Genomic DNA, 288,358 nt, shown 5'->3' with positions numbered 1-288,358 from the left:
CACCTGTTCGCACTGTTCTGGCCTCAACAGTGCTCTACCACGAGTCCCAGTAACTTCAGACATGAACCTAGGGAGTGTAGCTCTGCGGCGTTCCCCTGCTCCCTCATAAGCAGGTGGTGTCTCACCCCGCCCAGGACCACGGCCTCTGACTCCTGCAGTAGTTGGACGCCCACGTCCCCGCCCTCGTCCCCGCCCTCTACCCCTAGCCCTCGGGTTAAACATTTTGAAAATGAGAGTTATAACTTGAATTTTTTTTTTTTTTTTTTTATTTTTTTTTTTTTGTGTTTTTTAGTTTTTAAAACCAAACGATGCTATCCTATTGCTATGGCTATTTTATAGCCAAGTATGAAAGCACACTGCTATGCCAGATGAGATGACGCTGAGTTATGAAAAAAATAAACGTAAAATAAAAAAGGAAATGGCAGACTGTGCCTAATTGAAATACAACCCCGGGCCCTAATAAATTTTCCCACTTCGGTCTTTGCGATGGATATGTGCGTCACTAAGCGCAAAACACAGTGGTCGCAAGTCTGACTCCAAATTGCTCACAATTTGCTAGTAGATGCACTGCAACAACTACAGCCACCAGCAGATCAACCAGAAATCAAATATATATAACGCTACTGTAGGCGTAATTAAGCCGTTTGTATTCTCCTATGGCTATTTTCTAGCCAAGTATTACAGCACACTACTATGCCAGATGAGATGACGCTGAGTTATGAAAAAAATAAACGTAAAATAAAAAAGGAAATGGCAGACTGTGCCTAATTGAAATACAACCCCGGGCCCTAATAAATTTTCCCACTTCGGTCTTTGCGATGGATATGTGCGTCACTAAGCGCAAAACACAGTGGTCGCAAGTCTGACTCCAAATTGCTCACAATTTGCTAGTAGATGCACTGCAACAACTACAGCCACCAGCAGATCAACCAGAAATCAAATATATATAACGCTACTGTAGGCGTAATTAAGCCGTTTGTATTCTCCTATGGCTATTTTCTAGCCAAGTATTACAGCACACTACTATGCCAGATGAGATGACGCTGAGTTATGAAAAAAATAAACGTAAAATAAAAAAGGAAATGGCAGACTGTGCCTAATTGAAATACAACCCCGGGCCCTAATAAATTTTCCCACTTCGGTCTTTGCGATGGATATGTGCGTCACTAAAACACAGTGGTCGCAAGTCTGACTCCAAATTGCTCACAATTTGCTAGTAGATGCACTGCAACAACTACAGCCACCAGCAGATCAACCAGAAATCAAATATATATAACGCTACTGTAGGCGTAATTAAGCCGTTTGTATTCTCCTATGGCTATTTTCTAGCCAAGTATTACAGCACACTACTATGCCAGATGAGATGACGCTGAGTTATGAAAAAAATAAACGTAAAATAAAAAAGGAAATGGCAGACTGTGCCTAATTGAAATACAACCCCGGGCCCTAATAAATTTTCCCACTTCGGTCTTTGCGATGGATATGTGCGTCACTAAAACACAGTGGTCGCAAGTCTGACTCCAAATTGCTCACAATTTGCTAGTAGATGCACTGCAACAACTACAGCCACCAGCAGATCAACCAGAAATCAAATATATATAACGCTACTGTAGGCGTAATTAAGCCGTTTGTATTCTCCTATGGCTATTTTCTAGCCAAGTATTACAGCACACTACTATGCCAGATGAGATGACGCTGAGTTATGAAAAAAATAAACGTAAAATAAAAAAGGAAATGGCAGACTGTGCCTAATTGAAATACAACCCCGGGCCCTAATAAATTTTCCCACTTCGGTCTTTGCGATGGATATGTGCGTCACTAAAACACAGTGGTCGCAAGTCTGACTCCAAATTGCTCACAATTTACTAGTAGATGCACTGCAACAACTACAGCCACCAGCAGATCAACCAGAAATCAAATATATATAACGCTACTGTAGGCGTAATTAAGCCGTTTGTATTCTCCTATGGCTATTTTCTAGCCAAGTATTACAGCACACTACTATGCCAGATGAGATGACGCTGAGTTATGAAAAAAATAAACGTAAAATAAAAAAGAAAATGGCAGACTGTGCCTAATTGAAATACAACCCCGGGCCCTAATAAATTTTCCCACTTCGGTCTTTGCGATGGATATGTGCGTCACTAAAGCACAGTGGTCGCAAGTCTGACTCCAAATTGCTCACAATTTACTAGTAGATGCACTGCAACAACTACAGCCACCAGCAGATCAACCAGAAATCAAATATATATAACGCTACTGTAGGCGTAATTAAGCCGTTTGTATTCTCCTATGGCTATTTTCTAGCCAAGTATTACAGCACACTACTATGCCAGATGAGATGACGCTGAGTTATGAAAAAAATAAACGTAAAATAAAAAAGGAAATGGCAGACTGTGCCTAATTGAAATACAACCCCGGGCCCTAATAAATTTTCCCACTTCGGTCTTTGCGATGGATATGTGCGTCACTAAGCGCAAAACACAGTGGTCGCAAGTCTGACTCCAAATTGCTCACAATTTGCTAGTAGATGCACTGCAACAACTACAGCCACCAGCAGATCAACCAGAAATCAAATATATATAACGCTACTGTAGGCGTAATTAAGCCGTTTGTATTCTCCTATGGCTATTTTCTAGCCAAGTATTACAGCACACTACTATGCCAGATGAGATGACACTGAGTTATTAAAACAATAAACGTAAAATAAAAAGAAACTGGCAGACTGTGCCTAATTCTACTCAAACCCCTAATAAATTTTCCCACTTTGGTGTTTGAGGTGGATATGTGTGTCACTAAGAGCTAAACACAACGGTAGCAAGTCCCCCTGCAAATTCCTCACAATATGGTACTAGCTGCAAATAAAAAAAAAAAAAAAATTATAACGTTATTGTAGCCCTAAGAAGGGCTGTTGGGTTCTTTTAGAATCACTCCTGCCTAACAGTAAGCTAATAGAACACCCTAACGCTTTCCCTGACCAGCAGCAGCTCTCTCCCTAGCGGCATCCAGACAGAGAATGATCCGAGCAGCGCGGGCAGCGGCTAGTCTATCCCAGGGTCACCTGATCTGGCCAGCCAACCACTGCTATCTACGTGTAAGGGTACCACGTCATGCTGGGTGGAGTGCAGAGTCTCCTGGCTTGTGATTGGCTCTGTTTCTGGCCGCCAAAAAGCAAAACGGCGGGAGCTGCCATTTTCTCGAGCGGGCGAAATACTCGTCCGAGCAACGAGCAGTTACGAGTACGCTAATGCTCGATCGAGCATCAAGCTCGGACGAGTATGTTCGCTCATCTCTACTCACCATCAAATATGCTCAGATAGCCTCAAAAAGGTATCGCCTGATTTCTTCACTCTTCTTCTGAGACTTCTGGAGGAGTGTAGAACATTCCAGGAATACAAACTTCCAGAGGTCAATGTTACACACATGATTATATTACAAATACACATAAAACACACTACAAAACACTAATTAGTGATACATATCATGAACATGTCACAGTGTACCATGACAGTTAGGTGAACCTATTAACTTTTAAATAAAAAAACTAATGGCTTAATATCTGTTTTATTCTGTTCTGTTAAGGGGTTAATACATTTTTATCATGCTATTTTTACCCTAAAAATTAAGCCATTTGAAAATCAAAAAATTATGTCTTCTAAAGTTTTTTGATGGAAAACCCCCAAAAAGTGCTCTTTCCTGAAGGTCAAAATAGGGCATACCCTTAAGTGTTCCTATGTGTAAGCTCATTCCTATTAAGATCTCTACTCTGTAGCTTATTATTAACTAAACTGAGAACTGCTAAAGAACGGAGTAGAAAAGGTCAATGTGCCGCGCTTTTGTATATATAAATTAACGTGGTTCCTTTGTAAATTGTGCAACAGGGAAATCTAATCTGTTTTGGTTGCTGTAATAATAAGCGTCCCTGCCTTGTATTTTGTGCATGAACTACCGTATATACTCGTGTATAAGCCGAGTTTTTCAGTACAAAAAATGTGCTGAAAAACCTCACTTCGGCTTATACACGAGTCAAGAAAAAAAATAAAAAATATAACACTCACCCTCCGGTGTCCCGATCTTCACCGCGCGTCCAGATCTTCAGTGCGAGGCTCCCGATCCTCGGCGCGGTACCAGGCGGCGTCAGCTCCTCTTCTCTCTTCTGTAGCAGGCAGATCGCGTCCATGCAATCTGCCGGCAGGCGCACAGTAAGATGCAGCGGTGTCGCGGCTGATGACGTCATCAGCCGCAACACCGCGGTATCATAGTGCGCGCCCGCCGGCAGATCGCATGGACGCGATCTGCCTGCTACAGAAGAGAGAAGAGGAGCTGACGCCGCCTGGTACCGCACGAGGATCAGGAGCCTCGCGCTGAAGATCAGGACCCGTGCCAACGATTCGGACACCGGATTAAGTATTACGTTTTTTATTTTTTTATATGCTTGACAGGGGGCAGGCTGTATACTTTATAGGGGCAGGCTGTATACTTTATGGTGGCAGGCCGTATACCTTATGGGGGCAGGCTGTATACCTTATTGGGCAGGCTGTATACTTTATGGGGGCAGGCTGTATACTTTATGGGGGCAGGCTGTATACTTTATGGGGGCTGGCTGTATACCTCATGGGGGCTGGCTGTATACCTCATGGGGGCTGGCTGTATACCTCATGGGGGCTGGCTGTATACAACATGGGGGCTGGCTGTATACAACATGAGGGCTTGCTGTATACTATATTGGGACTGGCTGTATACTACATTGGGACTGGCTGTATACTACATAGGGACTGGCTGTATACTACACCCTCGGCTTATACTCGAGTCAATAGGTTTTCCCAGTTTTTGGTGGTAAAATGAGGGGTCTCACTTTGGTGATTATGAAATTTCTAAATATAAATGTCACTGTATGGAGTTTCTCATCCTGTGGATTTCAGTGCAGTTTTGTCTTTTCGGAAGTCTTTATTACTATTTTTTTGTTGATGATGTCTTCACTCTAATGAAGAGAAGAGGTGCGTAGCTAACATGCTAGAATCAGCCATTCCTCTGTCTTCAAACAATGTCTCCTGACTCTTTCCCTTTGAAATCAGACAGCTTGTACCAGAGACATTAATACGACTGCTTATTTTGTTTACTGAAGATCGGTTTTAGATGATAAAAGCGCATTGCAGTTGGATCCTCCAGAGAACTGCAGCCGCCTCAAATCAGACCACAACCAAAGCAAAATAATTAGTTGGAAAGCACAAAAACAAAGAGGGTTGAGATAGGGAGGTTATTGAAACTTGGTTTGTTACAATTCAGCATCTAAGGGTTGGATTAAAGTCTACACAAATCCAGCCAGGGTGTGTTGTTATTAATATCTCCCGTAGGACCTCAAGATGCTTTTACCATTCCCAGGCTCTTAAGGATATAAAGCTTTATGAAATATCTTTAGAACACCCAGCTTGGAGATAAGCTATACACCAGGGGACTCTTTAGACACATGCAATTTAAAGACTGCATTTTCATCACATTATATGGGAGATTTTGGTTTATTTTGCTCATGATCTCATTTTTGTTTTAGTAGTGTAAAGCAGAAGGTTGTGAAAAAGGAATTTTGAAAATAGAGGGGAGGAATCTAGTTGAGTTCCCATACCATCTGTGCCTGGCCTTCTGCTAGTCTGCACGTTACATAAATGTTCTCCGAGCAAGAATAACTGCAAAATTGCTCAGCTTCGCCTCTGGTAAAGAACTCTAGAATGTCCTCGATAAAACTGTGCAGTGTCGCCCTTTGCAAGACTGCCGCATTTCATGGAAGACAACGAGTTGATGTGATTGTAAAGTGTGGTTTCATGGTTGGCCGTATATATTACACGCTTTTGTAACCTAATGCAAGACTAGAATGTCAGGGTTGGAATATTGTTTTATATGCTAAAGGTGAAACTAAAAATCCAGTCTTGACAAAAGCATTTTGGGCAAGTCACAAAATGCCCATTATTTTTCCACATTTGCATTTTGGTAGCAAAAATGTGGAGTCTTTACACAGGTTATGGGGCAGATAATGACCTTAAAGCTAATCAACCAGTTAAAAAAACAAAAAACAGAGCTAAAGATATTCCCTCCCGCTCCTTTTCATCTTGATCCTGGTATTATCCTTCACTAAGTTTGATACCCCAAGATCACCTAGAAAAGAAACTTATAATTGGCAGCATGGAGTGCGGGAACAAGATGTCCCGTGCTCCGGGTGCTGGAAGCATGGAAGAGGGAGGTAACATGAAGCAAGAGGCGTGAATTCATGGGGGCGTGCATATTTAGCAGCCTAAAGTGCCGGCCATCTTGTCCCTGTGCTCCATGAGGTAGAAGAGATCTGTTAACGTTTCTGCTAACCGTTGCTCTGATTCACTCTTGACTAGACTACTGTAACTCCCTACTAATCGGTCTTCCACTCACTAAACTCTCTCCTCTACAATCTATACTTAATGCAGCAGCCAGGCTTGTCTTTCTGAGCAAACGCTACACGGATGCCCCCAGCCCCCAACCAGAGCTCTTCGATCTGCCGGGGATTAATTAGATTAATCTTTACCTTATTTTGAACCTCTCAGTCTCCAGGACTTCTCCCAAGGCACAATTCTCTGGAATACCCTTCCCTGGTCTATGAGACTAATACCCACGCTCCAAAGTTTCAAACGTGCTCTTAAAACCCATCTTTTTAGGCAAGCCTGTCACACTCACTAACTGCATAAAATGTCAACTCTCTCTTTGCTAATCTATCTTATTTCCTCCTCCCGTTGCTTATCCGGCAAACACCAGATATATACCAAATTCTAGTCTTTTTTGCAGTCCCTTTCACCTTGGATCCTCTACAAAAAATTGTGGCTTATGGCTGGTTCAAGCAGCAGAATTTTTATTTATTAAATTATTTTATACTGTGCCCTAATAAAGAATGGCGGGACCATTATAAAAGCTCTATTACCTCTTGTGTCATCCCGTTCATCCTTATAGACCATAAGCTGCTGCGAGCAGGACCCTCACTCCTATTGTTCCATATGACTGCTTGTACTCTGTAATGTAATATTATATGTGTATATGTCCCCTATATTTTGTAAAGTGCTACAGAGTTTTATGGCACTATATAAATAATAATTATTATTTCACAGATCTAAATCCAACCTCTCTCTATTAGTCCTGTTGTTTACAATTTTGGTTGCCCCTGGATCCGACCATGAATCTTTTCAGTATGGTTGGACTCTTCTCATGAATAGCTTTCACTTTTCTGCACACTGCAGTGCTCTCTGCCTCCTGCCCCCCCCCCACATTACTCTGCTAGCTATAGAGCGATAAGGTCCAGGAGGGAGGCATATAGCAGGACTGACTGTGTGTGCTATAGCTGAGATAGCAGAGCTGAGAGTGTCATTGTGTTTTATATCCATCTTATGGATCTCATCATCTCTGTTGCTACATGTCAGAGACTAGTAGAATGTCCAGAAGCTAAATAAAAGTGTATATAAACCTGTACCCTGATAATCCAAGCACGCAGCATCTCACAGAATTAGCAAAATTATGAAGTGTCTGCTTATCTTTATTGTATAGCCATCACTAGGGGCTAAAAAATTTGAGGACTTTCTTTCATGGGCAAATCTCTTTAAGGTGCCAGGTGGCCACTCTAACTTACATGACCTCAAGCTGGAAGGCCTATTTATTTATTCTTTTCCATGATGATCAGTAATTTGCATTAGTACCATTCATGGGTATTTGTGAATCTTTAATCATTTTTATTCTACATTATTTATCAGTTGTTTTTACCATTTTTAGGGGAGGACTAGAAGGTGCAATATGATTACACTTACCACACAGTTCAATACTATGTATTATGTATTAGGCAAAACCTCATATAGGGTTAACATTAGCAGTCCTGGGCGCTTTCACCCATGGAAATGCATCAGCGCCCCTCAATTGGGCTCTTATCACATTTATTGGGTTAAAGTGTCAATGTGGCAGCAGCCTGGCTATCAGTATGTGTCTTGATTCAGACTGCCTCAGCCCATACAGGCTTCAAACTCTACATCATGGTATACAAAGGGGGATATTTAGGATTAGTAAAGCATGACTAAGCCCCCCAAAACAGAGAATCCTTTTTACATGTTTGTTACATTGAGGTGAACACACAATCTGAGGGAAGCTGGGTCATGGTGTACGTAGAAGCAGCCATTTTATTTTTAATGTTCTCTTCAATGTATTTGGCTGCCCCTGGTTACAGTAGGAACAATTATTATTCAGTTCAGTTTCCCCTACCTTACCTAACCCTAAAAATGCATAGAATTTGTATAACCAATAGAAAACTATTCCACCATTGTCTTCAGAAAACAGAAGATTGTGTCCTATAGTTTCTTTTCAAAATCAAGGTTACAGGGAACCTAACTGAATGATTAAAAAAGACAGAATCAAAATTTAACAAAATAAGCAAAGGGGAAAAAGGTAATTATGTCAACTCATGTGGAAATTACTGATATGTAAAAGGAGTCTAATCTTTGCAAAACCAAATGGAAATTAAGAAGCTCAAAAGACATCTACAAATCACCAGAATGACGACAGTCTGTTAAGACACAGTTAATGCCTAGCACTGCCTGCTGCACACACTTCATGTTGGCATCGGAGCCATAGCAGATACGTTTGCCCCTCCACATTATCAGTCCTTTGCGCAATTCTGATTGGTTGCCAGAAGTGACTATACAAAACTTTTAATAATATTTATTTGTTAATGTTTTGACTTCTTCTGCTTCTTTCCGGTAGCAGAAATGTTATTAGGCTGCAAGGAGAAAATCAGCTGACTGTGTTTATTTCTTTTTTGCTTTTCTACGACAGAGTCTTGTCTTGAGAATTCGTTCTGTCACCAGGGTAAATATTGCTTTTAATGAACTCTCTTGTTGATATGCGACTTTGAAGGATAGGAGCTTGATCTTGGCTGCACAACTCCTGCAGTGTTTGCAGAATAGTAAATAAGGTCTTCAGACAAATTCCCTTATGAGTGAGTAGGAGAACCTGGTTTAACAACTAGAAAACCAGAGAACTGTATTCTTTTAAAGGGAAAGTAAATCCATAAATGTGCATTCTGGTGGATTTTGCCAAAAGGGAACTATGCCCCCAGTAGCCAAAAGTAACTGTGCCCCCAGCCCCTCTTTGGCAATCTGCACTATCTATCCATAACTTCCTGACACAGGACTAGCAGTGTGCCACAGACACGGAGTTTGTACAGGGACTACAATTTGATCCAGTGGAGAAGACAGAGGGTGATGCAAGGAACCTAGGGGATCTTCCATTTTTAAGACGAGAGAAGGTGGTGAGATTATTCATTGATGTTCAACACTGTCCTAGGGAGTAGAGCACTGACATTTGTCTGACTTTTGTGATTTTTTGGTAATTATGGGAGTATGCCAAGTCAGTAGCTCCTCCAGATTTTAACTCCTCATTTGCCGGTCATCGAACTGTTGCAGAAGTAATAGTGCCCCTAGTAGCCAGAACAAAGACCCTGTAGCCAGAGCCGTGCCTCCTAGTAACCACAACAGTGTCACAGTAACAAGAACACTACCATCAGTAGGCTTTAATAATAGAGCCCCCAGATTAGCCAGAAAAAAAAGATAGTAGTCACCTCTCCGCTGCTGTCTCCTCCATTGCTACTTCTGCTGCAATGACATCATTGCATGCCCCTGCGCCAGGACAGACCCATCACAGGTCAAAGCCTATTCAGGTCTATGGCCTATGAAGCAGGAATTCAGGAAGGAAGTCGCCAACAGTTTCTCAACTTACAGGCTGACTGCAGCCTGTGAGTTTGGAAGGGAGTAAGGACGATACCTGTGCTCTGCGGACAACTAGGGGATGATTCTCCTTTGCAAGTATAATGTACTTTGCTGATCTATATTGGGGAGAAACCATCAAAGGGAGAGATAGAGAAACAGGCTGGAGAAGATCATTTGAGGAGCCCAGTGCGTAGTAGGGGAACCGCTGCATCCGTTTGAGAAAGTGTGGAAGAACAGATGTCTGGCCAAATTTGACACCATACTACGATGTGACGCACACAGTACGATGCGCTATGCACCTTAATCCTCCAATAGCAAAGCCCCATATGTATACGCTTTCAAAAAATCTTCTACTAAACGCTGTTTCCATGAGTCCTTTATCCCAAAAACAAACCCTACAAAAAACTTGTAGCCATTAAGAAGCGCACATCTAGCCCCCCCCCCAACTCTTCCTCAACCTTGAATCAAACGTTTTGTGAAAGTATCGCTGCGTTGGAAAATTTGTGTATACTGTTATTCGAAAATGATTCTTCTGTGAAGGTTTCTGTATTGTACAAAATTATTGTCCTGCCAGGATAAATAAAGTTCTATTCTATTCATATTTTGCATATGCACAGTGTTACCCACTTTTGACTTGGTCACTCCCTTTTCCCCGATAAACCAAACTTCCTTTTTGTACTAGTCGTAATACCTTTATTTGAAAATATAGCACAAAGCATGTTGGACAGTTATTACATAAGATTTCTGGTGTATTTTTTTAGGTTTATCTCCTTTACCATTAGTAAATCGGCTTCTTGGAGTCTATGATCAGAAGCAAACACAGTGAGAATATGCTATGAAATACATATATAATCATCCTTATCTTCTGAGCTCTGTGCACAGTAAATCTATGCCATAGTTATCTCTCTACACAGTCTAACTGTCCATCTTCCTCCATGCCGGCAATTCTACAGGGCTAACACATTCTTCATCCTCAGCCCAATTAAATCCTCCTTGTCCGATGCTGTAAATATTTATATCCCCCAGTGCGGGTTAGATAAATCCTCTCTGTACCCGTATTCACAGAAAATACTAATTTTGCATTCCAAACTTCCAAGACTTAGAAACTTTTTTCAAGTGAAGGACAATACCAGGGAATTAACAGCCGGGTTGTGAGCAAGTGTTTGACAGAGTGGTAATAACCTGTAGATAACAGGGGGAACCTGCCTCCCAGTCTGTCTTCAGAGCCAGCACATTGCAGCGCATGGAGGCTGCTGGAATTAATCAGTTCCTGAGAAACAATTTCACAGGAGACTAAACAGAGAAAAGATAAAAGCAAAAAACACCCAGATTTTTGCAGGACATATTGTAATTGTTATGCTTTTTTAATGTCTCCTAGAGAAGGAATGAAAATTCTATGAAAGGGACAAGATACTTTAAGGTTCGGTTTACCAGTTATCGCCTCCATATTATACCCAGCACTTTATCTAATGTTATCGACAGCAGGAGGAAACTGATTCATCAAGGCAGGAACATCCATGAACAGGTTATATCCTGGCACACAAAGCTGTGCAAAGTGCTAGTAATAAACTCTGCAAGGCCATGGAATCAAAATCCAAATGTCCTTGCTTTCCTTCCCAAAGCTTTAGTGTTACATGGTAAAAGTTTTTATTAGACCACCTGTCACTGCATACATATTCATATTGCTAGAGAACTAATGGACACTGCAGGCTCTTCCTCGTGGCACATACAAGCTTTTCTTTTCAAGTTTTTCTCGTCGAATTTCATATCATGAAAATAATACTCCCCATTGTCAGAAGTTAAGGGCTAGAACATAATTGGAATCATGTATTAAAAAGTAACTTAATCTTTCTGAAAGCCTTCACCAGTCAATAGATAAGGAAAGTAAGCTACCGATTAACTCTTTTCATACCTAGAGAATATTTTACTTGACAAATCTAGAAAATCTAACATCCAAATCTATCATGATAAACCAAGGACACTTACTCAAAGATTGTTATCTATGGCCTCCTTTCTTCCAAATATATCTTTAAAATCATGAGCTGGAAGGGATATCTTTTTACTGGTTGATACAATGAAATGACAGGAAGGAATAGGACCTGCTCTATAATTTGCGGTGCGGATGGTTGACACATTCATCGTGCAGTGAGGCACGGTACATGCACCCCCCTGGTGAACTTGCCTAATAGGCGGCTATGGGCAGGTGAGCGTTGTCGTTTGCATGAGGCCTAAGTTTTATGGTCTGCCTCAGCAACATCCACAAATGCCATACTCTTCCAGTGAGATTCAGTAGATTAATATGAGGCTTTGTCTGAGGCCATTACTTTAGAGAGATCTAATGGCATCAAATGTCCATGAACAAATGAACTGCCCATTCCACAAAGGAAAGGAAGAAGTGAATGTTAGGTGACAAATGAGGGGAAAATATACAACCAGAATCTGGGTTATTACAGGTGCAGCTTTCAGCAAAATTTGAGGAATGACCTAGTGCTGGCCTTATGTACTAGATAAGAATTGCATGACGGGTGATGGATGTGAAGCTGCAATGTTATTGTTTTTACAAGGAAGAAGTTTATAAAAATGAAGCATGGCTTATAATAACAGCCTATTTGCCATTTTGACATGTCAGTGCTAGCTGCAGAGGAATGAAGGCTCTACCCAGAATTCCACTAGTGAAATCTATCTATATGTTTATCAATCGGGTAGTTAGTGTTAGTCCTATTTCATACTTTTATTTGGACTGCTGTCAGGTCCTGATATGAAGTCTAGAAGTGATAGGTCCATCCTTTGTAGCTTCATTTGTCCTCTCCATTAAAGGTACTCTCCGGTCATAGCAAGTATCCTGTGTAGAGGGCCTATCTTGGTGATCGGTGGGGGTCCCACTGTTGGGACCCTTACAGATCACAAGAACAGGGATTCCTTGTACCTCCATTGCAACCGAGATGACCAGAACAGCCAGTCATGCATTAGCTCCATTAGCTCCATAGAGATGAATGGAGCAGTCAGTGCATGCATGACTGGTCATCTCAGGTGCAAAAGGGGTACAACAGACCCCGTTCTTCTGATCCGTGTAGGTCTCATCACTAAGACCCCCACCAATCACCAAGTTAGGCTCTATCCTATCCTTGCTATGACTGGAGACCAACCTTTCCCACTAACAACAATTGTTTCCTAACTACAAGAGAGGAGATTATCTGATTACTGGTGTTTCCATCTTTTGAACTGTGTATAAGGCAGCCTGTTTGCTTACATTTGGGAATAAAGAGAAATGCATGTGCACCGCTGCTCAATAAGATTGGGGTGCTTGATATTATTCAGTTTACTGGTATTTGGGATTGGGCTGGTATGATACAGAGATGATTGCTATGTGACCCCCTCACCTGCCTTCTACTGAATGATACTGTTTTATTCTCCTCTGCCACCATCTGTGTTTAAGGGAGACCTTGTCATGTACAGATCAGGTCATTACGGTATCAGTGTCTGAGAGAGTCTCCTGCCCTTTCTGGGTCAGGGTCTTGTGCAGCACGGATTTATCAGACGTGTGCGAATTGTTACTTGTGCTGCATTCATTGACCTGCCTGATAGGAGTCCATGTTTGATGTCAGTGTGAGATGGAGGAGCTCAGTTTATGAAGAGACAGCTCGACTGTAATCTTGGTCCCCTGCTGCCAATAAGTGCTAATCTGCTATAAACAAATAATCTGATTACTGAATATAGGGTCCGTGTAACTTCATTTTGATATCCAGATTATTCATAAGATATTTTGCTATTTAATTTGGCAATATATATACTGGGCAGTCATGCTCACTGACTCAAATATGAATGTTATTCCAAAAGGAGAAGGTTAGCTGCTGCAAGACACATGTATTCCAGGGAATTCATCAGGCTAGTTTTACACTGCTGTATGCTCGTATGGCCATAGCCTGGGCGAACAAACGGCTTCACGTTGGAGAGGAGGAGGGGTTAGCACTGCTCACTTGTAAAACAGGAAATGAATCCAGCATTTGACCCAGGTAAGTAGTTAAAACTTCTTCTTTTATTGAAATAATGCTTGTAGCAATACAGCTTAAAATGCACGAACCGCCTGTACCTTAAGTCATCAGCGAGCTATGGCAGATGGTGGTAACCTGGCTTCGCCTACGCGTTTCTAGTGTCCGCAGACACTCTTATTCATGGCAGTTTTACACTGCTGTATGCTCGTATGGCCATAGCCTGGGCGAACAAACGGCTTTACGTTGGAGAGGAGGAGGGGTTAGCACTGCTCACCCCTCCCCGCTCCATAGCGATGCATGACACCTGGCCATAAACAAGGTGAGAGATAGAACATGCTGTATTGTTTCCCCATGCAAGGTACGATACAGTGCCACTCCTGATTGGGGGTGTCAAGGGTTAAGCACAAGGTGTGTTGCGCTCCTATGTTGTCCCCCCTCCCCCCCTCTGCTGCTCACCTCTACCCCTATCTTTTATAAAGCTGAGCACAGGGTGAGGCACTTCCTCTTGCCCTGCGCCATTGTTAAGCAGTCTCGCCCCCCTCCCTATTGTTTGTTTTGTGTTTTTTGATATTTCTGTTTTCTAGAAAAAAAGTGCAGTCACAGCTGGCGGTAAAAAAAGGAGAATGGGTGGAGATTGATGGTGATTTAATGGAGGCTTGGAGATTTGCCCAGAAGACCCAGTGCTGGTTGGGAGTCCGGCCGAGCAAACCGCTTCAGGCAGCTGCGGTTTTGCACCATAGAGAAAAAAGATCCAACAGTGGTGTTTAATTGTTTGGAGAAATTGTTAAACTAATCTTAATAAATAGCTGTGACCTTTTCTGCCCAACAGGAAGCCTCGTGTCATTTGTTCATTAGAGTTATTAGAGTTTATAACGGGTGTTTTGTGTGTTACCTAAAGTGCCATATAGGTGGGGTTAGGTATGTTGTGTTTACTACCTCCCAGTCTGTGTGCGCACCGTACTGCCGCTGGTTGCCATAGCCATCTATGGGGATATATATCCGGCCGCAAACATGCATACGGATATACGTCCCCACAACAAATGTGTGAAAGGGGCCTCATATGGATAAAAATACTTGACCTTGATGCCAGCACGGCATTTTCTAGCTACTTTCATGTTGAGGGTGGGTCTTACAAAAGCGCCCCCCTCCAGAGGCCACTGAAATATAAACATCTCATCACACCAAATAAAAAATATTATAGACATGCATTCATGTATGGATCATAGGGTATGCAGCACTATCCCAATAAATTAGCTTAAACATTGCTTCCCTAAACTAATTCTAACATATACAGTGATCCCTCTTTATTTAAAATATGTAGTGTCTTTCAAATTATAATATTGTGTACAGCACCAGCATGGAACTCATTACATAAATACAGTACTAGAACAGAACTTTGTACAGAAACACAGCACCAGGACTAGTGTCCCTATATACTCATATACAGCATCCCATATGAATTTACATGTACAGAGCCCTATAATTCACATATATACAGTACCCTCATAATGAATTAATACATCTAGTTCCTTGTTTAAATTCATACTGTGCATCCCATTATAAATGGAAGTACCGGAAGTATTCAGACCCCTTTATCATTTTTGCTCTTTTCTTTGTTTTTTCATTGCAGCCAATTGATAAGATCAAATAAGTTCTTTTTTGCTCAATAATGTACACTCGGCATCCCTTCTTGTAAGAAAAAAGCAGGAATGTAGGAATGTGTATTCAGACCCTCTGTTCAGTATTGAGAGCTAGATCCTCTACAGTTCCCTCAGGTTGGATGGTTACAAAGATGCTCAATTGGGTTAAGGTCAGGGCTCTGGCTGGGCCAGTCAAGAATGGTCACATAGTTGTTCTGAAGCCACTGCTTTTGTTATTTTAGCTGTGTGCTAAGTGTCATTGTCTTGTTGAAAGGTGAGCCATTGCCCCAGTCTGAGGTCCAGAGCACTCTGGAAAAGGTTTTCATCCTGGATATCTCTGCACTTGGCTGCATTCATACGACACATATGCTTCACTATTTCGATTGTATTTGGCAGGTGATGAGTAGTGCCAGGTTTTCTCCACACATACCCCTTAGAATTAACACCAAAAAGTTTGATCTTGTATGCAGGGTTTCATATGTCTTGCACTGAGGAGAGGCTTCTGTCTGCACACTCTGCCATAAAGCAGGTGAAGGGCTGCAGTGTAACTTTCTCCCATCTCACTACTCCATCTCTGGGGCTCAGCCACGGTGATCTTGGGGTTCTTTTTTACCACTCTTACCAAGGCTCTTCTCCCACTATTGCTTGGTTTGGCTGGATGGCTGGGTCAAGGAAGAGTATTGGTCATCCAAAACTTCTTCCATTTAAGGATTATGGAAGCCACTGTGTTCTTAGGAATCATGGGTGCTGCATAAATTATTTTGTAGCCTTGACCAGATCTGTGTCTTGCCACAATTCTGTCTGTGAGCTTCTTGGGCAGTTCTTTAGACCTCATGATTCTCATATGCTCTGACATGCACTGTGAGCTGTTAGGTCTTATATAAACAGGTGTTTGTCTTTCCTAATCAAGTTAATTAAATACAGCTGGACTCCAATGAAGGAGTAGAACCATCTATAGGAGGATCAGAAGGAAATTAACAGCATGTGAGTGACGCAGCAAAGGGTCTAATTGTTATGATCAGGTAATATTTGGATTATTCTTGTTTAAATCAGCAAAAATATCTGCATTTCCATTTTATTTTTTGCTCAAGATGGGATTCAGAGTGTACAATAATGGGCAAACGAAATTTTTTGACCGTACCAATTGGCTGCAATGAAACAGAGTGAAAAATTTAAAGGGGTCTGAATACTTTCTGTACCCATTGTAGATATATTATCTATAACATTTATACTGTCTTTGGGGTAAACCAAGCATTTTTGCTGCCTGAGGCGAAAAAGAACAGATAGGGATTCTATGATGCAGGGAGTCGCATCCTTTCGCTGTGTTTGGTCCTGGCACCAGTCATGAACCAAGCACTAAACACTAAAACACTGAACACTAATATGCAGGGCCATGCACCAAAAATGATGTAACTGCAACAGTACATTTTCCCCACTGTGTCTAAAAGATTGTCGTCAATCTTATACACTAAAATCTGCTGCTGATTTGTGGCATTTTTGCATATTACATTGTGTGAACGCAGCCTCATGTAATCTTGTGTATCTCTCTGTAGAAAAATATGTTTTCAAACCTGTGCAGGAGAAAACTCCAGCGAAAGGACAAGCTGTGTCCAGTGCAGCACCCCTCCCCCTCCCTACTTGTCCTGATCATGAGCTGTACCTAATTACAGCACAGAAGCGAAGCAGGAGCTGTTCCACATCAGAGGCTGGGGGAAACACAGGAGCAGGAGAGCACTGGACATGAAAGGGTTAGGGCAAGAGGGAGCACAGAAAATAGGAAAATAGGTGTCCGCTGATGGTACACATGAGGGGGCGGAGAGCAGCACAGGGGAGACCTCACTGACTGGAGGACGCTCTAAGGCTAGTTGGGCTGTTAAGAGTAGTTCTTCCAGGCTCCCAAAATCTTTAGGAAAACTCCCCTTGTTCCCTGATTGCAATTCAATGCTTTTTTGCAGCTGCATAACTCCTCAACTTTAGATCTACACCTACATAGAGACGGGAGGGTTAGGCTATCTCCAAAGGGTAGGTATTAGAAGTTGGCAAATCATTCTTCCTTGGAGAGGAGGACCTAGGGGTCATAGGGAACATTGGTAGAACAGACTGCATTAATCTCTTCAGATGAGCATCTCCAGCATGCATTGGGTAAGCAAGGTTCAAGATGATGTAGGAGGGAGGGAGTCTTATACCACTTAGTGAGTAATTTGAATGACTTTTCTTGTACCCTGATGTACTTGAAGAAACTCATAGCATTACACAAAATCTGGGTAGATTCTTCGTCCAATAGTGAAGGTCCTCTTCCCAACGAATGAGGTAAAATGGTTTAGTAAGGGATGTGCCAAAGCTAAGTGTGTGATTTGGATCATAGCGGATCAGGCTTTTTCAATACAGCGCTTGTTAAGAGAAAGGAAGCAGGCAGAAGAGGGGGCCAAAGTGTTGGGGCAAACCAAACAGGTCTACAGCATTGTTTGGCGGTATGAGTCCCAAAAGGGTTCGGTGGAGATCGGAGTGAAATTAATACCTTTTTTACATGTGTGTAGCACCAAAGTGAGATTATTCCTGTTTTTTTTTAGAGGAGTGAGACTCGTGTTACCCCACAGTGCCAAGTTCTCATCCAACGTAAGCAGGACTCTCTCTAGGGGAAGATACAAATCATCTTGCGGTGGAGCCAGCAGGGTCACACCTCTGTTGAGGAGCTTGGATTGATAGTATCTCTGAAGCTCTGGCAACCCAATTGCATACTCATGCTTAGGCCTAATCAAGATTTTGTGGCTCTGAGCTTCAACTTGTCCAAAAGGAGGGATGAAAAGGGAAGCTGCAGCGAGGTGAAGAAGGATTTAAAGGAAACCTACCACTTGAAGTGGCAGGTTTCCGATGGCAATACCGAGCACCAGCTCAGGGTGAACTCGTGTCCTGGAGCTTATTTTAGTTAGTGTTTTAAACCGCGGTATCGCGGTTTAAAACACTTTTTAAACTTTATAGCCGGCGCAGGCAGGTACGCGCTCGGCGCTTACCATGCGCGCGGCTCTCATTCACTTCCTATGTAGCCGCGTGCACGGTAAGCACTGAGCGCGTACCTGCCTGCGCCGGCTATAAAGTTTAAAAAGTGTTTTAAACCGCGATACCGCGGTTTAAAACACTAACTAAAATAAGCTCCAGCACCAGCTCACCCTGAGCTGGTGCTCGGTATTGCCATCGGAAACCTGCCACTTCAAGTGGTAGGTTTCCTTTAAGGACCTGAATGGCACTGTTTGAAAGGCTTGTATCAAGTTTTTCCTGCTGAACCAAGAAAGAATGGGGTTTTGAGCTGGGACAGTTGTTTCTCAATATCAAGGAACAGAGGTTTATAGTTCAGGTCAAAGAGTTGGGTGGGATTTTGGCTAGCTTAATACTTAAGTATTTTAGTGATTCTTTGGGCCATTGCAGGGGGGAGCATTGCTGTACCTACCTTAGCGGATGGAAGGACTTTTCTAGGTTAGCCTTAAAGTAGGCAAGTTCCCCGAATTGAGAAAAAAATGCTAGTAATAAAAGTGAGGGACTTTTGGGAGGGCAAAATCATCAAATCATTGGTCACTCCCTGGATATCTTTGTCTAGTTGGATGCGTTGAAGCAGTCCGATAGGGTGCTGTTCACTTTAATCATAGCACTAGAAGCCGTTCTTTAAATATCCTGAATAAAGTGGTCTTATATTCCCATATTCTTTACAGCACCCTATATACAGTACAACTTTAATAGCACCCATTGATTTATGATAAGTCTGTGAATTGCACTCATTACCCTGATAAAAATGCAAGAAACAAACTAAAAAAAATTTCATTCCAGACTGTGAGATCGAAAGAGATTAATGGCAGCCATCCCACAAACAGAGAGTGACAGCAGTGAAGACTAAAGCGGTCGTCGCATAAAGAGTCCTATCCAGCTCTAGTTTGTATTGTCACTACCTTTTTATTAAGCAAAGCACTGGTGTTAAATTGAGATTTGCTTTCCATTTACATACATTAATCTTTAGCAATCTCCCATTAGCCATCTATCACTATTGATTTATGAAAGGGTGGCAGAGCAGTATGAATAGGCTGTGGTTAGCAGCAGTGGTGAGCACGCTGTCCCTGGGCCTCCGCTGGCTGAATTTCTCCCACCACTAAAAGCTTTTATCATTGACATTGTATTGTCATATGTCATCACATTTTATAACAGCAATCACTGGAAAATGTACCATGCATTACAAAAAATAAATTGTTCTACATTTCACAGTCCACTGCATTATTACAACAGCTGCGGGAACACACATCCATTAAGACCAAGTTCACAATCCACAATGGTGACATGCCCCAAAAAATGATGCAATAAAACCGAATGTTTTCTTTGGTTACAAAGGATGTCCATAAGAGACTGTATATGCAGAACACACAGGAGGGTTTTTACTGGATAGAGATGGGGTGAATGCTGGAACTGGAAATCCTATCCATAGGGCTGCAATAGTACTTGCTCTATATTTTGATGTGGATAGACACGTTGTGCACAAGAGACCTTAATGGCGGCTGTAATCTAGTTGCTGTTTTTGTGGCTAGCTCATGGTCTTTGTTAGGATCAGTGGATCCTCTGGACCACCGCGGGAGATGTAACTAGCCAACACCCGGAACCGGAGCCCAGCGGCACCTGGTATTCACCAGAGCCCGCCGCAAAGCGGGTTGGACTTGCTGCGGAAGGATACCACTAGGTCGTTCCCAGGTGTGACTAGCCCACGGTGGCAGCCGAGGTCGAGGTACCTTAGCGGATGACAATCTCGTAGACAGGTCCAGGCACAGGGTCAGGGCAGGCGGCAGAGATGCAACGTCAGGTCCAAGTCCGGGGTCAGCAACAGGAGGTCCAGGCCGATGAGAACGGGAACACAGGCACACGGAACACAGCAACACGGAGGAACTCAGGTAACACGGCAACACAGGACTCAGGAGCGGGAACACACAGGAATACACAGGAATACACAGGAATACACAGGAACGCAGGAATACACAGGAACGCAGGAATACTCGCTTGGAAGCTTTCTCTAAGGCTATGAGGCACAAAGATCCGGCAGGGGACACAGGAAGAGGCAGGATTGTTAAAGGTGAGGTTCAGCCAGTGCACCAATTAGCGGTACGCTGGCCCTTTAAATTTTCGGCAGGAGCTTTTTACAGGAGTTTTTACTGTGAAAATAGTAATTGCTAAAACATTGAAGATGCCTGCTATATTTTATGGCTATTGATGAAGAAAGACTATTTTGCAAGGATGGATGGACTATCTTCAGATAATTGCATAAAATAAATCTACCCCTGGATTCCTTTTCTTAAAACTTGTTGCCATACAAAAACTTCCCTTGTCCTCAATTCCATTTCTCTTGCTTTATAAAAGTAGCAGTTCTGGTTTTGTGTCTCAGTAAATCATCTGATCCTGATCAGGACTGAGAGATGAAAATAACAAGACATGTTAAACTATCTAATGTATTCAATAAATGGGCAGCACATAGAGGGCATTATGGGAATCAGTACTTCTATGCAGTACACTTGTTTGGAAAAAGTTACCTGAGCACCTCTGCAGAAACACTTGTGATTTTAATCTAGTCAATTGATCTTGAAAGGTGATTTAAGGACTCAAGAATCTTATTACTATCTGATACTCCTTAGTCAGCATTATATTTTCAACCTTCATCCAGCCCCTGCATGTCCTGGTCCCACTGGTTCATGTACTTGTGACCTGCCTAGATTGGTGGCTTTTCTCCATTTTCTTTGATCTAACCATGGCATGACCTAGTCATTACTCTAAGGTCAGCATTACTTTTCCTTGGTCTCGAAAGGATACTCCAAGATTCTCTGCTCTCCAAGGAGACATTTTTATGACCTTTTTAGGCAACTCAACCAACCATAATGAAAGTGCTATCGATCTCCCCACTTTATATCAATGTGGTATTGGAATAAAATTTATGAAAATTTAAAATTTTGGACAATTGTTAAATTGTTTATCCCAAAAAGTGTCTCATTGTTTCCTAAACTCTCAATCACAATATTATAAATTGTGTAAATTTTGGATGTAAACCTATGTACAGTGTTTTAATGTATGTATGTGTTTTTGTATCCCTGTTTACATATAAGTTATGCAGTACTCCCCCTCCCAAACATTGCAGTGGAGGAAGTTTATAGATGTTATAAATGTGACAAGATGCAGCCCAATACTGCTCTTTTACCTCATAGATCATACATAGCTTATAGTTTCTTGTTTAGCCTGTTCCAGATTTTCTGATTTCTCGTTACACTTCTTGCCTACCTAAGACAATGACACAATCCCATCCAGAGTCGGAGTAACAGACCTCCCCTAGTCACTGTGTTACCATGGTAACATGAAGGGGAACTGTACTTTATGACAAGATTTTCACCACTTTGATTAAAAAGATTTCTACATGTCAATGCATGGAGCAAGATATTGTAAATAAAGAATTTACTGTATTATGCCACAATGACTTATCATTCCAGGACATTTCCTTAAAAAGGACCTGTCAGGACAATTTGGAACATTAAACCACCAACAGAAAATGGTGGATCTTCATTTGGGTACAATTAATAGGGTGGACCTAGCACAACCCACAAGGATAAGAAATATGTCAACACACAATATTAAGCTCAAATACACAATAGAAAAAAAGTGTCACATGGCATTTCAGTAAGCAAAATACAATAATTCTTTATTAAAGTCAGACAAATACAAAAATATCACCCAACAAAGGATGGTAGACATGATAAAGCTAATTAAAAGTGTACAGAGTACACAAGATATATACAACTAGTCAGGACAACCATGTAAGGTTGGCCGACTAAACACCTCCTTTAAATGGTATATGTTTATCTGAATACCTATCGCATATACAAAATATATCCAAAAGGTAAATGTCTTAATGCAAGGCTCACAGTAGCAAAGTAAATCAATACACAGATCTAGAGACAATAAGGCTAAAATACCAAGCCACAATAATTGTGCATCCAAGAACCTTCATACATTACAATTCCAAATAGTCGGTCACAAGTCCATATGTAAATGTCATGAGCAGTGCATTATGGAGGTAGTTCAGAAGTCAGGTGGAGGGCTCCCCACGCGTTCCGTCTCCTATTGGAGACTTCCTCAGGGGTAGAAGTGCCCCACTGAATGACAGGCTCCCATAAATACCCCTCCATCGTACCTATCAGTGGATGTCTGTCCAATCCACGAGGCTTGGATCTTCATATAGGTGTCATGAGCGGCGCCCAGGGCCCTCAGGTTCCAAGGGGCCCACATCCATCCAAACCGGGGCCCTAAATTAAGGCCCCCATTGGTCTGAGACCAGCCAAATACTTTCAAGTAAGAAAAAAAATATATACTCACCTCTGACTTATTCTCTCTGGCCCCATGGCTCCATCCTTTTCTCTTACTGCCATACACTATGACGTCACACTGTGAGCAGAAAGAAGAGAAGACAAGCCGCGGGGCCGAGGAGAAGAAGCCAGTGTTGACTGTAGATTTTTTTTTCAAAGGGGGCTTGGCTGTGGACATTTCATTAAAGTGGGGGGGTGGATGGGGGGGATTTCTGGTATGGACACTTCTGTAAAGGGGGGGTTGCTGTGGACTTTTTATTAAAGGGGGCCTTGCTTTTGAGATTTCTGTAAAGGGGGGCATACTGTGGACATTTTGTTATAGGGGGGCTTTGCTGTGGACATTTCATTAAAGGGGGCTCTGTGATGGACATTTTGTTAATGGGGGCTATGCTGTAGACATTTCTTTAAAAGGGGCTCTGCTGTGGACATTTGTGTAAAGTGGGCTCTGCTGTGGACATTTAATTAAAAGGGGGTTCTTCTGTGGACATTTCATTAATTTCATTAATTAATGAGGTGCTGCTGCAGTTGGAGATTTCCTTAGACATTATGGACTATATTATATGAGCCATTGCTTAAACATAAGTATTTAGTGTATGCAATATTTTTCCTCTAAGTGAAGGGCCATAGACCAGGGGACATTATATGTGAGTGTGGGCTATAGAAAAGGGGTAGTATAGTGTCCCCTTTTCAATAGCCCCCTTCTTATATAGACAGACAACAGAAAAAGCAGCAATATCAGGAAGGGCTAAAGAAAAAGGGGCATTATGGGCTGGAGCCTGCTGGAAATGGCACATTATATTGGTTGGCGTTAGATATAGGGCAGTGATGGCGAACCTTTTAGAGACAGAGTGCCCAAGCTGCAAACCAAATTCCACTTAATTACCATGAAGTGCCAACATGGCATTTTAAGCTGCAACCTATTGCTACCAGTTCTTCCACATCATTCAATCGTATCGGTCCCTGAGGCCACCAATACAGTTGAATGAAGGAGAACAAATTAAAATTTTATCTTCTCTCCAGGGTCTCTCTGTGCAGGAAGAATGGTGGGTCCAGCAGGATGACTTCCAAAGATAATGCAGTTATGTCAACATCTGGGGGGATGGCTTGAGTGCCCACAGAAAGGGCTCCGAGTGCCGCCTCTGGCACCCGTGCCATAGGTTTGCCACCACTGATATAGGGTATTTGTAATTTTTTTCCAAGAGAGAGTAAAAAAAAAAATCAGCATGGGCTGCAGTGGTGTTGTCAGGTGGAGGAGATAAAGCCTTGTGGCACAATTCCTGGGGTGGAGGGGGTTTTAGCTGCAGAGCGCACAGAGGCAGGGCCAGCCGGTTACAGCAGTCCAGATTTCCTGCACTGTCTGGGAGATCTGGTCTGGTCGGTAGTCGTGGTAGATGGTTTCATGCAGTTAGGGAATGTGATTGGTATTCCTAAATAGAATGCCAATCAGTACAGGATTAAGTCCTAACATCAGGGCACATGTTGGTTTGGAGGCTGGGGGGCCCTACACTTCTTGTCTTGTGCCGTAGCATCTTCTGCTGTAACATTCCATAATGCTGTTCTTACATCCAGGTAATTCATTGCTCATGTAAGTAGCTTGGATGGTTGTCTTGTGTCATCTGTGATAGAGAGCAGCCTTCTGGTAACAAATATCCATCTTATGGTGACTTGATGCTTCCAACTGTGTATTCTGGATGTTTACAGCAAGTCTGATGCATTTGCCCCAATTTACATCTGACATTGTTAGTGTTCCTGTCCATCACTGCCAGCTACATGACTGGTAATGAGTGGCAGCCAGTCATTATGGGACGTTTCCAATAAACCACTGTTTAGATGATTGTATTGAGTGCTACATCCTATTAAATAACCATTTAGCAGGTATTGCTATAGTTGAACCAGGCTGTATCAGTGAGCCTTAATACAAATGGAGCTTAAAGGGACACTCCACCCAAAGTTCACTTCATGCTCAATTATGTAATTTCACGTGTCTGTCTCACCAGTTATTTTTCTTGTTGTTTCCATCTCTCATATGTTTATAAATGAAACTAGAATAGCTGCTTAGTAGCATTGTTAATCTTTCTATATTTCATTGCATGTGCTATTCATCACATAAAGAGAAATCAATCACAGGCATCAGATCTTTGCTGGCCCAAAAAAGCCAAGTCATGTCAAGTGTGGAAAGTTGTATTTTACTGTTTTGTTTAAAGAATATCTTAACTTTCACCTTAGGCCCAATTCACACAACCAGCTAATCACGCCCCCCCTAAAGGGTCTATTAAACAGTGTGACACACCGACTGTGACCCAGCAGGTCCTATTTATGGCCTGATTTGTGGCATGGCCACTCAGTTTCTATGTAGAGAGGAGGGGGGGGGAGTGCTCCCCCCTTCTCCGCCTGGCCATGTGCTTTGCCCCAGTTCTAGTCTGTGTGAAGCACATGTTTGTGTGCATGAGGCCGTACTGTTCCGAGTAAGCTGTATATATGTGTTAACAATTTCTGCCCATTCTATAACTTCTATATTTTTACCAGTTTCCCCACCTTTAGGCTTTATCTGTTAATCTTGGTTACTTCTGACCATGATTACCTCTGTCGTCTGATTCTTGGTTACGTTCTCTATAGAAAGCATATGAGAAAACATAGTTTCCCTTAAGTGTAAATGTAAACGATTAGAATTTTGAGAAATTTGTGGCATTTCAATTTATTGCTGTGAATGTGGATTCACTTAATGGCTTTATATTTGTTAAGAATACCACAAATGTTCAAATCAAATTCTGTCTTAATGGAAATCTACCATTAAAATCCAGCTTGATAAACCAGGGACACTTACTCATAGCTCCAGGCACCGTGACTGTGGTAATCTTCTCATATTTGTTATCCATGGCATCCTTCCTTCTAATATCAACTTTTTAACATTATTCTTATGAACCAGAAGGGCACTGAGTTTGCACTCCCCTCCGTTGGTCTCTTGACACTTTCTATAATCTAAACTTAACAACTAACATTTACCTAAAGTCTTCTTTTTGTTTGCATCATTTTTTAAGCATCTTCTATTTTTTGGAGGAAGATTAGAGGCTTATAACTATAAAAGTGATTTTTCAGATTTGAGAGACCAGATAAGTTTCATGTGATTGTGAGAGGCCTATATAAGAGATAAAACCCCCTTTAATGAACCCATTTTAGAAACTGTACCGCCCAAACTTTAACTCCCAACAGGAGTTAAAACTAAATCTGCTGCAATTTTGAAATGTACTTGTTAGAAAGTACCAAAGTGGATAAAGTACCAAAAAACTCTACAAGGTTTGATACCTGATCCCTCCCGAGTATAACAATACTAGTAGTAACCTGCTGTATTGTCATAGGCCCGGGCATTGAAGGGAAGGTGCGCCATTGAGACCAGATTTGCATTGTCACTTTTTAAAGGCTATACAAGCATTCTTTTTTTTGGCAATTTGGACTTATAAGGGCTTATTTTCTGCGAGATTAGGTGTACTTTGCAAATACTTAATTTTAGTCTGTGTTTAGCTTATTCATGAGATCTTATTATGTCTTGAATGTATGCAAGAAAAGAAAATAATCTATTCTGGTTTTATATTTTTTGTATGTCTTTGGAGGCCATTTACCGTAGCATAAAAATAATATGTTAACATTATTCTAACGATCACTATGATTACGGTAATACCTAATTTATATAGTTTTTTAAATATATTTTTACAGTTTTACTGAAGAAAAACTAATAAAGAAAATCTCATATGTTTTAGTACTGGCTTATTTTTGGAGGCATAACTTGAGTATTTGAGCTGGTTGAGGGCTTAATTTTTGTGTGATCAGTTGTTCTTTTCAGTGGTACCATTTTGGAATCCATAACTTTTTTGATCACTTTATAGATAAAATTAAACATTTTTAGTAAGTTTTTCACCGACTCCACTGGTGGGTGCCAGAAGCTGGAAGGAATTGTATGTCACGGGTCGGCAAATCACTGTCGTGCGTGACGTACTATTACATATAATGTTGGGAAGGGGTTAATAAGCAGAAGAAAACATTACAAGTAGCTGCAGCATCCTGTCCCTTTTCGATGCCTTTCTTCCAAAATCTAAGCAGTTTGTGTTATTCAGCTTTCTATCCTGTACTCCACTGTACTCCAGCTAGAGATAAAGAAGCCTGATTAAAATGTTTAATGATTTAACTAAGTCCATGGATAGTCTAATTACCATATTTTTGCGGACTATAAGATGATTCTTACTATAGGACGCCCCCCAGATTTTGGAAAAATATATTTTACACCAATTAAAATATCCATGTTGGTCGCACTAAAGCACAGCACAAACAGCTCTGCATCATCCATACTGTTACACACACAGCACTGCTACATCTATACATTTGCACACACAGCACTGCTACATCTATACATTTACACACACACAGCTCTGCTACATCCATACATTTACACACACAGCACTGCTACATCTATACATTTACACACACAGCTCTGCTACATCCATACATTTACACACACAGCACTGCTACATCTATACATTTACACACACAGCTCTGCATTATGCATACAGATACACAAACAGCTCTGCATTATCCATACAGATACACACACTGCTCTGCTACATCTATACATTTACACACACAGCACTGCTACATCTATACATTTACACACACAGCTCTGCTACATCTATACGTTTACACACACAGCTGTGCATTATACATACAGATACACACACAGCTCAGCATCATTCATACAGGTACACACACAGCTCAGCATCATTCATACAGATACATACACAGCTCAGCATCATTCATACAGATACACACACAGCACTGCTTCATCCATACAGTTACACACACAGCTGTGCTTCATCCATAAAGTTACACAAACAGCTCTGCATTATCCATACAGATACACACACAGCTCTGCTACATCTATACATTTACACACACAGCACTGCTACATCTATACATTTACACACACAGCTTTGCTACATCTATACATTTACACACACAGCTGTGCATTATACATACAGATACACACACAGCTCAGCATCATTCATACAGGTACACACACAGCTCAGCATCATTCATACAGATACATACATAGCTCAGCATCATTCATACAGATACACACACAGCACTGCTTCATCCATACAGTTACACACACAGCTGTGCTTCATCCATAAAGTTACACAAACAGCTCTGCATTATCCATACAGATACACACACAGCTTTGCTACATCTATACATTTACACACTCATCACTGCTACATCTATACATTTACACACACAGCTCTGCTACATCCATACATTTACACACACAGCTCTGCTACATCTATACATTTACACACACAGCTCTGCATTATGCATACAGATACACACACAGCTCAGCATCATTCATACAGATACACACACAGCACAGCTACACACACAGACCCCCCCCCCCCACACACACACATTTCCCCTTCTTCTTATCCTGTCCCAGACCAGAATGTCCCCATTCTCCCAGTATCAGATCCTGTGGTGATGTAAGAATCAGTGGTGATCAGTCACATTATTCTGACATCACTGCAGGTCCTGTACCTGTAGGCAGAAGGAAGAGAACAGCACATAGCCTCCCCTCTTTGGGAGATCGGGTGCAGCTCTATATCAGCGCATCACCTGATCTCCATCATAGTGGTCAGGAGGGTCTGGCAGTGCTGGATCCTCCTGACCTTCGTTCTGTAAGATGCAGGCAGTTTTTAGCAAGATTTTATCTTGCTAAAAAGTGTGTCTTATAGTCCAAAAAATATGGTACCTCGTAGAACTGAATAACCAAGAGGAATGTTCTCTAGGTCTTCTTATCTGTCTGAAGTGAATGGAGTTTTTAGATGCACTTCTGACTACAGGAGAAAGAGCAGAAACAAGGCACAGAGAAGCTGCTTTATTTCATGATTTATATTATAATATTTACTTTTATCACCTGCTCTATTCATTTGTGAAATAATATGTTTCAAAGATTTAGTTACACTTTAAGTTTGTAGCTGTAAGTTTTAAAAATTAGTTTATGTTTAAGGGGTATGAATACTTTTGAAACTGACATCAAATATAGACTCAGCAGACAGTATCCCAGATAATATTGAAATCCAAAAGACTGATCATCATCTTCCTAATCATTCTCCTCTGGGGTAGGGTATTAGTGAAACAAGTATAGCCACAATTGGCATTCAGTAACATTCTGTTGTTATGTAACATTGGGGGTCATTTACTAAGGGCCCGATTCGCGGTTTCCCGAAGTGTTACCCGAATATTTCCGATTTGCGCCGATTTCCCCTGAATTGCCCCAGTATTTTGGCACACACGACCGGATTGTGGCGCATCGGCACTGCCATGCACGCGATGGAAATCGGGGGGGGCGTGGCCGAACGAAAACCTGGCGGATTCAGAAAAACCGCCGCATTTAAAACAAAAAATGTGTTGCGAAGCTTGCACTTACCTTCTCTCAGCCCGGCTTGGTGTATTCCAGTGCGTTCCAGGGAACTTCAGCGCAGCAGCGCCACCTCGTGGACGTCGGAGGAACTGCCTTAATAAATCCCGGCCGGACCTGAATCCAGCGCAGAGAACGCGCCGCTGGATCGCGAATGGGACTTCCCACATGTAGATGGGAAGTAATATTCAATATCTACATGTTTCATATGACCTCTGACAAACAGCCATTGAATGTCTTAATCATTTTATATCTACAGGATAGAGTGGTGGTGTGTACGAGGCTACAGCAGCAGTCTGTGTAGCTAATAAGGAGGGTTTGTTCTCACCTCACTCCTCTCCCCTGGTGTTTTTACCTCCTTTTGAGAAATAAACCTCATTTGTCACTTAAAGACTTTTTAAAGGTCAACTATTTTTGTTGTGTCCTTGTTATAGTGACATACAGTGCAGCTAATACTTGATATTTCCTAGGTGCAGGGATGAAATCATCTTTCCACACAAATGTCAGGAGTCAACATAAAACCAAAAAAACAGCAATGTCAGGTTATTATAAATAGCCAGAGAATTATTTACAGCATTTCATGGACTAGTGTCCTGTATGATAAAAGCCAGAAAGACTAAAGAATATTATGTGTATTTTTAAAGAACTTACTCATGCACTTACTATGAATTACTTATTATGTTTTAGCAGTGCTTCAAGTTAAATCTTCACTACAGCATAGAATGTCTGCTGCAGAAATGCCCACTCATAGTATTCTCAAAGGGCCACTGCATAGGTTGAAATCTACAAAAAAATCCATGCAGTCTAATTATATTATGCAAAATTTGGATTGAGCATTGTTTAAATACAATCCACGATGCTACTTTATATCACTACTCATTGGATTTGAACTCATGGATTTGAACTAAAGTAAACATTTTCTTACCAAAATTTTCAGCACACACATTTTGGGAGTCTACTGACCTTTGGTACTGCTGGAAAAGACAGGTTAATAAGGGTAAGTATTTGTGTACTTTAACAGGGTAAGTATTAGACCCTAATAGTGTCACCCATATTATTTACAATGTTAAAGATAGTTTTTTGCTGCCAGGAGCTGTGGTCACGTGGTTCAGAACGTCCTGTTGTCAGGCTACGGGATGTGGATCCTCTGGATCACTGCAGACGATGACTCAAGCCACTACCTGGGACCGGAGTCTAAGTGGTACGCGGTTTTTACCAAAGCCTGCCGCAAGCCGGGTTAGACATGCTACGGCGTGGTACCACCAGGTTGTTCCTCAAGCGTGACTTGATGCAGTGGAGACACTGGAACGCAGGCAATTCGCAACAGAGCTTTCTCTAAGGCTGTGAGGCACAAAGATCCGGGACGTGCTGGCCCTTTAAATGTTCTAAAGCTGCCGCGCACGCCCTAAGGCACGGGGCCTGCGGGGAGCGAGAGGTACGGGTGAACACACGACCCGCGATGTGGGTAGCGGGTCCACCCGTGACAGTACCCTCCCCCTTCGGCCTCCCTCTCTTCTTGGGCTGGAGAAATCTCTGCAGAAGATCACGGTCCAGGATATTGTCCTCCGGCTCCCAAGACCTCTCTTCCAGACCGAACCCCTTCCAGTTGACTAAGAAGAACTGCTTCCCCCTTATTGTCTTCATATCAAGGACCCAAGAATCGATGACCGAGCTTGTATCCGGGTCTCTTCAGCCGGATGTACCTGGAAGATAACCAGACCCTGTCCCCGGGAGAGAAGACGGGAGGAGGTCTGCGTCTCTTGTCGGCCTGGATTTTAGTGCGAGCAGACGCCCGAAGTAGAGATAAACGAGTCTGTCTCCAGACAGAACTGAGGTCCTGCACCAATTCTTCTACCGCAGGAACATCCGAGTGAACTGAGAGAGGGAGTGGTGGGCGTGGAATTCTTCCATAGACAATAAAGAATGGAGCTGCATCGGCAGATTCTGAATCCAGAGAGTTGTAGGAGAACCCTGCCCAGGCCAACAAAGTGGACCAGTCGTCCTGACAGGCAGAGACAAAATGACGAAGGTAGCAGCCCAGACTCTGGTTTACCCTCTCCACTTGATCATTGGACTGAGGGTGGTAAGCTTAAGAAAAGTCCAACTTCAGAGATGATGTGCAGAGGGAGACCATGTAGATGGAATATATGTTGGAAGAAGAGGCTGGCAAGACGTGGAGCAGACGGTAGACCTGGAAGAGGGACCAAATGAGACATCTTCGAAAACCGGTCTGTCACCACCCAGATGACGGTATTGCCCGAGGAAGATGGAAGATCCGTGACAAAGTCCATAGCCACGTATGACCACGGGTGACTGGGTATCGGCATCGGAAGCAAGAGACCAGCCAGTTTTAGACGAGAAGGCTTATTTCGAGCACAGGAGGTGCAGGATCCCACAAAGTCCAGAACATCTTTGATCAAGTCAGGTCACCAGTAGTAGCGGGAAATGATGGCCACGGAGCGTTGCACCCCAGGGTGCCCAGCTAGGTGGGTAGAATGTCCCCACAACAGAATTCTCTTCCGCAGAGCAGGTCGGACTTACGTCTTGCCAGGGGGAAGCTGCCGAAGATCCACAGGAGCGGCTGCAACCAACTGTTCTGGAGAGATGATATACTGAGGAACCGGCTCTTCTCCAACAACATCTGAGGCACGGGAAAGGGCATCAGCCTTGATATTCTTCTCTGCTGGTCGGAAGTGGATAATCCAGTTGAATCGGGAGAAGAATAGTGACCAACGGGCTTGGCTGGGATCAAGACGTTGGGCTGTCTGGAGGTACGAAAGGTTCTTATGATCTGTGTAAACACAGATTGGAAAACGAGCACCCTCCAAAAGATATCGCCATTCTTCCAGGGCAAGTTTGATAGCCAAAAGTTCCTTGTCACCAATAGAGTAGTTCTTCTCCTCAGGAGAAAAAGTTTTAGAAAAGAAGCTACACGTAAGCGTTGGGCCCCTGGGTCCCTTCTGGGTCGGAGCCCCTGCACCGACAGAAGATGTGTCCACCTCCAGGATAAAAGGCTTCTCCGTATCGGGTCTAGAGAGGACCGGAGCTTTGGCAAAGGCGGACTTTAACTTTGTAAAGGCCTCTTCAGTTGTTGGAGGCCAAAGGCGTGGATTTAGCGCCCTTCCTGGTGAGTGCCACGATGGGAGCAACTAGAGTAGAAAAATGTGGAATGAACTGTCGGTGGTAGTTTGCGAAGCCCAGGAACCTCTGAATGGCGCGAAGACCCTCTGGGCGTGGCCACTGCAGAACGGCAGACAATTTGGTAGGATCCATCTGGAGACCCCTGTCGGAGATGATGTAGCCAAGAAAAGGTAGACTCCGTTGATGGAAGAGACATTTCTCGAGCTTGGCGTAGAGACAATTGGCTCGAGGGCGGCCAAGGACTTGCTGTACGTGAGATTGGTGAGTCTTGAGTTCTGGAGAGAACACCAAGATGTCATCTAGGTAGACCACTACACACATATACAGAAGGTCTCTGAAGATGTCATTGACAAACTCTTGGAAGACAGCTGGAGCATTGCATAATCCAAATGGCATCACAAGGTACTCAAAATGACCATCTTGGGTGTTAAATGCTGTCTTCCATTCGTCTCCCTTGCGGATACGAATAAGATTGTAGGCCCCGCAAAGATCCAACTTAGAGAAAATCTTGGAACCGTGCAGGTGGTCAAACAGTTCTGTGGTCAGTGGCAGAGGGTAGCAGTTTTTAACCGTGATCTTATTAAGTCCACGATAATCAATACAAGGACGCAAGGAGCCGTCCTTCTTGGTAACAAAGAAGAATCCTGCACCTGCAGGAGAGGAGGATTTCTGTATGAAACCTCTTTGAAAGTTCTCCTGGATATACTCCGACATGGCAGTGGTCTCAGGAACAGAGAGTGGATACACCCGGCCTCTGGGAGGAGAAATACCCAGCAATAACTCAATAGGACAATCATAGGGTCGATGCGGTGGCAAAGTCTCAGCCTGCTTTTTAGAGAAGACGTCCGAGAAGTCCTGGTAGCACGTGGGTAATCCCTCCAAAGCCTTCGTAGACACGAAGAAGGCCAATACAGGTACAAGCAGAGAGGCCCCCATACAGCGGGACCGGCACTCTGGACCCCAATGAAGGATCTCCCCTGTCATCCAATTGAGAACAGGTGCATGCAGCTGCCGCCACAGAAGACCCAACAGCATAGGGGACATGGACCGAGGTAGCACGTAAAAGGACAGTCTCTCCTTGTGCAACACTCTGACCTGCAAGAATAGAGGCTTGGTGCGATACAGGACCGGGTCAGAGAGGATTTGGCCACTTACAGAGGCGATGACCAATGGCTTCTCGAGGCGAACCACTGGGATGTGATGCCGGGAGACCAGAGCGGCATCCACGAAATTCCCTGCAGAACCGGAGTCCAAGAAAGCGGAGACTTGGATCTGGGGGCTGGCACCAATGCTGAGAAGCACCGGAATCATCAGATGTGGAGAAGCTTCGAAGACACCTAGGGACGCTTCTCCCAAGAACCCTAGGTGCTGACGTTTCCCGGACGCTGAGGACGGATAGGACAGGACCCGATGAAGTGCTCCGAACTAGCACAATAATGGCAAAGGTTGCCCTGGTGTCTTCTGAGGCGTTCCCGAGAAGAGAGTCTAGATCTATCCACCTCCATAGGCTCCTCTGCAGAAGGTACGACCAGAGGCTGGAGTGGCCTTTGGGAGGCCGGGGCCATGCGAGGCAGATTTCGAGGACGAACTTGAGGTTGCTCGCGGCGTGACTCCTCAGCACGCTCCCTAAATTGTACGTCTATCCTGGTGGCCAAGGTGATGAGACCACTCAGAGTTGACGGCAGATCACGAGCGACCAGAGCGTCCTTCACATGAGAGGCGAGACCTTTTTTGAAAGCTGCAGACAGGGCTGCGTCATTCCAGGAAAATTCCGAGGCCAGAGTGCGGAACTGGACTACATACTCCCCCACGGAGGAATTCCCCTGACGTAAATTCTTACTGTCAGGCTACGAGATGTGGATCCTCTGGACCACTGCAGATGATGACTCATGCCTCTACCTGGGACCGGAGTCTAAGTGGCTCCCGGTATTCACCAGAGCCCGCCGCAAGGCGGGTTAGACAAGCTGCAGCATGGTACCACCAGGCTGTTCCTCAGGCTTGACTTGTCTGCAGTGGCGGCCAAGGTTGAGGTACAGAAACAGCAGTCAAACTTGAGGTTACAGTCCAAGCACAAGGTCAGGGCAGGTGGCAGAGATGCAACGTCCAAACCGGGGTCAGCAACAGGAGGTCCAAGCAGAGGGGTGCGGGAACACAGCACACAGGACAGCAACACGGAGGAACACTGGTACACGGCGCACACGGAGTGAGGCCGGGACTCGGGAGCGGGGAGAGGTGAGACGCACTGGTGCGGTGCCTGTGGGGAGCGAGAGGCACGGGTGAGCCAATCCTTATAAGTAATGAATTACCAATGGACTGCCTATATGACCCTAGTATTTTGTGGTCATATTACGGGGTTAACATTGGAAATTAATGGTACTAAGGTGTTGTAAATGGGAATACAAAAAGGAAGCCAGTATAATATAAATTGCAGGTTAACCCAAAGATGGGTGGGGGTCCACCCATCAACAGGGATGTGGAATGTATGGGAAAAGAAGGAAAGAACAGAAGGGGCACGACAACCTGAGTAGAGAGGCAGGGATAATGCCTTACAGAATAATACTAAGATAGTCCGAGACATCATTATAGGTGTGGTATCACAACCGTATGGTGGGTAAGGTGTTAAAAAAATCTATATAATTAACCATGACTGCAAGGTTATAACAAACAAATCACATATTAGCAGGTCATTATTTTGGTGAGCCTGGCTTTGATTTGGGAGACTTATAGGTTAGGGGCTTTTCCAATTAGCTGCAACATCTATACGAGCAGACATACAAATATATTGAATCAGTTTGTTGACCTGATTATTCAGTTTTGGTGTTTTTTGGGGGGTTGATTCAAAATTGATTTGATGGTACCTATGAGTCTGCGGGACATGACATTACCCGTTGGAACAATCTCAAACATAGTAGAGTAAGAGATTGTGTTCCCTAGGAGGATGGACCTAGACAAGTGTAAGATCTGAAGTAAGGGGAGTCTTTCACTGTCAGGTAGAATCTATTCATTTATTAATGGATTAAGTTGTGTGGTGAGTTTATTTCCATCTGTGAATCCCTGTGAGTCCCTTAGCTCTCCACAGATCGAAAGGATTGAGGAGGAAAGCTAGGGGGAAACCTGGGTGAGGCAGCAATAGTAGGTGGCAGGAAGGAGAATCAGCCAGTATGTAGTTGCTTTAGAGTTTGCTCCAGAGGATAAGGGAGTAGTATGTTGAAGGAGATCTCTACTAAAGACCTACCTGAGGGTAGCTTTTACTCAGTTCAGAAGAAAGCAGGTAGATCCAGCTGGGTTGAATAATGAGACCCAATAGCAAGTTGGGTTGGTTACTGACATATCTCCTAGATTTTAGTGGAGGTACATAGAAGAGGCTTTAGTTCTGGGTCATAATCCTGTCGATATGAACCGAGAGATCACTTTTTAGAAAGCATGTTGGCTATGAGCCAAAATGGTACAAGGGGCATCTAAATAGATTCTGAACAGAGTCTTGACAAAATATTCATCTTAACCTCCTTTATGCTGCTACCAGGAAAAGGGTTGGCTGGTCCCACCATTCCAGGTCTGATGTGAGTTATTTAATGAGAGTAGAGTAGAGTAAAATGTATGAGTTATCTTAACGGACGAAATGATAGAAAGTCTAAATGTGGCTTAAAGCCTGCCTGTTGCCTCTAGCAATAGGGATAGAGCAAAGTACAGTGGTAAGAAGTTTCAGAGTAGCAGAGAGGGTGGAGTCTAACTGTGGAACTGCCATTAAATAAGGTCTTTCGATGCTATTGGAGATTGTCAAAGAGGAAAACTCATGACAGCCTGTTGTTGGCTGGCCTGTTCCAAGAGCGCAAGGCTGCTTTTCAAATTCAATTGCTTCCCGGCATTCGCCTTTTTGATACCCATGACAGCCTGTCAAAGGCCTTCACTATATCTTAAACTTGATTTATTGTGGGATCTTGGAATAGTTTAGGTGATGGATAAGATCTACTACTTTCTTGATATTATCCAGAGGAATCAGAGATGGGAAGAAGCCTTATAGTATAAGGCATTAGCCCATCTTCGCCTGGTGATTTTCGTAAAATAACAAAATGTATTTCTTCAGTGGTTATGGGGCAGGATGCTTGTGAAGGAATTAATCCAGGGCATGGGTGATTAGGTGAAGAGCCAGTTATAAAATTTGTTTTAATAGTCAGCAAAGAAATTGTGGATGGCAGTAGGATTAGACGTAGTCAAAAAGGTAGAAGACCATAGTGGATAAAATAAATTTATTGTTTCTTTTTTGAAGCGCTTGTGGGCCTGACAAATCTAACTTGTTCACTGACTTAGAATAAGCGGCTTGCGTTCATTGCATGGATTCTGCGTGACCAGTCCAGTCCAGGTCCAGTTAAACTTTAATATCTGTAATAGGTTTAGTGATCGCTATTGTTGGTTGGCCCATTCCAATACAGTGACCCTGCTTTTTCAAATTCAAATGCTGCTCCGTGAGAACAGTTTAATAAAGTGACCCTTTACATAGGATTTGTGGGCTAGCCATACGTAGAGGATGTCAGACGAGGGTGTTGCTTTATGAGAAAAGTAGGTAGTAATGAGGTCCACAATTTGAGGTTGTAAGGTCAGGTCTTTCAGAAGGGCCTCATAAAGTTTAAATGTATATTGGGGTATTTTGGGGTGGGGAGGAACTGTGCTAAGATATCACTGTAGTCCGACCAGGAACAAGGAACATGCCTAACCTGGATCAGGTCAAGAAATTGAAAGGCAGAGGTTAAAAGAAGGTCAATAATAGAATAAGACCTATGTGCTGCAGAAAAGAAAGTGTATCGTCTCTGTAGGCCAGGTATCTACCAAAAAGAATTGCCATATATATAAAGAAATTGTAGCCCAATTGTAAGAGGTAAAGTAGTCAAGGCCAAGAAAAGAGCAATCAAGAGATGGGGACAGAACCAGATAACAGTCGCTCATTCAGTATATCGTGATGGTACCTAATTTCACCAAGTGCTTAACTACAATTTGGAATGTTGGAATTGGATTCTCTGGTGTGGCATGTCTCTTTCCAAGATAATGAAGCGGACATGGGGGTTCAAAATGGTTGACCTAAACTCAAAAGATAAAGAACTGTAAAGCAAAATAACAATTCCACAATGCTTCTTTGGGGTAGAGGATATGTAGAATCTACTGTATTGTGTATGGGAGTGGAGTAGTAGAAAAGTGTGATTCCTGGAGGCAAATAACCTCAAGCTTGTGTTTAAGGTATTGCAAGAGAGGCATTACCCTGTTTAAACAGAGTGTTAAAGTCCCTCTTGTTCTGATAGATAATACTAAATCTAGTGGATGTACCTCTTATTCAATTAAATAGCATAAAGGGGGGGTCTTCTGCCCAAGAGGGTAGGGAGGCATTGGACAGTGGGGTTCAACACCTATAACAATTGGTGCGGTAAGTGCGGTTAGATTACAATAGACCAACCAGGTGTGGGGGGATGAAAACAGCCTCCATATTTTCCTGGAAGGGGAGACAACAATGTAGCTAGAGCAGGAACTGAAGGGTGCTGGGTCGCGAGATGACCCTTGAGGTAAGGGAGCTGGGTCTTCCACTGGGATTTGCTCATCATTCAGTAGGTGGCGGCCTCCATCTAGTGTGTGGATGAAATGTCGATAGCCGTTGAGCTGGAATTGTAAGAAACGCTTGGAATCCAGAGGTGTAGCTGGTCCTTTAAATAGACTGGGGCTGTCTGCAGGAAATTAGCAGGTAAAGCAGACGTGCAGCTCAACTGGGAAGCATATTAGGGATTACAGCTACATTTCAGGGAGAGCCCAGAGAGACCATCGCAGGCAGGAACTAGCACTGACTGGATAGCTCACCAGACGATGGGGAGGGTCTTTGCTCCCTTTCTGAATCGTAGTGAGTGACTGGAGAAAGATATCACTGTCCATGCACCTATACCTGTGAAAAGCATTTACGTATACTATATCTTTACCTATACTATAAGCCTCTAGCATATAGAAACAAGGATAGATGAGAGGAAACTAAACAGAGCTCTATCAGAAGAACATCAGGCTTTGTAAATCTTCCCTATCCAGCTGCAGACAGATAAATTAGCCACCTGAAAAAAAATTATTGAAACCTGATCATTAATCCATGACATAATAAAATTTGGGTACAGGCAAAAAGCAGTCACAAGAAGTGAAAGGGTATGGTAGCAGTGTATTCCATGTTGTGGTGTCCATGGGGTGGGGCTTAGTCCAATAGCACTGTGTTGCCATGGAAACACATGTGATTGGTAACCAGCTCCCTGTTGTTACATTGAAGGCACTGGGTGCTCTTTGCCAATTGTAGGCATTTCAAGCATATGCGATCAGACCAAGCCCCACTTGAGTGTTTGCATTGCATATGTAGACACAATACAAATACCATGTGTAACCCTACCCTTATTTCCCTTAACTATTTGGTTGTATACATGTGGAAGTAGTCAAAAGAGAAGTTATAACAGATTCATTTGGATTTGAAGGCCAAGATAACTCAGGGTGTGTTCACACGTTCAGATGCAGTTTTCAAGCCAAAAGCAGGTGTGCATACCTCCCAACATTTGTGAAAGGGAAAGAGGGACAACCTGCAGTGTCTCAACCCACTGAGCTATAACCTCTGTGATTATCTAGGGGGAGAATTTTGGTAACTAAGAACTATGACTACTGTTACACTGTGACACAGATTTACTGCCTTGGTATATAGGGAGGGATCTTCTCAGAGATTATTATTGTAATTATTGAGACTATTATTATTATTATGGAGATTATTATTATTATTATTATATTCTGTACTGTGAGTTCAGACTTTCAAAGTATTTACTATGCGGACACAGCGCCGGGACACAGCGGGACCTGGGCGGAGAATCCGTGACAATCTCATAGCTGCCCGTGACGCGGGGCAGAGGTACGAAAAACGGGAAAGTCCCGTCAAAATCGGGACGGTTGGGAGCTATGGGTGTGGATCATAATGGGTGGGAAGATTGACAGCTGGTATTCCTGCTCATTTTGTAACTTCACTCCTGGATTGGACATCAAAAACTGCATCTGAAAAACTGGACGTATGGACCCACTCTTATAGATCACATAACACTACACAGTAATGTATGGATCACACAGGGCATAGCACCAGCGCTTTATGGGCCACATAGTATGTAATATGTACATTAAATTTCAGTAATTCAGGTGTGTTCAGGAGTGCAGGGAGAATTAAGAATGGTTACCTCTACTCTAAGAAGTTCTGTGCCTCTTTAAAACCATCAACTTAAGAACAAAACTACTGAACCTATCTTGTAAGTAACCCAGGGACTGCCTGTGCTCCCACGGTAGTGCACATCTGTACTGAGGTGCAGGGCCTCTGCCCTGTTTACAGCCCAGTATTACATGGATAGCTATAGAACTACAGAGAAAAAACATAAAAGCAGATGCCTGAGACTGAAGCTGTACACTACTAAGAAAGAAAAATGCTGGGATCTTGTGATGTGATCAACCTTATATGGACGAGTGCATTACATAATTGATTACTGCTTGTTAACTTGTCTCTTCCAATAGTCTCAGAGAGCAGTATATTCCCAATGGTGTCACAGGAACATGAAGTCGGAACAGGGTTAGTACTATTTACTTTTTTATCTTGATCCTGACTTGGCTAACTTAGAGGTCGAAAGAAATTTGTCACCAGATTTTACCACATTACACTACTACCCCCCCAAAGTAGGGTATGAAATATCCTTTTTAGAATCTACTCATATACCCGAGGGTGCTAGTAGTTTAATGAAAGTGAGTTAAATCTGGTAACAGGTTCTCTTTAAATGGGATAAACTGAAAACCTCTACTTTTTTATCCATCCTCATGCCATGCTTTCTTCCAATATATCCAATATTCTAGCAACGGACTTAAATTCTGGAAATAAGACTCTAGAGAGGCAGGAACTCATTTCACATGTGTCCAGGTGAAATGTCCGCTGGGCACTAGATGTCTGTAAGAAAAACAGTGTGAATAGTAAACAAGAAGAGGAAGAAGATAAGATTTCATAATTAAAGCAGCCAAGAGAAAAGTTAATTACAAACCGAGAACAGTGAGGGGTTCAGATCTCATCCTGAACCTTAACCCGTGTCTCCACCATTGTGCGCTGATGGAAGGATCCACAAAGCGTCTCTGACAGCAGCTCTGAGGGGTTTGGGAAGCGTAATTAATTAGTGATATCAATTCTGGCACTGTATACAGTCATTTAGGCGATCATTGTGCAGCCAGTGACATTAGCAATTAACGTCAGACGTCCTGTTTCCGTAATCCGCATGTTACAGGTGTGTATTACTGTGGTAAATGAGACTGACTGTTCACTGTGCAGGAGCTTAACGTGTTGTATTAGCATCTCTAGAAATGTAGGCTTATATTTAGACAGGTAAACTGTACACATACAGATAAAACAAGATAGAGGTTGTCATTGTCGAACCACAGAATTAGCTATTTCACGACTTGTTGTGAAATTATGATATGTTATTGGAATTTTCATATGACAAGATCACAACACACAGAAACTACTGCTTTCTCAATTGTTTTCATAATTCTCAAAGACCTGAATGCATTATATAGCAAACAGACATTTTTAGATATTTGCAAAGCTGCTAGCAGTTGCGTACCAAACGCCCACTGGGCCCAGGGCAAAATTGCTTATGGAGGCCCCCCTAAGTCTTAACTTGCTAGGTTCACCCCTCTGCTGATGTCCTAAATTTGACAGATTCTGGTGGCACCTTGTTGTTGTACTGTATGTTACTCACTGCATCCTACTACATTCAGTTTATATAAGGCTCTAAGCATCATGTGACCCATAACTGTGGGATATACAAAATCGGATATAAAAAATCGAAATCCGGATGTAGTAGCCATCCGACTACCAGCCTACCCCTACTCCATAGTAAGCAGACCCAATACAGACTTTAGAAAGATCAAGCTGGCTAAGCCAACATGAACAATCAGTCTACTATTGCTTATGTCTGCTTCATCCCTTAGGTTACTGCATGCAAATCCAGGTCTTGAGCAAACACCCTGAGGCCCCTTCCACACTTGCGTTTTCACGTGCGTTTTCTGCGCGTGCTTTTGACGTGCAGAACTTGCATTGCACTCTGACCCATTGTAACCAATGGGTCTTTTCAGACTTGCATATTTTTTCACTCACACATGCACGTTTTTTTAACGCGCGTTTAAATCTCGACATGCTCTACTTTTGCAAATCACGCGCGTGAAAAGCGCACCATACAAGTCTATGGAGATGCATCAAAAACGCGTTGCACTCTGAGACACTTGCAAGTGAGACGCAAGTGCAATGCGTTTTTCACGCATCAATTGCCATAGAAAAGATAGAGCTCAGTCCTGAGTCCAAAACGCATTGAAATTGCATTGAAATTGCATTGAAAACGCGCATGAAAAACTGAGACACTGAACAAACTCTGACTGAAAACTGATTGCACTCTGATGCAAAATGTGCGTTTTTCACTGACCAAACCCTGATCGCACCCTGATCAAACTCTGACGTGATCTGCAACGCAAGTGTGGAAGGGGCCTCAAGTCAGATCACTGTTCTCCCAAACTTTCTTACTACAACAGCAATGTTGCAACTACTGGTAACTGGAGCCATCTTCAAACAAGTCGACAGTGCCAACAGGGTGATTGTGTCTAACAGGGCACGATGGCCAATGGTTGGTATTGATTGGGTGGCTTCTTGTAGGATTGGCATCCTTAAGGCCCGTTCCACACTTGCGAGTGTGATGCGATTAACTCGCATCACACTTGCAACGCTTGCAGCCCTGATCTCCCGGCCCGAACGCTCCAAACCAGAACTGAACTGACAAACTGAGTTCAGATCCGGTTTGTAGTGTTCAGACCGGGAGATCCACAAGTGTGGAACGGGCCTAAGGCCCCTTTCACACTTGCGTTTTTCATGTGCGTTTTCTGCGTGTGCTTTTGACGCACAGAACTTGCATTGCACTCTGACCTAGGCCCCTTCCACACTTGCGTTGCAGATCACGTCAGAGTTTGATCAGGGTGCGATCAGTGTTTGGTCAGTGAAAAACGTGCATTTTGCATCAGAGTGCAATCAGTTTTCAGTCAGAGTTTGTTCAGTGTCTCAGTTTTTCACGCGCGTTTTCAATGCAATTTCAATGCATTTTTCACGCGCGTTTTCTGCGTGTGAAAGGACTCAGGACTGAGCTTTATCTTTTCTATGGCAATTATTGTGTGAAAAACGCATTGCACTTGCATTGCACTTGCAAGTGTCTCAGAGTGCAATGCATTTTTGATGCATCTTCATAGACTTGTATGGTGCGTGTTTCATGCGCGTGACTTGCAAAAGTAGAGCATGTCAAGATTTAAACGCGCGTGTGCAGGAAAAAAATTGCAGGTCTGAAAAGACCCATTGATTACAATGGGTCAGAATGCAATGCAAGTTCTGCGCATCAAAAGCACGCGCAGAAAACGCGCGTCAAAAACGCAAGTGTGAAAGGGGCCCTACACTTGTTGTTATGCGTGGGGCTTGCTGTGGGATTATTTGAACAAATCACAAATGTGTTTTATATAATATTGTTGGCACTTGCACTTTATCTGATGGTCTATAAGCCAGGGTCCATTTACATTGTTTGTTACAATACTTGCACTGTCTTGATACACGGGCATGGGCATATTATATTATATAAATAAATTTACATAGCCCATATATTGAAACATCTTTGTACAATGTACAGTGTTATGTCACACTGTCCAGAGTTGTTGTATGTTTTAATATCATGTTTTAATATGAGTATTTTTATGCTATTGGCTATTTGAATTGGCTATTTGAATTTAATAATAAAAATTATTATTTTTTATTATATTGGTATTCAGTGAAAGTTTCACGGGTCGCAGGCACACCGTGCCCCTCTCCGTGGCGTTGGCACCTCCCCGGCCCTCATTTACCTCTCCGTTATCCTGCTTCTCCCAGCTAAGCCAAGCGCATGTCCCTGCTCTCTAGGGCGCGCGCGCCAGCACTCGTGGATTTAAAGGGCTAGCGCACCGCTGATTTGCGCTGGCCACCTCCGGGTTTCTATTTTATCTTTGAGCCTATGCAACTGAGAAAGCTCCACTGTCTTATCCCTAAGTATTCCGGCATTCCTGGTTATGCCTGTTCCTACGTTCCTGTGTGTTCCCGCTCCAGTATTCCTGTGTTCCTGCTCCAGTTTTCCCACTCCAGTGTTCCCCTGTTCCTGCTCCAGTTTTCCCGTGTTCCTGTCTTCTTGTGCTCCCGCCATTATTTGCTGTGGAGAGAGCCCACAGAGTACCAACTCGCCCCTTGCCACCAGGGGGTCCCCCAAGACCGGTATTGACCTCCATTCACCGGATTTTACGAGTGGCGAGAGACAAGCAGCAATTGAGCATTGGAAGGGGCAATGTGGCGTTATTCCGAGATTTCTCCAGTGAAGCTCAGCGAAAAAGGGCCCAGTTTCAGAATGTGAAGCTTCGGGATCTGGACTTATCATATGCCATGTTCTACCCAGCGAGGCTCCGAGTGGTGGCCATAGATACTACCGACTTCTTTGAAACACCAGCAGATGCTACAGCCTGGCTGGACATCCATGAGAGAGAGCTGAGGGGTAGACGAGCCCTATCACCATAATGGCGTGAAGCGCCTATCCTGACGGGCCTGATCTGGTTTATGGACACTGTCAGATAAGATGGTTGATGTCATGTTGTTTGATGCTGTTTTATTTGCCATTCTCTACTTGGTATTGTAGATGTTGATAAGTACAAGCTGCGGGTGATCATATGTTATGATGCAGGAGTATAGGATGGTACTGGCGAGTTTCTTTAAATTTTTCTAAAGTGTTAAGCACTGTGAATCAGTGGTATGTTTTTTACCCTAATGCTACTCAGCATACAGGTGGGTTTTTACCCGAGGGGTTTGCAAAAAGTTGGGTGGGGGAGGTGGGAGGGTTGTGTGATGTTTTGGGTGGGAACCCCCCTGATACATGGCGTAATAGGAAAATCAGTCATCTGGGCTGTTGCCAATATGGCTTCTTCTTCTAGTTGGGAACGATGTGTAGCTGATTTTACTTATTGCTCTGATGGCGAGGATACTTAATGTCCACTCGTGGAATGTACGAGGGTTAGGAGAGGCGAATAAAAGGTATGCCGTTATGAGAGCCCTGAAAGCTGTCCCTGATTCTATCATGTGCCTACAGGAGACCCACATGACCCCCGAAACGGTGCACCTCCTCAATAGGTCTTCGATTGGGATGGCGTATCATTCTTATTTTACAGCCAATTCTAGGGGGTAAGCCTGCTTATCCATAAAAGTGTACCATTTAGGTGCTCTCGAACCTTATTGACTCAGTAGGGCGCTTTGTGTGCTTAGCGGGTACAATTTATCAGACCGATATTTGTATAGCAGCAATATATGTCCCCCCTCCGTATAATGCAGGGTTTATTAAGACAGTGTTATCATTTATGATGAATGATCCAAATGTACCAATCCTTCTGATAGGGGACTATAACTGCTGGTTGCAGGCTCACCTTGATAGGTTCCATACTGGTACGATACCCGCAGACAGCCCCCCTACGGCGCTGGCACGCTTGTTTGGGGAAGTGCAATTGATGGATATTTGGAGGGTTCATAACCCTCAGGAAAAGAGATACTCATGTTTTTCGGCCTCATACATGTCCCTCTCCCGCATAGACCTAAGCTATAGGGAATGATAGGCTAATGAGACTAGTCACCCAGGTCTCATATGGCACACGGACACTATCAGATCATGCCCCAATTCAGCTTAGTCTTAATATAGGAGTTCCTGAACACCGTCAAAGGCCCATGTGGAAGTTGAACCCTTATTGGCTTCCCATTCTAAATAATGTGCCCGAGGTTGTAGCAGAAATGGAGGAATTTTATATGGATAATGCACCTGGGGACGGAATGCTAGCATTTGGGATGCAGCTAAATCGCATCTTAGAGGTCTATACTTTAAACATATTTCAAGGGTACAGAAGCGTAGCTCTAACCTCACAAATACGTTGAATAAGAGAGTAGATACCACCGAAATGGAATATCTGGAGATGCCATCGGAGGCTAATAGGGACAGTGGCTGGAGGCACAAAAACTCCTTATTGAGCACTTGCTTCAGCAGGTGGCAGATAAGCGCTTCTTTTTAAAACAACACTCTTTTATTGAGGGCGAAAGTGCGGGCCATCTGTTGGTCACAATTGTTAATGCTCAAAATGGGGTTGCACATGTTCCCTCTTTGAGATCTGATACTGGCACTCTGCTGGTAGATGCAGTGCAAATTGCAGCAGAGTTTCAGTGATTTTATGGTGACCTCTATACATCTAGACTGGCTAAGGATGGGTCACAAATAAGGATATATTTAGATAAGATTCACCTACCTACACTTACATTGGAACAAAGAGAGGCATTGGACCGGCCGATCTCAGTGGAGGAACTGGAAGAGGCACTGGACTCATTCCAGAATAATAAAGCGCCAGGGTTAGACGGCTTACCGGCGAAAGCCTTTAAAGAACTAAGAGAGTTGCTTCTCCCAAAACTTCTAGAAGTCTATTAGGCAGCATTTGAGACTCCATGAGGGAAGCAGTGATTATAGTTATACCCAAGCCAGGAAAAGATACACAACTGACAGAATCCTATAGTCCCATTTCATTGTTAACAGTTGACATTAAGATCCTGGCCAAGATTATGGCGTGACGTTTGATAGGTGTTATAGATGGGTTGATACATCAAGATCAATCCGGTTTTATGCCCAATCGCTCCACAGCGATTAATTTGCGCAGGCTTTATCTTAATATCCAGTCAAAGTTGGATAATGTGGGGGGGGGGGCAGGCGGTGCTCTCACGCTGCAAAGGCTTCCGATAGCGTCGAGTGGAAGTACCTGTGGGTGGTCCTAGAAAAAGTAGGTTTGGGCCCCAACTTTAGGAAATGGGTACAGATTTTATATACTAGTCCTAAAGCAAGAGTAAGGGCCAACGGGATACTGTCCCAGCCTTTTGATCTGACCAGGGGGACAAGGCAGGGGTGTCCACTGTCACCCTTGCTGTTTGCTCTGGCAATTGAGCCGCTGGCACAAATGCTAAGGGACAGTCAATCGATTACGGGGCTCAAGTATAACCAGCATACGGAGAAAGTAGCTCTGTATGCAGACGACCTGCTTCTCTTCCTTAGTGACACAGCAGTATCGCTATAGAGTGCTATCGCTACTATCGCTACTATAGTTTGGAGAATTTTCTGGACTTCGAATAAACTGGAATAAGTCAGTACTATTGCCTATTGATCCCATCTCAGAAGGTTCCACGGTAGCTAACACACCCATTCAGGTAGTTAACACATTCAAGTACCTTGAAGTTCACATTTCAGCTAGAGTCCAAGATTACTTACAGCTTAATTTGGCCCCTCTCATTGCGAGATTTTCTTCTAAAATCACAACATGGTGCAAGCTCCCACTCTCGGTAATTGGCAGAGTCAATTTGACTAAAATGATATTGATGCCCCAACTGTTGTATATTGTACACAACACTCCAGTATGGATTCCCCTCAGATTCTTTCATAAATTCCAGTCCATGTTTAGAGAGCTAATCTGGAAAAAAGTGGTAGCATGGATTAAATACGAGACGTTGCAGAGGTCTAAAGAGGCTGGAGGTCTGGCGGCCCCAGACCTCCAGCCCCTGGATTTATTTTTTGGCCTCCAAATTACAACATTTGAGGGGTTAGGGAGTGGAGGAGGGATGTGGGGCAGTTGCGGCATTAATTGGTGAAATGACACCCCACAGGCTTTTGTTGGCAGCCATTGAAGCTGGGTTCCAGCGACAGGGCGGAGCAAGGACTCCCACTCTGTCACTTATGATTAAGGTCTGGGGAAAAATTAAGCAATTGTTGGAAGTTGATGGTTGCACTCCTTTCACCCCTATCTGGAAGAATCCAAGATTGCCGGAGTTCTTTAGGCTGGAGGATATCACTCCCTGGGAACAGGCGAGCGTGAAATTCGTCCATCAACTGCACTCAGAGGGCACATTCAAGGCCTTCTCTGACTTGCAGGAGCAGTTTCAGTTACCACAGTTTTACTAATTTTTGCAGATACGCCATGTGTGGGATACACAAGTGACCACAACAACAGGTATATATCTCTGATTGCTGAATCATTTTTCACCCATCTACTGTGTCTTTAAATCCAGTCTCACTCTCTGCAATGGTATATATCTCTGATTGCTGAATCATTTTTCACCCATCTACTGTGTCTTTAAATCCAGTCTCAGGCCTCTTGCACACTAGCGTTGCGTTTCACGTCAGGGTGCAATGCGTGAAAAACTGACGTTTTGGCTGCGTTTTTGTTCCATTTTTGTTCGCGTTTTTTTGCGTTTTCGGTGCGTTTTTCACGCGCGTTTTTTTAAGTCAATGGGACTTTTTCAAAGGGACCAAGGTTCGGGAATAAAATGTTTTATTTAATTGAAAAATAATGTCTTCTGATAAGTTGCAAACATCTGCGATCTATTCTTCACTGTTCCGCGCGCGTATATTATCTCCCGACAAGTTAGCAGATGTGAAGAACATTGAAGAATAGAATAAAAACAGTGAACACAGTGAACACAGGATCATTTAAGAGAAAAACACAGTGCAGAACACAGTGCAGAATAGATTACAGATGTTCGGCACATCTGCTTACTTGTCGGGAGATACGCGCGGAGCGGTGCGAACAAAATAGCATGTGAAGAACAATATATATGTGTGAAGAAGACATTGCAGATGTATGGAAACATCTGCAATGTGTTCTTTACACACATATATATTGTTCTTCACATGCTATTTTGTTCGCACCGCTCCGCGCGTATCTCCCGACAAGTAAGCAGATGTGCCGAACATCTGTAATCTATTCTTCACTGTGTTCTGCACTGTGTTTTTCACTTAAATGATCCTGTGTTCACTGTGTTCACTGTTTTTATTCTATTCTTCACTGTTCTTCATTGTGTTTTTTTAATTAATTGATCGTTCGCGAGCAGGGGAAATACTGTTATACTGGTCACCTAGCAACCCTTACGTTTAAAACGCATTGCACTCGCATTGCACTTGCAATGTTTGCGAGTGCAATGCGTTTTTGATACGTCCCCATAGACTTGAATGGGGCGTGAAAAATGCGCGTGAATCGCAAAAATAGAGCATGCTGCGATTTTGACGCGCGTGCAAACGAACGCAAGCACGCGCGTGCAAAACAACGCAAATGAAGAAAGACTCATTGAATACAATGGGACAGAGTGCAATGCAAGTTCTGCGCGTCAAATGCACGCGCAGAACTCGCGCGTGAAAAACGCCAGTGTAGAAGGGGCCTCACTCTCTGCAATGGTATATATCTCTGATTGCTGAATCATTTTTCACCCATCTACTGTGTCTTTAAATCCAGTCTCACTCTCTGCAATGGTATATATCTCTGATTGCTGAATCATTTTTCACCCATCTACTGTGTCTTTAAATCCAGTCTCACTCTCTGCAATGGTATATATCTCTGATTGCTGAATCATTTTTCACCCATCTACTGTGTCTTTAAATCCAGTCTCACTCTCTGCAATGGTATATATCTGTTAATTGCCCTAGTATTGCATGTGTCTGTTTCTTTCTGTAACATTTGACCCTTTTCTGTCCTACCTGATTTAATGTTCATCTATGCCCCTCAATGAGTTTGTTTTTCTCTGTTCAGAACTTGATCCACATGTGTTAAGTGTCCTAGATTAATTGTTTTACGAGCTAAATGAGGGCCTGGTCTCTTGTCTTCTCTGGGTATAAATTTAGTGATAGTATAGGATGCTTGCATTCCAGGTTGCTTGCATTCTTTGTTTGCTTAGCATAATATTCTGCTAAGTACAATAATATTCTGAGAAGTATGAAACTGCAGTTTGACATTGCAGTTAGACAGGTAAGATGGCAGAGAAAAATGAACAATTATGTTTGTCTCAAAATGTTTTCCATTTTCTCCCTGTTTGCCATGGTCGTTTTACTTGCCTACCGTCCATCTATTCCACCAGTACCAACTATCCATATCAATGCCTCCCTTCTTCACTCACCTTTCTTTACCACTCACACACTCTATACGTTATGTAACCAGACTAACTTATCACAGTCTTCTGCCGTGAAGCAAGAAATAACTTCTTATAAATCTCTGCAGCATCTTTTGTCTTTGTTCTTTCTCCTTCTGCTTGCTGCAGGGGACATCTCTCCTAACCCAGGTCCACCTTCTGCTTATTTTAACCCTTCACACAGAAACCCTGCTAACCTTATAAAGATTAAGTGTATCCCCTCTTCTCCTCCTCCACCCGTAACCCCTTTTAAATGTGCACTATGGAACGCCCGCTCTGTGTGTAATAAACTAGAATCAGTTCATGACCTCTTTCTTTCTAAGTCTTTTGACATGCTTGCCATTACGGAAACATGGATCCAGCAGGATGACTCCGCCTCCGTTGCAGCATTGTCTTATGGCGGTTTACACTTTTCGCACTGTTCCAGACCTGAGAATAGGCAGGGAGGTGGGGTAGGCATACTCCTCTCTCCACAATGCACTTTCCAGGTCATTCCTCCTGTACCTTCCCTTACTTTCCCATCTTTTGAGGTCCACACCCTCAGACTTTTCCGCCCATTCCCTCTTCGTGTGGCTGTAGTATACGGTCCTCCTGGCTCACCCTATCAGTTTCTTGACCACTTTGCCTCTTGGCTCTCTCACTTAATATCCTGTGACATTCCAACCATCATCATGGGAGACTTCAACATCCCTGTTAACACTCCCATTTCCCCTCCTGCCTCTCAGCTCTTAGCACTAACTACTTCTCTAGGTCTTTCACAACTCTGCGATTCCCCCACTCATAGTGAGGGAAACATCCTCGATTTGGTCTTCTCTCGACCATCTTCAATATCTGATTTTACTAATTCCTCCTTTCCACTTTCAGACCATAATCTCCTTTCTTTTACTCTCAATAATCCTTCTCATTCTCAGAATCCTTCCACCCATCACTCATACCGGAACCCACGTGCAATAGATACTCATAAACTCACAGAAAACTTACAGTCTGCACTGTCCCCCATCTCCTCTTTCACCTGTCCAAACCTGGCTACTAACCACTATAATCACACTGTCAGAAGCGCCCTAGATGAGATGGCACCACTCACTATCCGAAATTTCCAACACACACGCAGGCAACCTTGGCACACTGAACAAACTCGTTTCCTTCGGCAGTGCTCCAGGATTGCTGAACGTCTGTGGAGAAAATCGCGCACATCTGCAGACTTTCTACACTTCAAATTTATGCTAAAAACTTATAACTCTGCCCTTCACCTTGCTAAACAGGTCTATTTTACTAATCTCATATCTTCTCTCTCTAACAACCCCAAAAGGCTCTTTGATACCCTTCACTCCTTACTAACACCAAAGGTGCAGCCACCTGTCACAGACCTTGGGGCTGAAGATCTGGCCGCCTATTTTAAGGATAAAATTGATTGTATCCGCCAGGAAATAATTGCTCAATCCACTCACCCCTTCAATCCCCTTCCCTCCCATACCTTATCTTGTTCACTCTCTTCCTTTGAGCCAGTCACAGAGGAAGAAATGTCCCGGCTCCTTTCCTCTGCTCGCCCCACTACCTGCATCAGTGACCCCATCCCCTCACATCTGGTACAGTCTCTCTCCCCAGCAGTCACTTCTCACCTAACTAAAATTTTCAATCTCTCTCTCTCTTCTGGTGTCGTCCCCTCTTCTTTCAAGCATGCTATTGTTACCCCTTTACTAAAGAAACCTTCACTGGACCCATCCAATGCTACTAACTACCGACCAGTTTCTAACCTCCCTTTCATCTCCAAACTCCTGGAACGCCTGGTCTATTCTCGACTAACCCGCTATCTCTCAGCTAACTCCCTCCTTGACCCCCTACAATCTGGTTTCCGCTCTATGTATTCCACTGAAACTGCTCTTTCTAAAGTCTCCAATGATCTCCTCACTGCAAAATCCAAAGGTGACTATTCTCTCCTCATTCTCCTGGATCTATCGGCAGCGTTCGATACTGTGGACCACCAGCTCCTCCTTAGGATGCTTCACTCTATTGGCCTAAAGGACAGTGCACTCTCTTGGTTTTCTTCCTATCTCTCTGACCACACTTTCAGTGTCTCCTTTTCTGGATCTTTCTCTTCTCATCTTCCTCTCAGTGTCGGGGTTCCTCAGGGATCAGTCCTAGGTCCTCTTCTCTTCTCTCTCTATACTGCCCCCATTGGACAAACCATCAGCAGATTTGGTTTCCAGTATCATCTTTATGCTGATGACACCCAGCTGTATACTTCTGCACGTAACATCACCCCTGCCTTAATCCAGAACACTAGTGACTGTCTCTCTGCTGTCTCTAACATCATGTCCTCTCTCTTCTTGAAACTTAATCTTTCTAAGACTGAACTTCTTGTCTTTCCACCATCTACTAACCTAACCACCCCTGATCTCTCCATCTCGGTCTGTGGGATCACTATAGCACCGAGGCAGCAGGCCCGCTGTCTTGGGGTTGTGCTGGACTCTGACCTCTCTTTTTCACCATATATTCAATCTATTGCTCGCTCTTGCCGGATGCATCTCAGAAACATCTCCAGAATCCGTCCGTTTCTGACATTTGAAACTTCTAAAATGCTAATTGTTGCACTTATTCACTCTCGACTAGACTACTGTAACTCCCTACTAATTGGTCTTCCACTCTCTAAACTCTCTCCTCTACAATCTATTCTTAATGCAGCAGCCAGGCTCGTCTTTCAGGCCAAACGCTACACAGATGCCTCCAGTTTGTGCCAATCACTGCACTGGCTACCTGTCTCCTTCCGTATTCACTTTAAAATAATAACCCTCATCCACAAATCTCTGAATAATGCTGCACCTCCCTATCTCTCTTCTCTCATCTCAGTCTATCGCCCTTCCCGTGCTCTTCGATCTGCCAGTGACATTAGATTAATCTCTACCTTAATTCGAACCTCCCATGCACGTCTCCAGGACTTCTCCCGAGTTGCACCAATTCTCTGGAATGCCCTTCCCCAGACTCTGAGACTAATACCCACCCTCCAAAGCTTCAAACGTGCTCTTAAAACCCATCTCTTTAGGCAAGCCTATCACACTCGCTAACTGCATGAAATGTCAACTCTCCCTTTACTAATCCATCCTATGTACTATCCTATCTGTTATCGGGCAAACAGCAGATATATACCAAGCTCCAGGCTTCTCTGCAGTCTTTTTCACCTAGGACCCTGTAAATAAGATGGCGGCTGATGGCTGGTTCAAGCAGCAACATCGTTGTTTAGTAAATTATTTATTAAATTATTTTATATTGTTCCCTTATAAAGAATGGCTGGACCATTATACAACCTCTTGTGTCACCCCCTCATCCTCATAGTCTGTAAGCTCTTGTGAGCAGGGCCCTCACTCCTATTGTTCCATATGACTGTTTGTTCTTTGTAGTGTAATATAGTTGTATATGTCCCCTATGATTTGTAAAGCGCTACGTAATTTGATGGCGCTATATAAATAAAGATTATTATTATTATTATTATAACTTACCACTGGCACTGCTCCTGTGATCACAATAACAGCCGCTAGGGGGGAGACTTCTGGCCTGATCTCTTTATTGTATAGCAATCTGCTGGAAGCTTATTTAAAGTACTTCCCTCTTAATTTAAAGCAAAAATGGGAGTTGGATTTAGGTCCCATCTCAGATGACCAATGGGAAGGAATTTTATCATCTGTACCTCAGGTGTCCACGTCTGAAGCCCTAAGAATTTCACATGTTTACCTCATTCACAGGGTGTATAGAACTCCTGCCTTCCTATGCCGCATTGGAAATAGGCAGGATGACACTTGCCCCAGATGTGCCAGGGCCCAGCTGATCACATGCATATGTTTTAGGGCTGTGCATTCCTTGGTCACTTCTGGAGTAGAGTGCTCACATACCTGGAAAACATATTCCAGTTGACTATCTTAAGAGGAAGGCTATTAAAAAATTTGAAAAGATTTGGGGAGAGTGGCCGGGAGCTATGTCGTGATATATTGGCTATACGCAAAGGAGTTATTAAAATGTGCTGTTGTATCTGAACAACGAATGGAAGATGCATATTGATAACCAGGCTTATTCCTTTCTGTAAAGGGGTCATTATGTACACTGTAGTATGCTGTGTTTTTGAGGCTATATGCTTAATCAGGGGGCAGGGGGCACTGGGGGGGGGGGGTCGGGGGTGATGTTGTTTTAATGTATAAAAATTGAAAATGTTCAATAAAAATTTATTTGATCAAAAAAAAAATCATGTGACTTTATTGAAAAGTATGTGAAAACAAATACAATAATTGTATATACATGAAACTACATGATCTGCGCTACATAATCAGATATATTCAAAACCAGGGGCATAAATGACAAGATCCAGTTCATATGAACATTTTTTTTTACAATTCAAATGTATACAAATTAATAATGTAGCTATGTCATTCAGTGCAATATAAAACTTGTGTGTAACATACCACTAATATATGTGTCGTTCACATGGGATCCAGGTTAAATCCCATATAGGAAGGCATAGATCCAAAACATCTGCGAATGCCCAAAAACTATGGAAATAATGTGCATGTCTGGAAATAAACTATAGATGTTAACAGGCTCGGACTGGCCTGCAGGGATACCAGTCAAAACCCGGTGGGCCCTTATCATAAGTCACCATCTCCTACCTGTGTCTGATAGCAGACACATTCAGCTGAGGCTGGAGGAGGGGGTTGCAGGGGGGACTATGACGTCCTGCAGGAGGGAGAGACAGGTTCTCTGCTCTTCTCACAGCAGCGCTGGGGCAGTGAGTAAGACATTTCCTCCTCCCTGCACTGAGCACCTCATCCCCTGCGTCACTGCAGGAAAACATGGCCCCTTATTCGTTGCTGCTGCCTCACTGGAGGAGCAGACAGTAAGCTGTCACTAATTACAGACCAGAGGACATGGGCCCCCTCGTTGTCACAGTGGGCCCCCTTCCTCCTGGTCATGCTGGAGTGTCCTCCCCCTGGCACAGCACAGGCTGCCCTCATGTGCAGGAGCTCAGGATGGATGAGGAGCTGCTGATGGCTTCCAGCACAAGAAAAAGGTACAAAATAAAAGTTCATCACATTTACACACACATAGTGCACCTCATTACATCCCTGCAATGTGTACATACATAGAGAATAACAGTGGACTCATGAACTACAACTCCCAGCAGTTGAATGAGATGCTGAAAGTTGTAGTACTTTGATTGACTGTATTAAGTGTTGCTGTAGAATAAGGATGTCACACGTAACGTGCAGACTCTGTTTAGAAATGGAATCAAAGCGCACGGGGGCAGGATGCGCTTCTATGCAGACGCATGTGATGGATAACCCGCACCCGGTGTCCAAATGCCAGGGCTAGAGGAAGTGTTACATGTGACCGCAGCCTCTGTATTACCAGCATACCCCGTGTTACATGTGACCGCAGCCTCTGTATTACCAGCATACCCCGTGTTACATGTGACCGCAGCCTCTGTATTACCAGCATACCCCGTGTTACATGTGACCGCAGCCTCAGTATTGCCAGCATACCCCGCGTTACATGTGACCGCAGCCTCAGTATTACCCCCCACCCGTCATGGTGTCCAAATTGCAGATTCATCACCATTTCAATGCACAAACATTTGAATAAAAAGTGATGAAAAAACTTCTACACTTCACAAACGGAAATCACTAAAAACGTCAGCTTCTCCAGCTCCGTACATCAAAGTTTCAAAAAGTAAGAGGTGTGTGAAACCGAGCCTGTAATAAAAATAATGCAACTTTTTTTGTCATTTATACCACATTTGGAATTTTTCTCCAGCTTCCTAGTACAATGCACGGAATATTAACCCATAACCATTTTCATCTTTGATTTTCCATTTTTACCTCTGTGTCTTTAATAATCCATAACTGTGTTATTTCCATGTACAGAGCTGTATGAGGCTTGTTTTCTGCATAACAAATTGTACTTCCTAGTGATGGTATTTAATATTCTATATCGTGTACTGGAAAGCGGGAAAAAAATCCCAATGATGTAAAATTGCCAAAAACCCGTACTTCTGCCATTTTCTTGTGGGCTACGTATGTACGGCTTTCACTGTGCGCCCCAAATCATATTTCCCCTTAATTCCTTGGGTAAGTGTGATCACGGGGACACCAAATTCATAAAGCTTTTTATTCAGTTTTTATATAAAAAATGAAAATCTTTGGTACAAAAAAAGTGTCTTAAAGGGGTTTTCCCACGAAGACAAGTTAGGCCCTATGCACGGGCAGATAACAAGCCTCAGGCCCCATTCACACATTGCAGTTCTTGATCTGTTTTAATTAAAAATGCAACAGGGAGGGGCTCATTCCAGAACAAAAGTGTTTCAGTAGAAAGACACATGTGTTCTGACAAAGCCCTTCCCTTTTGCAGTTTCCAATGCAGTTAAAACTCATCAAAAAACAAAAAGTGTGCATGGGGCCTGAGGCCGCGGTCACAAGTACCAGGGGGAGGACCCAGGCCCAAACGCATGTGCTTTTCCAGGGAAATGCATGCGATTGATAAGCCGATCGCATGCGTTTCTCTGTAAAACGCATGTGCGTTCGGGCTGAGGACCACCCCCTCTGCGCTAGATTCGCGTTATGAACGGACGCCTAGCAGTATGTGTGACCACGGCGTGAGGCTTGTTTTCTGCAGGATTGTTGTACACGTCCTCATTCACTTCTATGGGCTCCTGCACATGGCTTTGAATTTTACAGCCCTGTTTGTGAGCTGACTGCCTGAGCTGCAAATGACAGAGCAGGTCAACCGCTTCAGGCTATTATTATGTACTTGCACCCCGATGACAAGTAACCCAAGGGACCATTGTTTGCATACCAAGAACTGTAAAAGTGTAGTGTGCAGAAAGCCTGAGGCTGCGTTCACACATTACGTTTTTTTTGTTGCAGAAACTTAAAGTTTGTCTGCTGAATGGCAAAAAGACCTGCATTCAAATGGAAGATGAACAGATTGTCTTTCCAAAGCGTTGAATATGCAACAAAAAATGCAATGTGTGAACATGGCCACAGGCGGCATTCACACCTTGAATTTCCAGCACGTTCAGAAACGCAATGAAAATATACAAGGGGGTGGCTCGCATGTATCCATGAAGCAGCTGGTGGGCCCCCAGAAATAATTTCACTGGTGGGCCCTTGGCACCCCAGTCCGACCCTGGATGTTAACCAGCCGCAGACAAAAGATGCATGCATAGAGGATATATGTCATCTCTGCTCCGCCATGTTACTAAAGGGAAAGCTGCTATTGTGTGCAAGTGCTTACGGGAAAGGTAAGGTACTGTAACCTGGGACCACCATGTATAACACAGTGGGGCACATTTACTTACCCAGTCGCTGTGCGATTCCCCAAGGTGCGTTGTCCGACGAGGATAAAGTCTGCCGCGATTCAACAAGATCATGTGCCCGAGATCCTGCATGTGTTCGCTTCTATGCTCAGGTCCGCTGGAGTTCACCTTCTTCTTCCCGGTGTATGTGAGTGCATGTCTTGGACACAATTTGAATTTTAAATTGCGCGCTTAGTCCGAATTAGTCGGGTTGTCCGACGGCTACGCCTCCCAATTTGTGTCACATGAAAGTCGGCATTGCGTGCTCCAAAAACCCCAGTTAGGGTGCCAGTTATTGCCCCACTAAAGTTCATTAAAGGCATGGATGTGTTAAACTGATGCCACCCCAAGAGGTCTCTTTGTGGTCAAATGTTGGGAGGAAATCTGTTTGTACACAAAGTGTGAGCATTTACACCTCTGCAAGCATGTCTCCTGAGCAGAAGGGAACAAAGAAGGAGAAGGCTTGCGTGTTTCTTTCCCACCAAAACAAGACAATGCGGTATTAAATGTATCCCATAACTAGGCCACAATTCATAATTTTGAGTGCTCAGTTACAGGGGAGAGTTAAAGGTTTGACATACCACCATATTAAGAGCCTAGCTGCATGTAAACCCAGTCCAATTGCAGAAAACCCCTAGTGTTAGGCCTAGACACCCCAAGTTTGGTAAGGGGTGAGGTAGCGGGGTACCCTGATGATTGGCAATGGCAGGGTTATCCATCTTCCAGTCAAAAGATTTTAATAAAAACCAGACACAGAAAGTACCTATCTGGAGGGAGAAGGAAATGCAGACCTCACCCTCTCTCAGTGACAGCCAGGAGGTGGGGGGTCAAAAACCCACTGGATTTAAATTAGTGAAACTGTTAGAAGGCCTTGTCAGTCTTGGGGACTCTATTATCATTAGAAGGCTGCCCGAAACTCTCCAGTCTGTGTTCCCCAGCCAAGATATCTCTATCTCATAGTAAGGGTATTTTGTTTCTTTATCCCATAACTGTTTGTAAATACTGTATGTGTATTGTGTTGTAACCTTTTTTCTTTTAATCTGACAAGTTCAGGTTTTTGAGTGTATTGTAGCTTTACATATATTAAAGTGTTGACCATAATAAGCCTCTGCTTGTAGCCTTAGAGAATCTAAGTTTCCAAAAAAGATTATGTTGCAAGGTTCTTTAACATGGAATATATAGTGATTAAAAAAGAAGACAATTGCCAGCTCACCTCCCCATATGGTGTCAAGTCCGGCACGGTCCACCCCTCTGCTGGGGTATAACAGTCAAGAAAAGAGTGCACGGTCCAGCCAGGCTCCAAACACCGAAAGTTTCTTTATTTAGTACTTAGTCATGAAGTAAAAAGTCCACTCAGACAGACGGATAAAATGCCTACGTGTTTCAGACAGTCAACCTGTCCTTAGTCAATATGTAGTGATTGCCTGTGTGAATCATTAGTCTGCATTGTATGGGTGGATGAGGTGCCTACGGCCTTCTTAGTATAAGTAATTTGTGGGTGGTAGCAGTGAGTTTATCTGGGTGCTGAGTCCTTTGGAGTAAATTCGGTGTAGCAATTGCATTCAAGAGTGGGGGTTCATCACAATTATTATTTCCATTAGGTATATCATGACATTATAAATGTTCAATTAATTATGTAGTGGCATTTTAACAGTTCCATGGCATCATGGTATTTTGTGAATGTCTCAAGTCACGGGCTCACCCGTGCCTCTCCGTGTGCCCCCGCCCGGCACCACAGCTACTCCTTCTTGACCTTGACCGCGCGTGTGTGTCCCCTCTACTAGGGCTCATGTGCGTCGGCTTCAGGATATTTAAAGGGGAAGTGCACCGTTAATTGGCGCTGGCCTTACCAAGAATCCTAACCCAGCCGCTCCCCGCACACCTTGCCGAATCTTTGTGCCTTACAGCATTAGAAAAAGCTTATACTCATGACCTCTGGGATTAGTGTGATTTCCCATAGTGACCCCGCACCTGTTCCCGTTTACGCTCCTCCGCTGCCAGCCCTAACCTTCTGCTCTGCCTCTGACCCTGAACCTCTGCCACCTATTTTGACCTCCTGCCCTCTCTGATTACGATTCTGCTCAACGTCTGTGTATCTCGCCTTGGCTGCCACTGCGGACAAAGTCGCACATGTGGAACAACCTGGTGGTACCTTGCCGCAGCAAGTCCAGCTCACTTTGCGGCGGGCTTTGGTGAAAACCAGGTGCCACTTACAATCCGGTCCCAGGAGTCGGCGTACGTCATCGTCCGCGGTGGTCCACTGTGTCCACAACCCCTGGAGCCTGACAGTGAACAACAGAACTCCTGCATTTAGTTCCATTGCATTTGATGTGGTTGTCGATAGTCTGCAATCTTTAGCAATGTCGTGAGTGTTGCACTAGTCTAAGGCCTCTCCCACACTTGCGACTGTGATGTGCTGAACTCGCATCACACTCGCAGAGAGTGCTGCCTGGATCTCCCGGCCCGAACGCTCCAAACCGGAACCGAACTCAGCATGTCAGTTCAGTTCTGGTTTCACACATTTGCACGTGTGGAAGAGGCCTAAGACAGCTACAACAGCCTACTATATAATAAATGATGTACTGGAGATGAAATAAACATATGCGTTAATGGCTTTTATATTTATTGCCCTCCCCAAATTCTTACTTTCCTGCACAATTTTTACTGAGCTCCTGTGTCTGATAAGAAAACAAAACAGGCAAACTCAAGATATGACAAATATGTGCCTAATAGTTCAATATCTAGTAAGTGTCCTGACTCTTTTGATGTAGAGAACACCTGCTCTGAATGGTTCAATAATTTAGATGCACTGGGACTGATGTCCTCCAAGGATGATTTCACTGTAAAATGATCTTGTGGTTTTCTCTTTCATGTTATGGGATCCAGTTTATAACAGTTTACCTGGGGGGTTGTCACTTCATGTCATCCTATACCTAAAGACACTTAGCTGCAGCATTCTCCTCTACCGCAACCTCATTCAATACAAGTCTGTGCAGTTGTGGATACTGTTGTTTCATTAGTTTTAGTTCTGTGACAATATGCAGCTTGATGAAAAGGAAATAATTCTTCTATTTCTACTCCTTTCTCCTCTGTATGGTGAGTGTTTTTGTTATATTTTTTAAAGGTTGGAGATGAACATGCACATAGTTGGTCACGAAAAGCATTGCTTTACTTGCCATCAATCCTCTCTCTCACATCTTACGTTATGGTCTACAGCTTAAGTTTGGTTTGGTGCTTAATGTTATAGGTAAACCACATTTGTTTTTATTAATAAAATCACAATCTGCATCATAAGCAACAGCACATGCAGTTCTATACATTGCCTTTATAGGCAATGTATTGCCTTTTATACAATACAGTGCACTGTATAAAGTTTCCTCTAATGGAAACATCTGAAAGAGGACTTCCTCCAACACTGCAAACTGTACTCAGAATTTTGCTTTGACCTCACCATTCCCGAGCCATCATTGCTATTAGTTTTTTGCACCTATTATGCTAATTAGGCTTTATGGCAGGTGGATGGTCCCAGATATACGCACCTGACAGTAGAGGGTGTATTTAGATTCCACTGAAATAATGGGGACTAGAGAAAACACTCCTATCAGAATGTGCTGGAATTGGTGGAGCACCAACTAATGTCAGATGTAGAGTTAGGGCAGATTCACATTGCCGTTGCATATTGTCTGTTTTACTTCCGTTTTGTCCACAAAAAAATAAAATGAATATTTAACATTAGTTAGAAAACACTACACCTGTTTCCCCCGGCCTCATCAGTGAAAAAAGGGTCATCAGGTACTTTTTGCTGACTCAAAGACTTCTATGATCTGGTTCCATGAAAAAAATAGAACAAGTTTTAATTTTTTTTTTACCCACTGAAGCAGATCAGTAAAAAAGAAAAACAATGTGAAAATGCCCATTGAAAACACTGGCTCAGCAATGCATCCATAAAAAAAATCACAGAATTTCGAATGTGAAAGTTAATGCCAGTGTGAGAGAGTTGTTTTAGGTGGTAAAAGGTCCTCTTTAAAACCTTTCCTTATGGTTTCTGCTTTCTGCATTTTGATCTCATTTCATATTATTGTTTTATTACTTTTTATCTTCTGGAAATCAAGCCTGTCCTTGTGTTATAGCCTTGCAATTAATATGGTGATTATCTTCTAATAATAACTAATCAAAGTTAGAGGCTCCAGAATAATTACTGTGCAGTACACAACCTTCACCCAAGGTTTATGAGGAATGAGTCATCAGAAAATGACCTACTGTTTATGTTTTTTTTTATCACACATCATTTTTAAACATTTTGGGCGTTGTCTTTTTACCTTTATAGGAATAAACCTTACATGTTGCAATTTTCAAATTACTGTACACATTAATATTACAGAAAGCCTAATAATAGGCAGACAGTTCCTATTCTGTGGAGAGAAGTTTTTCTGTAGTTACTTAGTTATCACCATAGGCAGGATTACACCTCATTATATAAAGTAGTTAACATTGAATCTACCACTCATAACAGGTGCAGTGAACTTGTGGGGTAAACAGGAAAATACCATCCCATTTGAATTCCATGGTTTTATACATCAGGGCAAAATTAAAAAAATCTTCTTTAATTTAGGTAAGAATAGCCTCAGATGAAGAACAGCGAACAGATCCCCCAGTGATACTTCTTAAAAAACTTCACATGCACATATCCTTAGAGTTATATGACATATCAGATATCCCAACATTCTCTGCATGTTCCTATCATATCATATTCCCAATAGCCCTGTCTTACTGTAATATCTGTGTCAGTTTCATCCTCTGCCCATAGTATGTGACTGAGGACGTGCTGATTTTATCTCTGTGTCTCGCTTACTTTCTGTAATGTGAAAAAGAGTTTCCGTGCTGTGTTTCTGTCCTGCTGCCAAGCTTGTTCCAGCGGCAGTTAACCCTTTGTTATTAGTGTGCTGTCTGGATTTATGAGTTCTGGCCCAATCTCATTGTCTACCAGGGCTTACAGATCACATATCAGTCCTGCCCACCCTTGATTCACTTTTGGTAAAAAGGTTTCTGATTTCGTGACCTTGTTTTGTTTTCCTGACCTGTCTTCTTTCTAGTGATTTGGTACTGATTTGCCCTGTTTTGTCTGTTGAGGCCTGCCTTTGTTGACTCCTTTTATTTGTTTGCTTACTTCATTACTTTGATGTAGGGAGGGACTGAAGCTCAGTTACTGGCCACCACTTAGGGTAGATCGAGAAAGCAGGCAGGGCTTGTTTGGGGGGTTCAGTGTTAGGACTCACTGTCTTGTCTCTGTACCTGAATCTGATTCCCCCTCATCACACTTACACCACATTTTCTGGTCAGGGCTATAAATTGGAAAGGGTGGCCAACTTTGATTATTTGTAGTTAGGCCTCCCTCTAACTAAGCATTCATGCAGTAGCAAGCACAGATAATGCTTAGGTATAAGTGGATATTCCCATGCATTTACCTCTACAGTAATGTATTATGCACAGGAACTGTAGTCCATGTAGGGTACTTAAAATGTTGTCATCTTGAAGATAAGTGGAAGAAAAACTGCATACATTAATGGTTCACATCCTTAATTACAGCTTTTGGGTGACACCTATGTCATCTACAGTACCCACTTTAAGCCTTTAGGATACCTGCTACTTTTATATGCCTGGCAGCTAAAAATCTCATCCTGGTAGCATCACATAGACTGGCATAATGCAGAGTCCTGCAAAGCTAATGTTTACTGTAGTAAACAAATTCTGTTTACCTGTGCTTTTTATCAGTTTATTCCAGATTTGTCCCTTTTCCTCTCCTTGGTGACATTGACAAATGTACCTCATAACAGCCACTGATCAATGGTGCCAAACGTGACATCACAAAGGTCGGGCAATTTATTATTTTGATAGGTCATTAAGTTGGATTGGGTTTTCTGTGTCTCACTGTAGAACGTGTACAGGTTCTGTGTAATCGCTCTACAGATAAAGAGATTTCATCACTTCTCCGTATGATAATGCGTCCTCACTTTCTGCTTCCTTTCAGACTGATATTTATGATCTTAACTTTTTCTTGTTAAACTTGTCAAACCTTTTCTTCATTGATTGTGACAGATATTGTAGATCATGGATCCGTAAGCTGCTGTAAAATAAACTTTTAAGCAATTTCTGCGAAGGATATGCATACAAATAGCTGAGGTGCTTTACTATTCTATGCCCCTCTGCTTTTTCCATTCCCTTCAGACAGTTCTTGTAGCGGTGAGTTTTTTTTGAAAGGTCATTTACCTGTATATATTTTCTGGCCCTATTGTTTTTGCATATTTATTGTCAAAATTTAGTGTAACGATAGCAAAGTAGAAATCAACCATAAGAATTTGCTCTTAAAGGTATTATCTCAATATTGATAACTCCTTTAAAAATGCAGCAGCCAGGGAGATTCGCTGATTTGCCGACTCCTTGTTGAATCTGCAAAGGTCTCCATCTATGATGTCCTAATAGCTCATATACACAGGGGTTGTATGACTCCCTTTAATCCACTGAGAAAGAAAGCATTCTATTCTGAAAATAAAAAATCCATCACCTCTCTGTGTATAGAGGATCAATATGAAACCAGTATGGGTCCAACACTCCAACATTCATTGACAGTTCAGCAGCCTCTCTGAGCTGAGGGTGTCACAGTCTTATGGGAGTCTTGGAGTACTGCACTAATTGGCTTCTCCAGTGGCTTATGGTCACTCTATTTATACCTTCCAGTTTCATATATCTGTGCCTGTTATTGTCTATACTAGTTCTTGGGTATTTTCTGAGATATTCTTTTGTTACTTTTTCCTGTAGTTTGACTACTCTTTTGCTTCATGATTTTGTACCTCGCCTCCATCTTGGTTTTTATCCAGTCTGTCAGACTTTGCCTTGTTGTTATTCATGTGTGTTTCTTGTTGTTTATTTGTCATCTGTATTGTGAACTTATCTACTGTAGGGAACACCCTGAAGTTGTCGCTTTTGGTTTACTGCAAATCTAGAAAGTAGGAAAGGACACAGGATGAGGGAAGCCTAGGGCTCATATTTCTTTCCTTTCTTGATAGAAGCATTTCTCTAAAAGTGAGCTTTATTCTGTTAATGCATTAAATTCCTGTATACTTCTATTCTGAAATCTTCTAGTCACTGTTTGTGTTCTTTTCATTCATATATATACATGTATACTGGTGGAACATACATTCCCCTCCAAGTATTATATATCCTATGTAATACAGTTTTAGTAACAATATTAACTTTTTTCCTTTTAATTTTATAATACTAAATGCCAAAACTTGTTACACAGTATCTATCACAGTTTCCAGACTCTTGAAATTCTCCCTTCCACTGATGAGGGAAGGAGATATATTTCATCCATGTGTGAAATTTACTTTGGCTCCCATAGGAGGTTTGTAGAATTCCCTGAGGACGGTAATGAGTGGCACAGCCTGTGGCATGACCAATATTAAAATCCATAAATCTTCAGGAATGATGGATTTACTATAGAGAATAAAATGGAAATGAACGGTGAGGAGAGCGGGGACAATTGGAGTGAGTTTGAAGAAATGAGGTATAATGAGACAGAGAGAAATGAGGGCAGTAATGAGATTTATAGATGCTTGGACGTGACATATTCTTGCTAATATAAAGATGGAAGACTGTTCTCTTTGTTTCCGTAGGTGTTCTATGTCAATCCCCTGGGTACCAGCCCAATTGCGACTGTCATCTGGACTGCCCAGCTGGCACTTACTTCTCCGCTGGCAGCTGCTGGGAATGCCCCCCTGGATTTTAGTAAGTGGGAGCTAAAGGAAATTGGTGCTCTCTTTATACAGTTCCTTTTTTTCACTCCTTTTATTAATGTGTATATATTCTAGCTTTTCTGCTTTATAACAAAGTCTGTGCGTTCCAAATAACCTTTTCAATGCATATTCTCATTTTACTCACAATGAAAGAGTGTATGCTATATTGCTGTGCCTTGCAGTTTGCAGAGCGCTTCCTTCCATGTACTCATGAATATATTGTATCCATCAACTGTTTGAATAATATTTACTTAAATAAGGCATCAAATCTATTGCAGTTCAGGAAGAGATCACATTTATAGCAGTATTTTATATGTAACATTGTGGCACTAACTGTGCCATACATCAAGTACCATTTAGTGAGCCACCAGTTAGAGACAATTGAGATGTAGGCTGGAATAAAAGATGACAACTAAATATACATAAACAGATTAAAGAAACTGCAGACCCCACCTGAACAATGGAGCATAAACCTAGTCTACCTGAAAATAAATTTATGCTTTATCGGGCAGCAAACAAAGGACATGCCATTTTCTGCCCATGTCACCGGGATGTGCTGAAGCTCTGAAGAGAGTAGAAAAGACTTCCCAGTCATAAACATGGCAATAGGACCTTCTCTAAAATTTCCAACATAGGCAGCCCATGCACTGGTCCATGGAATAGCCAGGGGCGTTGCTAGGGCGGTAAAAGATCTGGGGCACGGGCCCCAATGCATGTGTATCGCACTTTCAGTAAAACCCCCTCCTGTACATAATCCCTTTACATGTGGTTGTGCAAATAACAAGGCTACTTCTAGTATATAAAGCTACAGAAACCACAGGAGAAATCCCTACTTTTTCCCTCCAGTGACAGCAGGTGGTGTCTCCTCCATCTTCTCCATTAGGCATCACCACATCTTATGCTCTTCATTGTCCCTATGTCCTGGTCCCCTGACAGGGTTATCCTGCTGTTGCCCCTAACAATCTCCCCCAAATACTGTGAGGCTGCGCTCACACGTTTGTCTTGCATTTGTTACCAATCACACGTGTATTACTAGAAAACATAACATAAAACAGATCAAACCAAGGCCTGTCCTAGTGCCATGTGTGAACACGCTCCAAGAAACGTTCCCCACGCATCCCCCAAGCAACATGCCCCACGCAGTTACCCCCAGTAATGTGCCCCACACAGTTGCACTCAGTAATGTGCCCTACACAGAAACCACCAGTAAGTAATGTCCTCACACAGCCCCCCAGTAAGTAATGTGCGCACACAGCCCCCCAGTAAGTAATGTGCCCCACACAGCCCCCCAGTAAGTAATGTGCCCCACACAGCCCCTCTTTAAGTAATGTGCCCCACACAGCCCCCTAGTAAGTAATGGGCCTCACACAGCCCCCCAGTAAGTAATGTGCGCACACAGCCCCCCAGTAAGTAATGTGCGCACACAGCCCCCCAGTAAGTGATGTGCCCACAGAGCCCCCAGTAAGTAATGTGCCCACACACAGCCCCCCAGTAAGTAATTAGTGTCCCCACACAGCCCCCCAGTAAGTAATGTGCCCCACACAGCCCCCCGTAAGTAATGTGCCCCACACAGCCCTCCAAAAAGTAATGTGCCCACACAGCCCACCTGTAAGTAATGTGCCCACACAGCACACCTGTAAGTAATGTGCCCACACAGCCCCCAGTAAGAAATGTGCCCACACAGCCCCCCAGTAAGTAATGTGCCCACACAGCCCCCCAGTAATGTCCTCACACAGCCCCCCAGTAAGTAATATGCCCACACAGCCCCCCAGTAAGTATTGTGCCCACACAGCCCCTCAGTAAGTAATGTTCCCACACAGCCCCCCAGTAATGTCCTCACATAGCCCCACAGTAAGTAATGTGCCCACACAGCCCCCCAGTAAGTAATGTGCCCACACAGCCCCTCAGTAAGTAATGTGCCCACACAGCTCCCCAGTAATGTCCTCACACAGCCATCCAGTAAGTAATGTACCCACACAGCCATCCAGTAAGTAATGTCCTCCACAGCCCCCAGGAAGTAATGTACCCACACAACCCCCACAGTAAGTAATGTCCTCACACAGCCCCCAGTAAGTAATGTGCCTCACACAGCACCCCAGTAACGTGCCTCACACAACCCCCCAGTAATGTACCCACACAACCCCCACAGTAAGTAATGTGCGCACACAGCCCCTCAGTAAGTAATGTCCTCATACAGCCCCACAGTAAGTAATGTGCGCACACAGCACCCCAGTAAGTAATGTCCTCACACAGCCCCCAGTAAGTAATATGCCCACACAGCTCCCCAGTAAGTAATGTGCCCACACAGCCCCCCAGTAATGTCCTCACACAGCCCCCCAGTAAGAAATGTGCCCACACAGCCTCCCAGTAACTAATGTACCCACACAGACCCCCAGAAAGTAATGTCCTCCACAGCCCCCAGGAAGTAATATACCCACACAACCCCCACAGTAAGTAATGTCCTCACAGAGCCCCCCAGTTATGTGCCCACACAACCCCCACAGTAAGTAATGTGCACACACAGCCCCTCAGTAAGTAATGTCCTCACACAGCCCCACAGTAAGTAATGTGCGCACACAGCACCCCAGTAAGTAATGTCCTCACACAGCCCCCCAGTAAGTAATGTGCCCACACAGCCCCCCCTATAATGTACCCACACAGCCCCCCAGTAAGTAATGTGCCAACACAGCCCCCCAGTAAGTAATGTCCTCACACAGCCCCCCAGTAAGTAATGTCCCCACACAGCCCCACATGTTCTCCCCCTTCCCTGGCCCCTGTCATGTCTCCCCCTCACCTCAGTGATGCAGCTCTTTGTCTGCACTGCTTTCTCCAGCAGGTCATGTGACCATGACATAATCATAGGTCCTTCAGCCTCCGGGGAAACTCCTGGAGGCTAGGTCCTCGCAGGGGAAAGCAGTGCCTGCACTCATTCTCATCATGATCTGTATCCTGGGCTGTTTGCAGTGGCTTAACTAGAGTCCTCTGGGCCCCAGGCTAAAATTCCTAACGGGACTTCCCCCATCCATTACCACCATTATTGCAACTACATGACAAAAAATACCATAATACTGATAATAAGCAAAGATCCCTTATATCAGACTAATATCACTAATAGTACTGTTATACCAGGAGCAAATATTACTTCAGTGCACCTATTTTGCACCATTCATATCGACTTTATGACAGTGCAGGATATATTTTCTAAAAAACAAACTGTATTTCCCTACCTAATCTCTCCTGATGGGCGGTGCTGTCTTCACTGCTCTTCTCATCCTGCAGTAAGGCACCCAGCATCAGTGAACTGTTATTGCCATGGCACTGCCCGTGCTGAGAGTACTTACATACAGTACCGAGCTATGCATAGGCCGAACAGGGATTGTATTTCACCCTGTTCTGCCACTTCACAAGCACACTGGGCCCCAGAGCTGAATGTCAGCTGCAGCAGTGCAGCACATGAACCTACATGAGGATGAGGGGGTGATACAGTAGGTATTTCAGGATTCGGGATCAGTTGATCCTCAGGACCACCGCGGTAGGTGGTACTAGCTGACACCTAGGACCGGAATGTAGGTGCCACCTGGTCTTCACCAGAGCCCACTGCAAAGCGGGATGGTCTTGCTGCTGCGGGGTACCACCAGGTCGTTCCACAGGTGCGAATAGCCTGTGGTGGCAGTCAAGGTCTAGGCACCTTAGCGGAAGACAGTCACATGGTCAGGTTCAGGCACAGGGTCAGGGCAGGCGGCAGAGATGCAAGGTCAAGTCCAATCCACGGTCAGCAACGGGAGGTCCAGGCAGATGGGAATGGGAACACCGGCACATGGGACACAGGAACACAGCAACACAGGAACACAGGAGCAGGAACACACAGGAACACAGGAACTCAGGAGCAGAAACACACAAGAATTCTGGAATATCGCTGAGGAGCTTTTTCTAAGACGTAGGCACAAAGATCCGGCGGATAAGGAAGGGAGGTGCCTGTCAATAAGGTGGAGGCGTTCAGCACCAATCAGCAGTGCACTGGCTCTTTACATTTCCAACAGCTGGCGCGCACACACCCCAGGAGGCGGGGATGCAAGTGCACAGCATTCTGCTGGGGAGCCGGGACAGAGTCCGGGGCTGTCGGAGTGGGGGAACATGGAGGAACACAGGTGTACCTGCAATCCGAGACAGGGATCAACGGAGCACCTGTGACAAGGTATAAGAGCTTGTATAATGGTCCAGCCATTCTTTATAAGGGAAAAATATAAAATAATTTAATAAATAATTTAATAAATAAAAATTCTGCTGCTTGAACCAGCCATCAGCCGCCATCTTATTTACAAGGTTCAAGGTGAAATTGACTGCAGAAAAGTCTTGAGCTTGGTATATGGATTAGTAAACAGTTGACATTTCTTGCCGTCAGAGAGTGTGATAGGCTTGCCTAAAGAGATGGGTTTTAAGAGCATGCTTGAAACTTCCAAGGGTGGGTTTTAGTCTGAGAGTCCAGGGAAGGGCATTCCAGAGAATTGGTGCAAATCAGGAGAAGTCCTGGAGACACGCATGAGAGGTTCGAATTAAAGTAGAGATTAATCTAATATCAGATCGAAGATCACAAATTGGTCGATAGACTGAGATGAGAGATAGGGTGCAGTGTAGCATGTAGCATGTGCAGTGTAGGCATGACAGCTTCAATGAGTTTCTGGGAAACTCATTTGCATGAAGAAAAGAGTCAGATTTTTTTTACTAAAATGACAGATAACTGAGACAAATCTGCATAAAGTGCTCCACATAATGCTGTGTTATTTTATGGTGCTATTTTTGGGTCAGTTCTTTGGGAGTTCTTATGATGCCTTAGATGAGATATAGGGAAATTCCAAGCAATTTTTGGCAAAGGATGGACACATCTGCTGTAGAAATGTAACTCCTTACTTTAATAAGATCAATCATGAGTAGCTGAGAATTGTGGGAGAATGATCCAAAATGGAATGATAGAGAAGAGGAGTAGAGATGTCTTTGGCAGGGACTATTTTTCACCTAACCACACTCCCTTTTCCAGAAACTTCATTCATTTTCCAAAGGCCACACCCCTTTGTTGGACAAGTCGAAAAAGTGGGAAAAATTATCTAAAAAGGCGGGTTTTTTTACAAATTACACCAGACGTCTGGCCAAATTGCCTTCATACATCCCCCCCATTGTATTCTTTTACATCCATTAAGATAAATCTTTTATGCTTTTTTCTATTTGTGCTTCACAATAAGACTGGAAGTTATGCTATGTGCATTTTGCATTACGATTCCTATGCCTTCCTAGACATGTGCACAGTGTGTCTGGGTAACACAAGCTTGCCTGCAGTATTAAAATGCTCTCATTCAATCATGTAACATGGAGCGAGGTGACGTGTCCTATATTATCCTCAGAGCTCTTCCCATTGATCTTGCTGTTATTTTTGTATTCAGTGTTACTTGGTTTGATAGTTGTGTTTGACTCCAGCTGCAGATGAAACATCCCCGGAGACCCCACAAACCCAACATATTTTTCTGTTCCATTATTAAAATTCCTTTGTCTAATTCATATTTTCTGGATTTCTCTATATAAATCAGGTGAAAGGTGATTGATAGGTACAATATATCTTGGAGGTCACTGAAACGAGCTGAAAAAAAAATTAATCTTGTGATATTGATTATTTGGAATAGTCTCAGAGGGAATGATTATTTTTTTCCCATTTATTCCTCATTTTATCTGTCCTACATTTTTACATGTGTATAATGGAAAGCGCCTGGGGGAATGTACTTGTGCCGAGTACAGCAGATATACATTTATCTCATATCACAATAATTATGTCTAAAGTAGCTCAGATGACAAGACATGCTAATATCTTCCAGACATTGCCAACTTCCATTACAGCAAAAAAAAAAAGACAAATCAAGGTTTAAGGAGTAAAACCATTTTTGATTACATATTGAGGGCAATAGTCTCATTTTGATTCTTCTAGTCTCTGCAAATTAATGTTATCATAGTATGAAGCTTTATTTCCATGGCCACATTATGACACTATCCATGTACTGTATTGAACTACATTGTCTGGAGGCTTATTTGACTGACTTTTTAGGATGACATATTACAAAAACTGAACACTGAGGAAATGAATACTTCCATAATATAGCACAATATAGCGCAAATTTTGATCGATCTTAATTATAAAAATAAGTTCATAATACAGTCCATGATTTTTTATAATAGAGAAAACTTCTCTCTAAGTCCCAGGAAAAATGTACTTTCTTGTAGAAAATGGGGCACATATACTTACCCGATCCCTTTGGGATCCCTGATCCGGACTGTCCGATGAGAATGCATTCATGAAGATCGTGCGTTCGATATCCTGCATGTGTTGCTTCCCCGATCAGGTGCACCAGAGTTCACCTTCTTCTTCACGGTGTATGTAAGTGCTTGGCTTGAGACAAAATTTTTAAGTTAAATCCTGCGGTTTGTCGTAATCCGTCGGGTCGTCCGACAGCCCACCCCTCGATTTGTGTCGCATGAAAGCCGGCACAATTGCGCCAAAATCTGACCGCGTGCGACAAAAACGCAGTTTAAATCCCTGTCCCAGCGGCGCAAAACGGAAATCGTTGGGATGTCCTACGAAAGTCCGGTCCACGAAGCCCTTAGTAAATGAGCCCCAATGTGTCCGATCTACTATTTAACGTTCCAGAACTTTGGTGTAATTTGCATCCTACATATGGTGCACCACATTTATTAAAAGTTTAAGACATGTGCTATGACTTGTTCAACAAGCGCCAAGCTCAAGGCTTTGAGGCCAGATCAACTTCCCTCACTTCCCATAGTACGGACCTCTCCTAACATGCATGGAGGAAGCCGGGCTCCTAACTACCAGAGTGGCTGGCAATGCGGCCTTGTGGCAAGTGATGATCATAGGGTTTGGTATTAGGAGCGAGGCCTTGTCCACAGCCTGGTAGGTCTCCAGTAGGTGGTGTGTGCAAGAAAATAGAGGGAGAGGCTGACAGAGTTGGTTTCTCCCTGAGGATGGAAGATGGGGGTGCCCATGATGGTACATACAGTATTACACATCTAGGGATCACTCAGAGGCAAGTTGGTGCAGAATAACATACAGTTCTTTATTGGAACAGCAAATGGGCAATGGCCTTAACAGCAGCAATGGTTCAGCTGGGCAGAGGTAGCTGGTTGGAGCAGGTTCTCAGGAAGGTGTGCACACAGCCTGGTATGGTAGCTTCAGCCTGGGCTGCTTATGAAGTAACAGAGTCCTGATGGTGGACCTCAGTTCTGGTCTAGTGTCCGGGCAGCTTGCCTCAGATACTTCTTCTTCCTTGTCTGACTTACTGGACTGACTTCTACAGACTGACTTTGTCTGACTCTGAGTAGGACTGGGCAAGACTGATTTCTGAGTCTGACCATGTGCTCCCACCCACAAGGGGTTTTATACACTCCCCTTGTGAGGTAGCAAGCACTTTGTCCAACCAGCTTACTCCTTCCTTACAGCAGGTACAGAGCATTTAATTGGACAGTGCAATTAGCACTGTATAAGACTTACAGCTGCATTTACCAAGTTCCTCCTGCTAGAGACCTCCTAGTGAGGTGAACAGGCTCATCGGACAGCTTCTGATATAAAGAGGGTTAAAGGAAACCTACCATTTCAAATGGTAGGTTTAAGCTGTAAACACCGAGCTCCAGCTCAGGGTGAGCTGGTGCCGGTGCTTAGTTTCGTTAGTGTTAAAACCGCGGTATCGCGGTTTTAACACTTTTTAAACTTTATAGCATAAACTGCTTCGGCGCTGCTATAAAATTTAAAAAGTGTTAAAACCGCGATACCGCGGTTTTAACACTAACGAAACTAAGCACCGGCACCAGCTCACCCTGAGCTGGTGCTTGGTGTTTACAGCTTAAACCTACCATTTGAAATGGTAGGTTTCCTTTAAGTTCTAAACACCTATTAACCATTTGAATTGGCAGGGGTGTTGAACATCAGCACAAGCAACCCAGACAATCAGGACACATGATGTCAGGCTGAAGCCTTTCCTCAGTGTTGCTGTTGTACATAGATCTTCTGGAGACCTAAGCACATAGAAAAGACACACGGCTAACATACATATCATTGGATTCCTGCACCATGCACTGAATTATCTAGTTCAATGAATAAAAAATGACTACTATACCCACTACCTGCTATGATGGATATGTCAGTCAGGCTGTTCACCACATTCCATCGCTCTTCCTTGTTCCCCATGGCAGTACAGGGGAGTACAGGAAATGATATAAGAGGAGCTGCTGACTAGTGATGGGAATTATGGTTCTTCTTAGGTAGAAGAGCCGGCTAAGAAGAGCCGGCTCTTCTGGCTCCTGAACGACTCCCTATTAAACATATAATAGGGAGTTGCAGGCCAATCAGTCACCCCACAACACTCCACTTTTAACCCGATTGTATGAGCCAGTTAGGGACGGGGCATAGTGAGCCATCGGCTCACTAAGTAGAGCCGGCTCCCATCATTCAAAAACAAGAGCCAGCTTTTAGAGCGGGCTGGTTCACGAATGACACATCCCTGCTGCTGACATGCAGGAGGGGGTTGGAGCTCACCCTGATAGAAGGGGATTATGTGCAGGGCAGGCTTATGGATGCATAATACAGATCTATCATGCCAACCAGAATGCATGGCTGAAGGGAGAGGCTGAAGTAAATGGCTGCAATAAGGTGATAAACATACCATATAGTAAAACAGCTTTCAAAAGCAACTTAAACAGTTATACTTTAAGGTAAAACATCGAACCAAAATGTTGATGCAATTCTCTGGTGAAACCTACTAGGGTAATTATTAGATATAACATTTTTAATAAATCAAACCTCTTCAAAAGACCACCTACGTGATCTACCACATGGATTGGAAGGAATGTAAACCAAGCACACTGACATACAGGTGTGTGCCTCCTCTGGCAGGATCCAACCTTCTTTCGGCTTCTTATTTCCTGGGGGGGGGGTTAACATTATGCAAATAAGCCTGAGGGACTTCATTAAAACCTATGGAGCCTGGACTAATTTCAGACTAATTTGCATAGTTTTAAAGCTATTTATTCATAAAAACAAGAACATAAGAAGCTTAAAAAAAGTGGATCCTGCCAGAGGGGGCACATACCTGCATGTAAGTGTGCTTGGTTTACAATCCCTGATCCTGGTGGTAGATGTCCTTTAAGTATTGATACAGAAGAGCTTTGAGAATTATTCTAACTTGTATCTTCCAGCTGCCCAGGTGGATCTGCTGCAGCTAGGCAATGTCCAATGGGTACAGTGAACCCAGCACCAGGGAAAGGTGACATAAACGATTGCCAGGTATGTGGACAAATTGATTAGTTGGCAGTTGTATTACACAGGTGATGTCATCTTTAATGCTATCATTGATTTTTTTTTCTCAGGTCTGCCCACCAGGTTTCATTGGTTTGGATTCTGGCCTGACCTGCAGACCGTGTCCGTCTGGTTACTCATGTGATCCTTTATCAGCTCTATTAAATCCATGTAGTCCTGGCTATTACTCTCAGGAAGGCGAACTGCATTGTATTCCATGTCCTGATGGATTTGTGTGTCCAGATGGTCGAGACTGGAAGGTTCATAATCAAATTTCCATATGTGTTTTGGGAACTAGAAAGATAACAAAATACATAGGATAATCGAAGAACTTTTTACCATAAAATTATTTAAATGTATTTATGTAAAACAATACTCTAAAGCATTCTGCAGTTTTTTCCTTTCTTTATTTCCATGCACATATCAATGGGGAACATTTACTTAAAAAAGTGCCCTTTGCCTGTGTAGTGTGCAGAGGGCGCCAGATTCATGATTTCTCAAGCCCGTTCTCCATGAACCTGGTTCTCCCTGTACTGCTCCGACAGAGTGCGCCATTTTTTTGGTACACCTTTAACATAGGGTGTGCAACACATTTCTGTCTGATTCTGCATGATATGGCGCACGGCCCAACTGTGCACCAGAATCCCCCTTTCAGTGCAGAAATTTGTATTGCATGAAGAATAGAGCAGCCGTGACACAATAGAGCAGTGGGACACATATGTGGCGCTGACACTTAAATACCTGTGCAAGAAGTTTGCAAATAAAAGATTGTGCAAAGTCCGCCAGAAAACTGGCACGAGGAACTTAGTTCATGTGCCCCAATGTAAGGTTTATAACGATTTAACTACTTACAGACCAGCATAGTGTTATACATGTTAGACTTATCTCCATATGTATCTAGCGAAATATAATCCAGGTCTGTAAGAAGTTAAAGAATAACCAAATGTGTTTATTGCAGAAATGAATAGAGCAGGTGTAATATACTTCATTAAGTAACCTGCTTATGTGGGGGAAATTGAGCTGGCGCATCTTTTGCCAGTCATAATATTCCCCACTGCCGGTGTTTACATAGTGTTAACATTGCTTTTACATAAACAGAATGCAATTCCATAAATCTCCTCAAAAGAGCCTTTGTATTGCTTTTTAAAATGCAATGTAAACCCTAAACATGAACGCACCCTAGGTATGGAAGAATGGGAAAAAGAAGGGCACAGGAAATATTTCTTTAATGAAGAATATTACATCATTTACTATTATCATCTGCAACACTTTAATTCCTCAGAAACCTTTTCTTATGCTCTCTAAGTATGGATTACTGGACAAATGCTCTCAGGTACATTGATCTCTGCTGAGAAAGAAGAAAGGAAAGCAAATACTGTTATCAACTGCACAATTGATTGATTGATTGATTAATTTAAAAAAAATGGTTTTAAAACTTGAGACTTGAAGGTCTAGCTAGTAACAGGAAATAGCCCTGGTCACCTCTGTGGTGCTTATTCCATTCCTCATATTTTTTCTTTTCCACCAGCTGTGTCCTCCAGGACAAGAGCCAGCAGAGAATCACACTCACTGTAAAGACTGTGCACCAGGATTCTTCTCTACTTGGAGTTCATCGACATGTCTGCCTTGTTTACCAGGTCTTATTTGTGTCTGCTCATTTATTGTAGCTTATATCACACGATACATATGCTGCATTTTTTCTAAGCTACGTTGTTTTTGTAGCTTTTTTTCTAAGTTATGTTGTTTTGTTTGTGACAATTAAGCCTTAAATTAGCACTACAGGATATATGACAGGTTTATCCTAACTCATATTCATAGTTGTGGGAGTCCAGACCCATCCCTGCAATAAGCTTGATTCTCGAAAGAACAGGCCTACAACCACAAATAATGGCTGTATTGGACATACATTTACTTACAAAGTCACAAGAATTCACTAAAAGTGCATGTAATATTGTATGCGGCAATTCACTAAGATCGTGCGCAGAATTCATGAATGTGTTGGTTCCCCGCACTAGTCCAACAGAGTTCACTATCTTTTTTGTGGTGCACCTTTAACATAGGGCGTGCGACACAATTTGAAAGTTAAACATGGCACTTGGTCCGAATCAATAGGACCGTCCAATGGCACTCCCCCTAATTTGTGTCGCATGAAAGCCAACTCACCTGCACCACTAAAAGGTTGCATGTGACACAACGCAGCTCAGACACTTCTTAAATACCTTTGCAAGCCGTTTTAGCCATAAAGAACTTGCACTGACCGACAAATGTGCAGCGTGCGACCCTTAGTAAATTTGCCCCATAGTTTATTCTTAAAGGGAACCTGTCATCAGGATGGTCATTTTTATGTAATGACAGATTTATCATAACTTGGCTCATTGGCAGCAGTGTGGAGTGAGTCCCGGGAGGGGTAGTTTAAATGAGAATTTCTTGTGGCAGTGAACTGAAGTAAGCAGGGGGAGGGAGATAGGTAAAGCCTCAGGGAGGGGGAAGGCAATGACAGAGGATGAGAGGAGGAGAAATTGAGTAGAAGACTACTGGTGCCATTTGCACTGCTCCCCCTGCACTCACCACATGCTGCTGGTCGGGAGCAAGGTAATTTTAAAGAAATTATTAAAATGCACTGGAATTATTCAGCTGCACAAAAAAGGTATATTTGAAATTAACATGCCAGAGGCTATTGGAACATTGTATCATGTTTAAAGGACCTGTCCTAAGTGACAGCATTTTGTAGTGACATCATACCAGTCCTCATATCATACTACTAATCATTCAGTTCTTATTCTCTGTGTCTCAAGTACTGTGTGATACATATCTAAAATGAGCACCCATAATCCTCTAGAAAGTGGTCTTGTAAGTGGGTGGTCTGCACAAGTACGACATCTCTGATGCATCACATACAGACAGGTGGAGGTTTTAGGGAAGGAGCACAATATACTTTACCACATCCATACTGTAATGTGAGTTTACTTAGAAGATATAATCCAGTTGTGAAGGCAGTGGACACACAGTAGTGACACGAGCCTTACATTTCATACCATTGCCTTCATTACCAGCAAATAATCTGATAAGGGAGGTCTGTGGTTGTTTTTTTTTGTCTCTTTCTGGAACAATATAATGAGAAAATCAAGCGATTACTGGGCTCAGCAAAGAGATAAATAAGCCGATAATTAGACCCTCTCATTAAATAATGAAGCGTACCTTCAGAGAGGCACAAACTGTCAGGAAGGGAAAAATGATGAGCAGACAAGAGACTGTTCTCATTAAAAAGAATTCCTGGCATCTGAAAAACAGCAGGAACTGTGCTCCACTTAACACCTGCCCTGCCAAAGTGACCGCTACGCTGTGCCATGGCACTTACATGATACACTCATAATGGAGAACTCCCGCTGTATGTAGCACTGACAACACAAAGGTTAGGAGGACACCTTATACCAATATGACTGAAGTCACACAGGGTAGAACTTGGCATGGGACTCATAACATGAACTGTCTAACATAGACCTATGTATTCATCCAGCCCTATGAGAGATAAGTCACGTAGAGATAATATATGGTATCCACAAGGATTAAGTATCTGTGAGACCAGTTGGGTCTGTACCATAGATTTAACAGGTTCTGAAGCAGTAAATGGCAGTTTTATGCCTTACTTTAAACAGTGTCTGCACCAGTTTTGTGTTGCGGCTGCACTATGTCCGCCACGCTACAAAATTCTGCATCTAAAGGGGCGTTTTGGTGCTGATTTGGACCGTGTGCCACATTTATTGCTACGTCTCAACAGAATTATGTTGCATGTTGTATATTAATGCAGAAAGAGGTAAAAGGACACTCACGTTCCCTGGCTGGTCCAGAAATTGAAATCCACAATAGAGGTGCTTCCACGGCGTCTTGCAAATAGAGGCAATCTGAGAGTATGCAAAGGAAGACCGGAGCACTTGAATAAAATCCAACGTAATTTTATTGCAAATCCATTCTAAAATTCAGCACAGGCATTGTGCATAGATCGGTGTAGGTACATAAGCAGACAGACCTACGCGTTTCAGCTCAACTTCGAGCCTTAATCATGGTTGTATATTAATGGTGCATCAAAAGAAAGTTGGTGCACACCTCCCAAGCGAAGTAGGGTGCGCCAAATTAATGAAGAACGTGCACCAGTATTGAATAATCTTGCCCACTCTGCACATTAGTCATATTGCACATATTACAGTTTGTACTGCTTTTGAAAAATGGGCCAAATTATACAAAAAGTTGCAGAATTTTTTGATGATTTGTAATTAAGAAGTGACTTGTTCTTTTTCAGGAAGCTATTGTCCCTTTGCTGGCAAGATTCATACAGTAATTTCACCGACCGGATTCCTGAAGGATGGGAGCGGACAGATAAGTTCTTGTATCTGTAACTGTCCTCAGACACTTGATGTAGAGAATCCTCATCAATCCAATGACTTGCCAGTCACCTGCCAACCTGGGTATTATGTGACTACAGAAGGGCAATTAGAGTGCAAGCTCTGCCCTCCAGGTATAACCCTCCAGCATGTGCTCTCCATGACCACATAATGCTTCCGTTAGTATGTTTCCATTTTAGTAATGTTTCCATAGTATAGTTCTGTTGTGAAAAACAGCATGAATATGTGTCCATTTACAGAAACAGTACGTGGGTACTGTCTTATACTTTATAGTGGTACAGTGGTCTTAGGGCATGGCATGGTGCTGAGCACTGCTTGTCACTGTTGTGTTATGTATTATGTAGACAGTGTATGGTTTTATTTTGTTGGTACTTTTGTTTGGCATTATGTAGTGCTGTTTAACCATGTAATTTGTGCACAGTATAGTAGTGTTATGTGTAATTGCTGTGTGTTTATTGGATGATTATATGACTTGGCAATGTATGTTGGTATTTATGTATAATATGGTACTGTTATGTGTACAGTACTATCCCTGAGGCTTATTGTTTCCCGTGGGCCCACGTAGTCCCAGCTAAGCGCTCAACAACACAGCTGGTGCCTTAACTATCTACAAGCAATTACATATCATTCTGCTACCTGGTCAGACAAACAGCTAAATACTGTAAGACTTGAACTTTATTTAATTATTCTTAACAACAAGTCCAACTGATATACAGTAAGCGGGCCACGACCTAGCTGTATGGACTATTATCTAAGGTAAGGCTACAATGAAACAGATTGTATAATGACCTTTGCTAAGTAAAGACCTTTGCTGCCCCTTCGTCCATCTGCCTTCTACCAGTCCTGATTGTTCAAATGAACAATGAATAATACATTAATTGATAAAAAAAAAAATATATATATATATATATATATATATATATATATATATATATATGGGAAGAGTTGCCATCAGCCGGTCTGAAATGACCGATCTAGAATTTCCTCTTTTACATGAAATCTTACCTATAACAAATCCCCACCAAAGTCAAATGATAATGAGCATATTTAAGTCATCGTTTGCCTGAGAAGTTAAGAGGTTGCTTCAGATGCTCCTGTCTATGGGTCCATAGCACCTAGAACCATGCTTTGGTGTCATATTAAGATAGAAATCTCACCTTTCATATTGCTGACAGCCTTGTGGTCCTGTTATCTACAGAACCGGAAATGGAGGCAGTTAACCAAATAGGTGGGAACTGCATTACTATCTGCTCTATCCAACTATGTTTTAACTACTTTATCTCCAATTCCCTAGCTCCCAGAGGCACAAGCCTGATGCTTGATATTATCTTTAATATAATATCAAAAGAATTTTTCTAGGTTTCTAGAACCATAGATGGGAGGGTCTAAAGCGATGCAATCTCTTCAGTCTCTTAACTTAACTCATCTCAGGCAAAATCACTCATTCTTGCTTATTTCAAAATGACATTGGACTGGATGTTATATAGGTAAAGGGGCAAGATTTTACATAAATTAGGAAATTCGAGAAAGGATATTTCATACCCTACCTGAGGGTGCCAGTAGTTTAGTGGGGTAAAATCTGGTGACATGCTCTGGAGTGCCTTTAAGAGATATTTAAGCACAAATCAACTTTCAAAATTTCTTAAATACTTATCACAGTAAATCTTGTATGTATACTTCCAATGTTTTTTTTTGCTTTACTGTGTGTCAATGAACTTCCCCTGCATAATAGACCGTCCAAAGCAGAGAGCAGCCGACACATAAGTTAGAAGGTTTCTAACTAATTAACACCTTACAGACATGGATAATATTTTACTTGATACACTACTTGATATACTATCGAGGAATAGAGGAAAGGGGATGACAAAGATAATAATTTCAAAAGTTTACTATACAGGCGGTCCCCTACTTAAGGACACCCGACTTACAGACAACCCATAGTTACAGACAGACCCCACTGACCTCTGGTGAAGCTCTCTGCATGCTTTACTATAATCCCAGGCTGCAATAATCAGCTGTAAGGTGTCTGTAATGAAGCTTTATTGATAATCCTTGGTCCCATTACAGCAAAAAATGTTTAAACTCCAAATGTCACTGGGGCCAAAATTTTTTTGGGCTGGATCTACAATTATAAAATATACAGTTTCGACTTACATACAAATTCAACTTAAGAACAAACCTCCAGACCCTATCTTGTATGTTACCCGGGGACTGCCTGTAATCTTATGCACTACTTATTTATGAAATTGTTAAATTATTTTAAAAGTGTTAACATTAATTTTATGCTGCCATTGTGTTTACATAACTGCAGCTTGAGCACTAATTAAGTGCTAGAGACATAATTGAGTTTTAGCTATACATTTAATTATAACGATAATGATATATATATTTTTATGTTTAACACCAATTTAAAGTCTACATATAAAATCAGTCTTTCCCTGATTATTTTATCTATGCAGGGAGTTTTTTCTAATGATTTACATTCTCTGACATCACTTTAGAAATATGATGCAACATCTGTTGGAGCTTCAACAACATCCACTGCACATAACGGATGGCAGAAGATGTGCTGCTGACCTCTGAACTGTGCTTTATTTCACTCCTCACTTCTTGATAGATTTTTACCAAACCTGTCTATCTCCTGTCTATCACATTTCTTCCTTGCTAATCTGAATGCCAGGGTACCAAACACTTTTTAGACTGGGACTCTTATATCCTATAAGGTTTGTTTGGTGTCTGCTACTTTTTTCTGGACTTCTGTATTTTGGATTCTTATCAACCATTGTCTGTTTTCTTACTATCCAATTGCCTCTTGATTCTGTACTGCATTGTTCTCTTGGTTTTGACCCGTATCTATAAGACTTTTCTTCTGTCTTTGTTTTGTCCTGTTTTTGTCTCAGTGTTTTCACTATGGCGCAGAAAGGAAACATCAACCAGTTATCACATACCATTTAGGGTAAGATAGGCAATTAAGTAGATACAGCTGGGGTGCCTAGCATTAGAGCTTACTGTATGTGTCTATCTGACCTTTCCATCTGTGTCTGTTTCCATACAGCAGCATAACACTGACATTTACACTAACCAAATGCTAGTTATTGCTAGTTATAACTTTGTGACTGCCCCTCACTTGAAAGAATGGAAGGCTAGCTGGTTTATCTACAAGTGGATGCAGCACTGGAGGTATAATGAATGGAAACATCAGCAGTCCATATATATATAAAAAAAAAAAAAAACTACCATGTCCTTTGTGATAAAGATTTAGATTCTGTGGCTTTGCTGTATCTTTGTGCTGGGCTCCATAAAGGCAAAAAGAAATAAGATACTGTAATGTACTGTATATACTCGAGTATAATCCGACCCAAGTATAAGCCGAGGCCCCTAATTTTACCACAAAAACCTGGTAAAACATATATTTTTTTACTCGAGTATAAGCCGAGTTTGGGTTTTCAGCACATTTTTTTTGTGCTAAAAAACTAGGCTTATACTTGAGTATATATGGTAATTACACAATTACTTCACTAGCACAATAGTGTATACAGCTCTGTAGTATAAACAACTCATGCCCCCACAGTGCTTGTTAATACAATACAAATTGTGCTTTATTTAGGATATTTCTGTTCAGATGGCTCCATCAAAACCCCCTGTCCAGCTGGGACCTTCTCAGACAAGGAAGGACTCCTTCAGCAGAGTGAATGTACCCTATGCCCTGCAGGTCAGCACTATGTTTGTTGATATTCAGATATAATGAATAAGCCAGCTCTAATGGCACTGATCTCACTTTGTATATTTACAGGCTTCTTCTGTTTGGAAGGAATGTCCCAGCCACCCGGAGAATTATGTATGTGTCCTGCAGGCTTTTACTGTCCAATAGGCACTCGAAATTCCCATGCCTACCCATGCCCAGCTGGGACATACAATGACCAAGTTGGGCAAGGACACAGAGGCACTTGCAAAATTTGCTCTGAGGGTCTGTTCTGCCAAGAAGGTAAGGGTGCTCAGATATCGCCCCATTAACATCATATCAGGGGTGTCAAACTCACTCTCAGAGGAGTAGACATCACTATTGTGGTTGCCCTAAAAGGATAGAATGTAATTTTATTACTTTATAAATGTACCTACTCAATCTGTTAAGTAGTTATTTTTAGACTACATTAGAATCAGCCATTTGTGGGCAACCACAAAGTTGAACATATTGTTAAATAACCGGAGACACCAGCATGTGCCCCTACAATAGTCACAGTGCCTCCACAGTGTAGCCATTTGTCACAGTGCCGCTGTAATGCCTCCCCTCTTTTCCAATGTATGTGCATGGGTAGATTTTTCTGTGGGAAAACATTTATTTGCCTTTCTCCACTACTGAGAAGCAACGGCAGCAGCAGTCTTCTCTTTTCCTCTGTGTGGCTTTATGCATCAGCTCTGAATCCGGATGACTTGATGTGATGACATTAACAAATATCAGAGCCATCAAGAAAAAATGCGGGGAAAGGTGTTTGAGGTACCCTAGCCCATATGACTAGCACCGGCCGGATAACATGAGGCTGTGGGCTGCTGAGCTGATATTCTACAATTCATAAAATTAATTTTTGTTCTTCAATCCATCAGTTTTATTATTGTACCTGTTTCATTAGATTTCCTGGCAACTTTTGTTGTTTCTTGTCAGTTTAGAGAAGATTTTCTTTTTATCTTTATGCAAATTAGCATTTTGTTTTCGAGTTGAATAACTATGCCTGCTGGTGCACATGTACTCTTCTCACTACACCTTCTTTCTACGAGAGATGTCAATCGTTGTAACAATGGATAGTCTAGAGAAAAGAATATGGATGCACAAGAAACCTAATTTGCTTAAATATAAAAAAACAAGCATTGTCTGGCAGTGTTCGAGTATTGAGCATACTAAAAATACAGCTAAAGGTTCCTTGGCTTCCCATGACTATACTAAGTGCATAACACATAAAAAAATATTGTGAGTAAAATACACACCCTGCACGCTCCTATCGTGCTTAAACTTAAACTGAGTTTTCCAGGTTTTTTTTTAGGTGCACTCAGTTTAAGGGTACATACAAATGCGGTATGCCTGCCGTGAGATGTGTGGCACTGTATCCCCGCCGTGCCTCTATTGTTGTCTATGGGGACGTACATGCGGCCGCAAAGGAAATCTACCATTTGCTTATATGCATTATGAACCAAACATACCGTGAGAATACTGTAGCTACACTGATGAAGAAACATATCTTGTTTGATCCCTGAATTGAGTGGTTTTGCTGAAAAGCAATTATAAAATTATGATAATGAGGTTCTGTCGCTCCTGTGGCTGCCTCAGTGCTCTCCTCTTACCCCAATTATGCACTGCTCCAGCCCTGTCCTGCCCTGCATAAGCCGAGAATACTCATCACTGTGTTGTCCCTGACAGGCAGAAGTAATTAATCACTGCACCCCCCAAGCAGCTGTGTATGAGTCATCCAGCTCTGGTTGATTAGTCCTCTCTGGACAGTTCAGGCAGCTTCTGTGTATGTGTAAGTAATATGTTTATGTACAGCAGCCAGGGCACCAAGCTTTCCCAAGATCTTGAATCTTATCATTTTTTTTTGAGCAGGGATTCAGGGATTAAACAAAATATATTTCTGCATCAGTGTAGCTATAGCATTCTCCAGGTATGTTTGGTTCACAATGCATAAAAAAAAAATTATATATCCTTTAACGGGTGAGCTATACATTTCTGTTGGACTTTCAACATAAATGTGGTGTATAGTGCAAACCAGCACCAGAACACCCCTTGAGGTGCAGAGTTTTGTGTTGCAGTAGACACAGTGCAGCCATGGCACAAAACCGGCGCAAACATATCATAAATACATGGGCAAGTAATTTGCATAAGGTTATGTTTAATTGTGGTCATAATTGTGGTCATAATTGTGGTAATTGGGGCACATTTACTGACCTGGTCCTGACACGATCCAGCAGCGCGTTCTCCGTCGAGGATTCGGGTCTTCCGGTGATTCACTAAGGTAGTGCGCCCGATGCCCACCAGGTGTCGCTGCTGCGCTGAAGTCCGCTGGAGTTCGCCGGAGTTCACTATCCTATCCTGGGTGCAGGTAAACGCATGTCAAGCGACACATTTTTTTTTTTTTTAAATACAGCGGTTTCTCTGAATCCGCCGGGTTTTCTGGTGGCCATGCCCCCCGATTTCCGTTGCATGCATGACGGCACCGATACGCCACAATCCAATCACGTGCGCCAAAAACCTGGGGCAATTCAGGGAAAGACAGCGCAAAACGGAAATATTCAGGAAACCCAACAAAAAAAGAGCGATTCGGGCCCTTAGTAAATGACCCCCATTGTCTTCTATTGTGCTCTGTGAACATGTCGGGCGATATGGCTGCAAATTATGGAGCAGATCCTATTCCTGCACTGCCAGTCATTTTTAAAGGACATAGGTGGGATGAGTGGCGCTCACCCAACCAATGTCTCATGGGCCACAAACAACACTACATGCCTGCACGGGGATTGCACTTGCATGTTCATTTCATGTGGCCTTAGAAGAAGGAATAATTCCAGGGGAGAGCTGGGCTACTTAGGTAACTCAGGTAAAATGGATCTGCCTTTATTGCACTTCTGCTGCTGATTTGCATATTCACAAGTTAAACAGCTCTGCATTGCTTTATCAGGTTGTGACTACAAAGATATATGCTAGACCCTATGGTTTGTTTGGAAGGAGTTTTGGAACTGAAAGTCACTGGGGGTCATTTACTAAGGGCCGGATTCGCATTTTCCCGTCGTGTTACCCAAATATTTCCGATTTGCGCCGATTTTCCCTGTATTGCCACGGGATTTTGGCGCACGCGATCGGACTTTGGCGCATCGGCGCCTGCATGCACGCGACGGAAATCGGGGGTGTGGCCAAACAAAAACCCGACGGATTCGGAAAAACCGCCGCATTTTAAAAAAAATGTGTTGCGAAACTTGCACTTACCTTCACCAGGTATAGGCCGGTGAATTTCAGGGCATTCCAGCGGGCCTCGGGGAACTTCAGCGCAGCAGCGACATCTGGTGGACGGCGGAGGAACTACCTTAGTGAATCGCCGGAAGACCCGAATCCACCGCAGAGAACGCGCCACTGGATCGTGAATGGACCGGGTAAGTAAATCTGCCCCTCTGTTATTTTAACCATGCAGATTGTTGTGCAGAACTCATAAGCCTTTCCTTTCTACAGGGTCTTCAGTCTCTGGGTTTCCTTGTACCAGAGGGAAGTTTTGCCCAGCTGGTGTCAGCCGTGAACAAGACTGCCCTCCCGGAACCTTCACTCTGCACAGTGGGGCTTCCAGTAAGAACAATCAGACAGAGTTTTTCTTATATGGATATGACCACAGTCGACTGATGTGCAGTTTGGTCATGGAATGCAATGTCTCATAATAAAAGTTCACTACAATATCACAACACTATTACAAAAGCCTTGACAGGTTGCTATTCACACATCTGAAGCCTAACTAACTAACAACCAACCCAGCTTACACGAATAGGATGGAAAGCATGTCATAGTGCAGTGGTGGCGAAACTATGGCACGGGTGCCGAGGTGGGCACTCGGGCTGTTGCCCCAGCACAGAATTCACCAGACAGGACTTAAGAGATCCTACTGCAGGCCCAGATAGCTCAGAGCGTGACACACTCAGCGTTATTTTAAAGTGAAGCATCTGGGTCTACCTGAGACTGCAGGAAGAGGAAGAGAAGGTGTGGACATGGGAGTTATATCATTGGCACCATTGAAGTTCTTGCTGTTAGCGCCACAATTCTTCCTGGTTAATGGATTGTAAAGGGAACTCCAATGGCAGTCTGAATTTTCCCTCCTGCTGTCAACAATATTGGTGTCCTTGGGACAGTTGAAAGCTGCAGCACGGAGCAAGAAGATTTTAATAAGTTAAATCCTAGAATTTCTGTGTGGGCACTTTGCAATAAATAAGTGGGTCTGGGTTGCAGTTTGGGCACTCGGTCTCTAAAAGGTTCACCATCACTGTCATAGTGTTTACCACTTGCTCATGTTGCATATAAAAATGAAGCCTAACATGTGTTACTGATATCTCAACACATCTAGCCAAGGACACATCTGCACAGTAATTAGTTTGGATGCCAAAGAACAAGTACATTTATTATGGAATACTGTGTGTACAGTTGAAATGTTTCCCCCATGTTCTATAGCCATCATATGTCAGGTTGTAGGATTTCTTCTTGGCCACAATCAAAGCTATGTCTGAGTACCCCAAAAGGCAAATCATGGAGTTATTCACTTCCTGCTCTGTTGTTATAATAATCTTTATTTATATAGCACCATCATACTCCATAGCACTTTACAAATCATAGGGGACATATACAAATATAATGATACATTAGAGTACAAACAGTCATATGGAACAATAGGAGTAAGGGCCCTGTCTTCAAGGCATTTTGCATTCTAAGATTGTCAATACAGTATAATGCACAAAGGATTCTGATCAGATTCTTTCTCTTTCCTGGTTTTCATACAAGCATTTTTTTAGTAACCAGTACAACCCTCCTATGTGGGGCCTCTCTGATCCCTAACAACCCAAAAAATTGTATGTGTTGAATTATGGGTAAATCTACCCCTGTGAGTGGGTGCCCCTTAGCATGAGAATGCATGGGAATCATGTTTTATAAAACTGATGGATCTTTATGTTTGACGCATACGGTATATGCCACAACCATGGTGGAGTGTCACTTTTCTTTTAAATAATATTGATAAATATGATGTATATCAATACAGTCTGCTAACTATAGCCACCTTTCCTTACCAAAAATGCAGTGAGCAAGTATAAAATACATAATTCTCTTAAGATTTTCTCAAGTAAGCTTGAACAAAAAACCATATTCTGGAGTGCAGTGTTTGTCTATGTGCATCTTTACAGACAAGCTTTAGAACATAATAGTTCAGTGTACACTTGTGTATATCTGATGCATGAGAGTTATTGTTTTGCAATTGTTTAGATGTAAAACGGAAAAAAATCTTCAATAAAAAGGTCTACTAAAAAAAATTATCTCCGAAGAGGAAGCAAATGAGAGTAGGGCAACAGTGCCATCAAGTGGTAAATTGGAGTACTATATGATGGTCAGACATCTGTTAGCAGTATCTTCAGCTATTTTGTTATGTTCAGAAATTAGCAAATTATTGAGAAGAGTCTATTAAATCTTTAAAATCGGAAATATTATTTACAATATACTTCTCATTCTGAAGTTCCTTTTTCATAGCAAAAAGTGAAATAGTGTAAAAGAGGTTTCCTGTTTAATTCTGTAAACTGGATGGAATGTAAAAAACTTCTTGTGGAAGGACCACTGCTTGCCCAGCTTCATGTGTGGTAGGTGGTACGGTCTGTATATTGGGCAGTAGAGTTTATTCATTTCTATGGGATTGTAAAAAGAAGCCAAGTATCTTGTTATTTTCATAAGCCTCACAGGATTGATTGGGTTGGTCTACAAGACCACTTCTCCATATAGAATGGGTACCAGTGACCATGGGGGTCCATAGCTTGGTGCAGCCACTCTAAAGTACAAAGCTGCAGACAGTGTTAGGCACCAGCCCTCCAGATCTCTGTGTTGTTAGAAGCAGGAAAATGCATTTAAATTTAAGATTGTAGCTTTACATATAGTACTTGGGGTGTCCTCACTCTGCTTTGGGAACTGGCGGTAACTGACTCGGTCAACAGTAGGACCGATTGCGGCAGTTAAGCAATCAGGTGCCACACTGGAACCCGACTGCAGTGCCTAAAAGGGTGCTGCCATTTTGGATAGCCGATCCTCCTTGCATTAGAGACAGACTGTAATACAGTCGCAGTGTATTCACAATATACTACAATACAATAGTAAAAGTGATAACAGTTTAAGTAGGATCTAAGTACCCTAGGGGGCCTGAAATAATATGTTTAAAAAAAATCAAAACCTAAAACTTCAAAACACACCACCCCTTCCCTAGAACACTTAGAATAAAATAAATAAATAAGTAAAATCAAGTAAGCATGTATCTCTATGTCCAATAAGTTACGGGTATCAGAATACTGCAATGCAAGGCATTTATTTAATGCAAAGTTTTAGCTTTTTTTTAAAAATCATTCATATATAACTAAACTATATAAATTTGGTATATACCCATCAGAATATGTCTCAACTGTGTTTTTTTGCTAATTCCACTTTTTTTTCCAGCTTCTCAGTACATGGACAGAATATTAACCCCATAGCGCAATAAGACGTACCCTTACGTCTTGTTGCGCATAAAGGAGTATGAAGAAGGCTCACGGGCTGAGCCCTCTTCATACTCACCGGGTACTTGTTTCACAATGAAGTAAACCCCCGTCGCTGACACCCGCGATTGGTGCTAGCATAGATCAAAGGGTGCTAGTGTTAACCCTTTGATCGCCGCCGGCAAAGCTGCTTGCATCATTAACAAGCCGGTGGTGCATGGGCGCCGCCATCTTGGCTCCGATCGTCGCTCCCTATGACTTCATCGGGGAGTGGCCATCCATTGCCATGACAGCTTCGGGTCACACAATGATCCGAAGCTATCATGTTTTAGGCTGTCTATTACAATGTGCGATTTGCACATTATAATAGATGGTGTGCAAAATCCCCATATACTGCCATACTGTCGTATGGCAGTATATGGTATGATCAATCAGACAACCTAGGGTTAAAGTTCCCTAGGGAGTCTGAAAAATAGTAAAAAAAAGTGAAAAGAAAAATATTTTTAAAAACCTAAAAATGTAAATAAACAGTAAAAATCATAAACACATTAGGTATAGCCGCGTCCGAAAAATTCCGAACTATCAAAATATAATAACGTTTTTTTACTGTGTTCAACCACGTAACGGAAAATAACACCCAAAGTCAAATAAGGAATTTTTTTGCCATTTTGAAAAATATAAAAAATTCTATAAAAAGTGATGAAAAGGCCATACAGTCCTAAAAATAGAAGCATTGAAAACGCCATCAAAAGTCACAAAAAATCACATCACCCACAGCTCGGTACACCAAAGTATGAAAAAGTTATTAGCGCCAGAAGACGGCAAAATGAAGATTTTTTTTTACAGGAATTAAATTTTTGTAAATGTATGCAAACTTTAGAAAACCTATACAAATTTGGTATCCCTGTGATTGAACTGACCCAATGAATGAAGTAGACATGTCATTTGGGGTGCACAGTGAAAGCCGTAAAATACAAGCCCACAAGAAATGGCGCAAATGTGTTTTTTCATCATTTTGACTGCATTCAGAATTTTTTTTCCGCTTCCCAGTATACGGCATAGAATATTAAATACCATCACTATGAAGTGCAATTTGTTACGCAGAAAACAAACCCATACACAGCTATTTACATGGAAAAATAAAAAGGTTATCGATTTTTGAAGGTGGGGAGTGAAAAATAAAGACGCAAAAACAAAAAAGGGCCTGGTCCTTAAGGGGTTAAATGGAGTCCAATTTGTCTCACAGATAACAAGCCCTCATATAGCTTTGTAAAGATAAAAAATTAAAAAGACACAGCTTGTAGAATGAGGGGAGTGGAAAATGGAAATGCCAAAAAAAATTGGTCTTTGAAGTTTTAAGGGAACTTGTCATCAGAAATTGACCTAATAAACCACTACCAGTATGTTGTCAAGCAGTTGAACAACTTCTAGATAATGTTTCTTTCATGGCCCAGTGTGGTGGCATCAGCCAGAAAATCAACTTTGAAGTGAGATGTAAGTTAGATGTATGAAGTCAGGGAGGTGGAGAGTTAAACACTAAAATCAAGTTCTCCCTGCCTCTGAACACCTCTTCCCATGTAAATGACATCATTCATCCGATTTCATTAGATCTGATTAATGATGTCCCTGGATACATGACCAGCAATTAAAGTAAAGGGGACGTTCTATGGCAAGGAAAGCTTGACTTTAGGGTTAAACTCTCCGCCTCTTTGACTTCAAGACTTCAAATAACATCTCACTTCAAAGTGGTTTATTAGGTCGCTGATGACAGGTTCCCTTTAAGAACTTTTCAGCCAGTAATAATATTACCTTAACAATTCTCTCTCTCTCTCATTAATCTGGCATTTGGCAAAGAATTAATTTTGGGAATCCTAATTGACCTTAAATGGGAAAGACTTATTCTGATTTCATGTCTGAGAGAATGACATCATATGTGTCTTTTTTTTAATAGTGGTTGATAACTTCTGGTTTCAACTTTATTTTTACTTTCTGATTATTGATTTATGCAACATTTGGTAAAATGTTAACCCCTAAACGCTCTGCGCCGTAGCTCTACGGCGCAGAGGTATAAGGGATGTATGAAGAGGGCTCACGGGCTGAGTCCTCTTCATACAGAGGTGGGGGTTTTTGCATTTTGCACAAAACCCCCACCGCTAATAACCGCGGTCGGTGCTTGCACCGATCGCGGCTATTAACCCTCTAAACGCCGCCCGCAAAGTTGCGGGCGGCGTTTAAAAGACGGCGGCGCTGGGCGCCGCCATCTTTTTTTCGATCGCCACGCCCCCGAACGTCATCGGGGGGCGGCGATCGGTTACCATGGTAGCCTCGGGTCTTCTCTTGACACGAGGCTACATGGTTTATGCAGGTTCGTTACAATGAGCCAGTGGCTCATTGTAATGTAAGACCTGCAAAAACGCCATATATTGCAATACTGTAGTATTGCAGTATATGGTAGGAGCGATCTGATCATCTAGGGTTAATGTACCCTAGATGGTCTAAAAAATAGTGAAAAAAAAAAGGAAAAAAAAAGTTTAAAAAATAAAAAAAATTAATAAAATATTAAAAGTTCAAATCACCCCCCTTTCCCTAGAACGGATATAAAACATAACAAACAGTAAAAATCACAGACATATTAGGTATCGCCGCGTCCCAAAATGCCCGATCTATCAAAATATAAAAACGGTTACGGCCGGCGGTGACCTCCGAGGCGGGAAATGGCGCCCAAATGTCCGAAATGCGACTTTTACACCTTTTTACATAACATAAAAAATGAAATAAAAAATGATCAAAATGTCGCACAGACCTCAAAATGGTAGCAATGAAAACGTCGCCTCATTTCGCAAAAAATGACCCCTCACACATTTCCGTGCGCCAAAGTATAAAAAAGTTATTAGCGTCAGAAGATGGCAAAAAATTTTTTTTCTTTTTTGTACACATTCGTTTAATTTTTGAAAATGTATTAAAACACAATAAAACCTATATAAATTTGGTATCACCGCGATCGCACCGAACCAAAGAATAAAGTAGGCATGTTATTTGGAGCGAAGAGTGAAAGTCGTAAAAACTGAGCCCACAAGAACGTGACGCACGTGCCGTTTTTTTTCAATTTTTCCACATTTGGAATTTTTTTTCAGCTTCGCAGTACACGGCATGTTAAAATAAATAACATTACGGGAAAGTAAAATTTGTTACGCACAAAATAAGCCCTCACACAGGTCTGTACACGTAAAAATGAAAAAGTTATGGATTTTTGAAGTTGGAGAGCGAGAAATTAGCCGAAAAACCCTCCGTCCTTAAGGGGTTAACATCCATTGAAATGAAACTGTGATGATCACTTAGCCAGTCATCCATAGAGTATACCAAGGTAAGAAGCCATGTGAAGCTACATGCTGATGAAAGACGCTGCTTCAGTGATTACTTTCCGAAGCTGTGGACATCACTCTGCGGGGGAAAAATTATTCCATTTTCTGAAACTCTTGCCTTTGTGTTGCTCTCAGTATACATTGTCAGATTTTCTGCTGCAAAATTTGAAAGTTTTAAGCACAGTTAGCCATAATGAATAATAAAATACTATTTATAAAGTATTTTATAGTATGTGAAAGACCTGCAGACCGACCAACATAAACTCTTATTGCCTCCCATGTTTTGTTCTGGTTATTGAACTATAGTATATACACTAATGTGTTGTCTTAAAGTCACACTCTTGTTTCATCTCTACCATGTAACTGACAGGTCTACCAGTGATGGACAAATTTTATTATATCACCATTATGGCCATGTGCTACAGTATGTGTTTACATTTAATAATCAATGTCCACACATCATACAAGTAAACATTGCCCTAAGGATTGGTAGCAGCCCTAGAGGTGACATCATATCCAAGCTATATGTATTTGCTTTTTATTATACATTTTTATTTCTAGGATTGTAGCTGGACTTGTGGCACTGTGATATGCTCTTTTGTTAGTACAAAATAAGGCTCTGGGGAGCAGTTTGAATGGATATATCACAGTGTTAAAAAGAAACTCCCAGTACTCCAAATCCTGCTACAATCCTGCACTTTTACAGGAAGCTAGTAACAACACAAAGGTATGATCACACAGATCTCTAGGGCCAATGCCTAATACTGTTTGCAGCTTTATATAGACAAAACCTCTGGTAGACTCCCTTTAGATGCCTCGTAATGCCGTGGTTGATTTGTTTTGACTTTCCCTCCATTTTGTTAATTGTCCTAATGCCTTCATACCTTGTGTTAAGGAATAGAAGAGTGCAGCCTGTGCCCTGCTGGGTTTTACTGCCTTGCAAACACCAGCTACCCCATTCCATGTCCTTCGGGCACCTACAACCCTTTGGAAGGACAGGATGAATCTGGAGACTGCACTCCGTGTTCAGCAGGGAGTGCTTGCACTCGTCCTGGACTAATCCAGCCGGATACAGACTGCTCACCTGGGTGTGTATGAAAACCTTGTGATATCTTCACTTTGCAGACAGCCATAGAGCAGTATTAACTACATGTCTTTTGGTGTCAGATATGTTTGCCCAGTGGGATCCAGATCTGCTACATCATCTGAAAATGCCTGCCCAGCTGGAACCTATAGTGACAGCCAAAACCTTTTCGACAAGTCCCAATGTGAAATCTGTCCCGCCAGATTTTTCTGTGCAACAGGTGAAGTGTGTTTTGCCCATAGCACACTCCCAAATATTACTGTAAGATCAGATGGTTCAAAACCGTATATTTATAATCCGGAGTTTTGCTCTATAAACACATATGTTTCTGTAGGTTCAGGAGGAAGACAGCGACCGCCAGTACCTTGTCCTCGAGGTCATTACTGTCCTCCCGGAACAAAGCATGGCTCCCAGTACAAGTGTCCTCCGGGGACATGGAGCGACAGACCCAGCTTGGCATCTGACAGAGACTGCTATTCCTGCCCTGCTGGGTGGTTCTGCTTGGCTGGTGCTGAAACTCCCTCTGGAAAGTGCAGTGCCGGTTACTTCTGTCCTGAGGGTGAGTTGAGGTTAAAATAGATGGGCAGCAAACCTTGTGCTATTCATTACACTCTGATTAAACTCCTTGGTGGAACTTGATTGACATGTATCTTTTTCCAACCACATAAACTATGTAACTATGAAAATATATTATTGCTCAGGGATAAAGCCTCATTCATTTTTGTAAAGCAATTTGCAAGATTTGGACACCCACACACACATAGCACAGCTCACAGTGTCCTTCCTGTGCTAAATACTGTGCTCCATCGCTCTTCTATATGTCCCTATTCAGAGCAAGCAGTGTATATTGCAAAAAAATACAGGTATATGTAGAAAACAGCAAACATTGCAGTATCCAATAATTAGTTAAAGGAGAAGTTTATTCAAGTTTCATTTTTTTCCACTTTATTTACATAAGTGGAAAAAAACACTTTGTGAGCTATACTGAGAGTCACCTACCATAGTTAAAACATAATCTAGATCAGACTGTACATCTATGTAACATTTACCAGAAAACAGTACAAAGTTAGTGCTGGAGCAATTTAAAATCAAATTAAGTAATGATCTAAGGACACACAATTCTATGATGAAATGTTTCAGCAATAAAGGCATGTTTTGTCTCATCTTGCACAGCATAGACATTAATCTAAGGGATACAATTCAATTTTGCATAAATCCCTAACAGTGTCACCGGCAAAGCATCCCCACACCATCACACCTCCTCCTCCATGCATCACGGTGGGAACCAGGCATGTAGAGTCCAGTCGTTCACCTTTTCTGCGGTGAACATAGACATGGTGGTTGTAACCAAAAATCGCAAATTTGGATTCATTAGACCAATGCACAGATTTCCACTGTCTAATGTCCATTCCTTGTACTTATATACGAATAAGTAGAGTGGGAATAACCCATTTAAGGCCTCAAACATGTTGCAGCATTTCAGAGTTAAGATTTGGTGAATAGTAAAGAATAGGCTTATTGCGTCACTAGACTCTTGTTTTTAATCCTAAAGGGTCACAGTCTGGTACCCAGTTTCCATGCCCAGCAGGAACATTTAATCTCAAACTGGGCAGTGTCCGAGTGGGTGAGTGCAGTGCCTGTCCTGTGGGATCGTACTGCCCAGCCGGAACATCTAAACCTGCCTTGTGCCCAATGTGAGTATGGCTGCTATGGGAAAGGGTTACAGTAAATTTGAGATATGGGAAATGGCAACAATGTAGAGAATAAAGCATACAATTGAAGAAACCTCCCCTATTTCTTCCAATCTTTGGTAGAGGAAAGCAGTGAGATCCATGGTTACAGGTATTCCTAGTATACATCCACGTCACTTATTTACGATCAATAAATTTGTAAATGTTATTATTTTTGTGCATTTTATGTTATAGGGGAACTTACCGTGCGGAGCAAGGTGCCATGAGTGTGGGTGAATGTGATATTTGTCCTGCTGGCAGCACATGCCCTAATATTGGAATGAGTTTCCCAGTGCCTTGTGGGGCTGGTAACTTCTCAGTAAGTGTCTATCTTCAACCTCTTTTTACATCATTTTCTGTTAATGTCACTTCCTGTGTAAAGTGATCACACGCTGCACAATTTAATTGAAAAGATAGAAATAATTATTTGATGCAAGTTGTAAACTCATTTCTAATAATGTTTAGTAACAGGAACCATATACAGTTATTGTGTCTTGCTGTGTTTCTACCTGTCAGCTTTTCTGTCAGTTCTGTACTTGCTAGCGATCTGTAGAAAATTTTGTGGCTCTCAGCAAAATGATATAGAGTCTACAGGAGCCCCTGGCAAATATCTGTAAAAATAAGAAATTGGAGACAGAACTGTGCGGTCAGGAACATTTCTGTATTCATAAAGATTTCCTTCTGACGAGCTTCTCTGACTTCTACTTCTATCTGCTGTATATCTTGTATTTGTTAAGTTTACAACAAGATATATTTGGTGATCCACACCAAAAGATGTCTTTACACCACAACTGCCACTTTTAATACTAGTACTGTGCTGTGTCCAGTATATACAGGATAGGATCAGTAGTTATGTACTTTATCTATATGTACAGAGTTGGAGTAGTAGTACTCTTCTGTGCCTATACATACAGTATAGGAATAGTAGTACTGTGCTTTATCAATTTATACAGGATAGGAGTAGTAGTGCTATCACCTGGCATTGGATAGAAATAGTTGTGTTGTTGTATAGCCTGGTGCAGGATTGGAGTAGTAGTACTGTGCTATAACTTTGTAGTGGGATAGGAGCAGTGCTATGCCCAAAATAGGAAAGCTGTTACCAAGAAGATATAGACAAACAGGCAAAGGCAGAAATCATAACCACAGGTAGACACAGTGACACACACAAAACACATACGTATCTCACATACGTTTCTCTTTTGTTTCCCTCCTCATGCTTCCCAGATAGGACCTTTAGAGGACTTACAGGTCATGAAAGATAAATTATAATTCATGTATTTTAGGAACTGGCAGAGCCGGATTATAGGCCAAGCTCTTGGGGCGCAAGCCCCAGGGCCCCCACCAACCTGCTCCCTAGGTGGGCCCCCACCATATGGCAATTGCACTGACCACTGACCTTCCTGAAAACTAAGCTGTGTCTCTCTCTGGAACTGGGAGCAATGTGCTGTAGCTGTGTTACTGGGGGTGAGGCGGATGTATGTAGCTGTGTTACTGGGGGTGAGGCGGCTGTATGTCGATGTGTTACTGGGGGCGAGGCGGCTGTATGTAGCTGTGTTACTGGGGGCCAGTCGGCTGTATGTAGCTGTCTTACTGAAGTCTAGGCTGCTGTGTGACTGGGGGCAAGGCGGCTGTATGTAGCCGTGTTACTGGGGGTGAGGAGGCTGTATGTAGCTGTGTTTCTGGGGGCGAGGTGGCTGTTTGTAGCTGTGTTACTGGGGATGAGGCGGATGTATGTAGCTGTGTTACTGGGGATGAGGCGGATGTATGTAGCTGTGTTACGGGGGGTGAGGCTGCTGTATGTAGCTGTGTTACTGGGGGTGAGGCGGCTATATGTAGCTGTGCTACTGGGGGAGAGGCGGCTGTATGTAGCTGTGTTACTGGGGGCAAGTTGGCTGTTTGTAGCTGTGTTACTGGGTGCGAGGCGGCTGTATGTAGCTGTGTTACTGTGGATGAGGTGGCTGTATGTTGCTGTTTTACTGGGGATGAGGCGGCTGTATGTAGCTGTGTTATTGGTGATGAGGCGGCTGTATGTAGCTGTGTTACTGGGGGTGAGGCGGCTGTATGTAGCTGTGTTACTGGGGGCGAGGTGGCTGTTTGTAGCTGTGTTACTGGGGGCGAGGTGGCTGTTTGTAGCTGTGTTACTGGGTGCGAGGCGGCTGTATGTAGCTATGTTACTGTGGATGAGGTGACTGTATGTTGCTGTGTTATTGGGGATGAGGCGGCTGTATGTAGCTGTGTTATTGGTGATAAGGCGGCTGTATGTAGCTGTGTTACTGGGGGCAAGGCGGCTGTATGTAGCTGTGTTTCTGGGGGCGAGGTGGCTGTTTGTAGCTGTGTTACTGGGGGAGAGGCAGCTGTATGTAGCTGTGTTACTGGGGATGAGGCGGATGTATGTAGCTGTGTTATGGGGTGTGAGGCTGCTGTATGTTGCAGTGTTACTGGGGGTGAGGCGGCTATATGTAGCTGTGTTTCTTGGGGTGAGGTGGCTGTATGTAGCTGTGTTACTGGGGGTGAGGCTGCTGTATGTAGCTGTGCTACGGGGGGAGAGGCAGCTGTATGTAGCTGTGTTACTGGGGGCAAGTTGGCTGTATGTAGCTCTGTTACTGGGGGTGAGGCGGCTGCATGTAGCTGTGTTACTGGGGGCAAGGTGGCTGTTTGTAGCTGTGTTACTGGGGGTGAGGCGGCTGTATGTAGCTTTGTTACTGTGGATGAGGTGGCTGTATGTAGCTGTGTTACTGGGGATGATGCGGCTGTATGTAGCTGTGTTAGTGGGGGTAATGCGGCTGTATGTAGCTGTGTTAGTGGGGGTGAGGTGGCTGTTTGTAGCTGTGTTACTGGGTGTGAGGCGGCTGTATGTAGCTGTGTTACTGTGGATGAGGCGGCTGTATGTAGCTGTGTTACTGGGGGTGAGGTGGCAGTATGTGGATGTATTGCTGCTAGGATAGTGGACAGTGAGTAGGATAATGGCTGTTATGTTGCTGTGTTACTGGGGGCAAGGTGGCTGTATGTATCGCTGTTGCTGGGGCTGTATGTAGCTGTGCTACTGGGGGAGAGGCGGTTGTATGTGGATGTATTGCTCCGAGGATTTTGCGCCCAGGGGCCCCCACCAACCTTAATCCCGCCCTGGGAACTGGCACTTACATGTAACGTTAGAAACTAGAACAGCACTAAACTAATCCCTGTATACAACTCTATCTGTTTCCTAGAGACACAAATAGAGTTGGAAGCTCCTCAGTGGGCTCTGCTACTTTGTTTCCTCCATAGTCATATTTTTATGATTTTCTGCAGATAAAATCATTACGTTCTTTGCCACTGGTAATTTTTTTTTAATCTGTTTTTAGGATAGAGGATCATCCACATGCCTAACCTGTGTAGCAGGACACTACTGTGATGAGGACAGGACCAGCAGAGAGCGAATGATGCAGTTACTGTGCCCAGCTGGGAGAGTTTGTCCTAAAGGGATGGCGGTCTTCCCAGGGGAAGATGCTAGCATCTGTCCGCAGGGATACTACTGCCCTGAAGGGAGCCGAGTAAGGAGCTTCAGATGATATTGATTGTTTGTCCCACCTTTTTTTTACCATATGTAACTAGCATTAAAACATGTTAATTTTCCAACTATGAGTTATAATCTCTATTTTAAGACAGAGCTGCATTAAAATTTCTTTGAGGGTATAGTCTAGGCACTCTCTACTTACGGTGTACATATGCACAGAGCTTGCTTTGCTTACTTTGCTTTTTGGAGAGTGTTATCTGTAAAACAGACAATGCATAGGTAGGTGAGTCATTTTCTATGAATTATATTAACTAACATAAATGCTAGTTAAGTGTATACCTTCAGGTTTATCTGTAAATTCTGTTTTAGAAACACTTATTTACCATTTAAAGGAAACCTATCACTAGAGACCTCATTTTCACAAAAGACAGTTTGCAGGAACCCATCAGACCTGCAGTGCAAATATGCCTTTCTGCTTTCTCTAATCATTTGCATTACAATATAACTGTGCGTTATAACTTACCTGGCTTCCTGACAAAATCCTCTGTTTAGTCCCAGGGGTTGGGCTTCGTTTCAGGAGCAGAGCTCAGAGCCTGGTGAGATGACATTAGTGGGGGAGGGAGGAGCTGTACAGGAGCACAAAGGTGGGAGCTAAGAGCTGAGGATTGAGCAGCACGTTAAACCAAAGCTAACCCGTGGGACTAAACAGAAGATTTTGTCAGGAAGCCATGTAAGTTAAAACACACAATTATATTGTAATGCAAATGCTTTGTTAAGGCAGATAGCAATATTTACACCCCCAGAGTGTAGTGGAACTTTACACAGTGGGGGACATTTAATTACCCGTCCAGAGGAGTTCACCGAAAATGCGTTGCCCGACGAGAATGCACTTTGCCGAAATTCACTAAGATCATGCTCCCTATATCTTGCATAGGGAGCATGATCTTAGCGCTTCCCCGCTCAGGTCTGCTGGAGTTCACCTTCTTCTTCCTGGTGCAAGGAAGTGCTTCATCTTGCAACACAATTTGAAACTTAAATCCCGTGCTCAGTCCGAATCAGTTGGATCGTCCGACAGATTCGCCCCCAATACCTGTTGCAAGAAAGCCAGCGCAGCTGCTCCAAAATCCAACCACGTGCGACACAATCCCCTGCTTAATACCCGTGAAAGCCATGCAATCCCCAAAAATGTCAGAAAATCCAACTAAAGTGCGGCCGCGTCCCTTAATAAATTAGCCCCAGTGAATTCACTAGCCCAATAGTAAGTGCAGTTCTAGAGCGTAATGCGGGCTTTATTGCAGGATAAATAATGCAATGTATTTATACAGTGAATATACCAGCAGAATAGTGATTGCAGCTGTGGAGTGAAATACAAAATAACTAATGTAACATATGTACACAGTACACTAGCATCATAGTATGTGCAGCTCTGGATTCAGGATTTATTCAAAATAAGTTATGTAATGTATGGGCAACTATTTGAAGTACGGAATATATACAGTGACACCTCTAGTGGAAAGTGAGGCTGTGGCTCCAGGTGGATGGTGCAGTAACATTTATGTAGTCTTCTTAAGAACATTTTCAACTTTAAAATGGTGCTGGTTAGATACTCATTCCCCATTTTTGTGTTGTTTGTAGGAGGCCAAACCATGTCCAAATGGCACATATGGATTCCAGCCAGGTCTTGAAAAGGTGGAGGACTGTTTGATTTGTCCAGAAGGAAACTATTGTTACCAAGAAGGACAGAGAGGAATACCAGGTCCAGTAAGTGTTCAGTGAGGAACATTCACTAGCAGCTGTTCTTGAAGTTTTCTTTTAAGTGTATCAGCTTGCATTCTTATGTTAGTCTGAGTTGTATTGTGTGAAAAAGTCTCCTGTGTATGATTCCTGCGTAAAAGTTCTGGAAAAATGCTATTCTCTGTGCACTATGAAAATGCATTCTATTTCTCTGCAGAATGGTCTGTGCCCCCCGGGGTATTTTTGCCCACCAGGGACTGGATCTCCTCTATCATATCCCTGCCAGCCGGGATCATATTGGAACATAAGCAAACTTGGGGTAGAAATATCAGTCTGCTTACAATGTCCTGCAGGGTTCTACTGTGATATGCCTTCATTACTTGCTCCTAAACTTTGTCCAGCTGTAAGTATATATATTACCTAAAATACTTCAATATAACATTGTGACCTAATGCCATTCATTTCAATATGCACACTCAAAAGACTTATTATTTAAGAAGAATCTGTCAGAATATTATCAGATTAAGGCTACCTGCATATGCTCATATTCCAAAATTGCGTCCAAAAATTCTGCTGTGGATTCTACAGTGTTTGAGTTCTACAGTGTTTCCCAGAAAATATTATTGCTACTTGTGGCAGGAAATGATGGATTCCTGACATAAAAAACAGTGAATGAAATACCTTTGCACACTTCTATGAAGGCTTTTAGACCTTCTCGCCTTTTTCCATGTTGTCCAATAAAGGCACATGATTTTGGAGAAAGGGGGCGTGGCCATGTTGAAATTAGTCTGTGTGGCAAAAAATTAAGGAGGGTGCTCCAAATTATGGTGCACTGTTTATACTGCTTCCTATTCATTATTACAGATGAATCTGGTGCAGCAGTGGACTATTGTTGTCGGAGCCTGCAACACATAAATTAATTACATGCATTGTCTTATATTAATTTTTGCTAGTAAAGAGGGACTATGTATTGTTTTCAGGGGATGTCTTATCTTTTCATGAACAAATTAAAAAATCTACATTTATTAATGTATTTATTTAGTAATGGAATCGCATACATCAGCATAACCAGCCAAACTCTGAATTCCACCAAGAATTTCTTGTGACTCAATTTCCATGTACAATAATTTATGGTACATTATCGGATCCTGGAGTTTATGAGCAAAAAGCAAGATATTTAAGACAGTCATGTAAACAATTTCTGTAACACCCTTTTAACTCTCTAAACCCTGAATTACTTTTTTAGAAAGCTTCTCGAAGCAGATTTGCAGCACAACAGTTATTTTCCCATGACACAATCTCTTGCAGTATCTAAAAGATCTACTAATGCTAATGTATGGCGCGTGGCAAGCTGTTGCAATGGCTGCCTCTAAGTCTTAGCTGCAGGGGAGGTCTTATATTTGATTGAAAAAATTGCGCTAGGTGTTAATTTTGGGGGATGTCTTATTTTCAGGGAAACTGGGTATGTGATTTCAGAGTCACTATACACATAATATGGAAACTATCCACAAAGAAATCATATTACATATTAATAGATGAACTGATTCATCTTTCTGGTTCTGTCTTGGATCCAGGGGTACTACTGTCACCAGGGCAGTTCTAATCCCCAGCCATGCCCAGAGGGCACCTACAGTCCTCACGTGGAGCGCTCTTCGCTGGCTGACTGTCATCCATGTGAAGCTGGGACATTCTGTAGCGGAGTTGGACTTTCAGCCATTAGTGGACATTGCAAGGAAGGATTCTTCTGTCCTGAAAACTCTACAAGTGCGGTAACTATGAAACCATGTTTTAAATTATGTGTTTTAATGATTAACCCATGGCTTTTATTCAATGGGGAGGTTTATCACTTGGTTTTTGGTGTGTATGTTGCTTTGTTTTGAGCAATTTAAGCACATTGGGGCACATTTACTAAGGGTCCGCACACCGCATTTCGGTCGGGTTTCCCGACTATTTCTGATTTCTGATTGCGCCACACTTAACAGGGGTTTCTGGCGCACACGATCGTTGGATTTTGGCACAATCCAACTTTCATGTGACACAAATTGGGGGGCGTGGCCATCGGACAACCCGACTGATTCGGACTAAGCGTAGGATTTAAAATTCAAATTGTATCGCAAGACATGCACTCACATACACTGGGAAGAAGAAGGTGAACTCCAGTGGACCTCAGCGGGGAAGCGACACATGCAGCATATCTTGTTGAATCGCGGTAGACTTCATCCTCGTTGGACATAGCACCTTGGGGATCGTGCAGGGACCGGGTAAGTAAATGTGTCCCATTGTGTTTTTCTACATATTATTTGTGCACGCTAAAAAGCTGCCACTTACACATATGTGTGATCTAATGCAAGAGTAAATCCACTGCAACCAGCAAATGACACAAGTGTAAATGAGATGCAATAATTTTCAGAAGAAAAGATGCAAAGAAAAAAATCACAAAGCAACAATATTGAGACCAGAAGCACTATCCAAACATTTAAAAGATACCGACAATGAATAAGGTGAGGACAGATCAGGACATTTGAAACCTAGAACAATGGACAATCATGATAACTGACCCCCCAATAGGCTTGGGACCCTATTTGACAAATGTAACATTAAAGATCATCTACATTAGTTTGTGGATCCTGTGTGGTCCCTGATGCTGAACAAAGAGCTGAAAGAACTGGATCTAAATGTGTAAATCCGTGTGAGAATATTTAGAGAATATTTGTGCTGTATTTAGTTAGAATATGCCACATTTCAATGAAACATAATGGATTTGGAACACCTACCATTAATTTGATTCCATTATTCTCTTTTTATATGGAATAGACCCCCTCTGGTGGAATATGCCCGCCTGGCACTTACTGCCCAGCTTCCTCTGGTTGGCCAATAACTTGCCCCCCAGGTACCTACAGTATTCAAATTGGACTTACAAAAGAAAGTCAGTGCTTACTTTGCCCACCTGGGTAAGTACTACATATTCTCTTGATCCACTGAATGATTCATTTACACTTCCTATGCACTACTTATATGAGCTTTCTCCGTTTTTCAGGATGTTCTGTAATGGACAAGATGGGTCCAGCCCCACTGGTAACTGTACTGCTGGTTATTACTGCTTATCAGGTTCTAGCTCCCCAGTACAGAATGAGGTGACCCAAGGCCACTTCTCCTTAGAAGGAGCTGTCCGGCCTGAGCCCTGTCCACCAGGAACTTTCCAGCCTGTAAGTATAGAACAGAATGCCTTCATTTTTTAATTCCATTGGGAAAGCATAGTGTCCATGCCATGGTCAGTAGCCACTCATACTAAGCAGTGTTTTAGTATATGTCATGAGGCTGGGTAAGTAGATAGTAGATGGACTTTTAGTAATAAAGAAATGAATTGAATATTTTATCGATACTTACCTCTCTACATTTTACAGGTGAGAAATTTGATGTTAATGTATGAATCCTTACTTTGTATTACTTTCTTTATTGTGATGTAGCTTCCAGCTCAGTCATCCTGCAGACAATGTCCTCCAGGAAGCTTCTGTAACACCAGCAGTTTATCAAATGTTTACCCCTGTCTACAAGGTCATTTCTGTCCTGCTGGAAGTATTGTCCCTACACCATGCCCCGTGGTAAGTGGTAATCCAGAGTTATGCCAAGTATCCATAATAACATTTACAAATGTAGAGGGTGTTATGTATATAAATAACATGCCAATGCATGCTAATACTGTGTGCATGTATATAGTGCTTATTGTTTTTGCTTTATGTAGCCCTAGATCAGTGGCGAACCTTTTAGACAATGAGTGCCCAGTCTACAATGAAAGCCTGCTTATTTATCGTATTTATTTATTTAAGTGCCAAAATGGTTCTTGTTATCTGTCCTGTCAATTGTATCGGCTCCCTGAGGTCACCAATACAGTGGAATGGAAGAGAAATTCACTTTAAGAATTGTGTGACCTGGAACAGGAGCTACAATGATAATACAGCTCTTTCCACACCTTCTCTCTCCTCTGTTAGTCCCAGGCAGCCAAGGATGTGATGCTTTAAATAGTACTTGGCTTGGCATGTCCTGGACTTCTTGGGATTGCAGGAGGATGCCTTGAATTCTGTTTGGTGAACTGTTCAGGTTGATGGCTTAGGTGTCCACACAGAGGGCTCTGAGAGCCACCTCTGCCACCAGTCTCATACGTTTGCCATCACTGCCCTAGATAATGCAGGAATAAAACTTCTTGTATAACTGTGGAATATATATAAGCTTAAAGAAAATCTACCTTCAAAATCGCGCATGACCAAACCAGGAAGAATTACTCATAGCCAGAGTGCATAATGGAGAAACCAGATTGTAAGGGATCAAGAAGGGAGCGATAACAGGTTATACATAGAACAGGCATCCCAGGAGTTTGGAGATGAAAGGGATGGGTCCATGAAAGTATTCCTCAGTAATAAGGTTACAACATGTTTGTCGAGTAAAAGACACAAGAAGAAAAAGAGAGTTTAAAATTTTTTTGTGAGGCGAGAAGTGACTGCTAGGGATAGGGATGGGGTCACTGATGTATGTAGTGGGGTGAGCTGAGGAAAGGAGCCTGGACACCTCTTCCTTTTTGCCTGCTCAAAGGCAGAGAGTAAACAGGGTTACAGAGTCACAGGAGGGAATGGGATCCATAGAGCTTGTGGAATGGGAAATTTTCTCTCAGGTACAATCAAACTTATCTCTAAAGTAGGTGACTAGGTCTTGAGCCCCATGGCCTGTGACAGTTGGTTGCACCTTGGGTGTTAATAAGGTGTGAAAAATATCAAAGGATCTTTCAGGATGTTTAGAGAGAGAGGAGATTAGTTTGGCCTTCATGGCAATAACTTGCCATATTATGTATAAAGAGTTATAGTGTTAAACAAAGCATTGAAGTCTTTTTGGAGGAAGACACCAAAGAAAGATTTGCCTTCAATCATCTCCAAATTTTACAGCATTCAGATTGCATACATTTTTTTAGGGAACCTTTTCAAATGCTACAGGAAACGTAGCTGTGGACCACTGTGAGTCCTGCTCTCTTGGAATGTACTGCAGTCGTCCTGGATTGACCCAGCCAGAAGGATATTGTGAGATGGGCCATTACTGTACACGGGGATCTAACACTTCAGTTCCTGTAAGTGCCTTGCAAGAATTGTCTAAATTGTTTGCACTGATCTCCATTCTATATGTCAGCAGATGGATTTATATAGTTAGTAACAAGTAAATGATAACCAAGCTGCGCATAAGTTTAAAAAGCTTTTACTTTTCAGATACAGTTTCCATATGGAGACCTTTGTCCAGCCGGTCATTTTTGTTCCAAAGGTATTAGACGCGCATGTCCTATAGGCACATGGAATGGGCAAAAGGGAGCTGATGAGAGTTCCTGGTGTTTGCCATGCCCACTAGGGACTTACTGTGACAGGCCTGGACTAGCCGAACCAGCTGGACCTTGTCACCCAGGTATGATTCTGGTTCATTTATCCTTAACTGATACTTCTTGATAATCTTGATAAAAATGTATACCCTTTTTTATTCAGGCTATTTTTGCCTTCTTGGCTCAACTAGTCCAAGACCAGAGGGAGGAATAGTTGGAGACATCTGCCCTCTAAAGCATTTCTGTCCTGAAGCTTCATTTGAGCCCATTCCCTGTCCTGAAGGCACTTACAGCAACTCAACAGGTATGGCAAAGCATAGTAAATTAACCTATATGGGAAATGCTCACATAATCTGTCACTTTGTACCATGAATCACAATTTAGATACTATGGGGATCATTTCCTAAGGGCCCTGTGGACTGCACTTTCGTCGGACATCCCGACAATTTCCTTTTACGCCGCTGGGACAGGTATTTAAAAGGGGTTTTTGGAGTGCACGATCGGATCGGGGGCGGTCCTTCAGACGATCCGACTGATTCGAAAAAACCACGGGATTTAACATTTAAATTGTGTCGCAAGCCAAGCACTTACATGCACTGGGAAGAAGAAGGTGAACTCCGGGGGACCTGACCGGGGAAGCGACAGATGCAGGATATCGGTCGCACGCTGGTTGTGAATGAGGGCAGCTGTGCATTCTTGTCGGGGAATGCACCTTGGGGATCGTGCAGGGACTGGTAAGTAAATCTGCCCCTATATGTTGTCCTGAGGTTAAAATGATTTCTCTTCAAAACATATAAATTAGACAGAGAGTATATTTAATATTGAAGTTGAAGGAGAAAATGGCGTCCATACCGTGTCATATTAATCCCAGAACAATGACAGTACTCGAGACTTGATAGTGTCCACCAAAAAATCTCACAGGTCCAGATGAGCTGCAGACAATTGTTTCTTTATTGATATATTGTAAAATCCCTAGTGACAATAAAGGCCAACGCGTTTCTTAGTCGTAGCTGACATACACAACATGTGCATACGTACATGCAAATGGAAAACACTACTACCATCTGTGATGTGAATACAACAAATTTCCGGTATGAAGGGGTGTGTTTTCCAAAACACTGAGTTAAAAAATGGGGCACATTTACTAAGGGCGACAATGTTGCACATTCTTTTTAGTGTAAACTGCTTACACAGGTATTTAAGAAGTGTGTCGCAAGTGACCCTTTTGTGGTGCAACTGTACTAGTCTTCATATTAGGGGACACAAATTAGGGGGCGTTCCTTTGCTCAGTCGGACCATGCGCCTGATTTAACATACAAAGTCCAACAGAAATGTGTCGCAAGCCCCATGTTAAAGGTGCACCAAAAAAAAAGTGCTGCAGAAAATGTGTGCCAGAAATCCTTAATCTGAGACTTTGAACTATACACAGGCACAGTGCACATGGTACACATCAATTATACAAGATGCTTGGTTTTATAGATAAAAATTGTTATGTAAAATAATGTCCATATCAAATTTTAATGGTCTGGGCGAACTTCAAAACCATATACAGACAGTCCCCTACTTAAGAACACTCGACTTACATACGACCCATAGTTACAAACGGACCACTGGATATTGGTAATTTATTGTACTTTAGTCCCAGGCTATAATAATCAGCTGTAACAGTTATCACTGGTGTCTGTAATGAAGCTTTATTGTTAATCCTGGTTCTAATGACAATCCAACATTTTTAAAATCCAATTGTCACAGAGACCAAAAAAGTTCTGGCTGGGATTACAATGATAAAATATACAGTTCCGACTTATATACAAATTCAATTTAAGAACAAACCTACAGACCCTATCTTGTATGTAACCCGGGGACTGCCTGTATATAAAAAGTATATATTATTAGATTGTTTTTCCATTGTATATGGACCCCAACAGTACTTCCTCAAGATGGTATTGCTGCTGGGAATCTAGGGAGTCCGACCGCTATGCAAAATTGTGCCATAAAGTTCATGCGAAGAAGTAGTATTTGATGCTAAAAACAAAGGTGGATTGACAATACCACATAGCTTCAAAAGGCTTCACAATTTTGTAAATAATCGCCTATTTTGACTCCCCTAACAGGTTTGTGAACTTTTTCTGTAGCATCGAAACACAAATGCTTCATACTTGCTTTATGAACATGTAAGTAGTGTTTTGATGGGACCTATGGAGCGTCAGGTTTATTAATATCATTAGGATATTGGGGCTTATTTACTAAGGGTCCGTGGATAGCATTTCCGACAGAAATGGTTTTCGGGATTTGCCGCTGCTGTGACAGGGATTTAAAAGGGGATTGTGTTGCGCGCGATCGGATTTTGGCGCAGCGGCGCCGTCTTTCATGCAACAGAAATCGGGAGGCGGGTTGATCCGACTGATTCGGACTGAGCGTGGAATTTAATATTCAAATTGTGTCGCATCCAATGCACTTACATACACTGGTGAACTCTGGCGGACCTGAGCGGAAAAGTGACAGATGCAGGATATTGGGTGTGCATTCCAGTCAGACAATGCACTTTCGGGGATCTCCAGCGGCCAGGTAAGTAAATGTCCACCAATGTGTCTACCATACACACAGGAGATGCTTCTCATTAAGTTCCAAAAATCTTTTTTTTAGTTTGCGTCTTTAGAAAGCTTAACTCCAGCATTCAACTCTTCTCCTCCTTTACTTTATACAACCAAATTACATTTCACTTCAAAGTTGATTTTCTGGGGGCGTGGCTTGGCTGCCGAGGGAGATGGCCGTGTGAGTAAGGAGCTCCGTCTCAACTACCACTGAACAACGGCAATTAACAGCAGTAGACGAACCAAAATGCCCGGAAAACATCAAGGGCCACCTCTAAGCCACAGTGCATGGAAAAGAGGAGGTAAAGACACGGTGCACAGACAAATAGGACAGTATTTCGAGAGAGAGCCGCTGACCAGCAAAGGTGGCGCCGGGAAAAACAGACATGCAGCAGCAGCCGCGCTGAGCGCAATGGAGGAAGACACCACATTCCACCGCCCGTCCTCCCGTCTACCGAGACCAAGTAAGTCTCCCTCATGCTTTGAGGTCCCAGAAAGATGGAGCACAGGCTCCAAAACTCCGGGGAGCAACCTATCACTATCCCAAGCACAAACGGAGGAAGACACAAGCATGCCTCCATTAACCCTGCAGGACACGGAGAGCTCACAAGCCTCAGGCACCTCAGCTCAAATGTACCAAGATGGCTTAAGGTCCCCCACTAGTAGCCCAGCTAAGCAAAAGGCTAAAACTGGGGACATAGAAACTGAGGAACACTCACAACAAATACAGCCTAATATACCAGGGACACCTGACGTTTTTACCAAATTTCAGACTACGAATAACACAGTCTCTGAATCGACATTAAAGGCAATGTTGGAAGCATTTAAATATTCACTGCAAAAAGACCTTGCCTCACTTATCAAACCACTGCAAACTACAGTAGATGATTTAGGAGACAGGATGTCGCACCTTGAAAACAAAATGGCAGATTTCACCTCTGCACACAATGAGTTGGTGGACTCACACAATACATTAGATGATAAAATGGATGCACTACAAGCAAAAATGGTGGATTCTGGAGATCGAGACCGCCGCAACAATCTGAAAATAAGAGGCATCCCAGAGATTGTTTTGGGTACACATCTGCGCAAATATGTCCAGCAAATGGCCAAAACACTGATCCCAGAACTTTCAGAATATGAACTGTCGATTGATAGGGTACACAGAGTACCAAAATCATCATCATTATCTGAAACCATACCCAGAGATGTACTTGCAAGGTATACTTTTTTTCAAACCAAAGAAAATCTGCTGAATCAAGTGAGGAAGCTACAGAAGCTGCCAGAGCCATATACAGATATCAAGCTATTTGTGGATTTATCAGCAGCTACTCTACAGGCGAGAAGGAGATTAATGCCAGTCACCTCCATACTCAGAAAAAATGAGATCCAATATAGATGGGGTTTCCCCACAAAGATATTGATAAAGAGACAGAAAAACATCATGTCTATCACAGGAGTGGAAGAAGGCCTAAGAACACTGGAGGCCTGGGGGATGTCTAAGGATCAAGACCCACGCACATCTCCAAATAAAAACCCATCGAAGATGGACCTTGAATGGCGCACAAAGAGGAAAACTTGAACTGTGCAGAAAACATCAAAAGGATAAGTAGGTGGTAGTATTTGAGATGGAACTGAGTCTCCAAACCCATATTTCCACTTGAGGTTACCCTGTTTAAAATCCTAAGTGTGGAACTCCACGGGTATCATAACTGTACCGGTGAACATCCATACAGACCTTTTTCTATATGTTGTTATTGTGTTATTTGGTTATGTTAAACATGGCATTAAGTGATACACTAAGCAGACTATGGATAATCCCAATTAGGTATCAGAAAGTATATAATTATCTGGTAAATTATAATTACTTCATGAGTTTTAAAAATGGGGACTAAAATCCTATCTATGAATGTGAAAGGCTTGAATAGCCCGTATAAGAGATCTCTATTATGGAGAGAAGGTAATAGACATAAAGCTGATATTGTTTGTGCCGAAGAGACACATATCAGAGCACAAAACCCTGCTAAGATTAATCACCCAGCTTTCCCCACAGTATTACTGTCCACTTATAACAAAAAAGGGGTGATGATTGCTTTTAAAAATACACTAGCGGTGACAATAAATTACCAGGAAATAGACCCAAACAGCAGATTCATCATAGTAGTATGCACACTCAACAATGTGCAATACACATTGGTAAATCTACACTCACCGGCCACTTTATTAGGTACACCTGTCCAACTGCTCGTTAACACTTAATTTCTAATCAGCCAATCACATGGCGGCAACTCAGTGCATTTAGGCATGTAGACATGGTCAAGACAATCTCCTGCAGTTCAAACCGAGCATCCGTATGGGGAAGAAAGGTGATTTGAGTGCCTTTGAACGTGGCATGGTTGTTGGTGCCAGAAGGGCTGGTCTGAGTATTTCAGAAACTGCTGATATACTGGGATTTTCACGCACAACCATCTCTAGGGTTTACAGAGAATGGTCCGAAAAAGAAAAAACATCCAGTGAGCGGCAGTTCTGTGGGCGGAAATGCCTTGTTGATGCCAGAGGTCAGAGGAGAATAGGCAGACTGGTTCGAGCTGATAGAAAGGCAACAGTGACTCAAATCCAAGGTAGGCATAAGAGCATCTCTGAACGCACATTACGTCGAACTTTGAGGCAGATGGGCTACAGCAGCAGAAGACCACACTGGGTGCCACTCCTTTCAGCTAAGAACAGGAAACTGAGGCTACAATTTGCACAAGCTCATCGAAATTGGACAGTAGAAGATTGGAAAAACATTGCCTGGTCTGATGAGTCTCGATTTCTGCTGCGACATTCGGATGGTAGGGTCAGAATTTGGCGTCAACAACATGAAAGCATGGATCCATCCTGCCTTGTATCAACGGTTCAGGCTGGTGGTGGTGGTGTCATGGTGTGGGGAATATTTTCTTGGCACTCTTTGGGCCCCTTGGTACCAATTGAGCATCGTTGCAACGCCACAGCCTACCTGAGTATTGTTGCTGACCATGTCCATCCCTTTATGACCACAATGTACCCAACATCAGCTACTTTCATCAGGATAATGCACCATGTCATAAAGCTGGAATCATCTCAGACTGGTTTCTTGAACATGGCAATGAGTTCACTGTACTCAAATGGCCTCCACAGTCACCAGCTCTCAATCCAATACAGCATCTTTGGGATGTGGTGGAACGGGAGATTCGTATCATGGATGTGCAGCCGACAAATCTGCGGCAACTGTGTGATGCCATGTCAATATGGACCAAAATCTCTGAGGAATGCTTCCAGCACCTTGTTGAATCTATGCCATGAAGAATTGAGGCAGTTCTGAAGGCAAAAGGGGGTCCAACCCGTTACTAGCATGGTGTACCTAATAAAGTGGCCGGTGAGTGTATATGCCCCTAATAGTAAACAAAGAGGATTCATACTAAAACTATGGAAAAAGATACAGAAAGTCAAATCTAGGGCATTAATTATATGTGGCGATTTCACAATAAACCGCCCCCAATTAGACACTAACTCTAAGGCAAGACACAGAGCTTTTACCCTTGACTCCTTCTTATGGCAAGAAGACCTTTATGACATTTGGAGGATTCAACACTCTTGTGAAAGAGATTATACATTTCACTCTGCTAGATATGACCCATACTCGAGAATCGACATGTTTCTGACTGATAGGAATCTCATAGAGAACGTGATCTCATCAGAAATAGGATCTATACAATGGTCCGACCACGCACCGATTATAATCACCATTAAAGATTCCTTTGCGACCCAAAACGATTATATTTGGAGAGCTAATTTATCTCTCCTATCTCAGGAAAAACATGCTATGCAGATAGAGAATGTGCTAAATGAGTTCCTTAAATATAATGATAATGGGAGCGTTAATATTTGTTCCACTTGGATAAGTCATAAATATAAAAAATTTAAGAAGATATTATCCCCATATCTCCTAAAAGTATACAAAGCAGCAAATGAGGGAGGGAGCTTTCCTAAGGAAATGCTCACTGCTCACATTGTAACTCTATCAAAACCAAGGAAATCACCTAAGGTTCCCTCCAATTTTAGACCCATATCTTTATTAAATTGCGACGTTAAACTTTATGCCTCAATAATTGCCAATAGGCTTAAGGAAGTGTTACCCGAAATAATTAAAGCAGACCAAACAGGTTTTACTCCAGGAAGACAAGCCCCTGACAATACACGTAGAGTACTGAATTTGCTACAGCATTGTGAAGCAAATAAACTCTCATCATTATTTATTACAATAGATGGCGAAAAGGCTTTCGATAGGATTAATTGGACATACGCTTTTTCAGTTTTAGAAAAATTTGGGATTACAGGAAGGATACAGCAAGCAATTAGAGCATTATATTCCACCCCAAATGCAAAAGTCTTTACAAATGCCCCTTATCCCCAATTTTTTTTATCCTGTCAATAGAGCCCCTGGCCCAAGCCATTAGATTAAAAGAAAAAATCATAGGGATCCAAATAGGAGAGGAAAAGTACAAAATCGCATTATTAACCCTATCCAACCCTGAAACATCTTTACCACCGTTAATGGAAATATTTGAAGAATTCAGTAAGATATCATACTATAAGGTTAACAATAACAAATCTCAGGTCCTACCATTAAATATGAATGAAAAGAGAATTAACTCCCTAAAACAAAAATATACTTTAGATTGGCAAACCTCCAAAATACATTATCTAGGGGTACAGATTTCGTCCCCATTCAAAGATACTTATCACAATAACTTTCCCACCTTAATAGCTACAGTAGAGAGAGAATTAAAAGAATACTCCATTCATATCCTTTCATGGTTTGGACGTATTGCCACATTTAAAATGATGGTCCTACCGAAATTTTTATATTTATTTAGGACCCTACCAATAGATATACCAAAAAATTTTTTCCAAAAATTACAGGGCGCGATTAGTAAATTTGTGTGGGCAAATAAAAAACCAAGAATATCCATAGATATATTACAAAGGCAAAAAACGGCAGGGGGCCTTGGCCTTCCAAACATGAAAGATTATTATCTAGCAGCTCAACTAGATAGCTCTTTACACTGGTGGGATTCCTCAGAAAACAAAACTTGGCATAACATAGAAAAGTACTTACAGGGTAATAAATCCTTAAGAGCACTTATAATGCAACAAATAGCGGAAAATAAAAAGATAACAACAAAATCCCCTATAATAAATACAACCCTGCAGGCTTGGTCAAGACTAATTAATCAATCAAGTAATAAGGCCAAACTCCCCTTGAAACACATTCCTTTGGACTTTCTAGAGGAAAGAATTCAAGGATTAGACCTGAGGATATGGAAAGCAAAAGGAATAACGAGTGTGCAGCATTTAATGGAGCAGGATGTAGTATACCCCTTCTCTGAAATTCAAAAAAAGTACAATATTCCCCATAGAGATTTTTACAGGTTCTTACAAATAAGAAGCCTCTTGAATGGAGGTATCTGTAACTCATTGGAAGTAGGAAAAGAAATTCTACAATACCTCACAACAACAAATAAGAAAGTCAAAGGAATTTCTTTCTTTTATAACCAACTAAACCAGAAAGTATATATGAAAAAACTTCCATATATGTGTAAGTGGGAGGAAGACCTTAATAAAGTATACACAACACAGCAATGGCAAAATGCTCTCTTATTAGCGCAGAAAGTCCTGAGATGCACATCACACCAAGAGACAATGGTGAAAACTAGAATGAGATGGTATTTTACCCCCTCAAAATTAAACCGAATTTTCCCAAATGTGACCTCAAGATGTTGGCGTAAATGCAGTAACACAGGTACTCTCCTGCATATTCTGTGGTCTTGCCCATCAATTCAACAACTATGGAAGGCTAGTGAATACATAATAGAGAAGATAATAGATAAACATTTAATTCTAAGGGCCCCCCAAGCACTACTACTAATGGAGATGGATGACATCCCTACTAAATTTAGAACGGTGGTAATTCATATTTTGATGGCCACTAAGCTTACAATAACTAGAGTATGGAAAACGCCCGATTCACCACATATACAAGAGGTCATAAATCAGGTCACTTCAAACTGTGCATATGAGAGAGCAATAGCATTGCAAAATGGTCGCCTCCCTCAATTTACAACCTATTGGAACTGTTGGATGAAGAGCCAATATTACAGATCATAACTGTAAAGCAAATAGATTTAACCATAAGCAGGAAGAAGTACTGTAAAATATACACTGATGCCATAATTCTGTGTTAAACTCATGTTAACTGGTTATATGTAGTTATGTAATAGTTATCTAAGTAAGAGTAACATAGCGTCATAATATGATTGTAATAATGCGGATTTATGATGCAAACTATAAAAGGACTATAAAAGGACATAAAATGACGGGTTCTCTTTAAATCTCAAAAAGGAGCTCATGTATTATAAACTATGAAAAGTATACAAAGATGTCTAGAGCTCATTAATGCTTGAGATATTTTGTCCCTTTATATAATAATTCATTTTCCATCACATACGTGTTATTGTCAATCCATCCTTATTTTTATCAACAAATACTAATGTTTTTACTCTGTTCACTTACTTGTAGATGCTTTGTAAGTGTTCTTGGGTGACCAGGGAGATTGGTTTCGGTTCGTTTGTTGTAGTCCAGTCCCATGATCTTCATCATATGACTTTCGGAACATATATCTAGTGATTTTTATGGCACAATTTTGAGTAGCAGTTAGGTTCCCTGGATTCCATACAGCCATCATCTTGAGAAAGTACGGTTGGAGTCCTTGTACAATGGAAAAACAATTTAATAATACTATATGAACTTTTTATATATATTGTTCTGAATTTTGCCCGGACCATTGAAATTTGATATGGATAATAAAAAAATGTTATCTATAAAACTAAGCATCTTGTGTAATGAATGTATATAAAGGTTAACAATGTGCAGTTCTATATTTATATATTGTTTTCTACGCAATGTTTCCCTATTCATATGCATAAATGTTTGCACGTCTGGAGTGTATGTCAGTCACGACAATGAACGAGTTTATAGCTTGAAACGCGGTGGCCTTAATTGTCTCTTCGGATTTTGCAACAATATTTCAATAAAGAAACAATTGTTTACGGTTCAGCTGGACCCGTGCGAATTTTTGGTGGTTGCTTCAACCGAACAGAGGGCAGGTCCGTACTTTTCTGGACATATAAGTTGGTTGAGGTGAACTGGATTACAAACTTGTGTATAGCTAGACATGATAGTGTACATTGTTCTATATGGGAGATAATAAAACTGAAGAAAGGGTCAACTGAATTATGTGCATAACTTGGGATGCAAAGGAAAATGAAAATTAATAATATAGTTAATGAGATAAAATGTGTCCACCCTTTCTGGATATGACATGGACTCATATCTTAATGGTTTCTTAAGCAACCAACTCAATAGAATACTGCAATTCACAACGCAACCACTGGATTGATACACATAGGGGGACATGTATCTTTATTTCTGCTAGTTAAATTGTCTGATTTTTGCATCTTTTGTGGTTTTTGCTACTTTTCATTACGACTTTTTGCAATGTGTGACCGCACCCTTAACATCATGTGTGACTGCAGCCTCATATGTTGTCGTCTCTCTTGGGTGTGGAGATACAGGACACAGCCTCAAATCCCAGATTTATAGTAGTGTCCACTCCTGCATATAACCTCCTCACATGTCTTGTGTCCATGAGGATTTGAGACATTTGCAACAAAAAGTCTCAAAAACAAGCCAAAAAGACATGATCATACATAAGGCGCAAAAAAGGCTGCCAAATGTATCAAAATTTCACCAAAGAAAGAAAAAACTATGATACATGTTCCCCATAGTCACATATGGAAAGAAGCTGTGATGCCATGTTTTGAAAAGCTGGTCATCCGCTGACAGATATCTGGACATTTCTAGTTAAGGAGAAAGATAAACTTGAAGACATCTGTATTCAGGTGGTAAAAAAGGTGTTAAATACTATTTATAAAAATAAATGTTATATATTATTACATATTTATATGGGGCTTTACTTTGTGTTGTTTTTCAGGTCAATCTGTGTGCTTCAACTGCCCTATTGGCCACACATGTATAAGTGGGGATATTATAGAATGTCCAGCAGGATTCTTCTGTCCAGAAGGTACAAATTCAGGTCCAGTTCCTTGTCCACCAGGAACCTTCAATCCAAAACCACATTTGATAAGCGTAGATGGATGTCTTCCTTGTCCAACAGGTAATGATGAGCTTATGTGACTGTTTCTCTATGTATCTGTTATCACATACGGTAAATCACACACCTGGCTACACCTTGCTGAATGCTGGTTCTGGCTGAATTCTAAACTTTCTCCTTTAGGGATGTTCTGCAGTGACTGGGGTTTGGGAGCAGTAAGTGGCCTTTGTGACCCTGGATTCTTCTGTACAGGGGGTAATTATTGGAATGAATATGTGATATGACTTTAGATTATCTTTATCTTGCAGGAGTTATTCTGGACTCTGCCATTTTACTGCAGGTTTTCATATTCTTAAATCTCACTTGGCAGATTTATCAAAACTGTCCATTCAGTTAGACGAGACAATCTTATATTGCACCAGGTTTATCCCACTATGACTGTATATGATGCTGATGCATTACCATTATTTTTAGTGCACAGACTTTTTTTTTATGTTAAACCACATCGACTTTACCACACCTTTTGTCATATTAGTCACAAAAGTGCCTGAAAACTTTCTAAGACCCAAGATAAGTGGCACAGACAGGTCTTTTACAGTAAGAGTAGCATATACCTCACTCTGTTTTGCTCATAGTACCACCCCATTATTATACAAATAGAAAGTAACTCGGCACTCCCAAATCATGTGTTCTGAAAGTGTTCATTTTATTTTTGTAATGGTATAGCAATCCAAAGAATTATGCAACATTTCAGTCTCCGTGTGACCTTCATCAGACACGGAGGCCCACATTTACTAGCCGCGCCATAAAACGGTTGTGTACGACACAAATGTGCAACACAGGTCCAACGAAAAACTGGCGCACGTCCCTTAGTAATGGGCCAGAATGCTTAGTGGATAGAGAGTATGTACAGAAGCGATAATAAACCATTGGAATGACAAGGAGTGAGAGTGAGGTGAGCGCCTTAGGTGAATGTTCCTCCTAAGGAAGTGCACACTCTTGCTTTTTGCCCTTCCAGCGGTTTATTATCACTTCTACACACACTTTCTCTCCACTAAGCAACCTGTGTCTGATGAAGATCCTGATGAGGACCAAAACGTTGCCAAAACGTTGCATAATAACACTACTTTGCATCATTTGGAAGAGCCAAATTACTTTCTATCTGGTGCAAGTTACTACATAATTCTGTCATTAACAAATTATACTATTATGGCTGTCTAACACCCTGATATCCCTAAATTATCTACACTAGAAAGGCACAGTTGATGGGCTGCTGTATATACACTATCACCTTGTATAGAACTATCAATTATAATGCAGGAAAGTCATCTAAACTTTATCATTTACACATTATTCCAGTTATTTAGGGTCCTACATTCTTTTATTGGTGATGGGTAACAAAAGTTAAAAGATAAAATTTCTACCCATGAATTGTCTGGCTACACTGTCTAAGATATATCATGTCTGTTCATATTCTCAGTAACATGCCCATAGCACCAGTCCCATAATGACAGCATCACATAGACGTGATGGTACCAAACCCCACAATTACAGACTACTAGTAAAATACTAAATAGTTATTCCAGCTGCCAATAGCTGTCATATTTTGCCCCCTGCTGGCAAAATAGTGGCAGATTATGCTTAGCCAATAATTTTTGGGAAAAATCATACTTTTTATCCTGTTTTACTAGGATCCCTTGTCCCAACCCCTACTGGCAACATGAATGAAAGCTTTGGCGGTCCTTGTCCTGTTGGCCATTTTTGTCCTGTGGGTACTGGTGCCCCAATACCATGCCCATCTGGAAGCTTCTCTGACAGGTGAGAATTATGTTTGCTTTATACTTTGTTCTTTTCTTTGAAAGACAGTAATTCCAGATATTATAACCAAACCCCTACCACCATGTGGTGTACTTTGAAAGTGCATGTTTGTAAAGATGTGCAACATCACCCACTGGGGCCCAGCTTTTTTGGGGGGGCCTGGAGGCAGCCTGGGCCCAGAATACTGGAGTGGCTGGCGGTTGCGGCCTAGGCACACTGTGGTCACGGTGCTTGGTATGGGGACAGGAGGGCTGTCGTACAGCCTGGCAGGTCTCCAGCAGGTGGTGTGTGCAAGAAATATGGAGGGAGAGGCTGAGGTACTGGTTCTCCCTGTGTCAACCCCTGAGTGTACGTAATATATGTCCCTGGGTAATGGATGGGGAGCCCGTGGTGGTCCAGCCTCATCAAGGGAACAGACGGAGGCAACGTTGTGCAAAATAACTCACTGCAGGGTGGGATGGAGCTGTGTCCAGTTGTGGAAGCTGCAGCTTTTATCCTGATTTTAGATGAGTATCAGCCCTGATGTGCACAGACACTGTTTCTCTCCTTTCTCTGTCAGTGTGACAAGATGTGCTCTCTAGTGAGAGCTAGGGCCAAAGAGGCCTGTGGTAAGATCATGTGCAGGCTCCTGAGAAGTAGCATGGCGTCCAAGAGACCTGTGCTCCCACTGCACAGGGGTTTTATCACTCCCCCTGGCCAGGTGGTAGCACCTCTCCAATCACACTCCAGGTTACAATACAGCCAAACTCATCCATTACCCAGGAACTCATTCTACAGACACTCAGGGGTTGCCACAGGGAGAAACCAGTACACCAGCCTCTCCCTCCATATTTCACACACCACCTGCTGGAGACCTGCCAGGCTGTAGGTCAGCCTTCCGGTCCCCATACCAAGCCCCTTGACCATAGTGTGCTCTAGGCCGCAACCTCCAGCCACTGTCTCCAGACCCCAAGAAAAAGGCTAGGCCCCGGTGGGGGATGTTGCACAAGTGAAAGTTAAGAGATTAAGAGGAGTTAAGATCTTAAAGATCCCTCACTGTTCAAGTGCTGAAGGAGCAGGCAAGGGTGATTTAGATAACAGGGAGGCTACACTATCCCCACAAGCTCATCAGCATAATTTTAAAAGTTTATTTTATAAGGAAGGTTTTTAAGGTAAATAAGAAGATTACCACAGTTGTGGTGCCTGGATCTATGAATAAGTGTCCATAGTTTATCCATGCTTAATTTTAATAGTATATTTCCTTTAATTAAATTCTTAATTATTTGAGTGACACAGAAGATAAGCGCCAATGCAAAGAAATGCAATACAAGATCCTTGTTCACATAAGCTAACAATCTAATATGTGTCTGAACAGGTCCAAGCTAAGCATGGAATCCCATTGTACACCATGTCCTCCAGGCTATTATTGCGGCTCTGTGGGTCTGAACTCGCCAACTGGACTCTGCCATGCTGGATATTATTGCTCGCTTGGAGTCTCCACTTCTGCTCCCGGGGGAGAGTGTAAGATGATGAGTACTTTCAAACATTTTCTGCCCTTGTACATGAAAACCAATCACAGAACAGCTTTTAGTTTTTATTCTGTTCTTCTCATATATTTGCCCCATTGTTTAAAATATTAAAGAATTTCACACCAATCTACACTCACCGGCCACTTTATTAGGTACACCATGCTAGTAACGGGTTGGACCCCCTTTTGCCTTCAGAACTGCCTCAATTCTTCATGGCATAGATTCAACAAGGTGCTGGAAGTATTACTCAGAGATTGTGGTCCATATTGACATGATGGCATCACACAGTTGCCGCAGATTTGTCGGCTGCACATCCATGATGAGAATCTCCCGTTCCACCACATCCCAAAGATGCTCTATTGGATTGAGATCTGGTGACTGTGGAGGCCATTTGAGTACAGTGAACTCATTGTCATGTTCAAGAAACCAGTCTGAGATGATTCCAGCTTTATGACATGGCTCATTATCCTGCTGAAAGTAGCCATCAGATGTTGGGTACATTGTGGTCATAAAGGCATGGACATGGTCAGCAACAATACTCAGGTAGGCTGTGGCGTTGCAACGATGCTCAATTGGTACCAAGGGGCCCAAAGAGTGCCAAGAAAATATTCCCCACACCATGACACCACCACCACCAGCCGGAACCGTTGATACAAGGCAGGATGGATCCATACTTTCATGTTGTTGACGCCAAATTCTGACCCTACCATCCGAATGTGGCAGCAGAAATCGAGACTCATCAGACCAGGCAACGTTTTTCCAATCTTCTACTGTCCAATTTCGATGAGCTTGTGCAAATTGTAGCCTCAGTTTCCTGTTCTTAGCTGAAAGGAGTGGCACCCAGTGTGGTCTTCTGCTGATGTAGCCCATCTGCCTCAAAGTTCGACGTACTGTGCGTTCAGAGATGCTCTTCTGCCTACCTTGGTTGTAACGGGTGGCGATTTGAGTCATTGTTGCCTTTCTATCAGCTCGAACCAGTCTGCCCATTCTCCTCTGACCTCTGGCATCAACAAGGCATTTCTGCCCACAGAACTGCCGCTCACTGGATGTTTTTTCTTTTTCGGACCATTCTCTGTAAACCCTAGAGATGGTTGTGCGTGAAAATCCCAGTAGATCAGCACTTTCTGAAATACTCAGACCAGCCCTTCTGGCACCAACAACCATGCCACGTTCAAAGGCACTCAAATCACCTTTCTTCCCCATACTGATGCTTGGTTTGAACTGCAGGAGATTGTCTTGACCATGTCTACATGCCTAAATGCACTGAGTAGCCGCCATGTGATTGGCTGATTAGAAATTAAGTGTTAACGAGCAGTTGGACAGGTGTACCTAATAAAGTGGCCGGTGAGTGTATAAAGTAGGTCAGCAATATCATCTTAGCATTTGCACAGATCAGCTGCATTCGTAGTGAATATACAAAATAGCGAGCAAATGACTGTTCTCCATTCTGTGTAGTGACCTGAATACTGTAGATCTGATCACTTTACTATACAGGAGGTTACTCTGTGTATTAACTGCTAGTCCTTGGGGGTCCAAGCTGTCAGACTTCCCCGCCACTCTGATATTGATGACCTATTGAATTGGAAACCGATATTTTAACCTGCAAGAAGCCTTTAACCTTATTTTTGCTCTATAGCCTACAATTTGCTAGCCCCTGGAAAAATTCATGGATATAACTGTTAATCTGTGATAAAAAAAAAACTTAGGTAAATGTGTACAAATATAACATTTTATGGATTGATGAATGAGGAATCTGCTTTTATATAAACATTTGTATAACAATACATTTTATTTGATATATTTCTTACTGCTCATGTAACAGCATTACACCTAGAACTGTAAGAATTCATTACTCTCTGTACTCAGGAGCTCACAATTTTCTGGGGGGCATCTACAGAAACAAAAATGGGATCTTTTTTAATTTTCAGTTTTGCGCCTGACTTTCCCACTTCCTGAAAAGGGTTTATTAAGTGCTGGGGGTGGGGGTGTGGGCATCAGGCCTACAGTTGACTCCAAATTATTACATTAACAATGGTTCCCTGATGGATACAATTGAAGCGAGCTGTATTCCGAAAATATCATGGAGCCTGAACACTACAGAGGGTTGAGGGGGCATTAAACACCTGTCCTAATTAATGCCCCCTCCCATACACAATTGGGCAGAATTTCAAGGCATGGGATGTAAACCAAAAATTACACTTATGTTCCTTTTTGTTTGCTTGAAACTAATTAATGTTGGAACTTCAAACACTTTTCATGTTGCTGTATCCCGGACAGTATTTACAGGAGTAGGAGGCATCTGCCCGCGAGGTCATTATTGCCTGGCTGGAAGTCCACATCCTCATGCTTGTCCTGCAGGAACCTATAATAACCTCACTCATCAACAAGACTGCTTACCATGCCCTGCTGGCTATTACTGTGCAGAGAATACCAGTGATTATAGTGCGTTTCCGTGCCAAGCTGGCTATTACTGCCCTGAAGGTATAAAATGAAGGGTCCATTCTACATTGGGGGTTCATGATGAAATAAGATGGCAAACTTTATATTGTAATTTTTGAATGGATTTAGCTGCAGTTTGTATGTAGAGGTATGTAAATATTACTATAGTAGTTCCAAATTGCTTTCTTCATTAGAAACATCTTTAGGAAAATCTAGAATTTAGAATTTCTTTTGTATAAATGTAAGCCACCTGCTGCAAAAACACACTGTGGTGTAATGTACATAAATTTGATTTCCCATAATTCCACCCTGGGCGGCTATGTGCAGTGATCCGCCCTGGAGCGTCTGTCTATAAACCATTATAGTGGAGAATAGATTTGGCTCCCTACAGATGTAAGCCTCTCTCCTCTCCCCATGCTGTATTCCTGAGTACAGTCGTAATTGCAAAATATTTTATTTAAATGTTCTTGAGTAATAAAAATCTATGAAAAAAAGTGTTGAACAATAAACTGGAACAACAAGCAGGGATATAAAAGCTCTAAATATTTAATATATATATTGAATACTAATGTGCAGTTTTTTAAATAAGGCAAAATATGCATAGAAAATCGTAGCAGGAGAGGGGCGCTACAAAAGCCAATGTCCCCCTGTCCCCAGTTAATGGTGTCTTATAAATAATTTTGTAGCCTACAGACCTCCAAGCAGAGGGTCATAAGAGCTTGTGACTTATGTCTTTAATGTGTTTTCTGATTTCCCCAGTCTTCATTTGTAGAGACTTGTGACTCCATCGCGGGCTCTAGTCTTACTTAGGCCATTTTATGTAACTGCATTTTATTTATTGTATACAAAAGTTCAGCAACATTTCTCTATAGCTTGTGATTTGACCTCTTCAGGACTAAGCCATTTCAGGGCTTTAGGATCAAGCCTGATTTTTTTTATAGCTGCCCTGTGTCATTATAAGAAGCTATAACATTCAAACCATTTAACATATGCAGGCTATTTTGAGACTGTTTTGTTATCGCATGTTGTACTTCAAATTTGTAGAAAAATTTGGATGATGTCTTTTGTGTTTAGTTTTTGTAAAAATGGCAATATGGCAACAATATCAAAGAAATGTAAATTTTCAAAGTTTTTTGCTTTTCAGGGATTTTTTTTTTTACCGCTTCTCCATGTGTCCTTTACAAATATATGAAAACGCCCATTACCTGGCTTAGCGACGCCCCCTGCAGTTTCCCACCCTCCTACTTCTATGTGATCTCAGGCCTATTTGAGCTGCAGACATAAAGTGGTATGGATGCAGAAGAGTGAATGTCTGTTCAGTTAACAGTGCAGAGTTCATGATTGTAATAGATAACAAAGATTATATTAGAAGGTTGCAGAGCTTTTCAACATATAATGAATTTAGCTTTCTTTTCATTGTTACAGAATAATTAAAAAAACCCTTAAAGTTTGATACCTGCTTATTTAATTAGTTTAATGATGGTTGTGAATTTATTTCAGATACCCAACATTCCCATCAGTTTCCATGTCCTCGTGGCTACTACAACCCTGATCCCAGGTCACAGAGCATTGATAGCTGTTTGCCGTGTACTCCAGGTCATTTCTGCGGAGTAGAGGGGTTGAGCACTGTATCTGGAAAGTGTGACCCTGGTGAGTAACAATGAATAGATGTGATTGTGTACCTTCTAGAGACCAAAACCTACTTATTTATCATAAAGTGCCAGCTTGGCAATCCCTAAAACAAGAAGAATCACAGGGCCCGTAGTTGAAGCTCCAAGGATAAGTTTCTCCATGCCTGCTTGCTCCTCCTGTGTCCCAGGTAGCTTAGTATGTGTTACTTTAAGATGGCGCTGAACGTGGCATATCCTAGGACTTCAGTAGGAGGCTGTGAGTTCTGTCTAGTAGACTCTGAGTTGTTGGTCTGGGGACCCATAGAAACGACTTCAGGTGCCACTTCTGGCACCCATGCTAGAGGTTCGCCACCACTGCCCAATGGAATTAACAACAGTTTCTTAATGTAATTGTGTCGTGGCTTCCTATCTCACTATAGATGTGGAAGGTCAGATACTTCCACAGGTTTCCAGCACAGGTTAGTCAAAGGCCTATTGCACATGATTGTTGTTTTTATATGGCTGCAAAAAATATTTCTATTAGGCCATTTTTGCACCATTTTATCACCATTTGGCCGCAAAGTAGGCCTGGGGTTAGTGAATCGTCCTTCCATCGGGGCCTGAACTAAAGGCTTGGGGGCAGAAGGATTCTCCTGGTAAATTAGTGGATGGCTAATGCCTATCCTCAGTCTAGGTGCAACAGGCCTCATCCATGCTGGGCAGACCTAGCAGATGGATTGCAAGAAGAGGGAGAAACCACAGTATGGTGTAAGTAGTCCTCCCTGGGGCACTCCCGGTTATTGCGCATGTAAGGAATCCCCAGGTAGATGGTAGAGGGGAGGGCAGTGACCTTAGCGGCAGCCAAGGAACACATCTCGACAAGGGATGTAAACTCAAACACAGCAAATGCAACAGGCCGAGGTGGAAGTCCAATTTGTCCAGGTCCAAGGTAGCTGGTTGGATAATGTCTAGCAACAGATGCTCACAGCCTAGTTTAGTGAACATGGGGCTGGAGAACTTGGAGCTGCTTTGGCAGCAATACTAGGCAGGCTCTTATAGGGATCAGATGATGATGATGATGATATCTGCAGGCTGTGTGTCTGGACAGCATTCACAGACACTCTAATCACTGGATCTCCACACTGCTCTGTACTGCTCTCCCACTGCTCTGGGATTTTCCAGCCACAGGAAGTCTTATTTAAACTTTACCTGGGGTGGAGTGTTCCAAGCATCCGACCAGGGACCATGTGACAGATTTGTATTGACATCCTCAAACATTACATATCATTGTTCAATATTTAAACTTTCCCCTTCTCAAGCAGATATAGTTACCCTCTACAGCCAGTAGTTGGCAAACATACTGTGGGCTTAAAGGGCACCTACCACCACAAATCTACCTATAAAGGTAGATTGGGTGGTAGGTGGATCATTGGGACGTGAGGATAGCCCTTTTAAGGGCTAATCCTCACGTCCCTGCACTTTTTTGAGAACTTTAATTTGATATTTATTCAAATGTACTTATGTGGCTACCGGGGCGTGGAGTAGCCGCTTATGAGATTACACGAGGCGGCTACTCCACGCCCCGGTAGCCACTTTACTCCTCCTACTCACCCATCTTCGGCGCGCAGCTCCGCGTAGCTGCGCGCCCTCGTCCGGCGAGCCTGCCGTCTGCGCATGCGCAGAAGAGCAGGCCCGCGCCTGCGCGGTCACAACTCCGAAACAGGCGCGGGCCTGCTCTTCTGCGCATGCGCAGACGGCAGGCTCGCCGGACGAGGGCGCGCAGCTACGCGGAGCTGCGCGCCGAAGATGGGTGAGTAGGAGGAGTAAAGTGGCTACCGGGGCGTGGAGTAGCCGCCTCGTGTAATCTCATAAGCGGCTACTCCACGCCCCGGTAGCCACATAAGTACATTTGAATAAATATCAAATTAAAGTTCTCAAAAAAGTGCAGGGACGTGAGGATTAGCCCTTAAAAGGGCTATCCTCACGTCCCAATGATCCACCTACCACCCAATCTACCTTTATAGGTAGATTTGTGGTGGTAGGTTCCCTTTAAAGGAAACCTACCACTTTGGGTAGGGCTTATAAGCTGGACATGCCGTGCACCAGCTCAGGGTGAGCTGGTGCCGGCGCTTATCTCCGTTATGTTTTTAAACAGTTTGAAAGTGTTTTAACAGTTTATATCCTTACTAGCTTCCCCGCACCGGGGTCAGCGCGCGGACCCCGGTGCAGGGAAGATAGTAAGGATATAAACATTAATAAACTGTTAAAACACTTTCATAAAAGTAAAAACATAACGGAGATAAGCGACGGGACCAGCTCACCCTGAGGTGGTGCACGGCATGTCCAGCTTATAAGCCCTACCCGAGGTGGTAGGTTTCCTTTAATACACATCCTTAAAGCCAATGGATAAGCTATTAAAGGCAACTTCTTCGAGTACCCACTTAGAATGCAGGGTTAGGTTGGCTGTACCTCACCTACATTTTAGTGACACTAGCGGTGTGTGCATAGTTCGTTTGCGGGCCATTACATTAGTCAATGTGTCATCCATTTTTGTGGTCCGTTAAAAAATGGAAGGCTGGCAAATTATATACGTAGTTCAAACCTCTTGAAGTGTCACATGATTATGCTAGCAACTGATTCGCAAATATAGACAGCATACAGATGTAACACTGGGAATTATTAATCAGGGCTTCTGCACCATAAAAGTAAAAGCCATGCAACAAACACAAATGCTGGGCGATCCGCCAGGACCTGCGACTTTCTCACCATTTACGCCAGCTTCATGCCAGACGGGGCGCGGCCGGTGGCATAGGCGCCCAAGCACAAACTGCATTGTGTGAACTTTCAAAAGTGAAGGTTTGCATGCTGCAGAATATTTCTATGCCACTTAGGATCAGGCATAGAAATAATCGCTGCACGGCCACCCACCGGGCAGAGCCGCAAACATGGCCAAGAATAGGACTTGAGCCAAGTTTTTTTTTCCCAGGGGCACTAGGCTCCGTCACCTTCCTGAGGAATCCTCAGCTGTCTTAATGGACCCATAGAAATACATGAGCTGTCGGACAGACGCAAAAAAATTGTTATTTTACTTGATGGACAACTATCATACTCAAGGAATAAACTTTGGTGGGCATGAGGGCTAAGTGCCTGCTTTATGTTATGAATATTGCTATGTCAGAGCTCAATATTCAGATAACACTTCTATTGAAAACAACATCATTGCCTCTACTACTAATAGATGAACCCCCTCTATCTGCAAAAAATGTACCTTGAAAGTCACTCAGCTCCAGACAATTTCTTGCTATGGGCACGAACTGCTGTAAAGTATATCACTAAATGTTGTTACCAGAACTAAGGCAAAATGACAGCCCCCTTAATCATGGGCAAAAAATGGAAGACATTAGAAAATTAAACAAATTAAAAATATATTTTATTAGAAATGCATATTATTATCTGTTTCCTTTTTTGTCAAAATAAAAATTGACATTCCCTTTAAGGCTACTGTTTGTGTCTCCTTTTCCGTAGGTTGGTTTTGTGTTTCGTCGGCTTGGACTCCTCAGCCCTTTGACCTGGATAATTACACCAGTGCGAACTGCTTGTGTCCCGCCACCTCCACTGGAGGGAAGTGCCTTCCTGGATTCTATTGTCCAGAGGGCACCATTGAACCAATATCTTGTCCTCCAGGGTTTTACTGTGAGAATGCAGGTAGGTATAATACTTGAAAGAGAATGAAAAGTTACTGCATGTAACAAGGGGATAAATAGATCCCTCCCGAGGCCTCAAGTCCACCAACAATATGTAGAGAAAATGAGCAACACTCAGTGGTGAAAAAGATGTGGTCCTATATTCCTTGACAGATGACAGCTACGTTTCAGCTCAGAGCCTTGTGCAAGCCAAATAACAAATAAACGAAAATACGCCAGCACAGTCCTATGGTATTTATCAAGAAAAATAATTCCTATATTGAGGTCCGTCTATACAATTAAGTGGAAAATTGAAACTCAATTAAATCAGTAATGGTGCCACTAAATTATAAAGGGATATATGGCCAAAATAGTCATACATCATGACACAGTCATCCCCTTCCAGGATGACTGCACATACTCATATGTGCACTTTCTTTTATATATTTACTTTATATGTATTTTTCACTTACTATTATTGAATATGTAACTGTGATGGATGTTTATGGTGGCATGTTCCCACTTACTTTGTATATCTGCCTTAGTAACTTGTTTTTTGGCATAAAAAAAAGGCTCTGTTGAGCCAAAATGTCACTGTCGCCTGTCTTGGAATGAAGAGGACCATATTTATATCACCATTGAATTTAAAGTGCTGCTCATTTATTTGAAATATATATAAAACTGCCTCTCCCATAAATACATAGTGGGATCCAGTTCCAGGACTTTTCGATATTTTAGAAATTTTTCTATAGAGCATTACCATCTAGCTTCTCCTACTTCTGTTTCTTCTGCCCAATCATGGATATTGATCACACCATATTAAATCTGTAGAAAGATGATGGATTACTTTGTACAGTGTGAGTATATCCATAACATCATCATCGCTTTTTCTTTTTTGTGCGGTTCTCCAGGTCTTGCGGCACCATCTGGTGAATGTGCTGCTGGCTTCTTTTGCACTGGTGGGGCTAAGACTCCCAAGCCTATTGATACTCGACAGGGAAATATCTGTCCTCCAGGGACATTCTGTCGTAAGTAAAGTCTTCTTATCTTCTAATTGTTCCCCACTTTATTATCTATCTATTTATTTTATTTTATAATTTTTTTAAGCAAATGGGTCCTATCATCCACAACTCTGCCCTGCTGGTACATATTCAGCAGATTACAGCTTAGGCAATGTCTCTGAATGTAAGCCATGTCCTCCAGGACTGTACTGCAATGGATCAGGGATGATTTCTCCTACAGGACAGTGCTCAGAAGGTACTATGCAAAGACTAAGAAAAAGGAAAATCTATGTCACCTTTCATACTTTTTCTGGAATCTATGATGGTTTCTCTTTACAGGTTATTATTGTCCTCAGGGGCAATCATTGCCTGATGTTTTGCCATGTCCATCTGGCCACCGCTGCCCAGCAGGGAGCTCGGAGCCTATACCTTGTGAATCTGGGTTTTACCAAAATGAACAAAAACAGGCTAAATGCCGGATCTGTGAAACAGGTAGGATGATTTTCTCAATATTTGAGCAGCCAGAATCAGTACGGTGCAATGCTCAGCCTAAAGGCAGAGATAAATCATCTATTTTCCTACAGAAGACGGTTGTCTTACAGCTTGGCACATTACATTGAGAAGATTGAACATGGCGTTGATTTAGGGACACAGCTATATATCATTCTGTGTCCCTACTCTAATTGTAAACTAATAAATATACTGTAAGATAAAAGAAAAGAATAGCATAAATACTGAAAATACTAGGGTAGCTTCCATTTCTTTGGATTTCTTTGTTTATTGGTTTTTCGGCTACTATCCTTCTCTACACACTTCTTTCGAAAAGTTATGAGAATCAATATAGCAGTTAGTGTTAGCAGTTTCAAATATTTTAAGAAAAGTGAGTTTTAAAAATAGAGCCTGTAGATCTTAGAACTGACAAATGGGCAAAATTACAAGTCACATAATAGCTACATAATGGGGGACATGTATCACTCCTATTGCTTTCTTTTTTCTTTTTTTGTGCAACTTTTTGTGAGACTTTTCGCAGTTTGAGACCTTTTAGGTGCAAAATGAAGCAGCGTACCAAAGTAAGCTGCCTCAAGGATTTACTGCAGTGTTGCTGGATTTATCTTTGTAGCCCAGATGTTTGATTAATGTGTGTGACTTTTGGACTTGGAATTTTCGCATTCTCGCGCCTAATAAGTCCCAAACCAGAGCATGTTAGACCAAGCCTTACTTTTGGGAGCTACTATTTGGGACTAAAATGTTGCACACCACAAAAAGTCGCAAAAGTGAGACTAAACAGGCAACTCATTACATGTATCTCAGAGGAAAAAAACCTAAGATACATTACAATGATTAAGTAGGACAACCACAGGAAACTTGAAAAAGTGGCAGATGAAAAACTCTGATACATGTGCCCTATAGTGTTATCTGTAAGTTGGATCTCCTCTACATCATGGGCTTAAAGACTATTGTTGTTTCAGATGACGGATGTTTAATGCACTTCACATTTAATGAGAATTATTATAAATAAATTAAAATCATAAATATGTTATTATTGAATATAGCTTGCAAATTCTATGGGCTGCCCACAGTAGCCCCTGCACATAATTTGCATATAATAAAAATGTAAATTTTATAGACAAAGGAGGATACACAATATAAAGTACAAGTTATGAACGACACTGCCCAAGGAACTCTATCATTGGATCTATTTTAGTAAGTAGATTCCAGACGGTAGATTTGCATTAAGTTGCTTATACTACTGTGGCTGACATCCGTTTAAATATGCCACCTACTGAGGAGGCTATTAACTCTGAAAATACCATTATCTGGAAGTAAGGTACCTACTAGTGAAGGTTCACTAGGACCACACAAGGACCTTGACGCTCAGGCACCTACCGTTGGGGGAGGGCGCCTTTTATTACCAGACACACAGTCCTTGTAATGTAACAAGGGAAGTGCGTTGACAGACAGTATGGGGTTATCCATTCCTGCTAAGACAGGTAATAATAAGAATCATAATTAGTTTATGTATATAGCGCACACAGATTACGCAGCGCTGCACAGATCTTGCCAAATTAGTCCCTTTCCCCAATATGGCTCACAATCTAATCACCCTATCAGTATATTTTGGAGTGTGGGAGGAAACTGGTGGACCTGTAGGAAACCCACGCAAACACAGAGAGAACATACAAACTGACACAGAAGCTGGCCATTATCCATTTTCATTAATATATGAAAACAATATTTACCTCAGCTTATACAGTATAAGACGTGTGCAGCTAACAATGAATAGGACAACATCAAAATTCAGACAATGTACTTCTGAAAAAGAAACTCTTTATTTCAGAAACCCTCTGGTTTAGCTTCTTATTTATATACTGTCCTCATCATTGGGCTTATACTATTATGTGACTGGTTAAAGTGAACAGAAAGAACATATACACGTCAAATACCTGGCACAGTGATCAAAACTCAAATAAATAGGGGTACAGTGGTTTATAATCGAAGATAAAAATTAATCATAGCAAATGGAAAACGGCTCCCCTGGAGGGGCGGAGAGGTGCTGAACCATTAAAACTAGACATATCCTCTCTTATGTGCGCTAATTCAGATCGAATTCCGCCCACCTGTGTATTCAACTCCATCAAGGCCCCATGCATTTTTTTTAATGCATGCCAAATTTCTTTTAATAACAAAGAGTTTTCCTCACTCCATTCCTGTACTTCTGCTGGATTGTGTATCTGGTCACAACTAGATGTATTCTCTCTGACCTCATTCTCCTCTTCCACATTCCCTGGCTCCATAACTTCTTTCCCTTTCTCAACTCCAACAGGGGATGCTCCCAACATTGTATTCAGATTTTCAGGCTAATTTTCAGTAGGCTACCAAGATGTCAACAATTTTCCCATTATTACTGATTGAATAAATAATTATTCCAAAATATCAATGCCAAGTTTCAGTATACAGTATATCAGCTCTTAGAATTCAGCACTTAAGGGGTTAATAAGGTTAACAGAGGCCAGTCCTTCTTGTACTTTATCACTTGGGAGGATGGGGGGGAGGGGGTTACAAGGTTAACAAAGATTTTACCAATGTTCCATATAGCAGAGATAAGTGTATTATCTCGAACACACAGGCGATTCGATCAATTACTACTAATTCAACAGTGTTAATTCTAATAGTATGCAGTTGTTGCAGCAATTATGATTAAGCCCTCATGGGGTTAACGTTGAGATTAATGTCTCATCTCAACCATCCAAGAAATGCTGAATTATCCAGTTTTCCAATATATAGTCTGGTAAGATAAAATCAATTATCAATCAGTTAGTAGGGATCCAGAAAGATTTAGTGTAGTTCAGTTAGTCAGCATACAGTATTACAACGGCTCTTCTTATAGTTCAGCTCTCAGAGGGTTAATAAGGATTTGCAAGGAACAGGCCTGTAGCTCCTTGCATTAGACAATAGCAGTTCCTATATATTCCACAGTGTATAATGGAACGCTCTCACCAATCCGTTTTTGGGGTTGTCTCCTTTACGCTATTATCTTGTTCTACGGATCATGTGGAGCCTCTGTCAGTAATATCAATCCTTCAATCACCAATTCTCCTGTGCTCTTTTACCAGCCATATAGCGTCCTCCATGGGCTTTCGCTATACGCTGTATTCCTCTCAGATGGGCTGCACTCTCCCTGCTATCGTTCCACACAAGGCTGCACGTGTATCACGCGCTGAGTCTAGAACAATTACCGAGCAGGAAGGCTGAGCTCCTGAAAGAAGGAAAAGCCAGTGGAGTGGGAAGCCTTAGATGTCATTTGCAGTAGGAAGCTAAGAGGGAGGAGGAAAAGATGCTGGAGCAATGCAACACACTTCCGGTCACATGAGCGCCTGCACTAAACTGATTTCTGAAATGATCATCTCTCCAAGGGAAGAGACAATGTGTGATGGAAAAATGATGAGGGAACATATAAGAGGGAATGAGGAACAAGACGATAGAAGGGAGGAAGAATAGATAGTGGGGAAGAAGGAGAACTGGAGACAGAGGAAGAATGGGTAGGAGAGCGAGGGAGGGTGAAGCCATCCTACTCACACAAAACAATTTATCTAAGCAGATTGTCTATAAGCTGATGAGGATAGAAAGAAGATCCACGGGGTGCAGACCATGCAATATTTTCTTTAGAGCCTGATAGGGATTTTTATGCAGGGCCCCAACAGCCCTCTTGACTTTTGTAAGGTGAGTCCTAATTAACCCTTTCATCAAAACTTTAACATAAAACCAAGACACGTCAATTTCTTAGTTTTAATCTCTCAAATGCATAATATCACAGACAGAAGAGTCATCAAAGGGGCGTGAATAGTATACTGTAAAATTATTGGTCATCAGCACATTCTGGAAAAAAAAACAATTAACCCCTTCCCCCCTTCGCGGGCCGAGCCCTCTCCATAGCCGGTAAGTCTTTGCTGCATATTGCAGCAAAGGCTTACCAGTAACACCCGCGATCGGTGCTAGCACCGATCGCGGGTGTTCTCACCTCGATCGCCGCCGGCGGCTTCAAAGAGATGGCGCCGCATGGGCGCCGCCATCTTGTCGTGGATCGCTGCTCCCCATGACGTCACGGGGAGCGGCGATCCGTCGCCATGGTAACCTCGGGTGTTCCGAATACCCGAGGCTACTTCGTTTTAACCCATGCATTACAATGTGCTAATTGCACATTGTAATGCATGGGGAGTAAAATCCACATATACTGTAGTATGGCAGTATATGATAGGATCGATCAGACTACCTAGGGTTAGAGTACCCTAGGGAGTCTGAAAAATAGTAAAAGTAAAAATAAAAAAAAAAAGTTAAAAAAAAAAATTATAATAAAAAAACCTAAAAATTCAAATCAACCCCTTTCCCTAGAACTGATATAAAAATAAATAAACAGTAAAAATCATAAACACATTAGGTATCGCTGCGTCCGAAAATGCCCGATCTATCAAAATATGATAATGTTTTTTCACTACATTTAACCCCGTAATGGAAAATAGCGTCCAAAGTCGAAAATGGCATTTTTTTGCCATTTTGAAAAATATTAAAAAATTAATAAAAAGTGATCACAAGGTCGCACAGTCCTGAAAATTATAGTAATGAAAATCAAAATTTGCAAAAAATGACACTATCCACAGCTCCGTACACCAAAGTATGAAAAAGTTATTGGCCCCAGAAGATGGCAAAATAAAAAAAAAATATTTTGTACAGGAGGTTTTCATTTTTTTAAATGTATGAAAACATTATAAAACCTATACAAATTTGGTATCCACATGATCGTACCAACCCAAAGAATAAAGTAGACATGTCATTTGGGACACAGAGTGAAAGCTGTAAAATCCAAGCCCACAAGAAAACGTCACAAATGTGGTTTTTCACCATTTTCACTGCATTTGGAATTTTTTTCCCGCTTCCCAGTACACGCCATCGAATATTAAATACCGTCACTACGAAGTGCAATTTGTTACACAGAAAATAAGCCATAACACAGCTCTTTAAGTGGAAAAATAAAAAAGTTATAGATTTTTGAAGTTGGTGAGTGATAAATGGAAGTGAAAAAACTAAAAAAGGCCAAGTCGTTAAGGGGTTAATTAATTGTGCTCAGGTCTCAGGAACCTTGTACACAGATATTGTTTATATTAATTTCCTGAGAAGGAGATAAGCGGACTCCAGAATCATAAACAATGCTAGGGAACAAGGAGGAACAAGTGTCAAGGAGAAATCCTTACAGGCAGACTTTAAATAAAAAAACTGAAGGTTGAATTATGAATTTAACTGGACAGTGGTCAGGGAACATGTCTGCTGTATCTAAGATCGCGGACAGTAGTCAAGATGGCGTTCGAAACCAGTGCGATCTCCTTAACAAGCCGTCCCTCATAAGCCATTATGTTCCTCCATATGTTGCAGCATACCATCCCCAGGAACCATTCTGAGATAGTGGGATAGACAGAGGATTTCCACTGGTACAAACTAATACGTTTTTTGGAGAGGCTTCATATAGTGCCTGGGGCAATGAGCAAAGCCTCAGGGTCATTCTGGATGGACAAAACAGTGATAGACTTGATCAGAAACACCATTGAGCACCAATAAAAGTTAATGGCAGGGCATTCCCACCAAATCTATAGCATTGTTCCTTGTGTCACTACACATCCAAAACACCCCTGGTATATTAAGGGAGTGGAGGACTGCAGAAAACCTTGACCAAGTTGGTCTGTGCCCCCAGAGAAATGGAGAATTTATTGCATAAAATATATTCCTTAGATGAGTCTATAGAAAGGGTATAGTCATGAAGTAGAAGACCATAAATGAGTGAGACAATGTGGGCAAAAGGGGAGGAGTTCTCTAAACAAAGGGACCCAAAGGAGGTCAGATCTCAATGCAGCTTTGTGATTCCTTGATGGAGCAGTAAAAATGGATCCTTTAAATAAATTTCCAGTTATTACCGAGGGAGGGTGTGTGTGTGTGTGTGGGGGGGGGTACTTACCTAACATTTCCTATGAAGGCTTCAGGTAGTAGAGGAGAAGGCAACAACAAAAAGAAAAGAAAATCCCTATGAGGTCTAGACAGGAAGAAGTAAGTTCACCTAGAGGGAAGCCTGGATTGGCAGATTGGGGTTAAGTCATCATCAGAGGTGTAGAAGTCCGAGCGGCAGCCTCAGGCAAATACTAATGCTAGCAATCGGGTGTGCCAGGTCCCCCTTTCCTTTTACAATGGTAAACACTTCCCCAACCACACAAATTTTTAAAAAGAAAAGAGAAAATGATGTAAAGAAGGACATTGGCACAACACCGGGGACTCTTTTTAAGGATATATAAAAGAAATTGTAGGGCATACATTTTTAAGGGATCAATACAACCCAAACAACAAACACAATTTTTTTTGTTATGATAATCAAGTTGGCATTTGATTAATCCCTTTCCAAGATTGGACGCAATAGTACCGCATGTACTTCCTGCATGTACCGCATTACGGCCTGCATTGTAATGATCACTGTGGGGCACATAGTTCACCGAAAGTGCATTGTCTGATGAAAATACACTCTCCTGCCATGTCTGCCAGGGTTCACCTTTTTCTTCCTGGTGCATGTAAGTGCATTGGTTGTGACACAATTTTAAACTTAAACCCTGCGCTCAGTCCGAATCAGTCGGACCATCCAACGGCATGCCCCCCGATTTCTGTTGCTTAATGGCAAGCGCAGCTGGGCCAAAAAACGAACACGTGCGACACAATCCGAGCTCAGACACCTGTTAAATACCTGTGAAAGCTGAGCAAATCCAGAAAACAACGGACAGTGATCTGGGGGAGATTACTGCTGTCCCTGCTGTTGCATTCTAGTATGGGACAGCGTGCAGATCAGTGTGTGATACCAGTCCAGATACCAGTTCTTTTTTGTCTGGCTAGAAATTGCTGCAGTTGGCATCTTAGGTGGCATCTGGTGGTATTCTGTATTGGTGAGTGCTCCATAGCTATTAGTTCCAGAGCTGCTGCTGTTTGTGATTTTTTGCATACTCAGTGTCCTAATCCCTGTCCTAAATCCCTGTTCCAGACCCCCCCCCCCCTCTCCCTGTGTATGTGTGGCTAATTTGAGTCTTTGTTCTTTTTCTGTTGCTTTTTTTTTCTTGTAGTTATTTTTTTTCATACGTACTTCCCTGTGTGCGTTGTGAAAATCACCATTTTTTACTGCAGTAACTTTTTCTATTAGTTTTTTACACGGGTCTTTTTTTGGTTTAAAATAAAACTACAGTGTTACTGGTTCCCATACACTTGTTGAATCACAACATACACATCCACTTGGATAAAGTCTTTACAGGTGTCAAAGCACAACATTTACATACCCCCTCCCAATAGAAAAATGGCCCATACATCCTAAAGATCCTTTTCAGCAGAGGAGGCATATGCCTTCCTTGCATCCGACTTTTATTCAGAAGGGGGGGGGGTGCCCTATTCCTCTATTTCTCATCTGCCTCCTCCTCCACATCCAGTGATAAGGGGTCCTCCAGATGGTTCCCCAGGCCAACGGTTGAGGATGTTCCCCAGCCCCCAAGTGACCCTGCATGGATTCCACCATTCATGAATTCATGGGAAGCTCAGGAATACATTTTGAGACAGAAGGCCCCACAGAAATTGACTTTTTCAAAGTCTTTTTCTCTGAGGATCTTATAAATTAAAAGGTGGCACAAACAAATTTGTATGTCCAACAGTTTTTGGCACAAAACCCAACATCATCATTAGCTAGGTGGACCCCTTGTAGATGCGATAGGAATGATGATGTTTTGGGGTGCTATGTTACATATGGACATTGTCAAGAGTTAAGACAACATCACTCCTATTTACCGCACAGTAATGACTTGCTCACGCTTCTAAAATTTTTTACACTACAGTGATGCTGACTGTCGTCACAAAGTTAGGCCAATCCTCTATCACGTTAGCACTAAGTTTGTCAAGGCCTACAACCCTGAAAAATTTATGTAGATGAGTCAATTGTACATTTTAGAGGAAAACTAAGAATGTGCCAGTATCCACCCAGCAAAAGGGCATGGTATGGCATTAAAATGTACAAGCTGTGCAAGAGTACCACAGGGTACACCCATAGGTTTAGGGTTTATGAGGGAAAGACACACAAATTAGCCCCCCAGAATGCCGCCTCTGTCCTAGGAGTTACTGGGAAGCTTGTGTGGGATCTGGTGCACCTACTGCTGGATAAGGGTTAAATGCTCTATGTGGATAACTTTTATGCCAGCATTCCACTCTTTAAGTCTCTCATTTCCAGGGGTACTGTAGAGTGTGGCACTGTACGCAGAAACCAGAGAGGCCTCCCTAAGACCCTGATAAGAGGGATCTGCCTATTTTGACCACAAATCATAAAGACACCAGCAGCCCCACCCTGTATTAGCTACCACCACCACTGCTCCCAAGCCAGACTGCATCCTGGCTTACAATAAGTACATGGGTGGGATCAGGTGCTGAAGCCATACACTGCTACAAGAAAAACCAAAGTGTGGTACAAAAAGATGGCCGTACACATTGTACATATGGCACTGTATAATTCCTATGTGCTATACAAATGTGCAGGACATGCTGTATCATTTCTTCACTTTCAAGAGGTGGTGATTAAGGTCCTCTTAATTAGTCATCAAGAAGGACAGGGCCCCAGTACCTCTGATGTCTCCTGTATTGTACCAAGGCAACATTTCCCTGGCGAGGTACCCCAAACTGGAGGACGTCTGTTACAAAATGGGGAAAAGGAAGGACATGACTTATCAATGTGACAGCTGTCCTGAAAACCTGGTCTCTGCATGAAAGATTGCTTCAGAATCAATCATTCACTTGGGTTTCCGTTATAATATATTTACCCTGATTACCACCTCCTTATACCCATCTGCCCTGATACATAACATCACTTCCTCAATTACAAGGCCTGATGTGTGTCCCTACAGAAATTTATATCCGCTTGAGTGGCATTTATGTGTTCTGGATAAATTATTGAACAATATTTGTGGTGCAATTTCTCCTTTTGCCCTTTGTGGACAACAAAAAAAAAATGGGAAAAAAGTTAATTTTTGAGGAAATTAACTTTGATAAATCTGTGAAGAATGTCGTTTCCAAAATTAGGTCTTTTTATGGAGGATTTCACTGTTTTTCAGGGGTTCTCCAAATGCATCATGGCCACTGAAAACTATTTTGGTCCAAGTTGCTTCAAAAAGCCAAACAGTACTTCTTCCCTTCCAAGTCCTGCTGTGTGTCCCTACAGAAATTTATATCCACATTTACATCCAATTTTTTGTGGTGCAATTTCTCCTTTTGCCCCTTGTGGACACCAAAAAAATGGGGGAATCATTTTTGCCACACATTAGCTTTAATTTTTTAACACCTGTGGGGTCCAAATACACCTTGATAAAATCTGTGGAGGGTTCAGTTTACAAAATGGGGTCCTTTTTAGGGGTTTCCACTGGTCAGCTAACTCAGGGGCTCTTGAAATGTATCATGGTAACAGAAAAATAATCTGCAAAAACCTGGTAGTGCTCCTTTCTTTCTATACCCTGCTGTGAGCCGGTACAGCAGTTTGCCAACACATATATGGTAATGGCATAGTCAGGAGAAATTGGATATCAAACTTTGTGGAGCATTTTGGTATTTTATCCACTGAGAACGTATACATTTTCGGAGAAAAAAATCGTTAATTTAGCCGTTAATTGAAAATTTTAAAAAATTGGACCGGATTTTATTTTAACTCCTGTGAAACAATCAAAGGGTATACAAATTTCATAAAAGTTGTTTGACATTCTTTAAGGGGTACAGTTTATAAAATGGGGTCAATAAAGTGGTTTCTATATCATATAGCCTCTCAAATTACATCAAACTTATCTAGTCAACAAATCATGCTAACTTAACCCCTTCCCGACATTTGACGTAATAGTACTGCATCGCGGGAGGTGCGTTCCCGCAAAATGCAGTACTATTACGTCAAGCTTCTGGCCCCGGCTCCTGAACGGAGCCGGGGCCAGAAGCTGCGGGTGTCGGCTATATGTTATAGCTGACACCCGCCTCTAACACCCGCGATCGGAGATTTCTCCGATCGCGGGTGTTAACCCCTAACACGCCGCGGTCGCGCTGACCGCGGCGTGTCAGGGGCATTTAAAGTTATTTAAATGCCAATCGGACCCCCCCGCGGCGCTTACCGGGGGGGTCCGCTCCTCCGATCGCAGCCCCGGGACTGCCGGTGCCCGGGGCTGCGCGATCCTCCTCTCGGTGCCGGGTCCGTGCCTCCTGGCAGGACCCGGCTGTAAGACACTGGGCATGCGCAGCATGCTCAGTGTCTTACATTACACAGTGCAATACATCTGTATTGCACTGTGTAACCTGTAAAAAAGCTTGAACAAGTGATCAGAAGATCACTTGTTCAAGCTTAGATGGCAGTATATGTAAAAAAAGGAAAAATAAATAAATAAAGGTTTTTTACAGTAAAAATAAATAATAAAAGAAAGTGAAAGTCCCCCCAAACACCACATTTCCCTTTACACAAGTAATAAAGTATAAAAAACACTAAATCACAAAAAAAACCCACTTATTTGGTATCGCCGCGTCCGTAACAATCTGTACAATAAATCCTAATCATAATTGGACCCGCTCGGTGAACGTGGTAAAAAAAAAAAAAAAAAAACTTGCCAAAAATTAAAACTTTTTATCAAATTGCTTTACAAAAAATGTTCTAAAAAGTGATCCGAAAAAGTTACAAGCACCAAAATGATACCGATAAAAAGAGCAACTTGTCACGCAAAAAATAAGCTTACAACCAGCTCCGTAAACCAAAAAATACTATAATTATGCCACTATAAAAATGGCAATACTAAAACAAATGCAATTTTTTCTATTCTAGTTTTCCTTCAATAAAATTGGAAAAATTTAAATAAAACTATATAAATGAGGTATCACCGTAATCGTAGTGATCCGTAGAATAAAGATAATATATTATTGTTATGCTACAGTGAACAACCCCCCCAAAAAATGCTAAAAATCCAAAACAAGAATTGATGATTTTATTTTCCTCCACACGTAAAAAGTTAATAAAATTTCTTCAATAAGCTAAAAACCCACTAAAATTAAGGGTTTTTTTACAGTGCATCTCGTCTCGCAAAAAATAAGCCCTTATTTGTTTAAATTGCTTAAAAAATAAATAAAGATTGTATAGCCTATTCCCAACGAGCGTTGTTATAGAACGGTGCGGCGGGTAGTGACTTTCCAACACCGGTCAGGGTAAGACGGCGGCTGTTCACTGATCGGGGTAAGACGGCGGCTGTTCCTGACAGCCATCCATCCTGCCCCATGGACCAGAAGGGTTACGTCCCCCCCCCACACCCCCAGTTCATGATCGCTGCTACTGGCTCATCAATTCAGACGAGCCGATAGCAGCGAATTTACTTATGACGTCAGTAATACCGGTCACCATGTCTATAGACACGGTGATCGGGGCAGGGTGGCGGCTGTTCCTGACAGCCACCAATTTTGCCTTGCGGTCCAGAGGGGTTTTGTTGCCCCCCTCTGTCCATGTTTGCCGCTATTTGCTGGTCGATATGGTCCAGCCAAAAGCAGCAATATTCTTCACAATGGGCATCGCTAGGGTGAATAAGAGCAACACTTGGCGATAATTTCCCTACGAAAAACCAAGATATGGTACAAAAGCGCTGGCCATGCACATTGTACAGATTACGCTGTACAACTCTTACGAGCTGTTCCAATGTGCATGTCCTGCCGTATCATTTCTCTGTTTTCAAGAGGAAGATATTAGGAAACTAATATTGGGACAAGAAGGACGGGGCCCCAGTACCTCTGGTTTAGATGTTCCTGTGTTTTGCCAGGACAGCATTTTCCCGGTGAATTCTGCTGCTTCTAATGGTAGGACTCAATAAAGAGTCTGTTCCAAAAGAGAAGTAAGGATGGACACTACATACTACTAAGAGACCTGCGACAACTCCAGAGTGACAAAAGTTTAGTTGGTCCCCTGGTATATTCTACCTCCTTATACACTAGACATTCACAATTCACGCCCAACCTATTGTGAATTAATTTCGGTAAAATGAATAATTGTAACAACTGTTATGTCCCGTTGCTCCCTATACCCCTCGATTATTTCATAAGGGGCGCCACATAACGGGCACTGAACTTTCCAGAAATAATTGCAATTTCCATCTTGGACTCCATTGCACATCATATTTGGAAACCACCTATATGTTCAAAATGCTCATTTCACCACGTGTATTACACTACACCACATATTACACCTTGCTATATTCCCCAAGGGGTGTACATTCAACAATTAGGGTCACTTTTCGGGTTTTCCTCTGTTTTGGTACCACTACGTCTCTCCAAATGTATCCTGACACATGTGAAGGATTTCTTGCAAATTTGGCCTCTAAAAGACAAACATCCCTCTTTTCCTCTACTGTGCGCCCATAAAGCATTTTATATGCACATGTAGGGTACTTCTACACTCGGGAGAAATAGTTTTACACCTTTTTTGGGGTTATTTAATATATTATCCCTTGTGGCTTACATAAATTAGGGGTAAAGTGACATTTATAGGAAAATTTTCACCTTTTTAATGATTCGGGCCCAATTGGATCATTCACCTGTAGGGGCAAATACATATATTGCACATTGCAAAATTCTCTAAGGGGTGTGCATTCAAAGATTAGGGTCACTTTTCGGATTCTTATCTGTTTTATACCACTAGGGTTCTCCAAATGCATGTCAAACATTTCTGTCAAATTTGGCTTCTAAAAGGCAAACATTCCCCTTTCCTTTTACTGTGCTCCCATACAACATTTTATATACACATGTGGGGTACTTCTACACTCGAGAGAAATAGGTTTACACATTTTGAGGGGTTATTACATTTTTTTATCCCTTGTGGCTATAAAAAATTAGGAGTAAAATGACCTTTATAAGAAAATGTTCACCTTTTATCTATTTAAGTCCTAATTAAATCAAACACCTTTATGGACAAATACACATATTACACCTTGCTAAATTCTCTAAGGGGTGTGCTTTCCAAAATGGTGATACTTGTTGGGGTTCCGCTCTGTTTTGGTACCACTACGGCTCTCTAAATGCATCCTGACATATGTAAAGGATGTCTGTCAAATTTGGCTTCTAAAAGGCCAACGCCCCTCTTTCCCTTCTGAGCTTCACTGCGTACCCATACAACATTTTATTTGCATGTGTGGGGCAATTTTATACTGGGGAGAAATGCTAGTACACATTTTTTGGGGTTGTTTCATCTTTAATGCCTTATGGGATACAAAAATTAGCCGTAAAAGTGACTTTTTTGGGAAAATGTTCACCTTTTTCCTTTTAGGGACCTAATTGAAGCAAACACCTGTAGGGGTAAATACACATATTACACCTTTCTGAATTCTCCAAAGGGTGAACTTTCCAAAATGGTGACACTTGTTGGGGTTCCCCTCTGTTTTGGTACCACTAGGGCTCTCCAAATGCATCCTGACACATGTAAAGGATGATTGTCAAATCTGGCTTCTAAAAGGCCAAAGCCCCTCTTTCCCTTCTGAGCCCTACTTTGCACCCATACAACACTTTATATGCAAAAGTGGTGCAGTTCTGTGCTTAGGAGAAATAGTTTTACACATTTATGGGGTTGTTTCATCTTTTATCCCTTGTGGCTTACAAAAATTTGGGGTAAAAGTGACTTTTTTGAGAAAATGTTCACCTTTTTTCCCTTTTGGGGCCTAATTGAATCAAACACCTGTTGGGGAAAATACACAAATTACACGTTGCTAAACTCTCCAAGGGGTGTACTTTCCAAAATGGTGTCTCATGTTGGGGCTTTCCTCTGTTTTGGTACCACTATGGCTCTCCAAATGCATCCTGACACATGTAAACTTTTTCAGCCATATTTACCCTGCAAAAACGAAACAACGCTCTTTCCATTCCAAGTGCCCCCCTGTGCCCGTACAGCAGGGTACAGTGACAAAATGGGTATTGGCATGCTCAGGAGGAATTGCCCTCAACATTGTAAAATGCATTTTCCTTTTTAACCCATTGTGAAGGTGCAAATTTTAGTGTTCAATGAATCTATAGTAAGATAAAATTACATTTCTCTAATTTCACTTTCATTTATCTTTCATGCTCATGAAACGCTCAAAGGGTCAACAAAATTCCCAAAGGTTGTTTTGAATATTTTGAGGGGTGTAGTTTCTAAAATGGTGTCATTTGTGGGGGGTTTCTGTCATGTGGGCCTTATAAAGTCACTTCTAACTAAATTGACCCTCCAAAAGTAGGTTTTGATGATTTTCGTGAAAATCTGAAAAATTGCACCTAAAGTTATAAGCCTCCTAACATCCAAAATAAAGGAAAAGATGTTTGAAAAATGATGCCAAGTTAAAGCAGACATATGGAAAATGTTAGTTATCAAGTTATTTTAGTGATATGACCAACTTTCCAAAAAGTAGAAAATTTTGAATTTGGAAAACATTGTTTTTTTCAAAAATTTTGCCAAATTTCCATTTATTTCATAAATAAATACTAAATATATTTATTAAATTTCTCAACCAGCATGAAGTACAATGTGTCACGAAAAAACAATCTCAAAATCAACTGGATATGTTAAAGCGTTCCAAAGTTATAACCACTTAAATAGACACATGTCAGATTTTAAAAAATGGTCCGTGTCAGGAAGGTGAAAAGTGGCTTCAGCGTTAAGGGGTTAAAGAAGGAAACCTTGCCTATCTTCCATCCACACCAGATATATCAAGATTCTACTAAGGGCAGCAGGGTGGCTTAGTGGTTAGCACTAAAGCCTTGCAGTGCTGGTGCCCTGGGCTATAGTTCCATCCCATCTGGAAAGAGTTTGTATGTTCTCTCCATGTTTGAATGGGTTTCCACCGGGTCCTTCAAACATTAGGGGGGATTAGGTTGTGAGCCCCATGGGGACTGGGACTGATCTAGCAAGCTCTGTGTAACACTGCATAATCTGTGTGCACTATATTAATAAAGGAATTATTATAATAATAAAATGAGAAATAAAGCTGGTGCAAAAGGAATTTCAATTATTTCAAGGCTTCTATGCCAGAAACACGGTGAGGACAGACAAGAACAGTGAGCCCCAAGGCTAAACCTTCCCAGTTATTCCTACCTAATTCCCCTAGCCTACCTTAAGTAGTAGATAACAACTGCTCGGCTTTCCCTTCCAGCATCAAAGTGACAAAAAAAAGAAAAACATCGAAGAATAGTTGACAAATTTGGGATAATGCAGTACAGAATCAATAGACCAAATGGATAGTCAGAGAACTGATAAAGGATCATGGAATCCAAAATGCAGAAGTCAAGAATAACAGAAGCCATCTCCCAGTAAGACTTGTTGCAGCAAGGTTGAAATGGCAAGATTGGGCCAGATAAGGCAGACCAACAGGGTAGAAATGTAAATGGAAGGATTCTGTCCATCTCAGCTAAATTAACTGTTAGCAACCCAGAGCAAAATCCACAGGAGGCAGATTGGCTGCTAGAGCAGCCAGAAACATAGTAAAGCTCTATGTATCCAGTCCATTCCATTCAATTTCAATACGACCTGAGGACATTGAGCAGGGAAAAAACCCTGTTAGATCTTCAAGCACCTCCACCACTACTTCCAATACAAAAAAGTATGCTAAGAGACTACCAATACAGAAATCTGCAAGTATTGGCTAGGAGTTAGTAGCTTGCCATTTTCTTTTTTTTTTATACAGCAAATTATATAGCTGCAACCTAACAATGTCCATAAATTTCTAAAACTACCAGCAGATTCCATTTATAGAGCCCTGCTATAATGAACGTTAAACATGATACAAACAGCTTTTATATCTGAAGATGTAAACCAGATTTTTTTTTCCATTCACTGTCAACAAGCAGAAACCTGGGAAATTGTGCAGGGGGAACCAAAAAAAGAAGAAACCCCGGGGAATTGTACAGGGGGAACCATAAAAAGTTGCACTCACCCTACTCTATCTCCCAGTTCAAACATTGCAGTGGTTTCCCAAAAAATAAGTAATGTCCTGTCTGGGATTCTTTAAGACCAGGAGACCATTGTGATGCTGGACAAGGAGAAGGAGCTTGGTAAGTCAACTAGAGGTGGGTAAGTAAACTTGCAAACCAAATGTTATTTCACACTCCAGAAAAACACCTTTAAGATTCTGAGAAATCCATAATTCTTTTTCACTGTGGACTTAAGGATTCTTCTGTGAGATGAGGCAGCAGCCTGTCAGCGATTACACACAGTTCATCTGTCCTAAAGGGAATTTTTGCCCCACTGGGACAAAGTTTGCCACTCAACACAGCTGTCCGGAAGGAACCTATGGACCCAGTTTTGGTGCATCCAGTATCACAAAATGTGTACTCTGTCCACCAGGAAAGTTCTGTAAAGGAGTGGGACAGACAGTTCCTACAGGTAAATATCAATGATGTGTATATGTACCTATAAGCTATGAATATTGTATACTAAGTGTTCTGACATTTTCTGTAGGAAACTGTTCTTCAGGATATTGGTGTAAAGAAGGGGCCGTAGATAAACAGCCACATGATGGGTTCTCTGGTGACATCTGCCCTCCAGGACACTACTGCCCAGAAGGTCTGCTTCATGCTACTATATATGACATTCACATTTTTTTTATCTTATTATAAAATGATTCTGTGATTTGGTTTTAGGATCGCATTTACCACAACCCTGCCCAGCTGGCACCTGGTCAGATACAGAAGGTCTAGGAAGTAGGCATGAATGTAGGCCTTGTCCAGGGGGAAACTTTTGCAATAACTCTGGTCTTACCTCTCCATCAGGTCAATGTGCACCTGGGTGAGTCTGATATTTTTACTCATTCCTTCACTTACAAAGTGGATAGAAATGTCTATAGAAATATGTGGCTTCATGTGTAAGATTTCCCTAGTATGTGTGTAAAGCTCATCAGAGACCAGGCAATCCTCCAGTGGATACAGTGATGACCTCCATAGAAAAAGATGGCTAAGGGGGACCTGATGAGTGTGCAAATAAATGGTCAATACAAAGTTTTTACTCCCAGGATTGGTACTAAGAGGAAAGAATGATTTCTATACTGATATGGATAACCATTCTGTATTGTAATTATAGGGTTATCTATCTAGGTTTTAGTAATTTGAGAGTCACTGAGCAAAATTATGTACTTGTGGATTAGTTTCTCACATTGTTTCTATTATCCGTCCTGTATTATGGAATTAAAAATGGAGTTTAATTTTTCTTAACTTTTTAGGTATTATTGTGCAGGTGGAGCTCAAACATCAACTCCAACTCATGGTCTTGGTGGGGGGCTTTGCCCACCAGGACACTTCTGCCCTCTTGGATCATCTGCTCCCATCTTGTGCCCTCCTGGCACTTACATGGCACAGAGCAGAGCCACTGAATGTAATACATGTCCTGCTGGTAAATACTGTGTGCCTGAAATTAGCCCCCAGCCTTGTCCAAAAGGTAAATACATAATCCACTTCTATTTTATTTGGCAGGGTTACACACAAACTGTTATATTACTGCCCTCCTATGTACAAGAATATAACTACTATAATGGGAGCAAAGGCATAGAAGGGCGGGAGATCCAGCATCCGAAAAAAATGTTAGTGAAGAATCGCTGTTAAGACATCGTAGACAACTTTAATTTTCTTCTTATTAAAAAATATACATAGTGAAAAACATGGAAACACGAAAAAAACAACCACAAAAAACATGAGACAAAAAATAAGCAAAGGTAACGCGTTTCGGACTACCTCATGTTTAGTCCTTAATCATACCTGCCCTGCTTGTGTCCGCTTGAGGTTTAAATGGTAAAGAGGACTCATGTTCACAAGCAGATTTCCGGCGTGGAAGTGACACGCCCGGTGGGGTGTGTGTTAACGGCTAACTCTGTTGCATACTGTGAAGAATTGAAAGTACAGGTAGATAAATTAATAAAAATAGAGTAAATCTTGTTTGTAACTGAGACAAACAAGATTTACTCTATTTTTATTTACCAGTTACAGGGACTTTCCGTGCACCCAGCCGAACTACACATCAAGAACACTGCAGAGGAGTGAGCTGTTACCAAAATATATTTTTTGCCTTGTTTTCATATAACTACTATAATACTGCCCCCTATGTACAGGAATATAACTACTATAATACTGCATAAAACATTGGTACAGCGTGCTGGATTCCATACCCTTTTCTACTATAATACTGCTCTCCATATACAATAATATAACTACCATAATACTACCTTCTACGTATAAGAATATAACTGCTGTACTACTGCTCCTTTGTACAAGAATATAACTACAGGCAGTCCCCGGGTTACGTACAAGATAGGGTCTGGAGGTTTGTTCTTAAGTTGAATTTGTATGTAAGTCGAAACTGTATACTTTATAATTGTAGATCCAGACAAAAAAAAATTTGGCTCCAGTGACAATTGGAGTTTAAACATTTTTTGATGTAATGGGACCAAGGATTATCAATAAATATTCATTACAGACACCTTACAGCTGATTATTGCAGTCTGGGACTATAGTAAAGCATTTAGAAAGCTTCACCAGAGGTCAGAGGGGTCTGTCTGTAACTATGGGTTGTCTGTAAGTCGGGTGTCCTTAAGTAGGGGACCGCCTGTACTGTAATACTGCTTCCTATGTATTAGAATATAACTAATACAATTCTGCATTCTATGATATTGCCCGAATGTACAAGAATATAACTAATATAATACAGCAGTATGTTGTATTCCCATGTGCGGCAGCTTCACAAAAAAATTTGTCTGCATGTGCAAATGTGCAAATGCTGTTCTCTATAACACAGGTAGTGTAACTTGTGTAGTGGACAATGACATGCACAGGGAGCCCTGCGATGCTCCATCTCTATCATGACTGTACCGGCATGTACAGTTGCTTATTGACGTGCCCCTGCATACAGTACATAACCTGTCTCCATTATATTCCAGAGCTATGTGTACCTGGGTCCATAGGTTACATGACATTATTTATCTTATACTGTACTGTATATACACTATAAGGTTTTCCTGCTATTTGCCTCTTGCTTGATACAAGTATTTTTTGGAGTTTGCTGGCATTACTAATGATTTCTGTAATTTCCATTCCTTGACCCTTTGGTTCTGACTACTCTTTTTATGTTTGTATTATCCAGTCTTAGTATGTGTTTGCACTTTGGCACATCTAGGGAATGTCAACCAGTTGTTACCTACCACTTAGGGTAGGCTGGGCTGTCAGGTAGGGAGATCTGGGAAGGGGGTTTAACCTTAGTACTTATTGCCCTTGTCTTTCTTTCTTGTCTATCCAAGCTGTTCCTTTCCAGCATTACACCTTGAACACAATTTGCATTTCACATCCTATAATGTTATATCCTGTAAGTAATTTAAGTCATTTAAGTAATTTAGTAATCTGTTGGTGCAGTTAGTGGGTACAATTTTTTTTATCTGGCTGTTAATCTTAGTTGTCGCCCTCTATATAGCCATGAGATGCATTCTGTAGGATTCAGAGCAAAAAAATAAAAATAACAATTCTGGAACTCCCTGTTTGGAGTCAGAAATCATAGCTTGTGTTCTTCAGAATGCAGTGATGGTTACTGTAAAGTCAACATGATAAAATAATTTGCTGTACAGCCCTGCAGCACTACAGTTCAGCATCGGTACTACATACTACCTCCATAGCAAGACCACCTTTTACAATTTAACATGGTGGTCACAGACGGACCAACCCTTAACAGGTCTATGTTCTTGTATCCATTTTAGGATTTTATTGTCCACAGGGCACCAGTCTGGACTGGAAGCCTTGCCAACCTGGAACATACAGCTCAGAATTAGGACTGGAGAATGCTGCTGGCTGCAGAGTATGTGATGGAGGCAAATATTGCATGTTCCCTAACTCTAGCAGTGTGACAGGAGACTGTGCAGAGGGATACTATTGTTTGGCTGGGTCTCAGCGGCCAGACCCAGAAGAAAATGCAGGTATAATTTATAGAGACGTCATGTTTTGTGTCTTCACTGGAGTAATTCATGATCAGTAGAACACATGATGATAAACTGAGACAAATGTAACATTTTCTCCATTTATATACCATACCATGTCTATAGAGTAGCCCAATAGTTTGTCTTTCGCTAAAGAGGGAGTTACTGGGAAGCTTTGGCAGCATAAACAGAGGAAAGCCAGCAGACATGATCACACCCCTTATGTAATTAGATATTAATTTTCATAAATATAGAAATATGATTAAATGACAGATAATTATGAAAAGGGAAAGGTCTGTTTGGAAAGCTAATAATGTGCGCCATATATTGATGTTTTACAGGTGATTAGGACAATGGTAGATAAGAGGGGACATGATTAGTTTATATAAATATATGAATGGTCCAAACAAAAAATGTGGTGGAAAATTGTTCCAGGTTAAATCGAATCAAAAGACATGGGGTTACTGTCTCCATATGGAGAAAACAATCACTGGCGGCGACAAGGCTTTTTTACTCTGAGAACTGTCAATCTGTGGAGTAGCCTGCCTCAGGTGTTGGTCACAGCAGGGACAGCAGAGAGCTTCAAGAAGGGTCAGATGCCTTTTTACATCTAAGAAACAATGACAGTTATTTTATATACTATTGTTAACCCTAAATATCTTGCAAAACTCTCCAATACCCTGCATTGGTTGAACTTGAGTGACATGTGTCTTTTTTCAATTGTATAAACTATGTAACAATGTGGAAGAACACCTTTAATGGAAAAAAGACGTTTATTTATGTCTATATCTATTCCCAGTTTTCCTAATATATGTTAATATTAATATTGCCATTTTATATGTGATTAGGATTATCTGGTCCTTGTCCACATGGGCACTACTGTCCCCGGGGCAGTGTAGTTCCCATACCCTGCCCACCTGGTACCTTCAGCTCAAAAATAAAGCTGCATTCAGAGGTAGGATGAATTGAGTTTTAAGATACTTATATTCCATGTCTTATCAAACTGATGGTTAATATTTGCCTTATTAACTGGAAAACCATACAAGGGTGGGTTTAGGCTGCCGTAGTTCCGGGCTATATGAAAATTTTGAGCCCCCTCAAGTAGTTCCCCTCCATTCTGTTCTGCGGGAATGTGAATGTGTGTCAAGAGCCGGCAAACATGTATGAGGATTTCAGGGCTGGAGGTCTCTATCTTTATTATCTCTCTAGGGCAGTATTACATTAAGTGGGTGATTTCGAGGTCTTGGACCCTGGGTGGCCACCCAAACTGCCCATATTCTAATCCACCACTGAATCCAGAAAATAAGTAAAGGATACACCACAAATTAAAAATGGTTGTTCTCATACAAGAGACAGTTTTCCGTCTTGAACTTCAATTTTTACAAAGTATTTATTAATACAATCACTGGAAAATTGAGTGAGGTTAGAACTGAGGAAGGTAAAACCTGCCAGCTATTTCATTCTGGCTGGAGAATATCAAAACTGGCACCAGTCTTAATGTATTTCACCTGTATCTGGAAAGAAACGTTCTTTGGAACCTGACTATATACGTTTTGTCCTTTGTCATAGGCTGAATGTTCTCCATGCATTGCTGGACATTACTGCGACTCTCCCGCCCTTTTGGTGCCTAATGGGCCATGTTTTAAGGGTTTCTACTGTACCTTATCTTCTGTTTCTCCTCAGCTATTCTCAGATACTATTATGGGAGGTCCATGCCCTGCAGGTAATGGCATTATTTTCATAACCTATCAAGAATTAGGATATATAAGTATTAATTGTTATTGGCTCAGTTATATTTACTGTGAACATCTTGCATTTGAGGACACTTCTGCCCTCTTGGGACCTTCGTTCCTCAACCTTGTCCTCCAGGAACATTTAATCCCTTGGAACGGCAAGGTGTTTGCCAACCTTGCAGAGAAGGGTGAGCTCCTGTGTGCTATGTACATCCCTGATGGGTCTTTTTACATTTGGATGTGTACAGGATTACTGGAGATATCTGCATAACCGATAGACTATCTATATGTTCTGCTTTTGGATGGCAGGTTCTTTTGTCGCAATAAAACTACAACTCTGGAAGGAAACGAGTGTCCACCTGGGTTCTACTGTCCTGAAGGGACATTCGCTCCTGAGCAATACCCATGTCCCAGAGGCACATACAATCCGCAGAGAGGAAGTCATGGCTTAGAGGACTGCTTGCCTTGTGACCCAGGTGACATGCTATATAAAACTATACAAGAGAACCTGCCTTGCACACAGCAAAGAATATTCAAGGATACACAAACAGAGAAAAAGTAAAACATTGTACTATTAAATTGCAATGTATTTCAAAAGAAAGTATTATGAATGAATTTGTAAGGACTATTAAATTCTATTAACCCCTTTATGTACAGCAGGTTATCCACTTTTCTCCTGGATTACCAAGTAAATGTACACAGTGGTGGATGAACAAGCTGTAACCCGACTTAAATCCTCGCTCCCCATGAAACAGTCATACAATTAAAAAGTAAAGAAGGCAATGAAAAAATGTTTGGCCGTCCACCTCCTAAAAAGTGTCATAACAAGTTTTTTAAAAGTAATATGCATCCCAAAATGGGCCCAATAGAAACAGTGGCCCGTATTTATTAAATCATTTGCGCCAGTTTTCTGTATTTACATGTATTTATAAAGTGTCTGCGCCAGTATTGGGTCACGGCTACACTATGTCCACCACACCACAAAATTCTGCATATAAAGGGGCGTCTCGGTGCCGGACCATGCACCACATCTATTACTGGGACTCAACAGAATTGTTAAAGGTGCACCAAAAAAAAGTATGTGCACACTTTCCCAACACCATGTTAAGGAACACCGTGTGCCATTTTCGATGAATCTGGCGCACTCTGCACACTCCTCAGGCAAACTGAACATCATGCAGTTTGCACTACTTTTGATAAATGTGGGCCATTAAGTCCCAATAGAAATATTAAGTCATTCAAAAGAAAAAAAAAGTAATCAAAGAGTTCAATCAGCGGCAAAATAAATCATAAAAAATATTATTAGGAAAAGAATTAAGAACATTAAAATCCCATACATAATATTCTTAATAAAAATAATCTTTAGTTATATAGCACTATCTTATTCCGTAGTACTTTACAAATCATAGGGGACATATACAAACAAAATAATACATCACAGAGTACAAACATTCATATGGAACAATAGGAGTGAGGGCCCTGCTAGCAAGAGCTTACAGTCTATGAGGATGAGGGGGGACACAAGAGGTACAAGTATAATGGTCCAGCCATTCTTTATAACAGAACGGAATAAAATAATTTAATAAATAAAAATTCTGCTGCTTGAACTAGCCTTAATCAGCTGCCATCTTATATATGAAGTCCAAAATTAGATGGGTTTTAAGAGCATGTTCAAAACTTTGGAGGTTGGGTATTAGTCTGGAAGGGCATTTCAGAGAGTTGGTACAGTTTGGAAGAAGTCCTGGAGACGTGAATGAGAGGTTCGGATAGGGTGATAGACTGAGATGAGAGAAGAAAGATAGGGAGGTGCAGCAATGTGCAGAGTTTGTGGATGAGGGTTATTATTCTAAACAGTAATTGGAAGTATATGGTATAACTAAAAACATAAAGAGCCACAGAATTATTTATCTTATGGTGGCGCTAGGTACGTTAGCGTTTTATGTAATCCCCGGCCATTTGGGTTTCCAGACATAACAGGAGGCTCCAGCCTCCTATGTCAGGCAATTCTACTTCAGGCACTGCCTGGCATAGAGTTTTGCCTTATCCGTCCACGATTCAGACTTGTAGACAGGTGCAGGATACAGCAAGTGCACAGGCCTTCAAGCCCCATGCCAGCACATTCCCCTGCCACCTGCATCTCCTTCAAACCCCTCCATGCAACCTTGGGAAGGAGGTGGTATGAAGGGGGGAAAGGGCTCAACTCTAGAAATTGTGAATATTTCAGGGCTTGTTTGGTAGAAAACTGTTGTACAAGCCCTGATAAATAACCCCTGATATGTTTCTATATAGTCCATATTGCCTGTTTATAGTAAAAAGAATCCAACCATACACTAGAATGCAGCTAATGAATTTACCCTTTCTTCTTTTATGGTTCCAGAGATACTATATATAGATATTACCAATCATAGTTTTGGAACAATTGTACTTTTTTATATTAATTCAACTCTAGTACAGAAAATAATGTGAAATACAGTGGTTATTTTATATAATTTAAAATCTCATAATAATATGGTATATAATCTCTATATTTTATAATAAAATGTGTCATTTTTTTTACAGGGCATTACTGTGACACACCTGGAAAAGCGCACGTGTCTGGGCTTTGCTCTGAAGGATATTTCTGTACACATTCTATGAAAACACCAAAGCCAAACCAGGGACTTCTGGGAGATGTGTGTCCTTCAGGTTATTATTGTCCCATTGGATCCATCCATCCTCATCCTTGCCCTGCTGGTTCATATAGTAATGGCTCGGCAAACATTGGACCTGAAGCTTGTTTGCTCTGTAAGCCAGGTAACCTCACACTAGTATTGTTTTCCAGACCAGTATAACTCTTAAAATGTTCAAGCAGTGTCATCATATTCATGTGATTTCAGGGTACTTCTGTGGTAGGCCTGGACTCGCAATGCCTAGTGGTCCCTGTGATGAAGGCTTCTACTGTACCAGAGCATCTCTGTCTTCTCATCCATCTGAGGTAAAAGGCAGAAACTAGAAATGTCATATGTAGATGTAACACTGTAGAAGACTCATGTAATATACATTTTTGTTGTAGGTGAGCAGCAGTGGTGGCCCATGTCCTGCCGGTCACTTCTGCCCACGGGGAAGCAATATACCTCAAGCTTGTCCTGCAGGGACCTTCTCACAATATGTGGGACAAGCCAACTGCTCGGAGTGTCCAGAAGGTTTCTATTGCCCTGTACAGTCTACTAACACAACCATTTGCCCTGAAGGTAGGTAAATTAGTTTTCCTCTCAATTTATTTACCCATGAAATGTAGTTGCTCTGATTTTCTACACCTTCAGTTGTACATCCCTAAGTAATTGCTCTTTGTGACATTGCCACTTTGATATGACCTAGGATATTACTGCCCAAGGAGAACAGAATTTGCAGAGCAGCACCCCTGCCCACCTGGGACATTCAGTGAAAATCTAGGAGCCACTGACATTGGCACATGTTTGCCCTGTCCACCAGGGATGTTCTGTTCAAGACTTGGATTGAGAAGACCAGAGGGATTCTGTGCACCTGGCTGGTTTTGCCCAGCAGGTTCAACCTCAGATAAACCTGTCTACTCCATAGAGATTGAAGGTAAAGGTCTACTTTTAGGTATGCAAAATATCCCTATAAAATTATAAAGGACAGACATTAATTTCAGGTTCATTTGCATAACATTAGATTATTTGCTTGGAGTTATTTTAACCCTTTCATTTTAAGGCAGTAAACTGGTGAAAAAGTAAGGTATGTAAAAGACTTTTCTTTTATCTATCTCTAATAGGAACCACGGTATCATCTAATCTTTCTAGTTACAGTCGGATGTGCCCACCAGGAACATTTTGTCCCCAAGGTTCATCTTATCCAATTCCTTGTACTCCAGGTATTACTGTCTATCTCTGTCCTGATGCTGTCACTTCTATTGTTACCTTACCTTGTTTTATGTTGTGATGCTTTCTTCTTTCGTATTCAAAATAGTCATATCACATATTAAACATGATTATACTCTTGAATAACATTCCAGGTAAATACTGTGCATCTCCAGAGCTGGATTGCGAGTCTGGTTCCTGTGATCCTGGATTTTATTGTTCAGGGGGTTCCTCTCTTCCGAATCCCAGAGGTGAGGAAATGGGTGACATCTGCCCCCCTGGACATTTCTGTGTTAAAGGAAGTCCCTCACCATCCCCGTGCCCACCAGGTAAGAGATAAATACTGCATAACAAGGAAAACTTTTGCAGTCACCACTATTAAAGCAAATAAAAAGCATGAAGTTTCTAAAATATATCACAATTTTGTTCATATATAATTTCAGACAGTTTATGAAATAACTACCTAACTACCTGCTGTAGCGTTCAGTGGGTGTAAAACCAGGTGTCACCAAACTAGTTTGATTCTGGGATACGCCACTGGTTTTTACCTATTACCACCATGCATTACTTATCCTTGACATGATTTAAATCCTGTATTTTTTATGTTATTACACTCTTAACTATATTGCTTTTGGAGTCAATCTGTACATATATTAAGATGACATAATCCAGTACTGATCCGTAGTGACATGCCAACCCATATTATATTCCAGCGCTATATTCATTATTCTAGTACCGTATATACTCGTGTATAAGCCGAGTTTTTCAGCGCAAAAAATGTGCTGAAAAACATCCCCCTGGATTATACACGAGTCTATTAAAAAAAATAAACTTGTATGCTCACCCAATGCTCCACGCGGCTCCCCGATGTTCCTGATGCCGGCGCGGGTCGTCTTCTTTCTTCCCCGCAGCTCCTCTTCTTTCTTCTGTCTTCTGTCTTCTGTCATGGACGCGGCGATGTTATCTTCCTGGCCGGCGGTGCATACTATGACGTCAGCAGCAGCCGCATCATAGTATGCGCCTGCTGGAAGAAAACATGGCCGTGTCAGAAGAAAGAAGACAGAAGAAAGAAGAGGAGCCGCGGGGAAGAAAGAAGATGGTATGCGCCGTCATCGGGGACATCGGGGAGCTGCGCCGACATTGGTGGGTGTGTATATAAGTTTGTTTTTTTTTTAAGCGCTGGGGGGGGCAGGATAATACTAGGTGGCTGGCTGTATACTACTGGGGGCTGGCAGGCTGTATACTACATGGGGGCACGCTATCTGTATACTACATGGGGCTGGCTGGCTATATACTACTGGGGGCAGGCTGGCTGTATACTACATGGGGGCTTGCTGGTTGTATACTACAGGAGGCAGGCTGGGCTGGCTGTATACTACTGGGGGCTGGCTGGCTGTATACTACATGGGGCTGGCTGGCTGTATACTACATGTAAAATTAGGGGTCTCGGCTTATAATCGGGTCAGCTTATACTCAAGTATATACGGTAATTGAGTTACTGTGTACATACACTCACCGGCCACTTTATTAGGTACACCATGCTAGTAACGGGTTGGACCCCCTTTTGCCTTCAGAACTGCCTCAATTCTTCGTGGCATAGATTCAACAAGGTGATGGAAGCATTCCTCAGAGATTTTGGTCCATATTGACATGATGGCATCACACAGTTGCCGCAGATTTGTCGGCTGAACATCCATGATGCGAATCTCCCGTTCCACCACATCCCAAAGATGCTCTATTGGATTGAGATCTGGTGACTGTGGAGGCCATTTGAGTACAGTGACCTCATTTTCATGTTCAAGAAACCAGTCTGAGATGATTCCAGCTTTATGACATGGCGCATTATCCTGGTGAAAGTAGCCATCAGATGTTGGGTACATTGTGGTCATAAAGGGATGGACATGGTCAGCAACAATACTCAGGTAAGCTGTGGCGTTGCAACGATGTTCAATTGGTACCAAGGGGCCCAAAGAGTGCCAAGAAAATATTCCCCACACCATGACACCACCACCACCAGCCTGAAGCGTTGATACAAGGCAGGATGGATCCATGCTTTCATGTTGTTGACACCAAATTCTGACCCTACCATCCAAATGTCGCAGCAGAAATCGAAACTCATCAGACCAGCCAATGTTTTTCCAATCTTCTACTGTCCAATTTGGATGAGCTTGTGCAAATTGTAGCCTCAGTTTCCTGTTCTTAGCTGAAAGGAGTGGCACCCGGTGTGGTCTTCTGCTGCTGTAGCCCATCTGCCTCAAAGTTCGACGTACTGTGCGTTCAGAGATACTCTTCTGCCTACCTTGGTTGTAACGGGTGGCGATTTGAGTCACGGTTGCCTTTCTATCAGCTCGAACCAGTCTGCCCATTCTCCTCTGACCTCTGGCATCAACAAGGCATTTCCGCCCACAGAACTGCCGCTCACTGGATGTTTTTTCTTTTTCGGACCATTCTAAACCAACACCATGCCACGTTCAAATGCACTCAAATCACCTTTCTTCCCCATACTGATGCTCGGTTTGAACTGCAGGAGATTGTCTTGACCATGTCTACATGCCTAAATGCACTGAGTTGCCGCCATGTGATTGGCTAATTTGAAATTAAGTGTTAACGAGCAGTTGGACAGGTGTACCTAATAAAGTGGCCGGTGAGTGTATATTATCATATAAAAACTTATATTTTTACAGGACCTTCTTGTACCATCATATAATATAAGGAGTCTGGAAAAGACCTAGAAATTAATTTATTGTACCCTGGGGACGCAACTTTTTTTTCTTCTCTTTTTCTTTATTTGGTTTAATTTCTTTATTTTCTAGGTTTAGACATTTTTATGTCTTGTTTATTTTTTGTTTATGTTTTACCAGTGTCTTCTTTGTGATCTCCTTTAACAATCATAGCCTTCATTGTATCCCATCTCTAATGGCCTATACACACAGGTACCTTTTTGCCTGTTCCTGGTGCTCGATCTCCTGATGACTGCTTGCTGTGCACAGCTGGATATTTCTGCTCTCACTGGGGCGGAGTAGTGCCTGATGCTGAATGCATTGCTGGTTGGTACTGTCCCCAAGGTACAATTCATCCTCATAATTCAGGTAACAATAATATCATCTGCTAAGGGATAATGTAATGTTTTCTGAAAAAAAAAGTTTGTCCCATTTTTTTCTTGTTCTGTAACTCTGCCTGCATCATGACTGTCTGTAGGCAGCTCAAATCTTCCTTGGATCATTAATTTACATATTAATAAAAAGATATGTAGACACTTTATAATTTCCATTTAGTTGATACTAGTTTTTAAAACTATGCTTCAAATACAAGATTGTTATGATGATGAATAGAACATAACCATGTCATTTGCCTTACAGAAAATATTTGTCCTATTGGTCATTACTGTCCTCCTAAAAGCTCTGAGCCCCAGCCTTGTCCCAAAGGCCAATTTATGGATAAGACAGGTCAGAGTAATTGTGAGGTCTGCCATGCAGGAAAGTAAGCACTTTTAGTATCTTCTTGAATGTGAGACGCAATGGCCTTATGCTCCTGGCCTTCTTTCTTTTTCCGCCTTTAAACTGTTCAGATGTGCCTTGAGAGATTTGCCATTTTTATACATCTGAAGTCTTTAGTGATTTCGGGACTTTTTGAAAAGTCGCAAAAAAAAATAAAAACTTTCCTCCAACAGCAAGTATGGATTTGCAACTTATTTGCAAGTTTTTTACAAAAAGTAGCAACTTTGAACTAGCATTTTGAATCAGGTGATAGCTCAGAGAACACTGCATAAAAGCAGACAGTGGCAAACTTTGGAGGGAGGATGATTTAGGCACAAAAAGAATCACAAAAGTGCACACACAACACAAAAAATTAATAGCAAAAACAAAGGTGCATGTGCGCTGGAGGGATTTCCCAGACTGAACCTTGTATCACTGTACTGAACAAAGCATGTCATTTCATTCCAGTAATACAGAGTGTTTCTTTTCTCTGAACTTGCTCATAAGCAATTGACCTAAGACTTCTGCTTGCTAAAGCACTAATAGGTGAATTTGACCCTGTTCACAGGTTTTGTGGCCCCTTAACACCAGCAGAAATAACCCAGGAGAACATTTCAGGAATCTATTATATACCCAAAGAATGTCCAGTGGGTTATTTTTGTGTTGAAGGAACCAAATATGGTCGACAGCACCCTTGTCCTACTGGAACATTCAGCAATCAAACAGGGCTAATGTCCATGGAGGAATGTTCCCCTTGCTCTGGAGGCTGGTTCTGTGCACGACCAGGTATTGTGACTGTAAATGTGTTAGAAGCCAATATCTAGGAGAGATAATCCACCACCAGATATTTATAGCATCAACATCCTCCACTTTTCATATTAAGAACACATGTATGTGCAACACCCCTGACAATGTATAGGCAAGGGGGTAGTTGTGAATAGGGGGTTTTCCCTGTCAGGAACCATCAGGTGAGCCTGCACAACTCACCCAGAGGATAATGCAGGGAGAGCTTACAGCTGTAGCCTCTGCCTGGAAAGGCAATAGTTAAATGGGTGTAAGTTGTTATGCAGTTAGTTGGCTGTATTGTAAACTGGAGTGTGATTGGAGAGGTGCTACCAGGGGGAGTATAAAACCCCTGTGCAGGGGGAGCACATGGTCTTAGCTGTCTGTCAGCAGTCTGACCTCATGATCCTTCATAGTCTGTCTTATCCTAAGGAGAGAGAGATTGTATGCAGCATACCTTCAGTGATGCCAAAGAGACCAATCCCTGGAACTGAATCCGGAGACTCTAACCCAGAGCTGCAGATTTTACAGTTTGGGCACAACTCCATCTAAATTCTCCCAGCCTACATCTACTACCAGGCTGGTGCACCATTCCTGTGGACCACTCTCCACGACCCCTACAGTACCAGAATCCAAATCTGCTGTTTGACCGTTATGGCCCGTTGCCTGCTACCTGTTTTTTAATAAAGAACCGTGAGTTGATTTGCACAACATTGCCTCCATCTGATCCCTGAATACGGCTCTCTACCACCACGGGCTCCCCATCCATTACCCAGGGACCTATCTTATAGACACTTAGGGGTTGCCCCAGGGAGAAACAACCACTTCAGCCTCCTTTTTTTTTGCACTCACCACCTACTGAAGACCTGCCAGGCTATAGGACTGCACTCTGGTCCCCATACCAAGCACCGTGACAACATCGTGCCCAAGCCCGCATCAGCCAGCCACTTTGGTATTCTGGGCCCCCGGCTGCCCCCATGCCCCAAGAAAAGGCTAGGCCCTGTTGGGGGATGTTGCACATGTTCACATATATTGCCATATAGGGGGTTCAGGAGAGAAAGATACAAGATCTAATTTTAATGGACAGCATATACATATTAAAAGATAATAAAAGAAAACTGCAGAGACCATGTTATTCCAGCATTAAGACTAGTCATGTACTAGATTAGAAGGATTCTCCACATGGCCTGGATATGGGAAAGTATCTTACAGTGGTTTGTTTTTAAAGGTCTGTCATCCCCTTCAGAAAAGTGCTTACCCGGATATTACTGCACAATGAATGCTTATCTACCAAATCCTGTGGATGGTGTCACTGGGGACCTGTGTCCTGCAGGTCACTACTGTCCTCTTGGGAGTAGAAGTCCTCTGCCTTGTCCTTCCGGCACCTTTCAACCATCCTTAGGGATGTATTCGCTTGACTCTTGTTTGCCTTGTCCTGCTGGAAAGTTCTGCAGAGGAGAAGCTTTATCAAATTTTTCAGGTTGGTGCGTTTTGTGAACCTATTAAATCGTAACAGTGTTTGGGACGAAGGTGCAATAAATTGATTCCTTTACTTATTAGGTAATTGTTCTGCTGGATATTACTGTATGCTCGGAGCTACCAATGAAGCGCCTGACGATGGTATCACAGGATCTTACTGCACCAAAGGTTTCTCCTGTCCTCCTGGAGTATCAAGTCCTTTACCCTGCATGGATGGTGCGTCTCTAATAAATTGTGAATAATATATATAGTAATTTAATTCTAATATATAGCGATCATTTGTCTTTTTATGTATAAAGGATTTTATCAAGACCTGGAGAGACAATCCAGCTGCAAAATCTGCCCTTCAGGATTTTATTGCAATGCATCAGACATTGGTGGAGTTTTCATTCCCCAGCCATGTCCTGCTGGCTACATCTGCCCAAGAGGGAGTCGGTCCGGAGCAGAACAGAGATGCCCACGTGGCACCTACGGTTCAAGCAGACAACTAGCAGTTGAAGGTTTTTACTATTATTGTATATAGATATGTACTGAAAAATATATAACTTGCACAATAAATTGTCTTTTTTAATCTACAGGAGAGTGCAGGTCTTGTCCATCAGGTTATTACTGTGCAGATGAGGGTCTTACAGAACCCTCTGGCCGTTGTCTGCCTGGTTACTGGTGCATTGGGAGGGCAGAAACTTCAAACCCAACAGATGGTGTGACGGGCACTGTATGTCCAGCAGGAAAGTTCTGCCACAATGGAGATATATCAGGTATATCTGTGTATATCTTCTAACTTTTAAATTAAATTGTAAAACATCTTAGTTGTATACAGTGTTAGAACCTGTTGGAGTTCTGTGATACATTAGTTGCAATTACATGTTCTTGTTTTGTATTTCTGCAATTGTCATATTGGCAAAACTGAAAAAAATGGATCCTTGTGATTGAGGCTTTTGAATATAGTTGTTTTCACCTGTCCCTGCTTCCGTTTACAGGTGATTGTGATGCTGGATTCATCTGTGATGTTCAGTCCACCCGTTCTGACCAGACTATATGTCCTCCCGGATACTACTGCCCAGAAGGTACCCAATCTCCTATTCCATGTGACAGTGGGACCTATGCTCCATTCCTTGGCAACAAGGCTCCTGGTGACTGCCGGCCATGTCCTTCTGGACACTTCTGCAATGGCAAGTTTCTGAAATAAACAGTATAAAATATGAACATTGTCAACTGAATGTAACATAAATAATTGAAAAGCACTACACCATCATCTGATGGAAACTATTTTACATTCTTCTATTAACATTTTCTCAGTGATAATAAGTTATCATAAAATGCCAATGCCTTACAGTAGTAGTTTTGTGTTCTAGAGTGTGGGGAGACTGGTCGCTATTAGATGTAGCCATCATTTGAGTCTTTTGTAAGGGCAATGGTTTAAGAATGTAGGGTCAGAAACCAGCCTTTAGTAGTGTTAGCAGAGAAATTGCTTATTATGTGAGCGTAAATTATTCTAATTCATCTGACATGAACGAGATGCAACATCCCCCACCGGGCCTAGCCCTTTTCGTGGCAGGAGGAAGCCGGGCCCTGAATTCCTGAGTGGCTGGCTAGCACGGCCTAGCGCTCATCGGTGGTCACAGTGCCCGGTATCAGGCAACAGAGGCCTCGTCCACAACCTCGCAGGTCTCGAGTACTTGGATGGTACAAGAAAATGGAGAGAGAAGCTGAAGGTGTAGGTTTTTCCCTGGGGCAGCCCCGATGTGTAGATAGGGATCCCTGGTGTTGGTGAGGGGGGCGCCCTTGATGTAGACAACCTGGCAGAGGGATCACTAACAGTTGGCAAAGCATATAAGTTACAGTTCTTTATTTGGGAACCGGAAATGGCCACAACTTCAGCAACTGGGTACAGATGGTTGGATCTGGTTCCTCAGGAAGATTCTCACAGCCTAGCAAGGTGGCTTCAGGCTGTTGATAGATAATCGGCTGCTTCAGCAGCAAGGTAGGGCAGACCCGTAAGGGTGGAGGTCTGCTTGGGACTTAGAGTTCTTTCAGGCCGTGTGAGGGCAGCATACCACCTGCTTTCGTCAGGGAATTCTCCAGGACTGACCTCTGTAGCAAAAAGTACCAAAGACTTCCCGAACTTTACACCAACCTGGGGTTTTATAAACTTTTGAGGTGAGAAGCTCATTATCCAACTAGCTTTCCCCTGGCATTTCAACTGTTATAGCACAGCTCACTGGTCAACAATATTAGTATTCCTTCACAGGCAGAGGATTATCCACTGCATTATCATTATCCAGCACTTGAGACCCCCAGTGAGTTGATCAGGCTCACTGAGAAACTCTATGGCATGGAGAGGGATTTAGTTCCACACCTGAGTTAACACTTGCATTGACAGGGGTGTTGTAGAAATATTAGATTAAACTGGTGGTAGGTTGCAAAGGCAAGACCAACATATTTTTATGTAGTGAAGCCACAGGGTTTTGATCTATAAATTCAAGAATCAGAATAAATAAGATTAGAAACAGACATCAGTCCATCAAGTCCAAACTATTTTTTTTATTATTATTATACTGTGTTGATCCAGAGGAAGGCAAAAAAAACCTTTGCAAGGCTGATACCAATTTTCTCACAGCTGAGAAAATTCCTTCCAGGTCCCTAATATGGCAGCCAGAATAATTTCCTGGATCAACAGACACTACTTACAGAAATTTATTCTGTAATTTATCTATTCTTATACGATATGATATTATTGCTCTCCAGAAAGGCATCCAGTCCCCTTTTGAACATATTGTACCAATTGTGACAGGTAATTGTCATTTGCTAATGGCAAAAACCTTCTGCTTTTGTAGGCCCTGCAGGTTTCTACCCCTCAGCCTATATCAGGGTTGTTAAAGTCCCCATGATAAGTACTTCACCGCTTTTTGACTTATCAGCAGTTCTTTGGGTATGTTGAGATATCTTACATTCAAGAACATGTTTATTACTTTATAGGAACTGGGAAAACAGTATGGGAAGGTCTCTGCTCGCCAGGATTTTACTGCCCTCCCGGTCAGATCTCCCCCCGGCCATCTGCTTATCGCTGTCCAAGTGGGTTTTATTGTCCAGCAGGCTCTACAGCACCAGCACCTTGTGAAAGTGGAAGCTACCAGTCACTTGAAGGAAGAGAGTCCTGCAACACCTGTCCTACAGGATTTTATTGCGGTTCTGGCAATGACAGTGAGTTTTTTGTTTCTTAATTTTTGTGATGTTCCTTGCATGTTTTATCATTGACATACTGTATTTACATAATATTAGAATATTTTATTGTGATTTGTTGTAGATGGCTCAAGGGTTAGGATGTCATGTCTGTAAAGTGCTGCAGAATGTGAATAGCACTGGATACTGAAGTTATTCACTGACCTCATAAAAATTTTGTTTTTAGGCTTAGGAGTATCAATGCCAGCTCTGTGCCCTGTTGGACATTACTGCCCTCCAGGAGCCAGTTTCATCACGGTTTATCCATGTCCTGCTGGAACGTATGGACCCAAGACAGGAGCATCAAGTATATCTGATTGTGAGACCTGCCCAGCCGGTGAGCATGTCTGATTAATGGATCTTGTATTTTAAATTTTGTTAGGGTATTCTGTAAATTGTCATGTGTGCAACAACCAAAACGGAGTGTAGTTTCCTTTGAATGCTTGATATACAAAACCTTTAAAAAGGACGTGTCACCCCCAAAAGACCCCCACCAAACATGCCCCCCATAACCCTGTCCCCATATCCATCTCCGCCCCTTTCCATATATGCAAAATTTATTTTAATTTATGTTGGGAAAGTTGTTCCTAAAAGATCTGACCTCTTACCAAATAAGAGGTTGGATCCTCGTATCCACTGCGCTGGCAGTCTGGTTTATTCATGAGGGGGCCGGCACTCCTCTGTATGGTCTGGCCGACACTCCCCCACCACATACCTCTGAGAACCCGGCAGCATCGCAAATATTGTGCAATCACTGCCGGCTCTCTGGTTCATATATCGATGCCGTGCAATGGTTTCTTCTGGACAACAGCATTTGGTTGGACAACATAGACAGTGGCAGTAGCAGTAGCAAAAATGGGGACAGCACTGGCACCAGCATATAGCAATGAAGAGCAATAGTAGTAACCCTCCCAGGACAATGAACAGCACCGTGAGCCTACGCTATATACAGTCTATAAAACATTGCTGTTGTCCAGAAGAAGTCATTGCACGGCATCAATATGTATGAAGCAGAGAGCCGGCAGTGATTGCGCCATATATGTGATGCTGCCGGCGTTCTCAGAGGGGTGTGGTGGGGGAGTGTCGGCCAAACCATACAGGGGAGTGCCGGCCCCCTCATGAATAAACCCAACTGCCAGAGCAGTGGATATGAATCCGACCTCTTATTTAGTCAGAACTTTTAGGAACTACTTTCCCAACATAAATTAAAATAAATTTAACATGTATGGAAAGGTACTAGGGAGAGGATTATGGGGGGCATGTTTGGCGGGGGTCTTTTGGGGGGTAATAGGTCCTCTCTAAAGTGAATTGATAACGTCAAAACCCTTTTTTTAGCCATGACTTTCTCCACTCATGAGAGGAATGTGCAGGTGATGTTGGTTGAAGCATAAACCCTATCCATATTATTCCTACAGGACAACATTTGGTCATCGATTTGATTAAAAAAAATTGTTGCCAAATTATATGATATGTTGTTTTCCCAGGAATGTATTGCTCATCTGAGGGTCTCAGTAGTCCCACTGGCTACTGCTACGCAGGTTATTACTGCTCTCAGGGGGCCATTAACCCTACACCTATTACACCAAGGGTAAGATAACCTTCAATGAGGTTTCTTCTTTACTGCAGAAACCTGCCATGATCTTTTACCCTTTCAAACCCTTCCTTATACCTATTAGTGGAATACATACCTTCACAAAGGTTGTTTTAAAACCCTGGTGTCCTGGTCTGTTGGGACTAATTTATTCATTTTACCAGAATAGGGCAACATGTTGGTTTTCTTCATTTTGTAGATGATGAAGCAGTTTAATCCACATTAGACAATTGGCCATTGTACAAAGCTGAGTTTAACAACTCGGTCTATGTGTCAGACAGATTTACTGACCCTAAACCAGTACAACTGGCATGTGGCATTTATATGAACTGTATTGGATACAGGACAGTAATTCTGACTGACATACAAAAATTTGTTTGTCTAAATTAAGTACAGGTCTGGCAGGGTTGCACTAAGTCCTACTGACGTCTGAAGTCAAATGCCCCCCTCGCCACCAGACACAAATATATATTTACACATTTTACCTATATACTAACAGTTGAACAGTTAAAGGTCATACTATGTTTTCTATATCTGTATGTGTATACTTTACACATACACTTAAAGTAAAGTCATTTATAGAACAAAGATAGAGATAGAACAAAGCCAAAATCTTGGTCTATGATTGTCTGACAAAATTGTGGTGCCTGTTAAACTAAATGCAGGATGCACCAGATTATTAAAGGCTGTGCCCCATAGTGATGTTTGCCTCACTATAAACAAGTGTGCCCCATTATGTCTAGTTGCCTAGATCAGGAGCTGTAGATTATAAGTAGGCAGGGCCGAGAAGGGGCATTTTGGTGGCCTAAGCCACAGGTAGAGCAGGTCTTCTGCATAAATGGCGGTTTTGTACTGTTTATACCCCACTTAGAAACTGGGCACACTGGGGTTCCCCCGCAGTGTTACAGACAGGTGTTCCTTAGCGATAATCTACAGGAGTGAAAAAAGGGGGCAACTCAGGCAAGTTCCATTCCTGATTGGGAATGGTGTGGAGGAGATCCCGTTCTAACTTGGCCTGTAGGGCCTGAGTAGAGAGCTTTAATCATTCCCGGGAACTGTAGCTCATCCCCAATTTGATCAAGAGCCCAAAGGAATGCCTAGTGCACAAGATTGAAGGCCTTTTCAGCTTCCACTGACAGCAGGAAGAGTGGCTGCGGTTTTGGCCTGGGAGATCAACATCATGGTCTTGTTAGTGTTGTCCTGGGCCTCCCTCCCTCGCAAGAATCCCACCTGGTCCCCGTGTATGACAGAGGACAGCATGACGCCCAACCAATTGGCCAGGAGTTTTGAGTATAGTGTTACATCTACATTAACTAAAGATATAGGGTGACAGTTGGCACACGCCATGTGATCTTTCCCAGGTTTGGGGTATTTTGCAATATTAAAGGAAATATATGACATGGATTTGCAAGCATACTTATGTGCTGGGATGTGGCTCCTGAAACAGCATCCAGTCTTCTTTTTGCTTCAAATAGCATAGTTTTTGAGAAAAACATTGTTTAAAATTCTGCAAATGAACCTCAGGGGCTCCGTCATCTGCTAATTATTCATGCCTCCAGAAACTCCAAATGAAGGTGTGAATAATTAGCAGACAATGGAGCCAGAAGGGGTTTATGTGACATAGACAGGAATCCCTGAGGCTCATTTGCAGAATTTTAAAATGATGTTTTACTCAAAAACTATGCTAGTAGAAGCAGAAAAAAAAGAATGGATCCTATTTAGGAGGTACACCCCAGCATGTAAGTGTTTTTAGTTTATAATCGCTGCATCCATGTGGTAGATTTTCTAGAAATTCTAAGTTTTTTTTTAAAGCATGGATAGAGAATTTTTGATTTACTATACAATAAGTTGTGAGTGCATCTTTCTCTCTTTACTACATCTATTTTTTCTGAATGTAAATGTTTTATTATAAAAGTTTACAAGTCACTGAAACCTTGTTTTAATGGTTTACAGGTGCCTTTTGATTTACATTACCCTCAGAATGATATTTGCCCGGCTGGTCATTATTGCCCCAATGGAACCCGGTCACCAGTTCCCTGTCCCCCAGGGTCATACTCAATGGCTGCCGGCCTTAGTACATTAGAAGAATGCCAACCTTGCCCAGCAGGACATTACTGTGCACAGGCCGGTCTGTCTGATCCTTCTTTGGCATTGCCATGCTCACCTGGGTTAGTGAACTATTTTCTATAATTTTTGTATATTATTAAACCTTGTGTCCTTCTGGGGGACTTAGAAATTTGATTCTAGAAATTGTTTTCTCATTTTGCATGAAAAATCGGAGTTTTCGTTATAAGCATTATTTACTTTTACTTTCTTTAACTGGTCACTAATTTTTCTACAAACTATAAACTGAAACTCTGTAATATATATTATAGAAAAGTGCTTCCTTGTCAACTGTTTTAACCAAAGTCTATTGTATTAGGCCTAAGAGCCTACCTGAAAAAGTGCTATAAGACGTAACCTTTATTTATCGCTCAAAAATATCTAGCAAAAGCACTGATCTTCTTAAAAACACAGCTCCATTCAGCTTGCTGTTCTTCTTTTCAGTTCTCTATATATCAGTGTTCTTGCTTCAGGACTATAGTGTAAATGCACATGACTAAATACTTAGCCTTTGAAACTTAGTTTTACATCAGGACGGGGTCCTATAGTGTAGCTGCACAGGACTAAATACTTCATCTTTTATACCAAGGCCCCTCTCACACAAACACATGTTTCTCCAGCCTTGTATTTCTGTGCAGTATGGATCTGTACATACTTTTGTCACTCTTTTGTCCCTGAATCTGTACTGTATCCATATTATATATTGTGGGCTGGCAACAAAAAATCCACCCCCCACTGGTTCTGGCCTCCATGGATACTGCACGTACTGTATATACAGCAGCATACAGTGCACAACCATATGCAGCACACGTGCAACTCATATTTTAAATGTTCTCATAGACTTCTATGGGGCATATGAAATGGAAATACTGGAGAACATAGGACACGCTCTATATTTTTTTTAAGTCTTGCATATTGTATGGTATGAAGGGCAATATGGACATGTAAATGGATGACCGCACTGCCCATTGAAATTAGTGTGGCCATATGCTACTGGTATAAGAATGGTACGTACTGGTTGTATGCGGTCATTTTCATACGTTTGTGTGAAAGGAGCCTTAGTTTTACCTATTTTATGCCCTTCTTTTCAAGCATTGATGTTATAACCAGCAAAAGTGTATTTTGCTTAATTTTTACATAGTAATTTGACTTTTATTGTATAAATTTTATTGTTTCTTCTTTTATTGTTCAAGTCATATATGTAGCCAACTGTAATTCACTGTATATATTCATAAATTTCTGTTCTAGCAGCTTAGATCACCAATTCTATCAGACCATCATCATTCCCTCTTCTTCTCTGTTATGTATTCAAGTATTAAAGTATTAGGATCCGCTGTCTCAACGTTTAAATTGTAGTTTACAACTTAAGACCCTTAAGAGCAGGAACAATACACAAGACCATTTATTTCTATGAAAGCTGTATTTCATAGTAAGAGCACTAGGTGGCACTGTGACACATGCTCATTATTTCACTGGTTAGTCTGGTATGAGCCCTATGTATACATTAAATCCTATGGATTTACTAGAGATGTTACTACATAAAATTAACCAGGTCATCATATGAACTCTGTAGTAATGTAATGCAAAGTGTTGTGAATTTCTATGAAACTTGTATTTCATAATAATAGCACTAGGTGGCACTGTGACACATGACAATTCTGTCACTGGTTGCTGAACACGATGCATATTTTACATGGACTTATAGAAAAGTTACCACATGAAAATAAGGGCATGCAGTAAATCAGACTGTGAGTGTCTAAGAATACAGAACATGGCTGATAAAGCATCTCCATTATATTTTATGTGGAATATTAGTCATAAAAATCGAATTATCTCTCAGACCAAAGAAAACAATGATGGCTGTAATGGAGTCTAATGGAATCATGATATTATCGTCCTGTGGCTGCAATGTTATTTATACTTAAAAGTATTGCTCTCCTGATACAAATCTTTTTTGTGATTTTAGCAGAAAACAAATGCTTTTTATGAAATCCAAATCTTCTTTTAAAATGAATTGAAAGTTGATTTAGAAATGAGGGCAGACCACCGGACATTAGAGTGGTTGTACTAAGAATTATCATTCCCTTTCCACAGTACAGGGGACAATAATCTGATGATCGTGAATGTCTGGATGCTAAGACAACCACTGATCCTGGGAACGGACCCTCACCGACCACGAGAACATGTGCCCCGTTATCCCTTTCTGAATGAGGTGGCAGGTCAAGTCATGTCCTGTTAATCTATGAAATGCTACAGAACTTTTGGAATTTTTAATAGGGGATAACAATCTGAACAGCAGTCAGACCCCCACCAGTCCAGTGTCAGGTCCAGTATGTGTCCTGCTGCTCTATTCAATTCTATAGGAGCTTCAGAAATAGAAGCTAGGTTAGGATAGAGGATAACTATCTGACTAGCTGTCAATCCTGAGAATGGTGGTCCTATCCTCACTCATTGAATGGATCGATGCTGCTCCAACAACTGTCCCTAATAATAAATAATCCCCAGTGACTCCAATTGAAGTCTGCCATAGTCCTAGTCTGATATCAGCCTCCTGCTACTTCAAGTGTTCTGGATGCTGTATATTTCCCCTCTAAACACTTCCCTGCCCAACCCTTCTAAGGGGCTCATGGCCACCCGTCACATATAACTATGAGAGCATCTGAATTCACAGAGCACAGAACATGGATATTGCTGACCCTCATAGACAATGAATGGCAGTTACAAAAATACCCAAGAGCTGTGTTCAGTAATTTCCAATACCCTGGTAGCATTGAAAAGAACATCAGTGCTCATGATGGACCTGGCTATTCACCAAATGAAGTGAGAAGGGACACATGTTCTCGTGAACAGTGGATCCCCACACATCAGGTTAATATCCCCTATTCTGTAGATAGGGGATATCAATAATACTTGGTACAACCCTTTTAATGTAGAAATGTGCATGGTTAAAAACTGTCCCAATAAACCTGCCTAGTAATAAATAACCCCAGTGACTCCAGCTTAGTCTGCCAGACTCCAACTGAAGCCTGCCATAGTCGTATTCTCAAATCAGCCTCTTCAAGTGTTCTGGGTGCTATATATTTCATTCCCAAACACTCCTCCTCCCAACCCTTCTAAGGAGCTCATGGCCACCCGCCAAATGTTATACTCAGAAAGACCGTCATCCATGAAATCCTTGTACATTTGCTCTTGCTTGCAAGACACAAGTATACAAGAGCCATTTCAGGACATATTACCGTCCTGAAATGGTAGATTAAAAGCAGGCACAAGGGATCCATTCTTCATTCCCCCACAACGCTTGATTCTAGTACCATATGTAGTAAGTGAATTCCAGACTTGTAGGGACTATAATATTCATACAGCCCAGGCTCATGGAAGTATGAATCTGCCCTTGTTAAGTGCTATTCTAAAGCATCAACCTTGGCTGCCTGGGACTGAAGGAATGGGTAGAAGGTATGGATTTGCAACACCCTCGCCGATGCAATGGCGAGTGGGTGCTTGCGAATAAGCCCCATAACGTGTCACCACATCACACAGGGGACATTGCAGTGGTTAATCCTGCCTGGCAAGGCAGAAGTTAATTTGTGATGTAATTATGTCAACCAATGTCTGTGTTACATCCTGTCTCTGTGAACTGAGAGGTAATTGGAGGAGCAGCCACCACCTGACCAAAGGGAGATAATAAAACCCCTGGCCAGGAATGTTCTAGAACACTCCGAGAGAAGTCTCTCTCAGGAGAGAGAGGAGAGCAGTCTCCCCCAGAAGGGAGAAGAGACCGGTCCTAGTCAGACCCTCTGGGTCTGCAGGACGCAAGCAGAGAGTAGTTAGCTGAGCAGTAGCTCAGAGACTCTAGCACACCGGACCAGTGCAGGAAGAGCCTAGCCCCTGCCTGAAGTGGAGTATAAGACTAGAGTTAGCGTAGTGAGGAAAGGGGTATCATCCTACCTTCAAGGGTGATACCTGAAGAGATCCAGGACCGAGCTGAAGCATCCTCTAAGGACACAGCTGCCTCCCAGCCTGCCCTATACATCCAGGCTGGTGAACTACATCCTGTGGCTCCCTCCAAATACCTCTCCAGTACTCCACCATCTTGTTAAAGGCACGTTACTGATGTTCCTGTCGGTTCCAATAAAGAACTGTAAGTGTTTCTGTTCAACCTCTGCCTCCGTCTGGTCCCTGCTACTACCCCTGCCTCCATCACCGGCACCCTGTCCATCACCCAGAGACTCACACTCGGGACATTAAGGGGTTGCCCCAGGGAGATCCGCTATAGCAGCCGCTCCCTCATCTTTTCTTGCCAACACCACCCTGCTGGAGACCTGCCAGGCTGTAGGACAGCCCTCCGGTTCCCCCGTACCAAGCACCGTGACAATAGCGTGCTTAGGCCGCAACCGCCAGCCACTCCGGTACCGCGGGCCCCGGCTGTCACCAGGCCTCACCGCGAAGGGCTAGGCCCCGGTGGGGGATGTTGCAAGTGGCGTCACGAACAGGATTGATACTTCTGTGCCTTATTACGGCATTAAAGACTTTCCTTTATTGAAAAGACTGTGCTGCCTAACCCTGCTGCCATCCGGGTTTAGGCCCAAGGACTTGTGTGTTTCTGGAATGAACTGTGTTATACTGCTGCCACGTGCTGTCGAGCGCCGCTCCCGCACTCCAGAGGTTAATCCTGGCAAGAACTGTACCAGCTCTGCTACATCCGGCGCTGCCGCGCCTGAAGATTTTTACCTCAGAAACTGTGGCGCAGCAAATAATTCAAGCCCGCCAAAACCTTCACTGGCGGGAAACCCAGATGACGCATCAAGCTCCACCCACGCGCGAATGGCGCGAACCCCGCCTCCTGTGGCGCAGGAAAAATTAGAGCCCGCCACAGTTCTTGGCGGGAAGGACTTGGACTCCTCCCACTGGCTAGAGGCGGACTTTCTGTCCCGCCTCAGAGAAGCGCCAGAACGTGAGTGGATTTTGGACAGTGAGGACAACACCATGTGGGGTCCTCCGCCCTTCCCTCCTGTGGAGCGTCCTGAATTCTATGAGGTACTAGAGACTATGGTGGTGGTCTCTGCACAGCCGGTCCGGAGACCCTCCGCTGGACATCGGTTGCACCGAGGATTGACTCGGGCCTTCGTCACCAGAACGTGTTATCAAACGGTGACGCAGTACCAGGTCCCACCCGGGCGGTTCCTCATACCTATCCCGGTTACCATCCCGGTACCGCAGGCCCACGTGGAGGCGCCACGTGGGGAGGCCCCGACTCCTGCCGAGCCAACGCCTGGGCCTACTGCGGCTGTGCCACCTGCTCCGAGGCCTACCATCCCTGCTGTTCGGCCTACCAGCCCTGCTGTGACGGTTCCTGATCCTCCGGCTGCTCCCGCTCCTGTTCCGGCACCTGCCCGATCAACACGGAGATCCGAGCCTGCACCGGAGCCACGAGCCCCAGCACCGACACCTCCGCAGCCACGTGGCCGAGGTGAGGCCGCCCGCCAGCGACTCCGGGACGCTGTCTCGGAGCAGCGACGCCGCGAGAAGGAGGCCCAACGTTACATGGCCGGCCGGTCTACAGCTGGAGCCTGGGTGGAGAAGAACCGCACCACCGGCATGGTCCGGTTCTTTGATAAGCAGCGGGGCTATGGCTTCGCCACCCAGGACTACACCGGACGGGAAGTATTTATACCCCGCCGGTCCGTCAAGAGGCCTGATCTGCCGGAGAGCCAGCACAACCTGAAGCCAGGCGAGTGCATTGAGTTCTCCCTGCAAGAGGGGCCCCGAGGACCTTGGGCGGCTGGTGTGATCCGGATCCCCGACTCCGATGAGGACCGCTACTACCCGCACGATGACTGGTATGAGGACGACGAGTGGCCGGAATCTCCGAACACCTCTTCCTCCTCGGCTGCGAGTCCCCGGGCGGTGACCCACGTGAATGCCCCATCCACGGTAATCGTGAGTACGGGTCCCATTGCCATCCATGGGCCGGGCATGATACAGGGCGCCACCCCCACCGTCTCCCCTGCCGGGAGCATTGCCAGGTCCCGCGGCTCTTCTGTGGGAGAAGACATCCCGGCTAGCGAACCTTGTCCGGAGGTTCCATCTAGGCCCACATCTCCCCTTGCCGGCTACCGATGGGGTGATGACCCGGCCCCGGAAGAACCGGAGCTGGAAGGAGCCGCGGCTCGGCCGCCGGGCTCTGTTTATTTCTTCTTGGACCGCTCCGTGGTCCCTGGCTCAGTTGAGCCCCCGGCTGGAACAGCCGACATCCCGGGCGACAGCGCTCCTCCCCCTGAAGGTCCGGAGGATGTTGCTGCACCTGCAGTACCCACTACTGCCACCGGGTGTCCCCAGCCGGCACCTACTCCCGCTGAGGATGCACAGGATTCCCTACTGACTTTGGATCCTGTCCCTGCTGAACCCAGCGAAGGTGCATCTGACTAACCCCTGAAGGGCTGTAGCCCTCTCCAGGTACTATGTACATATTGTATATTTCTCCATTTTCCCCAAAGAGCCAGAGACTTTCCTGAGACTCTTATCCTTATTTATCTCAGTCAAGAGATTACACACTGTCATGTGCTATGATAGCACCCCTTCCTCTGCCACAGCAGAGATTTCTTCAAAGGACTCTGTCCCTCTACAAATAGAGGAGACCCTTTGCTTCTTCATTGCACTTTTCCCCCACATCAAGGGCTGTACCCAGAAGATGGACTTTGTCATTAGAGACCTTCTGAGAGACTTTTGCCAGATACTACAAGGGAAAAGTGGCCATTGACTACTATTTTGCACTTAATGCCTTCCTTTTAGGTACGGACATTCTGCTTGCACTTTTTATGCCTTTCCTTTTCAGGAAAAGAGACATTTACTACCGTGCTACCCTGAGTAGCCTATCCAACTCTGTAACGTTTGCAATGTTATAAGATGTGTACCCATTGGGCTGCTAAGCCAATGTGATTTTGCCAAATGTTTGCACACTGTCATATCTGCCAGTAGTCTGCATTAACCCTTTCATAGGCTTTTCAGGTTGTAGTGTGGCTGTGTCGGACCGTCTTTTTGTGTAAAACACTGACCGCTACCTGATCCCTCAAACTGAGGTTTGCACATGGGGGTAGTCCGTAAACTGCGGGTCTTTAGGGGACCGGGGGTGTTACACAGTTAGCACCTGGATGCCACCCATACATGGGTAAGGTTGTCAGTCAGGAGGTACTCGTGTCGCATATGCTAATGCAATGCAGATAGACACATTATATAATTGCCGCCAGGGAAGAAGCGTTGATCAAGCAAATATACAGGCCTTGGTGCAAGGAGTGGATTACAGGACATGACACCACACCTTTCCTTCTGTACAGTTCGGTTTAATGGCGTCAGCGACCAACTGTCATACAACTATATGTTTTTGTCTTAGTCCGACACCAACCCGGGTGCCTGTCTCCAGGACCATGGGCGGTTTGTCCCTACACCTCACATAAGCCTGCACTTCCCAGAAGTGCCTTTAGCCCCCTCTGTGCCCCAAAACATCTGTAGTCGAGCCGAGGGCGGCTCTTTCAATTGCCCCCGGGGTATGCAACACCCTCGCCGATGCAATGGCGAGTGGGTGCTTGCGAATAAGCCCCATAACGTGTCACCACATCACACAGGGGACATTGCAGTGGTTAATCCTGCCTGGCAAGGCAGAAGTTAATTTGTGATGTAATTATGTCAACCAATGTCTGTGTTACATCCTGTCTCTGTGAACTGAGAGGTAATTGGAGGAGCAGCCACCACCTGACCAAAGGGAGATAATAAAACCCCTGGCCAGGAATGTTCTAGAACACTCCGAGAGAAGTCTCTCTCAGGAGAGAGAGGAGAGCAGTCTCCCCCAGAAGGGAGAAGAGACCGGTCCTAGTCAGACCCTCTGGGTCTGCAGGACGCAAGCAGAGAGTAGTTAGCTGAGCAGTAGCTCAGAGACTCTAGCACACCGGACCAGTGCAGGAAGAGCCTAGCCCCTGCCTGAAGTGGAGTATAAGACTAGAGTTAGCGTAGTGAGGAAAGGGGTATCATCCTACCTTCAAGGGTGATACCTGAAGAGATCCAGGACCGAGCTGAAGCATCCTCTAAGGACACAGCTGCCTCCCAGCCTGCCCTATACATCCAGCCTGGTGAACTACATCCTGTGGCTCCCTCCAAATACCTCTCCAGTACTCCACCATCTTGTTAAAGGCACGTTGCTGATGTTCCGGTCGGTTCCAATAAAGAACTGTAAGTGTTTCTGTTCAACCTCTGCCTCCGTCTGGTCCCTGCTACTACCCCTGCCTCCATCACCGGCACCCTGTCCATCACCCAGAGACTCACACTCGGGACATTAAGGGGTTGCCCCAGGGAGATCCGCTATAGCAGCCGCTCCCTCATCTTTTCTTGCCAACACCACCCTGCTGGAGACCTGCCAGGCTGTAGGACAGCCCTCCGGTTCCCCCGTACCAAGCACCGTGACAATAGCGTGCTTAGGCCGCAACCGCCAGCCACTCCGGTACCGCGGGCCCCGGCTGTCACCAGGCCTCACCGCGAAGGGCTAGGCCCCGGTGGGGGATGTTGCAGATTACCTTAATCTAAGTTTCTCCTACTTTGTACTGTATTGGTGTCCACAGGGAGCTGATACAAACAGGGAGCAAGGGCCATGTTGTCACTTTGCTATAAATAAGTGGGTTTTCATTGTAGTTTGGTCACTCAGTCTGTAAAAGGTTCACCATCAGTGCTTTATGTGGAACACTGCTTTTAAATGTTAACTGCTTTGTATAAGCAATAGGTAAGTATAATCGGGAACCCGCTAGAAATTTAATAAAGCAAATTAGAAGAAGGATCTGAGAGATCTTCTTTAATATTGTAAGTTTATTACAAACCTTCATCATATTATACTTTATATGCCGCCCTGTAAAACACAAGATATCACATATATTATTAACTAATGGCTGCTCAACTTACTCTTTCAAGGTTGTGAAGATTTATTATTCACAAAGTTTGGAAACGAATAAATCAGCTGTAAAGTCATGTAAAGCGTTTCAGATCTGCAGAGACGTTCAGTTCATTTAACTGAAAATCTTCTGTCCTTGCACTTCACTAAATATTGATAGAAAAATAAAATTTATCTTTGCTTTACATTGCATTTCTGTCAGAGCCAAGTCGCATTTGATCTTCTACGCCATTAAATATGCAATCAATAATGGATTTGCTATTCTGTCTTATGAAGTCATTAACAGAATGCAAATTTCTGACAAGAAGCTGATACATGCAATAATTTAATAGTGGAAAATGTAGAGCGGGTAGATTCCACTTTTTCCCTTTGGATATGTATTGAATGATAGTCCACTGTAAAATGAAGAAATGTGGCACCTTCTGTTATACTTTATGAGTTTCAGACTTCACTTTGATGAAAGACAAGGGAATTTCTTGTTTGACATTTGGTGGTTGGAGCTCCCCCAATACTAGACTTTGTCAGAATCAATCTCTGCACATTTAGAGGAATTTTCTCCTTTTCCAGATATGTCTGTAAGGAAGGCAGTCCCGTTTCATGCCCTTCAGATGACCTTCATGGCTATCGTTGCCCTGCTGGATTCTATTGCCCCAGTGGATCAAGTATTGAGATCCCATGTGAACCTGGCACTTTCAGTCCTCTGTCTGGGTCTAGTATGTGTCTGCCATGTCCTGCTGGTAGTAGCTGTACACATGTATCTACAGTGGAGCCGCAGAGCTGTCCCAGAGGTAAGTGTCTTCAAAGTGGCAGACCTTTCCCACTAACCATAGCTTTGAGCCCCAAAACCCCAGGGGCTATCTGTAATAGATCACCAAAGTATTGAATGTTATTACATGGATCAATTACAGTCTACCACACTCTACTCCTACAAAATAAGTCTATAGTATTCTTTGTATACTAATAGCACTTTTTACATTATGAAAAGTCATCCAACCCCATTTATAGCATTGCTGGCTTTCTAAGTGACATGGGAGACTTTTGACCTCTATGTGGAAACAACTTCCCCGAGGGCAGCTGAACCTCCCCACTGCCTGCACATGTAATGCATACTCCCAACTAACGTCTAATTTATCATCTGAATCCCAAATGATACATTGGACAGTAACAGCAGAACCCAACATTATTCTGCTCTTCAGAAAAACTTAAATGTTCTATCATAGCAAATAGTAGGCCTAATATTCCAAAATTCTAAATCAATTTACACAAAAAAATCTGGTGTATATGCCACATCTATTATTTGAGACTAGTTTTAGTATTATTTTCCAATAGTTTTAGACCTTTTTCACTGGATAGTTAAAGAAAATCTACCATCAAAATAAAGCATCGATAAAACAGGGACACTTACTTATAGATCCAGACACTATATGGTAATCGTCCTGTATTTGTCATCTATGGCCTCCTTCCTTCTAAATAAAGTTAGAATTATGCTAATGAGTCTGAGGGGCTCTGGAAACACCCTCAGGCTGTTTAGCATAATTTTGAAAGTTGATTTTAGATTGAAAGAGGCTATGAATAAGAAATATAAGAAGATGACCACAGTATGAGGGGGACATAGGTTCTATCCCTATCACACTGTGCCTGGATCTATGAGTAAGTGTCCCTGGTTTATCATGATGGATTTTGATGGAAGATTTTCTTGCCTGGCTGCTATAATGGTAAAGATAACAGGTTGAAAGGGAAGATGTCAACAGAACATGACCCATTTTTAATCCTGTATTTTTGCATGTATGGCTATTAATAGCATTACTTCCCTGTTACTTTCTCCCTATAATCTGTAAGATTCATGCAGTCAACTTCCTTTTCCATTCTTGCACAATGCAATGTTACAAGCAGGTCCTGCTGCTCCCATCTTTAGCCAAGCTGCCTCCTCTTCTGTGTCTAACACTCACTTAGGCTACATTCAGACGATGTTTGCCCTCCGTACTGTAGTACGGGGAGCATAACTATGCACTGCGGAGATGAGCAGGGGATGAGCGCAGCTCCTCCATAGGAGCGCACGGCGCCATATCATGTAGAAAGATAGGACATGTCCTATCTTTTCACACTCTATGTGCGGCACTGTACTGCTCCTGTACAGGGTCGTGATCCCATAGAAGTGTATGGAGGACATATATTGGCCATATATACGTTGGCTGTATATATGTCCCCCATACATGTGTGTGAATGTAGCCTTACAGTCACTTGCAATCTTTCCTCTGCCACTTGTAGAAGTGTTAATAGTTAAAGGGGTACTGCAAATTAATATTATTGTTTTAATGATAAAAAGACAATTTTCCAATATACTTTCTGTATCTATTCCTCATGGTTTTCTATATCTCTGCTTGCTGTCCTTAACTAAACTAAAGTTTATCTTTAGTCACAGCTTAGGGACATATTCTATCAGGGACAGTAGCAATTAATACTTACAGAGATAGAAATCAGTCATCAGCGCACAAACAAGCTGACAGTCTCGGCGGTGTGGACGCGCGCCAGCTGAGACAATTGCATTCGCTCTGCGACAGTAAAGGGAAACGCGGTGTATGTTCCTCAGAGCCGCGATCCTGTCACTGAAGCTAACTGCTGGCGCGATACTGTGCCACTAGTCAGAGACCAATAAACTTTACTGTCATCACGAACGCAACTCTGACAGTGGCAGTAGATATGATTATAGTACTGTATTATGCTGCCAAGTAGCGCTGGGACTGATCAATCTTAAAAGCTCCATCCCTGATTCCTTAATCCCCACAACACAATAACGTGGGAGAAACATATAATTCGGGAGGGTATAATTAATTACAAGGGTACCCATACCCGAATGTAAATCCCAGGATGTCTCTATATCACCCATGTGACTAGGCTAAAAGTACGGCAGCTAAATTTACTGCCATACTAGAATCTTTTACATATTAGTATGAGAATACACTCAACAATTTTAAGTAATTAATAAAAGTTAATTTTTACAGTTACACTCACACCTTTTTCTTTTCAATCCCTTCTTTTTCCCCATGTTCCCCGTTTCTTTTTGGTCTTTATGAAATTCATTAGGTGATGCACATCGTGAGTGTTCATAAATTGAAACACTATAGACAATCCAACTCCAGGAAAGCTCCCAACACGCATTCTTAAAGGGGTTCCACTCCCAGCAAAAAATGGATATTGTTTGTGTGAGGAAAAGTTATACAATTTTACAATATACTTTCTGTATCAATTCCTCACAGTGTTCCAGATCTCTCCTTGCTGTCCTTTTATAGAAAGCTTCTATGTTTACTTACCTCTGATTACTCTCTGTCATACTTACCTGCATGTCCATCACAGGACCATGGACATATTTCTATCCACTGATATCTAGAAAATATGAGTATATATCTAGAAAATCATATCAATTATTTGCTGAAAGTAAACAACAACTTTAAGGCGACCCTAAATACATTTCTTGTCAGATGGAGGTTCCAGAGCATCCTTTTGGACTTCGTCTGTTCGGTATACATCCACCAGGAAACATAGGATGGAATAGTGTAGTATACTTTTTTTATTGCATCCTGCTTGCTGCTGTAAAAAAGGGATACATTTAGAGAAACCCATAATAGCCTATGGGAGACAGAGGCTACTGTATGGCATCCAGGCTCAGCTGAATGTACACTGTGCATGCTCCCTCAGTGTTGTATCTGTCCATATATGGACAGTAACATCACAAAGGTGACTCCCTGAATATCAGGATTAGCAAATCACTGGCTCCCGATATTGGGGAACATTCAGTGTCGAACTGGGATACCTGGGGCCCACCACAGCTATAAGCTTTACATAATCTATTAATATAATCATATAAATATATAGGATAGGTGAGATGCTCTATGTTACATATATGTATAAATTAGAGAGGGTACCTTGCTTAACACTACTTATCCTGACTAGGGGCCCACCTAATTCAGGATGAATCCATTCATTCACCTGTGTGCCAGCCCGAACCTGGGAACATTGGACTGGTGGAATGCTAAACTAAACCCCCCTCAAGATATGACCCAACCCAGCACTTTCTCCGTCAGCAATTTCTAATAAACCCTTAACATCTTTATTCTTAAACACGTATAACATTGAAGACCATGTTTTAATGGCTCATGTTGGGTGTTGGAAAAACCGGTCACAGCATTTACTGACAAATGTTATTTTAACAATTATCCAAAAAACACAAATATCAAAAACGGTAGGCACTTGTATGTGAATTCTCCATCCGAAGGGAAAACGGCTAGGGACTGAACTATGTCCAGATAGACTCCCAGATAGAAAGTCGTCCAGATGAGCAAAGCAACAAAGAGGAGGAAAAAGGGGAGGAGGAAAATGCTCTGCAGCAAGCCTCTTCCTCTTCCATCAGTCCAGGTGCACCCTCCATATTCAGTCGGGCATACACTGCAATCTCTGTTTTGCCTGGTGGAAGGGTAATGTTTCCAAGCATACTAGCCCCAGTAACTTGGTGTCTCGGCTGTATAGACATCAGCTGTCAATACTGAACAGATTTTAATCATATGTCACAAGGAGGAAGGTTATAACCACTCATATGATAAATATGTTTACAGCCTTTATGTGTTTTATCCTTCTTTAGGACATTACTGCCCGGCCATGACTGCAGCCCCTATCCCATGTCCAGCTGGCACTTTTAATCCTATAAAAGGGGCTCTGACATTTGCTTCATGTAAGAGGTGCCCGGTGGGTAGATACTGCCGTGGAGAGGCAAACTCTGAGCCCGATGGTAAAGTATTCAACTACAATCTTTCTTGTATGCAGGTTATTGGACTGTACCACATTCGCCACATAATAATATTAGCCCCTTCAGGATGTATCCAGTTAGTACTTTAAGGCTCTGCCCCTTTTTTGTAGTCTGCCATGTGTCACTTTATATGGTTATAACTTTTGAACACTTTAATTTACCAAAATGATTTTGAGATTGTTTTTTTTCGTGACGCATTGTTCTTCATGTTAGTGGTCAATTTTAGTTGATTTGTGTTGTGTTTATTTATTTTTTAAAAAATTGACAAATTTTTGAGAAATTTCAAAATCATCTGCTTTTGAGATTGAAAATTGTGCAACCTAAATTACCGTAAGTATGTCCTAGTTATTTCCTAATATTTCCACTCACTTTATGTTTTCAAGTCTTTGTTTCTAATATGACAGCTAACAAATCGAGATTTTAATTTTTTTTCTAAATTGAAACTTTTGGGTTGATTTTTTTTTTAATAAGTTTGAAATATCCTAGTATCATAGTTTATACGGTTAAAAAAAAGGTTGTCCAAAGTTCAACCAAATATAAATTATTAGAATCCCCCTAGGAATACCCTCTCCCCCCAAAAGTACTCCCCTCAAACTATTAAAAAGTGCTTGTAGGAATATTCTTAACCCTTTTTAGCATTGCATAGTAACTAAAACAAAATGGAGGTAAAATTTTGAATGGTCTAATTTTGTTGGTATTGCATTTATTTAGCCCTAAAATTTACACATTTCCAAAAGATGAAAAGAGAAAACCCAACTTATGGACATTACTTGTTGTATGGGCGCACAGCAAGGCGCAGAAGGGAAGGAGGGACAGTTTTTTTCCTATTGAATGTAGTGAATTTGGTTTCCTCATTAATGCCATATTGTAAGCTATAAAATGTACTGTAAATTCTTCCTTTAGTTACAGCCATGTGTGGGCATTTTTTTGCAGGATGAGAGGTATTTTCCAGAAATACTATTTTATAATGGCTGTGCCCTATCATTGAAAACGTAGTGACTATTTTCTCAGCCGCAGCTCCCTCTATACAAGGCAGGCATCTGACGCAGTTTGCTAATCAGTTGGTTGCAATATAATACAGTGTGTCTCTTGCAACTAACTTAAGCTTTCTAAGGTCCAGACCCGAACAGCTGAGCAGACAACTCACATTTAACAAAAATAGCATAAATAACATACAATCATATACACTACAATACAGAAAAATCTATTTACTGGTGCAGCTGCAGTAGGAAAAAGGGAAATAAGGAAAACCACAATCAAGTCACAATAGTGTTATCTTGTCACCTTGAATTGTTTGTCCCTGTCAGAGTGGTATTATTTGATGAGCATATAGCTATCTTTTCTTTGGTGGAACAGGGAAGCATTCCTTACGACACTGAATGTGACTGTACAGCCGTTCAGTGTTAGGAGCACATATCTCTAACTTTGCCCTGTGTCCAACTATGTGTAAGTCTTGCCCCACACATTAGGCTGCGCAAATGAAAGGTAGCACAGATAACTGCAGTGACCCTTTAACTGACATTTTTCTATGAAACCACACCCCCTTTTTATAGTCCAGGCCCCTTTTGTCACACTTATCATAAAAACCCTTGATAAGTTTTTTTTTGTGCAAAGTATAATACATTTCTGTAGTAAACAGATTAATAAATGTGCCCCAATGTTTTTTGGGCACAGATTTTCCAAAACTGCTTACCCAATTATCTGTCTGCAAAGTCACCTATGGTGCCCAGCCAAGGTATGGTGAGCACATGTTGTGTAACATGCTGGGTGCCATGCCTGGCTATGGAGAGGGGAGGGGTGAGCCACACTCATTCTTCCGCCTCTCCAGCGCTATGCTGCGGGCTCACCTGGGCTGTGGCTGGGTCAGCACATGTCCATGTGAAAGAGGCCTAAATCTGTGGGAGGCTGCCAAGTTGTTTTCCTTTCCTTTTTCTTGTAAATGGGGACATCCCATTGCTTTGAAAAAAAGGAGAAATGTGGGCATAATACACATGGGTGCTGACGGAATAGAGGGTATGCCGGTCTAAAACTTCACCAGAAGATTGCGGTATAAGACAGTTTTGTGGACTGGGTCTCACATATCTGTGTCAAAACATTGTAGAGCAGTATTATTACAGTGGAACTCACCCTGAGCCAGTTGATCTCCTTATGTCTTTATGTCTCATCATCACCTTACTCTGTTCACAGGCCTATGTTCTGCTGGCTATTACTGTGAAGGGGAAGCAGTGGACAATATTCCTCAGAAATCTGCCCACTTTCCACTCAACGGACCTTGCCCCATCGGCCATTTCTGCCCTGAAGGAACACTTTCTCCCGTACCCTGTCCTGTGGGTACTTTAAAGAATACAACAGGTATTCTGTGCCAAATATTATATATTATAGCATAGAACTGTGGAATTATGGTCATGTGTAAAATTCATGTGAGGCCTCTGAACAATTTAAATGGTTCTTTTATTTTAGGTGGCTTTTCTGTGGATAGCTGTGTGCCATGCTATGCTGGGTATTTTTGTGCCAGTGTCGGTCTGAGTTCTCCCACTGGTTTGTGTTCAGCTGGATTCTTCTGTCCAGGAAACTTTACCTCCACCAATCCCACAGCTTTCCTGTGCCCAAAGGTAATAGTTTGAAAAAATATATAATGTGTGAATGCTCACCAAACTTTAATATGGAAAAGAAGGTTGGGTGCAAAGACCAAATCGAGGGGTAAAAAGAAGGGCAAAATAGTATGGAATGAGTCTTGCAACACCAAAAATCTAAAGAAGCATACTCTGGTATAAAATAACAATTTATTAAAATAAAATATATGCAACGGTAATTAGTGCTAGAATTTTTTTGCAGGGCCCACGCGCTAGAAAAATATATGACTATGCGTAGTCAATAAAAGTATAAAAATGAAGCCAGGTAAATGCACTTCTGATATCATATATGATAATAAAATTGCATAAAGTCCTGTATTATGTAATTACGATAGATGTCTCAATCACATGTAAACCATAGATGGCACTCTATGTGCTGTTTAAGTTAAGAAATCCGATTATGAATCATAGCGTGCTGTAAATGAATCACTTCATTATCTAGATATTTGAGTCGAAACAGGTATATTTATTAAGTGTAACTCCAGACAAATTATTTTTTGTTCCCTGTCACAATTAGCTTTTAAGAATTTTGGGTTGACAAGGGAACAAAGATGAACAATAAAAAAAACTTCCTTGCAAACACCTTACAGTTGATCATTGCAACCTGGGACCAAAGTTAAGTAAATTACCGGAATCCAAAAGTCAGAAGTCAGTGGACAGAGAGGTCAGATTGTAACTAGGGGTTGTCTGTAAGTTGGGTGTTCTCAAACTGGGCTTTCAATTGACGGTTCAAACTCAAAGATAGCTGACCAATTAAAGGAGCCCAAGGTAAGTGCTAAGTAATTTTTTTTTAAGAGGGCTCCACTTTATAATATAAATTTGGGGGCTCTCTTGCACAATATATGAATTGGGGGGCTCTGGTGAACATTTTATTCATTGGAGGGCTCTGCTGGACTTGAGGGAGGGCTGGTGGACATTTTATTAAAGAGTAGCAGCTACATTTCCCACCCTAAAAATAAACTTGAGTCCGGGGGCGTTGCTAGGTTGGTAAAAGACCCAGGGCACGGGCCCCAATGCATTTAAGTAATGGCCACTCCTGTACATAACCCCTCACATTTGGTTGTGCCAATAACAACTTTACTGACGGTATATACAGCTATAGAAATGCAGGAGAAATCCCTACTTTGATCCAGTGACTGCAGGTGACGCATCCTCCATCTTCTCCATTAGGCATCACCACATTTTATGTTCCTCATTGTCCCTATATTTCCTGGCATTGTTATCCTGCTACTTCCCCAAATACTGTAAGGCTGCGTTCACATGTTTGTCTTGCCGTTAAAGAAGACCTGTCATCTGTAAAAACGGCACTAGGAGCAGCTTACTTTAGTTCTAGTGCTACAACAGAAGCAGCAGTGTTACACTGCTAGCGTTATCGGAAACCTCTTCCCCGGACCACGCTGCCTCTTTCCCGGACCGCACCGCCCACTCCATTGGCCGGCTGTGACTGTCGAGCCCAGGATCTTTTGAGCTAGTGACGCCTCTGCTTGACTCAATATGTTTTCCCAGGTTTTTTTGGTTAAAATTAGATGCCTTGGCTTACCCTCTGGGTTGCTTATCCTCGAGTATATACAGTATAAACAGTATACTGTATCAGTAGTGCATATATATTTCCACACTTCCTTCCAGGCCTCAGAAATACAGCTAAAATTCCAAAGATAATGGAAAATGGGTTCAACATCCCCCAATGGGGCCTAGCCTTTTCTTGTAGACCTTGAGGCAGCCGGGGCCCAGAATACCGGAATGGCTGGCTATTGCGGCATAGGGCACGCTCTGGTCACTGTACTTGGTATGGGGACTGGGGGGCTGTCCTACAGCCTGGCAGGTCTCCAGCAGGTGGTGTGTGCACCAGAGAGGCAGATGCAGTGGTTTCTCCCTGAGTGTCTGTAGGATAACTCCCTGGGTAATGGAAGGGGAAGCTTGTGGTGGTAAAACAGCCGTATTCAGGGATCAGACGGTGGCACCGTTATGCAAATCAACTTACAGTTCTTTATTGACCCCAGACAGCAGGCAACGGGCCAAAACGATCAAACAGCAGATTCGGATTACTGGAGTGGTCATGGAGAGGGGTCCGCTGGAATGGTGCACCAGCCTGATAGTAGATGCAGGCTGGGTAAGTTGAGGTGAAGCTGTGTCCAAATTGTGGAAGCTGCAGCTCTGGGTCTCCTGACTCAGTTCTTGGAATTAGTATCTGCAGGAGCATTGAAAGTGTGCTGCACACTCTGGCTCCTCACTGAGACCATGGGCTTCCACCCAGCAGAGGTTTTTATGCTCCTCCCGGTCAGGTGGTAGCACCTCTCCAATCACACTCCAGCTAAAAATACAGCCACATCATTGGATAATTACTTACGCAATTTAAATGTTGCCTTTCCAGGCAGAATCGACAGCTACAATTACACTATATTTTCCTCGCATTATATTCTGGGTGAGTTGCGCAGGCTCACCAGATACATCCTGACATGGAGAGGGCACTATTCGCAACTACCACCTTGCCTATACGTTGGCAGGGGTGTTGCAGTACCAACTTCACCACCAAGAATAAAGGTTTATTGTGGATATCTTATTTTGATTATGAGGTGAAATGTATGCTCAGTGAAAAATCAGTGCCTTATCCTGATAACTCAGATCCAAGGATAGGACGGCACTCGCTGATACAATCCACAATCTTTATTTAGCGTACAGGCAAGCAGACATGTGAGGACGCCGAGGTCCAAAAGGTAACAGGCTGTTTCGCGCTACTAGCGCTTTGTCAAACCTGATAACCTGATATCCTGATAACTACTAGCTGTAATATTTAGGAGGAGCTTCAAAAAGACAAACTAAAAGCACTGAGATTTAGATTCTGTCTCTCACAGTTAGGCTTCATTCACACGAACATGTAATTTCTCCAGTCCTTTATTTCCATGCTGTATGAGACTGCATTCACATGAACGTATATACGTGTAGCATACAGTCCCATTTATTTCAATGGGCCACGAATATACGTATATTCATACAGCACGGAAATACAGGACTGTGTTATTGCATTCTGTATGAATACATATATATGTGATGATTTTCATCTGTATGTGTCCGTATGTCCCTGTATTCATACCGTATCCGTATAAAATACGGTGGGCTGGCAAATGATGGATGGCTGACTATTGGCTGGCTGACAGAATGCACCTCCCACTGGTTCTGGATACTGCACATATATACGGCAGCATACGGTGCACAGCCATATGCAGCAGGTATGCAACTTGTATTTTTTAATGTTCCCACACACTTCTATGGGGCATACGTAACAGAAATACATGATAAAATAGGACATGCGCTATATTTTTATACTGCTCACTCATGGTACAGTGGGCAACACGACCATGTAAATGGATGGCTGTATTTCCCATTGCCAATGCTACCTCCGTGTATACGGCTGTTTTCATGCGTTCATAGGAATGCAGCCTAAAAGTGTACCTACAGACATCTCTATTCTATGTAGGTGCAAAATTGGCAGTGTGTCAAAAACTTAATTTTGGTAATATATAAATAATAAATTTACACAATAAAAGCTTCTATTCACAAACATTAACACATTTTGATTGATCTAACACACAAATATATTTATTTTTCATCTTGTTTAGGGTCATTACTGCAGTTCTGGTTCTTCCCATCCTATACCATGCCCTACTGGACAGTACCAGCCAAATACAGGTTCTCATTCCTGCACCCCTTGCCAGCCGGGATTCTACTGCCAAGAGGCAGTGGCTGGTCAGCCAGAGCCCTGTCCACCACATTCTTATTGCCCTGCAGGTGTGTATTGCCACTTTGTGTAGCCACTCAACCAACTGCTGTCCCCTACATTTTGACTTTAGTTATTGCCTGTTGCCTTCTATTTTACCTTCGAAATTCGAGTACGAGATAGGTCCATGGGGACCCAAATGTTACAAGTTTCTTTATACTTTTAATAAAAAGCACACAGCATCATAAATCAAAATCTGTATTTCAAATGGCAAATAATTGTGCATACTGTATTGTCATAATGGCCTTTGCCTACAACCATATATATGGGATAATTTAATTTCTTGCATGACATTTTCTAGGGACACTTTTTCCTTTACCTTGCCCTAATGGAACCTATACACCTCTGGAAATAAGTGGTCTGAGAGAAAAAGGAGAATGCTTGCCGTGTCCCCCAGGACATTACTGCAGGTACATGCCCCTCCTATAATGCACATGTGGCATTTAAAAGTCTCAACCATGCCCAAGCTGTGGAAACAAGCCTATTTATATACCATATATACTCGAGTATAAGCCAAGTTTTTCAGCACAATTTTTGTAAATATATAAAAAAAAACAACTCACCATTCCGACGGCCCACGCAACAGCTCCGTGGACGCACCTCTTCTTCAAGCCTGCACCAAGTCCGCGAAGGCTCCCAGCAGTGGCTGACATCATAGTTGCGTGCCGGCCAGGCTGCGTGCATGGAGCCATCTTGGACCTGACGCCGTCATGAAGACAGAAGAGGCACGGCCACGGCACTGTCATGGACCTGCGACATGAAGATGAAGAGGAGATGCCCAGGCAGTCGGAATGGTGAGCACCATGTTTATTTTTTTTACAGAGCAGACTATCTTCTACTGGGGGCTGGCAGGCTATCTTCTACAGGGGGCTGGCACGCTATCATCTAATGGGGGCTGACAGGCTATCTTCTACAGGGGCTGGCAGGCTATATACTACAAGGGGCTGGCAGGCTATCTTCTACAGGGGGCTGGCAGGCTATCTTCTACAGGGGGCTGGCAGGCTATCTTCTACAGGGGGCTGGCAGGCTATCTTCTACAGGGGGCTGGCTGGCTTTCTATTACAGGGGGCTGGCTGGCTATCTACTATAGGGGGCTGGCTGGCTACATACTACAGGAATCTGTCAGGCTATATACTACAAGGGGCTGGCTGGCTATATACTGGGGCTGTGACCAATGCATTTCCCCCCTCGGCTTATACTCAAGTCAATAGGTTTTTTACAGTTTTTTGTGTTAAAATTTGGGGTCTCTGCTTATAATCGGGTCAGCTTATATTCGAGTATATACGGTATGCATTATAAAATGTGTTTACAATTACCAAATGCCTGTGAAAATATGTGTGCTTATTTTGTGCTCCTATGCAAAATGTTACTGTCCATTCTCATCCACAGGGGTGGAAAGCTTTTAGGGCCCTGTGCAGCAGGACATTTTTGCCTATCTGGCAGTTCAGAATACACACCATATGTCCAAAACTTCAGCCGAAGCACTCTGACCGAATGTAACTGGGGGCAAATGTGTGCAGGGATCTGTCCACCAGGTAACTTGTACAAAAACAACCTTTTAAAATTGTACTCCCTTAAAAGGAGTCGAACACCTTCTTTATTATTATCTGTTGGAAGAATGTTACAGACAAATGCACTATGATTTCAAAAATTTCCATTATTATTTAAATACATTATGCAGTTTCTGAGAAATTCCCATTTTAACCTATATGCTAATGAGCCAGTCAGTGCACCAATATCATTTCCTTAGCACCAAGAGAACTGCTATTTCTGCCTGAACTTCCTCTGATTCTTGTGAAAATTTCAGGAAGAGGGGGGAAGAAGAAGAAATAGATTTAGTCAGCAATAGCAGTACTCATGGTCTTAAGTACATGCATTGCGTGTAGCAACTGCCTTATTAGCAAACATAATAAACTGGGAATATCTTGGAAATTCAATAATAATTAGAAATAATAAATGTTGGAGAACACATTTCTCTTCAACATGTTTCTAGCAGATTCTAACAATAGTGGAAGTGATAGACTCCCATTAAAGGGTGGTGTAAAAAGGATACAGAACTTAGTAATGTGAGAAATTAGTCTGAAAACTTGACCTTAGCATTTCATTTTGACTACAATAAGTGCTAACTAGATTCTTATTTATTGTTATGCAAAGCCATTTCTGCAACCCCCATCCCAGGAAGAAATGGGTCTGATCTAAGTCATGGGACCAGGATAGTATCGGAAAATATATGTTGTGCGATTTGTCAGGCTATCATTTTGTATATAACTTTTGTGTACAGATCACTTGTAGCCATCTCAGAACATCCTTGATCCTCAGATCTTGATCCTTGATATAAAAGCCAGTACTATATAAATTACTTTATTTATATAGCGCACACAGATTAAGCAGCGCTGCACAGAGCTTGCCAAATCAGACCCTGTCCTCAATGGGGCTCACAATCTAATCAACCTACCCGTATGTTTTGGAGTGTGGGAGGAAACCGGAGGACACCCACGCAAACACAGAGAGAACATAAAAATTTTTTTGCAGATGTTGATCCTGGGACTTGAACCCAGGTCCCCAGCGCTTCAAGGCTGTAATGCTAAAAATTAAGCCACTGTGATTATTGGAATGTATGTGCTTAATACAATGGGTCCAGCTAGCTGAACCCCCAACCCACACAGAGTGTATTGCACACCTAACAATACTCTGTATCTTAATTAAGATGACGTAATTAAGATACAGAGAAGATATTCATCCGTATTTGATTTCTTTGCCTCCAAGAAGAAAGGCACATCATTTAATCATCATATGTCTCAGAAAAGGTCACCAAAAGTGCGCTGAAGTGGTCCAATGCACACAGGCCTTCATTCAATATTGTACACTTTAGGGGACTTTCCATTCTCCCAATCATGGGAGATCCCATGGGTAAAACCCTCACTAATCAGACACTTGTCTTTTGATTTAAATGTTGCTATGTTGTCCTTTAGAAACAAGATACGACCAACCCCACATTGGTGACCATACATGCACTAATGACACGGCTGACCAGCCATATTCAATGTTCATTATCCCCGGTCGGCTGTGGGACATGCTGTAACTTCTGGACATTTTATATGGAAAAACTATTTGTTTCATTGTGCAATCTCTCTAGCAGTGGTGGTCGTATCCAAGGACAAAAATCTTGTTTCTAAGAGACAACATGTCTACATTTAAGTGAAATTATTTTGTCATGCAGTTACATCCAATTGATGAAATATATCAGGTTAATTAATTGAACGGTCAATGCCCAGATGAGACTTACCTTTTAAGGTTTGATTAATGTTATTGAATTCAAAGTATCATATTATATAAGGCTGGAAAAAGACGCAAATCCAACCTTTAAGAACGAAACAGATTTTTTTACACATTACATGTAATATTATTGCTGTCAGAAAGACATCCAGACCTCTCTTGAACATGTACATAGAGTCCGCCAGTCCTGCGGCAGAGAGTTAAATAGTCTCACTGCTCTTACAGTAAAGAACCTTTGTCTATGTTGATGGTAGAATCGCCTCTCCTCTAGACGTAGAGAATGCCCCCTTGTCCTGGTCACAGGCCCAGGTATAAAAAGATCTTTGGAGAGATCCTTGTACTGTCCGTTCAGATATTTGTACATTGTAATGAGGTCTCCCCTTAGTTGTCCTTTTTCTAAACTGAATAATCCCAAATTATGCAATCTGTCATTGTATTCTAGTCCCCCCATTCCCCTAATAATCTTAGTTGCTCTCCTCTGCACCCGTCCAGTTCTACTATATCCTTTTTATACACCGGTGACTAAAACTGTACACAATATTTCATATTTTACCACCGGAGGTAGGACCTGGGGGAAGGCGGGATCACAGATGCCCAATGTGATCCCGTCTTCCCCCAGGTCCTACCTCCGGTGGTAATGTTGTTTTACATTTCTCTATAATTGTTGCATTTGTGCTCATATTGCATCAATATTGGCCTGTCTGTTCGCAGGTGTTCATCTTCTGCAATAGATTTGTAGTTTACATTGCACTGGGAGTTGTGGTCATTACTTTTCATTATACCTTTTACCTATATTCATCTATCCATTTATGCACATGGGTATAGGGGGATCTTCTTTGCTTTGTTTCTCCCTTCAATGGGATGTTTTAAATGGTTTTAACTTGTGATCGTTTATTTAATAAAGATTTGTATTTCTATATCACATCCGTCTTTTCTCTTTTTGCATTTACTGTTTAGAACATAATTTTGCTTTCTTGTTTCCATGGCCTAAGTGCATAAACTTACATTTATCTTCATTAAACCTCATCAGCCATTTCTCTGCCCACTACTCAAGCTTCCACAAATGCCTATGTAATGCTATAATACTGTAATACTATATAACAGTGATGGCGAACCATTTAGAGACCAAGTGCCCAAACAATAACCAAAATCCACTTATTTACCACAAAGTGCCAGCATTGCATTTTATCAATCGTATCAGCCCCTTGAGGCTACCAATACAGTTGAAAGAAGGAGGGCACATTCATACTATCATTGTAGCTTCTCACCAGGGTCTCTCTGTACAGTAAAAATGTAGGGTCCAGTAGGATGACCTACAAAGATACTGCAGTTCTATAAACACTTTCTCACTTTTACCGCAGTTCCAAACAGCCAATGAAGTGTCATTTTAAAATAGCGCTGATTGCAGCATCTCTTAAATTGCCTGCATCTGCAGGAAGATTTGGTGACTTTGGTCCTGTTTGGTGAGCAATGTTTTGGGGTCAATGGCCTGAGTGCCCACAGAAAGGGCTCTGAATGCCACCTCTGGCACCCGTGCCATAGGTTCGCCACCACTGCTATATAATATAGTATCATCTGCAAATATTGAACCTTGATTGAACCTTATAAGGTTATTAATAAAAATTTGATGCTTGTTCTGCAGCTCCATTCATTTGGGTTACAATGGACCCCTATTTGCTGTGGGGATCATCTGGGACCTTTGCGGCAATTATCTCTCTGTGGATAGGGGATAACACATAGGTTTCATATCAACATCTTAAGTTGTGTGCCTCTGTTTTATAGGTTTTTATTGCCAGGAAGGGACAGTCTTGCCCACCCCATGCCCAGCTAATACAGTAAGAAGCTCTCCAGGAGGCAGGTACCGGGAGGATTGTGTGTTGTGCCCTCGAGGATACTGGTGTAAAGAAGGTGCAGTTTTTTTAATGATTTGTATTCATGTTGTGTAATGATAAATACAGATATTTACAACTATGCATTCGTCTTCATATAGGAAACCCAGTACCTGTTCTATGCCCCCCTGGATTTTACTGCTCTGGAGGAAATCAGACGGTTTCTGGACACACAGTTGAACCTCAGGAGTGTCCTGATCATACTTACCGTGCCCTCCCAGGGGCAGAAAAAGCTGGTGACTGCCAACCATGCCCCCCTGGATACTTTTGCAAATTACCAGGTTAGAACATATATTTATATATATATATATATATATATGTATGTATGTATGTATGTATATATATATATATATTATGCATGAGTGCTTCAACATAATAGATTCAATTTATTTATGGTTGCTAAGAATGTATTAATAATTATTTTTGAATATTTTAATGTTAGGTACAGTTTTGTATGAAGACTCTCCATGCCCCCCAGGGTACTGGTGTCCAGGTTCTAGTGACCCTTTGGCCTGCCCTGCTGGCACATTAAGAAATGAGCCTGGAGCGTCATCCATTCAGGACTGTGAGATCTGCCCTGTTGGATATTATTGTCCCAACCCCATTGTGACTTTGGAAGTTAACATTATAGGAATCCCCTGCAGACCTGGCTATGAGTGCCCACCTGGTATGTAAATATAGACTTATGAAATTTCACAAAACAACCAATTGGTACAATAGTGGTGCTTAGTCAATTTACATCTTCTGGGGTGTTTTTTTGTATTGCACCTTTAGGATTACATTCAAAAATGTTGCATTAACAAAAATGAGAGGTTCCTATGGAATTGTCATAGTGGTTCTTTTACCAATCTGAAAGAGATAAAAAAAAAGATATGCCTTCGAAGTTTCATATAGCCTATGGGTGTCCTAACTACATTTTTTATAAGACTTCTTTGGTAAACAACTTATATGAAAATATTGAGCTGTGGAACATCCCTTGTCAAAGGGTTTTCTCAGTAATGCTATTCATCTCCTATCTGTCTTAGCCCTGCAGGTCAAACCATTTGACCTCTAGTAGTAAATTGGAAGTGGTGGTAAGTTCAGCCATCTTCCAGAATTCCATAGAAGCCAATGGAGCGCTGGTCAAACATAAGTGTCAGTGCTACATTAAATTAGATTAAATCCTCTGTAAAATCGGAAATAAGTCCACTTTATAATTTTCAGTTCCTTGTCCACATTTGAAAACTTCTTGATTGTTAATATCCCCATTGGAGATTTTTCATTAGGTGATAATAGTGCTGAGGATTGCTGAGGCAGCCATGGAATTTGCTTTATAAAATGAATAATCCTGGCCTGTCTGCCAACTTTCCACTAACTATACTGCATCTTTGATCTGGCTAGTCTACCTACTTGTTGTGCAACAGCCTTTCCTCGGAAAGACACCTTCTATGTCTCTCCCATTAATTATCTAATTATATCTGCATATCTGTCACAATGACTCATTTTTTTGTTGTGAAATGTAATTGAATATAAGAGTTGATCATTCCACTTGATTGAGTCCAGTATTAACCCCTTACCGACATTTGACTATACTATTACTATAATTGTTGGCTGGGGGTGTGCGCATGGGCTGAGCCCTCTCCATACAAGCTGGGCGTTTGCTGCATATTGCCGCATGTATTTATCAGCTATTATCTTGTAGTTGTTGCGTATGGATTGCATATGTTCATACCTTGTACCAAACCATTAACTGAGTGAACAGGATTAGATATATTAATAAAAGTTTGAATATAAATTTATTGACGTCAATCAGTAATCTTAAAAAATTTAAATTAAGCTTGATCTACTTTAGCAAATTGCATAACTCTCCATCATATGATGCAGTTTAACCCCTTAGTGACCATAGGGGCTAATTTGCGCCCTGATGACCATTAACTATTTTTCAAAACCAGGATTTGTCACTTTATCCGGTTATAGCTTTAGAAGGCTTTAACTTACCAAAGTGTTTTTGAGTTTGTTTTTCCGTTACATTTTGTACTTCAAAATAGTGGTAAATTTTGGTTGATATATTTTACATTTACTTATGAAGGTAAACATTTAGAAAAAATGTGCTATTTTCAAACTTCAAAGTGTTCTGGTTTTCAAACTGATTACTACCCAAATTAGTTACTAACTAACATTAACCATATCTCAGCTTTGTGTGGGCGTCATTTTATAAGAGTCCTTTGTTTTATTACAACATTAGAAAGATCCAAATCGAACAGCCCTCTCTCAAATTTTCAAGAAACTTGAAAATGAAATATCAGGTGTGACATTTTTAAAGCAATGTTAAACCTTCAAGTTTTTTTTGCGGACAAGGAGACAAAACTAATGTATCACGAAACACAACTGAAACTGAACATCAACGCCAATGCGAAAGAGCACTATGTCTTAAAATCTACAGTGGTAGGAAAAGGGTTGTGATTTCAGAGGTCAGAGAGAACCTCTGACCTCTGACAGACAGGGAAGATAATGGAAGAATTTTCCTACTTGTCTTCTCCTATTCACATTATATAAGGCTGAATTAATATTATGTAGTGAATAGAGGCAGCACTGCTTCTATTGGACCCAACAATGAAGTGAACATTTGTTGCCTTCTAGTGTACTAGTATTCTCAAAAGGTCTCTGTCACCAGCTTTTACCACACTAAACGTACAGACCCCTCGATAGGGTATGAAATGTCCAAATTAGCAGAGAAAAATCAGTTTTAGAGGCTGGAGGGGGAGTGTTAATTCAGAATCCACTATCTTTGGTTCTAAAGTATCTAGAACCATACTTTTTGATATAAAAGATAATTCTTCAGATCGCATCAGGATTGTGGTTCTGTAATAATAAGTGTTGAGTGGAACCAAACTGCAAAGTTTGGGTCCATGTTTGGTTCAAACCCTAACGCCGGTAATGCCAGCGATTGGTGCTGGCAACGATCACAGGAGTTAACTCTTTAAATGCGTTTGGCAAAGTCACTAGCTGCATTGTAATGCAATGGAGCGTGAGCACACCGGCACTTTCACAACATCATCCTAAGCAATGACCCTCCCCAAAGTGGCTGCACACAGCCCCACTGGCATATTAGCGCCAGGACACAGCCTTGCCTGCATGTTAGTGCCAGGGCACTTGTGCTCCATTTATTATTTAAATGCCACTGGGGACTTTGCCAGTGGCATTTAAAGATTTAATGCCCATGATCTGGTGTTGATTTTGGACCTGAAAAGATTTTTAAAATTCCAACCTAAATTTTAATGGGTCCGCTCATCACCAGTAATAATGCAATCAAAGGATGGATGAGTTGTAATAATCTGTCTTCCAGAAAATCAGAAATTATTTACGTTACCTAAATGCAAGAGAACTCAAGAGAACTTTTATTATATCAGGTTCTGTCAGTGAATCTCCGTGCAGAGCAGGATCATATTGCACATCACGTACGGGAATTCCTTCACCATGTCCTGGAGGCTTCTTCTGTCCCGAGGGATCTTCCACCTATAACACTAGTGCACAACTGTGAGTATATAATTATATTGGGTATTATTATGAGATAAATAAAGGTAGGTTTTACTACATGCCCTTATACTAAAATAAGGGCAGATACCAATCAAATTCCCTAAAACTAAGGGCAGATATAACTAGAGCCACCTCTATAAAAGCAGAGGTTTATGAAGTTTGCTGGTTTGGGATTATTCTGGTCAGGGCCGGATTAAGGTTGGTGGGGGCCCCTGGGCGCAAAACATGGTGGAGGCCCCCATTGAATGTAGTCCAGACAGGGAACAGCAATCGCTATATACCGACCCCAAGCAATAACTATATACAGCCTCCCCAGTAATCACTGTATACAGCTCCCCCAGCAACCACTGTATACAGCTCCCCCAGCAACCACTGTATACATCCCCCCCAGCAACCACTGTATACAGCTACCCCAGCAACCACTGTATACATCCCCTCAGCAACCACTGTATACAGCTACCCCAGCAATCACTATATACAGCTCCCCCAGTAATCACTGTATACAGCTCCCAGTAAGCACTATATACAGCTCCCACAGCAATCACTATATACAGCTCCCCCAACAATCACTATATACAGCTCCCCCAGCAATCACTATATACAGCTCCCCCAGCAATCACTATATACAGCTCCCCCAGCAATCACTGTATACAGCTCCCCCAGCAACCACTGTATACAGCTCCCCCAGCAACCACTGTATACAGCTCCCCCAGCAACCACTGTATACAGCTCCCCCAGCAACCACTGTATACAGCTCCCCCAGCAACCACTGTATACAGCTCCCCCAGCAACCACTGTATACAGCTCCCCCAGCAACCACTGTATACAGCTCCCCCAGCAACCACTGTATACAGCTCCCCCAGCAAACATTATATACAGCTCCCCCAGCAATCACTATATACAGCTCCCCCAGCAATCACTATATACAGCTCCCCCAGCAATCACTATATACAGCTCCCCCAGCAATCACTATATACAGCTCCCCCAGCAATCACTATATACAGCTCCCCCAGCAATCACTGTATACAGCTCCCCCAGCAACCACTGTATGCAGCTCCCCCAGCAACCACTATATATAGCCCCCAGCAATTACTATATACAGCTCCCCCAGCAATCACTATATACAGCTCCCCCAGTAATCACTGTATACAGCTCCCCCAGCAACCACCGTATACAGCTCCCCCAGCAACCACCGTATACAGCTCCCCCAGCAACCACTGTATACAGCTCCCCCAGCAACCACTGTATACAGCTCCCCCAGCAACCACTGTATACAGCTCCCCCAGCAAACATTATATACAGCTCCCCCAGCAATCACTATATACAGCTCCCCAGCAATCACTGTATACAGCTCCCCAGCAATCACTGTATACAGCTCCCCAGCAATTACTATATACAGCTCCTCCAGCAATCACTATATACAGCTCCCCCAGCAATCACTATATACAGCTCCCCCAGCAATCACTATATACAGTTCCCAGTAATCACTATATACAGCTCCCCCAGCAATCACTATATAAAGTTCCCAGTAATCACTATATACATTCCCCCTATAATAACTATATACACCCCCTATAACAACTATATACAGTGCCCCTATGATAACTATATACACCCCTATAATAACTGTATAACAATTACAATATACAGTCCTCCTATAATAACTATATACAGTCCCCTATAACTATATACACCCCCCTATAATAACTATATACAGTTCCCCTATAATAACTATATACAGTTCCCCTATAATAACTATATACAGTTCCCTGTAATAACTATATACAGACCCCTATGATAACTATGTACACCCCTATAATAACTATATAAACCCCCTATAACTATACACAGTGCCCCTATAATAACTATATACACCCCCTATAACAACTATATACAGTGCCCCTATAATAACTATATACACCCCCTATAACAACTATATACAGTGCCCCTATAATAACTATATACACCCCCTATAACAGCTATATACAGTGCCCCTATAATAACTATATACACCCCCTATAACAACTATATATAGTGCCCCTATAATAACTATATATACACCCCCTATAATAACTATATACAGTATCCCTATAATAACTATATATACCCCATTAATAACTATATACAGTGCCCCTATAATAACTATATACACCCCCTATAACAACTATATACAGTGCCCCTATAATAACTATATACACCCCCTATAATAACTATATACACCCCCATAATAAATATATACAATCCCCCTATAACAACTTTATACAGATTCCTATTATTGCTATAAACCCCCCCCCCCACATAATAAATATATACAACCCCCCCAATAAGAACCATATACAGTTCTAGATATAATACCCCCCCCCAATAACAACTATATACAGTTCTAGATATAATACTAAAATTGTACTCACCCTCCATCGTTCCCACGATGCGCGCTGTCTTCGTCCTCCCTCGCGTTGTTAGGGTGGAGATCGGATGTAAACAAAGATGGCGGCGCTCTGCTACAGCCCGCGCCGCGAGTCGCGCCGCGGTGTGACGTCACACTGGGCGCCGTGACCCAGCGGCAGGGCACCACCATCTTCATTTACATTGGATCGTCTATGGCAGAGCAGGGAACTTATTGTTCCCTCGCTCTGCCATAGACTAAAGGCAGAAACATCGGCGGGATTCGGCCCGCGGCCCGGGTAGCCCGGCGCCGAATATATTGCTGAGCCCCCATGGTTGCTGAGATATCAGTCCCGGTATCCGACAGGGCATGTGTAATTTTCTCTGACACTGTCCAGTCAGCAGCAGTCAGTGTAAGAGATTTTGCCGCACGTGATCAGATTGTGTCGCATCGGCGCCGGCATGCACGCGATGGAAATCGGGGGGCATGGCCGTAAAAAAACCCGACGGATTCGGAAAAACCACCACATTTTTAAAAGAAAAGTGTCGCTTACATTCACTCAGCCCGGCTTGGTCCACCTGGTGGACGTCAGAGGAACTGCCTTAGTGAATCCCGGCAGAACCCGAATCCTCCGCAGAGAACGCGCTGCTGGATCGCGAATGGACCGGGTAAGTAAATCTGCCCCATTGTATTTACATTTCATAAGTACTCCGTTAACATCACATTTACAACATGCGTATGTGAATGTTCATGTGAATGCAAAGTGAATGCATTGGTAACACAATGTAAACATAACTTGTGTATGTAGTCATAGAGATCATACTATCTGTTGCTCGCTACACTGGATCCTGTTAGATTCGCTCTGCATACAGTGTAATCTTTCTGGATGGGTTTAAACTCTGCATTAACGCCATGTTAACATCACATGTACATGATGTTAACATTGTGTTTACGTCACATTTATGTAAATACTGTGTAAATGTAATGTTAATGAAGTGTCAACTGAATGTAATAAAAAAAAATTCTTTCTAAAGGACCATGACCATCTGAATATTTATTCTTGCACAAGAAGAGAGAGTCCGTAGATTTGCAGCATGCTAACTGAGTATACATTGTCAGGCTTCAATACTATACGCTGAAAAAAGAAAGAATAGCATAGTTTTGCAAACATGTGGAAAAAGTTGGGAACATTGTAGGAGGTTAGTCCATAGTGAGACGACTACTCCATATGTCAAATGTCAGGCCTATCTCCAGTTTCAAAGTGGCAATGATATATGTCTCTGAGTTTTTTATTTCATATAAAGCACCCTTGTACATAACTTAAATTACTACAATACAAGATATTAAATAAAACATTTCCCCAACAAAACACAACATTTGAACACATCCTCTAGATGAGCATAGAGAAAAGCTGCACTCTGCACAGCAGCTTTTCTGACACTGCCTGCTGCTGATTGGAAATTTTATCATAACACACACCCATCATTTACTCCAGCTCTGACAAAGGAGGCGTAAAATGGTCAGAAACTAGCACCAATATCTCAGCAACCATGAGGGTTAGAAAATTCTAAATCTGTGAATGGTAAGTTAATCTCCACATGTGTGAGGTTGTCAAAGGTCTTCATACAAAAACCTAATACCAACTATCCATTAGTTGCCAAAAATAAAAAAATTACCGTATTTTTCAGACTTTAAGGCGCACCGGATTATAAGGCGCACCATCAATAAATGCCTGCTAAAACATCTAGGTTCATATATAAGGGCACCAGATTATAAGGCGCACCTTATCATAAGGATGAATGACCAGCAAGTGGCAGACCTGTGCACTGTTCGAGGCAGGTGTTGAGTACAGCGTTAAGTACAGTTCAAAGTATTCCTCATAGTCTGAAACATACGGTATTAAAAAATGTATATGTTCTTGTCACTTCAAATATAAGAAAATATGACCCAAAATACCTTGTCTATCAAGATACAGGCAGTCCCCGGGTTACATACAAGATAGGGACTGTAGGTTTGTTCTTAAGTTGAATTTGTATGTAAGTCGAAACTGTATATTTTATCATTGTAGTTCCCGACAATTTTTTTTTTTTGCCCCAGTGACAATTGGAGTTTCAAATTTTTTTGCTGTAATAGGACCAAGAATTATCAATAAAGCTTCATTGCAGACAATTTTAAGCTGATTATTGCAATCTGGGACTATTTTAAAGCATCCAGAGAGCTTCACCAGAGGTCACAGTGGGCAGAGGGGTCCGTCTGTAACTATGGGTTGTCTGTAAGTCGGGTGTCCTTAAGTAGGGGACCGCCTGTATAAAGATCATTGCAGCAGCAGAAGGAAATTTCTAAATTGTCACTTTTCCCATTTTTCAACTGAAATATATATTTTATTTTTAGGGGTGGTATTGAACCTGCCTGAAAGTGCACTTGTAATTAAAATTAATTTCTGGTTGGATAAACTTTTCTTATTTCACAAAGGAAGTGACTTTTGGATATGGGTTTTACACACTGTGGAAGTTCATGAACTATTTACTGCATTTTTTCCATTATTTGTATAGCATATTCTGTAGCAATGTTCACGTGTTGAGAAATAAATAACCTCAACTATCCACTTATTGGTTTCTATGTAATTCTTGCCTTTTAGCTGCACTTTCCCATATTTCTGCCCCCCGGGTAGCATACACATGATGCCTTGTCCAGGAGGGAGTACAGCTCTTCATGGGATCGCTTTGAGGGATTCAGAAGAGACATCATGTACCAAATGTGGACCAGGGACATATCGTAGTTCCAGTGCGTCAGATGTCACATGTCAGCCATGTCCAGCCGGATATAGCTGTCCACAAGGTAATTTGTAAAACCAAGAAATAAAATGGAAATCCCATATAATAATATGGGGTACAGCAGTATTGGTGGCTGCAAATTGCAAAACACTGTTTAGCTACATACTTTTATTCAGTATCTCTCATACTTCGATCTCATTCAAGGTTACTGCAACCTTGGACTAGAGTAGAAGACCTTGACCTCTTAACTCTGCACCTGCTTTTCAGGCCATCTATCTGTTGTTTACCTCAATTCCTTGTACATCTTGTTTTTTTCCAGGATGAAATTTTGTTTTTAAAAAGCACAATTTTGGGTTTGGGTTAAATTTTGTCCCCGAAAAAAGAATAAGAATATCTTCCCTTATCATCGAACATAGATGACATAATAACTTTTTTCTCTGAGTAAATATGTCACACCCCTTCCCCTATGCTGAGGTTCTATACTGAAAGGGGAACTGGAGCCGCAATATGCAGTGCTCAAAACGGGCCCATGGAAGATAGATGTTGTGGGTCAGCATAATGTTTAACCCTTCCCGACTAAGGCTGGCTCCCAGGGGATGGATAGAGTAGTACACTTTCCTGGTCCTGATGGCGGCGGTCAAAGAATTGACTCTCACACATGCAAGTGAACTTCAACCTCAAGGGACACCAGCCCCCCGGGTAAGCTGACTCTCTTCAATGTCAGCATCTGAGCTGATCTGAGATTTTCTGATCCCAAATGTTAGTGCTGAGGTGGGGCTGTGATAATGGCAGGAAACTAGGTACCGCAAATTTCTTGTGACATGACACAGTAGAAAGGCGGCACAACAGAAGAAGTAATAATGATAATAATAATATATTTATATAGCACCATCATGAGATGAAAGAGAAGAGGTAAGGAGGTGCAGCATTATGCAGAGCTTTTTAGATGAGGGTGATTATTTTAAAATACTTTTGGAAGGAGATGGACAACTAGTGCAGTGACTGGCACAGACTGGAGGCATCCGTGTAGCATTTAGTCTCAAAGACAATGGCTGTTGCATTAAGTATAGATTGGAGAGGAGACAGTTTAGTGAGTGGAAGGAGTGGAAGACCGATTAGTATGGAGTTACAGTAGTCCAGTCAAGAATGAATCAGAGCGATAGCATTTTATAGCTCAACCCTAAACATACGCCACCTGCCCATTCTACTGTATATATGCACTACACACTGCCTATAAGTAACTCTATTCTGCGGGTATATTAAAAAAAAAATTATAGTGCTGTGGAAACATTTTTACACAGTCTATAAAGAGAGAAGACAATTACGAGAATATTTACTTGTTTCAAGGTACAAAGTTACTAGACTTTCCATTATGAAATCAAATGGTATTTATAGTTAACATAGTTAAACCTCAGGTATCTGATTGGTAAATGTTTGGTAATGATACCTTTATATTGTGCTAGGCTCCTTAAACATTCCCCATATTACACTGAGTCTTTCTTACTTTATTACCTGATATACCAATGCCTGTAAGTGTTCTTTTAAAGAATTTAAAAAGAAGAAGAACCTGTACCATGTTATAACATTCAGAAAGGGGACCTCATCCCGTAAAATAATATAATGGAGGTTATATTAAAGGCAAATTCATTTTTATAAAGAAAATAGTAAATTGAAATGATGAAACTAGTCAAATACAGAGGGGAACTCATACACGCAGTAGCCATCACCTCTTGTTAACTGGCTATTATTTTATTTCCCTATTCCAAAGATGTTGTAGAATCTCAGGCATAAAGACAAGAGCAGAAGAGACTTTATTACTCTCTGCAACCTTTATAAAACTTCTAATTACCATTTATTATAAAGTAACATTATCTTTCATTGCAGATTAAATACATTTAAAAATACAAAGATTGCAAAAGATATATATATATATATGTTCATTCAGTATATTTTAGCTCTCCTGACGACTGTTTTTAGCAGGTAATCGTGATCCCCATACCATAACTATTCAGGAGCATGTTTTATTATTTAACTCAATTTTATGCCATCTTTTTGTATAGAAAATTATATGTAAATCCAAATTGAGGTCTTTTCCTCAGCAGTCGGATATCGTCCTAACAGACCTAACATTTTAACACTGTTGCCAGGGACACCATTAAAACTGGAAACACTTAATTGGTATATTGTCCAATCAGACCCAGCAGCGGATTAAGACTCCCATGGGCCTGGTCTGTATTATTATTGTAGCCCCTACAAGTCTAAGATTCACTTCCTACATATGGTACTAGAATCAAGCTTGGTGAATGGAGGATGCGTCTTTTCTACCTGCTTTCAATTTATGGTTTCAGGACCTTTAGAGGACCTTCAAAAGTCTCTTGTGTACATGTGTATTAAGAGCAGCAACATGGGTCAAGGTCCTTCTCAGTATAAAATTTAGTAGATGGTCTAAATGGTCATGGGCCCTTAGAAGGCTTTGGCCCAGCCTACCGCCCAAACCACGTATATTATAATCCACTACTGATCAGACGTAACAGTTTCAGACTGTCTCCAGGGAGACCACAAAAATGGGTACGCCTACTTGGATAATTACCAATTTATAACTTCTGGAAATAATAGAGGAACAGCAAATCATAGAGGTTTGATGCCTAAAAATGTATATGGCTATGTTTTTCTTAATCAGCTATCTTATGCTTTTGTTTGTGTTGTCTAAATATGTCACTGCCCCTGCTCAAAGAACACTACAGATTCTATTTCTCGGGAATTTCTAACAAAAAAGATGTTGCCATGAATTTTTCTTCCTCTTTCTTATAGGTGTGGACAACTATAAGTCCTTTCCCTGTCTGGCTGGCCATTACTGCCCATCCAGTGCCACGGCACCAGTCCCTTGTCCACCTGGTACTTATGGTAATGGAAGCCAAGGAAGAGAACTTGCCGACTGCCAGCCATGCCCAGCTGGCACTTACAACTACCTCTCTGCCCAAGTGTCTTGTTTTCTGTGTGGAACCTCATCCTACTCCAAGCCAGGTGTGTGTAGTTATACATAGCCTCAAAGGAAAAGTCTTAGCATAAATTTCAGCATATTATATTAACTGAAAATGAAACTGTTACCCACTGCTCTTATCCACATGGAATTTAAGAAGATCAGTTAACAGAACTCTAGTTTTTTGTTAATGGAGGGAGTTTCATGAATGGGGATTACCCATTCAAACCTTGGTTCCAGTGCTGGTTACATAGTTCCAGCTATTGAAATTTCTTTGATGCTGTTGTCCTTTCGCACTGTGCTGAAAGTGGGTCACCACCACAGACCATGAAATAATCTCAATTCCTGGTCACCATTAGAAATTGCAATTATTTCCCCCTGTTACACCACCTCCACACCACGTCAATATGGAGGGGCATGAAGGTGACGCCACCAGCTGCAGAGTAGTGTAGTGCGTGCTATTCTTGCCCCACAACTGAACATCACCCATAGCCTGTTAAAGGTTAAAGCACATTTCTACGTATAATAAAAATCCCCCAATGTGTGAATGGTAGAAAATGAATTTGCAAAGAATGTAAATCATGACAAGTAACTGTAAAACACAGTGGATGGGTTATTATTATTGGTAGTAGTAATGGTATTGTGTGCTATATATTTCATACATTTTTGAAAGACTCAATGGGGGGAATCTATAAATTTGTAAAGTCCGTTTCTGAATTTAGTAGTGTTTTGCACTTTGATTTTGCAGTGTGGCGCATGGCCTAAAAATCAAGCGTGATAAACCAAGGACACATACTCAGATCTAGGCACCATGACTTTGGTAATCTTCTTATATTTGTTATCTATGACCTCCTTCCTTCTAAAATCAACATTTAAAATTATGCTAATGGACCAAAATAGTAACAGACTGTTACAATGTGCAGGAGCATTTCCCCCTCCCACTGTGTGCTGAAACATCCCATCCTGCAGTGAGGTGACATGAGACAGAGAAGAGTTTAAGTGCTGAGGGAGCAGGGGTACGGTCAGAGAGTATAACAACCAGTGAAGCTATAGCATGGAGGGACTCTGGTAAGGCCCACAAGAGCCCCTCTAGTGCATTAGCATAATTTAAAAAGTTGCTTGTAGAAGGAAGGAGGAGAAGATTTCCATAGTCACTGTGCCTGGATCTATGAGCGAGTGTCGCTGGTTTATTAAGCTTGATTTAGATTGTAGATTTCCTTTCATGTATTTGCTGCACTGTAAGAAGTAAAAATGGGCACCAGAAATGACACACCATATTCAGGAAGGGGTTTAGCAGTTGATAGACTTACTTTTTGTTGTTGTAAATGTGCACGAAAAATTGAGCCAAAAATAGGTGTCATGTAACAAGAAGTGCATCGAAAGTGTCAGAAACAAATTCTGGGCCCAAATTGAGATACAAAAAAATGTTGTGAGTGTTAGAATACTTTACATCTGGTACAAAATAAACAACCCTCGGATTCCACAAAAGCATTAATAAATACCTCAATGGATGTAATAGGGCTGAAGCTTGTATTGCTGCTACACAAATTCTAGTATTTGGGCACAGAATCCCTAATGTGGCCTTAGTAGCAGTGAGTAGTATTACCTGCTGTGTTTACAACATGTGCCAAATTATTATGCAAATTATATTTTTCTCTAATTTTCTTAAATAGTCGATGCAAATGACAGTGAGTTTAATAAAAGTTATAACCTGTTAAAGTATAAATCACATTTTATCGAACGAACCTCCCAATGATAACAGTATATTCTTCAAAATTAAAAAAGACTCTAAATGAACAGTTCCAAATTATTATGCACAGCAGTTTCAAAACATTTTATTGGTTGTCAAGAACTGAAAATGGTTGAATTCAACAAAATTTGTTGAATCTGCAGCATTAAGAGGTCACATTCACTGAAATCAAAAGCTATTTTAATCTAACACATCCTAAAAGGCCAAGTTACATGTTCGTATAGGAAGCCTTCTTTGATATCATCTTCACATTCATTGCATTAATTGAACTTGTGAGTTTTTGGAGAGTTTCTGCTTAAACTTCAGAATAGAATTGATGGGAACTGTCTCCCACCCTTATAGATCTTTTGCTTGATTATAGGGTTAGGGTTAGTGATCCCAGACATACATGAACATAGTGGTCCAGATGGATGGAGTGGTGGATGGGTGATGGATGGCCACCTTGTCCCAACAAGGCTGTGACATCAGCAAGGAGGTGGCGGAGTCATGATTTGGGCCAGAATCATGGGGAGAGAACTGTTAGCCCCTTTAGGGTTCTTAAAAGTGTGAAAATGACCTTAGAAAAATATGTAGAGTTTTGGTCTCACTTTCTTCCATGGTACAAAAAGTAGAATTGTGCCTTCCTCAGCAAAATCATCTTCATGCATGACAGCTCATGCTGCAAAGATACCTCTCTGTCATTGGACGATATGGGTATAGAGAGAGAATCTTATGGTGTGGCCACCATCTTCTCCTGACCTCAACCCTATAGAGCAGTGGTCCCCAACCTTTTTGTATTCGATTTTCCAGTTCAAATAAAATCCATGAGTTGATTTGTGATCCCTGGATCAGACTGCCTTACCATCGCGGGCTCCCCATCCTTCATCACCCAGGGATTCCTCTACACACCTCAGGGGTAGCCCCAGGGAGAAAACACCTTCATCAGTCTCTCCCTCTACTTTACTTGCACATTCCTCCAGTCCCAATACCAAGCACAGTGATCATAGTGTGCCCAAGGCCGCTTAAGCCAGCCACTCAAGTATCCTGGGCCATGGCTGTCAACAGCCACTGAAGAAAGGCTAGGCCCCGGTGGGGGTGTTGTTCATGGTCCCTGGAAAAATAAATGTGTGCCCAGCAAATACCCCATATCTAACCCCATTATCATCATCAACCAATGTATGTGGGTGGAAACAGTACATATCAAAACAGTTCAATGGATGCAAGAATTGTGAAGGTGATATTAAAAACAGTTCTTATGTTAACATGTAACTTGGCCTGTTAAGATGTTTTGGATTGAAATAGCTTTTGACTTCAGTGAATGTGACCTCTTAATGCTTCTAATTCAACAAAAGACCTGTTTTAGTTCTTTACAAACTATAAAATGTTATGGAACTCTGCTGTGCATAATAATTCGGAACTATGCATTTTGAGTTGTTATTCATTTTGAAGAATAGACTGTTATCATTGGGGGGTTTGTTCAATAAAATGTGATTAATACAGGTGATGACTTTTAAGGCCCCTTCTACATTTGAGTTTTTCACGCGCATGTTCTGAGCGTGCTTTTGACGCCAAAACTTGCATTGCACTCTGACCCATTGTAATCAATGGGCTTTTTTAGACTTTTAACCCGCATTTAAATCTCAGCATGCTCTACTTTTGCAAGTCACACGCATGAAAAACGCACCATACAAGTCTATGGAGACGCATCAAAGCCCATTGCACTCTGAGACACATGCTAGTGCAATGCATTTTTTCACGCATCAATTGTCATAGAAAAGATAGACTTCAGCCCTGAGTCCTTTTCACGCGTGTTACCTGCACGTGAAAAAGGTATTGAAATTGCATTGAAAATTGATGAAAAATGTCAGTTTTTCAATGACCAAACCCTGATCTCACCCTGATCAAACTCTGAAATGATCTGCAACCCAAGTGTGAAAGGGGCCTTATTATACTGACTCTCATTTGCAGCGACCATTTAGGGTGCAACCACAAGTTCAGTTTTTCAGATGCAGTTTTTGATGCCCAAACCAGGAGTAAATGGAGTAAAAGTAGGAGGAGGAGCAGCACCATTCAATTATTTGTCTGCAACCCATTATCATCCACACCTGCTTTTGGCTTCAAAGACTGCATCTGAAAAACAGAACGTGTGGACGCACCCTCATGGAAATCAGAGAAAAATATAATTTGAATAATATTTTGGAACGTGGTATATTACTGCTGTGCACATGTAATTATAAATACTGTATAATGTATATGATTATCCTGTGGTCCAGGATTATACGATGTACTAGGTATCAGGAGGTAACTCCCTTATTTCTTAATGTCACTATTTCTTTCGATTTATCTAATGGTATCATTATTCTAAGGTTCCAAGAGCTGTGTCTGCAGAGGACGGAACCGCTCCTTCCAGGAATCTGATGGTTCCTGCATCTGCCAAGCTGGTTTTGTATTTTATGACAACCGAGAACAGCAGAGATCAGACAGTAACAGTGACTTGGACTGTCAGCCACAGGTAATGAAAAGGCAAATGTGTGGTCAGCATTACGAAGCCTTATGGAAATGAACACACTGTTCTCTCCTTCTTAAATGGCTTACTGTGGTTCCATAAAATAGAATATAGTGGTCTCTAACCTATGCTATTCAGCTGTTGCCAAACTATAACTCCCATCATGCTCCCTGTATCCTTTCCCCACAAACCAAACCTCAAGTTTTTGATTTTAAAACAGATGGTGCCTACTGTCATACCGGATACTGTCATTTATTTCTAACTTCAAGATATCAGCAGTGAGCGAATATGAGAATGTGTTTATATTCACATCCACTTTTTCTGCACCACTTTCCATCCTTAATACGATCTCTGTACACAAAAAAAATTCAGGAATTAAGTTATAAAAATATATGTATTTTATTTATGTGCAGGTGGAAGAGCGCTGTTCTAGTGCTGAAGTGCGCCTTTCATCTACGCGGAAGTGTGTATCTCCCGAGCATCACGACTGTACCCCTGTCTGCGGTCTTCAGGGTGGAGAACTCAGCGCAGAGCTGGGAATGTCAGTCTCATTTATTGTAAATTCTGTAAAAACATTGAATTCAGGGGGATTGCAGTTCTGAAGCTAAAATACAGGCTTTAAAGGGGTTGTCCACTTTCAGAAAATAATTGGTGATTTGTGAAAGAAAAAGTTATTCACATTTCCAACATACTTTCTGCATTATTTCTCACAGTTTTCTAGATCTCTGCTTGCTGTCAGTTTATAGAAAAAGCGTCTATGTTTACTTCCAGTGCACAGAAATCTGGCAATCAGGATGTACAAGCTATTAGTATCACACGGCTCTGATAACTTTCTGTGATGATAACAGCTCAAGCACCTGTATCTCCTTCACAGACCATGGACAGATTTCTAGAAAAAAGAAATCTACAAACCCGTGAGGAATTGATATACAGAAAGTATATTGGAAAATTGTATATGTTTTTATTACCCAAACAGTATCAATAATTTTCTGAAATTGGACAACCCCTTTAACCCCCAGATCTGAAGTATAATTCAGGATGTAACAAAGAATAAGCACAGGATAAGTAAAATACGAGCGTATTGTGTGTACACAGTGGAGGCATTCATTGTAGACTTTAAGCCAGTTTTTGGCTGTTTTTTCTTTCCTTGCTGCACCTTATGCCCCATATTTGAGTGCAGCTTGGTAGACACTTTTCTTGAGGTTTCTAGGTCCCTAATAATTTTTTGGTGCAATTTTTGCCACACAAATAGATGAGCTAAAATGTTGGCTACCAAGTTCTATTTCACCTTCATGAATTAGAGACCGTTCAGAACCCTTTCAGTCGTGCACCAATTCATTAAGCCATTTCACCACAATCTAAATTCCCAGTGTAAATTACCACACAATTTGTGCACCAAGAACACAGATCCTGAGCCACAATTGATGAATGCCCCCAAGTGACTCCACCAGCAGAATAGTGATTACAGCTCTGGTGTATAATACAGGAAATTACTTAGGATCAGCAAATGATAAGTATTGTAATGTATACGCACAGTGGCTCCTCCAGCAGAATCATGAGTGCAGCTCTGGAATATAATACATGAATACAAGAAAAAGAAAGCAGATGCTAGGGGATAACAATCTTTATTGAATATACAAAAAGGACTATTAAAACCATTTAAAAACCCAAAGAACAAAATTAATTCTGGTGCAAAACGCAAAACTCCCATGAAGGATGTAAATGTCATAAATGTGATAAAGACCCAATTCTGTCCATACACTTAGAAATAAAGGGTAGTGGCAATGCCCATCTAATGGGCGATACGCGTGGGGCATCCTCACTCCCTTGACCCAGACTATTTCCGCGGTAATGTAACCTATCTGTCTTTTTATACTTGTTATTGTATGAATACCATTAGGGACTGTGTGCATACTTTGTGTTATTGGATGTATATAGAGGGCATTGCCCGTGTAACTATTTCCTCAGTCCCTACGAAATCCGCTGCAATATTGCATTGCCACTACCCTTTATTTCTAAGTGTATGGACAGAATTGGGTCTTTATCACATTTATGACATTTACATCCTTCATGGGAGTTTTGCGTTTTGCACCAAAATTAATTTTGTTATTTGGGTTTTTAAATGGTTTTAATATATTCAGTAAAGATTGTTATCCCCTAGCATCTGCTTTCTTTTTCTTGTATTCATTTACATATCCAGATGTGGGAAAATTAATCATTTGGTGCATGTCATACCCCCCTCCTTTACAGGAAAATAATACATGATGTAACTCAGGATCAGTGCAGGATAAGTATTGTGATATGCTGTTTGTACACAGACACTCCATCAGTAGAATACAGACAGCAGCTTGCAAATAAAGTCCAAGATGTAACTCAGGCTCAGTACATGATAGTTATATAATCAATGTACTATGTGACTTCACTAGAAGAATAGTGAGATCCAGTGGTGTAACTAGAAGCTGATGGGCCCCAGTGCAAAGTCTGTGCAAGGCTCCTGACTATAATGTATGGTTTATAGTAATAGTCTTCTCATATGGTAAAGTGACACCATAAGGGCCCCCTAAACCTCTTGGGCCCAGGTGCGATCGCAACCTCTGCACCCCCTATAGTTATGCCCCTGGTGAGATTAGCTCTGGTATATAAAACAGGATGTAACTCACGATCAGTACAGCTAAGTATTGTAAAATATGTGCATAGTGACTCCATCAGCAGAATAGTGAGTGCAGCTCTGGAGTGCAATATGGGAAGTAACTCAGGATTATTATAGAATAAGTAATGCAATGTATATGCATATTGACTCCACCTGCAAAATAGTGAGTCCAGCTTTGGAATATAATACAGGATGCAACTCAGGATTCAGTACAGCATAAGTAATGTAATCTATGTGCAATGGGACTCCACCAGCAGAATAGTGAGGGCATCTCTGGAGTGCAGTACAGAATGTAACTCAGGATCATTACAAAATAAGTAGTGTATTGTATGTATACAGTGACTCCATCAGCAGAATAGTGAGTGCAGCTCTGGAGTATAATATAGGATGTAACCACTGTTACTGCAGCAATGACTGTAACAATGAAAGCTACAATCCAGTGACTGACCACGGTGATCAATCCCCTGTGTCAGGATGTCCTCACTGGACTTGGAAGCCAAGAGCAATGGGGTCAGGAATAAAGCAGCATGTCATCTGTTAGGTGCCAATATATGCATTTTTAATCCATAAAAGACAAGTGGACCTTTTTATATTTTTTTAACCATCTCTTTTAAGATTATGTCTGTATTTTTTTCATCAGGTGCCACTGCCTACAGTATGTCTCAGCTGAAGAACTATGTGACCGCTTCTGCTTGATGAAGGCGCCTCGGATTTCAATGAGCTTTGGATCCAACATGCAGTTTCAGATCCAAATTGAGGAGCCTGAGAGGAGAAGGAGCAGAAAGCTGGTGTGTGGAGGACACATTTTCTACACTCTGAGTAGTAGGGGTGATTGCTTATGCTTAAACGCAGGTTTACAAAAAACAAATGCCTAAGAAACTTATACACCATCATACACTGGCAGATATGAGTGTGCCCATTTTGGTAACAAATTCTTTGTGATGTAGTTTGAATGTTGGCTCCAAAACGGAAACTAAAAGACGTTTAAAGGGACATGGGAAGGTTAAGGGGTTGCACTTGTGACCCAGTGTTAAATCCCACAATACCTATCCACTGAAAACTGTGATACACAATATGGCCACCAGATGGGGCACTGGAGCTGTAAAATGTTTGAATCTAATTAAAAGTGATATTTCGGAGAACACAGATTGGAGGAGCTTTTGCAACTTACATTTATTTCCAACAATCTGTACGGTGTTGTTTCTGCAACCTTTGAACTAGATTTCTGCAATACAAGACCGTCTGTGGCCTATCTTTCTGCAATGTAGACCAGTACTGTTAATATTATTATCAGCCACTTTATAACTGATACAATCTGTTCCTTATAAAACTGCTACATCTATATAAACCAACATCTTTACATTCAGTTTTTTATAGTTATTACTAGAAATGTAATTCCACCATTAGTGCCCCCCCATACCGCCTCACATTATGTCGCCCCCAGATGCACCCTCTCATATTATACCCCCCAGCAGCTCCCCCTAATATAGTGGTTCCCCCTTATATTGTGTCCCCCAAGCTGCTCCCCTTCATACTGTGGCTCTTCACACCCCTCCAGCAACTCCTCATTATAATGTTTCCCCTTCCAGGAACTTCCCATCATACTGTGCCCAAAAGCCTCTCCCCTTCATACTGTGCCGCCCAGCAGATCCCCTTCATGTGGTGGCTCCCAGCTGTGCTCCCCTATCAGCTCCCTTTTATACTGTGCCCCTCAGCAGCTCCCCTTAATATTGTGCCCCCCCAGGCTGAAACACTTAATAATGCATTCGACCATCAGCTGCCTTTTATACTGTGTCCCTCTAGCAGCTCCCCTTTATACTGAGCCTCTGAAACATTGCCCCTTTATACTGTGCCCCCCCCCCAGTAGCTCCACTTCAAACTTTGCCCCACCAGCAGCTTCCCTTCATACTGTGCTCCCCACAGCAACTCCCCTTCATAATGTGCCCCCCCAGCATATCCCCTTTATGCTGTGTCCCCGATCACCTTCCCTGTATCCTGGACCACCCATCAGCTCCCCTTCATACAGTGCCCCCTACCCCTCCCCAGGAGTTTCCCTTTGTACTGTTCTGTTTGTAACACGGAAGCCATCATATTATACCAACCACTTTCCTCTGTCCACACAGAAGCTGGGGCACAGTGTATTATCACTACAAATAACTCTATTGGTGTCTGATAAAGTTTATGTCCTGGGACATGGCTACTGTTGAGCGGGACAGTGGGACAAAGCCTGAAATCCGGGACTGTTCCACTGGATCCAGGACTACTGGGAGGTATGCTGTTAGTGCCACTGAACTTAATATTGATTCACTACTGGTAGTCCCTGGGTTATGTATAAGATAGGTTCTTTAGGTTTGTTCTTAAATTATCAATAAAGCTTCATTACAGGCACCTTACAGCTGATCATTGCAGCCTGTGGCATCCAGAGAGCTTCACCAGAGGTGATAACCTGTTTCTTCCACGGCTGGGGTGGGCGACAGGCTTGAACACCATCCAGTGGAGGAAAAAGGCAAGACAGCATCCTTACACTGCCCTACCAAAAAAATTCAGTACACATCTTTCTTCTCTCTCCGTGGTGCTCTTCTCCCTGTTCAGCAGTAGCACAAGCAGAGTCAGATCCAAGCACTATGCCCGTACACATACTATGACACCGGGGTGTTACCACCTCATGACGTCAAAGCGTGCGCGTGGGCAGAGTGTACAGAAGTGGCTCTGTCCGTCCTACTCCTGAAGAGGGAAAAGATGAGCCATGGGAAGTGATGTAAGTTGAGTACTGAGTTTATTTTTCCATATGCTGGGGGCAGTGTGCTTGGACTACATACCTACTGGGGGGGGGGCAGTGAGCTAGGGCTACCTATATACTGGGGGGACAGTGTGTTTGAATTCCTGGCCTTTTTTTAGATAATATGAGTGATAATAAAACTTTTTTTCCACTCACGGTTAGTGGTTGGATGCAGCCATTTATTGTCAAACTACTGTGTTTCTATTTTTAAAATCTTAATGACAACCAAAAACTTTTAAATGGCCCTGGAAAAACAGGCCATGAAAGCCAAAATTCTGCAGGGTATGTAAACTTTGAGCACAACTGTATATACTGGGGGCAATGTGCTGGATACTTATACACTGGGGCAGTGTCATTGATACATGTATACAGGGGACAGTGTTCTGGGTACATGTATATTGGGGGACGCTGCTGAGTTTTTAATTAATGAGGGGAGGTTGTGACCAACGCATTTCTCACATTTCTGAGGTCCGCCGGAGTTCACCATCTTCTTCCTGGTGCATGTGGGTGCTTGATCTTGCGATACAATTCCGTTATTAAATTCCGCAGTTTGTCCAAATCCGTCGGGTTGTCAGACCCCTAAACCCCCGATTTCTGTTGCATGCAAGCCGGTGCCGATGCGCCACAATCCGATCGCGTGCGCCAAAATCCCCGGGCAATTTGGCGCTAAATGGAAATATTTGGGAAACCGGACGGAATCACGCTCAGCGGACCCTTCTTTGACTATTTATTACCTCAATTTCCATTGCTTTATATATATATATATATATATATATATATATATATATATATATGGTATACAGTATTTGTACTTCTGTAAGCGACACAATTAAATATTATGTTTCCTTTGAGTGGGGAGTCATGTTTCATACTATTTACAGTAATCACAATGTGAGAATTTTTATCATGCTTCTAAGCTGCCTTTCTGAATATTCATTGTTTGGATTTTTTCGTTTCCCCCCAGTGGTTATAGTCCAGCGCTCCCTCCCTGCAGGGGTGATGCTTTAGTGGTATACAGTGTGTATGATCATGGATATGTATACAGATCCATCATCACTTGTTGATGATGGTTCTAATGCTGTACTTATCTATTCTATACTAGTGCTGTATGTAATAAGCTTTGTAGTGGTGAAATACTGTATATACAGTATGTAAATCACTATAATTCATGACAGGCATAATATTAAAATTTACACTGAACATTTTAAAGGGTGGACACTGTATATGATTCTAATTTGGGGTGAGTGATGTATAAGGTAACTTAGTGTGATAGTGCTGCATACACTATAATCCATACACAAATGTATGTGTTTTGTGTCGCTTACAGAAGTACAATTTAATCTTTTTAATTTGGTGCTAAAATTGCAGCACATTGTATATATTTCAATGACAGGGCGAGGATACAAATTCGCCCTGTACAACAGAGTACCTAGGTCCGTCTCTAACTAGGGGTCGTCTGTTTGTCACTTGTTCTTAAGTATGGGGGTCGCCTGTACTTTGAATGTTGAGAGTTCAGGGGTAAAATAAGAGGATACATTTCAAGTAAAGATACATCAGCATTTCCTAGAACGCTCAGCTACCATGCTGTACCTCTGCAACAATCACAACCTGCCTCAAATATATTTTTCTGAGAAGCAGTAATGAACCGTAGCACAAGTTCACAAACTCGATAAAATTCTCAGCTGTTTTGCTGAGTCATTGTAAAGCTATGGCACTCTGTGCATGACAACAAGCAATATTGGTCAATACTATATAGTGCCCTAGGATGTTTTTTTTTTAATGCAAATCATGCAAATCAAATCAAAGATTGACCATAAATGGTGACCCCTTTAGGGAAGAAAAAGACGCTATTGATATTCAGGGCATATCTTTATAAAGATCCAATAATAATTGTGTATTTGTATTACTATCTTTCTTTCTCTTGTAGGAGGTTGTGAATGTCCTGGGCCCTGATCACCATGTGTGGAGCAGTGAGCAGCTTCACCTTGTATTATTTAGTCCTAGTGGTGTATTCGGTGTTATTCTTTCCAGTGCTCAGGTTATCGAGGCATTTCTGACAGGTAAGAAGACAAATTTCGCTTGTCAATTGTATCTTTAAAGAGAACTTGTCACACATCTTGACATGTCTATTTTAGTCAATACATGTATCCAAATAAAATAAAATTGTGAATTTATTGTTATTTTTATTGTTATTTTTCCTTTATGAATAAAATGACCACTGGGTGTTACCAGTGGGGGGTGGGGGTTTGTCCCGGGACAGTATGGTATCAGTGTTGAAGTGTTGACCATGTAGGGACACACCTCCTTGGCAACAATATTTACAAAACAAGTTTGCAATTTAATCAATTATTCCCAGAAAGAATAACAAAATTGTTTTCCTTAGCCCTGTTTTCCACATTAATGCCCAGGCCCTTTTTCAGTTTTTTTTTTTTTCATTTATTTGTACACATTTGGGGTTCATAAAGTATTTTGTGTGCAATTAATATAATTTTTTTGTGATGTCAATTTGGACATCATTTTTCCATGGCTACTTATGTAGTGCAGTGCATTATATTTTAGATTTTTAGTAATAGGCATCTATTAGACGAGGCCCCAGCCTGGCCAAATTGATACTTGTCACAGGCAGCCCTAGGGTCCTTTACTAAAGCAAGGGCTGAAGTATAACACCATCGGCACAGCTGTAGGGTGGTGATGGATGGTGCACTCCCTCTAAAGCCACTTAGACACCACAGTCAAACATGGTGGCCATGGAGTTAAACAATTAGGATTGGAGCTATTCTGACCCTGTGTGTTAGTGCCATGCCGTGGCAGCTGCAGGATCCTATGTTCTTTAATCTTCTTCTGATGTGGTCCCTAGAAAGGCATTGTGTCAGAAGAAGTACCCTTAATGGCCACCATAAAAAGTTGATATGGTGGTCATTAAAGGGTTAAGAAATTGTGTCAGGAGGGGTGACAGACCGTCACTGGATAGCCTTATCTCCTTTCAAAGCTGATTCAAGTGAAATATCTGATATATACTTGGAACAAAAAACTATTTTTTACTGAAAAAAAACATATAGCATGTTTCCTATTATCATTATCAGTTTTTCTGGAAACAGAATGAATTCTTCTTGAATACAATTTATTTATTACAGGAGATTCATGGTCAGTGCCAACACCTAGGAAATCACGGACGGGAGATCAGGTCCTTGCATCAACAGACCCTGCATCTTTACACAGAATACCCAACCCTATCCTGTGTCTCAAAGTGGGCGATGTTGTTCTATTTCAGCTGAGCATATCACCAAACGGTAGTATGACCAGATCACATGTACATTTTGTGTTAGGATAATAGTAATGTAGAACAGTAATGAATAAGAATTGTCACATAAATGCAACATCCCCCACAAGGGCCTAGCCCTTTTTTGGTGACTGTAAACAGCCAGGGCCCAGAATGCCGGAGTGGCTGGCATATGCGGCCATGGGCACACTATGGTCATGGTGCTTCATATGGGGACTAGAGGACGGGCATACAGCCTGGCAGGTCTCCAGCAGGTGGTGTGTGACTGAATAATGGGGCAACCCATGAGGTTTATATGAGAATCCCAAGTTGATCATGGGTGGGGATGGTGAAGCTTGTGATGGTGAAGCAACCTGATCCATGGATCACACGGAGGTACGTTGGGCATATCAATTCATGGTTATTTATTTGAACTTGAACAGCAGGTTCAGCAGAGCTGGGAAGCTGGTAGGAGATAGTTGGTCCGCGGGAAGGGTTGCTCACAGCCTCGTAGTTACTTAAAGGAAACCTACCACTTGGGATAGGGCTTATAAGCTGGACATGCCGTGCACCAGCTCAGGGTGAGCTGGTGCCGGCGCTTATCTCCGTTATGTTTTTAAACAGTTTTAAAGTGTTTTAACAGTTTATTAATGTTTATATCCTTACTGTTTATATCCTTACCGTGCGTGCATTTGAATAGGAAGTGGTAGCACGCATGGTGCGCCGAGCGCGGACCCCGGTGCGGGAAAAGCTAGTAAGGATATAAACATTAATAAACTGTTAAAACACTTTAAAACTATTTAAAAACATAACGGAGATAAGCGCCGGCACCAGCTCACCCTGAGCTGGTGCACGGCATGTCCAGCTTATAAGCCCTATCCCAAGTGGTAGGTTTCCTTTAAGGCTAGGCTGTTAAAGATAAAGCAGAGTCCGGACAGTGGACCTCTTCTCTAGCTTAGTCTCCTGACTAGCTATAGGTGTCAGACAGCAGGCCTGTGTGGAACAGTGACTTCTCCAGCACAGAAAGGTGCTGCTCTCTCCTCTGGAATAAGACCAAGGCCACGTGCGCCTGCCCACAAGGGGTTTTTATACTCCCCTAGTCAAGTGGCAACACTCTCCAATCAGCTTTCAGCTTGCTTTACAATAAGACAAAAGATATCATTGGTTAAGGACAATCAAATTCTTATTGACATCTTAACTCTTACCCTCCCAGGCAGTGGTTTCCAGCTGCAATTACAAAGCTTACCAGGGCAGTAGCTTCTGAGTGAGTTGAGCAGGCAGCTCCTGACAAGGAGAGGGACAATGTCGTAACACCTACCTAGCCTATTCATTGGCAGGGTTGTTGCATAAACATATGTGCTGTATTATTCTTAATGCTTGCAGTCATAGGTTTGATCCAGAGCTGTATTTTCCTCGCTTCTCCTGTTTATTCAATGGGGGGACATTTACTATGGCGTTTCCGCCAGTTTTGTGGCGCTCGCACCACATGTTCTGCTCTCAGACCTATTTATTATCTGGCGGCGCCAGAAAAAATTACTTTTTCCGTCTGCTCCGACTGTTCTCCGAAAAGGGGCGTGGCTTTGGCGTAGTGGAAACTCAGACACAATTACTATGTGTCGCAGCCCTTTTTGGGCGGTGTAAACTGACGGAAAGTAGACCAAAAGAAAACTGGTCTAGCAGGGACTGTTGGACACATTTCTGGTGCTCGGGACAGATTTTGTCCCAGGGACAGAAAATAGTCTCGGCGCCAGAAATGTCTCTGCACAGCTACACAATATTAAATGTGTGTCTTCTTACCGGGAGCAGGTCGGTAACAAAGCCAATGCAGACACCGACACTGTAAGTAAATGTCCCCCAATGTCTTCACAGAACTTGCTTTAGTGCTTAGTTCTTATTTTAGAAAACAGATTAATGTCTGTTTACATGCTTTCTGTTTCCAATGACAGCAGTAGTAATTGTGGTGAACATGGTTCTGTGGTACAATACAGGCTGTATTTTGTATGCACCTATGGGAAGATCTCAATTTAGCTTTAATAAATACAAATTGTCTCCTATGATGCATAAAGATGAAGAAGTGTACAATTTGCAAGGGGACCAGTAGTAGAGGGATTGTAGTGACAGATTACAGAGAGTAGGGGGACTATAGGACATAACCCTTAGCTACAGAAGTGGGTGAAAAACTCCCAGATGTGAGACTGAGGCCATGGGCCCGGGACTGACTACTGACCTGGATCGGAGAGACTGATTTACTAATTACTACAAGAACAATTACTTTCATTTACAAAGTAAATGGCTGCAAACCCCATATTTAGTTCCCTTGGGTGCAATTATGTTCAATGCAGCACAACTGCATCACATATACCATGTAAGACTCATGTGAAATCAGGTTTTTAATTTTTGTTGGACAGAAACACTATGATGACTAACATGTTCTTGAATAGCACAGTTATTATGTATCTATCTTTCTATGAATGTAGATATACCATATGATATACTGCATATTACAGAGCGGATGTCAAGTCATTATCCTTTGTACCAAAAAGACCACTTGTTTAACACGAACCCGCACTGGGATTTTGGGGCCTTCAGGAGACTTGATCATCTGATCAGAGAGACCCATATTAATGTGTCCAGGTAAGTGCTGTGTGTCCACCATTCATCCCATTGCATCACATCTGACAGACATTACTGATTACATCTTATCTGTGTGTTGCAGATTTGCTCATGTGTTCACAGATCCTGGTACATATGTGTTCCTGGACAACGGGGTTAAAGGTCGATCCCTTTTTGTGACTGTGAAAGAGGATAATGTATATTGTAATCCAACAGCCTCCCGTATCCAACCATCTTCTCCTTATCAGCTTGTGAAGCAGGGTATTGTCATTCAGCGGAGACTTAACTTAGCACCAAACTGGGTGGCCATTCTGGGTAAGTCTTCAATGAATTGATTCTTTGGTTACATAGCAGTTATTAGGGCAAGTGTTTGTATTAATATTTTGTCCTATTATCATAATGCTTTGTCTTCTTTCCACAATTGTAATATTATTGTTATTACCTTGTATGTGGTGTATGTGTAGGTATCCTGCTGCTCCTCTTCATACTAATGGTTACTCTCCTGGTGCTGACCTTGGTACTTCGACCCTCACTCTACACTCCAAGTCCCCTGAAAAGCTGGAAGCCCAGGTGGAGGAGTCTAGGAGAACCCTATATCCCACCAGAATATGTGCTCACAAAAGACAGGTTGTCATGATGATGCATACTTTTTATTATGCATAGTATGAACTGTGTGCACAATGGGGCAGATTTATCAAGCAGTCTGAAAGTCAGAATATTTCCAGTTGCCCATGGCAACCAATCACAGCTCAGCTTTCATTTCACCAGTGCTCATGAATATTTTAAAGGGGAGCTGTGATTGGTTGCCATGGGCAATTGGAAATATTCTTTCAGACTGCTTGATAAATCTGCCCCAATGTTTTTGTTATATTCACCATAAACATTTGTGTTTTTTTGCAACTGAGAGGTCAGGTTTTGGATGCCTATATGCCAGATGTAGTCATGGCCTGCATTTTTAGGCACTCTAGTCAAACCCCATGGAGATGACAACATGATGCTTCAGTCACACGTAGTGTTAATGCACACGTTTTCAAATGCATCAAAATAGCTGAGAAGAGGAGATTTGCCTAATTACATTGCTGTGAACATTGCATTTACAAAATGCATATGTTAACAAGATGTTAACATCCATGGTAACATAGTGATAACAAATGTGTGTGTCAACATGGTGTTAATGTGTTTGTTAACACCATTTTGACTGCAATGTAATTAATCCGCCCATGTGACTGCACCCTTAGAAGTAGAAAAATGGACTAGATGATATAGGGGAACACAAAGCGCAGGAGACTCAAGTGCAGGTGATAAATAATGAGTGGAAATGAGATAGTAACATGCTCACCTTCTGATGTAGGTTATATAAGCATATAATAGATGGTGTCTTCTTTTCGAGGAAGAGCAGCTTGCGGTGGCTGTGTAGTCACAGGGTAACCACGTCCAAAGGTGAGACCCATTTAATAGTAGAATCCAATGTGCAGCAAACGAGGACAGTCCACTCTAGAAGCGCATCTTCCCGAAGTCAAAACGTTCTTTATTTTTTTGTTACAAAAGGTATATAAAAGGTGTATAGAAACAACGCATTTTGCCATTGGACTAATGCCTTCATCAGGTTTAAAACCAATATAAAAACAACAAGTGGTTTGATCTGAAAAAACAACTAAAGTCGCAAAGATGAAGAAAAACAACTAGCAGTAATTAGGATACATGTTCTCCTATGTGTCCTTCATATTTCACACATATACACATATATACAGTACATATATACAGTATTTCATATATGCAATGTAAGATACATGAGCTTATATACAGTATATATGTTCAGTATACATCACCTTCTCATAACTTTTACTATGTGACCCACATCTGAAGTACATCTAGTGCATGCCAGGTGACCACCATATAGTGTAAGAAGTATACCACACTCGCCCTCTCGTTATACAGTGATATATGTGACCTATATAAATGCTCTTTTCAGTACATTTAAGTAGAACTATCAGGTGACCATTATATAGGGTAAGGAGAGTACCACCCTCAGCCTCCAGATATACAGTATACAATGTGCACTACATATATGCAGTATACGGGTTCATTCAGATGGCCAGGTGCTCACCCAGACCGGATCCCGGGCTAGCACAGGGCAAGGAGAAGGAGGTGTGAGCGCTTTTCACCACTCCTCTCTCCATAGGAAGATGAACGGCTGACCCGGTGATGGTGACACACATCTGATCCCATGATTTGCACTCATAAGGGCTGTCTGAATGAGCCCTAATTGACACAGCTTTCCTGTTTACACTGTGCTATGTCCCTTTTATGTGTGTTATACAGCACACTGAAACAAGATTTATATACAGTAACATGCAAAGTCTTTTATGTAACTACACTTCTATAACCCTTGTAATATCCAGATGTCTCTTTTACTCAGTCTCCATTTTCATCAAGCTGTTGGCTGTCACGGCTCGGGAGAGGTACTAGATATTCAGAAGAAGGAACTCTCCTATGGATTAGGTACCTACGTGCAGTGTTGTTTGTGCCAATGATGTTCAGTGTGTCATTTCTATTGTACCTCTATACATAACATTTTACATGTAATATAACATTTTCAAGACTCCAAAATTTGAGGCCATAGAAACTTTTCCTTTGTGTAACCAAAAATTATTCCCTCCAAAAATAAGATGTATTCTGTTGACCACTAAACCACCAGGCACATGTTATAAATTTTTCTTTTAGACCAAAGGAACTCTATACGTGTCTTAGAAGATTTCAATGTACGAACTTTATTTGACAAACTTGAAGATCAAAATCTCCACTTAACATCTCAACTGGGAAGACACAGGAATGAAACTCTATCCTTCTATAAAGCCTTTATACACAGAATACAGGTGCTCAAGGTGAGCCTTGGTCCTCTTGTGTTCTCTCCTATACAGTCTTATTTTTAAATTGTTCTCTTTATGGCGTTGGATGGGTCCTACCTGTCATTTTTGTTCTCCTCCACCTCTCCTAGGTGCTTATTTCTGGAAATCTAGTTTTTCTACACATGTAATTAAGCAACCCCTGTCCCCAGAAAGTTATTAACCTTGCAATATATTATAGGAAATGTTACAGACCCTGGAGCTGGGGTCTAATAAATGTATTGAATGGAGAAAAATTCCCCTGGAAGGTGAAGAAGAAAGTACAAGAGCCACGTTGACATCTCAGCAGAGTCAAAGCTCATCAATGAGCATGAACCCAGGGTATAATACTGATCAGACACAAGGTGAGGTGCTCATATTACTGCCCATCAAATAGGAATCAGATTAATACAACCATCATCTGCTTTACTTGTCAGGGCAGCCTTTCTAGATCACACATTTCAGAAGACTGAGGTTTAGTGGATTCCCACCAAAGGTATCTGTCACCAGCCATCCTCCTCCCACAAACCATGCACAGCACCATTCAGTTGTCTTTATACAAGTTCCACTGATGCCTCTATTCATGGCAGCCACCACTGTTCTAAAATAAAGACTTTTATTGATCCCCTCTGATCCAGTCATGGAGGTGGGGAGCTCCAGGAAGCAGTCATGCTATCCCGCCTCCTATGTGACACTGCTGAAGGATCTGCTAAATTCCATGTTACTAGAACAAAACAAACAGTGGATCACAACAGAGGTCTGTGGAAAGGGGAGAGGGGCCATGAGCAGGAACTAAATAAGAACAGCTCTGGAAACTGCAGATAGGAAAAATATAGAAGTCATATTTTACCTACAAATAATGCCATTTCTTATGTGTGCCCCTGCCTCCATATAAACTTACAGATAGGTCTGACTTTGCCAGTCAACAGGACTTCATCCCACAAGTTCCTAAAAACCAGGCAGAACAATGAGAAACCTTTGGATGTGGGAGGAAACACACCTTCCAGTGATGCCTAAAAGCAGCCACACCACCAGCTGTTAATTAACTGGTCTACCCTCCATGGAAACCTTCCCCTTCTTGCAGCCTGGGTACAATTTGTTCTGTAACAAGGTATTTTATTACAGGTGTCTTCATGCAAGAAGCCACTGCACTTATGAAAGTTGTAAAGCTCTCACTGATGAAGATCACCTCTGAAATGATAGCTAAGAAGACTATGTCAGCACTGGAGCAGCACAGCAGTGTGAAGGGTCACAATGAACCCACTGCTACCAGACCCTATGAGCAAGAGCAGGTCAGGTTATATATAATAAATTGTTTTACCTACTCACATTTAATTGGATGACGCCATGCTTCCGTTCTCTAAACCAATGTATAGGTCCCAAGTGCAAGTTCTCTTGAGAAAAAAGGATCAGGCATTCATGTACAACATGTCTGATCTTTGTTTCTTCCAAAATCATCTGTCGGTGAAGTCAGAAGGTCCTCATACACTCCATAAATGGGTGGGTTCAGATGACTTCTTTCTATGTAAATAGGAGTGATTAAGTGAGGACATATCTAGTTGCATACCACCTAACCATCCCGAACCACTGGGACAGTCCCTTTGTTTAGGCTTTGTCCCGCTGTCCTGCCAGACGGGAGGTATGTACCAGGACCAGGCATGTATCAACTCTGCTGGCATCCTCCAGAGTTGATTACAGTGACTAACCTTATCTGGTGTGGCAATGCCCAGGTATCTTTGACTGCTGCAAAGAAATCTTTAACTGAATTTCCAATGTTCTTAGACTTGATCTGACCATGTCAGTTCACATAGTGCGGTGTTAGGTATACTAAAGGACTGCAGTGCGGTGAATGGACATGGGAATCTCTTTGTTAAACTGCTTAACATCGCGTTAGTATGTATTGCTAAAATGTGGGGAGCAAAAGACTCCCCTGTGGTGGATACATGGTTTAAGCTCTCTTTACAAATAAAAGACTATGAGAAAATCTGGTTCAGGAACACAAAGAAGGAAAATAAGAAATAAAAATGTGGGAAAGGTGGCAAGGGTAGAGTAACATAAGTAAGGGTTGCACACACATAAATGATGCTGTGGAGGTTTTTTTTTTTTTCTCTCTTCCAGTGGACCAGTGGCAGTGGTGGGGTGGGTGGTGGAGGTGCATTTAATGTATTAATATTTTTATTAATAGTCAAGAACCATATACACCCATTTAGTACAGCGGTTGTAAAAAAATCTGCAGTCTAAATTCGAAGTTGTTGCCATAATTTTTGTACGATCTGTAGTAGGGCTGTATATAATAGTATGATAATTCTCGACTTTCCATGTTGAGTGCATCTGTGTATGACACAGTGATACCCTTGTACTTGGTTTTGTAATGTAGATATATATATGTTTTTCCCCCTGCTTGATTGCGCTTACGTATTATATTCTTGACTATATATATGTTAAGAGGGGGAGCTGCTTGGGGGGCACAATAAGAGGGAGAGTTGCTGGGAGCGCACAATATGAGGGGGCTTTGATGTGAGAGGGAGCAGGGGCACAATATAATCAGGGGAGATGAACGGCACTAAGGGGTCAATTATACTTTGTGGGGTTGGAGTTTATGGGGTATTCCCATGAAGACAAGTTTCTTATATGTACTCAGGATAACAAAATAACACATTCTCTAATTCACTGTTATTAACAAAAATGCATTATTTCACAGATATATGTCCAACTTGTCTCTATCGGTCCTGCTGTACACAATTTCAGTTGCCCCTAGACACAACCCTGTAACTTCCGACTTTAGGGTCATGCCGCCATCTTGGATTTCTGTGTGACAGCCGTGCTTGTTGAGATTCTGGGGCACATTTACTAAGGGTCCGAAGCCGCGAATCCGTCGGGTTTTTCCCGAATATTTCCGCTTTGCGCTGTATTTCACGGGATTGTGGCGCACGCAAACGATTTTTGGTGCAATCGCGCCAACTTTCGCACGACAGAAATGGGGGGGCGTGGCCACCGGACAACCCGAAGGATTCGGAAAAACCGCAGAATTTAAAAAGCCATTTGTGTCGCAAGATCAAGCACTCACATACACCAGAAAAAAGCAGGTGAACTCCGGCGGACCTCGGCGCAGCAGCGACACCTGGTGAATATCGGCGCACGGACCTTAGTGAATCCCGGCAGAACCCGAATCGGCGTCAGAGAACCTGCCGCTGGATCGCGACTGAACCGAGTAAGTAAATGTGCCCCTCTGTGTCCATATGCTCTGAGCCTGTAGCCCCGCCCCCTGTACAGAGCTCACTAACACATTCACTGATTCACTTTCTGCCAGCACATCGTGAGCAGAGAGAAGCTGCAAACTACAAGGAGATAAGTGATCCGGGGGAAGGGGGAGGCAGGCACAAATCTGTGAGAACACAGATCTAGCAGAGCTGATAGTGTGTAATAGGCATATCATGTATCTCTGATTTGTGTCATCTCTATCCTTCTATGTGTCAGTGTGTTAGTACAATGTTAGTAGCCAGATGAAAGTGTATTTACATCTGTACCCTGATAATCTAACCACATTGTCACCCCACATAACTAGATGGATCATAATGGGACAGACTTACTTACCCGGTCCTGTCGCGATCCCGCGGTGAGTTGTCCGCCGAGGATTCGGGTCTGCCGCGATTCATGAATATCGCGCGCCTGAGTTCCTGCATCCGTCGCTTCCACACTGAGATCTGCCGGAGTTCACCCGCTTCTTCCAGGTGCTCGTATGTGCGTGTCTTGCAACACATTTCTAAATGTTAAATCCTGCGCGATGACCGAATTTATCGGGTTGTCCGACGGCCCGGCCCCCGATTTCTGTTGCGTGCATGCCGGCGCTGATGCGCCAAAATCCGATCACGTGCGCCATAATCCCTGGGCAATTCGGCGCAAAACGGAAATCGTCGGGAAACCCGACGAAAATGGGCTCCGCGGACCCTTAGTAAATGAGCCCCAATGTGTCAGTTTAGAGAGTCCCCGCTAACGCCCTGGGATTTTGCACTGAGCAGCCTAGGGAGTGATTGGAGCTAAAACAGCAATAAAACTGAGTAAAATTGTAAATAAGGGGTTAAAATGATCTTTATTGTTTAACATCACTAGGGAATGGAAATGTGAGAATTTTCTTTGATGGGAAAACCCTTTAAGGGCAGAAGAAATGGTGTGGCTTAGGGCAAAAAAAATGTCTGCGGCCCTCATTACACACCACATATTTTGTTAATGCGGTTAACAGCATTTAGCAATAGGCTTTAAAGCAGTCAAACAATTGTCTAGGGATGTTCATTGATGTCTATGAGACAGTTTTCTAGATATGCTTTCATATGTTCAACTATGGAGATGAATTCTGAAATGTGAACAAAATAATGAAATCTACTGTAGCATCTTTAAATTATTAAAGGACACCTGTCATCAGGTCTGTGTCTCTTGTCCTGTCACTACTACCTGTTGGAGCAGCTCACAAGGATCCCATCCCAGCCTTTATCTAGTTATTTCATACATTATTCATTGTAAAATCATCTATTCTTTATCATGTAAATGAGGCTGGTCACATGGTCAGAGGCAGTGATGTCACCCCTGTTCCCCCTCCCCTCTCCTCCCCCTGCTCATGTCTGTGTGTAATGTATAGTAAAGCATTGCTGGTGTGTGTGCTGCCATCTGCTGACATGCTGCATCCTCCTAATACACATGAGAGATACAGACATAAGCTACACATGAATCTGACATGTTCTGCTGTAACATGGCTGCCTGGAGCTGCTGTATCTCTCCTAAACACACACACATGCACACACAGGCTGCAGGGGCGTGGCCACCAGCACCAGGAAGCACATCATTATACAGCCTCACACCATTATACAGGCTGTCAGTCATGCACCGGGGGTGTGGCTGTGCCTCCCACTCATGAATAGAGTGGACAGCTTGAATATGCTAATGCTTCATTGGACATTTCACAGGTCATTTGCATACAGCTTTAGGACCTCATTGCTTAGGTTTACAGGCATGTAGAGGGACAATGAAGGGATAGAGGCAATGCTCTCTAATGGCAGTTTATGAAAATATATTTAGTTTAGGGGGGTTATTTTGCATGACGGGTTCTCTTTAAGCTTTAGGAATACTCCAGAATTTATGACTTTTAAATATATAGATAATGTCATAGAAAATGAAGATTAACATTCTGAAAAATAAAAAGTTTAACACAAACTTATTTTTAAAGATGTAGTAGGTAATTTCCTAAAAACACTTTCCCTTAACATCTGATGCAACGGTCAGACACTTATTGAATCTGGATTTCATGGAAGTATTTTGTTTCCTGCATTTAACATTACATATGGAAATTAAGTTATCATATAGTAATCATATTGTTACTATTGTGTTACTTTATTTCAGGCCAATAAGAACGCTTATAAAGGTCTGAGAAACGGCAACATACCAATGCTGCATACTGTAGGTGCGTGATATAAAATGTTAGAACAATGAAGACTTTTAAGTAGGATTTGAACTGAATATTTAGATGTTCTTGTCTTTTAGGATTGCCATTTCAGCCTCTACTCTTTATGACGGCATTGTATAGAGAGGAGAACCTGAAAAAGCTGGTCACTGCTAGCCCTTTAACAAAGACTTTGGAGGAGATCAAAGAAGCACTTATTACACAGGCTCAAGGTATTCATTATGAGAACTCTTCTCTATACTGAAAATCTTCTCTGGTCTTTTCCACCCTAATAGCTAATAATTCGAGTAATATAAATATGTAAATAATTGCTTTATTCACCAGTGCTAATTACAAATCCAGGACTTTTTCTAGATTTTAGAACCTATATATACAGGGGGGCATGAAGTCTACAGATTCTTGGCAAAATTTCTAAATTACTATTGGTCCCAGCCACAGGTCTCATTAATAGTATAGGATTACCATGGCACCAAAATGGCTCCTCCCCACAAGGGGAACATTTTATTGTCTAATCTGAAAATTTAAGGGACACTCAGATTACCCGTCACATCTGACCACAGCATCTGGGGGTGGTTAATGGTCTGTAATAGGAGATGTCAGTGAGGACACAGATGTAACTTGATATATGTTGTGCACCGCAACAAAACACGCCCTTTCTGGTAATTATCTCCACCTGTATATGGTCTTTAAATGGTTCTGTGGCACATTGTTCCGGCCCCCTCTGATGAAGCAGGGTGCGAAATGTAGGTCGGGGTGTTCGGACAGTGTGGTAATGGACTTGTGGAGTATGGCCTCTGGTTGGTATTATGGTTGTGTCATAGCAGCCTTAAAATAATTTGGGGTGATTTAGAGTATTAGACTAGACTTTGTGTATTTCACCTTCTGTGTTCCCATAAAATGTGTAATTGCTGCTGTGATATTTATGATGTGTTACCAGGACCTTGTTATACATTTGATATATGATAACTCCCAATCCAGATATTATCACACTATCTGTTGGTTTTTTATGTGTATCTGTTTTAATGGGGTGTTTTTAAACCGTTTTTAAACTGAAGGGATTAATAAAGATTAATTATGTGTACCATATGAAGTATTGGTTACTTTGCTTATTCAGTGCTATTGAGGCTTTTTTTTGTTTAAATATTAGTTGAGTGGTGTTTAAAGTTTTAATAACATAAACATAGAAAATGTCCTCAATTTCATACTTAAAGGAAATACAGTATTGGCACCCTCACAGATCAGTTGTTCTCCAAATAATAGAACCAGAGACAAAAATCAGTGTTTTCACTGTTGTGAATAAGATAGGCTTAGGAATGGTGATCCACACTTTTAGCCTAGAAAACTCCTTTGAGGCCCTTTTCATGTGTGACAGTGTTTGACTAAAAAGCTTTCTAGCCTCTTAGTCGCCTTGTAAAGGTGTATTTCACTTTTAGCTTGTCAGCTTGTATTTTTAGCTATTCCCATCCCTACGGTGCTGTATAATTAAACACAAAACGCAAGACCTGATACCCATAAATAGATTAAACAGGGAAATAAATGGAGGCTGTCTAGACAGCTGGGAGTAGCCCAACCCCAAATTGGTTTAGTTGCACCATTTGGCCACACTTAGTGAGAAAACTCTTTTGGCCCTGCTATGCTTGGCTTGGTAATTCACTAGCACTAACTTAAAAACATTTGTAAATAATAACGAAATGTAATTCTGCAGTCTCATTTTCATCTGCTCTATATTTTACTCATATTTTTCAGAGAGAGAGGTTAAGAGAACGATTGTGCCAGTAGCATTCGGCAAGCTTATTCCTATGGACATGAGCCAGCTCTCCCCCCGACAGATGATTGCTTTTCGCTTTGGCTCCGCTCTCCTCCATCTTGTATGTCAAAGCTGCTCCCAGTTTCCTCTACTACTTCTTATAGCTCAAGAAATTCCAAAAGTCCAGTGTTTTGAGCAGCTGAATGAGGATCTGCATCTCGGTGACTCCTATTATGAAACAGAAAATAAAATTTTGTATGTCCAGTCCACATCCTTGGATCATGTCGGGCAATTAGCAGTGATTATTGTACATGCTGTGGCACAGATCATTACAGGTAATGAGCACATAGAGATAATGCGGAGTATTTACCAATGTTTGATAGCCCCACTGACCCTCTGCTGCAGCCAAACACATCAAGAGGCTCCGGCCAGCGGGTAGCTGTGTAGCGTTTTTTCCCCCAGGTCCTACCTGGCGTAGAAATAAACGCAGTCAGTGACTTCTCAAGTTTAGGAAATTGCTGGCTGCAGCAAGTGCCTTCATGGTGCGTTCCTATCTCTGCGCCGGCCCAAACCCCCATCGGGGGTGTCCCATGCTAGCATTTGCGATGATTTCAGGGCTTCTCCACCACTTATAAGTCCTGATAAATACCCCCCAAACATCTATTCATTGTAGGGAATAAAACCATGTTTATGAAATGCAAATGCCTTTGAAACATAATTTCCTTAAATTGGCTTTTGTTTTGCATTTTTAAATATAAAATACATACACTGACTAAAACTTTGCTTTTGCTATTAGGGCTGCATCAATCCCCTGTTAATAGTGAATATCTACAGTGCCTAAATGGAGCCTTTAGTGCAATATGTTGTGCTTTCTTCCAGTCTTGGGGTGTAAAGAAAACAGGGGCAGCCACAGTAAGTGCACAGCAGGATAGAGAAAGCTATGTGTCTGTACATGATGACATTGGTGCTGTTTGAGCATATTGATTGATGGGGAATGTGCATATTTGCTTAGTATTTATGTAGTTGGTGTCTTGTCTTCTTGTAAGTGTATTCCTTTTATGTTCCAAGGTGTCGTCACATACATATTTGTATAGCAATTCATTATATGTTACAGATACTCACTGAAGTATGCAGTTAAAACAGCCCCTTACAAAATTCTTACTATAAGGTAACGGGATCGGGAACAGACAGGTAACACGGACGCTATATCGTAGGAGATAGGATAAACTTCAGTCAAAGTCAATAGGTCAAATGCAGTACAAAATCTCTTAGGCAAACAGATATAAAGAATACAGGCATTAGTTGGATATACCATATAGAATAGAATGCCACAAGTTTACTAAGTATTGGCTATAATAGGCAAACAGTACACAGATCAGACACTTACCCAAATGAAAATTTGTTGAATGGAAAAGGCAAGGAATCTCACTTTAACCTTCTCATTTCAGAACATGGAGGAAGCACCATTTGACGAAAAAACTGCATTCAGAGACCTTCTGATGATACACAAATTGCCAGATAATAATATTACACAGAGAAGGTAGGTACAACCAATCAAAATTAGGCAGTAAAAACAGAAATCCCACAATAAAAATAAACAAGGTATACTGAATGAAAAAATGCATGAATACAATAGTAGTAGAAAAATTCACACATTTCAAATTTCAGTTTTCATCAAATAGCTTTAAAAATATAAACAAAATCTATAAAAGAAAATTATACCTTGGATAGTGCTAGAATTATGTCAAGTAGAATCATACATATTAAAACATAGACATAGTAATCCAGACAACCCATACATATTCTAAACAGCTCAGAAGGAGGAGCCCCCAAAATTATAAGAATGCAAACCAAAAATCTAAATTCCACAAGTCGCCATCAATTTGCATCACTATGGATTTAAAGGGGTTCACCACTTAACCTCATGATTTTTGTAATGTGTATGTAACTGTGGGGGCAGAATATTAGGTAATTTACTGCATACATCTATTAAAATTTCTTGATATGTAAAGTGAAGTATCCTGTCTTTTACCTTCATCCGCCAGTCATTCCTGTCCATAAAATGGTTGCGGATGGAGGGTCATGTGATCTCTAACTGTCCATGAACAATCAGGGTCATAGGGGTGGGGAGTAGGGCGAGTATTGGGCGGGCAGGTGTGTGAATGTCCCCGCCCACCACATTTATTATAATCGCCACCAGAAAACCTTTCCCAGGTCAAATCTGGTCTAAACCTTTCCGACCTGATGCAGATGTAGCCCTTATTTACTAAAAGGCCTGAGAATCTTAATAGATACAAGACAAGAAAAATTTTAAAGGGAACCTGTCACCAGGGACCTCATTTTTCACTAAAGACAGGTTGCAGAAGCTTATTACACCTGCAGTGCAAATCTGCCTTTCTGCCTTTTCCATGCATTTGCATTACAATATAATTGTGTGTTATAACTTACTCTTGCTCCATGACAAAATCCTAGTCACAGGGTAGTCACAGGGGCTGGACTTTGGTTTAGATACATTTCAAAAAACAACATGTGCCTTGTCTGTGTTACTCCTCAGAGCTTGGCCCCCAACTTTGTGCTCCTGTCTAGCTCCTCCTTCCTGCTTCTTCTCAGAGGTCACAGCCTGGTCAGCCTGACATCAGTGGGGAAGGGACAAGCTGTACAGGAGCACAAAGATGAAGGCAGCCTGCAGCTCAGACAAGTCACATGTTGTTTTTTTGAAATGCATCCAAACCAAAGCCCCGCCCCTGTGACTACTCCAGGATTTTGTCAGGATGCAAGAGCAAGTTATAACACACAATTATATAGTAATGCAAATGCTTAGAAAAGGCAGAGAGGCATGTTTGCACTGCAGGTGTCATGGGCTTTTAGAATCTGTGTTTAGTGAAAAATGAGGTCCCAGGTGACAGGTTCCCTTTAAAGCTGTTTTAATAAATGTATTAATTTTTTCCCCATCTTTCATCAGGTGTGAATTTTATAGCAAGTTTAAAAACCGGAAAATCATGGAGAATTTGTTTGTAAAGAATTTTATATGTCTCAGAGAAGATCCTAAAGAGGAGAGTTCAGAGCATTCTACTCTACAGGTACATGATCCCATGGATTACATATAGGAAACCTTTATCTAGGAATTACATCTTGGATGAAGTATTCATTTTACTGCCCTTTATTTCAGGCATAGAAGCTTAGTAGGTTTCTAAGCATGGGGACAAGTTTGGTAGGGAACCTACCAGTTCTCAAATCCGACATACATTTTGTGTTCATTTCCCAGTAATCTGTTATCTTAGAGAAAATTCAGTTACATCTTTATGTAAATTAATTAAAAAAGGGGCGAGGCTGAGTTTTTCAGTGGACCTGTATTCTTTTCTATCCAATATGGCTTGAAAGCTTAGAAAGTTACAATCTGGTTTACAATGTTGGTGTGATTTTGGAGCTGGTCGACTCCTACTCTCACATCACTATACAATCTTACTTGATTTTTTTCACAAAAGGATTGTCTCTTAAAATAAATATGTCATTAATATCCCTACGTTTCCCGCTGCATGTCAGGAAGAGGTAATAGATGCCCTCAATGAAGAATTCCTGCATCTGGTAAAACAAGCAGTAAAAAACAAGAGGGAATATGAAGAGCTAAGTGTCAGAACAGGGAACGTTAAAGAGCCATCTATGGTAAGTGACAAAACTTATGAAAATCATTTTTATTATTGGCCTGAAGGAAAAAGCATTCACATGTCAGCCCAACCTTATACATTGCTGGGAGATTTCATATATGCAGAACAGTGAATGCAGCTCTGGAGGATAATATAGCCACATGAGGGTGAATGGGGCCAGACCAGCAGATGAGTTATTGTAAATATTTGGTATTATATAATGAATATAATAGGGGAGGGAGTATCCATGTTAGGTTTATGTCATGTATTATTAAATGGATAGATGGATATGTAGCCACACGAAAAGCAACTAGAATACAGCCACCATTGAAATGCATTGTGCACAGTATGGTGAGTACACACGTGTCACCGTACAGTGCCATCGTCGGAAAAACGACACCCAGTTCCTGGCCTGGGTGTAGCATGCGTGTGTGGAAAAGGGGCCTAAATGGTTTCTTGCTCTACATAAATAGAGCTTAAAATTGTTGCACAGTGAAAAACTTTCAGGCACCAATATACGTTATGCTTTAGATCACCATTTGCATCTTAACTGATGTCTTAGAGTAGAAACAATATTTTGTAATTTATCCAGTTAGTGGAAACCAACATTACTTACCGTATATGTAGAGGCTGATCAGTCCTGTTAAGATGTGTAAGGATCATAAGAGCCTAAGCAGGACAGCCCATCCTGATTCATTCCTCTAACAATACTATGACCCTATACTCATTGTGTAATGGAAATCGGCCAACATAACAAAGCATCTGTTACAGCAACATCAAGATTTACAGAGCTTTAAACCTCTGCTGTGTCTTGTGTGCAGTAAACTAAGTAAACTCTAGTAAATAAGGTCCTTATCACCAGAGCACTGGTAAACACAAAAATGTCACTCCTTTTTATGGTCCATAGAAATACCATCTAAACAAGTTTTTCAATGCAAAGTGGAAACTAATAAAACTTACTACAAACCTTAAGTCATAAACTGGTTTAAAAATATACAATATCTCCCGTAAAGAGCAGTAGAGAGTATGTTCTGTGCTTGTCATGTGCAGAACACCAATGAAACTTCTTAAGTTAAGCATTATGTGCAGGATAAATAGATACTGAAATACAATAGAGAAATTAGTTTTGTAGTTCTTTGTTTTATGAAAAGAAATTAATTTAAGGTGATGTGTCTTGTAGTTCAAAAAGTTGGCGGAGAAGAGGGACCGAGCTGTACTGCTTGAAATACAGAGACGTTACACATCCGAGAAGATCAGCGCTGCAGAATCTGATCTGCTTTACCTGCATCAACCTGACACTATAGTCTCCGCTTCCGAGCCATTCATATACCCTTGACAAGTGTACTCATATTGGATAAAAAAATAGATGCATATGACACATGGATACATCCCAGAGATGTTATATCCTTAATGTAAATCTAATATCATAATCAATGATAAACTAGAGGCACTTACTCATAGATCCTGGCACAGTGCTCTTGAGCCCAAGGGGCTGATTTGTCTCACTCAACCCCTGCTTCCTCAGCATTTGTGCAGTGAGCACTTCCTGATCACTGCATAAGTGCTGAGGAAGCTGAAGGGAGAACGAGACAGTGTAACAGTATGTAAACCCAGATCACAGAAAGGCTAGGGTAGATCCTCTGGAGCATTAGAATAACTTTAAAAGTTATTTTAAAAGTAGATGCTATATATAACATATATAAGAAGATTACCACAGTCACAGTGCCTGGATCTATAAGTAACTGTCCCTAGTTTATCATGCCTGATGGTAGATTTCCTTTAAAGGACATATATCACCAGATCACTGGTGATAGTGTCCTAATTAGGTTGCTCAATCCATCTATGGGATGGGGGGGACAGTTTTTAACATGTTATCATGCATCTTTAAGGGGTCTTCCCACGAACAAATGTTAGGCCCTACGCAGGGAATAGAGACCCCCACAGATCATGGAAACGAGGGGTCCGATGGGGTCCCACGTACCTCCGTCGTACCCCTAGTCACTCCGTCAGACTAATGGAGCAGGCGGGCCATGTAAGACCGTTCTCCACTGATGGGGCCCATGTACCTCCGTCGGACCACCCCTCGTCACTCTGTCAGACTAATGGAGCAGGCGGCCGTGCATGACCGTTCTCCTCCATTAATCTCTATGGAGCTGACGGAAATTGCCATCTGCATCAGCTCCATAGAGATTAATAGAGCAGAACGGTCATGCATGGCCGTCAGATCCATTAGTTTGACGGATCAACGAGGGATCCGATGGCGGTACGTGGGGCACCATCAGACCCCTCTATTTTGTGATTTGTGGAGGTCTCATCACTGAGACCCCACTGATCAGCAAGTTAGGCTCTATCCTGTGGATAGGACCTAACTTTTGTTTGTGGGAAAACTCCTTTAACTTTTCTCAGACCGCCTTTATACCATCTTTAGAGATCACTGCAGTTTCTACTGCTCCCAAGCTCGCCGTATCTAAAGAGGTTTTCTCAGAGTGGCTGGGTCTAAATAGACCCGGACCAGCTCTGATAAGCACCACCGGTAAAGGTGGTGGTTTTCCTATGTAACTGATGCCCTCATAGATACAGTTACTGGGGAAAAAGTTGTAAAGTAAAATTAGAAACGTTTTTATAGAAGTGAAAGTGTCCCCCAGGGGTCTTTTATGACCTCATGGGGAAAAAATAAAGTTAAACACACATACACAAAAAATATTCATAAAAGTACAATGACATTTCCCCATGTAATAAAAATATTCCCTTGCTGCACTACAAAAAACACTGCCTTAGTCGCCCCGTTTCGCCGTAACTATACATATTATATATCAAAATGATTGAAACTAAATAGGGAATTCATTAATAATGTTCATTTTGAGTTCATTTGAAAATTCAAAAAAAATTTTACTATAAAATATAAAAAAACGGTTTTCCACTTTTAACCCCAAATAAGAATATAAATGAAAAAAAAAGTTTTAACTTTTATTACGTTTTAACTAGCTATATGTGTCCCAAAAAAACACTGCAAAAGATTTTAAGGTAGCATGCAAAAAAAAAAAAATGTGTCTCTTAAACTGCTGCTTACAAATATTCGTTAAAAATGCCTGGTCACTAGAGCCTTTTTTTCAGGCTGCGTCACCAAGGGGTTATTACCAAAATATAAACTGTGCTCAGGCAGCGCACAAGCGCCTCTTCCCTTCCCTGGACATATGAATATATTCATTCCCCCTGCTGCAAGCCTCCTCCTGCTCCCGCCAGGGAACTACAAGAGAGCACACACCTTGTCTATGACGTCACCAGATCATTATTCCAGGGTCGGGAGCAGGAGGAGGCTTGCAGCGGGGGCGTGCATAGATTAAAAGCTGGGAAGCTGAGAGGTGCTCAGGCGCCGTCTGCCTGAGCACCTCTGGCACTTTTACAAAGTTAGTATTTCTATATTAAAGATGCAAGATAACATGTTAAAAACAGTCTCCCATTCCAATCTAATTAGGACACTCTATCGCCAGCAATCTGGTGATATATGTCCTTTAAAGGGGTTTGAAATACATGAGATCATTCTGTTATATCTTATTTTTATCCCTGACAAAGATCTGCACTTGCTGTTTTTGCACTTGATTTTGGTTTATTGAGACAAACTATATTTTTGAGGCAATGCTCAATAGGAGAAAGAGTATGAAAATTAAATTAAATTAAACAGAAGATGCTCATTTGTAATAAATTGGTGTTCTCGCCCTTCATCAGTACAAAGCAGGGTTATTGGATGGCTGAATTATATGCTTTAGATTGGGGCGGATCATTGTAGTTATGTCAGTTTTTGTCTTAAAAATGTCTCACAATTGTCACATCTGCCATTTTGCACCAAATTTGCAATCTTTTTGCCAGCCCACTCCACTTTTCACTCCAGTTAATTAACTCCAGATTTATCAAGTGAATGCAGAAGTGCTAGATAGATTTATTTCAGAAAGTTTTGAGTTTAGGAGCAAATCTATTCTAGATCCCCTTCTGGTTCAGACTGTGTGAGACATTTTAACCAAGAAGTTGCATAGCCTCTGCAGACAATAACACCTCATTTGCCATCATCAAGCAGTCTAAGCCACTGTGATAATTCTGATGTGCAAAAGACATCTAAAGAGTTAATAAGTCACACTTAACTGGGGTAAGATACAACCAATGATAGTCTGCCCCACAATCTAATTAATTGCTGCCATCTTAGTTGTGTCTCAGTAGCCTCATACGGTCTAGTAATGAAAGGCAATAGCCATCAAACAATTCTGATCTAAGTCTAATATGTGTCTTTCAATGAGAAATAGCCCCCTACCCCTTGAGCACCTCCCTTTTATGTTTTACATTGTTTCAGAATAACGTTAAAAATATATAATATACATATTTAGGCAAATAATGTTTCAGTATGACCTCTGAAATAAGCAGAGTGCTTCACGAACCCACCAGGACACTGGTCTCCTTTCGTACACATTCTGCTTCTTTCCTCTTCTTGAGTTTTCCAAGTCTACAAGTTCATCAGATAAGGCATTCAGTGAACTCAGGAACCTGATTAGAAAAACCAGCCGAGTCCACATGAGAGGAAAACACCCAGAACTTGTTCTATCGAGCTGGAGAACAGTTGTCTTTATAGCTGTTTTTGTTCCTGTATTATCACACATGTGTAAATAAACCTTTGCAATTTGAATGTTTGTGTGGTACATTATAACACTCTTCAGAAGATGATTTCTTGTTATAAAATGATTCATCTCTTCTAAAGGACACAATTTCAAGACTACTGAACTTTTATTAAAGGGAATGTGTCACCAGATTGTACACCATTAGACTACTAGCGCCCTCAGGTAGAGCGTAAAATGTCCTTTCTTGACTAAATGTCCTTCTCCAAACTAATGTGGAAATCAGAAGAGGAGAGTCATATTTTGTCTGAGATTAATCACTTTTAAAGACTGGACAAAAGGCGTAATTTCAAATCTTCAGATGTATAGTACCTACAATCATGCATTAAGTGTCATATTAAAGGTGAGATTCTTAACTTTAATATGGCAGGAATAAAATGGCTGCTATATGTCCCAAGTGATGACCCCCACCAGCCTCTAAACTTGACTCATCGTCTCTGCTCATTTTTACATGACTTTGAAGGAGATTTTTATAGGTTAGGCCGAAAACATGGTGCTTGGCAATTTCCGTCTGCCGGAACGACGAGTGGCCCAACGGAGGTTAGTGGGGCCCCACCAGAACCCTCGTTTTCATGATCTGTGGGGGTCTCAGTGATAGGATAGGGCCTAACTTTTGTTCATGGGAAAAACCCCTTTAAGTAAAGTCATGTGGGCAATTGGCTCACTCGACATGGAGACACAGGGCCTGTCTGTGTGAGAGCCACATGCAAGTAAGGTTGTTAGCTGGCAGGGAGAAGCTCTAAAGTTGTTAGTCAGGGCTGTACTCTATATAGTCTGAAGGGTGCCCCCGACGGTATAGGAAAGGTGCCCTCTGACTGGGGGTGTCAAGGGTTAAGCACAAGCCATGATGTGGCGTTTGCACTTTAAGGGGCATGTTGTGCTCCTTCTTTGTCCCCCCTCCTGCTGCTCAAACCTGTGTTTTATAAAGCTGAGCATAGGGTGAGGCACTTTCTCTTGCCCCGCACCATCGGTAAGCAGTAACACCCTCCCTCCCTATTGTTTGTTTTGTGTTTTTTGATATTTCTGTTTTCTAGAAAAAGTGAAGTAACAGCTGGCGGTAAAAAAAGGAGAATGGGTGGAGATTGATGGTGATTTAATGGAGGCTTGGAGATTTGCCCAGAAGACCCAGTGCTGGTTGGGAGTCCGGCCGAGCAAACCGCTTCAGGCAGCTGCGGTTTTGCACCAAAGAGAAAAAAGATCCAACAGTGGCGTTCAATTGTTTGGAGAAATTGTTAAACTAATCTTAATAAATAGCTGTGACCTTTTCTGCCCAACAGGTAGCCTCGTGTCATTTGTTTATTAGAGTTTATAACGGGTATTTTGTGTGCTACCTAAAGTGCCTTATAGGTGGGGTTAGGTATGTTGTGTTTACTACCTCCTAGTCAGTGCCAGACAGGCAAGGATTTTCGTTTTGTGATTATTTTTTTTTCTTTCTTTTCTTGCAAAATTCTACTTACACATACCTGCTGCTGTTTGCCTGGTATTGAAAAGAAGCGTGACCTTTGACTCCAGCAAAGGCGATCCCTAACCGATTTCTTACAAAATGTACAGTATGTATAACCTAAAGGGATACAGGTTTCAGGTTTAATGGTGATGTCTCCAATGTTAAAAGTACCTCCCTGCTCATTTTCTGATTGTGTTGTTTCATTTGGTGAACTTTATGAATATAGATAACTCAAGTAAAGTAGATCAGGGAAATATCTGCAGGTTATAGGCCAAAAAAGGCCTCTGATAAAAAAAAAGACCAGAAGCCAAACTCACTTGCTGTTGGTGTGTTTATGGCTGGAAGGGGGACAATGGTTACCGGATGTACTACTCTCCTGATATGTGTTACAATTACAAGCGGTCCCCTACTTAAGAACACTCGACTTACATACGACCCCTAGTTACAAACGGACCTCTGGATATTGGTAATTTATTGTGCTTTAGTCCTAGGCTACAATAAACAGCTGTAACAGTTATCACATGTGTCTGTAATGAAGCTTAAAGGGGTATTCCAGGAATCAGCATAATTCATATACAAATGGGCACTCAAAATATAAGCTAATGTGTAATTAGTTGTTATTTAAAATTTTGATCCCATTAGCAGAAAAATGCTGATGAAATACACTGTAATGAAGAATTAAAATGCTACTGGCCCTTTAATCAGTCCGTTAATTTCCTCTGCGCGGTCCGTTGCAGGACAGAAGATGGCTGCTGGTCACATGTCCACATCACATGTCCTGCACCTGCCTGGGCAGGTCATGTGATCACCACTAAGTTTGGCTGTAGTCGGTTGGTTGAAGTGCATCCAGTATGGCCGGTCTGTGGTGATGACAGTTACACATCATTACTATGGTAACGGAGCAAGAAAGTCTGTTATATCATCACTGGGAGCAGAGCATAAGAGGGAGGAGGAGTTACTGAGAACTAAAGGATCATGGAACTTGTAGTTTCCAGTGGCGGCCATCTTAGTAATAACTCCACCTACTTTAGAGAGGCCATACATTTTGTAAATCATAAAATCTAATTATTTAAACTCCGTTTTGTTCCTAATGACATTGAGTATTGTTGTATTCATTTATTTATATCATCATGGGTTTTTATGTCAGGCGTTCATATTCCCGGAATACCCCTTTAAATGTTAATCCTGGTTCTTATGACAACCCAACATTTTTAAAATCCAATTGTCCCAGAGACCAAAAAAGTTCTGGCTGGGATTACAATGATAACATATACAGTTTCGACTTACATACAAATTCAACTTTAGAACAAACCTCTCGTATGTAACCCGGGGACTGCCTGTATACATTTTGCTTATAGAGAACAAATATGTCAAGTTATTTGTCTCCATATTGATGTGCCTTAGAGATTACATTTTATATTAGTGTTATTGCTGTTACCTTTCATCTTATTGTACAGATTACATACCATTTATTTTAGGAAAGGAAGGAGGAAAATCTTGTCTGCTACATTGTAGACGCTGTGATGGGAGATCTACTGTGCAAAGTGAAACCAATGCAAGACGTGTGCACAAATCTAATACATTCTTGGCAGCAATGTCTAGCAACAGCTTGGAGACAAAACTAGGTAAAGCCAAGCTGTGTGCAGGCCACTCCATTAATAATGCGGATTGTTTGCTGAGCAATCAGGACAGGCTTAGTAAACAGCATTGGAGTCAATGGCAGCCTATTGTGGCCATCCGCTCCCTCCCTGGTGACTGCTGATGCTTTCACTCCTCTTGCTGCCTCTCCTTATTTCTATAGTCACAAGCTCTGGGGCTGCTATTACTATTACCTCTTTCAGGTATACAGCAGAGATGTTTGTTACTGTTCTTTATGGAGGTAAGTAGAAACGATAAAGATCTCTCAGGTTAAGGAGGATAAATCAGCTTATTGCTCTTGTTAGTGTTATAATGTGTCAGGATGTGGTACAATATTACTGATAAGACAAAAATATATTTTTATATATACATATATAATCACACTTATAACATGATAATATAAACCAACCAGAATTGGCTCATATGTTGCATTTTAATTTCTCTGCAGACTCTGAAGAGATGCTTTTTAATATCAACTGTAAAGTTCAACTCCTGCTGGAAAGTATCAAACACTCTTGTCATTATGAATATGAAGGTATGATGGAAACTTGGGGTACATATGGCTAAGCTGATATAAATATAGAAATTATATGTATGTACCCTTCATGTATTCACTAATTTAGACATGACAACAACTTAAAGTCAATGTACCAGGAGTTTTAACCATACAAAGCAGAGAAATAACATTTTTAAGGTGTGTGTGTGCCTTAATTTGGAAAAATACACTTGTTTGGGGGACTCGCTGATTATTTGTAAAAACCATAGTTAATTGGTCCAGACGACAACACAAAGTGATATCTTCATCAGGCCAAGGATTGTGACTGGCTGTGCAGGATACAAAGACTAGTATATGAACTTATAAAGAGTGTTCTGCCAGTGTGGAGTCCCCAAATAATGCTTTGGATCCTGCACACTACCAATCCGGAAAGTTTTATCTTGGCTTGATAAAGACTTCACACTGATGTCACAACCCATTGCCTACTAAACAAATAAATTATGGATTTTAAAACTAATGGGGCACTGGAGTACACTAAAAGTGCATTGTCCGTCGCTGGAGTACACTAAAAGTGCATTGTCCGTCTATAATGCTGCTTGCGGCTATTCACTAAGATCGTGCACCTGAAATCATGAATGTGTTGCTTCCCCGCTCAGGCCCAACAGAGTTCACCAACTTTTTTGTGGTGCATCCTAAACATAGGACGTGCAACACAATTTAAAAGTTAAATACGGCGCTTGGTCCGAATCAGTCAGGCACGCCCCCTAATTTGTTTCACATGGAAGCTGTCGCAGCAAATACTTCTTAAATACCTGTACAAGCCGTTCTGGCCCCGAAAAAGGTGCACAGTCCAACAAAAGTGTGCAACGTGACACTTAATAAATGAGCCCCAATCAGTTCCCCAAACACATGTATTATTCCACCTGGAGGCGCACCCACACCCCTGAAAATTTTATTCTCCCTAATCTTTTATTATTTTTGGGATGCTATTCCATACCCCAAAACTAGGCAGCATTCAAAAGGTTGGAAACTCCTTTGTAATTCTTCTCTACACTCCTGTATACAGTTGTTGTTATTTATTTTTGTACAGTAATTAAGCAATAGACTATGTTAGATACCAGTCCTTGAGATCTTTGTTACTGTATACTAGGTATCATGCACACAGCCATATATGGGGGCCATGAAATAGTCCTTTCAGCTCTATTGTGCATTGTGATGGCACAGTGAGCACACCATGGTCATTTCCACCTGGCCAAAATTGGCAAAAAACGGTCTCCAATTTGTGGACCAATTTGGCAAACAGCTATGTAATATTTAAGTAGTTGCTATACCCTGAGGAAGCAAGACAAACGGAATGCACGTGGCCGTATCTCACCCCCAGACATTGACATTTCATCTCATGGGTAAGCACACGGAATATACTCTTATATTTATGACTTCATGTGTATAATACCCCTCGGCATGTAGCATTAACATTTGGCTTTGAGGCACTAGCACTTTGTGGATATATAATATAATATGACTCATGACTTATGACACTAGGCAGCTATAGTGCATCAATTGATAAATTATGAAATGTTTCTGATGTGGTGTAACATGGACCTTTGGGAACATCTCAATTATGATTTTTGTAATTGGAGTGTGGCAGTGTGGCTTTTAATGTGATATGTTAATAAATTACCGATACACTATTTTTAAACTACTTTGGGGTTTATGGATTTTGACCAATAAACACTAATATTTTTTTTCATTTGGATTCAAATTATTGATAGAGTGGGTTCGAGTAAAAAGCATTCCTAAGATAAGGGACTTATCCTGTGCTTATAATTTAGTGTTTTGTAATACTACTGTAATATAGAATAGCATGTGCCAGTGGCACATTGTAACGAGTCTGCAGATGCCATATAGCACGGGTGTCAAAGACAAGGCCCCCTGGCCTTCAACACCATCTGCTGGCACATTGTCACTGTATTAGCAAATTATGACTAATAATGAAAAAAAATAGAGTGATAAACATAAGGGGACTATAAGAGTCTCAGACTACAAGAGGCAATACCCAAAATAAAAATGTATAAATAATGATTAATATGAATAATGTTTCCTATTTGGTTCACTGAAACTATTATATATAAATGTAATTGTCAGTAGGATCAAAAGTTACACAGTCCTGTACCCATTGTGCATGATTCTAGGGGCAACCAAGATGTTCATTCAAAGATAGCCTTGTGAGAGATAGCTACCCCACAAAATAGGCAAGTCTAAAACCTTAATTTTAATATACAGGCAGTCCCCGGGTTACATACAAGATAAGGTCTGTTGGTTTGTTCTTAAGTTGAATTTGTATGTAAGTATGTATGTAAGTATGTAAAGTCTGTATACTTTATCATTGTAACCCCCAGCCAAATTTTTTTTTGGTCTCTGTGACAATTGGATTTTAAAAGTGTTGGATTGTCATAAGAATAAGGATTAACAATAAATCTTCATTACAGACACATGTGATAACTGTTACAGCTGTGTATTGTACCCTAAGGTTAAAGTACAGTAAATTGCCAACATCCAGAGGTCCATTTGTAACTAGGGGTCGTATGTAAGTCAGGTGTTCTTAAGTAGGGGACCGCCTGTAGCTGAATTGTTGTGCTTGTTTTTTTGATGATATGTTCAGCATTCTGGTTGCTCTCAAAGGGCTCATTGTGATGGTATTGCTGTATTGACATTCGGCCACCATAAGGCTGATGTGGCCCCTGGTGAAAATGAGTCTCCTGGTGAAAATGACACTCCTGCCATATAGCCTTGTGTCTTACAAACACCCAAGTCTGTCATGGCAACCAATTGCCGCTCCCTGATGACTTTATGAGGAACGACTATCGCAACAAAGACGGTGGTTCCCAAACGATGTCAATGGAAGCAGCACTTTTTACAAAAGTGAAAATTTCTTTATTCACCCATGAGTCAAATGTACAAAAACACAACGTTGGAGCTTCTCCATGGATCCATTATCAAGTGCTTGTCTAAACTCAGTCCCCCAAACATTTCTTAATGTATGCTTATACATATATTATAAATTATATATATTTATTACAATTATCATTATTTATAATGTTAGAACTGTCCTGATGAATAGTCAACTTGTGTACTACAGGAGAAATAGAACTTGCAGATGACACTGGACAAGTGAAGAACCTTGTAGAGAACCAGCAACGCTATGCCAATGAGATCCTCCTTGAAAGGGAGACCTGTGTCCTGCTTGCTGTGACCAGTAAGTATTGACATCAATGTAAGGTTTAAGTACAGAATACTAATAAGGACCATTTATAACTGTGTAATGTGTGTATTTTGCTCCAGTGATGTCCCCTGCCTTCTCCAGAGGAATTAAATCAATAATCATCTACACTTTACATTTTACATTACATTAAGATATTTAGTGGCACTTTACAAATCAGAGTAAATGTACAATTAAAATGGGGCATTGTACAGTACCACGCTAATAATTGATTAAAAATAGGCCCAAGAGCTTATGTTTCACGCCTTGGAGTATAGAACTTGGTGTTCGTTAAGTGGATCGGGTTCTCATATTCATCATCAGTAAGTGATAATTTACAGTGAGCTGATAACTTTTTCATTTCACTCCACATCATTTCTCTTTTTCCAGGGTCCTCAGACTCGTCAGATGTCATATTTACCCCATTACTGAATGATGATACCATTGTAAATAGCAAATTTTTAGGTAAGGCTATGCCCTGGTAACTCTATATTTCACAAACAATTTCTCTATTAATCCACTTAAATTTAATGGGCCTCCAAAAAAATGAATTCCGCACAAAACATTCTAAACACTGTAACACTAGGCTCTTCTTCAGTTGTCAATAACCTCCAAGAAATTCCTAAAGAAGAGAATATTTATTAAATATACATCCACAAAACACATATATATTTTTTTTCAATCCATATAATGCTTCCATTGTATCCAATATATAGTAGGCTACTGTCTTAAAATAAATAAGGGGCAGAAATCTTGAAATTGTGGAATAATAGAAGCGTAATGAATATTACAATTTTTATTAAACTAATTGTTTGCTTGTGGTGTATGTAAGTTTAATAGGAAACCAATAAAATTATTCAACCAGTTGATTGCAGCTTAGTGGAGAATGGACCCAAGCAAGTCCCCTCGCTAGAAATTCGCAGGAAAGCGAGCTGAGAAATGTCAGATTAAAGTGTTGATTCAATGACTGTAATTGTATGTAATACTTCATCACGGAAAGATACCAGAAGCGATGGGTAGGTTATGCCTATAAATGAGAAGTATGTGTGTATCTGGTGGGAAGTAGGAAAGTTTCTTGTCCCGGAGCCAACTAAGGCACTTTTAATCTGTAGACAGACAGGAAGCTGCGGTGGTTACTGTGAATGAATAATATCGCCCTCTACAGGAAAGGAGAGGATTGTAACGTTATAGTATTCATTGTACTGCTATTATATTTGTACAATGCCAACTATCCTCCCCGAGGCAAACAGTCTGTTTAGTCTGACCTGCATGTGATTTACATATCATCTCTCCTGGTTTCATATCTAGAATAAAAAAACTGAGTGTTTTCTTTGTTTTGTTATGGGATTTTGTGGTTAAATCAAGGACTTTGTGTCTGTTTATTATGGATAGGAATAGCTGGTCAATTTATTTTACATGTTGGATTCTGCCGCCTATGTACGAATGTATCGTTTTGTACACTGTTATAGACGTTATCAAGAAAATATGCAAATGTGTTTTCCAGGATGGGACAAAGAATACATTGCTTCTTTTTGCTACCTTGAAAAGCAGCTCCCTTAGCATAAAGCATGACTTTTAGGAAGCCTAATGACATGATGTGGGATTAAAGCCAAACCAGCATATCTATTCAAGAAGAAACAGATTCCCAACTGTAGACAGCACTGTTTCCACATGGCTTTGTCTCTTCAGTACAGCGTAGAGTTTGGCTGAGACAAAACATTCTCAAAACAGCTCTGTATACAGTTTGGGAATCTGTTCCTTCTGGATAGAATTACTGCTTTGGTTTAAATCCCACATGTCAGTCATGCTTAATGTTAAAGGGAGCTGCCTCACAAGGTAGCAACAAGAGGCATTGTTTTTCTTTGTCCCATCCTGAAAAATTGTATTTGCATATTTCCCAGAATCCCCTAGTGGAGCATCAATGGCTAAAAGTCTCCACACGCCTACAAGTCGGCTTTAATTGTAAAGTCTCTGTAAGGAAAACTCTTGCTTCCTGATCCTAGTAAGTAACATTTGGAATCTCGTATTCTAAGTGTCTACTTTCTCATAAAATAAGTCTCTTAAGTTGTTGTAATGTTTGGGCTAAAAGAATTTTCCTATTCAATTTTTATTAAAAAAAATCACAGCAATTTTAAGATTACAGCATTAATTTATTTTGTATCACACAAAGCAGGGTGCTTTATCATTAGGAAGGCTCCTTGAGACAGTTCTATGACCATCATATGTATTAATGTGGCTTTGGTCTTTTAATAAATCTGTTTGCAATGTTCTCATTCACTGCTTCCAATACAACCTACTTAGACTGAAAATTGCATGGCAATGGGGCAGATTTACTTACCCGGTCCATTCGCGATCCAGCGGCGCATTCTCTGCGGTGGGTTTGGGTCTTCAGGCGATAAACTAAGGCAGTTACTCCAACGTCCACCAGGTGTCACTGCTGCGCTGAAGTCCGCCGAGGTCCGCCGGAGTTCATGATCCGTTGCTGGGTGAAGGTACGCGCCTGTCCAGCAACACTTTTTTTTTTAAAAATGCGGCGGTTTCTCCGAATCCGTCGGATTTTCATTCGGCCCCCAATTTCCGTTGCATGCATGCCGACTCCGATGCGCCACAATCCGATCGCGTGCGCCAAAAAACCCGGGGCAATTAAGGAAAAATCGTCGCAAATCGGAAAAATTTGGGTAACACGTGGGGAAAACGCGAATTGGGCCCTTAGTAAATGACCCCCAATATGTTAACTTATTGCTTTGCTTTTAAATAGTATAAAAATGACTACAATGTAAATATTTCTCTAAAGAAAAAAACTATTGGTAAAATATGGCGGTCTATGAATGGTACAGTGCTACAGTCTGAATATCTTTGTGTAATCTTACAATTTTTTTGTAGCAAAATTGGGAAACTGGGGAGAATCCAAGGACTCTGGTCGTAAATTGAAATCGAAAAAGTCTAACAGAAAATCTACTGTTGTCATTTCCACTCCTCCTGAAGGTAAAACATGAGAAAACAGAAAAAGAACCCTTACAGAAAAGGGATCCATTGAATTACATAAGAAATAGAAGTGATAACATACAACAGAAAAGAGCGGTTGTGAATTCCTTATCACACACTAGATTATAAGGGCGCAAAGCAGTAACAATGTTGCATCTTGTATTTCAAGCTATTTTGACATTGACATTAATCTTTTTCTTCATTCTTTTGTAAAAGTGACAACCAAACAATTTGCAACTTTTACCATTTATGTATAAATAATTACCCTAATTGCATATGCAATGCATAAGTTTTAAGTGGGTAGAATATAAGATTGGTTAGAAAAGATTTAGGTGTGTCTTTTGGGATATACGTAAGCTGAGGTCAGAAGTAACAGTGATTTTCTCAGCAAACATCTATTACCAGGGAAGTGTTGGAAAGTCATCATTCAGGTAAGATTATTAGCTGGTCCCAGTGACGTCAGTGGGTCACATTTACTAAGGACCTTGCGCCTGTCAGACTTTTCACATTCTTTCATATGCAAAATGCTTGTATTTAAGAAGTGTCTGACCACATATGTATCGCATACAACCCTTTTGTGGCACGGCTGCACTAGTCTTCACACAACACAAATTTTGTCACTGAAGGGGGTGTTCCGGTGCTCAGTCGGACAGTGCGCTATAATTAACATGGAAAGTCTGACAGAAGTGTGTCGCACGCCTCATGTTAACGGTGCCCCAAAAATAACTTTTGGTCGGGGCATAAAGAATGGGCGCCACACTTCATGAATCTGGGACCCTAGCACACTACACAGGCAAACTGCACATGCTTTTTTTGTTTGTTTTAATTGTTCTTCATTATGAAATTATTTCCAACTAAAAAATGGAAAAGGACTGCAAAGGTCACCTTGCAGTGGAAGTTTAATCACATGTTCATTAGAACCTCACATTTTACATAGAGAAATATCTATTTCAGATTTTCTATATTTACATATATCTTAGCTTTCTCTGCAAAGTGTTGCTGTATTCTGTTTATTTGCTTATACTTACTCATCATATCATAGATGCCACCAGAAATTATATTTCTTCCAATTTTTCTCTAAACAGTACCAGGAAAACAAGGCACGTCTGTCCGAAAACGATCAGTTAAACCATGAGAACTGAGCTGACATCCGATCACAGCCTCTTTAATGGACTGGAACATATTCTCTCTACAAATACATTCTTTAGATTTCTGGACAAGATTTTGTTATTACTGTGAAGAACTTTCACTTTCTCAAAGCACTCAGGAGGCATCTATGTTGGAAGTAAAAAGAATATCTCATGATGTAGGTAACAGAAAGAAAATGGTGTGCCATAGTGACTGCAGCATTTCAATGGGTTGCATTGCAAAGGTAGGTACTCTACTTACTTACCTGACTATCCTCCAGTCAAATGGCACCCTGCAATTGTGCTGTGGGGTGCTGACAGAGGAACAGTAAGTGAAGTACTCATCATTTGGAAGAGGAAGGGTTTCATATGCTGTCAGACAGTAATACTGACAGTTTATAATAGACTGCACTACTAGAGCAGTACTTTGCATAAATAAGCAATCCAATGATCACATGTTTACGTCCACGATTGACTAATTAAACTCTGAAAAAAAGTTAAATGAATTTCAAAATAAGTTACAAAATTACAGCAAGAAAAAGAATCAGTAATATATTTGTTTTTAGCAAGTGCACAAGAAAACAAAACAAAAAATTATCCAAAAACAAAGAGGGCCCTCACTTCTATTGTTCCATATGACTGTTTGTAATGTAATATTATATTTGTATATGCCCCCTATGATTTTTAAGAGCTATGGAATTTGATGGCGCTATATAAATAAAGATTATTATTATTATTATTAAGATTATAACCCCAAAATGCTATAAGTTGCCCTTCAAAAAAAATCCACTCACACCTTAAATATTAAATTATTATGAGTATTCATTGTACAAAACTCAATAAACTTGTTTTTTAAAACTTGTACAAATGTGGAGTCTCCAGAATTGGACTGACATGGGGAATTATATACAGTGGGTAAAGAAAGTATTCAGACCACTTTAAATTTTTTACTCTTTGTTTCATTGCAGCCAGTTGGTAAGATAAAAAAGTTATTTTATTTTTGCTCATTAATGTACACTCTATACCCGATCTTGACAGAAAAAAACAGACATGTAGATATTTTTGCTGCCGTGTATATTGGAATATAAGGAGATCCCAGTAGAAGCCGAGCACCTAATTTTGGCACAAAAAAATGGGAACAATTATTGACTCCGGTATAAGCCTAGGGTGGGAAATGCAACACCCCCTCATAAATAAAATGTCCAGCAGAGCCCCCCCTTTAAAAAAAAAATGTCCAACAGAGCCCCCCTTTAACACAGTTGTTCTGAAGCCACTGCTTTGTTATTTTAGCTGTGTGCTTAGGGTCAATGTCTTACTGGAAGGTGAACCTTCAGCCCAGTCTGAGGTCCATAGCACTCTGGAAGAGGTTTTCATCCAGAATATCTCTGTCCTTGGCCGCATTTATCAATTTTCAATTGCAACCAGTCGTCCTGTCCCTGCAGCTAAAAAACACCTCCACAGCATGATGCTGCAATCGCCATGTGTCACTGTTGGGATTGTATTTGACAGTTAATGAGCAGTGCCGGGTTTTCTCCACACATCCTGCTTAGTATTAACACCAAAAAGTTCAATCTTTGTCTCATCAGACCAGAAAATCTTATTTCTCATATTCTGGAAGTCCTTCATGGGTTGTTTTGCAAACCATGGCTTTCATTTGTCTTGCACTGAGGAGAGGCTTCTGTCGGCAAACTCTGCCATAAAGCCCCGACTGGTGGAGGGCTGCAGTGATAGTTGACTACTGAGCAACTACTGCACAGTGATCTTGCGGTTATTCTTTACCTTCTCTCACCAAGGCTCTTCTTCCACGATTGCTTAATTTGCCTGGATGGACAAGTCGAAATAATTTTGTAACCTTGGCCAGATGTGAGCCTTGCCACAATTCTTTCTCTGAGCTTGAAAAGTTCCTTAGATCTCATGATTCTCATGTGTTCTGACATGCACTGTGAGGTTTTATATAGACAGGTGTGTGCCTATCCTAATCAAGTCCAATCAATTTATTTAACACAGCTGGACTCCAATGAAGGAGTAGAACCATCTCAAGGAGGATCAGAAGGAGTTAAGGGGTTGGCAACTATTCCTCATGTTTTTTGTAATGTGTGGGGGTCAGGATATTAGTCAATTTACCAATATACATTGGTAAAAGTTCTGCTCTGCTTTCTTGGTATGACAAGTAAAGCATCCTGTATTTTACCTCATCAGCCACACATTCCTGGCCATAAAATGGCCGCAGATGGAGGGTCATGTGATTTCTAACTGTCCATGAACAATCTCTAGTTAGAGATCACATGATGGGCTAATCCTCACCTCCCCTTTATCTTTTAAAAAATTTTGTTGGGCTAGTATGCAAATTTTCAAAAGAGGCTACTGGGGGGTGAAGTAGCCGGAGCTGAGGCTACACGTCGCGGCTACTCCATACCCCAGTAGCCTGTTGAGTTCTGCCTATCCTGGCCTCTTCAGCGCAACGCTCCTTGTAGAGCCAGGGTTCTGCGCATGCGCAGTAGCTCTGGCTTCAAACCTGCGCAGAACCCAGGTTTGCAGACGAGTGTGCGCAGCTATCAGGAGCTGCTTGCTGAAGAAGTCCGGGTAGGCGGAACGCAAGAGACTACAGGTGCATGGAGTTGCAGCGCCGTGTAGCCTCAGCTCCAGCTACTCCACGCCCCAGTAACCTCTTTTGAAAATTTGCATATTATCCCAATAAAAGTTTTAAAAAGATAAAGGGGGCATGAGGATTAGCCCTTAAAAGGGCTATCCTCACGTCTCATAGAGGCGCCTACCACCCGATCTACCTTAATAGGTAGATCCACGGTGGTAGGTTTCCTTTAATAAATTAGGTAATGAAGTACAGAGTGTACATTAATGTGAGTGAGAAAATGTAATGAGGTCTGAATACTTTTCGTACCCACTGTATAATACAGGAATCTGTAACCTGCCACCTATTTAAACAATTCACCAGCATGGGAAGGACCTGTGAAATACATCAATCAATAAGTGGTGTCATTCTCAATACAGGCAGTCCCCAGGTTAAGTACAATATAGACTTTTTAGCTTTGTACTTAAGTTGAATTTGTATGCAAGTTGGAACTGTATATTTTACAATTGTAACTCCAGCCATGTTACAGCTGCCTCCATCCTGGGCACACCACCACTTTGCTTTTATGGGGCCCAAACCAATGGTCGTTTACAGTGTGGGTGATTGTCCCAGAGAGGGAGGGGGTCGGCGGAGAAGGCTACTCCGATGACTACTATTAACAATAGTACCTGCATCATGCAGGTACTATAGCTAACAGCACTGCGCAGGATGTCCTGTGCAGCGCCTGTGACACAGGAAGTACTTGCTAGTGCTTCCTGTGTCACTACTGTGGGAGCAGCCCTGAGGAGCGAGGAAGAGGAGTGGTGGCACCACATTCAAAACTCTCGCAGACAACACAGGGACTTCCTGTGAAAAAGCCCCGCTCACCAGTCCCGGCCTCCTGCAGCGAAGAGGACTCCCCTGATGGATTCCCTGCCTGTCCTGGATCTCCTGCTGGATATCAAGCTATTTCAGGAAAGTGCAATGTGTATATGTATGTATCTTCCCTGTGTATATGTGTTTTGTCATGTGTATGTATGTGTGCCTCGCAGCAAACTGCGCTTGCGCACCTTCTCTGTGCTTTTCAATGAGGCACATCGAGCCACCGAGCAGCGATCTGCGCACTTGTTGGCATGGAGCCGGGTAATCTTATTCTGGGGATATTACACTAACGGAGGGGAGCACAGGTGACATTCTAACAGTTATGTAATGTACTCTGCAGTGCCTATTGGGACCTGTCATCAGTGAAATTCTGCCTTCTGGTGACAGGTTTCGCTTAATAATTTGAATAAGATTATATGAGTAAAAAGCACACTATGCTTAAAAAATGGATTCAGACTTTATATGAAATAATTGATTAAGCAGTGTGTGTATAAATGATATATAATACATTTTTTGTAGGGGCCCTGTATAAAAGCATTAATTGGGTAAATGCATTAATTAAAGGGGGCCATATATAAAATAATGGGGGAACCATATATTGTGCAATGTATTGGGGGGGCACCATATGTAATTAAGGGTACAATATGTATCAGGGGCTGTAGTATAATATATTGGGGCATGTGCTACCAGGAGCTGAAGACATTTAGTGGAAAAGCCACAAGTTATGGAGATTCTGTCCCTGAAGGAGAAGACCTGTCACCTGTGAGGTACTAGATGGCACTTCTGTACGTGTCTGATCATTATTGTATTTACTGACTAACCTTCTAGTGTGAGGCAGCGCTCAGGTTTTGTACTGTTATATTCATAGGGGCAGATTTATCAAGCTGTCTGAAAGTCAAAATATTTCTAGTTCCCCATGCTCCCCAACCACAGCTCCCCTTTAAAATATTAATGAGCACTGGTAAAATGAAAGCTGTGATTGGTTGCCATGGGCAACTAGAAATAATCTGACTTTCAGACAGCTTGCCCCATAGTGTCCATAGTGAACCAGTATGACTTGTCTATGTGGCATGGGTGATGATATTGATCATCAGTTATTGTTATGGTTTTCAGCATTTTCTTGTTGATAACGTTAGTACGGACAATTACATCTCTAACCGCAGCCCAACCATCAGCAGAAAGCCTGGGCAACCATGGATAATTCTTATATCATCCCTAATATTAGTGCCGGAGATTTTATGACTCCTGAAAAAAAAACAAGATCCCACGGTATGCGACGGCTCTGAAGCCGGCACACATGATGATGTCATCGGATCACGTATGCAGGCTTCAGAGCCAGAGCGTACAACAGGCGCATGTTGAAGAAAGATGGCGGCTGTTCCTGCGCTGCTTCGGGGGAATGAGGAAACGTGAATTTTTATTCTTTACCGGAGGGGTGGGGGACAGGGTAGCTGGGGAGTGGGGCAGGGTAGCTGGGTGGTGGGGCAGGGTAACTGAGAGGTGGGGCAGGGTAGCTGGAGGGGGGGGGCAGTGTAGCTGGAGGGGGGTAGTGTAGCTGGAGGGGGAGGGGGTAGTGTAGTTCAAGCCGACCTGGAGCCAGCCCTGTGTACTGTGACAGTACAACTGCACTGTGCATTAACTCCCTATACAGTGACATTACTGTGTATTAACCCCCTTGTGCTGTGACATCACTGTGTGTGTACTAAACCCCTGTGCTGTGACTTCACTGTGTGTATTAAACCCCATTGCTGTGATATCACTGTCTGCATGTATATTAACCCCCTGGGCTGTGACATCACTATTAGTGTGTATTAACCCCCTGTTACATCAGTGTGTGTGTGTATTAACCCCTTATGCTGTGCCTTATAGATTACTAAGGAGAGGGCCTACCTACTGAAAGGAGAAGACCTACCTAATAAATTACTATGAGAGGAACCTGCATAATGGATTATGGGTGCACAGTGTGGGCAGTTGTGTGAGGTGTATATATATATATATATGTGCAGAGTGGTCAGTTGAGGGGTGAGGAGTATATATGATATATGGGGGCACAGTGTGCTCAGTTTTGATGTGAGGGGTATATGTGATTTATGGAGCACAGTGTTGGTCAGAATGGACTATATATTTGTGAAATTATTGGTAAAACTGGTTTGTGTATAGTGTCTTATTATCAGTATGTTGGTATTTTCTTTATGTTGGAATATTGGTTTTATGGCAGTTTTATTTGGTAACACTATTGTGGTATTAGTGTTTGGTAACGGTATGGTGATATTATTAAGTAACAGTATGGTAGTATTATTTGGTAACCGTATGGTGGTATCATTATTTGGTAACAGTATGGCTTATGGGTAACAGTAGAGCTAAAATGTAATGTTGTTTAGCAATAGCCTCACAGCCCTGCAAGATCTGGAAAAGATTTGTATGTAGGACTGGGCCCCATTCCTGCCGCAGTGTGTGCAAACTTAGTCAAGAGCTACAGGAAATGTCTGACCTTTGTAATTGCAAACAACGATTTCTGTACCAAATATTAAGTTCTGGTTTTTATTTTATGAACTATTGATTATATTAAATAAAATGCTAATTAATTATAAAATAATAAATAATAATAGCATAATAATAAAAATCATACAATGTGATTTTCTGGATTTTTTTTTAAATTGTGTCTCTCACGGTTGAAGTATATAAATGATTATTTTAGGAAAACTTGCAAAATTGTCATTGAGTTCATATACCTGCATTTAGGTACACAAAAAGGTGTCACTTCTGTTTTGAGAGTAATGTCCATATGACAGCTGTATTACTTTAAAGGGGTTGTCTGGGATTAGGAGTTTTTATATATGGGTGGTATAAAAGCTGACAAAACCCTTTAAATATCCGCTAGGGTGTCTATTTCTTATATAGATATTCCAGCAACACTTCTACAATGGATTTAGGCAATCAAATTCCCCAATGAAGTAATATGTTTCATCAAAATTATGCATTAACATGAAATCTTTCCCTCACTAAGTAGCACCAGATCATTATCAGGTTGATTGGAGTGGAATAAAAGCCTCATGTTCTCCAGTTATTTATGTTCTTAAGCTCATGCAGCCTTAGGAGGTTTTCACAGCCTGTTAACAGGGTTTTTAAAAAAAAAAAAAATCTGTTAATCCATTTATCCCTGCCATGTTAAGGAATGAAACAGGTTATTCTGTCTATGTGACCACCTCTACTACCAAGTGACTTTATGAATAAAAGATGAGTACAACAAATACATTGTAACTCCTACCCTACATTTAAACATCACACTATGTTTGTCTGAAATTGCACTCACTGGATTAAAGGCTGTAAAGGGTAACTTTGCAAAATTATCGTTTCTGACAGTAAACGGTATCTGTCACGAACACCAATCGTTTTAAATTAAAATGCCAAGGCACTAAATGCTCCCCACCCACTTTAAAATGAAGGGTCATAGGCAAGCTGTTACCGCTGTAGGTGACCAGAGATCAACAGACTGCCTTCAAGAATCCTTTAGGCTACAGTGTGTAATATGTCATTTCTCAGTCATATGTCCACAAAAACAGTCATCCATACTGTATGTCTTCAGTTTTTGAATATCTTCAAAAATAGTACAACAAAAGGAGCATGGCCTATGCTCTGTCCTGGCCTGTCCCAAAAATAATTCTAACCAGATAGAATTGTGTTCCAGCTTTCTGGCGTAAAATAAGCCAACTAATACAAGATGCAAAGTAAGACTAGACAGTCTTGTACTACACCAGATTTATCATCCAGAAGCAGACTCTTACAGTGGATAAGGAAACTATGCAGACCCCTTTAAATTGTTCTCTTTGTTTCATTACAGCCAGTTTGTAAGATTAAAAAACAAGTTTTTTTGCTCATTAATGTACACTCTGCAACGCATATTGACAGAAATAAACAGGCATGAAAATATTTTTGCTAATTTATTAAACAACAAGAAAAACAGAATTATGACAGGGTGACAAGTATTCAGACCCTTTGCTGTGACACTCATATTTAACTCACATGCCATCCATTTCCTTCTGATCCTCCTGAAAATGGATCTACTCCTTCATTGGTTTCCAGCTTTGTTTAATTAAACTGATTGGACTTGATTAGGAACCTGTCTATATGAGACCTCACAGTGCATGTCAGAGAACATGAGAATAATGAGGTCTAAGGAATGCCTGGTCTATTCTTGACTTTCCCGATTTTGTCGGGTAACTCCCTCCTTGACCCCCTACAATCTGGTTTCTGCTCTATGCACTCTACTGAAACTTCTCCTACTAAAGTCTCCAATGATCTCCTCATTGCTAATTCCAAATGTGATTATTCTCTCCTCATTCTTCTGGATCTTTCTACAGCATTTGATATTGTGGATCACCAGCAACTACCAGCAACCAATCTTTTGCACCTTGTATTCAATCTCTTGCTCGCTCTTGCCACATACATCTCAGAAACATCTCCAGAGTCTGTCCATTTCTTGGCATTTTAGAGGTTTCAATTGTAACTGTTGCCCTGATTCACTCTCGTCTAGACTACTGTAACTCTCGACTTGTCCTATCTCATCTCAGTCTACCACCCAACCCGTACTCTTCGATCCGCCAGGTGTTAAACTACTTGGTCAGACCATTACAGCTTGGATGAGAGGTAGACATGAATTTATTACTGTGGTGCTCAACAGTATAGCAATAGAAATAGACATCATCTCATGCGGATAGATGTATGAAGCATTAAGAAAATGGTGGCACTCACCGATGAATTTTTATTCAAAAGTCCTTCATCAAAACCGGCAGCCGATTAGGTGGAGTAGGAGCAGAGGGAATTGCCATGAGCAACAGCTTGGGTTGTGCTATACAAACTCCTCTGCTCCAACTTCGCCTGATTTTTCGACTGCTGATTTTTATGAAGGAATTTCGAATAAAGATTATGGAACAAACATTTTTACAAAATAAAGGTAATTTTGGTACAGCTGTGATGCAGGTACAGAGTATACAACCCTTATGGGACAATGCAAATAGTCCGCTCAGGGCCCTTAGCAAAATTACATTAAGTCAATCTGAAGACTACAGTTAGTCTCTATTAGAGATAGTTATAACAAATACTAGCAATTAGGGTTTCGTTCTTCTGATCCATCTGATCACATGCCCTGCTCACACGTCTGCTTTGTACGGTGGTCTACACTTCGGACCCTATAAGCCCGCAGATTATGGACTTTTAATGGGTAAGTGCCACCGTTTTCTTCATGCTTCATACGTCTATGTTCAAAAAAATGTAAGAGGTCTCAATACTTTCCGTACCCACTGTTTATGAATCTGGTGCAGCATAACATTGTCTAGTCTACCTCTGCACTGTCTTGATTAGATTGTGAGCCCCATTGGGGACAGGGACCGATCTGGTAAACTCTGTGCAGCGCTGCGTAATCTGTGTGCGCTATATAAATAAAGGAATTATTATTGTTATTATTGACTTATGGCACTTTAGATATATCTACCTCAGTGTTTATTTCTTTGAATAACATCCCCAGGCATCATAAGGAGAATGCATTAAATCTCCACATGCAAATAGCACTTTGTCTCTCATGATGATAAACTGCTTCTCACTAGACTAGATAGGCATTCCCAAAAATGTTGTCTAACCACTTTCCAGTTGTGGGGAAGGTGGGACTTGTTAACTAGCCTATCTTATCAATTATGCTCTGTGCAGAATGATCTATTGCTGACATAAAGGACCACAAGCTTTTCCTGCTGGTCCAATAGTTTTTTTGGGGAAAGCAAACATCTATAGAAAAAACAAATGGACTACAAAGATAGCTTCATAGATGGCAATCCAAAACCAGCAGGACTAGATCAAGATAAAGCCTCCCAAACATCACCTTAGGCCATATATGTCACAATGTCTGATGTTCCTGGTGTGTATTTTATAGAGTTGGTGACTGCACTGACTACTATTGAAGAGCTGGAAATGGAGCTGGCTTTCTTCCTACATGCAAATGACCCTAATGGATTTTTCTTTAGAGATTTGGATGTTATTGAAATTGAAGAGATGACAAAAGAAGGGGAAGGTGGGACTTGTCAACTATCCTTATCTTATCAATTGTGCACTATACAGAGTGATATATTACTGACTTAAAAGGACCACACACTTTTCCTGCTTGTCCAATATCTTTTTTGCAAAAGGCAAACATCTATAGAAGAAGCAAATGGACTACAAAGACAGCTTAATAGATGGTAATACCAAACCAGCAGGACTGAACCAAGAAAAAGGCTCCCAACACCACCTTAGGCCATAATTGTCATATTGTGCGATGGTCCTGTAGTGGCTTTTATAGGGTTGTTCACTGCACTGACCGCTGTTACTAAAGAGCTGGAAATGGAGCTGGTGTTGTTTCTACATGCAGAAGTACCTAATGGATGTTATTGAGATTGCTATGAAAAAGAAATTTTTTGTTCTGTTCAATTTTTCGCCAGAAGACACAAAGTTAAAAATCAGAGAAGAGAATCATCTATGTTGAGCAATGAGTAACATGAATTATTTCTCCCTTGTATGATGATAATCAAACATGGTTTAACCTTTGACTTGAGGCTGTGTCGAAGTGCCCTGCAGACCTTTATTGGTGGTTACCCTGGTTGGTATTATGCCCTCACTACATTATATAGAATTGTATTGAACAAAGCTGAAATTCTTGTTATACTTTGTGTTTTCTGCATCAATTAACTGGAAAATAATGCTAAGTGGCCATGTCTCAGTTCTTCCATTCTAAAAGAAAAGCATTATGTGAAAAGGAAGACAACAAGAGGATCTCTTAAAGGCATGTCCACCACATCCTAGGTGGCCTTTGTTGTTGAGAAGAGCTTCTTTGACTACAGTGGTGTTACTGAATCATCCATAACATGCAAATACTGAGGTTCTCTATTCCAACAAACAAAGTGTCCTTATCCATATTTGTGATATCAGGCCTAACTAAAGGTGACAGTAAGGCCTCCTGCACACAATCATGTATTGGGAATATATAGAAATAATTGCTTGCATGCATTGCAATGTCTTTTTATGGGATCATAAAGACGGTGATGGTTTTCATGGTGTATAAGCCAACTACCCAAAGGGTAAATGATAAAGAAGTTCCTATTTCTGCCCATGTTTGAGGCCCAGGAGCACAGAACACACATATGTGGAGGCCTAATAGTGTAGGGGTTTTCTATGCGGCAGTCTGGAGTGCCGCCTAGAAAACCCCTACAGTATTAGGCTTCCACATATGTGGACTATTGCTTTCTGTGGCCATTAGGCTGCTGCTGTCTGTGATGACTTGTTACTATGGTTTGCATTGACCTTAGTTGTGGAGGTCACTCAAGTGATAAATCACTGTTAACAATTTTCAGCTTCTAATCCAAGTAGACAGAAGCTGTTTTAGGCCATCTATCCCAGACATGACATCTCCACCCATGAACATTTCATCCTCCACAACCAGTTTGTGCAGGATTAGTCTGAGTGGGTGGAGAGCAGTATCACACTGAGAATGTGCTGGTACCGCTCTCATACAACGTCCTCAACTTATCAATCAAGTGGAATTCTTGTGTGTGTGTTGCTGGTACCAGCGCATTCTCTGCTCAGTCCACACCCGGAGGGATGGGATAAATATAATCTACAGTGATGAATATAGCTTCGTTAGGTTTACAGGGTTTATGAGGGGAGGGGAGATTGTTAATGTATTTTATATGATGGAAAGAAAAGTATTAGCATTTCCTCATATAGTCCTGTCCCAAATCCCTTGTGTGATCCACTAGACACAGTGGGGCATTTATTATTGCTTTTGTACCAGTTTTCTGGCAAACGCTTTTTTTTATAGTTGCTGTGCCACATGCGCCAATTTTTTTTTATATGTTAGTGCCACAATTTAGCTTTTTTTCTGATATTCACTGTGGCAGATTTATAAAAAGTGTCCTAAGCTTAGACAGTGCAGAGTTATACTAGACAGTCTTATACTGCACCAGATTTATATAATGCTGGATGATAAATCTGTCCTAGTATAAGACTGTCTAGTCGTACTCTGCACCTCCTATTAGTAGGCTTACTTCACGTCAGTGTCGAGTTGGCGGTTGACCTTTTTTTAGGCGCGAGGCCACGACACTTTTCTTATTTAAACAATGGCAAGACCACAGATTTGGTCCATAAATAATAGAACCCACACCATGCAAAATTGTATTTAAATCAACAACAAAAGGTGGTGTGTAAAGCGGTTCATTAATACAGCTACAGTATATAATAAGCAATCAATTTTATTAATCAGAAACACAGTTAAAAACATTTAAAACTCACGTATAAATAAACGCGTACAAATGGGCTTTGGTTACAATAAAACCAAGAATTGAAAGCCCCTCCACACTTTCCCCATATAAATATAGCAGGTACAGATAAAGTCACAATCACATTTGTTGACCAGTGCAACACAGCGTAACAATCCCAACAATAAGAACAGCAAAAATAGCCTATAGTAACAATAATGATAGCACGAGATATGAATTTGCCAAAGGGAATAGTGTGGGTGAATGGTCCCACACGTATCGCCACAAACGTGGCTTCCTCAGGAGTGCTGTCTCAGCACCCTTGAGGAACACGTTTATATATACGTTTATATGTACACATTTATATATACGTGAGTTTTAAGTGTTTTTAACAGTGTTTCTGATTAATAAAATTGATTGTTTATTATATACTGTAGTTGTATTAATGAACCGCTTTACACACCACCTTTTGTTGTTGATTAAGACACTTTTCTTAGCTTTTCCTATGTCGAGCTAGTCATAGGAGAGCTAGAAAACTGTCTAAAACCCTTTATAAATGTGGTGCAGACAGTTTTTTAGCGCAAACTACAACAGAATTCTGTCATAGATTAAAAAATTTCCTCCACAGTTTTTTTTTCAGTAGCTTAACCTGGGCACAGTTCTTGAATCCCAACATTTTCCTTACACTTTTTTGTCACAATTTTTGTCCCAAAATTAAACCAACAAGAAGCAAATCTACCAACTTCTAAACCCCTTAATGAATGTGGTGTGTCATTTTTTCATCTTACAGTGCAAACACATTTCAACTTCATTGCAGGCCTGCCTTAAAAGGAGCAGCTAACATCGTTTCAGTGATTGCTCCATTAACACAGGTGTGGGTGTTGATGAGGACAGGGCTGGAGACCAATCTGTCATGATTAATTAAGAATCACACCACTGGACACTTTCAAAGGAGGCGGGTGCTTGGCATCATTTTTTCTCTTCTGTTAACCATGGTTATCTCTAAAGAAACATGTGCAGTCATTATTGCACTGCACAAAACTGGCCTAACAGGGAAGAGTATCGCAGCTAGAAAGATTGCACATCAGTAAACAATCTATCGCATCATCAAGGAATTCAAGGAGAGAGGTTCCATTGTTGCCAAAAAGGCTCCAGGGCACCTAAGAAGGACCCGCATGCGCCAGGACCTTCTCTTAAAAGTGTTTCAGCTTCGGAATTGCAGGATTAGAGACTGGGATCGGCACCACTAAAGTAAAAAGCATGCAATGGCGGCCAAAGCTGTACCAAAAACTACTAAAATTATAAATGAACACAGATGTACGCTATATGACCAAAGATATACAATTTTATTAATAATGCAAAAAGAGCACAGCAAGAACAAACAACAATAAAAACCATTAAAAAGTGTGCAAAGCACACAAATTCAACAGGCAGAGCAACCCAGCATATGATAGTGCTGGTTGCTCTGCACACCACCAGCTCCCCCTACCTGCAGAGAACCCCTTCCTCTGCACAAGTATAAGGCAATGTACGATGATGAATCAGTTGGAAAAAACCTTGCTATGTCCCAAAACCAAGGTGCGGTTTGACTAAGTGTACAAATGTACAAAGTCTGGTGGGAAAAAAACCCAAGATACTAAAAAAAGTGTGATGGGCGCTAGCCCAGGGTCCACTCTCGGTTTTACCTGTTAAGATGGCAAAGTCCTGTCGTAGAATGCGGTGGGGGGAAGGAGAAGAGCTGGGGAGAAGACCCCACGCGTATCGCTAGTCGCCTAGCTTCCTCAGGGGTGCTGAACTAGCTGTGCAGTCTCCATTTTATGGGGGAGTGATTCTATGATGTCAGCTGGACCCAGATCACGTGACTTCCGGCGGAAGTGACGCGCGCAGCGGGAAAAAAAAAAAACTTTATCGCAAATATCATGTCCAAGTGGAGGTAAGTATGTGCGCCTGCGCCACACCGCACGATTGAGTCGTGCTATTGCCCATAATATTGAGCGCGCCGGCATGTAAGTAATGGAACGGACAGCCAATGGGCAAAAATGAAAATACGAAAAAAACGGAAAAATAACCGAAAAGGAGGTGTGTGAAAGAAGGAATCTTGTGACCAAATATATGTGGTATTTGTGTGATAAATAAAGTGCCGCGTGCATATGTAGTGTACCCAACATTTGCTGGTTACGGGTGACTAATGATAATAGTTAACCCCTTGAGTTGCCGGCCATGCAACATGTCATGCAAGTGACTAAAAAGTGGACCTCATAATACCATATATATAGTCAATCAGTAAAATTAAATACATGGTGGAACTCACTAATAAATGAATACATAAAACAACAAATGTGAAAGCATAAAATTAGGTGTACACTAAATAAATATACAAATGTGTACCATGCATCCACTCACACATACTTTCATGGGCCCAGCTTTGGAATTGGGCTACCAGCAGTGCAGAGCTTGCTCAGGAATGGCAGCAGGCAGGTGTGAGTGCATCTGCACGCACTGTGAGACTGCGGAGACTCTTGGAGGAAGGCCTGGTGTCAAGGAGGGCAGCAAAGAAGCCACTTCTCTCCAGAAAAAACATCAGGGACAGACTGATATTCTGCAAAAGGTACAGGGAGTGGACTGCTGAGGACTGGGGTAAAGTCATTTTCTCTGATGAATCCCCTTTCCGATTGTTTGGAACATCTGGAAAACATCTTGTTCGGAGAAGACAAGGTGAGCGATACCACCAGTCTTGTCTCATGCCAACTGTAAAGCATCCTGCAACCATTCATGTGTGGGGTTGCTTCCCAGCCAAGGGAATCAGCTCTCTCACAGTCTTGCCTAAAAACACATCCATGAATAAAGAATGTTACCAGAATGTCCTCCAAGAGCAACTTCTCCCAACCGTCCAAGAGCAGTTTGGTGATCAACAATGCCTTTTCCAGCATGATGAAGCACCTGCCATAAAGCAAAGGTGATAACTAAATGGCTCAGGGAACAAAACGTAGAGATGTTGGGTCTATGGCCTGGAAACTCCCCAGAACTGAATCCCTAATTTTGGGGTAAAGTTGAGTGTCCTCTGGAGAAACAAGAATCCAAAGAAACAAGAATCAATAAACAAGAATCCTTACAGCATAAGGATGTTTTACAGTCAGGGTCATGGTCAGGAGAAATGATCCCAGAGGTCCCAGTAAAATAGAAAAGCAACTGCTGTACTAAAACACAGCACATGTTATATGGATCACTTATAGAAACCCTGGGTAAGATGCAGGGTTGGTATAAGACTGTCATGTATGTATGAATATTATAGCCCCCTACAAGTATGGAATCACTTCCTACATATGGTACCAGAATCAGCTTCTTGGGGAATAGAGGATGCATCACTTCTGACTATTTCCAATCTCCGGTTTCAGGACCCTTGGAGGACCTTGTGTACGTGTATATTGTGAGCAAGAACAGACGTACAAGTATTTAATGGGTGAAGCTCCTCAATTTAAAATTTGATGTGTGGTTTGGGCTGCCTGTCCAGTATAATCCATTACAGGGAAGGTGATGTTATTGCATAATAAAATGTCATGTGTAAATGTTTATAGCTGTGCTATTATATGCATATTGTAACTTTATATTCGTGTTGGATTCCCCCATCTTTCAAAAGTCATTGTTCAGCATATCTACTTATTCTGTAGAGCTGTACAGGCATTTACATTAATATATCCAGCAGATGTGCAACTCCAACCGTTTCCAATTCACAAATGCAAACTATTTAATTCTGTGTTGATACATCTGCATCTAATATTTTCTGTGTTGATAAATCTGCCTCTAGGATTTTCTGTGTTGGTACATCTGCCTCTAATAACGCAGGCATCAGTGTGACAGATAATTCACCACTAGGGGGCAGCAGTTTATAATGGCTCTACTGTGTTGGTTGCGGGTACCAGCACATTCTCCAGTGTTTCTAGTGAAAGTTCATCTTTCTTCCTACTTAGTGTGAAAAATAGATAAACAAACAGTGTCTGTGTTATCAAAAACTGTTTAACCTGACAGCATAGGGACATCACCAGGACATGGCACTGGTAGTATTAAAAGGAAGCCTCACTTCTATCAGTTTGATACAATCATTTATGATAATGGAAAAGGAGAATCTTCAACCTTAACTTTTTTCTTGGCTTGCAATTTCTTGAAATGAGCAGAATAATACTGACACATTCATTTCAATGTCTGTGGTCATGGTCCTGGGTACCAGGGAACAGAGTCCTCGTCCGCAGCCTGGTAGGTCTCTGGCAGCTGGAAGTGCAAGAAATGGAGAGGCTGAAGTTGTAGAAGGTTTCGCCCTGCGACAAACCCTGATGTAGAGGTAGGGATCCCTGGTGGTGGTGAGTGGGGCACCCTTGGTGTAGCCTAAGAGTAACATCAGGCCATTCTCTATAAAATATTTCAGAATTCACTCTCTACATCTGTGGATTACCAGATTGAACCTACACCTACTGAGCTGATCTGAAACTGTTAAGTTCAGTTTACCAATTCAGTAGTTTTGGCATTTCTTACAAGTATTTTTTTCCGTTCCCTGTGCAACAAGGAAAGTCCAAGCCCCAAAGCAAAATTGTAGTTAACTCCCCATCCAAATGACAAACTCCAACGTGTTCATGGTCATGTGGACTTAAACACAGCTCTTTTCAGTGAGATAACATGTTAGCATTTTAAAGGGGACCTATCACCAGTAATGTGATTTTCAGCTGGTGACAGGTTCCAATAGCTTATGCTATGACTCATTTCAGTAGTTGTGTAACCTGACTCCATGCCAACAGCTTAAGGTGAGTCCCTGGAGAAGGGCAGCTCCAGCCTGTGTGTGCCTGTGTCTTAGTCTCCTCTCCTCCACACTTCCTCACCCCGGAGGAGCGGAAGAATGCTTGAGGAGATGAGCTGCTCAAACCCAATACCCAGGACTCAACACATTCTGGTGGCAGGAAAACAGATAATGTATTAATAATGCAAACTATTATAAAGTACATGATTCAGAGTGCTGACAAAGGCATTTCTAAAATCATGGCTTTGGCTATTGTAACCTGTCACCAGCTAAAAATGACATTCCTGCTCACAGTTTTGCTTTAAAGGAAACCTACCATTTGATTTGATCCATTTGAAGCAAACATATCTTGAGAATGGTGTAGCTACACTGACGCAGGATCATATCTTGGTTAATCCGTATGCTGAGTGGTTTTGCTGATAAAACAGATATAACATTATGATAATGAAGCTCTGTCGCTTCTATGGCTGGTTCAGTGCTTCTCCTAGCACGTGAGTTATTCACTGCAGGAGAGGATGATGTTATTCCTGGGTTGTGCCTGAAGACAGAATAATCAATTGCTGCACCATCCCCCAGTTGCTGTGTATGAGTGATCCAGCTCGGTTTGATTAGTCATGGCTTGACTAACCTCTATTTGTAATTACAAGGTCCATGTCTAAAGTGTTTATCTAAGCAGCCAGCCTGACCCAGCTTTCAGCAAAACCACTCAGCTCAGGGATTAACCAAGATATAATCCTGCATCAGTGTAGCTACAGCATTCTCAAGGTATGTTTACTTCATAATGCATCAAATCAAATGGTAGGTTTTCTTTAACCAATTAGGGATGCTGTTTTTTTTCGCTTATTTCTTGCTCTCCACCTTCAAAAATCCATACATTTTTCATTTTTCTGTGTACAGAGCTGTGTAATGGCTTATTTTGTGCGTAACAAATTTTTCTTCTCTGATGCATTATGTATTATTCCATGCCATGTACTGGTAAGCTGGAAAAAAATTCCAAATGTGGAAAAATTGGGGGAAAAAACGCAATCATGCCATGTTCTTTTGGGCTCAGTTTTTACGACTTTCACTGTGCAATCTAAATAATACCTCTGCTTTATTCTTTGGTCATGTACGATCGAAGTGATACCAAATTTCTAGAGGTTTTATTGCGTTTTAACACATTAAAACGGTGTTAAACGTTTGTGTACAAAAAAGAAACTGTACAGGTGTGGCGCGGAACGTTAAGGGGTTAAAGGAAATCTACCATTTGTTTTTATGCATTGCAAACCAAACTTACCTTTAGAATGCTGTAACGAACCTGATGCAGAAACATATCGGGCCATATTTACTAAGGGTCCGAACACCGAGTTTTCGCTAGGTTTCACACCATTTTACTGTTTTGCCCTGTATTGCCCCAGGTTTTTGGCGCACATGATCGGATTGTGGTGCATCGGTGCTGGCTTGCATGCGACACAAATCAGGGGACGTGGACTTTGGACAACCCGACTGATTCGGACAAACTTCGGAATTTAAAAACGAAATTGTGTTGCAAGATCAGCTGTCACATGCACCAGGAAAAAGAAGGTGAACTCTGGCAGACCTCAGCGGGGGAAGCGACACATGCAGAAATTGAACACACGATCATAGTGAATTGCGGCAGACCCGAATCTTCGACGGACAATGCACAGTGGGGATCACGACTGGACGGGTAAGTAAATATTCCCCATCTTGTTTAATCCCTGATCCGAGTGGTTTTGCTCAAAAAACAATTATAAAATTCAGGACCTTGGGAAAGCTGGGTTGCATGCTTGCTGCTGTTCATAAACACTTTACATGGAGGTTCCTGGACTGTCCAGACAGGATTAATCAACCTGAGCTGGATGACCCATAAACAGCAGATGGGGGATGGTGCAGTGATTGTATTTCCCCTGACAGGCAGAAGTAATCAAAGAATACAGCATTCTCTGGAGCAGTGCATATTTAGGATAAGAGCAGAAGAGCTGAGCCAATCACAGGAGCGACAGAGCCTCATTATCCTAATTGTATAATTGTTTTTTTTAAGCAAAACCACTCGGCACAGGGATTAAACAAGATATGTTGCTGCATCAGTGCAGCTACAGCATTCTCAAGGTATATTTGGTTCATAATGCATAAAAACAAATAGTAGGTTTCCTTTAAGCTGTTTGTATCTGAATATGGAAGGGGCATCTGTATTGTGATGACTTACAGGAAATTAGGCCATTCTCTGGATTTAATATAATGGGTTTTACTTTTCTTAACTAAAAACAGTGCAGGTTACAGATTATCTTGTAAATCAGCGATCTTGCCTGAGGTGACATGAAGAGGTGACATTTAAGTATAATAGCCGCACACTTATCATTGTCAGACAGAAAAAGTGAAGCTTAAAAGCTCTTCTCTCTACAAGGACATAGATGTTCTCTGCTCATCGAAGGAATAACTTAAAGGGAAGCAGAACAATGCAGTGGGAGCGGAATAGGTGTAGAATTGAATTCCAGCCCCAGGGCCTTCTCCCTCCATTACCCCTGACTTCTACATGCTTGGCGCCTTAGTCCAGCTCCATGTATAGCATGGACATAAATATATATGTTTCAGAACTTCTCTAGATTTTTATTAATTTATAGAAGACCTTTTCATTTTTAAATCCGTTCTAAAATTAAGGTGTAACCATTGTAGAAGAGCTCTGTCTGCTGTCAATGTATAAGAAATTCATGCTCAACTCTAAAGGCTTTCAACCTAGAAAGAAATAATCTCTCTCACAGCTGAAGCTCTGCTACAGTTGCATCCAATTTAGCCAGCCCACTGTAATCTTAAGAGATAGCCGTGAGTTTCTGCCTGAGTGGACTGGATACAATTGAAACAAACCCTTGGCTGTGAGACATATGAGGTAAGAATGAAAAACAGACTACTTGTTCTCCATGAAAGTTTCTGGAACATAATGTAACTCAGCTTCTACTGCTGATCCAGGAGTATTATTCTCACCTGTCACTGTAGTTCTGGACAGAACCCAAATATACTTCTCATGTTTATTTAGCTGGAAATTGTCCATGGTGCGTGAGGAGTTCTCTACAGCAAATAACAGAATCCATTAAATGGAAGAGTCACTTTATGTTTTTGTGTGTTCTCCACTAAGTAATCCTCTAAAGTTATGTAAACTTTGCTGTTTGTAAGATGCTTTCCATTATAGTAAAACTAAGTGGTACAGGTATGTACGTATTGTTGTGAATTATTGTTACACTGGGGGGTAATCTATAGGATTGTCCCTCTCTGATCTTCGAATTGTTACCATATAATTGGACATTTTAATGGAAATAATAGCAATTACTGTGGAATTTCTAGTAATCATAATTAATTTCCCTTTTATGCCACTTCCATGCAGAGTGGTCTAGTAAATAGCGCAATTCTATGCCAGGAAATGCCTGGTGTAGAGCTGTATGCTCATGTATCCAGTGGCGGGGACTTTATCATGCTCTCCTGGGCAAGCCAACATCTGTTCTATACATTGGAGCTGTCCTGTCGTTAAACAATATTGGACTGTTGTGAAGTAACATTGTACCCAATAACCCCCAAAATAAAAAACTCTCTGGTCCTTAGGCTTTTTTTTTTTCCAAATTAGAAATTGGAATTCATTTAGGAAGCCGTCACTGGTGGAATGGTTGATGGTGGTCTCAAAGACAAGACTTTGTGAGACCTTCCATGTGAGAAACCTGTCAATGTAAAATAAACTCTTAACCCTTTAAGATATTTGGGGCAATTTGACCCATATATTTAGGCTTATTTAAGTTTTTAATTTATTTTTTTCATTATTATAATCTCCAGTATCTTAAATGGAGTTGTGGGGTGACTATTTGTATTTATGTATTTGGTTATTTGACACACATTATAAAAAAATATATAAAATAAATATAATAATTCTTAAAAATGTAATTCTAAAGATTGTTTATAATGTTTGATATATAACAATATCGAAGTTTATTTTGTGTTTATGTGGGTTTATCGGGTCTTCCGGTTTCCTCCCACACTCCAAAACATACTGGTAGGTTGATTAGATTGTGAGCCCCATGGGGACAGGGACCAATTTGGCAAACTCTTTGCAGTGCTGCGTAATCTGTCTGCACTATATGAATAAAGAATTATTATTATTATTATTTTATGCTGCAAGCATTCACCGCATTGAGGTTGATGGGCTAGCCCATTTATTGTGTAAAACAGAAGCTCAACATTTTGTAAGCTGTGTAAGCTTATATTTGCACAAGTTAATGTATAGCTGGTACATTTTTCTATAGAGATGCCCGCAGTTTTCTCCATGTAGGGTTTAGGTTTAATGAGTCAATGTTTCTGCCAGGTTATATAGCAACGTATAAATAACACTTGTCATGTTGCTGGTACCAGCACATTCTAATGTGTCTCCACAGCCAGAGGTGAACTACCTGGGTGTATAGTAAAATTCCTTGAAAACAGACACATCTCATATATTTCATATATCACATTTCATATATTCTGATGTGTCACATTATTAGAGCAATAACAACCTTCACATGAAAATCACAGACTGAAATGCATATCATTGGATTAGGGGTGACAGTACCTCTTTGGCTCATCATCATTGTGTGCCAACTGGTCACGAGGAAATCCTTGAAGCACTACTTTGTGCGACCTGTTGTTGAGAGTTAAGGTTTTGTCTGAGAAGACATGAGTCAATTATTGTTACTGAATGTAATGCCCCACCCAGAAGAATTCGGAAACATCATGGCTTCAATACCCGTCATGTTTGCTTAGTTAACAGTGCGCAACACCCCTTCCAACGTATACGCAAGGGGGTAGTTGCTAATAGGGCCCTCTCCCTGTCAGGATCAATCTGATGAGCCGCACAACTCACCCAGACGATAATGCAGGGAGAACTTATGTAACTTGCAGCTGTAGCCTCTGCCTGGAAAAGCAATAGTTAAATGGGTGTAAGATGTTATCCAATCAGTTGGCTGTATTGTGATTGGAGAGGTGCTGCCACCTGACCACATGGTCTGTCTTAGGAGTCTGAGAGTCAGCAGAGACACAGTGTGTGCAGCACACCTTCATATACCGATCCCAGGAACTGAGTCAGGAGACTCTAATCCAGAGCTGCAGCTTCCACAGTTTGGACACAGCTCATCTCCATTATCCCAGGCTGGTGCACTATTCCCTCTCCATTACCACTCTAGTACCAGAATCCGAATCTGCTGTTTGAACGTTTTGGCCATTACTTGCTACCCGTTGTTCAATAAAGAACTGTGAGTTGATTTGTACAATGTTGCCTCCATCTTATCCCTGGATACGGCTGTCTACCACCACGGGCTTCCCCATCCATTACGCAGGGACTCATCCTACAGACACCTCAGGGGTGCCCCAGGGAGTACCAGCACACACCACCAGCTGGAGACCTGCCATGTTGTAGGACAGCCCTCCCCATACCATGCCCTAGGCCACAATAGCCAGCCATTCCGGTATTCTGGGCCCCAGCTGCCTCGGTCACGCTTTGGCTGCGGGTGATTGGAGAGGGCTCATGTGCTGAGCCCTCTCCAAAGCTTGTAAGTGTTTGCTGCATATGTTAACCCGTCAATTGCACCAGCATCTTGGCTCGGGTTGTCACTCCCCGTGATTTTATCAGGCAGCAGGGATCTGTTGCTTTGTCAGCCTTGGGTCCTACAAAGACCCAAGGATGTTTCATTTCACACCATATATTATAATGTGCTGTTTGCACATTGCAATGGATAATGTGGAAAATCCCCATAAACTGCCATACTGTAGTATGGCAGTATATGATAGGACCAATCAGACATTCTAGGGTTAATGTAGAGGCTCTGAAAAATAGTAAAGAAAAAATGAAATTAAAAAACCCTAAAAATTCTAATCACTCCCCTTTCCCTAGAACTGAATATTAATAAACAGTAAAAATCATTAACATGTTAGGCATTTCCGCATCCGCCTGTCCCCCACACTACTGCTATATAGAAATATAACCTATAACATGATAGTTTGGGCTCAGATAATTTCTAGGCATGATCTATCAAAATGTAATAGCGGTAATTCCTGTCTTTAAACCAAAGTCAAAAATGCGAGAAAAAATTAAGAAAAAATTAAATAAAAAATTATCAAAAGGCCATAAAGTCCAAATAATGGCAACATTTAAAATGTCATCAAAAGTTGCAAAATATGACAACACGCACAGCTCCGTACACTGAAGTATGAAAAGGTTATTAGTGCCAGAAGATTTCAAAATGAAGAAATTTTTTGTTGTAAAGGAGGTTTGCATTTTTGAAAATGTATGAAAACATTATAAAACCTATACAAATTTGGCATCACCATGATCATACCGACCCAAAGAATAGACCTGTCATTTGGGGCACTCAGTGAAAGCTGCAAAATCGAAGCCCACAAGAAAAAGGTCCAGATGCATTTTTTCACCAATTTCACAACGTTTGGAATTTTTTTCCTTCTTCCCAGGATGCGGCACTGAATATTAAATACCATCACTATTAAGTGTAATTTGTTATTCAGAAAACAAGTCCTCTTACAGCTTCTTACATGGAAACATGAAAAAGTTATCAATTTTTGAAGGTGGGGAATGAAAAATGAAAATGCAAAAATACAAAAGGGCCTGATCGTTAAGGGGTCAAGGAGCACCTCCTCTGTAGCATTGCAAAACAGGGGACTCTGGTAGAAGTAAGGAGGCCATGGATAACACATATATGAAGATTACCGAAGTCACAGTGCCTGAAACTATGGGTAAATGTCTCTGGTTTATCATGTTTGATTTTGATGGTTAATTTAGTTTAAATTGACAAAAAGTTTAAGGGATATGAAAGATTTTGGTTTGTTTGTCACGCTCTTAATCTTGGCAGATTAAGAGCATGTCAAACGCATGGAATGCGTAGGCCAGCCTCCTTTACACATTGGTAATTTTTTTCATCGTATGTTATTTTTATACAATAAAGAAGAAGAAAGTTTTATGGTGCATCTGGTGCAGAGAATCGTCTTTTCTATTTTCTACATTTTCTGAAATTCTTATGGCTACTAGTTCAGATACAGCTTGCTTCTTCAATGTAGACTGTGGTTTCGGTTTAGTGCAGGTGTCACCAAAAAATACCTATATTTTACAATCGATTTCTATGTAAATAAACATTTTAAAAAGAAGTGTATCCAGAAATTTTCACTCTAGCCACTCAGCCTAAGAATCGACTTAGACTTCCTAATTCTATATGGATATTCTTTAGAGCCATCAAGTGTTCTTTACAAACAAGGCTGGCAAACCCATAGATAACAAATCCATAAATTACACAGAGGTTTAAGCAGTGGCTTATCTCCCGAAAACAAAAGAATTCAGCAAAGGGAGAGTTCTGTCTCTCCCGCAGTTGCAGATCCCAGGGGAGATCAGAGATACCCCATACATATGAAGTGTCGGTCAAACTGGCCCCAGTAAGCAGGTACACCAGTTTTTCATCTAATATGCATGATCACAGCTTATCTACTAGCCCTATAGCCAATGCTTACAAAATTTTCCCATCAACCTCAGTGAGTCAGCTTTAGTCTGCTGCTGACTACAGTATGTCCATAAAACTGCTGCAAATATTGGTGATAATTTCCTAAAACACAGTGCCAGGCCGGGGTGCCTGTACCCCACACTCCTGCTACATAGAAATATAACCTATAACACGATAGTTTGGGATCAGATAATTTCTAGGCACTGGCAGTGGAGTCAAGTAAATTAATAATAAAGAAATACCTATCTCCTATACTCTCTTCCAGTGCACATCTCATGGATTAAAAAACGGAGTCTGCAGTGGTGACTTAATGTCAGTATAAATGGTGGGGATGTTCTCAGTATTATTCAAGATTTCCTGGGCTTCTCGCATGACATACAGAAGGCAGCCTCTACTCACTGACACTCTGGAAATGACATTACAGAGGCTGAAGAGTTGTCTCACATGGGTTAGCCAGATAACAACAATTGCCTGCTACTAGGTATATTAATAACAATACTATAACCAGAGCACAGTCCTTCTATTCAAAGTCCAACAGTTCCATTGTGAGGTTTATTACAGACAATGCTGAAAAACAGCAAATAACAGAAAAAGTACCCATATAATAATAATAATAATTCCTTTTTTTATATAACGCACACAGATTACTTAGTGCTACACAGAGCTAGCCAAATCAGTCCCTGTCCCCAATGTGGCTCACAATCTAATCATATACCAAATCCGGAGTCCAAAGGAGAATCAGGTGTCTCACTTGTATCTTCCATCACCGAGTAATTGGCTTCCAACATTGAGTGTATAGTAACAAAACGGATCCCTGCGGAAACTGGTATCCACCTCCACAAGTGCTGGGTCTTAGCAATTTTACACTATGTATCCCTGGAACGAGTTTTATACATTTTTAAGGATTTTATGCACGATGTTATCTTGTGAGTATAATAAAACAAATTTTATTACCTACCTGTTTGTAAGCGGTGGTGCACTACGGTTGTTATTTCTTCCCCAAGTATAAGATGCATTGAGAAAGGTGCCTGGGATGGAGGAACCTTTGGGAGATGGATAACAGTTTTTGGAGGGATCTGTTTTGGTGCTACACACTCAGCAATGGAAGCAGTTCACTCAGGGTGGAAGATACCAGTGAACCTGCTGATTCTCCTTTTCTTTCTACTCTGAATTTTGGATTTGGTATAGAGGCACTTTTCTGGTTACAGCATTGTCAGTAACAGATGCATCAACTAAACTGTTAGACTGTTGTATAGAAGGACTGTGCTCTGGTTATAGTATTGTTATTAACATTTCCAAAGGATAAAATGTGAGTGTATATTGGTCCAAATCCATAAACCACAGCGTAATTTAAAGAGCAATATAAAATATAATATATAGAAAATAATATAATATAAAAAATAATTTTATTAGCAAGATACATTAAAAGCCACACTACAATAGCAAATCTTGTAACTCGTTATTGTCTGTTTATGCACTATAGCCACTTTACGTCATAAGTTATGGGTCTTATTATGTATCCACAGAGTGCTAGTCCCTCACAACTAAGGAGAGTATTAATGATACATGCATAAGGGTAAATTACCCGTTACCTCATAAGTATAAGAGTATGTTCTGTGTGCTTAACCATGTGATGAAATATCTACGAGTAGGGGTAAGATACCCCAACATGCATTTCCTGTGTCAATGCTTCCTAGGGGAGTGGCGTTCCACGTGGGAGAACACAGGGCCGGCCACTCGGATAATACTAGGAAACCAGGTGTTGACATCACCTTTTCTCCCTAAGTGTGTGGTCTCCTTGTTTCTGCCCTATTCCGAGGTAGAGAGCACATGCACGGATCCAGGAACATGTAACCCAAGACCCCGTATGTGTCTCACAAGGGAATGGGGAGGTTACTATGGAGAGAGAAACACAATGCGGCCAAAGAGAGATAATAGAGATAGAAAACCAGGGAGGTGTTGGAATGATCTGTATAGAAAGAAATGCTGTATTAGAAAAGTAATCCGCAATTAGAAAAGTAAGGTAATGTTCCCATCAGGGCACACCTATAAGGTGTCAGATTTATAAAAACATGTGTTGAAATACTTATGTATTTGAGAACCCACAAATGTATTTATGCTTTAGCGAGCCTTATTATAAGCCCCAATCATATACTTTTTAATAATATCAATTGTAATAAGCCCAACCAAAACTTATATACACCATACCATAATACCCTTGTATGTGCAATGACAATAGAACCGTAAACAACCCATATGCCATATACCAGTGGTGGCGAACCTATGGCACGCGTGCCACGGAGGGCACGCAGAGCCCTCTCCATGGGCACGCGCACCATCTCCCCTGCCGTCTATATCTTGAATCAATGAAGCAGGAAAAGCTGCCGATCGCCGAGCACTCCAGTGATATCTCTCACTGTAGGCTGCTCTGTGCTCACTAGTGCTGCCTTACACTCTCTTACTCCCTCCCCCTCCTCCCCTGCAGCCCGGAAACACGAGGAGAGAGACGGAACTGCAGGAGCCTACATCAGCCTGTAAATATAAGTGTAACAGGAGGAGGCAGGAGCTGCTCTGTGTATATGTCACAGGCAGCAGGCAGGCAGCTATGGTACACTAAACAACTATAGGTGCTTATTGTTTAGTGTCCCAAACTGCCCTGTATGACAGCTTCCCGTGGCCACATATATACTGCCCCTGGCCCAGATCTCTTGTCTTGTTGCTGTGCTATGCTACCAGTGACCCCGGGGTGCACTACACTGCCCGCACTGACAGCATGGCACAGGTGCCCAGAGCTCAGGACCAAGGGATATATATATATATATATATACAGAAAAGATAGTCGCAGCACTCAAAAAAATTCAGGTATGGGTGCACTTCCAGGGGCCAGGACGAGAGGTCCCAAAATACTTAGTTTTCGGAAAAAACGGCAGCACTCCAAAGGCTTGTGAAAAAAAGTGTAGTTTATTCCAACATGTGCCAAGCTACGTTTCGGCTCCTATGGCCTGGAGCCTTTCTCAAGCAAAGGTGTATACAGAGTGACTCAAATTTATATACAATAAAAAGGAAGTGACATAATTTCAAAAATACATCTGTGAATTTCATCGGCATAACAATATTATATCCAAAGTTCATATATCTAGTGTACAGAGATACATATAAAGTGCAAATGTGCTATACAGTTGTAGAGGTTACGTGCTCACCATGGGATCAGTAAAGAAGAGTTGGCGTCCGAGAAACGCTACTGCGCATGCTCGCAGGTCACGTGACATAATGCGAGTGAGGAATACTGGGAAATTCTAGATCACATGATCGTGACGTCGGCCGCGCCTGCGCACACAGGACAATTCGGCCAGAGACGCCATATTGAAAAAGGGAAGACTACCAAAGGAGATATAGGTGAAATAATCCTAAAGAATCCCCAGGTACACCGCTCCAATGAGACCAAAGGTGTAGGTGCCTAGACAATCGCCTACCATATATGGCCGGCTGTGTGCCTGGCAACACGCCGACTTCGGGGTAACCCTTTGTGAACCGAAGTCCAACAGGTGCCCATTACCGGTCAGCTCTCTACTCCTCACACAGTCTCATAGTTGGAACATTTTTTACCTATATGAATAGCAGTCCCCCATTAAAAGCAGAAGTCCCCAATTGTGGATAGAATACATTTAGGCATAGTTTCTGATCCTAGAGGTGATTGTGGTGATTTTGTGGTGACCACTTTTCCAAGGTGAGTATTTGTGCTGTAATTGTGACATCTATAAAAGAAGGAAATAAAACGTGTTAATTGGCTTGAATATACACAAATAAAGTCATAACATATGTATTTACATAGTATATTTACACCACTGTTCCTCAGATGTCAGTTGGTACCGGTCCTGTCACTCAAAGGCGTATTGCCCATTCCTAGGTCACATCTATGGTCCTGAATTCAATATTTAAACCCTTGGGTTTTAAAGTCTCCAATCTGTATATCCACTCTAATTCCCTGCGACGTAGAGTACGGATTCTGTCACCCCCCAGTCTGTGGGGTGGGACATGATCAATGATGCGTACTCTTAGGTCAAACTCTTTATGCTTCGCCTCAACAAAGTGCTTAGAGACAGGTAAGTCCGACCTCTTGTCCCTAATGGATTGTCGATGATTGTTTAATCTCAATTTGAGCTCTGTGCTTGTCTCACCGACGTACCACAGCCCACAGGGACATTCCAGTAGGTAAATGACGTATGAAGAACTACATGTAAGGTAGTGTCGTATGAAGTATGTTTTATCTGTACGTCTGTCTGTGAACACGTCGCCTTTTACAATGGTTTTACAATTGACACAGTTGAGACATGGAAAACATCCCTTTCTACCTCTGGAAAGGAAAGTCTGTTGGGATTTCTTTGTAGGACCCAGGTCAGATCTGACTAAATCGTCTTTAAGATTCTTAACCCTTCTATATGAAAAAAGGGGAGGGGTCTGGAACAGGGATGGTTGTTTCAACCCATTCTTTAGTATAGCCCAATGTTTTCTAATAATACTCGAGATGGCATTGCTCGATTCCGTGTAGGTGGAGACAAACGTCAGTCTATCCCTATTGTCCCTACATGGTGTCTTCTTAAGTAATTCGTGTTTGTCCTTGTCCATAACTCTCTTTCGGTGTTGTGTCAAAATATGTGAAGGGTATCCCCTGTCGCGAAATTTGGCCTCCATGGTGTCCAAATTCTTCTCTAGAGAAGTCTCACCTTGGAAAAGTGGTCACCACAAAATCACCACAATCACCTCTAGGATCAGAAACTATGCCTAAATGTATTCTATCCACAATTGGGGACTTCTGCTTTTAATGGGGGACTGCTATTCATATAGGTACAAAATGTTCCAACTATGAGACTGTGTGAGGAGTAGAGATCTGACCGGTAATGGGCACCTGTTGGACTTTGGTTCACAAAGGGTTACCCCGAAGTCGGCGTGTTGCCAGGCACACAGCCGGCCATATATGGTAGGCGATTGTCTAGGCACCTACACCTTTGGTCTCATTGGAGCGGTGTACCTGGGGATTCTTTAGGATTATTTCACCTATATCTCCTTTGGTAGTCTTCCCTTTTTCAATATGGCGTCTCTGGCCGAATTGTCCTGTGTGCGCAGGCGCGGCCGACGTCACGATCATCTATTCCTCACTCGCATTATGTCACGTGACCTGCGAGCATGCGCAGTAGCGTTTCTCGGACGCCAACTCTTCTTTACTGATCCCATGGTGAGCACGTAACCTCTACAACTGTATAGCACATTTGCACTTTATATGTATCTCTGTACACTAGATATATGAACTTTGGATATAATATTGTTATGCCGATGAAATTCACAGATGTATTTTTGAAATGATGTCACTTCCTTTTTATTGTATATAAATTTGAGTCACTCTGTATACACCTTTGCTTGAGAAAGGCTCCAGGCCATAGGAGCCGAAACGTAGCTTGGCACATGTTGGAATAAACTACACTTTTTTTCACAAGCCTTTGGAGTGCTGCCGTTTTTTCCGATAACTATATATATATATATATATATATATATATATATATATGGCCACAGGCGGCTGTCATATGGGGACATTTGATCGAAAATTCACCTGCCTGATTCCATGTAACTTTGTAATTCAGTGCACCCACACTCGCTGTGTGGGGGTAGTGTTCCTCACTAGATGGGGGTAGTGTTCCCCAGTGGATGGGGGTAGTGTTCCTTACTGGATGGGGGTAGTGCTCCTCACTGGATGGGGGTAGTGCTCCTCACTGGATGGGGGTAGTGTTACCCGCTGTATTTGCTCCTGCTATGTGATATAATTGGTTCGCCATCACTGCCATATACCCTTCACACTACATATATGTACACCAAATATCAAAACAGTTGAGATGCAAAAATCGCTGTGTGTATTGCAAACCAGTTGTGTGCTTTCAAAATATGTTATATCATTGCATGTCTTACATTAATTATATAGGTGCAAAGACATAAAGACCATTGCATTACAAGCCTAAAGTGCAAATGCCAGTGCATACAAATACCCATGCTAGCATATGAACCTGTATAACCTATTGGGCCTCGGTGGGAAAGACTTTTCTTTTCCCAATAAGAAGTTGGTTGGGCTTATTACAATTGATATTCATGGCACATATATATTTGGGGCTTCTAATAAGGCTCATACATGTGTGGGTTCTCAAATACATAAGTATTTCAACACATGTTTTTAAAAATCTGACACCATATAGGTGTGCCCTGATGGGAACATTGCATTACTATTCTCATTCAGTATTAATGAGAATTTTCTAATACAGCATTTCTTTCTATATAGATCATTCCAACTCCTCCCTAGTTTTCTATCTCTATTATCTCTCTTTGGCTTTGTTGTGTTTCTCTCCATAGTAACCTCCCATTTCCCTTGTGAGACGCATGGGGAGTCTTACATGTACCTGGATCCGCGCATGTGCTCTCGACCTCGGATTAGGGCAGAAACAAGGAGATCACACACTTAGGGAGCGAAGGTGGTGTCAACATTCGGTCTCCTAGTGTGAAGCAAGCGTCCGGCTCAGTAATTACGTGGTCAGGGACGTGGTTCTCTTGCTCACATTTGGTATGATGCGAATGGAGGCATTGCCGGATCTCCCATGTGGCACGCCACCAGCCTTTACGTTTCCTGGCTTCACACACACTTGCACAGGCCCCCAGAGGAAGCAGGGACACTCAAAATTTGCTCCGGGGTATCTTACCCCCACTCATAGACATTTCATCACATGGTTAAGCACACAGTGTGTGCGCCGCATTTAAAAAGGGTTTTAGGCGCACGCAGTCGGATTTTGCTCACGCAGTTGGATTTTGGTGGCCCGTCCCCTGCAGAAATCGCGGGACGAGCCATCGGACGATCTGACAGATTCGGACAATGTGCGGGATTTAACAAAGCAATTTGTGTTGCAACCTAAGCACTTAAATGCACCGGGAGGAAGATGGTGAACTTTGGCGGACCTCAACGGGAAAGCAGATGCAGGAACTCGGGTGCAAGATCTTCATGAATCGCGGTAGATGTGGATTCCAGCGGACAAAGCACCTCGGGGATTGCGCAGGGACCAGGTAAGTAAATGTGCCCCAGTATGCAATACATCCAAGGGGGTGTGTCATTAAAGTGCCAGTGCAACTGGTATACAAAATATACATCATCCAATTTTATCAAAATTCATATTTAATAAAATGCAACAACATTAGGAGTATACTTGAATACATATACATTTTATGCATTTAATAACAAAGTGCATAGCGCAACAAATGCAATGTGTTATTGTGTAAACATGTGCAGAAACAAGGTTAAAATTACCCAGTGTACCTTGGGAGGGATCACCCGTTGTGGAAGTATAAGTTTCACATGTAGTTAGATGTCGGCAACTTGAGAGCCCAAAAATTGGCGGACCCTCAGTGATGGCCGCGCAAATACCCAAAAGTGGCTCACGCGTGGTAGCGTTCAAGACCGCCGAGCGGCCATGTTGGAAAAGGGCCAATATACTACAGAAAAAAAGATGAAAAATAAGATAAAAAAGTCAGTCTGTGGCAACATTTGAGTGACGTTTAGTCAGAACCATATCCGTTTCTATTAAGCAGGAATTAACATGAATATAGGGTTCCATTGTGTAAAACCTCAGGCAGCCAATTGGACTACTCACCTCCACCACCACGCCTCTGTCGGCATGGTGTTGAGAACACCAATCCGAATACACATTTAGGATACCCAGAGTCACCTAGACCCCATAAAATTAGTGACAAGTGTCTGTTATAAGAGTGCATATATGTCAGGTGGACTTTACATGAATAAAAACATGTCCCCAATAGTGGCAGTGCTCACCCAATAAGTGATGGAGCATATACAATAATCACAGCATTCCCAGTGCTCGGATATATAGCATTTACACACACATACAGTGCCATATACAAACATACAGCATATATATACAAATACAGTAAGTACACACACCATACACTGTATACACATGCAGCATATACACATATATACAGCACATATTCGTCACATATATGTTATGTACATATTATGCTGTACAATGTCTAGAATAATATGTATATAATGGTGCACATTCAAGATTCTTTAGTATGTCAAGTTGGATAACATAGAGCCCCGTGACATTGTGGGACCCATAACAGCTGCTATAGCTGCTATTACTGTAGTTACGCCCCTGGTGAGAGCATGGTGGCTATAGCATATTGCTAACCCTGGTTAGTATTTATTTGTTATTGTTTTGCTACATACAGAGATATCCTTCGGCCCAGTCTGGACCTCAGACTGGGCTTAAGGTGTGTCTTCCAACAAGACAATGACACTAAGCATACAATTAAAATAAGAAAGCAGTGGCTTAAGAACAACTCTGTGACCATTCTTCAGTGGCCCAGCCAGAGCCCTGACCTTAACCTAATTGAGCATCTCTGGAAAGACTTGAAAATGGCTTCCACCAATGTTCATCATCCAACCTGAGGGAACTGGAAAGGGTCTGCAAATCCAGGTGTAAAAAAATATTTCTGCATCATTTCCAAGACTCCTGGCTGTACTAGCTCAAAAGCTGCTTCTACTCAATACTGAGCAAAAATATCTCCATGTCTGTTTTTTTCTGTCAAGATGGGGTGCAGAGTGTATGTTACTAAGCAAAAAAAATAACTGTTTTGGCTGCAATGAAACAAAGAGTGAAAAATTTGAAGGGGTCTGAATACTTTCTGTAACCACAGTGTATATACACCGTTAACATGTCTGTAACTTTTCATAGGTCAAATAAAGTAACCTACTTGAGATTGTGATACATGAGATGTTACAAGCAAGCTTTCCGGACAGCTTAGCTCCCTTCATCAGGCATGGTATAAGAGGTTTTCTGACATGATGCAGATGTTATACACAATGAACAGAAGTGATGCAAAAAAAATCTACATTTCTGTTTTTTTTTTAGTTAACATTTAGCATGTTGTATAACATGATGTGAATGCTATCTCTATCATATATCTATATGGTATTAGAGGTCATAATTTCACAACTGTATAATTTACACATACAGTTGATGTTCTTGTACAGAACCATGTACCATCCTGCTTACTCTTTTGCAGTTTGCAGATCCCGTACAAGCAGCTTCAGTGCAGAGTTGACACTAGACAAAAGTGAATCGGTAGAAGGGAGAGTCTTGAAGGAACAATGGGCCAGATCTATCACTGTTCTGTCCTTAAGTGTAGTTGTTGCGCCTTAATTCTGGCATATTATTGCGCCAGAATTATCACAAGCTACTAAAACTGTGATGTGTTGAGTTCCTGCCTCTTATTAATCATTTTACTTTAGGCGCAGTTTAGGCGCAATGCTATTCAGGCACTTACTTGTGATCCTGCTACAAGCTCCTCTCTGCTTCTCTCCCACACCCCAGAATGAGGATGACCTCACAGCAGAGCCGTGGTGTGTGACACCCTGCACCCAGTGATCTCCTCAGTAGTGGCTTCTCCTGGAGGGGATCCTCCAGTGCTGATCTTCTGCTGCCCCCCTGTAATTCTGGCCAGTATCCTCCTCAGACACCAGTGTGGTCATCCTGCTACATGGGGACACTTCTCTGTCCCGTCTCTCCCCCACAAACCTCTCTTTAATCCTTCTCTGAGCTGCTGCTTTTGGTTTGTAAATAGAGGCTAATGAACTGTAAACAGAGGCTGCAGGTGGTGTCTGTAGTGTCTGACTGATTTCTGCTGATGGGGATACACTGCCCTGCACAAGAGCTCAGTGTTGCTTCTCAGTTTACGCCTGCTTCATGCTGGAGTGTTTTTTGTGCCTAAATTGCACCTAAATGAACAAGTTGCTATTGATGAATGATTGATAGGATAAATGAGGAAAACATGGCTATTTTTGCTGTGTGGCTAGTTTGGTGAAAGGGCACAAAAACAACAGAAAAACAAGTGATACATCTGGCCCAATGTGCACATTCAAAAACTTGGTTCTCTGTAAGAGAACTAATGAGGACAATAATAATCTTTATTTAGCGCCATCATATTCCTCCATGCTTTACTGATTATGGGGGGCATATACAAATAAGAAAAAGACATTACAGAATAATAACAGTCATGTGGAACAATAGGAGTGAGGGTCCTGCTTGCAAGAGCACTGGGAGCACAAGGGAATGTTCTAAAAATATTGAAACTGCTTAAGGATGATACAGATCGTCCTACTTGGCAGGATATTGACGCATTAGGATGATCTACATTGTCCTGCTGATCGCACTGGTACTTTCACAACTTAACTGCTCCAATTAAGCACGATCGTGGCAGCTAAAGAGAGAGACAAAGGGAACAAAGGCCCCAGCAGCGCAATAGAGAAGCGGGAGTTTGCAGCCGGAGGTCTGACAAAGACCTCAGTGTCTGCCATCCATGGTGTCCTATTAGGCCTAGTCTGAGACTGAATAGAATAGGCAAGCTGTCAGTAGAACCCTGATTGATACAATGCATTGCATGCAGAAGTACTGCAAAATTGTGTAAGGCTGAATTCACACGACCGTCAAAAAACACCTCAGAGGTCTTCTTCTTGCTTCAAATGCTCCGGCGCCTCTTCGGCTCCTCTTCAGGATGTTTGGATCTTCATGCACGGCCGGAACACATGCTAACCTTCGTAACTGTTTGTGAGCCGCTGTCATGCCGTTTTAGGAGGAGTACACAGGATGGGTTAGTAAAAAGATAGTTAAAGTTGCAAGCAATTAGACAGATGGGTTTGTAGATTGTAGAGGAGAGAGTTTTCGTTAGCGGAAGACCAATTAGCAGGCAGTTACAGTAGTCTAGACAAGAGTGAATCAGAGTGTTTTATTAGTGTTTAATAGGTTTTGGATTCTAGAAATGTTTCTAAGGTGCGTGTGGCAAGAACAGGCAAGTGATTGAATATATGGTGCAAAGGAGAGATCTGATCCCAGCACAATAGTGACACTGCAGACAGAGGTCAGGGTTAGGTTGGTTAGTAGACGATGGGGAGACAAGAAATTCCATTAAGTTTCAAGTCAATAGTGGACATGATAATAGAGACAGCGGAGAGACAGTTACTGGTTCTGGAGTAAGGCAGGTGGTATATTACAAGGAGAAGTATATAGCTGGGCATCCTCAGCATAAAGATGCTACTGAAAACCAAATGATGGTTTGTTCAATGGGGGCAGTATAAATGGAAAATAGTAGAGGGCTGAGCCCTGATTATAGTACAGGAGAAAGCCTTCTCCACATATGTATACCTGCCATTGCAGGTGCTTTTCCTTTTACACTCTCTCTCAGACCTGACCAAGTTGCATCACATAAAGCTGCAAACAATGCAGAATGAAACTCGCTCTTCCTATGTGCTCATTATAGGACTCCTTAAGGGAGCAGCTGAAGCTATAGAAACTTAAAAGACCATAATTAGAAGACCTTAGCTCATGGTGTCCCCTCTGATTTATTGCATCCTGCTGCCCTGAGGCCCCTTAAAGGCAATAACCTAATCCATTTTTAGAATTTTAAAATCTTTAGACCCGTGATTATAGCAAGACAGCAACAATTCCCTGCATAGGTTTCAATGCATTAGTCATTTAACACTTGTAGACATATGATTTTTATCTAGGTACCTTTGTATAGTGATTGCAGTCTTCTACTTTTAAAGAGTTATTGTATTTTTAAATTAGATAGTCCTATAAAACAGGCACCATGAGTAATGGGTGCTCCAGGGTCTAAGCTATTTATGGATGAATTAATAGTGTATATCGGTGCACAGAGGTGCTGAGGCTGTATGAAGAGGGCTCACGGATTGACCCCTCTTCATACACAGCTGGGGTTGCTGCATATTTCAGGAAACACCCAACGCTAATACCAGTGATCAGTGTCGTTGCCATTTTTGTTGGAATAGTGGCTCTCTGGGATTTTATTGGGGAGCGGCGATCGGTTGCAATGACAGCCTTGGGTCTCTGTCAGACCCAAGGCTGCATGGCATCTGCAGTTTCATTACAATGAGTCAGTGGCTCATTGTAATGCATATTGTGTAAAATGGCCATATACTGCAATACTAAAGTACAATATGGTAGGAATGATATGACCATTTACGGTTAAAGTACCCTAGATAATCTAAAATATATAGTAAAAAAAAAGTTTAAAATATAATTTCTCTAGAACTGATATAAAACATAATAAACACGTAAAAATGACAAACCAAATATATCAAATCTATCAAAATATAAGAATGGTTATTCCTGGCGGTGAACCTCATAATGGAAAATAGCACCCAAATGTCAGAAACGCTCCTTAAAAAAAAGTGATCAAAAGGTTGCACAGTCCTCAAAATGGTAGAATTGAAAACGTCAGATAATTTTGCAAAAAATTACACCTCAGACAGACACACTACATAAACTAAAGTATTGAAAAGTTATTAGCCTTTTTTTGTACAAATTCATTTAATTTTTGAAAATGTATTAAAACACAGTAAAACCTTTATAAATTTGGTATCAGCGAGATCGGACCAAACCAATGAATAAAGTAAATGTATCATTTGGAGAGCAAATGTACATGGAAAAATGAAAAAGTTATGGATTTTTAAAGGTGGAGAGCGAAAAATGAAGGAAAAAACACTGCTTCCTTAAGGGGTTAAAAAGCTCATAAGGACCAGACACCAGGAGCGTACCGATCACAGTTGCAGGTCGTGCGACCTTGACCAATGGGCCCTGGCCATGGCTGTGCGCAACAGTATACTGAAATGTGACGGCCACCTCCCAGGCCCCCCTGTCATAAATATGCTGTCAGCGTAAGAATCAATGGATGTGGGGGGGCTGATGGGTCTGAGGCCAGTCACCTGGCTGGACTTATCCCTCGTGTATATAGTGTAGTGTAACTATATGTTATTTTTGGCAGGACAAGACATTTTCATTTGTATCTTTTTCAAACTCTACAAACTTCAGATCCCTTTTTTTTTCAATTTTTGTCAGTTGCACAATGACAAAAAAGTGCTGTTTATTTGGCTGCTATTTTCCGTTGCAGGGTTTTCTGCTGGAGTTTTTATATATAACAGTTTTTATGTATAGATGGTCCCTTACTTAAGAACACCCGACTTACAGACGACCCATAGTTACAAACGGACCTCTGGATTTTGGTAATTTACTTTAGCCCTAGGCTACAATAAACAGCTATAACAGTTATCAAAGGTGTCTGCAATTAAGATTTATTGTTAATCCTGGTTCTTATGACAACCCAACATTTTTAAAACCCAATAGTCACAGGGACCAAAAAACATTTCGCCTTGGATTACAATTATAAAGTGTACAGTACCGACATACAAATTCAACTTAAGAACAAACCTGCAGAACCTTGTACGTAAACCGGGGACTGCCTGTATTGTGACTTTTGGGTATAATAAGTTTTTTTTTTTTTTTTTTTTTTTTTAAATTTAAGATACATAGAAACCATCAAATATATTGTCAGGACTTTCATCTAACCTATCCCATCCTCTCCCCCTCCCACCCCTTGCTGGAATTAAACCGGGAAAAAGGCAAAGAGAAAGATTAAAAAAAAACAAAAAAAAAAAACAGACCATTAAGCATTCCAATGGCACCACATTTCATTAAGTTTTCTGCCCTTTCTGTATCGTTTTTCATATAAACATTCATATGACCTAATGCGTTCTACTAAATTTTGCCATTCCCTTACCGATGGAGCCTTATCCTTTTTCCAGTGTTTTATCAGCACCAGCCTTGCTAAGAACAGAACCTTTAGAATCAGATCTCGTTTAATTCTAGTTCCTATATTACATGGGATATAACCCAACAGGCCAAGAGCGGCAGTTCGTGGAATAGAGCATCCAGACCGAGATTCAGTAATTTCAAAAACCTCCTGCCAGTAATTCCCTATCTCCGGGCAATCCCATAAAACATGCAGGATATCGGCATCAACTCTATTACATCGCATACAATTGGAATCTTCCTTTAACCCAATCCTAAACATTACACTCGGTGAAAAGTAAGTCCTATATAGAATATTTAATTGTGTACATCTATGATTTAAGTTAATAGTGCTCCTAACTACATTCCTATAAATCTCACCCCATTGTTCTGTAGTGATCCCTCCTATCTGATTTGCCCATTTACTTTGACTACTGTGATTAATTTCTTGATCAGTATAAATCCGCAAAAAACGATATATCTTAGCTAATTTTTTTGTGATTTCTCCTGTCTCAAAAATCTTTGTGAGTTTCTCACTCCCCTCTGTCTTAAACAAGTCTTTATTTTTTTCCTTTTTGTATGCATGTGAAAATTGCCAATACCTAAATAAATCTCTCTCCTTAAGAATGCCAGCATCTACCCAAAATTGAAAAGAAGGTAATGACCCATTTTTGCCCATTTGCTCCAAAGACGTAATTCCAATATTTTCCCAAAAACAAACATCCTCCATTTTGCAAAGTTCTGGCATATTAAGATTGTTCCACAGAGGTGTAAATTTAAAGCCCCCCACAATCCCTAACATCTTCTTAACTTCCCTCCAGGAGTTTGTCAATAATCTAGCTAGAGGTAGCTTCCTTATACCCAAACTATTAAGTTGTCCCGACTCTAATAGGGCTAAGATGGAATTGAAGCTTCTCCCGATCAAATTGGCTAGTATCTCAAGAAGCCCACTTACTTTGTTCTCCCCTATAAATTGAATCTGGGCGGCCAAGAAGTAGTGAAAGAAGGAAGGCAGAGAGAGGCCTCCCTTGCTTTTATCCCTCGTTAAGGTCTCTTGTTTGATGCACACCTTTTTCCTTCCCCATAACAATTTATTAATACTAGCCCGAATAAAGCCAAACCATTTCTTGTCCAGCCAACATGGACAGTTGCACAATATATAAAGAATTTGGGGCATTAGTATACTTTTAATTAGTACAACCCTCTCTGCTCGACTCAGCGGCAGGGAGTTCCAGGTATTCACTTTATGTTTTACTTTTGTCAGGAGAGGAGTCACATTCAGTATCATATAATCGCCAACATTGGCACTGACTTTTAAACCCAGATAGTCCAAGGATCGGGAGACCTTTAAACCAAGGTGTTCCAAATTGCTCATCGTATCCTTATCGAGGGGCATCAATATCGACTTCTGAACATTAATCTCAAAGCCGGAGTATCTGCCGAACTCGTTGATCACACTCAAGACCTTTGGTAATGACGTCCCTGAATCTTTCAAGCAAAGCAAAATATCGTCGGCATAGAGCATGATCTTATCAGTTGGGCCACCCATACCTGCTCCTGCGATTTCCTCGCAGGCCCTAACTTTTATTGCCAGAGGTTCAATAAACATAGCGAATAGCAAGGGGGACAGGGGGCATCCCTGTCTGGTTCCCCTTGTTAAGGAAAAAAAGGAGGAGAAATCGCCATTTATTTTGATACATGCTTTAGGGGTAACATAGAACAGTCTAACCCACTCGACAAAGATGTTACCCAGTCCGAATCTATGTGGAACTTCCCAGAGAAACTCCCACTCCACCCTGTCAAATGCCTTAGAGGCATCTAATGACAGGATGGAGCGGGCCTCACCTCTCCCCAACTGCATATTCAGA

At 41.7% G+C, this 288,358-nt stretch overlaps 2 protein-coding genes across 3 annotated transcripts; both read left to right on the top strand.

Annotated features, from left to right (window-relative positions):
* Window positions 1-112,963: 112,963 nt before the first annotated feature.
* Window positions 112,964-235,271, top strand: LOC140065935 (uncharacterized). The gene is made up of 69 exons (XM_072113495.1): window positions 112,964-113,540; window positions 115,995-116,177; window positions 117,806-117,932; window positions 119,287-119,432; window positions 123,380-123,529; window positions 127,015-127,194; window positions 128,084-128,200; window positions 128,280-128,429; window positions 128,513-128,665; window positions 144,912-145,127; window positions 145,203-145,307; window positions 145,385-145,529; window positions 145,960-146,174; window positions 148,474-148,689; window positions 149,538-149,644; window positions 150,259-150,412; window positions 150,511-150,610; window positions 150,732-150,898; window positions 152,982-153,215; window positions 153,299-153,396; window positions 153,475-153,652; window positions 153,780-154,007; window positions 154,195-154,293; window positions 154,435-154,608; window positions 157,213-157,368; window positions 157,639-157,759; window positions 158,324-158,541; window positions 159,767-160,018; window positions 160,099-160,233; window positions 160,317-160,517; window positions 160,596-160,775; window positions 160,998-161,189; window positions 162,997-163,221; window positions 163,427-163,576; window positions 164,724-164,827; window positions 166,784-166,998; window positions 176,430-176,650; window positions 180,499-180,645; window positions 182,851-183,015; window positions 183,124-183,275; window positions 186,914-187,082; window positions 187,373-187,481; window positions 188,461-188,606; window positions 192,130-192,255; window positions 192,338-192,517; window positions 192,679-192,903; window positions 195,626-195,752; window positions 200,777-200,976; window positions 203,724-203,936; window positions 207,988-208,133; window positions 208,541-208,668; window positions 211,418-211,565; window positions 215,484-215,616; window positions 216,691-216,846; window positions 219,293-219,449; window positions 219,532-219,743; window positions 219,893-220,055; window positions 221,848-221,930; window positions 222,153-222,313; window positions 222,516-222,678; window positions 223,439-223,605; window positions 227,705-227,765; window positions 227,846-227,977; window positions 229,512-229,847; window positions 230,309-230,424; window positions 230,961-231,052; window positions 232,475-232,592; window positions 233,056-233,175; window positions 234,337-235,271. The coding sequence occupies exons 1-69, from the start codon at window positions 112,964-112,966 to the stop codon at window positions 234,490-234,492; spliced, it is 11,496 nt and encodes a 3,831-aa protein (XP_071969596.1). The 3' UTR covers window positions 234,493-235,271.
* A 5,604-nt stretch (window positions 235,272-240,875) lies between these two features.
* Window positions 240,876-248,859, top strand: LOC140135276 (uncharacterized protein CXorf65-like). Of its 2 annotated transcripts, XM_072156545.1 has the most exons (6): window positions 240,887-241,140; window positions 241,348-241,434; window positions 244,535-244,651; window positions 245,045-245,119; window positions 247,538-247,639; window positions 248,725-248,859. In XM_072156545.1, exons 1-6 carry the CDS (start codon window positions 241,023-241,025, stop codon window positions 248,772-248,774), a joined length of 549 nt encoding a protein of 182 aa, XP_072012646.1. In that variant the 5' UTR covers window positions 240,887-241,022; the 3' UTR covers window positions 248,775-248,859. The 2 variants fall into 2 exon arrangements, with proteins under 2 accessions (XP_072012647.1, XP_072012646.1); XM_072156546.1 differs by lacking the exon at window positions 245,045-245,119 and having other exon boundaries at window positions 240,876-241,140.
* The last annotated feature ends 39,499 nt before the right edge of the window (window positions 248,860-288,358 follow it).

Source organism: Engystomops pustulosus, chromosome 6 (assembly GCF_040894005.1).
Source record: "Engystomops pustulosus chromosome 6, aEngPut4.maternal, whole genome shotgun sequence".
Lineage (NCBI taxonomy): Eukaryota > Metazoa > Chordata > Amphibia > Anura > Leptodactylidae > Engystomops > Engystomops pustulosus.
The sequence above is the reverse complement of the archived record's forward strand: the minus strand, read 5'-3'. Positions and strand labels throughout refer to the sequence as shown.

What these genes read in the sequence shown, in the direction of transcription:
- LOC140065935 (XM_072113495.1), top strand. Translation starts at nt 112,964, where the DNA reads ATGAAAGATTATTATCTAGCAGCTCAACTAGATAGCTCTTTACACTGG. An exon ending in TTCTGCTCCCGGGGGAGAGT is followed by an intron (nt 119,433 to 123,379) that starts GTAAGATGATGA and finishes AATTTATTTCAG; the next exon opens with ATACCCAACATTCCCATCAG. An exon ending in ACTTATTACACAGGCTCAAG is followed by an intron (nt 227,978 to 229,511) that starts GTATTCATTATG and finishes CATATTTTTCAG; the next exon opens with AGAGAGAGGTTAAGAGAACG.
- LOC140135276 (XM_072156545.1), top strand. Translation starts at nt 241,023, where the DNA reads ATGCTTTCACTCCTCTTGCTGCCTCTCCTTATTTCTATAGTCACAAGC. An exon ending in TGTCCTGCTTGCTGTGACCA is followed by an intron (nt 244,652 to 245,044) that starts GTAAGTATTGAC and finishes CTCTTTTTCCAG; the next exon opens with GGTCCTCAGACTCGTCAGAT. An exon ending in CATTTCCACTCCTCCTGAAG is followed by an intron (nt 247,640 to 248,724) that starts GTAAAACATGAG and finishes TTCTCTAAACAG; the next exon opens with TACCAGGAAAACAAGGCACG.